At 40.6% G+C, this 288,358-nt stretch overlaps 8 protein-coding genes across 15 annotated transcripts; 3 read left to right on the top strand and 5 right to left on the bottom strand.

Moving 5' to 3' along the window:
• The first annotated feature begins 49,336 nt into the window (after window positions 1-49,336).
• On the top strand, window positions 49,337-54,492 carry LOC119916816 (G-protein coupled receptor 26-like). The gene is made up of 3 exons (XM_038736773.1): window positions 49,337-50,676; window positions 51,470-51,583; window positions 52,504-54,492. Exons 1-3 carry the CDS (start codon window positions 50,006-50,008, stop codon window positions 52,775-52,777), a joined length of 1,059 nt encoding a protein of 352 aa, XP_038592701.1. The 5' UTR covers window positions 49,337-50,005; the 3' UTR covers window positions 52,778-54,492.
• A 25,881-nt stretch (window positions 54,493-80,373) lies between these two features.
• Window positions 80,374-99,225, bottom strand: LOC119917226 (carbohydrate sulfotransferase 15-like). Of its 2 annotated transcripts, XM_038737437.1 has the most exons (8): window positions 98,792-99,219; window positions 86,533-87,163; window positions 85,205-85,544; window positions 84,381-84,524; window positions 83,371-83,527; window positions 82,995-83,151; window positions 81,089-81,236; window positions 80,374-80,986 (listed from the first exon to the last, which is right to left on the bottom strand). In XM_038737437.1, exons 2-8 carry the CDS (start codon window positions 86,995-86,997, stop codon window positions 80,796-80,798), a joined length of 1,602 nt encoding a protein of 533 aa, XP_038593365.1. In that variant the 5' UTR covers window positions 86,998-87,163; window positions 98,792-99,219; the 3' UTR covers window positions 80,374-80,795. The 2 variants fall into 2 exon arrangements, with proteins under 2 accessions (XP_038593365.1, XP_038593366.1); XM_038737438.1 differs by lacking the exon at window positions 81,089-81,236 and having other exon boundaries at window positions 80,815-80,986; window positions 98,792-99,225.
• Window positions 99,226-110,392: 11,167 nt separating this feature from the next.
• On the bottom strand, window positions 110,393-113,296 carry nkx1.2la (NK1 transcription factor related 2-like,a). The gene is made up of 2 exons (XM_038736945.1): window positions 112,772-113,296; window positions 110,393-111,490 (listed from the first exon to the last, which is right to left on the bottom strand). Exons 1-2 carry the CDS (start codon window positions 112,986-112,988, stop codon window positions 110,883-110,885), a joined length of 825 nt encoding a protein of 274 aa, XP_038592873.1. The 5' UTR covers window positions 112,989-113,296; the 3' UTR covers window positions 110,393-110,882.
• A 32,189-nt stretch (window positions 113,297-145,485) lies between these two features.
• On the bottom strand, window positions 145,486-173,491 carry LOC119917340 (protein FAM53B-like). The gene is made up of 5 exons (XM_038737634.1): window positions 173,336-173,491; window positions 163,459-163,695; window positions 161,225-161,279; window positions 157,070-157,944; window positions 145,486-146,700 (listed from the first exon to the last, which is right to left on the bottom strand). Exons 2-5 carry the CDS (start codon window positions 163,537-163,539, stop codon window positions 146,344-146,346), a joined length of 1,368 nt encoding a protein of 455 aa, XP_038593562.1. The 5' UTR covers window positions 163,540-163,695; window positions 173,336-173,491; the 3' UTR covers window positions 145,486-146,343.
• A 2,615-nt stretch (window positions 173,492-176,106) lies between these two features.
• Window positions 176,107-180,800, bottom strand: eef1akmt2 (EEF1A lysine methyltransferase 2). The gene is made up of 6 exons (XM_038738181.1): window positions 180,669-180,800; window positions 180,186-180,251; window positions 179,904-180,018; window positions 179,431-179,538; window positions 177,582-177,798; window positions 176,107-176,398 (listed from the first exon to the last, which is right to left on the bottom strand). Exons 1-6 carry the CDS (start codon window positions 180,776-180,778, stop codon window positions 176,301-176,303), a joined length of 714 nt encoding a protein of 237 aa, XP_038594109.1. The 5' UTR covers window positions 180,779-180,800; the 3' UTR covers window positions 176,107-176,300.
• Window positions 180,801-180,839: 39 nt separating this feature from the next.
• On the top strand, window positions 180,840-188,905 carry abraxas2 (abraxas 2, BRISC complex subunit). Of its 2 annotated transcripts, none has more exons than XM_038738180.1 (9): window positions 180,840-180,963; window positions 182,345-182,435; window positions 183,860-183,896; window positions 184,361-184,427; window positions 184,747-184,937; window positions 185,584-185,703; window positions 186,449-186,533; window positions 186,636-186,753; window positions 187,116-188,905. In XM_038738180.1, the coding sequence occupies exons 1-9, from the start codon at window positions 180,892-180,894 to the stop codon at window positions 187,679-187,681; spliced, it is 1,347 nt and encodes a 448-aa protein (XP_038594108.1). In that variant the 5' UTR covers window positions 180,840-180,891; the 3' UTR covers window positions 187,682-188,905. The 2 variants fall into 2 exon arrangements, with proteins under 2 accessions (XP_038594108.1, XP_038594107.1); XM_038738179.1 differs by having other exon boundaries at window positions 185,581-185,703.
• A 2,431-nt stretch (window positions 188,906-191,336) lies between these two features.
• zranb1b (zinc finger, RAN-binding domain containing 1b) lies at window positions 191,337-214,120 on the top strand. 3 transcript variants are annotated; one of them, XM_038738177.1, is made up of 10 exons: window positions 191,337-191,482; window positions 193,210-194,264; window positions 202,511-202,698; window positions 204,447-204,600; window positions 205,511-205,582; window positions 207,793-207,991; window positions 208,944-209,064; window positions 209,459-209,588; window positions 211,763-211,992; window positions 212,225-214,120. In XM_038738177.1, exons 2-10 carry the CDS (start codon window positions 193,304-193,306, stop codon window positions 212,441-212,443), a joined length of 2,274 nt encoding a protein of 757 aa, XP_038594105.1. In that variant the 5' UTR covers window positions 191,337-191,482; window positions 193,210-193,303; the 3' UTR covers window positions 212,444-214,120. The 3 variants fall into 3 exon arrangements, with proteins under 3 accessions (XP_038594105.1, XP_038594104.1, XP_038594106.1); XM_038738176.1 differs by lacking the exon at window positions 191,337-191,482 and adding an exon at window positions 191,525-191,701; XM_038738178.1 differs by lacking the exon at window positions 191,337-191,482 and adding an exon at window positions 192,293-192,314.
• A 1,851-nt stretch (window positions 214,121-215,971) lies between these two features.
• ctbp2a (C-terminal binding protein 2a) lies at window positions 215,972-281,772 on the bottom strand. 4 transcript variants are annotated; one of them, XM_038737443.1, is made up of 11 exons: window positions 281,474-281,768; window positions 259,504-259,676; window positions 228,094-228,248; window positions 223,904-224,048; window positions 222,909-223,115; window positions 221,721-221,935; window positions 219,970-220,100; window positions 219,643-219,770; window positions 219,439-219,562; window positions 219,059-219,136; window positions 217,714-217,848 (listed from the first exon to the last, which is right to left on the bottom strand). In XM_038737443.1, exons 2-10 carry the CDS (start codon window positions 259,559-259,561, stop codon window positions 219,070-219,072), a joined length of 1,230 nt encoding a protein of 409 aa, XP_038593371.1. In that variant the 5' UTR covers window positions 259,562-259,676; window positions 281,474-281,768; the 3' UTR covers window positions 217,714-217,848; window positions 219,059-219,069. The 4 variants fall into 4 exon arrangements, with proteins under 4 accessions (XP_038593368.1, XP_038593370.1, XP_038593369.1 ...); XM_038737441.1 differs by lacking the exon at window positions 219,059-219,136 and having other exon boundaries at window positions 217,665-217,848; window positions 281,474-281,772; XM_038737440.1 differs by lacking the exons at window positions 219,059-219,136; window positions 259,504-259,676; window positions 281,474-281,768 and adding an exon at window positions 248,228-250,496 and having other exon boundaries at window positions 215,972-217,848.
• Between the last annotated feature and the right edge of the window lie 6,586 nt (window positions 281,773-288,358).

The following is a 288,358-nucleotide window of genomic DNA, read 5'->3' as shown; positions in this document are numbered from 1 at the left end:
TACCAGCTATGACATTTTAAGCTTTCCTCGGCAACAGTAACAAAAACAGGGCATATCAGTTTATCAAATATAGCTCTATTAGTCCTTTTAGTGCATCATCGCTATGGGCTTTCCCCCTTCATTCTATGAAAGAAAAGAAAATCAATGGAGGTTTTCTGTTGAGTTTTCCCTTTCAATATTTAGTTTCTTGTGGTGTATTTGTTTCCTGAGTGGTCACGAATAAAGCCCATCTAATCGAAACATCAATTTATTATCTGAAAGTGCTTGTTCAAAAAAAAAAAAAAGAAAAAAGGTTAAATTTTTTACTGGAAATTTCACAGCCTCACATCCGCTGCAGCACAGCTCCAACAAGCTGCCTGAAATTAAATATGGCTTAATGTTTTCAATGCACTTTCAGTCATCAAGGTTCTCTGGAATTTCATTTCTGTGGCGGTAAGTGAAGGAGCTGTTAGCTTGTCTCTAGTTGAGTGATTTAAAGTCGCCGAGCGGACATGTTGGCTGAATGGATGAGACAGTAGCAGTCCAGGCCATGCGTCTGGGGCATACATCTCCTGACATTTATCCCTCCTGGTTTGCATTCCCAGCCCTCCTCCCAAAGATGGCAGGGTGGGAAACAGCAGCATGGACAGGCCAAACGGCCTCCATTTACAAATATTTTTTTGTAAATACCATATTGTGTTCTTAACACAGCAGGTCCCCTGGGCTTTGCAAAGAGCCCTGTGAGAGTATGGGTGGATGTCAGTCTTGGGGCCTGTATCGAACTGCAAGCATCTGGAGGCTGGAGGTGTCTGTCCCATGTTCATGAGGGCAGAGAGCCTCCATGTCTAACGTCCTGGGGGATCCTGCCTTCTGCTCCTTTAAGAGATTAAGAGATGCAAGCAAGGTCCCTTCTCCTCCCCAACACACACACACACACACACACACACACACACACACACAACACGTGGCGGCTCTCTTTCTTTCAATCCTTTCTTCCCCCTTCTCAGTACATACATGGACACACATGGTCTCACATACACCGACACACACACAGCCACACACTCTCCCCTCCTGATTACCTCATAATGGACGACTGATGTCCCCAAGACCCTTAGGACCTCCCTAGGGAGCCCTCCAACTCTGACCCCTATCTCCACCCTGCACCCCACCTTCTTAAAACACACTAAATAATCTTTCATTTGACAGGGCCTTGAATGAAATTCAGCTTAGAGCCGCATCATTTTCCCCGGACCATAGAATATTGATAAATTAATCATTGTCTTGCTAGATCCCCCCCCTCCTTTTATTACAGCTAGAAGGAAGGAGATGCAGGTTGTTCTGGGCAGATCATGTGATTATTTAACAGATTGTTATTCCATTTTGGTCCATGATTATGTTGCTGCTGCCTTGTGCGTCCACTGAGAATTCCAGTGCCTTTTTTCATCATTCCTGTTCTGTAACATGCACATTAGTCATCACCAGCTCTGGGTAAAAGACTTGAATATCAGTTAAAATTGTGTGTTAAGTTCAGTACAGATCCAGCTGTAAACGAGATATTTCCATGCGCAAATAAACATGTATTCATAATCTTTGTACTATTGGACCTATGCCACCATGGAGACAATATCCGGCAGATTCATCCGAGCAGGCAATTAATCACCTCACTCTAAAATAAACAAAACAGGGATCCTAAACATGCGCCTATTAAATCAGCAAGCGGGGCTAGATGGCTGCTTTTAGATGCAACGTTTACATGTAATTATCTTCTTATATAATTAAGTGCATTCAGTTAACAAGCATCTTGCTAACGGGCCACATTGCTTACCCAAACGAGCGGCGGGCAGCCCAGAACGCTGAGTGAGTGAGTAATTAGAGCTCAGCATGCCAGTGTTAATGGAAGTGATCTAAAAAATCATCACTAGAGAGTGAGGGAGGGAGGGAAAAAGGGAGGGAAGGAAAGGAAAGGGCGAACAGATCAGGAAAGGTGAGGCAGAAACGAAGCTTAAGAATTTTCGAAATTAATGTAGAGAAATTGCTGAGTGGCTGTAGTCACAGAAGTTTTGGTTTGATGACCCCAAATTTCATCAACATGAAAGCTACATTTTTGCAATTAAGTTGTAATACCAACTGCTTCAGAATGAGCAAACATCCTGAACGTTAACACTTAATCTCAAATTGCAACACAAACAAGACATTAAGTACTGATGTCTTCAGCTACATTTGCTGTTTCAGTAGAAAGTGCTGAAAATAAAAGAAATAAAATAATGACCAAAGGTGAAGACTTAGACATGATTTAACATCTTTAGACAACCTGCTTCAGTCTCCTCTTTAATGCAATAGTTAAGACATTTTGGGAACATTAATTTATTCACTTCTTGCTGAGCAACTTGTCTCCTAGAAATTAAGTGTATATTTTCCCAATGTTTTTCCAATTATGTTGTGGTGACAAACTTAATCAGAGCATGAATTATTGCCAGAGGCAAACTTTTCCCCTTTTTCTTTTTTGTTTGAGTGAAGTAGCTACTACCTCTATGTATGTACCATACAGGATAAGATAGCAAAACCATAAACAAAAAAGTTGATTATAAACCTAATCTTTGCCTTAACCCCAAGATTAAACCTACAGGAGACCTCAAGCCTAATTGTAACTTCAAACAGAGCTGATTTCTTTTATTTTTTGTGATTCATCTTAGCTAGATGTTTGCTCCTTGTACTGCTGGCATGGCTACAACAGCAACTAGACTTTCCTGCAGATTTTCAAATGACTTTTACCTGATAAATTGAGTAAGTAGGTTCACACTTACAAGGAATTTGCTTTGGTAATTGATGTTTCACCATGAAACAGGAAGCAGTGTGTAAATGGACTATACATGGCAAAACCTGTTCTAAACTTAACATGTTTGAGAGTGCCACCAGGAAGACATCTACATGCCAATATTCAGTCATAGCGCCTCCTACTGGCAACAGGAAATGACAATGTTTTGCCTCAGAAAAGCCGTAAGACTTTGAAGATGGTATATGGTAAAAAGCATGCATGTAATGTGTTAATTAGTGACCTTAAGAGGCGGTGTAACAGTAGGTGGATTTTTGACTTTTGGACAGAGACAGGCTAGCTGTTTCCCCCTGATTTCAGTCTTTGCACCAGTTTCCTAAAATGTTCAACTACTCCCCTAAAAGTGAATAAGAGATAAATGTCGTACTAGTAAGCTACGACAGAGTTGATGTTGACGGCCTGTGTGTTTTAAATTACCTGTTATACAGCATACAGCCATTCAAAAACAAATGTTGAGCGACTAGTGTGTGTGTTTCACTAAATGGATCATTTCAACCATGCACTTCTTTGATTCCATACTGCACAGCCATGAGCTCATTCTGCCTGGGGCAACGGGGGGACAAGAGGGTGAACTTTGTCACACTCTACTCTGTAATATCACTTACTTACCTGTCTGGGAGAGAAATGTATGGATATCTTTGAGTCCAGGTGTATCCCTAATGTCAAAACCCAATGATACAGGTACATATAGAGTTGAAGATTTGTAGTAGAATCCCCCCCCCCAAAAAAAAAGTTCTATTATATTCTATTGACCTGGTCTAGAATTAATTGGTAGTTGGAATGCTATAATTGCATTATAACACTCCAAATAGCTTTATTATTTCAGATATGAAATCTTTAAACCGAAAAACATTTTTGGTTTCTCGAAATCTGAAGAAATCCAAGCACTCTCTCTCCAGTTCTTAGCCTGCAGCTCCACATCACAACAATGGACAACAGCCTTCATATGTCATGTCAAACCACAATCCTTTCAGTACTCACCCCACTCTGTCAATCCTGTCACAACCCCGTCACATAACCTCCTAATTCCACATATGAAATCCCAAATACCCTCAAAGTCAACACCATTGTTGGGGTTAATATTGATCTTCAAGAGTACCCAGGTGGAACTCAAAATACAACCGGGCCAGCTAGGGTTCAAAGAGCCACATTGAATGGCTGCCAAAATTCCTCACACAGCACCAATTGCAACAGCTTATAGTGAAATTATGATACAAACTATGCAGCAAGTGAGTAAGGAATATCAGGTCCCTTTGTCCCGGCGCTTTCTATTGAGTTCAATAAACACTTATGCACTCTAAAGGACTCAAGCTCAAGAAGGGACAATGGCTCCCATCAGAACTCGACACCAGACCTTTAACAATACAAAAATACTCTATCCTCCAAAGACTAATTGATGTTATTCGCCTTTTGATAAGTCAGAGGTAGGCAGACGTAATAGTAAAGAATATATGCACTGCTTTTGATGGCCCGTAACCTGAGTAACTACAGTACAAAGAGGGAGAGACACCAAAATGCTCCGTTTTTGGTTGCTTATCACCAAAGCCATGATCATTCGTGTTTTCAGGGCAACAAGAGTGTAATTTGAATAGGGACAGACTTTAAAAGGGGAATCGTCGCTGTGTACTTAGGAGGACTTGGAACCGTCGGCCACTGGCCTGTAAGCATATTGGTTATTGATATTGTCTCTCTGTTTCACACACACTGCATCTGGCCTCTGAACACAACCGCTGAAACAGCCCTGAGAGCCAGGGTGAAACAAATACATTTGCACTTTTTTCTTTGGCAGCTGGAGTTGGCAGGTGAAACCGGTGGCTGTATAGTCTGACAACTTGGCTGCAGTGCCATCTACTGGTGACAAATGCCAGGGCTGAGACGACCATCCTTGAGAAGCAGGAGGTGGATGGAAACAACAGTAGAAACCGTAATGAGTTCATATTTAAGCTGAACAGGTTTCATAGGTCAGGTCTTTTTTTCTTTCATGGTCAACCTGCATAAAATGTACAACCCATTCAAAAGCAAAAAAGCATGTATTTTAAAAAGCAAAAATGTCTTTTTAGATGTGTGTGTGTGTGTGTGTGTGGGGGGGGGGGGGGGGGGGTAGGAGAATGACAAAGGGATATAAACTTTGACTAAACTGCTAGCTATCCCCGAGGGAACCAGAGAAGTTTAAACTTCACCAAACCACAACATATGGGGAACTTCAACACAAAAGCACCATTTAAAAAGACCATTCACTGCAAGTCTAATTGAGGCCGGTGATGCACCTGGCTGTAAAAAATAGCGCTTCAGTCATGTGACAGCCCCCCAGACACAGTTCATTCTCTGTGCATGCGTAATACAAGTTTCACTCAATATCAAATACACACACACGGCATATTGTAGCCTATTCCTTGTAGTAAAAAAATGTAAATCTTCATGGAAAAGGTTCTGGTTTTTATCTATTTCTATGTTATTGTTCTTTTTCTATTTCTTACCTCTGTGTTATACTGTAAGTATCTTTATCATCCTTCACTCAAAAAGGCTCACGAGTTTTCTACACAGTGTGCAAAGATCTGCAATACATCACTGACCACCACAATGAAATGGGACGTTAAGGCTGCAATGACATCATGCAGCAAGCCTCGAGGATAAATATAGATCATGTTTATCTTTTAACAGATGATTCATTTGTGACATGGTAAAGAGATCTCCACTGACTGCTAAGGAAATGTCCGTGCATGCAACTGATCGACTTAGCTTGCAGCTGGTGGATGGTCACCTCCATCGCTTCTATGCTAAGTTTAAATAAAGAATATAAGAGAATAAAAGAGAACATTTTTTTCTAAAGAATATTTTAAATAGATGTTTGCACATGTTCTGTCCTGGGTTGTGGGTGAGCCAAAATTGCACATTGATTTACAATTAAACAACTGAGCTGAGAAAAGAGATTATTATGAAACTTTAACTACAAAAATAGATGAAGTACAAAAACAAAAAGCTATATTGCAATCTTTCTTACAGTTCAGTTTTTTTCCACATGTTGCCTCCCTACTCATCCCCCAAACCCTTGGGAAGCAGCACTCCAAGGTCTTTCATTTGAGCTTGTATTATGCCCCCGTATCTCTGCTCATTTTTCATCCGCATTGCATTAAGTATTGATATTGATTTCTTGTAAATGGTGGCAAAATGGATGGCTCGCACTTTTTTGTGTTATTGTTCTGCAGCACTTGTAGGTAATTTATTATGGGTGAGGGCCGGTGAGGCCTCCCTGTTCTGTGTCCTTCCTCCTGATGGAGCGTGCCAACCTGACTAACAAAACACACCATGCACTGAAAGGCCACTCATGAAGAGAATGAAGCATGAAGAAAGTGTGCATGTACACTAGCTCCAGCGTGCACATGCATGCACACAGTATCCCCCTCACTCTCAACATCGCTCACATTCATGGTCCACCATAAACCAGCACACAGAAGAGGGTCCCTTGGAAAACACACAGCAATAAACTGAAAAGCGCTAACTTTACAGGCATTTCTCAATCTTAACATGAGAGTTGTGCAGCGGGCAACTATTTTATTTCTCCTTTCCTCCTATTTTTGAATATTATTCTTTTTAGTGCTGTAGCAGCACTTGTACTGAAATCCATTCCCAGTTTTGTGACAAAGCGTGGCCTTCTTGACAAACTGGAGTGGTTTACTTGCATTGTCATCCTGGCCAATTTCTTTTCCCTGCTGCCGCGGCCCCAGCAGTCTATTTGCATTTCAATAGCCTCTCTGTCTGCCTCTATATTGCCTGATATTATGTCTGCCTTGTATGAATTCGAATTCAATGTCTGCATCTGCTGTTCCCTTCCCAGTTCTCGTAAAAGGTGAAACATGAAATAAGGCTTGCAAGCAAAAGACATTGATGGTGTGTGATGGTATAAACCAAGACAAAGGTATTATGGTGGCTTGTATATGGATTTCCTTTAATAAATAAAAAAAACACTGTTTACATGCATGTTCTGCTTTTACATAAAACGGCCACAGAAAAACCTAATAGCAAGGTGAATGTGTGATTTCTATGAGCCTTGATAGAACTATTATTACCTGAAGGCCTACCAATAAGTTTTTCATGCTTCATAATTGCAGAGCAATGTACAGCATGCACTCCCAATAGAGAGAGAGTAAGATCTGTTCTGAGGTAAAGAAAGGTGCTGCGGTAAAACCAATACGTCCTCTTTACCGTCTGTGTCACCACAACACCAGCACTTGGCCACAAACCCTGGCTGGTGCCACAGTGTCGGACATCATGGGTCACATGACCCACACCAGAGTCCCACAGAGGTCCCTCAGGTATGCCCAGAATGCCTAACTCTCTGGCTGACTCTCTCTCTCTCTCGCTCTCTCAAACAGGATGGGATATATGGGATGTCAGAAGGCCAGAGGCAGCTACTGTTAAAGCCAGGAGGATTTACTGGAATTTCTGCTTTTAAAAGATATAAAGCACCAATGGCTGATTAATCTCAGTTCATTGGAAATTGGAGAGAAGATGTAAAGAGGAATATCAGTTGAGCTGCACATCCTGTGCTCCCTCTAGCAAATTGTGTTTAGGATTTCACCTTGGGACCACAGTGCTGCAACCAATCCTTTTTTCTAAGATGTTTTTTGTTGCACTCTGATAATATTCTCAGTTTTCCTGATGTTTTAATAAAAGTACACAAAAGTGAGAAACTGTGCGCATGCTTCATTTTCAGTTACAGACATAAAGGCATGTTTCCGCCCTTCCTCTAAATGTTAACCTCTGCCAAATGTAGCTTCTGTTCAGAAACAATTAATGCCAACCAGTGTTGGGGTGCGCAGGCAGGCTAACAGCTGTGTTTGGGCCACTTGTTGTGCCTCCAGCACAGATAATTACAGCAATCCAAAAGCAGAGCAGCCGCTCGGGGAGTTTAATAATGTACAAGTAGTCGCTATCTCTTTATAGATCATGTTACTGCAGCACTCACTGACGTGTAATTTAGATCAATCAAAAAATATGGCAGGGCTATGAAACCAGTGCCTTTGATAATAGTTGGCAGGTAGTAGTCACCCCCTGTTGTCGAAGCATCTGATATAAAAGGCTTCATTCTGCCCTCCATCAAGGGGCCTGGTGTGCTAGGATGTGTAACCCAGGCAACAGATACATAAAGCATTATGGGACTTGATTTAATTTGTCTAAATGGGAGCTGGAGTATCTTGGTTCTCAGTTCGAATGTCCCTGTTAACCACCACTACAATGTAATGGGCTCCTCAACTTGGAGCTGCTGATTGTGTTCTGCTGGTATAGGAGGTTTTCCACTATATATGCGGTTTCCTGACATTGTGTGTGTGTATACATGTGCAAGCATGCTGCGAGCATGTGTGTACGTCTGTATTTGTGGCTGGGTGCACACAGACCATTTTAGTGATAAACAGACCTTTCGGTCAAATGCGACACCTATGTAGCCATAAGAATAGAGTGGCATCATAAATATGCCATAAATGATCCTGGCAGGGCTTTTGTTTCCTTTAAGTTCCCACCATCTGCCTTTAAAATATTTTGGGGTCAGCAATTCAACTGGAGGCCAAAGCTTTATTCAGCATTATTTAGCTTTCTATGTATATAAAAGCCATGAAAGTCATCACAGGTAAGGCTTTGGTGTGAGGTATGAACTCCTTTGCTCAATTTGGTCCATTGTGAACTTTCATAGCTATGAGCTCCCTGTCTCAGCCCATTTGAGGAACTATTTGAACTAAGACAATTTAGCCAGTAATACCTGAGTATCATTTTCTGCCTTTGCATGGGACTCTCCTTGCCTCTGGCTCATTTTAAGCTATCAGTACAATTCAAGCTTCCTCTCCTTGTCCTACTTCTAACTTCCCTTCGTCTCCTTCCTCCCTTGCTTTCAACCCATGGGTCTTTGTTTCAAATGGCAATTCATCCCATCCGTCCGCTCAGCCACATTAAACATCAATTTCCTCACCGAGCACACATTACGACCCAATAGAAGAAATAAAATCTCAGTCATTTACTGAGCAACTCCCTCCTCCCTGTTTTGGCACCGCTATCCACCACTGGCATCCTCATCAAATCAGCCCACATCCAAAAACAAGGGAGCAGCTACACAACAATGCCGGTGCCATTCGACTTCGTCTTAAGTCGTTTTCTACTTACTGCAAAACAGTAACGATTTCAAGGGCCTTTGAATTCCTCCAAGAGCCACCGGTTTATAAAACATGCATGAGGTGTTCAGTAAACAATGCCCGATGGTCTTATTCCTTTTAAATAAAACTATTTCCATGAGATGTAAGAGAGACTTTAATATTGCCTTAAATATTAAAAGAGAGAACTGAGCCTCATCAATTTTTCATTTATTGGGCCTGCGTGTAAGGAGTCATCAATCTCAAAAGAAATTACTGACATTTTCATTTCAAATAAAAAAGGGTACACTTTATCCAGCGGTAATAGGGATTGCCACTCTTACACAGGGAGCATTAAATGGCTTCTGGAGTACTGAAAATGAGAACATTTTCTTTTTTTTGTCTCAGAACAGATTGTGGTTTTTAACCTTGTGAAGCAAACATGCATGAAATTGCTAAATAAAATGCAAGATATTACCCTGCTAGCACTCTAGCTTTTAAGGGGAATGCAGATCATTACAAATCAATAATAGTCTACTTAACAAGAGCATATTGCCATTTCTAACACACCCTGACTCACCGTGAAGTAATAACCACCTGGTTGTTTTGCAGCCCGTTGATATTGATATCCTGTGACATAAATTCATTGTTTGATTCCATTGCTGTTATGATATATTGTTATAAATGTCTCCATCATTACAGCGCCCCTCTGCCTGTTTGCCTTTAGGCTTGAAGGTTTGTAATTACTGCACAATAAACAAATGGTTTGGGTAATGGGGGGAAAAAGGTCCAAGGCCTAAAGGCCCTGGGAGAGGATTACAGGGAGAGGAGCCCACTTTTCACCCCCCAAAAACCCCTCAACCATCACTAAAAGGCATGTCCCACCACACCTTCCCCAGTGGAATCACCCTCACTGAATTATTAATCACTGAGCGGTGTTGATATATCATCAACTGTGTACATACATATTAGAGGGGAAATATGGGTTACAGTAGGCCAGGATTTATAACAAAAGCTTGACATATGCTGCTAATTCACCTTGACAACGTTGTCACTTCCTGCTCAGTGAATAATCGTTCAACAGAAGAAGAGTTTGCATGCAGCCTCACTGCAAGGCACTTCCCGACACACACTACTGCACCCATAATGGATGCATATTTGTTTATAATTTCTGTACACAAGTCTGCTTGTCAGTCCCCTGCTCACCCTGTGCGCTGCTGTCTCATTTGCATAGGTAGATTGAGACGCCGCAAGCGTAACGAGGTCGGCTTGCGTGTTGGTGATGGAGGACGCTGATGAATAGAGCTCTCTCCCCATCATGACACCTTTGTAAATGTTTGATTAGTTTTGAATGGATTACTGTTAGATTATCGGGTTTGGGGACCAAACCTAGACACGGCTCTGCTACTCTGAGGCAGTCCCTTACGGGTGTCCGGTGACAGAATGCGGTGGAAGCGTGTTGACAAAGAGCGAGAAGGGAGGAGGGCGGAGACCATGCTTGTTTATGCGGAGTTGTCAAAATGTTTGATAATGCTGTTTGCTCACCTTTGTTGGAACTTGAATATCTGGAATACCTTGGATTTGGAAATAAAGGGCTGAAGCACTGTGAGGTTAGAGATGATACAGTATAAAAAGATCGAATTAAATGTTCAAAATTGTTCAATCTGCAAACTTTTATTGAGTCTTAATCCATATTTCTGGAACCATGCTTGTTCCATTGCTCCCACATTGGCTCAGCATTCCAGGGATATTTAATGGGATGGTGGGAATCTCATAGTCAGACAGCCATAAATTTCCTGGGGCTGCTGTAAGACGCTCTCATATTGCTTGTGTGGCAATCAGACTGGTGATTATATGGGTAATGAAACATGCCTCCTCCCGGTGTCAGCCCCTTCCATTGCCTGTCTCTTTCACTCCCTTTCTCTAACTTTTCTTTCTCTCTCTGGTTAAAGCCGGTGATGGATGGGGCGTAACTATTAGAGGGAGCAGTAACCCATCAGTTCCGAGGCCTATTATGCACAGTTGGATGCTGGGTACGAGCCATGGAACAGTGACACCGTAGCCGGCTGCCTCACGGGTTAACGCTAACCCTGCCGCCCACCCCTGACGCCCCCCCAACTCCAATCCGTTTGCTCGGAAAACCTGCCTTGAATCTTGACAGCGCCGCCGCCATTGTGCTCCCTCTCTCTCAATCTGTTTAGCTTCCTGTTGTGACCTTTCATACAGTCAAATATATTAGCGAGTGGTGCACTCTCATTAAAACAGTGCATTAACCAAAAGACTCTTTGGAGTCTAAATGACAGCCGAAGGAACTGAAAGCTAATAGCCGTGGGCAGTTGGGGAAACTTAACTCATGAATCAGCGCGCTAATGCCAGAGCAGCAAGCCTGAAGCGCTGTAAGCGTATGGCACATTCTCCATTGCCACCCCCCCTTCACTCTCTCTCTCCCTCTTGCTTCCTGGATCTCCTTTATTTTCCTCAGTGACTCCCTTTTTTCTCTCACTCTCTCCTTTTCCCCCTCTAACTGCTACTTATCTCACATATTCACTACCACCGCTATGTTCACATTCCACTTCTCTCTGACACATTTATTCTTTTCTCTCACTCTTTTACTCGATCATCCTTCCCCTCTCCTGCCATCTTATTTGTTCATTTCATTCTTTGTTCATTTCATTCTATGTTCCCCTATTGTATTGTACTCGTTGGTGCCATCATTTCTATTTTCTGCCTCCCTGCTCCTACAGTTCTTTCCCTGAGCTCTCCCTATCTCTCTATCCTCTCTTATTGTTTTCAAAGAGGGGGAAGAGAGAAAAAAAGTATAAAGAAAAAAGGAAGAGATAAAGAGAGATGAAGATGGAGGGAAAAAAGAGCTAGTGTATGGGAGAGGAGAGAGAGACGAGTAAAAGAGGAGAGACTAAAAGCTCATTACTTTCCCCCTGATGGGAGAAAATGAGTGAGGGGGCAATAATAAAGCTTGAATTTTTCAATACTGTTAAAAATGGGGCTCTGACAGCTCACCGCCCGTGCAAGGGACAGGCGCCGACAACGCATAGTGAGCCACCGAATTAGCAATACCATACATCATAAAATCTAATTAAATCAAGGAGCAGAATCAAATTAGTTTTCTGTGACTCAAACCGCCCGCCAAAAGGGCTCTATTAAATGAACTGTAGAGAGGGAATTAAATAATTCACAGTGAGGGATTTTGCATTTATACAAAAATTGTGCACTTAATTGTCCGTGCTATATTACAGATTTGGCCTTATGTTAACAATGAGCCTAAAGCACACTTACTCGAGCGCAGTGGGCACACATTAGGGCCTACATGGTCGACAAGGCTTCTCACTAAGGGGATATTAAAGTAACCATTGGCTCAATGGCACTAGTATAGTGGAGCATAGGGGTCCAGAGCAGGCAAAGGGTATACTGATTATATTATAATATGTAAAATCATAGACAGCAGTGTTGAAAATAGGGTTAAAGATGTGAATATAAGGCAACATATTGCATTTGATGCTTCAAAAGTTGTGTTTGGATCTACTGTATGACACAGTCTTGGAATTATTGAGAAACCCACAGGTAGACCATCAAACATGTCAGATGAAGTTCTGTCATGAAAATGGAGCACTTTTGTTACAGCACTGTATGAGCGTTCAAGCATCCCAGCTATTCTCTTCGTCTCTCACCCCCATACACCCTTTCTTTCAATCTCTCCGTCTCCCGCGCTTCCCTCCCTGGCATCAAAACAGCACAACTTTATTATAGTCGCTGTCAATACCGTAATAATAAAAGCACGCGGAGGGGAGAGACTACCATATTACACTTTTAACGAGAATATAGCAGATGCACATTGAGTGAATATTGAGTTTTAAAACTTGTCGGCATGTGATTTGTGGCCTTGTCAGTACAAATATTTTTCAATGTCACGGCAGCAAGCCGGGGCTGTCACTTCGGCGGTCAGCTGGGACGGGGGGAGGCAAAACACAATGATCTGGCCCTTAATGGAGAACCGCTGGGACTGGCATGGAGGTGATGAAGCACTGTTTAGTTTGCGGCTGCCATATTTCTGCTTGGGGACGCTATTATAAAACACAGTGTTATTTTGTCAGATTTCAATCATGAGCCTGGTTATTTGTCACCTGCTGTCACATTGTTGGGGCAAGTCAGCCTGACGGTGAAGTATGGCCTGTCCCAGCCCAGCCCCCCCCCCCCCCCCCAAGAAGACCAGAGTTTTCTTTAGTCTAGAGCTAAAACTAAAAACAACTGTATAGATCTGTTGTTCCACTTCTTTGTCTTGTTATATGAGTACAGAGGAAAAAACATGCTATATAAAAATTAGGTTTAATCATCCGCACAACAGGGAATTTTTATCTTGTTTTTAGACGTTCCTCTTTTCGTCATCATTGCCCAGTAGCTCCTTCCTCTTGTTTCAATTCAGTTATACTGTCATGGGTAGCCATCTTCTAGAGTAATCACAGGTCTCAGTGTGTCTTTGTTTAGCAGGAGTGACAATGTCAAGTATCCTCATGGAGGAAGCCCCAGGGAGCCGTGGTTTAATTTCCTCCAATAAAAAGTGCTATTGAGGCTGGCTTTCCTCGAATATGACTTTATTGTGCTTCGGAATAGGCTAGGTAATGAGATAATAACAGTGTTCACCCTTTCTAACACCCCGTGTTTATCATAAGAAGTCACAAATGGCCAGTTGGACACAAGAACACCCAGGTGGGGGTCAAATTCAAAGGCTCCTCTGCTCTTGAGGATGCAGCTCTATTTCTATTTCTAGTCTTCGTCGCTAATCCCTTTTGTTACATTATATGATTGAACAACACCTTGCTAAATATTTCAGGGGATGCATTCAATTTTGTTTGAGTATGGATTATAAAGTGATTTAATAAAGTTCAAGCATGCAGTTCAGAAGCATCTGATGAACATTATACCCCTGCACACTTAGATACCATGTGGAATGCTATTTCATTTGCTATTTAATTTTCCTTCTCAGCGGCTACATCTGTTATGTCTGAAATGTAGAGCAAAACAAGAACGTGGCTCCTCGATTTGCTTATTGACATTGAAATCTGCTTTTCAGTTCACTGTACATGTCAGCTACTCAGACATCCCTCAGTAACTTCATTTCCAAATTATGTCAGTTTTATTTCCTTGCTGCCCTTGTGTTTGAACGTCATGGCCTCTACTCAAATATAGAGAAGGTATAATCCCCACTCTTTAAACATTTCCTTGAATTTCTGCCTAATGAACGGCCCCTATGCACCATTACCTTATACTGTTTGTAGATGCTGTTGAAATCAAACCACCTGCCAATATAAAAATATGCAAATAGAATTTGATTACCAACACTGCCTGCTGTTGGTCAAGAGACAGGGGTGACATTGTGTACCTTCATCACTCTTCCTAGTCCCTGAATAAAGCTGTGTTATTGCCTCTGAAAGCGGGCCCGCTCTCCGCATGTGTCGCCTACATTATCGGAACATTTAACAAACCGCTTTTGTGAATTAACCGAAATATGTAAAGCGAGACAAACCTTTTCCTTGTTACCTGTTTTTCACTTCTTTCTGCCTTTTAACTCCTCTCCGCATTCATGATGGTTCTGTAAATCTTGCTATCCCATGCACAGACTTTTATAATACAGTATAAAATATATACACATGCAGTACAGCGCACACATAAGCAAACACACACAACAACCATTAGCTTTGGCTGACATGATAGCCATTAGCACACTCTTTCTAGTTTTGTGAGTTCCATTCCAAAAGAAGAATCATTTACATAATGTGTGTTTTCCCCAAACTGTGTGAACAACCGGCACTCTGTGTAGGTTTCCTGCTGGCAAATGTTTCAAACTGACCTTGGGAAACGGTCCATCTGCAAACGCTACGCAGTTACATCCATAATGGGCCTTTTACTTGTTTTTGCGTATGTGTGTGTCCGCAAGCATGCATATGTGCGTGTTGTGTATCTGCACATGCACACTTATGCATTCATGTGTGTGTCTGCGAGTGTCTACAGCTGATGACTCTGTGCCAGCCGGACGGCTTTTATACGTATTAATATTAATATGTGCCTGAGCTGCAGCCCATCACATCCCTGCCCCTTGGTGCAGAGTGTCCAAGGGCGGCCATTATCATCCCGTTCTGACTGTCAGTGAAGCTGGAGAAAAGTAAGATAGGCATGTTGACTACCGTGTTGGGGTCAAACAGTCAGGCTAATACAGCTCAAACCACCAGTAGTGTGGAGGATGTGCTTGGATGACATGCATCTATTTGTACTGCAATTCCATATGAAAGGCATCCCCTTACTGTATGCATTTAATGCTTGAGGCCTACACGCTGCAATACACAGACTAAGAAATATGCACACTTGCCCTCATGTACACACACAACGCTAACATAAAAAGGTATACCATATGTGTTCTGTAATAAAAAAATCCCTTCATACTGATGTTTATCAGGCACCTTACCATGTATAATCTATGACAAGTACTATTCTTTTCCAACTAAGTTGGTGTCTTGGACCAGAGGGCAGTATTGATGATAATGTTAACCGTGTCCCATAAAATCAATCAATCAGTGGAATATTAAATGTATATGTCTGGGAGGTTGTCAGTGGAGCGCTCAGGGGTGAATCTCCAATAGCCTGTCAAGGTTTATTGCCCTTTATGGGGGATCCACCAATGCACTGTTTCCATGAAAATACACCTGTACAGTATATCATAGAGGCTGTGACAGAGGTCCAGACAAGAAAGTGAAGACAACCAAACACTCTCCATCTCTTTCTCTTTTCCCCACTCTTTTATGTTCACAGAGAGAAACGCACCACACCACTATACACCAAAATAGATGAATTTTGCTTCAACAAAAGGCAGTGTGGTAATTAAATGTAAGATAAGGCCATTCAGAATGCCCAAGACTGTGCCAGGCAAATATCCTGATCAGCTTAAAATCAACCAAGTGGGACAGAATAACAAAAATCCAAATTGGTTGGTCTAGATCAGCTTGATAGGGCTTTCAATATAATACACAACAATGGCCAAAATGAATAGGAATCAAATTACAAGAGCTGTGATATGGCATGAAACTGCATGGGGGAATTCAAGCACAATCACTTTTCAATGTGGCTTCCAATATTGCAGCCAATCCTCGCACGATTCATATCCGATCACAAATAATGTTTATCACCCTCATATCTCTCTCCCTAATGGAAAAGGCCTAGTGTTGGGGTTTAAGGAGTGCATTCATTTTTAATGAGGTCTGGGCATTGGCCAGAATGAAATGAACAGGCAGGAGAGTTTTGGGCCACAGTATAGCAACGACTGGCAGTAAAAGGTCGATCCATTCTTTTTAATTTGACCAGGTTATGTGCGACTAAAAGTTGCTAAGTTGTTTATTACAGCTGAGCAGCATTTTCGCTATAATATTACAGAGCTGTTTAGAAAAAGGTGTAAAGCTCAGTTGCTCTTGCAGAAGATTTTTTCCCCCTCCTGTTTGAAAAGATGGAATACGAACAGCAAGCACAATGGTGTTTTTTTAGTGGTTTAAAATCCATAATATTGAGGTCAACACTTTTGGATAACCTCAGTGTGTTTTCCATTTGTAAAACTCTCCAAGTGTCATATAATCTACACTTGTAGGAATTATATACTCTATATGTTCATCTGATTTTCAACCAACATAACTGTGCACTTACTGTGCTAGCTATATATAAAGCTGTATCACTCGAACCAAGTCATTCTCTATTGTGTTTATGAGTTCAGAAGCACCATCAAATTTCATGTAAAATAAGCTCTCATGCAGGAGAAGACACTCATATTTTATGTCTAATTCTGGAGGAGAAGATGTATTTCCTGCTTCCCCAGGAAGCATGATTGGTGTGTGACTGCGTGTCGTGACGAGATCACTTGGCGGGGCTGAGGATAAAATGTCGCTTAGGATAATGTGATTGCCCTTAAGGTAGAAGGAGGTGAATTATATTCCCTGATTTATAATCTGAAAATTAAAGACTCACTCATTTTCTAATTTAATTCCACCTTCAATGGAACAATGTTCACTCTGAGCCAAATTGGCGAATAATGTTACTAATTCAGATGCAGATGTAATTTCTATTCGGTGGGCTGCGGCGCCTGGTGATGAACGAGTCCCGGATGGATCGTTGCCACTCCTATCTCCCCGTCTCGACAATTCCCCAGCAGTTGTGATAATAACCTGAGCAATAAAGGAGGGAGAGGCAGTGCTACCCTGTTCCACTCCTCATACCCCAAGTCATCTGATACTTCATCTAATAGTATTTCTGTCCTTTCTGTGTCACTCTGTCTTAAGGCAGATGACACTGTGCTCTTCCATACAGGAAAACAGCTTATACTGAATATTATCTTCGTAAAACTGCATTAACATGAAGACTGTTAATAATCTGCATAATTACTGCTGCCTTCTGCAATACAAAAAAGTCAATGCAATAAATCTGCTGTTAAAAACTTGATTGAATGCAGGGTAAATGTCAAAGTAATTATGAGGCGGTGAGGGTTAAAAGCAACGTTAAATCCTCCCACAGAGTGGTGACATTCAAGCGAATGAGAAAGAGATAGCGAGGGAGGAAGGAGGAGAGCGAAAGAGAGGCGGCCGAGTTTGTAAATGTATCAGCCAATACGAATCTTACAGTCCCTCACTTGTCACTGCCCCTTTATTTATGACGGCAAACCATTTGAGATATGACCTCTGTATGACTGGTTTCTTCCTGCACGCTAATGGGTCCATTAAGGACAGCATTCATCATGTAAAATATCATAATGACAAAAACACGTTCAGTCTGCACATACGAGTGTTGCATTACAGATTCCTGATTTAGCCATTTCCACGTTAGCTCACTTGACCTGGCTAGGGAACACTGACCCTTAACACAAAACTCTCTCCAATCACAAGATGTGGAAGGTCACCACGTGGAGAGGAAAGGGGACAAAAGGAAATGTGCATCAGGCAGCCTTATAGATGCCATAATAAAAGTATTTAGCAGAGGGGCTGGCAGAGGTCAGGTCATTTACTCACCTTGGTAAGGAGTGGAGGGGTTTGGGGGGGGGGTGCAGCACAGCTGAGAGGTTGTGGGTGGTGTGTCGTGTGCCTCCTCTTCACCGCCTAATGATCTGCTGAGCATAATGACCACAAGACGACAGGGCCTCTACAAGCCTTGACTAGGCCTCCTCTAGCCCATGCTCACACTCACTTCACTTCAGAAATAATGTGAAAGAAAGGGTTTTTTTTTCTCTTCTTGCTGTTTTGTTCTCCCCCGATCTCTCCCCCTCTGTTATCCACCCCCAGCCAATGTACAAGCTAAGGCTCCATGACAAAAAGCCAATAGAGTTAGCTGCCAAGGCTTGGAGCTCTGAGAGGGATAACTGGCGCACAAGGTTAAAGCAACAATGTGCTCAGCCCCATTGAGCTGCTCCTTCTGTGTTGATGTTGAATGTGTATGTATGTGTGCGGGTGTGTGCGTATTTCAAAAACAGTGTGTATATAAGGTGTCAAGGGTTGTTAAAATGTATATGCTCCGATACATCTAAAAGAACACCTGTTCACCCAAATAACGAGGGCCTCATTTGATTTCAATCAAACCTTAGTTATGAGTTTAAGAGAAACTCAATGCGTGCATTGTGCAGAATGAAAGAACGTGAAGAGTAAAGCACACACAGGCTTTGTAATTGCCTCAGTAGAAATGCTAATTATTTGCTTCTTTCATTTTAAAATGCTCATCGAAATGCAGTCATTTGACAGACTCTATAGTGAAAAGCAAATGTCTGGATTTCCAGATTACAAACGGCTCTCTCTCGCAGGTAACAATTTTAAGGCTGCCGCATTTCCACAGAAGGGACATGGCTACAATGAAAGGTGTGATATCCCCTCTCTGCAAACCATAATGGTGCCTTGTTTGAAAATGACAGGTGTACGAATGAGGCTCTCTCTTTTCCTAAGTACGGCAAACCGTGGTCATTCACTCTGCTTTGTTTTTAGCGTAATAGCCCCATTTACAAAATGTCTGTGAAATTAATGTAGGACAAACGCAGCAGTAACCGAGCCAACTAATTTTTGCTCATTCAACTTGAATTATTAATAGGTGAGAAATATACCATATGCTTTCAGAGGAACGGCATACATTCATTTTATACAGAATTGCTGCTGTTTTGTGAAAAGTATAAGTAGCTTAACTGCTCTTTTCAAAAGGGGTGACTTATATGGAGGCCCTAATGATGTATAAATCAGCCCATGTAATTACGCTTCCAGCTGCTGCCTTGGGCCGAGCTGAAACTATAGGCCCACAGCAGCAAGACTGGAGCCTTCATCACCTGAATCCCTTTTAATCAACCAGCACTAGTTTTCTCTCCTCCGATCACATTATTATGAGTTATTGAGAGAGTGGGTGGGGTGGTGCAGAGAGTGTGTACAGAGCTCTATGTAGTTCTATCTGGTTGCTTTAATGTCTGTGTTTTTATATGTGTGAATCTGTGTACACGTGCGCGCATGCACTGGCACATATACCAAACACTTTTTTCTTATACTATCTATAACTTAAGTAACCCATTGTAACATTTTTTCTTTGTCCGAAAATATCGAAAAACAACTAGACTGACAAACATTATCTAGCAGTGTTGGTAACTTGATAGTCTGTCACTCATGACTAAAGCTTCATTACTCTGCTCACATGCACAGCACGGTCATTACAGTTTTAATGCAGGGTTTAGCAGAAAAGTACCAACATGTGGTTTTGTCTTGGTGAAGAGATGGGGCACCACCTAGTGCACAGTCACTGCCACAGCTTCAAGCCATCTCTCCTTCCACCGAAACCCTTCTCGTCGTTCAATTTTTACACACAATACGTTCAACATGCAACAACTTCAGCTGTCAGTTTTACATCTACAGTAAAATGTACTTTTTTAAAGCCCCTTGCCTTTTTGTAAGCCTTTGCCTAAGCAGCATGGCCTGGTCTGCTGTAACTGTGCTATAGATGATGGAGTGGGTGTTAAACATCTGCATTAAGGAGAAAACCCTCAAAAACATGGCAGGTATTTCAGCTGTCTGTCGAATCAGATTAGAAAACATTGTAGTAGCAGTGGTGATGTTGAGGAACATGTTTGATATCTTTGTTTCGACGGAATTCTATCTTTGAAAAGCCATATGCTTTGCATATACAAGCTCCGTTTGTTTGGCAGAGCTAAAGAAAGATGCAAAGCACTGTGGTCATCAACCCGGATTAAGGGCACTGGGAAACAACAAAGGCCAACCACTGACTTATCGTGAACGTACAACAATTTGTTTAGAAATTAGTCCCTTCATGAGCAAAGGTTAGGTAAATGGTTTGAAAGTTAAATGTGAAGACTAGGTGTCTAACTGTATCCTTTTGTTGTATCACACACTGCATCAGTTATCATTTACATGTGCTCCTCATTCTGGGTTCACAAATACATTTTCATGCAAATGAGTTCTGTGTAACTCTGACACATATCTACAACCATTGTTCAAATAGATCTAGTAATTGAAAACAATGTTTAGGAGTCTGAGTAAATAACTTATGTCCGCATTTGAATCATCTCCATCCAAGTCTCCATCTCAGCACTAAACAATTCAAAATAAATAATCATACACACAAAATCTACCAAAGGATGGAATATTGTGCTTGTTTATTTGTCTCTTCCCTAAACATACTCTATCCTGGATTTCTGTAACAAAGATGGACATCTTAATAGTGAGCAGAATGAAACCGTATTGGGATAAATGACCAAGCGCCTCCTTGTTAATTGTCAAATCAAACAAAACATGTCTTAATTGGCAAAGGTTCCAGCTTGATGCTAAGTGGACACAGAGTGGGCGCTGCCTCTAGATCGGTCTCTTTGTCTGCTTTCATTAGTTGGTCAAGCCCCTGCATTAAGAAACCCACACTGGAGTCGTGTTTTCTTTGGTGGGTAATGAAACACACACCTGCTACTCTCAGGCAATGAATAGAAACTTGAATCTAATATCACCATCATGTGGCTTCTATTAGTGTTTACAATGCCTGTGTTTTGTGTTATTTTCCGTTTGTCTGTGTTGCAGTGTGCATGCTTGTGCCTCTCTTTGTGTGGCAGTTTTAAGAGATAGGAGACTGAAAAGAGAGATATAAAGTGATAGAGAGGGGAAAATAGCAAAAGGAAAGGAGAGAGAAGAAGGGACCAAACTTACATTCAAGTTGAGAGGTCAGTCCTGAGTTCAACTTCTCTCACAGTGTGCAGTGCATCCTCTCTGGCCTGCAGCTGCCTGAGGGAGGATGCGTTTTACTAAGACTTGAAACAAACACTGCGCAAAAGAAATAGGGGAAGACTTAATCATCACAGTATAATATAATGTCAATTAAACTTCAGGGACATAAATCTGTCCACTTAGGAAGCACAAGTGATTGTGAATCAAATGAAAGTGATAACAGGTGCACAGCAAGACAACCCCCAAAAAGGGAATGGTTTTGCAGGTGGTGGTCACAGACAATTATTCTCTCCTTATCCTTCCTGAATGATTGTTCTCTAGTTTTGCGTTTTGCTAGTGTCCTTGTCACTACTGGCAGCATGAGGCGGTACCTGCATCCTATTCAGGTTGCACAGGTATTACAGCTCCTCCAAGAGGGCACATCCATACGTGCTGTCGCAAGATGCTTTGTGGCACAGTCTAAAGAGTGAGGTGCCTGCAACATCATCCAGCATGACCTGTTTGGGCAGTGGGTCAGTGATGGTCTAGGGACACATATCCCTGGAGGGTCACACAGACCTCCATGTGCCAGCCAACAGCACCCTGACTGCTGTTAGGTACCGGGAGCCAATCTTTAGAGCCATTGTCAGACCTTACGCTGGTGCAGTAGACCCTGGGTTCCTCCTGGTGCAGGACAATGCCTGGCCTCATGTGGGCAGAGTGCATGGGCAGTTCCTGGAGGACGAAGGCATTGATGCCATTGACGGGCCCTCACATTCCACACACCTGAATCCAACTGAGAAACTCTGCGAAGTTATGTATTAGACACCCATAAGTAGCACCATAAACTGTCCAGGAGCTCACAGATGCCCTGATCCAGGTCTGGGAGGAGATTCTCCAGTACACCATCAATTGTCTCATCTGGAACATGCACGGGATTTTGAATTAGCCCTCTATCGGTTGGTGATTTTGGTTTCCATTGACTGTTGTTACGTCATTTTGTTCTCAACTAATTATTCAATGTACAGTAAAGCCTCCAAACCTTTAAATATTTTTGAGATCTTATGTGTGATTTAAATGTTACCTTATTTTTGTTTGAGCACTGTGTGAGTTTTATTTACAATTTTATATCAGAGGCATTCTTACATTTTAATGTTTAATGTAATCTAAAGCCTCCACTGAACTCATTTGTCAACATAATGTTTGAATTGATTATATATTTTAATGGCAAGAACGTGACCCAATCAAAACATTAAAAAAATAAAATTGACTAATATGAATATTTTCCTCTCTGAAATTAAGTGAACTGGTGAGAAAAATTAAAATAAAATTGCTTAAATTTTCTTTGTCAAATCTATTTACATGCACACACTCATATGCACACACACAAACATGCTGCTCCATCTTGAAATGCAAATTAATGATTAGCATCATTATGCAGTAGTGTAATTTCACAAAAGCCTTCCCACAGTGGTGCACAAAAGACTCATTCACCGCCAGAGCTGCTCTATGTGGGGAAGAATTATGGCACGCAGATGAATTCATTCATGTGGGAAAGGATTTATTCGATAATTATAGACCTTCACAGTTTTAATGCCACTTAATGAGGAGCTTGCATAGTGTGATTCCTACTTGGGCTGACGAATGGATGTTAGTTTTTATTCTGATGTTTCTTGTTTTGCTCCGTACAACATCTGTTAGCCTTTCTATGCTAACAACAGAGAGCTGAGGCAGTGCTTGTGGAGCCAGATTTTTCTCTCTGTGTATTCTACAATAAGTCACATTAAGCAGGCAATTCATTAATAGGCTGGTGGTCAGATTATTATAATAACTGTGCTAATGCAAATACCACTACTCTCATTCTACTTCTACTACTGCAACATTTAAAATAAATGCTATAATAAATGTAATAATACTAATTTCAGATTTTTTTTCCCAGATTTTTTAACTTAATTAAATTGATTAAAAAAAAAAATGTTTAAATAACATTACTTAGTTAGTTTTCACTTGACATTATATGCTTTGTTTCCCTCTCCTAGCAGCTGGCGATAAACAAAGACTCATACATTATCCAGTTCAAGGCCGTCGCTCTCTGACAACAATGTTTACCATAATGCCAGTCTTAATGCCTCATAGCCATGTTGTTGTGGAGAGGTAATTAAGTTGCCAAAGTTTAATTGCTCAATCATCAGCAGTTAACAAAGAGGCATCAGTGGCCCCACTATACTTTCAACGTACTATAGTTATAAATGGCTAACAATTACAGCAAGGGCCCTTTAGCTGGGATAGCACTAGTAAAAGCTGCTGGCACTAATGAAAAGCTATAATCACTCCACCCACAGCAGTTATTAGTAGCAAATTATGGGTCATTTGAAGGGCTAGCAGTTATATGCATTAAGATAAATAACACTAATGCTTGTGACAAGTACAGTAAATGAATGAGTAGCATATGTACATCTACTTCTACCCATGATGCATGTAATGAGTTTTAAATCTGGTTTTGAAATAGTGTCACTTTCGTTTTTTGTTTTGTAATTTACTTAAATATGTTGTTTTATTTTACATGTTTATAAGTTTTTACAGACTGAACAGTCATTGCAGCTTTTGATTCAAACCGAAAACTACATTTATACATCTACAGTACATATACACAGTGAATGAGCATATACAGTATATCTGAATATGAAATGTTATCAATATGCATTTTGTATTCACCCTTGCCCAGTTTTAACCATTAAAACCAATTTATTCACCATCACACACCAACACATTTTGTCAGGCACTTTCCAAATCTTTGATGGCCAGACTTCCAAGTCAATGCATTTTCTTTTGCCAGCAGAGCTTTGTAAACTCTCTAATTGCAGCATTACTATGCAGAGTGGCGTATAACCCATTTCTCGTCATCATCCCCTCTCTCTTTCTATTCCTTTCTCTCCTTGTCTTTCTTTCAGTCCTTCTTTCTGCCCTGCTCTCTCGTCCTGTTCGGTTGCTCAGCCATGCCCAGTGGAATGTTACGTCTCTTTGATCAAGTCTTCATTATCTGTGACTCTGTGATGCTTGGAAGTCTCAGGTTAAGGGGGCTAGCAGAAGGAAAAGCGTGGCCTCCATGTGCAAGAGGCCTCTCCACACAAGACTGAACAGTCGCCAGGCATCCCGCCTCCATTAATGAGAAGCATCCCCATCCACCACAGTCCCCAGGCAGCCTCCACCAGGTGGAATGCTTGGCCCCTGTCACTCATAGCATTGCTAAGGGCTATTAGGAATTCATTAAGTGACTGACTGGCCGTCTAGCTGTATCAATTAGGGGATAGTTGATATGTCTGCTATTGTCAGACTATGTTTGAGATTGCACTGTTTTTGATTCAATGTCTGCTTTTGGTTTTGTGCTGAGGCAGAGCTGTTACATTTGTGTTTTTGAAAAAGAATGGACCAATGAAAAGATAAACATTGCTTAACAGATTAGAACAAATTAAAATTGTTGCAGCAGGTATAAAATATATTTTAATAAAACAATGGAACTATTTTTATCTTATTTGTTGTGAAAGGAAAATTGTTGCCATCTGGAGGTAAAATGAAGTATTGTCACAATCTCTGTTGATAAAAGTCTTAAGCATAATTCAACTATGGGCCTCTGTTGATGCAGATGAGCTATGGTTGCAGTTGTAGAAACTCACTGCCTCAACTGCCTCTGTCTTGTTAAAATACAATCCTTTCCCCATAACAGAACATCAACTGTCACTTGAGGTCAACAAGTAAACTGGGCTTCAATAGTATCAACTGACACCCATTTACCAGTAAGTCAGTTATATCACATATTCATGATTTAACAGGAACAAGAATTTAAAAAAAGTATGCTAAAATATAAAGCAATCGCTGTTAATATTTGGACAAGGTGTAACATACATGTAGCATAAAATTTGTTTAACAGTCAACATCTCTCTGGTCTCGCCTGGCTAATACAGACAATATTCCCGAAGAGTCGGCCGTTGTTTAGAGTCAGCTAGGCAAATCTCAGGCAAATTCCCCTTGTTCACAAACACAATTCCTCATTTTACTCCATGCATTTAGATAAGAGCATACTTCTTTGCATGCATATCTGATCATTCCAAATGAAGATTCAAACTCCATCACTGTTGTTACACACGGATCCGGAGGCAGTCGATGAAAAAAATAATATAAACCGTTAAGTAGCTGTGCACATGTCTATTTACTCACCAATGCATTTGCATTAAAAACTGCAGAGATGGAGTCTCATTGAGGCTTGAGGGCTTGACTTGATCACCCCCTTCTATAATTCTCCTTTATGTCACTCTCCTTTATGCCCTTTTATCTGACTGCTGCTTTCAGTGTCACACCCAACCTGCCAGTGCTTTTGCATGTTTTGTACTCAACAAGACCTTGTGAAACATTTGTTAAATGACTAAAACTCATTTAAAAGTATACAAAACAATTGTTTATAGATAGAGAGTACATAGTATAGTTTATGTGCTGTATGTAGCAGTGAATGCTTTGTATATTCTGTATCAAGGGCTTTCCCTGCATTGTGGCACATTTATTTAAAGTTGTTACTCATGTGATGATGACATTTGCCACTTTTGTTTGATTTGCAGTATGTCTAGAGAGATATGTATGTGGTTACAAGGAGGAACAATGTGAGGTAAATTCAAGTCCAATCATGTTTTGGTTTCTAATGAATTCAAGGCAGTCAATTTAAATCTACTAGTAAAAGATGACTCTTGTGACGAAACATTTGAAGATTATAGACAGTTATGCAATCCTTGGCATACCTACAAAGTATGCAGATAAAGCATGTCACACTCCTTTGGGCTCAGTCGACAGTGTAAAAACACTTGGATAGGTGACAGGAGAACACTGTCAGATGTCGGCTGTCTTCTGATCAGAATGATACATGAAAAGCAACAAAAGACACACAGATGATAATAATTCCAATTATCACATTTTGCTCAGGGGTCAGAGGCAACAGCATTAAACAAGTCACCATTACCTGATAAATGGCTGAACAAAACTCTTTTCTCTCCTGTGAAATTGTTTGGCAGCCATTAGCAATGCAGTGTAATGCTAATGATTGACGTTGCTATCCACTTAGCAGTGACAAGAGATGTGTGTGTGTATGGGGAGGGGTCAGTAGGCTGGTGGGGGGGCAGTGCAGGGGATTGATCGGGGTCTGCGTTGTTGCCAAACGGGGGGTGAGGGTGTATTGGCGCGTAGACAATGAGTCCCTGCCAGCGCTGAAAGGCCCATTCTGCGGATCCCTGTTAGCTGTCTATTATCCGCGGTCTCCAGGGGGCTGCTAAATAGAGGGCATGTGTTAGGCAGACATTTATCATGTAATTACAGCACTAGGATCCGTTTCTGATGGTGTGTGATGATTACTAATAATTATTGTGCATTTCACGCCTCCAAAGGGCCCAGATGGGGTCCCAGGGCGTCAATACAAAGGACAGGAGAGGGGCAGGAAAAAAGGGGGATGAGGGGTGAAAATGTGAAGATATGAAAAGACAGATGAAGAGAAACTGAGGAGGGATAGTGTCTCGCCTTAACCATTTAGAGGTGCTCATTAGCTAAATGAATTGAACCATATGTGTCCGATTCCCAATTAACTGCATGAAAGGAAACAGGGAAAAAAAGCAACTGAACACAATTTATATATCTACAATACACAGCAATCTACACATTACAAAATTTCTTAACCACAATTCTTAGTCATTTTTATCTCTTTCAGAGCAATTAGTTATATTTTTTTCATAAAGTATGATTTGTGCAAACTAAATATACAAGAATGTCAATAAATAATAACTGGCATGATATGTGATTTCCTGTAGGCATCCACCTATAACCATGTTGCTTTGCTTCAGAAGTAGTTTACACATTTACACTGCACAAAAATAATAGCAAGGTTTCCTGTGGCTTGATTTGTGGTATCATGACTAATATACAATCGTACTCAAAAGGTTTCATATCCGTAGCAGGGACTGAACGAATGGGCTGAGACTGGGTTTTAAATAAAAAAGACAAACAACCTCTTATGAAAGCAGCCATCTTGCCTCTGTCAAAGTGGTGGAATGGGTCTGTATGGTATTGGTACCAATGCGGATGAAATACAGCGGCTCACAGTTGTATTTCTGCCCTCTACAGGAATCCGGATAAATCAAAGAGGTCAAGCTGCCACTGATATGATGTAGTAAGGAAGCACAGGGATGGGTTATGCTGTGGAGTGTTATGTGTGTGTGCTTTGTGTATGTGCACAAGGGTTGAATTACCGTGCATCACCGAGACCTGCAGCCATGAACTGGAAAGGACAGATCAACAGCAGAACAACATTTCCCTGAATGGTGCAGTCAAATTTTCGTTCTCTCCCAACCTTTAGTGTTCATTGTACCTGAAGCCCCATGTGCCCCCCATAAATACTCACATTAACCTGAACAACAAGATGACGGGGTCCTCTTTTGCTCTTTCAGGAGGCCCCTAGTAAAGACTACAAGGTATCCACCTGGTCAAAGTGAGCTCAAATGAAAGCCACTGACTGGCAGGGTTTTACCTGCAGCACAAAAGCAATCTGAATCAATATGGGTGGGGAGGGGGGGTGGGGAGTCAGTTGGGGAAGATGAAGACCATCCTGTTTAATAGAAACAAATTGCTCTCCACTTCCCGGTGACACAGATAGCAGACCATTTGTGCCTGCTGGCCTTTGTTGGGAACAACAGAAAGGAAATGTACTCATCCTGGCCAGGGATAAAGTTCGGGGCTTTTTGTTACACGCCAGTTACCTTAGCCTCTGTGCCCACCCCCTTGAACAAGCACAGCGGTTAAGTAGTTCAGGTGCCTGCTACATTCTGTTGGATTAAAGGTCCCTGCTTCTGGCCCGAGTTGAATTGCCTCAGCTGGAGTTGAAGGGAGAGGTGGGGGGATGGCGGGTAGGGAGAGGCAAAGTTGTAGGACCATGGGGCATGAATGAACATCTTGTGCGTGTTCACTGAGGTAAAACGCTTTGGGACAGCCGGCCAGCCTCTCTCTACACCAAGAACCTGAAAGAAAGTCTTCGGGGTGGGTTGGTGAGTAGAGGTGTGTGGGGTGAGGGGGGTAGCCCAGCCCCTACTCACCCCCGCTACGTTGCTTACTCCATATCTTCAACCACATTTTCTCGAGGTAGGTAAAATAAACTGTACATTCGTTTGCAACAAGGACAAGGGCAGGTGGGTAGGAACTCAAAGGCCTTTTTGAAAGCTGGAACCACACATACTGTTGCCCCTATGGAACATGGACCTAAAGAAAATGGACACAATGCACACAGGACATGAGGGAGGGGTCTCTATAACTGCGCCAAAGTGCACCTGTGCTACTCATTCACTTGCACACAGCGGCAGTGGATGCAGGGTTCGGTGAAGAGTGGGTTGAACCCCTGAGGACATAGAACAAAGGGTGATTGACATCTGACACATAGTAGGTTTAACTTACAAACCAGTTAGTGATTGGCAGTTGTGTGTTTGCTTCATTTAAAATTCCACAGCTGTATTCAGAGACAGCTCGTTAGAGGTTAATGTTTCACTTTCAAGAGCAGAATTTACTGTTTGGGTGTTATCATGTAATATCGTGGCAAAGGTGTGTCACTAAAATCAATGTCTCTCTGTCACACACACACACAACACACACACTTACACACACACACCTATTACTTTCTCTCTCTAGCCGAGTCTCCCAGATCAGCCTCAGATTGGTCAAGCGGAGAGGCATAACAGAGTCTGAGCATGTCTGACTTCCACAAACTCATTCTCAAGGTACAGGGTCAAGTACAAGAGTCAAAGGTCAAGTCTGCCCCATAGGATTACATTCCAGTCTGTGGGGAAGTACAAAAAAAATATTTTGTGGAGTGCGAATGTGCAATATATACACTCACATTCATGGTTAAATATATTGTGTTTCCGCCAATTATTGTTTAGTCTGTTTATTCAGTCATAGAGAATCTGCACCATCCAAATTCTGCATTTGCAGCCAATTTCCAAAACCAGTGACCATCAAATGCACAGAAATTAGTACATCCCTTGGATAATTATGTCACGTGACTGGATTGCAAGAAGGTCAGGGTGCTGTATCACTTTATAGAACAAACCACATGCCTCTGTCTGTGTGACATGAAGTAAATGTTCAGTAATCCACATCTTAATCTTGTGCCGCGCTCAGCGCAGCTTAAAGAAACTGATACTCCTGTGACTACTTTAGCGGCTGATTGTGTTACCTTTACAATTCGGCTTCCCCTCCTTCCTGTTTTGTACCCTTGGAATGCCCGATAAAAGTATCCCCACTGTGGCTTTCCACCTGCACATGAGAGGATATGGCTGTGGTCTGGGGTCAGAATTAATATGCAGACCCATGGCGAATCTAGACAACATTACCCTCTAACATAAATTAAGAAATTTCAAAATTATTTGATAAAGTACCAACTTTAAAAAATATGCAAATATAGCAAGTATTACTGATGAAATATCATTATAATGGTCAAACCCTTAAAGTTTAAGAGACTGCTATAATCAATATATTTATGCCAATAGATCACATGACTACTCAGAGTCAAGTCATTGTTTTCCAACCTGCAAATTTATTGTTTTGGTTCTGTTCTCACTGCACTCATTGTGTGGTTTTCAGCTTGAGCAGGCAGCTCTAAAAACAACATAGTGGAGCATTTAGCAGATAAATACCACATATCTGAACAGGGAGCTCTGTAGTTTTGATAGTATGTTTAAACAAGGTGCTGTCTAATATAACCATACACTGTTTGTGTTTCTATGTAAATATGTAAACATGGGCCTGAGATGGCTATCGGGAAAAGCTGGTTATCATCTCTGTTAATCAACCCAGGGTTTCCCAATCCAGCCATGAGAGCATTCACATAAAAGGGGCAGTGTTTGCAACATATGATCCATTGCAAACATGAACAAGTCCACTGGCAGCAGAGCGTCATATTTTACAAACAAAGAGCAAACTATATTATTAGATGAATTCTACATAGTTAAACACACAATCCGGGTTAAAAGCAGACAGTGTGAATTAAAGCCTCAGGCACTATATAAGTGGTGGTTCAATTCAATTTATTATTTAATTTGGCCTGTGGACCGCCTATTGCCAACCACTGCTGTAGGTGAAACCAATGTGAGATACACATTTTGTGCACTGCACTAGTTGTTGAAATGGAGTTATCATCATCACGCAGGTTTGATGTTAGAAACAAATGTGTTGAAATGAAATTATAAGACTTTTATGAAGTTCTAAGGAAGCGCTGAATATCTAGCAGTATCTCCGCCATTGTCATGCTGTTTCAGTGTTATTAATTCTGTAGGTGAAACTAATGTGAGACGCACAGGGAGGCGTCACATTGGCCCCTGTGAACAGGCACTGCACTAGATGGAGTAATTTGTAGACATCATTCATTTAACTTCAATATAAAAGGTGAATGTCAGCTCATCTGTGTTTTTGTACCTATGTTGCTACTGTTAGCTCTAGCTGTATCTGGGGCGTCACTGTAGCTGGGAGACCACAACACATTGAACACGGTGCATTCCTTCAGATCCACACCTTGTTGAAGTAAATGCTTCGTCATATATGAAGTGCTTCCTCCCTTGCACAAAATATCCTTATTGCAGGTTTTGCATTTTGCTGTATCTTTAGTGAAGTTAAGCCAGACTTTTGAGCGTTTGCTGCGGACCACCACTGTCCAGGAATGTAAACAGAAGTACTCTCTTCTCACATGCTTTGTTGACATACTGCGTAACAAATGATGTGACGTTAGGTCCGCATAGCAGGTTTTAGCAGAAAAGGGCAACTTTTTTGACTGTAAAATGTTTACTGCAGTTCGATCACGTGCATGACTGAAATATGCAAAAAGTTAGGAATCAATAAGCAGAATCAAAATGCACAGTGCAATCAAATCCACGGTTCTTGGAAATTTGGTACCGATTCCAACTTGGAAACAATTCTCAGTACCCAACCCTAATTCCAAGTTGATTCAAGTTGATGTTTAACATTAATAAAGCACAAATAAATTACAGTGACACTTAATCATGATATGTAGTAAAGCAAGACATGTGTATGGTTGCAAATCCTATGATGTTCATCTCATATTAATGTCACATGGTCACAGCTTATGACAATCATAACATTAGGAAAATTACAATAAAAGATCTGCTGTCAAAATAAATGAACAAAATGAAGTGCTTTGTATTTTAGAATGTTTAGTACATGTTGTGTGTTACTTTCTATACAACAACATATATTCATATGCTAAGACTGGTTGTGGTTGTCAGCAGACAGTAACATATTTCTTTTCTTCCTCTAAATTCTGTTTCATTCTGTGCAGGGGGAGGCAATTTATCTGTCATGGCTTCCAAAAGAGGCAGCTCACTTTGCCCCCCTCTGCCCCATTATACTGACAGCAGCCTTATTAGCCACAAGGGAAACCGGCGGCCACATGAATTTGGCCACTGTTCACCTCTGGGGCCAGGGTAAGCCTCTTTTTACAATAGCGCCAATGACGGTGAGATTTTCTTTTCAGTTATTAATTTGATAAATATATTAATTATGACCTGGGGATGACAGTCCAATCAGATTGTCAGGCGCCCAGTCCTAGGCCCCCACCCCCCACTTTGTTGATAAGTTCTCTCAGGTTTCTAGAGCTGTCATCCAGTGGGCTTGGACTTCTTATCAGCACTAGGCCCATTCTAGGGATAATTTCCTGTGTGTTATAATTAAATGCTGGCTCTCTGATGGCGAGCAACTCCACTTTTAAAGCAGGAATCTCTAAACTCTTGTTCCTGTGGGGATGAGTTAGGGTGGGGCACACCCTTGATGGGTTCAACATGATCAAAGTTGTATCGTGTGTTAGTTTGGTTGGCATCAGTATGATACTAATACTGTTTTAGTACTGTTGTAGGCTTATTTTATTTAACCAAATCAGTCTCATGTGATTGCCTCATTTCTGGCAGTTCCTTTAATAAAGAAGGTGATATTAGGTGCCTGTAGGACACGACTGAGCTTTAACGTGCGGTAATGCAATAGTAAAATTTGCTGATATAAGGTGTAACTTTCATACGCCCTCACCAAACTTTTTAAAAAGGAACCACAGGGTAGAGACCAGCAACCAGTCTAGAGAGACACAAAAATCCAGTATTTGTTCGGTCGGACGAGTGTGCCTGGACAAGCAGGTGTGCAAGCAGGGGGGTGTCCTATACACTGAAGGATGGACTGCTTCTAGGGGCTGTCAAGGGACTGGAGAACCACGGGGAGCCACTTGAGAAGGTAACAAGGAGGCAAGCGAGAGTGGTGGAACAGGTCAGAAGAGCGGCCCAGGTGCTGGAGACAGGCAGAAACACTCAGGAGAGTGACACTGGGCAGTGAAAAGAAAACTGAATATACATACTGAGGGCTCAAAAAATTGTTCAGTCCTGGTCCAGTAACGTGACATGTTTGTTATCCAGGGTCAACTGGAAGATGATAAACCAAGGTGGCTTGGTGATAATCAGGACACTCACCTCAGCAAATGCAGACACAAGTTAGGTGATCACTAAAGGAGGAAAACGTACTGAAGGTGACCAGAGGGCAGATGAGGCAAGGTCTGAAAAACTCAAAAGCACACTCAGACTAGACTATGGGAAGAGGGAGGATGTTGAAGGCATCACCTTGACAATAAACATCAGTTACAAGTAGTGTTTAGAAATGTATTGGAAAACAATAAATAAAGGGTGGTTACATATGCAGCGTTACTACCTATCACTAGGTTTATTCAAAACATAATTCAACTATAAAACATTCCTGATAGACATGTAGTAAGTAGGTATGAGATGCAGTGCCAGTGGAAAAGGAGATCTGACACAGAGCTTTCCATGTAAAGTTGCCCTCTGCTGGGACCATCAAATCTTCCCCCGTGCCACTGGGCCTTGTCTGACAGCTGTCTGGACTTTTAAAAAGGGGTGATAACTTAATTTCTACTCATGTCAACACTACTGCAGGGGCCAAGAGGAAACTGTGGACCTATTGTGTGTCTGTCATATCATCCTGCATTTTGTGGCCCCAAGAATGAAAAATATTTAAGTGGCTTTGATGTCCTGGATCTTGTTGAACTGCTCTGATGGTCTGAAAGCATTTGAGTCCTGCTTTCTTGATGCTCATCTCCCTTGTGTCTTTATCCTTTTATCCTTAGCTTGCAAATTATCAAAAATTGTTTGTGTGTGTCCATGTACTCCTTGCTTATTGTGTGAGCAAGTTCAGCTGTGTGTAGGGCTAATTGCACACAGCCAGCAATAGTGCCACGTACCCTAGCTGAAGAAAACACAAGTGCAGGGCTTATACTGGAACAACCCTGAGCTTGAGGGCGTTGACAGCAGCTTCTATCTGCCAATCTCCCTGTGGATATTGTTGCAGTACTGGCAGACAGACAGCCAGGGCTTGTGGGCTGAAAGATCCCCTCTGTCGGCAGGTTATCATTTCCAATTAAACCCTTTCATCTAAACGTACAGTCAACTCCTTGGCAAGCCAAAAAATTACCTGAATAAGATGTTATTAGTCTATTTCAACAGGTCCCCATTTTTTCAACCTCCGCCCTGTAACCAGAGGGGTTGAGCAATATTTTAAAGCATTACGGTTCTAGATTCTTCAGCTATCTTGATCCAAATAGCTCAGAACTTCAGCCGTCTGCGGTGGTCACGTTCTGTTTGGAGATAAACTTTCAAAATTGCATCGGATTGACACACCGGCATGTCCTCTCTAACATGTGTACCAGCACAAGGGCCTTTTGTCTGGCTTTGTTCTGCCGGGACCCACTGTGGACAGCGCTGTTGCTATCCACTATGCAGGAGACATGAAGGAATGCATGCAGAGCTCAGTTACTGTCTGTTGAAAAAGTCCTCACAATGTCTCATTTCCTTCATTAAGATGGCCTCTAAGGCATCCGGATGGACCAGCTAAATACAGATTAACCCTCAGCATCATCAAGAGCCACTCAATCAACATGACTGACTCACTCATGCGTGCGTGCGTGTGTGTGTGTGTGTGTGTGTGTGTGTGTGTGTGCACTTAATACACACAAATTGCATTTCATTAGACTATATAGTATTCAGTAGTTATGAATGCACTTCATAAGACTACACTGTCTTCCGTAATGATACATGCTGATATTTCAAAGGGAATTTAAATTTGGTTTACTAAAAGATAAATGGTCCTATTTTTTCCAAGTGCACACAGGGCACCTTAAAAGTCAACTGGAAGTTATCTAAAACACAGTTTATAACATAGGCCTACATAATAATTTGAGGCCACATTATTCTTCATTTGAAGACTAAACTTTCAAGTTAAATGCATATTTCACTCAGATAAGACCTCCAACATCCCCAATAAAGCAACCCTATCACCAGACAAGAAGATCAGTGTTGGACAATTCTTGAAACCATGTAATACATTTATTGACATGTTTTTTCCTCCACATCCAATGCCAGCATTTTCAAAATTCACAAGATTCTGTATGGCAACTACAATTTGATTGAGGTTAGGGAAAGACCATGTTTATGGTTAAAAAAAACACGAATGTTAATTGCAGGTCTTTGATGGTACTCAATCTGTGTGATGTGCTTCACACATCCCAACCCAACCTCCATACCATTACTTTCCGCCTCGCTATATAAAAAGGACACATTACTTACTGCGTTGGTGCTGAACTTTGGCGTTAGACGTAATTTGTGAGGTGCAAAATTGTCCAATATGTTTATTACCCTAGGAATGTAATTCCTAATAAAATGGCTACATACTTACAATGCCCCACACACATAGTACCTTTCTCCTTTCTCCTTGATATCACGTTGTGTAAAAATGTAATTTCCATAGATACTATTTTAATCAAATCTCAGCAGAATCAAAATATGTGACCCCAGTTGGTTGTCTGCTGGTGGAAGTGAGTAAAATAATGCTCCCACAGCTTTAGGGGATAACAAGGTACACTGCAGCTTGGCTATAACCTATACACCTACCTGTAGATACTGGCCAACTGTTCTGGCATGTGAGTTTGCTTTGTGCTTCGTCTAGTTTTACAAAGAGGGGTTTTAAGTGCAATTCAATTCACAATTTCCTCTTTTAGCTCTACAGTAAGACACACTCTCCGAAATGTAGCCCCTCTAACCCACACCAACTTCCTGCTCAAAGACACAAAAGTGAACACTATGAAAGCAGTCAAGAATTCAGATAAGTGCAGAATTAAACCCAATTTCAGATTGACTCTCTTTCAATCTGCTTAATCTGCTTTAATCGGACAATAATACTTTATTTATTCAGAGCAGGGGGTAGAGTTGTCCATTGGTGAGAAGGCTGCACTTTTAAGAATCCTAAGAGAGAAAGGAAAGTTTAGAAAGGGAAAGAAAGTGAAAATAGGAAAAAGAAAGTGATAAAGGAGGAAAGACTAAAGAAAGGAAAGGAGGAACGAGCAAGAAAGGGAGCAAAAGAGGGAGAGTGTTATCAGGGCACCTGTTCCTGAGGTAAAGAAACACCGTCAGAAATACTAGGATAATCCTCTTGGTTTTAATGGTTTTGAAATGCTATGAAAGATTAGGTAAACAGCGCATTTGATTAATGGGAAAAGAAGTCAATTGGCCATGGAGCGTGAAGCAGCACACAATGCTCCTTTCATATCCTTGGTGCTGCTGAGAGCAGAGATGGTCACAGGGATGTCTTGGCATGGACTAGATTTTGTACATACCTCCCCTGGAGAGAGTATAGTCTCACCAGTCTCACACTTTTTCAAGATTTCAAAACTTGAGTGAGCATGAGGAAGTACTGATGTGTGACTTGCACACACACAGAGAAGTTAAAGTGGATAAGGAAATGAGACGGAGTGTGATTAGGGATGATGCCATTCCGGCTTTGATGATGAGGATTTCATGTGATGCTAAATGCTTCACTTACTCATTCCTGAAATTTTGAAACTGACTCTGTTTCCTCTCTCCAAGTAAAGGTCAGCTAGCACAGGTGCTTGCCCTCCACTTGACTCCTTTCCAGGAGACTGTGGCTCAAACAGATTCTGCAGTGACCCATTCTAACTCAATGTCATCTGTGCATGATCAAATCCCTCCAAAACAGCTTAGCTGGCCCGAGCCAAGACCTCGGGCCTATGGCATTAGTCATATGGCAGTTACAACAGTGGAGGAGGGGAGGAGCAGATTAGACTGAGAAGCTCATTCAAAAGTGTCTTTCATCTTCGAGGTCTTCAGGAGGAACGAGAAAAGGTCGCTTGTACTAATTTTATCTATATCCAAAATTTTGTTTGGAAAGCCTTTATCAGCTAAGAACAGCAATATTGTACAATTCTGCAAACATTTACCATTTGGGGAATGCCAACGTTTTTGGAGTTTGGACTTTCTTTCTACAGTATCTTTGCATGGAAACTAGGGTCTGGTTGTGGTTTTGGCAGATATGTGGTTAAGATACAGAAGCACTTAGTTAAAGGGATAGTAAGTGATTGTAGTACACTTTTTCTTAAAATCAATATTTTCTCACAGTTTGTTAGCTTTCCATTTTGTGTGCGATCTGAAAAAAAAAATCAGGTTTTCTTACACAGCCCAGGCTCTGTAAATGGAAAAGAAAAAGAAGGTGGTGTGGACCTTGCCACGCAACATTATTCCAGCCAATCAGCAACAGGTGGCGTTAGTGCTCAGGCACAGTGGTGATGGGGGGAGAGAGGGCAGAGAGAGTTCTACACTGTGAATATCCGCATTTTGTGAAAAAGGAGAGATGGCCGAGAAAGAGGAAAAAAATTAAAACAATTATATGACGCTGGAGAAACCTCTGTTTTTAAATTTGGGGGGCGGAGCTTCTGAGGGAACACTGAAGAAGTATGTTTGTTTGGCAGTTGAATTAAAATATCAACAAATCTTCTGCAGAATCACTTACCATCCATTTAATAATAATATAATAATAATAATCTTTATATGTAGAGCACTTTTCAAAAAAAAGTTACAAAGTGCTTTAACAAGTGTAAAGACAATAACAAGATAAAAGCAAGAAAACATTGAAAAGACTAAAATACACGTTTAAGATAAATATAAAATAAGTAAAATAGAATAGAATAAAAGGGATAAAATAAAGTCAAATAAAATCGGGAAAGGCTCTCCTATAAAAGTATGTTTTAAGAAGGGACTTAAAAGAGTTAACTGACTCAGCCGACCTGATTTCCTCGGGCAGGCTGTTCCAGAGCCTCGGGGCCCTGACTGCAAACGCTCTGTCCCCTTTAGTTTTCAGTCGAGACTCTGGAACAGACAACAGACCTCTGCCCGAGGATCTCAAGGTATGTGCTGGTGCGTATGGGACTAAAAGGTCAGAAATATAACAAGGAGAGAGGCCATGAAGAGCTTTAAAAGTGATCAATAAAATTTTAAAGTCAATTCTAAAACATACTGGGAGCCAGTGTAATGAAGCTAAAATAGGAGTAATGTGGTCATATTTCTTTGTTCTGGTTAAAAGCCTGGCAGCTGAGTTCTGGACAGTCTGGAGTCGATCAGTAGATTTTTGGGTTAAACAAGTGAAAAAGCTGTTGCAGTAATCCAGGCGTGATGAGATGAAGGCGTGTAAAATGGTCTCGGTGTCTTTAAAAGTTAACATAGATTGAATTTTTGCTATATTTCTAAGTTGATGAAAAAATGATTGAACAAGCTTTGTGGTGGGCTGCTCAAAATTTTAATTACTATCAAACCAGACACCAAGGTTCTTTGCAACAGGCTTAATGTGATTTACTAGGGAACCAGCAGATGGCAGTATTTGTTTTGCCATCTGCTGGGACCCGATGACCAGGATTTCTGTTTTGTCTGAGTTCAGCTGGAGGAAGTTATTTGACATCCATTTTTTAACTTCACAAAGGCAAGTCGGTAAGTGAACTCAGCATTCCAGGGTCTGTGGATCTGACGGGCAAGTACATTTGTGTGTCGTCAGCATACATATGGTGCAGGCATCCTCCTGCACCAGGCCAAGGTGGGTATCAGTAAGTAAAAGCTGGGTCAGAGGCCTGGTGCGGGTACTGGGGCTGATGCACACCCCTACACCTGTGTACAGTAGTAGACGCTCTCCCAGACCTCTCCCAGAGCGACTGTTTCTTGATCCATGTTACAATGAAGAACGTAAACCAGATCAGCAAGACTCTTCTGGAACTGGCAGCAAACCCTTAAACCAGAATCCAGCAGCAGATCAGGTACATAGGGATGCCACTTGAAAGACATCTTCATCAAGTCTCCATGGAGCAGAGGGTGCAGAGAGACTCTGTCGTCCCCAGGGCAGATGACACCAAGTATGGCACGGTACAGCTCTTTGGTAAGCTTCTGGCTGTGGGTATAGACACCCAGAATGCTCTCCTCTGTAGTGCCCGTCAAACGCAGACTATGGCCTGCTAAGCCTATCTGCACCATAGTTGTTTACAGACACGCAAAACTTCCTATTTGACAGGTAGGATGAAAACCATTCTAGGGCAGTACCAGAGATCCCCACCCAGTGCCTCAGTCTGTCTAACATGATGTTGTGATCAATGGTGTCAAAAGCAGCACTAAGGTCCGGGAGTACCAGGACTGAGCACATACCTTCATCAGCAGACATTAAAAGGTCATTGGTGAATTTAAGCAGGGCAGTCTCAGTGCTGTGGTACTTCCTGAAACCAGACTGAAACTTTTCAAATATTTTGTTATTTTCCAGTACAGTGAGCAGCTGTTTGGACACAATTCTTTCAAGAATCTTTGCAATAAAAGGCAGTTTTGAAATTGGTCTAAAATTTTGTGGGAGGGAGGGATCTAAACCAGGTTTCTTTAAAAGTGGGTTCACGCAAGCCGTTTTAAAATAATCTGGGTCACAACCAGTATATATTGAGCTGTTGAAAACAGAGATCAAATGGGGCCCAACAGAATCCATTACTTTCAGTAAAAACTTTGTAGGTATTACATCAAGTAGGCTGGAGGACACTCTCATTTGTGATACTGTTTGTAAAAGCTCAGACAAGTCGATGGGATAAAACTGGTTAAAACTCTCTTGTTGCTGGTGAGGAACCACTGAGTAAGAGGCCGTGGGGGTAATAGAGGCTCTGATTATCCATACAAATTTCATTTTTTAAAAGACATGTTTACAAATAACATGATACATCTTATATACATGCATGCATCCACTTACTTAAAAAGGTCACCCTTAAAGGTCACAATGCCTGTTTAAGAATGTATTTGAGTAGAAAGCGGGTTAACTGCTGAAAACAGTAAACAAGTTGATTTGTTTGGTTTGTTGGGACTCTTGACCTCGACCCACAGCACATTCTTGACTGACTGACTACATGGGATCAGAAGGAAAAGTTAACTACGAGAAGATCATTGACCTTGACAACTGAATTCCCTAATTGTTTGCATTTAAAAAGAGAGGACAGCTCACTATTATGGGACAAACAATGTATTCATTGCTTATCTGTAGAACTGCAGGTTTATTTTTCAACATATATTTTATATACAAACAATAAAACAGCTATGACTCAACATGCTTCAGGATACAAAGAATCCACAATGGCTGCTAATCCCCAATCCATCGCCAGAGGCAGCACAAGGCAGCATAAGCTCCCCTATCCTCCCTGCTATCACCTGCCTATTTACTGCTATGCCATCCCTACGGCACTTTCAGCCACTCTCCTTCTCTTTCTCCTTCCCTCTCTTTCCATCCGCTAATCCTCTTTAAGGACATTACCTGCTAATATATCCAGTCAGAAGGCATAAAAGCCCAGCTATCTCTTTACTGCCAACGGCGGTACGCTAAATAGGCCATTAATGGAGGAAGGCAAATGGGGGGTATCGTGGTTTTGACCCCAAATGCCATTCAGATCCTGGTCTATGTGAGTGGTTGTCTGAGATGTAGCATGTGTTGGGTCACAAGGAGCCAAGGGAAAGAAAGGGCATGGTGGTAAAAGAGCTAGTGTGTGGTTGGCCTTCAGTGTTAAGACATTTTCACAGATCAAATGTTTTCTCTTTCAACTGCAAGGGGGTTTGCTAAAAGTACATATATTGCCAGGTTTCAAACTCAGGAAATCAGGAATTTCTGTAGTACCATATCAACATCCTTTTAAAAACCATTTTACATAAAATTTGGACTTACACTATCATACTAGATGTCAAACGGTGCAACGTCACACACTGGTGCCCCCACATGGCAGAGAGTGGTAATAATTACACACATTTTCATTATCCCGAATTCATGACAACTAATGTGAATAAGCTGCATATAGCAACCATGGTTTATCTGTGATTTATTTATACAAAAGAATAGGGACAAACTAGATATAATTTTGGAGAAATCATCGCTTTAGTATGAAGTTCCTATGTTGCTGTGAAGAAGAAAATTTGTATTTTGCTCTGAATTGAACACCTTATATTCCATACCATATGTACACCTGTATATTTATATACATTTTAACAAATTATCGAACCTACAGCATCATACTTAGAGGGATGTGATGATTTTTTCTATTACAGTTAGACACCATTTAGGCTGATAATATGTGTTTACTTGACAGGGAAATGTTTCCTATATCTTGCTTGGAACTCACATATCCCTTGGTATGTTATGTTACCCTGCTTGACAAACTGAGACACAAAACGAGACGTAACTCAAGGACTAACAGTAGTATGTGCCAATGCAACTTCACACAAACACACACACACACACACACACACACACATACACACATACACACACACACACACACATATATATTTTCATGGTAAAATGATCTACCTATATTCATGGCCATCATTTTTGCAGACCATTTGCAAAAAATAAAACAAAAAAAGAGTTTGTTCCCTGTTCCTGCTTATGGCAGGTTAACCTGCAGACCTCCCTGATCAACAAAGTTCAGTCGTTGACTTGGCCTCCAGGCAGGGCAGCTGTTCATTTCACTGCTAATGGAGTGCCACTGACATCACTTTAATGAGAGGGCACTAATGAGTGCTGACAGCTCATTCAGCACACCACCACATCCGCTCACCTCCACCAGGTTCAGCAGGCAGCTTGTACAGAGCGCAGAGAGTGCCCTCCTTTGGTCAAAACAGGAAATAACCACCACAAGGCCAAGGGGTGCTCCAGCAAATAGATCCCCGCTGTCATTTCCTGTCTCTGTCACCTGTTAGAGTAATATTGCATGCTGATGATCACCCATGGAAATCAATCAGTTTAACATAATAACTAATTAAGCATGGCTATAACCTCAATAGGTGAATAGAATAGAATATTTACCTCCTCATTAACTATTTAAAAATCAACAATTTAAAATAATTGATCTGTAATAATAAATTATTTGAAAAGATTATAATTAATATTAAAAAATGATACGTCATACAAATCAATCATACGATAACTATTTAAAAAGCAGCCATTTCTTTCATATAATTTCCTATCCACTAGAGGGAAGCACTGTATCAAAAACAGAAGCTATATAATACTTTCATTTGTTACAGTAAATGTCTTTATATTCTAATAAAATAAATAGCTTTTGTTAACATGTATCTATTTTTTTCCCCACAGAATCAGGAACTCTGTGAACCATTGCTTTTAGAAATTTTGGAAAGATGTCAAAATAGCTCTTTTCCCACTACCAAACAGCTGTATGTGAGTGTAATGAATTGTAGCAGCAGCAGCCCCGACTGTCAGGGACAGACAGATCAGCATATCCATCCACCCACTCCCCAGACAGGGTGGGAGTAACGATTGGTGCCACTGCTGCGTGACAACAGTGGCTTCTTATCACAGCAAGTAGACAAAGAGACACGACAGATCCCACTTTCCTCACTCCCCGCGAAGGGCCGCAGTAGCTTCCTCCACACCACGCCGTGGCCTTTAACTCAGCTTTTCACTAAGCTGAGATGAGTCAGTGATCCATCAAGATTCAATCACGTTTAGTCTCACGCTTCTCTTACTTCTCTTTGATAAAGCTGTTATAGACAGAGGAAAGGAAGAAACTGAGTTATAATTACAACCTGTAGTGAAACATTACCAGGTTTCAAGTTTTCATTCCTGTTTACTTTTTTTCCAGCCAAAGTACCAGCTGTACCTCTCTGAATGGACATGCATAAGGATTCTGGAAAAAAAAAAATCCTCTTCCCCACTTAAACCCATTATTTCTAATGCTGTGTCCACTTGAAACCATCATCTCACATCCTAGAAGGAGACTGTAAACAATGTTCTCTCTAAAATTGTACAACCAAGCCAAACACAGAATATTTACCTCTGACAAGACTCTTTGTGCCTCACCTAACATGAGGGGAAATGGTTTCATTTCAGGGCTGGAGAAGTATGGTTGCATCTTTTGTGTGTGTGTGTGTGTGTGTGTGTTTTTAACAAATCAAAACAAAAAGCATTGGCAGGTAATTGCTCCAAGGCAAGACTACACTTTGTAGCCCAATGATTTTTCTGATAACTTAAAAGTGAGTGGAGCATATCAATTACGACACTTCATAATCAGAGATCTCACCTCCTGTGGGGAGGGCAGTCAGCTCAGCCACAGAAGGAAAGGTTGTTTTGTTCATTAAGTCAGCCCTACACTGCAGAGGTATTTTTTTTATGTAACAAGTGTAAAATATACAATGCTAACCTAACATTATAACTGCTACAGAGCATAAAAGAGAGAAAATGTGAAATACAGGCTTGGACAAGCTAAATTATAAGAATAAAACAATGTTTTTCAGAACTATTTCTGTGCAAATCAGCAAAGCTTCATGTCTTACTCATATTAGCAAGAATGGCATGATAAATAGATATGGTTATGCTATGTACTACAAAAAGCTCTGCAAAGATTGATTAGTCAAATAAAATAAATTTAACTGGTTATTACAAATACTAAGTGTGCTACCACTAGTATATGACCTTCATGAATTTAAATAATAATAATTTACAATGATTTAGCTGTTTCTCCTCTGAGTCACCAAATCAACGTATAAAGGTATAAATCATGACAAGGACAAGCAGACTGGCCGTGTATGTGGATGTGAATCTTACTCTACAGGAGTGAGACGGCTGTCCAAGCACAAACAAAGAAAGAATAATATGAAAAGACAGCCTCTGAAATTGTGCATGAGCCAGTTGGGTCTGCAGCCAGGCATGCATTTATTTAGCCACGGGCACTAGTCATGTATTGCTAGCACTACTCTGCATCATGCCTACTGTATAGTATCACGCTCATGAGGACGGTTTTTAATCACTATCTTGTTCCTTTTTCAAATCAAGAGCTGACGCATATCTTCTATGGAGGAAAGAAGAAGGTTTCTGTCCTTCTATAGACTTCTAACTCCCGCATAAACTGAAGGTTAGGGACACACACACGCACACACACGCACACACACACACACACACACACACACACACAGATTTGTAGCCACCAGCAGAAGCCATTTAATGACATAAAGCTAGTCATCTTCAAGATCATGCATCATATACACACACATAGACAAACCACATGTGCCCAGTGCATGAAGGTCCTGACATGTACCATCATGATCTCTCATTAAAACTCATACTCCTCGCTCCATTTAAAAGAACTACTGGGAGCTGCTTACTGTCATGCTCGTGTACAGCGATGTCACACTAATTACCAGAGAAAGGACATCAAAGCAGATGGGTGAGCACGATTAACTGAGCTTGGAATGGCTGCGAGAATTTATGTACAGCCAAGATACAACCAGCCATTTGACATTCAGCCAACAGAAAAACTACAGCCTTTTGATCTACAGTAAATTCAACATGAAAGTGGTACTACATCTAACAAGAGCAGCACACTGAATGTATACAGTAAGCTCTGTTTTACAGGTGCACAAGAGTGATACTGTCAGAGGGAGGAAAATGCAGATAAACATACAAACTGTAAGAAGAAGTGAAATTCAGTTGTCATCAGACCTAAAACCACACTAATCACAACAAGGTAGAAAAAGTCAAACATTCTGCTACTGCAGGTTAATGAATGAGCAACCGTGCAAATAAGACGCAGGAGATGTCTGAGCTGAGCAGACAAACCATACAGTCAGTTTTAATTAGCCAACTCATTCAACTACACAAAACAGACAATGGTGATTGATTTTATACTTTGTTTGTAGAACATGCGACTGACTACAAATTGATCTTGAGAACAGGCCCAAATCCCGGGGTCTCTAAAAGCCTCAAGAAAATTCTACTGGTGAGCATTGTGCATGTTATATCTGGCCCATGGGAAACTTTAACCTGCAAAATTTCACTGCTTCAGGAACTTGCATTTATTGGGTTGCCTGAGACATGTCACCAAATGTAAGGCCAATATGTCTGCTAGATAGGTATATAGGCTAGTTTTTCACTAACACATTCACCACGACAAATATATAACATAAATTATGTCAATAGTGTTTACAGCTTGCTCTGCTGCCCCCTAAGCAGCCAAAAAAATCGATTTCAGTCAGAGACACTTTGGTCAAGGAACTGACCATTAATAGCAAATAGTTATACAGTCAGATTTAGCTCTGCTGTTTGAGGGACGTCTCAATGAATCCGAGCAGTGACCTAAAGGATTCTGCTGAGAGCTTACCCCAAAACAAAATGACTGCTACCTGCTTATAACTATTAGCAAGTAGTGCTTTAGACCCCCAAACAACAGAGTTGTTTTGTCCTTCCCTCCTTTCATGGGAGATGTAGCCCAGACAAAATACCTCAGATGAACATACAGTAAAATACTAATAGTATGTTGATTCAAGGGAAAAATTCTCCAGCTACAATGTACCTAGACAATGTACAGAAACACATGTGTCCCTACGCAAGCCAGGCCTCCTCTCCTACTATAAAGAGAACCAAATTAGAAAAGAGCACAAGTTCAGCTATAGGTCCCATTACACTCAGTATATGAGCCACCATAAACCGAATAGGGTTGGGCGGTATGGCCCTCCAATAATATCACGATATTTCAGGGTATTTCTGCAATAATGATATTATACAATATGACAGAACACTAAAAAATAATTTTGGTTTCCAACTTGGCTGTTAAGCTCTCTTCGCTGGAGTTTTGGCTCTCCTTGTAGCCTACTCAACTGGGTGCTTCTACTTGAGTTAGTGAAATAAGTTTGTTGTTGCAGTCTTCTTGCACTTCTTACACATTAGCATGGTTTGTTTTTGAACTGCATGCATGAGCAAAAAGAAACCCCCAACATTAACTTCAAACCATAAGCCCAAAAGTGATCAGTCCATCCAGTTTTAAAATGTATCTCTCTGGATATTAGCAGCAAGGCCAGACAACACCACAAGAAATTAGCTGAACTGATACATGAGGTTGTTGATAAATACCAATGCATATGAATACATATTTAGTTTCAGCAGCAGATATCCCCTGTAAGTATGCAGAGGCCTAAAATGCCATTCATGCACATTGCAAATTGAATCTGAACAGCAACAGCACAGTGGAAACGCTGAACCAAGAAATAGCTAACAACCATTCAGCCATAGCAATCTTGCTAGCATTGCCAAACAACCAAAACTTGTACATGAACCAACCAAATCAACCAAAACAGTTGAATGAGTATGAACAGTATCACAGCAGCAGAAACTTAGCTTAGACTTGAGTCCAAATCTGGTGAATATAGGCCCCTGGCAGAATGGTCGTGGTCCAGCAGCACACAGGGAAACTCAGGCATCTTTCCTGGCATCTGACGTGAGCGCTGTTTGACAATCAGCTGTCCACTGCCGACAGCCGATAGCAGAAGACATGTGGTGCAACGCGATTATTTTCTCCTTAATTAAGTTGTCCAAAACACAACGCAGGGATAGTGTCAGGTCAGCTGGTAAGAAACGGCCTAAACATGCAAGTGATAGTGAGTGTTGGGTTATAATATGCGCGTTATTCACCTGTATGAATATGAATGGTCATTACCAGCCACACAGCTACCAATGAGCAGGGCTAACCCAGAATTATAGGTGTGAAAGAAACAGTGCTGTACTGTGTTTGGAAAAGTTATTATTCTCGCTGTTTTATAACCATTTTAGAAGCCTCTATATGTTGGGGCATCATAGTGGGTGGGGAGGGGTGCTGATTACCCAGGGGGAAAGCCATCGAAGAAAGACATTTTCACATTACAAACAAAAACAAAAGAAGAACGTTCATTTTATTCAACTTATGGTATCTTATTACCTTTATTTTGATCTGTGATATAGAACTAATGAGAAATAGTTTTTTAGGAGTATAAATGAATGGTTTTGGAATGCATTTCCAATGACTTCTGGGTTTATGGAGATAAAAATACAGCAGCTGTAAATGTCAGTTAAGAAACATCTTACAGGGGTCTGCAGAGGCATTTGAAGGATTATGTGTATGGTCATGTGTAGCTGTAACCTTTCACCTTATTAATTCAAAGTCTCATATCCTATTTAAGGGAGCACTGCAGAGACTTGAGCTGTGTAAAAAAAAAATCCAATGTAGTTTCACCATCTGTTCTCTCACTATGTGGAAATGGCAGAGGTGAAAAACTTCTCTCTCTGTGGAACTAATTAGAAAATCTTCGCAGCCACTATTGTCAATTTGTCATTACTGATAATTTATAGGATGGCTAGACAGCTGCACATGTGATCACTGTTATAACAAATAGACTGGTTTCTCTTATCTTTGTAGTTAGACAGTAGAGAAATCTCTTTCAATTAAACACTATAGATCACATCCATGCTTTTAATTTTGCTCCTGGAACTAATATGAGGAAAATCTCTCTTTTTTTTTTTTTTTTTGCAAATGAGTAATTTTAACTTTCATCCTTAGTTTAGCATGTTAATTTAAATTTTCAACGAGCTCAGATGTATGGTGGTCTGTGACAGTGGTAAATGAGTCTATTCTGTATTCAAAGAATAGGTGAAAGTAGAAACTGCTATCTGTCTAATATAATGTAATGGTTATATATCATAGTCTTCACATGAAAAGGCTGATTCTGTAAGTTTATTCTGTAAGTTCTGCTTTGTTTACACTGTAGATCCCACATCCCACTACCACAACACATTACAGTGACTACAGGATGACAGAGTATCATGTCTTCTCCCATCAGCAGGATGATCAGCAGACATGCATCTCTGCCTCAGACATGACACCAGTACCAGACACCTGTATCAAATAATAGTTTGTTGTAATCTATTGGAGCACTAGATCAGTGGAGTTTACTGCAGTGGGAAGATTTTGATTTGGGCAAATCACTGGAAAATAGATTTTTACACTATCCATTGCTTGCTTGACAAATATATAAACTTTAGGGCACAAATTCTCACAATGCTTTTGAAAAAAACACATTTTCTTAAGGTCTTCACTACTTAGTACAGGTATCAATAATATTGCTGCACAATACCTGATGTGAACCTCATATACTACTGTAGAGGCTATTGCAGCCTGAAATCTAGTCAGTTTTATCCAAGTCCAATCCGAGTCCAATTTCCCATATCACAAAGTAGCTCCAAAGATACGATAAAACCCTTTACAAGTAGGAAAAATGGAGACCTCAGGACAAGCAACAGAGGAGGTATCCCTCCCAGAACACACAGATATGCAATAGATGTCATGTGTACAGAATAGACTAACATAATAAAATTACAGTATGGACACTCATGATGCAAAAATTATACAAATTATCAATTGTACACATATATGAAGAATTTGGATCAAGGAAGCCCTTCAGAGGTTCAGTTCCTGAGACTCTTTCACTGGGTATCACCAAACAGATAGGATCACCTTTACCTGCCGGGTATATGTACACACACAAGGAATTTGACTCTGGATTATACATTGCTCTCGATGTGCTTACTCATAACAAGCTTAAACAAAGAACACTCTGCAAGAGTCCAACACAGACTACAGTATAGAGTCTGTGTCTGAGTCGGTTGTTAACTGAACTGAAAAGAGGACACAATTTGAATAAGTTATTCTTCTGATCATCACTCAAGCTCTACTTGGACACAGGGCATGTAAAAGTAGAAATTGTGTTATCTTCATAAAGCAGGGTTGTATGAAGAACGCTTGAAGCATCACGTTTTAGAACCAGTACAAGTTATTTCAGCAAGGTTATTGTGAAGGGTAGATGGGCAGGGAACTACAATTACAGCCACAGAGCCACATTGTTTGTTATTATCAGTGGTGAAATATAACAAAGTACTTGACTTCAGTTTTGAGGTACTTGAGTATTTCCATTTTATGCTACTTTACAGAGGGAAATATTGTACTTAAAGTTACAAATTACTTTGCAGATCCAGATTTAATATACAAAATATATGATCAGTTTATAAAATATGACACATTGCTATATATTTGACTACCCAATAGAATATAGTATCTCTAGCTACAATATTAAAATGCTGCTCAGATGCATCCATAATAATAGCCAAAGTGAATAATACAACACTCACAGGGGCCATATCATTAAAATTTTCTCATAATAGGCCACCAGCTAGCCTACTTTTACTTAAAATGTTAAATACAAAACTTACTGAATACTTCCACTTATTTATGACCTTATGGCCCCTACTGACCTTAAGGGTTGTGTACAATCCTGCAGAAATGACAGCAAAGCTGATCAACTATATGTACTTAGGCAGTAAAATCAAAATTTTTGCCAACTATTATAACTATATATATATATATATAGTTATAGTTATAGTTATATATAGTATATATATATTGTAACTATATATATTACTATATATATAAGCATTTTTTTTTTTTTTCAGCCTACAAAGACTGGATTTTCCCCATTTCATTTAGGGTTCTATCATTCATTTAAGTTAAGTAAACTCATACACACTGCTGTAGGCTACATTTAGTTCATTTAAAAAAAAAAAAAACAGAACAGCACATCATTTGTTGTTGACATATACTGTACGTGTACAAAAAAATCATCGTACTACCAATCTAAAAGCTAAAGGCTATAAAAGTGTTAAACACATGTCCTCATGGGCTGGAGGCTATACATACACATTATTGCCAGAGGCGGTGGTGCTGCTACACTGGAATAATAATCTGGATGAAAGTAGTCCAGATACACTGCCACCGTTTAAAGCGCCATATAAGGCTTTGAACGCTGCACTGATGAGGCTCTGGGGCTCCGTATCGCAGTGACGTCCGGGCCGTGGGTTTGCTGCTGAGAAATTTAAATTAAGTGTTGATGGGGATGTGATTCAATCTAGTCAGACGTTCAAAAAACCCCGATTAATTAACGAATTACACAGCACGAACTTGATCTACATAGGCTACGTGCACAAAACATCTGCTTACCAAAATTGTTATGTTCAACGTAATGCTCATGACATCAGCCTTACCACCAGCCACGCAATCGTGCGTCGTGCTTCTATTTTTACTCTAAAAAGCTATTTTTGAACAGGGGTGCACCAACCTGCTTTCTAGACTCTGACAGAGAAGGCAATACAAGTAGCCTGAAAGCTTTAACTAGCCTACTTTTATGTTATTTTAAAAGCTGCCATCATGTCAATGCGCAATTGCGCAGCCAGGAAACCCTGAGCCGTCAGACCAGTGGTATGACAAGGGTGCTCGAAAAGTACCGCAGAGCCTCACGAGAACAAGCCTCCTGCTCTGGCCACATTCCCATTAACGCACTTACAAATTTCCTCACAATAATCAGGTGAGAATTCTCTATGATTTCCCTGCGACCAAACCGTGGACACTGTTGGAGGGACCGCTTCGTTTATTGAAGACGTTTGGTGCTAGGGGAGGGTAAGCATGACAATGTACTGGATATGTTGTGACTGCAACTCACGATGATAGTTTGCATCAGGACTCTGGATGCACTTATCAAAAGTCTGGATATTTGAGAGGAAGCACCATGGACGCAGCGGACATAGTTGCTTCCGTGTTGGTTTTGGGGATTATTATCGTCTCGCTGTTGTCCAACGTTGTGGTGCTGATCTGCTTTCTGTACAACCCGGAGATCCGCAAACAGGTACCCGGCCTTTTTATTCTCAACTTGACGTTTTGCAACCTGTTACTTAGCGTGTCCAGCATGCCCCTAACTCTGATCGGGCTCATCACCAAGGGCCACCCCGGAGGCAGCGGCTTCTGTCAAACTGTGGGTTTCCTTGACACTTTTCTCACCACAAACTCCATGCTCAGCATGGCAGCTCTCAGCATCGATAGATGGGTGGCCGTGGTGTTCCCGCTGAGCTACCACTCAAGAATACGGCACCGGGATGCAGTGATAGCGCTAGGATACACGTGGATACACTCACTTTGCTTCTCCACAGTGGCCACCTGCCGCTCTTGGATCGGGTACCACCACCTTTACGCATCGTGCACTTTGTGCAATGTCAGGGCGAGGGGAACCGGGACGCAATTTATCATTTTCACCGTGGCTTTGCACTCTCTCACTTTCCTCCTGACGCTGATCGTGTTGTGTGTAACGTATCTGAAAGTGTTGAAAGTTGCAAGGTTTCACTGTAAACGCATCGACGTGATCACTATGCAGACGTTGGTGCTGCTTGTGGATATCCACCCCAGGTAAACAATCACTAGACATGAATTCAGTCAAACAAACCCATGTGTCCTCTCATGCGTTTGTCTATCGCTGAAATGTTTGTGTATGTAACCTTTCATTTTGTCCAGTAGGCTAAAGCATTTTAGGAGCATGTTGATCCTGTGACAAAATCAGAACATGCTCCAATTTATGTTAAGACTGAAGATACAGCTCCAGTTCTATGCTTTTCTGCTTTTCTTAAATGACATATATATACACACATTTGTGATGAATATTCTTCACTATTCATTTTATTAACCAGTTAATCAGTTATTTACAAAAATAACTGGAATATTAATCAATAATGAAATTGGATACAGTAGTTTCTATCCATTTGCATCTGTGCACTGTCAAAGGTAGACTGAACTAATTAAAAACATACAGTATATACACAAAACTTTCTGGGAAATCCCTCTATGTGACTGCACATGAATTTAAAGTGGTCCACTGATGATGATCTGTCAAGCCTGCTATTTGTCAGTGTTTACATTGTAATGTCTTAATAAGGTCAGCAAAGCCTTCCTCCTGTTTTGCATTTCTATTCATCCTGATTTAGTCAAACAATTAAACTTTGAATTGCACCCCCTCAATTTGCATGATTGATCATCTGTGAAGTGTGACATTTCTCCAATGTAATCCTCAGAGATAACAGCACACAGTTCACTGCTTTTTCACATCCATCCCACATGTTTTCTCTGTGTTTGGACTGCTTCATTATGTCTGCATGTCTCTGATCATGCCTCCTGTGTAGATAATGGTACCTGTATGCTTTGGCAGTGTGCGCCAGAAATGCTTGGAAGAGCAGAAGCGGAGGAGGCTGAGAGCCACCAAGAAGATCAGTACATTCATCGGCACATTTGTGGTATGCTTCACCCCTTATGTCATTACAAGGTGAGCAAAGTTTTATAATGATGTATATGGGTTTTTGTGCGTGAGGATTTTAACCCCATGTACAGTATCATCAAAGCATGTAAAGTTGTCATTTTCATGTCTTTTGAATCAAAAGATTGAAAATAAATGCTTGCTCATATTGTTCAGCAATAAAAAAGTTTTCAAATGATTTTCTCATCCAGCTTAATAAGTAGAACAACCATACCAACACTAGTATATTTGACAGAGTGACTCTGGGTTTTCACGTACCTTGTTGTGGCTGCTAATGTGGTTTTACTTGGCTTATCGCCTTAATGCAGATGGCGATTTAAATGCTTCCTTTTCATAATGTCATAGCTTATTGGTTCTACACACATTTCTAATCCTTGTCACTGAGCTTCCACAACTGGGGAGATGAGAGGGAGAGAGAGAGAGAGAAAGAGGCCGATAGCAAATGAGGTGGTGATCGTATCACTGGCTCTCATTAGTATTAGCCCGGGTATTGGTGGTGGCAACCTGTCAGAAGCTGGAAGTAAAAAGGAAGCACATAAGAAACTGTGTGGTAGTGAGACATGTTAGACTTTCACAAATTAAAAAGAAAGATCAATAACAAAACAACGCGCTGGTTGTTTTTACACTTTGTCGGGGCTTTCATTTGATTTATTAGGATAAACTAAGTATCAGGCACTGGATTTGTTGTAAAATGCCAGCAAGAAGTCCAGAAAAAATGACACCCATAATTTCACATTCCCCAACATAGTCATGGCATTTCAGTGAAGTGAAATGATGGCATTTTCACAATATAACAGCATTGGGGGAGGGTCATTTGCTCTAGATGTCTTCCACTCCAGTTACACTGATCCAAGAATTGACTCAACTGCTGCATTTTGTTCATGGATGGTGTGTGACTTTTGTTTCTCTTTTTGCTTTATTTGAGGTAGAATGGTAGAGGTCTTCTCCCCAGGGCCCATAAGCCCTCACTGGGGTGTGCTGTCCAAATGTTTGGCCTACAGCAAGGCAGCAAGCGACCCGTTTGTCTACTCGCTGCTGCGTCACCAGTACAGGAAGACCTGCAGCCATCTGGCTAACAAAGTCCTCAAGAGGAGTACACTCAACTCCTCCTCCCTCAGGATGGAGAGCAGCATAGGGAGGAGCGACAACTCCAACACAACCAACAACATCCAACCACCTACCAACAAGCCAGCTAGCCAGTGAAGATCATCACTTTCAGAGACAATTAGGGTACTGTACCATGCTAAAGGTGTTTTGGCTTTGACATCTTACTTTGAGGTTAACACTCATGGGAACGTGGGTATGACAGTATGTTGACCTCTGTGCGATGGTGTAACTTGAATAGGTTCCCAACCTTTCTGTGGCACTCAGCCCTAAGCTCACTGATCTTTCTACTGAGGACATAAGTCTTAAAAGTAGGTCCCACATTAATACTTTAAGTGAAAAGAGATTTTTTTCCTTAAACAGTGCATTTTTAGGGGACTACGTTCAGCAGCAGTTTTGGTACACTAGTGAATATTCACAGCAGCAGGACTTTGTACATGGGGTAAACTCAAAATAAGTGCACATAGTAATGTTAATAAGGGAGCATGTCACCCAGTGCAACAGTGTGGGTCACAAATGTCTTTTTAATAGCTTGTTTTGTTTGACAACAATGAAGGTCTATTCTATAGAGGATGCTATATCAGGCTTTGGCTACACAGGTAGTAATCAGTAGGATAAATTCATTGAAAAATATATAAATAGCCTTATCCTTTAAAAAAGAATAGACCGACCACTTTTGTAGGTTGTGTGTACAGATTATGGCATTAAGTATTTCAATACAAGTGTAATATAATCTTTTTCTGAGACCATTTTGTAGCTTCCTGATAAATTTGTGTCAAATGGACATCAATATTATGGTGACTCATTTTTTAAATGTTTTAAGTGTCATTAGAGGCACAAACTGCCATCAAAATGTGAATAATAGTGAGCCACATCTCCAACCTGCTATCGCTCCCAAATTAATTAGCAGGACTTATATGTGGACTAACACTAGACTAAATCTTAAGTATTAAAATTCTCTGATGCTGTTGAAGCTTTGGTCAAATCATTAATGTATTAACACAAGACTAAAACTAGAGTATTTGTATTACCTCAAGTCAGTATAGTTGTAAATTAAATTCGTCTGAAGGAATCAGTGTTTAAGCCTTTAAATGTGAGACGTTTTACATTCCACCTAAAATGAATGGCTGGATTTCTTTTCAGGCATAACTTCTGACCTCAATGATGATTCTCTGGCTGGATAAAGTAGTATATGTATTAAATGCATTATATAAAATAGATGGATTGATTTTGACAGTACAGTCATGTTGTATGCACAGCAGTACTGCACACTGATGGTTTAATTGACATTAATGTTAATGTTGTAGCTGTGAGGCCTGAGTTCTAAAGTGCCTTTTAGACAGTGAGCTCTCTGATTTAATCAAAACACAACAGAGGAAATATTTCACCTTTTTGTTATTCTCTTGGTAATCTGTGCTGTGATTAAGCGTGATAATGGAGCCTGTTATCCAGTTTGGTCAAATTGTAAGGAAGTTTTAAGTAATGTTTATTTTGTAATACCACAACAGTGTATTGCATCAGGCTAAAACAGGGTGAAATATTGTTTGAATGTGGTAGCAACTATTCAGTGATGTGTAATTAACATTCCAGCTCATGCCATATGAGCGGCTGTGTGATGTCTGGGTTGTAAAAATGATTCATTTTGACAACACTGGCAAATCAGGATGTTGTGTCTTTACTTTACTGTGACAGTATGAAGCCTTTAAAAGGCATAAAATCTATTTATTTTTGTCAAAACTGTGTCTGAATTTTGCTAAATATGTTTGTGATTACATTGCAATAAATGCTGTGCATTTTGACATTTTAAAACCTCATTAAGTTTCTTCTTATCTGTTTATCAATGTCTGAATGCATTGCAATATCACTTGAAATGACGCATAGACAGTTTTGCAATGTTTTACTTGAACAATGCTTTTCCAAAAGACAAGTTTGTCAAATCTTTACACCTTTATTCTCCCACACAACTTAAGGCAAGGAGAAGGCATAATTTATTTTAAAAATCATATAAGATCTGTTCCACCCACCACTGTTGCTGTTGATGTGGCAGCAGAACAAAGACTTTTTACAAAAGCATCAGGGCTGAGAGTTAAAGGCTTTCTTAATTGCAGAGCTGCTTGGAGTGGGAAAAGAAGAAAAGGAGCCAAGAAAAAGAGAGGATAGCAGGCATTACCTCACAAAGTTCAGGTAGCTGCGACAGTACTACAACATCCACATCATCCATCCTCCTCACCTTCATCCTAAACTAAATCCTAAACATCTTCGGTCTGTCACAAACTTTGTGGTTTACCTCTTTTTTGTTTACCTACTTTGATACAAAGTGCCTGAAACAATATCTATTCTGTATTTGTCAAAAACATTAAACAATTATGTCTTGTCACCATTGTTTTTTTTTTATTATCCACCAAGGGGGGCAAAAATTGCATTTATCATATCACTGTTTTCACAGAGCACTCCAACCGTTGGCAATTAGTGAAAAGTATAGTGAAAGTTTGAAATGGACCCCAGTCTGGAGGTGTGCGTATACCTAATCTCCCTGGGAGACTCAGTGAGTGGGTGAGAAGCAGACGCAAACCTGCCATACACGAAACGCTGTGTACAGACCTTGTGATTAAGCCACAGTGCGTAGGAAGTACAAGAAAGCAGAGGAGGAAGGCAGGGAAGACACTGGCTGACTTAACACAACCCCAATGTCAGGGCAAGAGTGTCTCATAAAGTAAAACTTTTTCCCCATGAAACATCCTCATAGCATGTAGAAAGTAAATTTTCTCATTGGAGATTTGAGATACTAAGCATTTGTTGTGTTTCGTGATCCTTTAATGTAGACATTTGTGAAAATGCAGCTGTCTCTACTTTATTGTGCAAGCTATTGCTATTTTAGGCAAAATAGAAAGATACATACAGTATGTCCTAATGTAGCATAAAGACAGCAGCTGAGTAAAGCTCAGATGCAAAACCTTAGACCATACCTGATGGGCAGACAAAAATATCTTGGCTACATAATGAAATACGTATACTGAAATTTCACACAGCTGAAAGCCTGGAAAGCTAGATGTATTTGATGTAGGTATTTTTAACTGATGGCGTTGTAGAAGAAAGTGGCTGTCAAATTGTGCAGAGCATCCAGAGTAACTGGAGTCTTCCATGCATGGCAACTTTTAATCAGCGACAGCAACACTGAACTGCATATGAAATGAATCATCCACCTCACACTGAGAAAACTGATAGATCATTTTAATGTCTTTATGCCAACAAATGAGCAAACAATGCATTTCACTGTACGCTCTCTCAGGTTTGCCCATTAATCATATTAATACACAGCAGGTGTTACCCAACAGTCGGTGTTCAAACATCACAAATCACTTGATCACAGCAACCAAAACATGAAGTGACAATGAATACTGTAGATAAGCTTTTCCATCATGTCTTATTATTTCATTTAATCCCAGTCTCTTCACCCTCAACCTCTGTGCTTTAACTTGAACAGCAGCTTGTCCATGTCTCTGCCAGTAGGACTGACTACTTATGTATAATGTGAATCATGGGAACGATGGACCTGGATGCATGGTATTCCCCATGCCCTCAAGCAAACATCCTGCACTGCTCACAGAACAAATAAAAATAAGACCATCTATTTCTGTCCAGGAATGCTGTGTTTGTTTTTGCTGTGGGCTGTCAAATGATTTATATCCTCTCAAATGTATTTGCAGCAGTATTTAAAGAGTATTATTGGCTTGAAGTGAACATCTCATACCTCTAATACACAGTTTGGAGGACCCTCAATCACTTCAGACAAAAATATTTGATTTTAGTCTTTTAAGTTTATCCAACAGGTTTTGGAAAGGTTTCATAAGCACTGCTGTGGCAATTCAAAGAGGAAATAATGTGTATAATGAGTGATGAAGATCAACAAAACCTGATTCAGAAGGTTTCCAACGGAGAATATTAATAAGCAGCCATAGTGGAAGTTGTTTGTTTTGATATTGTGTAATACACCATGGACAGGTCTGCTCCGCAACAAAAATGTCAAGATAATGTTATGGTAAGACCGTAACAAGAGTATAATGATTGAATGATGAATGAATGACTGATGATCAGCAAGGACCAGTGAAGTAGACCAACCAACAGAGCCATGTAAAAAACAATGCCATATTTTACTTCTGTTTAACTGTATTAACAGTAAGTCGCTTTGGATCAAAGCATTTGCCAAATTAATGTAATGTAATTTATACAGAGACAAAACCTAATTTTAACCATTTCTTGATTTTACACATTTGTCAGTCAGTGACAGAAATGTAGAAATAGGCAATCATAATAGACACCTGCATTTAATAGTACATAAATGATCTGAGTTTTCCCACGCTCCATACAAGCGCCAATCAAGATGTGCTGGGTTTCTCTTCTGCAAAAATAGACAGTCGCCTGGCAGCTCTCTGCATAACTTGAGCACCACATTGTTCTTGATTCAAAGCAATAAATGCACTTAAGAATTTAACCCAATCTGGCCTTTATGTGAACAGATTAGACCAGTGTTCAGCCATAAAATCCACCATTCCAGCAATTGCTTCAGCATAATCAGCAGACAGGTTCAAATATATGGATTGAAATGATATGTGTTTTCTATCCTAATGACACCATTTACACTCATTACATTGTGCATAAGTGCTAGAGATATAGTCACTGTTTTGTCTGTAAATTTCACACTTTTGATGCACGAGAAAGGAATTGAGAGATAAAAAAGAAAGAGAGACACACATAAGGAAAATATGCAGCTGCATTATATCTTTCATTTGAAGCAGAGACACTGGCTGCTCCTAGAAGTGCAGTTTCATGTCTGAGTCACATCCACAGCTGAGTAATACAGCCCTGAATCAAACAACAGCACAACTCCTGGCGAGGGAATTCTGCTACACTTTGTGCTTAAAAATAGATCAGGGGGTAAAAAAATGCTCCATATTTCTCTTTTTTTAATCCCTAATCAAAATTCAAGACAAGAAAGCATGACACATTAAGGTGTAATCACAAGACTTTTATTTGCATGTGAATACCAAGTGAATCGATTTGCAGTGAAATGCTTGTTACGTGTATCATGAGAGCATTTGAAAGAATAGTCAAGGGCACTCAATGATATCCTGCACGGCCACATTGACTAGACCTAGTGTGACTTTAAACTGCGCCTGCTGCTCTGCTCTGAGAGCTTCTGACAGTTAATGAGAGTATGATGTATGTGGCTTCAGATGGTTAAAAGTGAATCATTTCTAACCATCTGTTGAATGATCAGAAGATGCAGTGACTACGTGATTTGGATGTACAGATGGTTCTCAGTGGAACCTTTGATTGGTATCATATGATTAAAGAAGATTTTTTGTTTATTAACTGATTTCTTTTTTGGCAATTTATATGGAATGTAAATTAACTGGAAGGAATAGTTGCATATATAATTCAAAACTGACAATAAATAAGTAAATAATAGACTATGTTGCTTGCTTTTCTGGTATGGAATGACTATTACTATTCACATGGAGTTTCCGTGGTAAAATATTGGTCTTGTGCAGGGAAAACAAGCGTGAGTGTTTCATGTATCTAAGTCAGTGTCATATATAGAGGGATGCATGTCTATAGATTAGATTTTGTCATGGTAAGATGTAAAACAAAATCAGTTTATCCTGAGAAGAGTTCTTTTAAAAATATTTCATAAATAATCATCAAAGCAACAGTTTCCACACGTCCTATGAAGTGGCATATCAGCTGCATATTAACACCTCATTTCAGGTGTTTAAAGTCAGATTCAAACAAACTGAAACCAAGCAAAGAGCAACAAATGCTGTCAGGTCTTTTTTTGAGACTATTCTGACATTCATGTCTCCAGTTAGCATGCTGCCCATGTTCACCAGTGCTGCCCAGTATACAAGGCACATATTCAGACAGCCGCCTCCTACTTCATTGATGGAGAGCTGCACGCAGACCTCCAACTTGCTGAAATCCATTAACTTGACTTGACAGTGTCCCAATTTAAATGAAAGCCATTTCTTTTGCCCAACATGCATGAAATGATTCAAAATGTTTGAGCCTAAATGCACTTTATTGATAAATATAAATATGTGACCAAGTAGTATGCAATAATTTAAGTTCATATGTAAAACACGTTTACATGTTTCATTGATTTAGAAGGAATTGGAAGGAATATTTACAATACTCACAGGTATTTACAGTAATGCAATCAGTTATTTGTTTGATTTCTTGAACTTGAACGTGTGTGGACAATTTCAAATGCTTAAAATTTTCATTTATATTTCATTGGTAATATTTGGCAATAGACAACTATGATTGTTGCTTCCTATTAACTGCACGCACCTTTAATTGCTAAGTACTCTTGCGAGAAAGTTTTGGGCAGTAATCTTAGAGGACAGTCAGGCAAGCAGAGAGTAGAGCAACATAGTTTTTTCTACATCTCATATCCAATCACAACCACTTTACTCATTTCCCCAATTTCAAATAAACAGTTATACCTCCTTGTGTCAGTTTGCTATAAAACCCTCAGATAAACCTAAGGCCATGAGCAGATGCTATGAAATGCATCTGACAGCTGATTCCAGCTTTTTCATTACACTGCTGTCAGCTGCAGTGAAGGCTGAGTGCGATAAAATGTGCCAAAAAGACCCACTCTGACATGAGGTACCATTAGAAATCCCATCAGACAATAATTGAGACCAAAGAGGGTCACGTCTAAACTGACACAGGAAGGATATATCCTTTTTAAAACCTTTTTTTAAAGGTGCGTTAGAGCTCAGAGAGGGTTAAAGGTAAAGCAGAAGTGAAGACACCACTTGTTACATTTTAATAGATAGCATTTGCAGTTTCATGCCCTGAAAAAAACAGAATATTCACTGATGCTGAGTGGCATAATGTGATGAGGAGAGTGTGGTGTTCAAATACAACAGGGTGTCACTTTGGCTCAGTGAGCATATACTGTATTTCTTTTTCCAGCTTTGTCAGTCAATACCCTCAACCACAGAGGAAATCTAAAAGAAAAATGTAAGGAGATTGTCATTAAGGGACAGAAAAAACCCAATGGGAGGGATTGGGAATCTATCAAAACAACAGAGAACAAAAATGATCCACACAATAATTGTTTCAGCCAGCTAAGAATCCATGGCTTAGGAAAAATCCATCATGTCATTTCATTAGGAGAGACCTCGGCAGTGAAAAGATCTCGGAGACAATGGTGCCACTTTCTGAAGAACAGTGGTTACACATTAAGAAGCCGCTCTCGCAGAGGTCACATGAACAAGCAAGCTCATGGCCTATGAAAGGGAGAATTACTGTCAAGTGAAAACACTTGATAACAATAACCAGGGGAGACCTGAATTTGCAGATGCGTTTGTAATTCCCATATATAAATCATAGTACACACAGGATGGAAAATGTTTGAATTATCTAACGGATAAGGAAGGTGATCTGATGAGAAATGTGAAGGTATTACAGTTCCTTACTATTGCAGAAGTATACATGAAATTTGTATATTCTTTTTTTTGCACACAGGCAAAATTATGCATGGCATGTGCTGATTTGTAGCAGCTGAGCTGCAACCAGGGACGTTACAAGGATTGAAAGACGGGGGGGCTTAACCACCAGGGTGTGCGTAACTTGCGCTTGCAAAATCTTTGCACTCACATCTTTTGTTACTATATTAGAACTACACTACAACAACCAGTGAAGAAGCCAAGATGTTAACAGGTTAAAAAGCGACAGACACATTCTCTTCTTCTCTTTCTCCTATGTTTAACAAAAGTTACTGCAACCTTAGCTTTTAGACACATCAAAGTTGCATTTGGGGAATTTAATTAGACCAGACTGTGCTCCTGAGTTCTTCTGTAGGCTGTGACTTAAATGCAATCCGTCTGCTCAAGTAAATGTTTGATAAAGTGAAGTCATATCTAATTCCTCTCTCTATTTGATTAGTTGCAGGTCCAAAGAATGCTATTTAATTGCACTTATTACTGTTACTGCACTGTATATTGGTTCAGACAGAGTGGGATTTTGCTCTGTATAAAATAAAGCTAGACTATAGCTAGACTAGTGTTTTCCATAGCCAACTAAAACATCCCCTTTACTTTACCTCAAGTAAATGTAGCTAAAGTTAAGCAAGTAAGTAATTAACAACAACTTACAGTTTCACTCTGTATCATTCACTATGCTGAATCAATCTTCCTTTACCATTCATCTGTGTTTGTTGGAGTGTGTGTGTGTGTGTGTGTGTGTGTGTGTGTGTGTGTGTGTGTGTGTGTGTGTGTGTCTGCGTGTGTTGGGGTGTGTGTGAGGAAACAACCAAACAATTATTTTAAGCCAATAAATACAAATTATATTTGTCAATATTCTTGCGTCTCTTTGTTTAGTACATGTCTGCACAATTTTAGAGTAGCTTCAGCGCCCCTAAAATAGGCCTGAAGACGTCCATGGCTGAAACTTTGCAACAAGTTTTCAATACTTGTGGGACCAAGTGCTGAAGTGGTTAGCGGTGTCGCTTCACAACAAGGAGATCCTGGGTTTATCCACCAGCCTGGAGTTCTCATGTTCGCCCAGTGTCTGAATAAGTTTCCTCTGAGTGCTCCAGTTACCTCTCACAGTCTAAACACAAGTCAGATGAACTGGAAACTGTAGGTGTGATTGCATTGTCTATGTGTCAGGCTTGTTAGACTGCCAACATGTCTAAAAGTATGCACCGCCTCTTTCCCAGGGTGAGCTGGGATGTGACCATGCACAGGACACATGGACACAGATAATGGACAAATTTCAAGTTGGAAAACATCACCCATAGATCCATCTTGTCACATATTTTTAGTCATGACTCTATGGATGGCAGTGTTGGTCAGTCGGTCGATCCAACACTTTGCTCCAGACTGAAACATCTCAACATTTACTGGATTGATTGCCATAAAACATCTTAAAGATATTCATGGTCCCAAGAAAATTATTCCTGACTTTGGTGATTTTCTGAAGTTTACTCCAGATCCACGGCAAATCCACGGCAGATGGCATTTTTCACTTTTCCTACATAATCTTCAACATCCACGAGATGGATTTGCACAAAGATTTGTACAGACATAGGTGGTTTCCAGATGGTGTATCCTACAGACTTTCCAAGACACCAGAATTTTTATTTGTCCACTGGCATTCCAATCGACTTCTGCCTTTGCTACTTAGCAAATGAAAGCATGCTAACATGCTAAACAATGCTATAAGATGGTGAGCGTGGTAGCTTAAACATTATCTCTGCTATGCAAATCAGTGCTTGAAGTGGAAAACAGTAGGTGCGACACCCCCCACCCCCCCCGCACTATCCTCAACCTCAAGGCGAAACTAGTATATATTTTAACATTAAATACAAAGTAAAATGTTACTATATTAATATATTTACGGGTCACGCTTTATTTGGATAGTTTGCCTGCCTGTCATTCATTATAAATTTTTTGTGCAAGAAAAATGCTCTGCATGGTAGTTAGTCTCTGATTTTGCTAAGTAATAACTTGTCATAATCATAATCATTCATGCAGAACAACGAGTTCAACATTTCAAAAGTTTGCTGATTGCGTCACTTTGTGTTGTAAAGTGGTGAAGACATAGGGCTCAGATTAGGGGTGTGATTGCACATTTGGGTCAGGAGAACAAGACGAGAAGATATTTTAACAGTAGGCTATCTTGAATAAATATTTGACGTTGAAATATATCAGTGGAGGGGTCTGGGGGTCCTCCCCCAGATGACTTTGAGCATTAAACACTTGATTTCCTGTATTCCGGAGACATTTTCTGCACCAATTTATGGTGGAAATGTCTTTATTTATATGAAGGTAAACAAAATTAAGGTGTCAGGTGACAATTCAAAATGTAAAAATATAACGGAAAATAATGCATAAAGCAGTTAATTTGGACAACGCACATTTGTTTTTTCTATATTTCAATTGCATTGCATGTTTTCTTGTTGTGCATTCTTTCAGTTGTTATTTAACATTTCTTGTTGCAAGCTGTTTTTCAGAACATTCAAGAGTTTCAAAGAGTGATGGAGACATTCTTATTCTGACCTGTCCCCAGCGTCCCCAGTGTAAAGGACACCTACCTGTCAATATTTTTAAATGTCCCGCCCCATCCAGGCTGTGATTGGTCGGTTCACGAAAAGTGACATTGAGGAGCTACATTCAGCAGGCTGCTAAGGCACCTGAGCTTCTCTTCTCCCTGTCACTCTCCGTCGACAGAGATTAGCAGGCAGGAGAGAATGGGAACAGAGTAGCCTACCTGAAATGGGCTGAAAGCTTGTGAGAAGTCCCGGTACAAGAAAATGTCCCAGTACGCCAAAGAGCAAAATGTCGAGGTGCCGGCCCACCTCAAGCACTGATGCAAATGGTACTGAGTGCAAGTCTATGGCTTGAGAGTACCGACTAAAGTGGTGGGCAATATTAGGTCATGGAGTATTAATGGTGTGTGTGTGTCATGTCTGTGTTGTGCTAACTACTTCAGCATTCCTTGCAAACTCTCTGGATCTTGCACAGCAGCACACATGTACATAATGTAACACACACACACGCACGCACGCATGCACACACACACACACACACACACACACTTAATACAAGCAACATCATCACTGACAGAAGCGGACATCCATTAGCAGGTATATGTGAATGTGTGTGCATGTTTTTGTAGAGAGAACTAAACAGGAAGAGGAATAACAGGACTGCCGTGACATTAAACCTGACAGAAGGGAAACATCATCTCATGCTGTGAACTACGAAGATTCCTAATCCATTTCCACGGGTCCACTGCCCACATCTCTCACTAATAAGGAGAGAGAGGAATGATATGTATGCTAGTATGGGAAAGATCCAACTGATCTGATGTACTTGTTAACCACAAGAAAAGAAACAGACAACGTACTCCCTGTATGTGTGTGTGTAAGATTTTTTTTTAATAAGGCCAGGATCTTCGAAGTAATTTACATATTAGAGGACTTTTATATAAATCTCCTCCAGGAAGATTTTAATAATCTTCAGTTCTTCAGTCATTAACAAATGAAAAAGTGAGATAAAAAAAATACTAAATTGATTAATATTTCACACAATTTGTCACCACATTATCACAAGCAACTATCATTGCATTTTAAGTCTGACATAATTACCACTTGGAAAGAATGAGATGAATGAGTCAGAAGTAAACTGTCACACACACACGAATGTGTGTTTAAAAATATAAAATGTGCAGTCCTGCACCACATCATAACCTCAGTTGCCATGGTTTCAGGGCCATGTAACCTTCAGAAACATGTGTGTGTGTACGGACAGAGAGTTTTATATTTTACATTCTTGTTGGAAGTGAAGAAAACATGCTACCTTATGATTTTTAGGTTTGATTCGGATGGTCATGTTATAGCATTTCTATCACGTTTAGCAAGGATTGCAAGTATTCAGGGCTTAAACATCTTGCATGTGCATTATGTAGAAAGTTTTGTGAGGCTTAGATATTGTTCTTGTCCGATGGCCTGGCGGTGGCTTTACATTTTTCAGAGAGAGACATGAGACAAGAGGTAAAATGCAAGCACAAACGTGGCATTTATTGTCTTCCATACCGACAAGAGGAGACACCGACACCAACAAGCAACAAAAAACTTACACTGAAAGTAACTTGCTGCCTTTTATACACTCCCTCCTGCAGGTAATTAAGTGGGTAAAACTACTCGGGTGGGACCACCATCATTTAGATTAATAAATATTTACCCAAAAACCCAACACAGAAAAATAGAGCCCAAAGAATGAATATTTACATAATACAAATTTCTATCAGTAAATCAACAAAGCATACTCAAAATAATCACATAAATCAGCACTGTTGATGGCTTTACTCCCCCCCCTCTCAGCTTCATGGTTTGCTCCTGCAGCTTTAAGCAGGTGCTTGGGCCTACAACACTAGGTTGAGGTTTCTTTCCACACAGGCAGGATGGCCAGACCCCCCTGTGGAACTACTCACAACAAAGACAGCTGTCAAATGTTTCACAAATTAAATAAACAATCAAAACAACAATGTGTATGGCTCCTGCTATCAATACTCCCCACCTTAATACTCAGTTGACTATGTCAGGTAATGGAACCCCTGGTCTCCATTACAGTTCTCCTCACTTGATTACCTGCTTACCTTTTTTTAATATCCAGCACATTGATGAAGAACAGTGGATAAACTAATGAGTGGAACGATTTTGAACTGTCCATGACCGATTATAGTCCAATAAGGGACAATTTCCAGTGGCCTTGGTATAACTCACTATTCAGCCCTTTGAAGACAGCAACTGTCTTCTATTCATCTTTGAATGACATAGCGTGAAAGCACACCACCACCACATCCATCTTAATTAAATCTTCCATGATTACACACTTATGTACTCTTGTGAACATACATATTATGTGTGTAGTGCAGCATGTGTAGGAAATATGATAATTCACAAAAATGCAGATTTTCTCAGTTCAGTTATCACCTACTGCTTCTACTGACAGTGTTTCAACACTAAATCTATTAGAGAAGGCCATGTGCTCAGGCAGAAAACAGGTTTCAGGACCCTAAAGCAAACTCCAGCAGGCTGTGTTTTATAATTTCACAATAATTTCCCAACAAAGTGGCAAAGTCGGAACAACACAAGGTAATATAAAGAAACTGGCAGGAGTGACAACGTAAATCCAAAGTCAGGGAAATGAACAAATTGACAGGGTTGCAGGCAGACAAATGGAACAGATGTGACGTACGACATGAACAAAGACTATACGACATGGACTGAACAGAAATGAGGGCTGGGTTGTGGCAAGAAATATGTTGAAACTGATGCAAACTGATTTTCCTTGCATTAACAATTAGAAAAATCAAAACATTTGCAATATTGTAGATGTAAAAAATATAAACAAAAAAAACATCCATATTCAGTTTCAAATAAAAAAAAATAATTTATGCATTTATTGATATATTTATTTTTATCTATTTGTTTTTCTGTGGTATTGTTCTGCTTGTGTTTAATGTAATATTAAAAGTAAAGTCAGAAGACCTGCATGTGTAGATACACGTGTGGCTTTTTGAACATTTTCATTCATATCATGCAGCATGTGTGTATTTCTTTGTAACACTGACATGGAAAAGAGTCATTCACAAAAATGTTGCATTTCTCCATTTTACCAGAATGAAATACATTGATTCCAAGCAGTGGGCTCCTCTATTGTGCAATCAAATGAGATAGCAGGATGAGTTTTCTCTTGCTGAAATTGAAGTCATAGCACAGTTCAACCAAGACTGATTGCCTCTGCTCAGGCCCAGTAATACACAGAGATTTATTGCTATCATTCTTTTTCTCTGTGTGTCTCTGCAAGCGTAAAACGAGACACACCGCCTTTTGATGCCGCTGACTGTTGATGGGTGGTCCGCAACACAACACCACATTACAAGGTTAGATTTTTGTGTTCTGTTCAGTGTAAATCAAAGATTGAAAATCCCCCTGAGAATATATTTCACATAATATTTCTAACTGAGTTTTTATTTGTAAATCTAAGCCAACAACAGAGAGACATACTGTAGTGATAATGTCATCCAGTGAGAAATCCTGGTGCTGTGTCCTATGTGAAACAACTCCTGGGACACTATAACAGCACCCATAATCATTTTCACATTTTTTTATAGCTGATTTCCTGCATTCAAATTAAATTCCTTAGGATATAATATTATATTATATGTCAACCTCTTAACATACAGGTTAAACTCATCTTATTCCACAATGTCTTAAATCTCAGATATGTTGTGCTATATATCAGCTTTTCCAGCTCTTCATTGAGTGAACGTTTTCAAATCCAAGACTCTGTATTTTTTACATCAAAGTAAAATATTCTCTTTATGTTGTGCATCATTTTAAACACATCTCTCCAAAAAAAATTGGTATCTTTGGAAACTTTGGGAGCTCCAGTGAAGTTCTGTTCATGTCTGATGTATTAGTGTCCATACCATCATGCTTGGGTTCTGTCTGTCTGCTAGGTGTCAGTTTATGTTCTCTGACAGTTATATAATCTGATAATGCTTTAGTCTGCTCTGTCCTCATTAAGCTTGTTATTCAGTTTGCCTGTTTGTCCTGTTCTACTTGGCCTCTGTGTTTTTGTTGTTTGATTCTTGGCCTTTTTGCAACCTGTTAGTCTCAGTCTGTTGTACCTGTGTGTGTTTGTAGCCTGTCTGTGTTGTTGGTCTTTCAGTCTGTGTTTCCTGTCATGTATCTTAGGTTTAGCCCTGCATTTTAGTTCTGTGTCTTAGTTAATGTCTGTGTTTAGAGTTCAGTAACCTGTATTCTGTCTGTTACTCCCATAGACAGTATATTACTGGACGAAGCCACCCCGCTGATTTGAATGGAGAACAGTGAAGCCAGTTTTGGACCAATAAAATACTACTACAGGGATTCTTCCGGTTGGCACCAGCGTCTACTGCGCATGATCGCGCAGCATAACCGTGGTTTAATGACGTAGAACGGCAGAAACAAGTTCTGGTAGCTGCATAGCTGCGCCAAAAAAAGTCTTCTGGCTCAGAGTGTTTGTCTGACTCGGATCGTCACTGATTAATCAGCCCACCTACGAGGCTCACCTGTCAAACACCAACGCAGCGTCACCGATGGCTGAATATTCTTTTTAGATTGCTGAAATACGGTTACATCTCTCATGTGTGACGGGGTGTCACGGAGCTTTGACGTTATTTTTGGGCCTACACGGATCCCTCCATGCAGGCTATGGTCAGCTTCACTGTCCGACCTCTGGTTTACCCCCTTGGTTTTCCCCTGCTGTCTCTCTGCCTGCCTGTGTCTCGTTAGTCTCACCTGTGTATGCCCTCCCAGCTCGTTAACCCCGTGTATATATGCTTGCTTGTTTCCCCTCAGTCTTTGTCTGGTCATTGTAGCTTGTTGTTGCTCTGTCACATGTCATGTGTAGTTTTGCTCTGTTCCCTTCCCGGTCCAAAACCTTCAACCACTGCACTAATCTGTGACATAGTCATAGACACAAATTGTAGTGATTGAATTGACCTTCTGGAGAACATCATCAAATGCTCTTATTTTCCAACTTCCATCAATAGGATAGCGATATACATTCTGTTTTAAGGTAAATTTCCTTTAGGGCTTTGTTCTGCCTTGAGAGGGTTTCTGGTGTCTTGTGTTGGCTCATACTGCCATTTCATGTTGTCTTTTAGAGAAGTAAAAGAAAGTTTTGTTTTCTTGCAAGCACCCTGTTGTCACACATACAGTCCCAGGACCAGAGGAAAGTAATTGGATGGGCATTTGGTTTTACTGTGAGAGCCTTTTTTTTTTTTTATCCCCCCCCCCCCAACTTTTTAATGTGACAACGGATTCATATTGAATGATTAAATATTGTGTAGTTATATGTTAAAAGACTACCATGGAATGATGTGCTTACTTATTTTATATTTTAATGATGAAACTTAAAATTCAGTTCTGTACCAGTAGTGCAGCATATTATTTAAAAGAATGTCAAAGAAGTATATTAAAGCCGCCCCATACATACTCATACACATGTAGTCCGAGACGTAAGTCGTTAATAGTGCAAAACAAAGTCGCTTAAAGTCAGCGACAGTTGCATCAGCACCATTTGCAGCACTAGGCCTACAAATCCAACAAGCAACAACACTATGACAGCGTGCAGCTTAGTGGAAATGTTGTTCTATACCATCATGCTTGGGTTCTGTCTGTCTGCTAGGTGTAGATTTATGTTCTCTGACAGTTATGTAATCTGATTTTGATCATTCTGCTTTAGTCTGCTTCTATACTCTTTCACATATGTATTACTTGAACATACACTAAAAAATACCCAATATTCTGAATCCCTTACAAGCTGGTGGTGGTGGATGCACTGGTCTGTTATGCGGTTGCTAGCTTGTTAGTATTGTCAGTGCTAGTTCCTGTTTCATTACTGGAATCTACTGATAGTGGTGGCTGACTCCTGTAATGTGGCTGCACCTGCTGAGTTGGTCAACCACTTTACGATATCCATGTGCGTGAAATAATATGACTGCTAATACTTAAACCAACCTAGCCACTCTGGCTTAAGTGAAGCATCGTACTGACTTCTTGCAGGACAGTTGAATACAAAAGAAACATTTGGATAAAGCACATATATATCCAATGATAATAATAAATCACAACCCCCCCCCCCCAAAAGGATATCATAATAACAATAATAATGCTGATTTCTCCAAGAACAGTGAACATTGCCCCTCATGTTGTCTAAGAGGTCCCCCAGTAATGTCAGTCTTGGGTTGGTTGGGACACCAACAAGATAGACACCCCAAGATAGATCTCCAGTATTGAGGTATCATGTAAACCCTACTCATGAGCCTTACAAAAAGTTTTTCATGCAAAAGCTCAACGGAAAATGGACATTGACTGTACTTTTGAGGACTGTAACCTTATACAGTACATAGGGTTTACTATAGCTCCTACAAACATTAGGTACAACAGTACTTTCAAATGTAGTCTGTTTATTTAAATATAAATGTAAAACAAATACAGTGATAAAGTATTCAATAGTAAACTATATACACTTGTAGAGAAAAATTTAGACTGTGTAGAGTCCAGTGGCCCAACAGAAGCAGAAGTTGTTGTCTCCTACAGATGACCTTGGGTACTGCAATGGATTTTCTTACAACTCATGAGAGGCAATGTTGCTACCGTCACCTGCTGGTGTAGCTAATAAACTGCTCTCAAATTTACAGATCTCTGTTTACAGATCTCTGTGGTAAAGAGTGGACAAAATTCCGCAAATGCGCAAAAAGGAATTCACAAATCAAATGTGACCTGCAAATTGACAGGAAAAGATCCACAAATGCGTAAATAAAATAATATGTGTGTACAGAGTAAGTTGTACATATTTGCAAATTGCACTGTATTTTTGTGGATATGATTTTACACATCACAAATGTAAAAATACATATTTGTAGATGGTGAAATATTTACGCATCATAGTACACATTTGTGGATTGTTTTCTGTGGGTTACAAATATTAAAGTCCAATAAAATCTTCCATATAAAACAGTCCTCAGGTGAACGTAACTTCAGTGATTTATTTTAATATCAGCAGAAATACACTAGGATATTCTGTTCACATCCCACATGCCACATCTATCTATGACTAATATGAACATTTAACATTATGAACAATTGAACATAAAGTTTTCCTTCAACAGAAGCCTTCTGCCAGTATTGTTAACTGTACATTTCAATTAGATTAAAAACGTCTCAAAACCGTCTTTTCAGAATAAATGTAATGACAGAGGACGTATTGTAATAATAAGTCATAATCATGGACCTAACAAATTACCAGATGAATCTCAAAATGTTTGTGGTGTTACAGTTATGAGAATGAATCAGAATCAGGTCTGACTCTCTGTCTGATCAGAGTAGAGATGAATCGTCATGTAATTGTATTAATTGGGCTGAGCTCTATTTGAATCACCAGATGTCAGCAATTTGCTGTTCTCAGTACAGCTGTTACAACAAAATCATACATGCTTCATGCTGGACATTAATGTGTTTGCCTCAAACTACATTTTCTGCATGAATATGTTAAATGGACAACGGCATGGTTTGTTCCTACTACATACATGGCACAAGTTATTTTCCAGTCAAGTATGGACAAGTGTTGTTTTGATAAATGGGTTGTTTTTGCTCAGCACTGATGTAGCTCCAGGGTTATCATTATTGTCTACACATTATCTACAACAACAACCCAATTATAAAGCTTTTCACAAGGATTTTTTTCTTGTTATTTCTATTACAGTTGAAACAGTTAAAACCCTTTTTTTATATATAAAACTTTCCTTTTACTTTAACAATGTTTCCTCAGTAAACTAGTGAGGAGAATCTTTTGAAATAACAAAAAAAGCAAATGCATAAAAACTCTAATCAGCACTGAATCATACAGTGAACAAAACTACTTTAGTTCTCTGTGAGTTCAACATTTTGATCACGTCACATTTCTGGCTAAACCCCCATTAGTGCAACCCTGTCTCCTAGAAATGACATCTATATACAACTAATTTACAAAAGTGTTTTGAAGGAAACGTAATGCCGACTGGATTACATTCACTATTAACATTATGTGGAAATGTTGTTAATTAACATATCTGGCAAGTCACAAACATGTCAGTAAAATGTTCCCTGATAACATATTTCATTTGTTTTTCACCAAAATATCTGAACTTGCAATACAACATCTACTCGACTACAGCATTATTAAACATGTTATGTTTATAACAAAGCCCTTTGGTTAAATTTAGGGAATGGTTTAATATTAAAGTTGCATTCTTATCAACATCTGCCAGAAACCACAATCACAATTTTCTCAGACCTTAGCCTAAGTGCTTTTGGTCCCTAAACCTAAAAACAGACAGTACTCAGGATGCAAACTACAGTCTCTGCCTGTGCTTTGAATGCCTGCCATCCATCCCGAATACCTACGACTTCGATGCAGTACATACATCAAGCACTTAATTTACTCAAAAAGATTCTGACTCACAGAATAAATCTTAGGGGTTGTGAGATGATTAATGTGGTAGGAAATAAAGAAAAGGATTTTTCAAGTCAAGTATGAAACTTAGTTTTTTGTTTTTCTCTAATCTTTGTGTTTTGAAATGGTTAATAATTTTACTTCGTTGGGCCTCTAGATTAGAGAGGAATTGTCTCTTTGGTGGAAATGCTAACAACACATAAACATCTAAACAAGGAGCCAGAACCAGACACAGATTTTTTGGTAAGGGGGTCACAAGCCAAAAAGGTTTGGAGCCATTCATTAAACCTTTAACAAAGTATTGAATTTTTTAAAATGGTTCTAATGTGTTTTTATGTAAAATCTTAATCTGAAAAGTAACTTGTAACTGTACCTGTCAACAATGCTTCCATTTTAAATGTAGTGGAGTATTAGTATAAAGTAGCAAACAACGAAAATACTCAAGTACAAGTACATCAGAAATGGCTATAGTACTTGAGTAAATGTAGTCTACTTAGTTACTTTCCAACAATGCTAATTAACTTGTTTTATTTTGTTTGTTTATTCCATATAAAAACAGAAGTGTGAAAACAACAAGTTGTGGTTTCAAAAGGGTTTTGTGCTCAGGAACACTGACTTCCTTGAGTCTCTGTTGGTTGCCTTGCAACAAGGGTCCTAGCCAGCTTTTTCCCCCTGCTCCCAGGTAGGCTTCATATTTAACGGACAAACTTGAGAGTGATGTGAGTCTTCTCATTTAACTCTCGCCAAAGAAAGTGAATAAGTACGTCTCTTAAAATGTCTAATACTTTGAACTTCTGGTTTTCATCAAAATATAATAATAAATAGAGTGGTTACAATGAAAATAATCAACATTTGTGGACATGTGTACAGGTTGCTCATCCTCCAGAAAATATATATATAGATTAAGTGATTTAAGCCTATAGCCCTATATAAAAACCAATATTCAAAACTGAACAGCATTACTTCAGTGGTGAACAGGTAACATGACCCATTACTTTTTTAATAATATCCTTCAGGATGTTACTTCTCTTTCCCCCACTTCTTTCATTCTCAGTAACTGAGCGTCAGGAGCACTAGAATGATTTTTGTTCATTGTGTCCTCCATTGATTCACTAATCAATGGGTTGAGGATGATCCAAAGCTTCAATTGCCTTTTTCCTCTCCATGGTGCATAATTTACCGCAGGTCATTACAGATGAGCCGCACAGAAGTGGCAAACAAAGCCAAGTAGGGAGATATTTTAAGCAAAAGATTAGATGCAGGTGTTTAGGACTGGGGAGGGGGCAGCAGCTGACTCTACCCGGACTTAACGCTTGAAGTACCAGGGGAGTGTTGGTCTTTGATTATACTACTAACAGAGGAGCACCAGAACAGAGCCAGGCAAGCGGGCAACAGAGCCTGTCTCAACAGTCTCCCAGTGAACATGGCTGGACCAGGACTGAATACAGCCTCCGAGACCGATGGAGCTAGTTTGACGACAGGGAATGCAGTACCAAGGTCATTTACAGCGGCTCTGACCAGGACTCCAGGTTCATGTGGGGACAGGAGAGGAGTGAAGCCTCTGATGACCTGAAATTTATATTTAAACAATTAAATTAATATCATAAACATGTGATGGCTAGTCAACTAATGGCTTAAACTAACGACTACTGGTCGCCTAGTTAAATCCTTAGTCGGGGGCAGCCCTAATATCAATGAATACAACTGTATTAGCGACTGTGAAAAATGTCATATATCATCATATAAGTATCCTATTTACTAGATTAACTAGCAGAAGTCAGTTCTGTCTTCGATGGATAAAAAATAAACTCACCAAAACAGTCTCATCCATAAGTCATGAATTAGTAAAACTGAATAAAAAATATAATTCACCTCCACTTCTTATCACATCCAGCACCCAGGGGTTCTACCACTGAGCTCATCAGAAGTCTTGCTACACATCTCACCCATACTGATCTTCAGGATTGCTCCTGACCCTTAACATTTACATTTACTCATTTGGCAGACGCTTTTATCCAAAGCCACTTACATTTGAGGAACAACATTCAAGCATGAACAAAGCATCAATACAGCACGAGATCTACAACTGACAATACATACTAGTAAGAGCCGCAATAAATACTAGTAAGAGCTAATAGCATGTATGGCATCAATTGGGTAAATAATAAAGAAGTAAGACTTAACAAAAAAGATAGAAGAAGAAGAAGAAGAAGAGCAGCACAGGAAATGGATGTTAGAGGTGTTATAAGAGAAAGTGTTCTCCGAAGAGCTATAAACATTAACAATATCTATTCAAGTGTCCCAGTGACATGAAGTGAAGACCTGACAGTGTGACAGTCAGCAAACATGCACAATACAAGGGCCCTGAATCTGACGCAGCTAAATGGACTTACATTTACATTCATTTTGTAGGAATACTATGTCAAAATGTCATAAGTGAAAAATGCCTATTTATACTGTATCTTGTAGCACATTTTCAGGTTGTATTATTTCTACTAGATTGTGTAGATGAAAACATTGTTTGTTTGGGACACTAAATAATCTCTGAAGCTGTCAGTGTGCAGAAAACTGTTTTCCATTTTGAATTGATGAGAAATACACACCTCGCTATGAGTGACCTACTTCAATGTGCCTTTCAGCAAGGCACTGAACATCAGATTGCTGTAGTGAAGCTGCTCAGTGGGCAGTAGATGATGTTGATGATCTCGTCAGTTCTCAGGTGTGAGTTGAAACTGTGAAGCTGGGTGTGAAGAGGAATGATGCAAGAAAAAGGGATGGATGCTCAGTTGACTCTCACATCACTCTAGCTGCTAAAACACATCCACATACACACACCCATGTACGCAATACAATGTCTTACGTCCTTGACAAAATGAAGGACTGTCGAAAGACACCTTATCGGTTTCTTCCACCTTTGAAAATCCTGGAAAGGATTACCATCAGTATCACATGAGACTGTCTCTCTTCAGCCCTGTGGCTCCTGCAGCTCTGTCGTCGTCCATGAGACCAATCCCATTGTAAATGCAGTAAGAGCAGGCCCATCCTCCATCTCTGATCTTTGATTTTCGTTCCTCAATATGTGCATGACAATGACAGTGGGAAAATGTTACATGTAATCTGAATGGCATTAAATGTAATAGGTAGCCAAGGCAGCCCATCAAGTGAGACACAGTTATGCGTTCTCCAATCTTCTCAAATGACAGTGAATGATTATGAAAAGTAGAAAGGTGTTTACATGAGTAACTTATCCATGTAAAGTATCAGCTAAAGCAAGCAAAGCTCTGATGGTATTTAATTCACAACACAACATGTGAGACAGTAGTTCTGTTTGAAGTGAAAGCTAATTAGTCAAACATGAAATGTGTAGCAGTTCATTATATAAGACACTGTTGTTTTTCTATGACAGAAACCACACTACTGGGGATCACAGGCAAGAGAATGTAGCTGAATGTTTTCTCTGCCTTTATCGCAGTACTGCTTTGCGACTCTCTTGACTATTCTGCTAAAATCAAATAAAAGTCATTGTGATCCCTTGCCCAGTGTGATGATATGCAAATATGCCTATGTTGTGTTTAAGGTGCCTAAAGAGCCTGATTGCAGTGGACTCCCTCTCTTCACCTGCACCTGCAAACCTCCATTTGCTTTAGTTTTGCATTGTGAAATTATCTGTGTAAATATTTGGGACTGATTATAAATACATATAATTATTATGATCACCTGGAGGAATTTGATTGTGGGGTTCAGTCTGTTGCCCAGAGGGTGGAACTAGGTCATCAGGGAAATGTGTCTCATCTAGTCTGGTTGTCTGCTATACTATTAAACCTAAAACTCCCTCTCTCCCCTGGATTGACTCCTTTTGGTTTGGTTATACTGAATTTAGTTTGTTTAATGTTCCATGCAGGATCTTTATGTTTTATTATTGCAATGATTGAGAAATCCTGAAGATATACCTGATGATGTCTTCCCATCAGTTTATGACACATTAATGACTGAGAAAGGAAAATATGATTTATTAGTCTGTTTGGGCAGGCTGTGACCTTTACTGTATCTTACATATAACACTGTGAAATATTACAGCAATAGGTCTGTGGAACAGTGTTTGGATGTTGAGTTATGGTCTGTGTTTTAGTGCCCTCTTGTGAATCACTGCAACCAATTCTTTTTGTTATAGTGTATTGTATTTGTAGTTATTATTGTAGGGGATTTTAATATTCATGTGGATGTTGAGAATGACAGCTTCAGTACTGCGTTTATCTCTCTGTTAGATTCCTTTGGCTTCTCTCAGAGTGTTCATGAACCGACTCACTGTTTTAACCACACCCTCGACCTTGTTTTGGTGTATGGTATTGAAATTGAACATTTAGTGGTGTTCCCACAGAATCCCTCTTTATCCGACCACTGTTTGATAACTTTTGAGTTTGTATTGCTGAACTACTCGCCATTGGGCAAAAATGAACAAGATGTCTGTCTGATAGTGCCATAGCTAAATTTAAGGATGCGATTCCATCAGCTCTAAATACATTATCTAGTCACAAAGTAACGGAGGACTCCTATGCTAATTTCAGTCCCTCCCAAATCGATCATCTTGTTGATAGTGCTGCAGGCTCGCTGCGAATGACACTCGACTCTGTAGCCCCTCTGAAAAAGAAAATACTAAAACAAAGACGGTTAGCTCCATGGTATAATACTGAAACTCGCAAATTAAAGCAAATATCACGGAAACTTGAGAGGAATTGGCGTTCTACCAAAGTGGAAAATTCTCGTTTAATTTGGCAAGATAGTCTTAAAACTTATAGGAAGGCCCTCCGTAATGCCAGAGCAGCCTACTACTCGTCATTAATAGAGGAAAATAGGAACAACCCAAAGTTTCTTTTCAGCACTGTAGCCAGGCTGACAGAGAGTCACAGCTCTATTGAGCCAAGTATTCCCATAGCTCTCAGTAGTTACGATTTCATGAGCTTCTTTAATGATAAAATTCTAGCTATTAGAGACAAAATTCACCAAGACCTGCCCTCAATTGGCACCGACTTATCTCTTAACTCAGGAACCTTAGAAACAGCTGTAGAACCAGATACATGTTTAGACTGTTTTGCTTCCCTCAATCTTTACCAACTAACTTCAATAATTTCTTCATCTAAACCATCAACCTGCCTCTTAGACCCCATCCCGACTAGGCTGCTTAAAGATGTTCTACCCTTAGTCAGCACCTCTATACTAGATATGATCAATCTATCTTTATCAACAGGCTATGTACCACAGTACTTTAAAGTAGCTGTAATTAAACCTCTTCTGAAAAAGCCCAAACTTGATCCGGATGTTTTAGCCAACTATAGACCTATATCTAACCTTCCATTTCTCTCTAAGGTTCTGGAGAAAGCAGTTGCTAAACAGCTGTGTGACTTTCTACAGAGCAATAGTTTATTTGAGGATTTTCAGTCAGGATTTAGAGCTCATCATAGCACAGAGACAGCACTGGTGAAAATTACTAATGACCTCCTTATTGCATCAGACAAAGGATTTGTCTCTGTACTGGTTTTATTAGATCTTAGTGCTGCATTTGATACCATTGACCATCAGATCCTATTGCAGAGACTGGAATATTTCATTGGCATTAAAGGAACCGCTCTAAGCTGGTTTAAGTCCTATTTATCAGATCGATTTCAGTTTGTACATGTTAACGATGAGTCCTCCATGCACGCCAAAGTTACTCATGGAGTTCCTCAAGGATCTGTCCTTGGACCAATCCTCTTCACTTTATATATGCTTCCTTTAGGCAATATTATCAGGAAACATTCCATAAGCTTTCATTGTTATGCAGATGATACTCAGTTGTATCTATCGATCAAGCCAGATGAAACTCATCAGTTAGCTAAACTTCAAATGTGCCTTCAGGATGTTAAAACCTGGATGACCTGTAATTTTCTCATGTTAAACTCAGATAAAACTGAAGTTATTGCTCTGGGGCCTAAGCACCTCCGTGACGCATTATCTAAAGATATAGTTTCCCTGGATGGCATCGCCTTGGCCTCCAGCACCACTGTGAGGAATCTTGGAGTTATCTTTGATCAGGACATGTCGTTTAAGTCTCACATTAAGCAAATTTCAAGGACCGCCTTTTTTCACCTACGTAATATTACGAAAATCAGGAACATCCTGTCTAAAAATGATGCAGAAAAACTAGTCCATGCATTTGTTACTTCTAGGCTGGATTACTGCAATTCCTTATTATCAGGCTGCTCGAAAAAGTCCATTAAGACTCTTCAGCTGATCCAGAATGCTGCAGCACGTGTTCTGACAGGAACCAGGAAAAGAGATCACATTTCTCCTGTTTTAGCTTCTTTGCATTGGCTTCCAGTAAAATCCAGAATAGAATTTAAAATCATTCTTCTTACCTACAAAGCTCTTAATGGTCAGGCACCATCTTATCTTAAAGAGCTCATAGTACCTTACTACCCCACCAGAGCACTGCGCTCCCAGAATGCAGGGTTACTTGTGGTTCCTAGAGTCTCCAAAAGTAGACTAGGAGCCAGAACGTTCAGCTATCAAGCTCCTCTCCTGTGGAACCAGGTTCCAGTTTGGGTTCAGGAGGCAGACACCATCTCCACATTTAAGAGTAGGCTTAAGACTTTCCTCTTTGATAAAGCTTATAGTTAGGGCTGGCTCAGGTAGTCCTGAACCATCCCTTAGTTATGCTGCTATAGGCCTAGACTGCCGAGGGATTTCCCATGATGCACTGAGCTCCTCTCTCCTCTACTTTCTCTCCCTCTGTATGCAACCTTATCCCATTATTGCATGTTACTAACACAACTTCTCCCCTTTCTGGTAGTCTTGTGCTTTCTCGTCTCTCTCCTCTCTCCTATCACTTCCTGCAGGTTTTCTGGCTCTGGAGCTGTGGAGTCTGGATCTGTGGCTGCGGGTCACCTGCTGCCCCCGTGTTCCTGCTCGACACCCTCTGCTGCAACGACTATTGTTGCTAGTCTTATTGTTATTATTGTTATTATAATCATTAACATTACGATGGTTACCATTAACACTATTATAAATATCTGTACCATTTTTCATTTAGTCTATAGCAACATTACCTTCACTGTGTGTACCTCTGTGTGTATATTGTGTAGGCTGCCTCCCTCCCCTCTCTCTCTCCTTACATCTCTCTCTCCTTACATCTCTCTCTCTCTCTCCTTACATCTCTCTCTCTCTCTCTCTCTCTCTCTCACCCCAACCGGTCGAGGCAGATGGCCGCCCACCCTGAGCCATGGTTCTGCTCGAGGTTTCTGCCTCTTAAAAGGAAGTTTTTCCTTGCCTCTGTCGCCTAGTGCTTGCTCTTGGTGGGAATTGTTGGGCTTCCCTTAATAGCATCATAGAGTACGGTCTAGACCTGCTCTTTTATGAAAAGCGCTGTGAGATAACTGTTGTTGTGATTTGGCGCTATATAAATAAAATTGAATTGAATTGATCTCAGCATGATCTCTCAACATGAACATATTTTCACTCAAACACATCTACTCTACAATGCCTTTTTTTTGTTGTTGTTTTGCTGTTTTTAATTTCTTCCCATCCAGTTTACCCCTTTTACTTCCCCTAAAGTAGCATTTAGGTTGTTGAAATGCTTATTGCACACTGGCAGTATTCTGTACCCTTTTGGTACAGTTATTCATTAAAGCTATTTATGATGTACATACAGTGTGTACACTGAGTGAAATATTTAAAGCCAAGACTCCATGTTTTTTATCCATCCAATCGCGTGGAAGTATTTTAAATATATGTGCTTCAATAATGTTTTTCTAGTAACAAATGTCAGAAAATCACTATCTGCTAGAACCCAAGGTGACACCTTCAAACTGCGTGTTTAGTGTGAACAATAGTCCAAAACTCAAAGACCTGTACAAACCTGTATAAAAAAAATAAAACAGCAAATACTCAATTTGAGAAAATGGAACAAGAGAACATCTGCTTGATAATGAACTTACAGCTTCAAAATAATTTTTATGGTACACTGACTTGTAATAGAGCTTCTTGCGGAAGTAACACTGGAATCCCGAATTGAAATCTAACTCTAAAGGCACCATGTCTCACACCAACAGCAAGCAAGCTATAAGAAGAAGCGAAGAGTATATAATATACAATTTAAGTTCTTTGGAAGAAGCTAGCTCGGTATTGTAAGTGTGGATATCATGGCAGAGACTGCAAAGAGACCTAAGAAGACATTGTCAGATGAAGAAAGGAAGAGAAAAAGAGACTGACCAAGCAAGAGACCTATAAAGCTAGCCAACAAAGCTAGAACGACGCAAGAGCACTTACAGTAACATTACAGATGTCCAAGTGTGTTATCTAGTATGTTTGCTGACATCAGTTCAAGATTTATAGCTAGCAGTGAGCAACCAAGCAACATTATGTAACTTTTCTACCATGAAATAACAGCTGGTAGAGAGTGCTGGTGTCCTGCCTGAGCCTATGGAAGAGAAAAAGGGAGTGACCATGCAAGAGGCTCCCGGATATGGAGCTGCCTGAAATAAAAGGCTGCATGAGAGACTCTGAGCTGGCATTCTTTCTGTTGGACTAGTAAGTACTAACTTATTAGCTGGTTTGCTATGTCTTGTGTTGTTGGCTTGCTTGATGTTTGGCTGTGTTAGTAAAGTTGTCAACTTGCTAGTTTTCGATGGTAATATTTATCATAACAAAGACAACAGCTGTCCTTATTTATGAAAGCGGTGAATTGCACTCTGAAATGGTAGGGGTCACACCAACTCTTACAAAATGTTGCTTCAAGTGATCAGTTGATTTTTGGACTAATCATTTCAGTGCTACTTTGAGATCTCCATTAAATTTGTATAGGTTCAAACAGTTTGCACTATGAGTTTGTGTAGGCCTACTGACTGACCCACTGCCGGGTCAGTGAGGTTTAAGAGGTTAACACTTAACGACACAAGAACTGCTGGTATTAAGATATCTCAGCTTTCAGAATGTTCCCTGATGACTTTCCCCAGACACACATTGTGCACAAATCAGTGCTGTAATTAAATTATGTATGCCTATGTGAGGACTGTTCTCTTTTAGAATCTCTGAAATGATTTTTTTTATCTTTCTTGTTAATAAAAAAATTAACAATAAAAACAGGACAGGAAATGTTTCTCTATGTGAATGAGAATTTGTAATGTGAATTTCAACCCAGCGTTTTAAACCATAAGTTAAGTAAAAACTTTATCAAGAGGTGTACATTATTGTATTAGTGGAGACTCTAACAGTGCATTGTGTGGAGCAGCAGTAAAATGGCCTTTTAACAATGTAAAACATCAAATTTTAACACAAATTCAGTTTCTTTTAAATATCATCTTGATTGGATGAGTCACTCACATTCTTTCAAATAAATACCACAAACAAAACTCACACTCTTATTCAGAGCTTCATATAATTCCATTTACAACTATACACCGGCGTATGAGTTCTCCCTTTGTTAATTCATTTCTATCAATAGGCATTCCTGATGTAGCTTTCAGCTCTGGTTGGTCATTCACATCTGTCCACATTTTGCCCATGCTCATGACCCTTCAGGTGTTACTCCAGAGGAAGGCTTTGTTGTCCAACACACTGGCCAGTTTATGGTTGAAGGGCTGGTGAAATTCCCTGAGGAGGTCTCTGGTGGCGGGAAGCATAGGACCCAGGTTCCTGTCTGCCGCCCGCCGAGTGTTAGACATGGGCCGTTTGGTCAGTGCTGTCTCTACCTGCTTCGACAGGGGACCTGCGTGGAGGATGGGAGGTTGGTGTCAGAGTCCTTAACAATACGAAAGTGAAGGCTTGTGAAAGAATCAGCCACTGTTACTGTAGCTTTTTGTATACATACCTACACTCAGAAAATCAAAAACTTTCTTGATTGTCACTTTAAGATTGGCTGCATAGTCCTCTAGTCGGAGAACTAGAATCTGCTCCCTGTGGAAAACTGTCAGCCAGTCCAGTAAGAAGATGATGTACATCCCCAAATTTAGTCTCACCTGTGAGGAAAAATCAAACCAACGGTTGACGTCATGGTGGCTATGTCCACTTTTTTATGTAGTCATGTTCTGGCCTGACTGCTTTCCTCTGTTGCCGGTGCCAGCCTAGCAGATACCCTAGACACTCACTATGCATAAGGGACCTGCAAATTACCCTACGCATGGTAAGACTGTCAAAGTGGGTGTCAATGTTTACAACTTTGATGAGAGGATGAAGCGGAACTATCCTTCTGGTAATGAGGTAAGAGAAAAAAACACCATGAAAGTGAACTGTGGGAACAACAATCCCGTAAACTTGTGTTGTCTCCTCCTCTCCATGCTTGACTTCTGCAGATAACAGTAATGTTATGTTGATGTGCTAGCTTGCAGTGCATCTCTCACACGCCAATATGTGCATAAGGAGAGAACTAGCAGTTCACTTTCACTGGCACTATTTACTGCTGTTTGACAAACATATTCTAAAAACTACAGGAGCTAATTTATTTAAGAAATGATTTATCCTTTAAAAAAAGTGTATGTATTTCTGATCATCTTTAAGAATTTACATTTAAAACTAACTACCAATTCACATTTTTGGTTTTGTTCTTTTTCACAGTATTTGTCGACAGTAAGAAAAATAAAGAGTATAGCAAGCCTTATAACTATCAATTTCAATTTTTACACTTTAAAGTAACTTTCTCACTATTAAAAATACTGTTACACTGACGGGTCAGCTACAGAAAGAGCTCTGCTATCAATACTAATATGAGTTTTCAAAGCAACAACTATCTCCAAAGAGATTTGTGAACATGTTGAGCTCTTTCTTTATTTCAGTGTAGCGCACAAGTGCTAGGACTAGAAAGTGAAACTGTCAGCTCGTGTTTCAGCGTGCTTAAGGTCAGACCAGTCAAAAAAAAATGTTGTTGTCAAATTGTTGACAATGTACCGGAAGGTGTTTCAAAAATCAACACTCAGAACACAGTTTTGTTTTTACAGGAACAGCAGTCACAAGTTGAAACAAACCAACAGGGGACATGATGAATGCATTCAGTATAAATGGGAAGAGCAAATTATACTTCTAATGTGAAGCTAACTAATGTGACCCACACTTAGCAATAATTGTAATGATCATTTCCTTCCTTAAGTCATTGTTTTATTCCTGTTTGTTGAATTAAGAGTGACATATTTTTATTTAATCAACATGCACTGACACTATGAATCCTTAAGAGGGCACCACAGCATAACACCAACAGCTGAAACTAAGATACTGTGCCTAGTAGAGTGGCACAAACTACAATAGGTTTGAAAGCCCTCATCTTCATCATGTAAACAAAGAGAAACTAATGGTGTTTCTCCTGAATCTTTCTGTGTGATTTGAGATGGATTCTATGTCTGTTCCAATGCTTTCAGGTCGAGCTGATTGCTGCTTTTACTGTAGTAAAACTCCCAAGATAACAGTGCTGTCACCTTCATGTTGTGATTAGGGGTGACAACCGACAGAGCTCATAACTCAGCTTACTCCTGAGGGAGCGCTGCCTGACAGGATATATGCTGAAGGGTCTGGAGTCACTCTGGGCAGTGAGCTGGTTGTATTTTTCCCTGCACAGAATGAGATGCACTTCAGTGCAGTAATATCCATTTCCAACCGCTTGGAGGCAGAAATACTCAAAGAAGAAATTGGATGGATGTTGTTTGGTTCAATTAAATATGGATTTATAAGCTGTAATTATTCTTGTGCAAACTGACATTCAGAAAAGTAAGAACATCATTTCAGCTAACCGGCATGGTGTTGGAGAGACTGGTGTTGTAGATGCAGGACCTAAGTGACCTCTCAGACAGGCAGGACTGAAACAACTGTACAGACTCTATGACCTTCTGATGGAAGTCCTCTGCTGACTTGTTGGCCATCTTAAAGTACAGGTAGTCAGAATAAAGCCTGGGAACAGGAAGAAACAGAGTTGCAAGCCAGTTGGAACTACAAAAGGACATTTTGCTGGATGTACAATAGGAGTTATGATTTAAAACAAATTTATTCTGCAACAATGACAAATTATAGGAAAATACATTGGTAGCAATCCAAACCAAATTGTTTCACCAGAGAAAATTACATCTGTATCTATACAGGCAGATGTGTGGATAGATTTCTCTACAGTACCTCTCTACTGGATCTCTAAGCATGATGATTATTTTGGCACCAGGCTGGACTGTGTGGATGAAGTCCTGGGCCAGGAACGGGGGCTCTGTCTCCTCCCTGTCTCCGTGAAGATAGCTCCAGGCTTGGTTGTCCCACATAGTGGACGCACTGGCTTCACCTGGCAAGACATTGACAGTCTTAGCATCACTTTGGGTAACAACAGTTCATTTAAAATGCAGATGAAGAAACAAGAAAATGAGAAGTACAGACACTCAGGCATAAGAATGTAACAAGGTTGAGCTGAATTTCAGGCCAAAATATGCAAGAGATGTTGCAAACACTTTCCTTATCTGGGTCTGTCTGCTGTCTATACATGGTGTCTTTCTAATCTACACTTGAACAGATTTGTGACACTACAGTTGCGCGTTTTAGATTAAAGAAATGAATAGTGTCATTTCATATCAGTAACCATGCAAAATCCAAATAAGGAGTTTGTTATACTTCAGCAACTAAAGCCAAGTAAGCAAAACACATCATCAGCACAGTTTTCATAGAAGAAAAACCTGCATAACCAAGTTAATATTAAGGATTTCCCTCTCAGGGCTAGGTCCAGGGGGGCAAAGTCAACCTCATGTATAATCACAGATGCATAGAAAGTGAATAAAGGTGGTTATGACAACACTCAGAGACATTTGAGATTCTGTGTACACTTCAAAAGACACTATGCTGTTCTCTTTGACCACAGAATATCTAGAATAATGGGAGCACCACTATAGTGCTCCTGAGGTCAGGGCCACTTGTGGGAAATCCACTGAAAATGAGGGAGGCCTGACAATAAAGGAAAGGGAGATGAGAGAGCTGTAATTTGAATCATCGTCAGGATCCAATTGTTTTCACCATTCAAAGGTCTTCAGAAAATACCAAATGAAAACTATAAAGGCAAGAGATTCTTCTGTCTGATGCACAATGGTCACTAACAATACTTAATCATATCCACCTACACACACATAAACACTTGCACATGTGTTCACCTGTTATGAGCTGGAGTGTGTGGTGGTCTCCAGATGAATTTCCACTGATTTCTTCTTGGATGTTGTAGGCTGCCAAGTCAAACAGATCCAGATAATCTTCCACAGGAAATTTTTCCTGGAAGCCGTCTTTGAAACGGATATAACCTGCAAGCAGAGTTATACCAAAATAACACTCATTATATACTCTTTAATAGATTTCTTCACCATATAATTAATTTAATTAAAAGTGTTTTGGTCAGGTCTGCCAGCACATAAAAATAATTTGACTCACAAAGTACTTTCATGCACAAACATAGAACTATGTAAATACAGGGAAATAAAACAGGCAGATGACAGACACAGTACAATGGTTTTTTTACATAATACAGTTAATACACAGCACTTCCAGCAAGTGGCTCAAAGTAAAGTGAAAGTGAAAAGAAGTAATGGAGCATTTTATTAGAAAGCAGCTGCAGTTGTTCTTCAGCTGTAGTCATTGGTGGTGGGTTAGTTTTCTATCTTATTTATCACTACATTTGAACATTTTATACTAAAAATGATTTGCTCTTGATTTGATTGTGAATTCTGAATCAAAATTTTATGTTTTAAATTTATGTTGTGCATTTTAAATGTTCATTTAGGCACATTGGCAGAAGACAAAGAGGAAAAAGAAATAAGGACACAACAGCAGTGCTGACATGAACAGTTATTTTAATTATCCATTAATCTGCCTTATTTACTCAGTAATTGTTTAATTAAATATCTCTCCATCCATCGGCTAGCTTTAACAAACTTTTGACTAAATCATTGAAACATTCATAAATAACCATCTCCTGATAACTTGCCAAAGCGTTTCCTCGTCCACCAATGTGGCTCCTTCATCGTGTTGAACTTGACTTCCGGATGCAGCAGCAGCCTGTGGTACAAGTCCGTTGTGCCACACTTTGGTTGGCCGATGATGTAGAAGAACGGCAAGCAGCGAAGACGAAACACTTTGCCGTTTCTGTGGTATAAGTGCTGTTGGAAGTTGGTCCTCAGGCGGTCACACACTCCCCTGAAGCTCTTTGAGCGCAGAGTAAAGAGGTTCCTCCTGTACAGATCATTGCCAAGTTTACTGGAGAACTCCTCATACCAGCAAGGGCTCTTGATGCTGGGCAGGAAATGGCGAGGAATTACAGAAAACAACTGCAGAGAGGAACAAAATGACATTAGGCAATTCAGAGGGAGGACAAAATAACAGGGACACTGTATAGAACAGTGTAGCCTTTTGGTAAATCATGATTTTGAGAAGGATATTGAAACTGTCAGAGGTAACATTTGTTACTCTTGCAGCAGTCCTTCTACAGTGTACTCTTTCAGTATCTATGGGACTTTTAAGGTGTCTGGTAAAAGATGGCAGTTTCTACTTTCACGGAGAAAAGCAACTATTTATCACCTTAAATTCATGTTATTTACACTGTTAAAAGGTTACAAGTTCTCATGACATCAAAAGTATCAAAAAATCCATGATTTAGTGCCACAAGACATGATTTTACATTTTTGCAACTGATGCATTTAGCCCGTCAGTATTTGGCCATTTTGTACAGTTGTTAGTTTCATTATTCTTTAAAAAATCTATCACTGACACTTTGTACTGATTGGTATTACTGACTCACTTGTGTTGCTACCTCTGTAACTGGGATTTACATTTTAACTGTCAGGATTGCTGATGCTTTAGCTTTTAAACACTGCAAGATGATGTAGGACAATGTGGAAAAGTAAGATGAGAACATATACCAAACTTACCAATTACAGTACATTAGCACGTAGTAACAGCAGTCAGAAGGCCCTTAACAACACATAACCTGATATTTACTTAAAAGCCCTAAAAACATGTTGCATCAACAACCTCTGTCAGTCTCAACAAACACTGGGTATTATAAGCTTCACTAAACAGCCATTTACTGCAGGGTTGATTGTAAGGTGTTTGTTATTTGTCAGTCGCCTACAATTCACTTTTGACAACAAACAAATGATCGGTTGCTTATTAAAATTTTCCAGTATAGACTGAATTATCATTTGCCAGCATATTTTTGTCATTGTTGGATGAAAACACTGCAAAAACAAAAACAGCCTTTTTATTTTAGTTGGTCTACTGATGAAAATGGGACAGACCGTTTTCCCACAGACTTACATGGGAGTCCGTTTCAATGACATCCTTTTCATCAGGCACGTTCCTAGGTTTGTATTCCAGTTTGGAGCTGATGATTTTCACCAGCAGTTTCATGTCTATTAAAATCTTTTCAGAAGAATCGTCAGCTGTTGCTGTGCTGTTCGGGACACCCACAGATCTGAGCTGAAAGGGTGAGGGCGTGAGCAAAAGTCGTTTCTTGTCCCATGTCAGGATGTAGGAAGCCATGATCAGGAACGTCAGTGTCAAGCCAATCAGGAAGCTAACCACTTTGACTTTTGAGATGCTCCTCAGGTTAGACAATGACAAGAGGGGCACCCACTTGACATCCAGAGTTTCGGGCACATTTGTGTGATTGAAGTCAAAAAATGTCTTTTTCCCATAGTTTTCAGCCATGGGCAAGCTGTGGAGGCTGTAATGGTGGTCCGTTTGGGTGTTGCTTCCATTTATGCAGTCTGATAATGACATACTGACATACAAGCAGAGTAGGCACGTAGAAAATGGAGCTGGGAAATTCTTCTTTCAGAGCTTCACCTACAGGAGGTTGTGTGTCCTTATGTGTCCAGTCATCATGCAGTTCATCATTTTTCTTCATTCCTTATATGCTCCCCAGTCTTCATCAGGTCCTCCTATCCTGTAAATCAGAAACAGTTGTAAAAACACAGCACATGACTTTCTTTCTTTTTAAATTACTTCTGTTTTCTTTTCACTGAATTTGGAGCATTGTAGTTTCTTTTGAGGGTACAATGACCATTTTTAATATTAGGGTATTTGAGGGAGCTTTATTCCTCATCTGGGGCACCAGTATGTGAATTTCAAGCTATACTTTCTTCTATAGCGCAAGTCACCTCTAAAATGTTTGAGGTCAGCTGCAGTGTGTGTGTGTGGTCTGCTGGATGGAGATCCCTTGCTTTATGATGAGGGATATATAGCAAATGCAAAAATAACTCTATTAAGAGACTTTCAAGGTCACAAAAATAGTTACTCTGCAATTCAAAACTAAAAACACACGATTATTCTCTGTGAGCTAAAAGCCCGCTGAGAGCTCTGTTTTGTTAACCAGGAAATACTATTTTAAAGATCACAGTTTTTCACAGAGAAAACCAAGTTAGGTATTGATACAGGTGGGCACGCAGTGTGACAAGTGCATGCATTTTGTTCTCTTTTCCCTCCACGTGATTAATAAGAAAGTAGGTATTATTATTTCTAGGGTCCAGTGCTAATGCATTTCAGACACTGAAGTGTAAAATGTTTTTCTTCTCTGACACTTCCTCAGGCAGTAACATATTTATTTTTCTTTTGTTGCAGAGTTTGCAAAATTTAACAATCCCACTGCACCAGTTCTAGCTAACTACAAGGAGCATTCTACAGGGCTTCTTTCTTGCTACACAACAGGGGCTTGTCAAATTGCCGCCAATAAAAACTTGTGTGACTCAACATGTTCACACTTAAATCATTAAAGGTGCAAATTCAGAGTTTAATGAAAGCCCCCTACACCTCAGGCAACATGGGCAACATCACTTGATTTTGTTCCATTAAGGTAATGAAAGCAATTCCAGCAAAAATAGTTGATCACTGTAAGTAAATGAGGAGCTCCACCCACAGAAGTATTTGGCAGATTGCCATCATAACTGTAAGGCAAGCCTGTCCTGTAGCCTACTCTAGCTGTTACTGCTAGCAAATTCTTAAATGACTTGACAATGCTTGAAGTGGGTAAAAGCCTGAGGAGGTTTTCAGCAGTTATCTGCTGCTTTGGAGGGAACTTTCCAAAGCCTGAAGAAATAACCCTGATGATATCATAGTGATGTCATCGGGGTCAGGGTGCGAACTACGTTACGGGTTATCTCAACCGGGGTTTAGAAACTAAACAAAATTAACAGAAAGCCTGTGCCCTAACTGAGGGCATGGAATGGAGTTTGACAGACATCAGCATTTAGGCAGGGAGAGTCTCATGAAAGACACTACCACGTTGCATAATGAGAAGTGCCATACTAAATCACTGGAGTACCCCTTTAAGACATTTTCAATCATGATCATATCATTGTAGGATAGTCAACTAACACACAGTGCTCGCTTGTTACCTGTGTACATGTACATTTGGTCTTGCCAGCTCCTTCCATGTGTTGATTTTCTTATGCTCACAGCATTCCATTGGGTATTATTGTCTTTACACTTGTTAAAGCAATTTGTAACTTGTTTTTGAAAAGTGCTCTACAAATAAATATTATTATATTATTATTATTCCCCTCATCTCAGTTTTAATGTTGCAACAATGCTATAAATTGTGGGTTACTCAAGCAAAGTCTACATCAGCGCAGACTTGCACAATATGTGCACAAAGGGGTTGAAAAGTCTAGAAGAAAGCCCTTACACACTTCTAGATTTCATAATAGCACAGCTCTGGGCCCTTGCAGACTTGTCAGGAATGCATGGCAATGTGTGTGAGCCTGCATGGGAAGACACTGGAGTTGGGTAAAGAACTCATTTTTGATTCTAAGGTGTTATGGGCCTAAGTTAATGAAATAACAGAGGTGGGCTAAGTGTAACTCTGACATCGACAGTAGTTAATAGTTGAGTTATTAGTGAATAGTGCTACTGCTGATACTAGTTACTGTCATACTTGTTTTCATGCTTTTTTAATGTGAGTGTGGAGCCCTTTCTAGCAGTGTTTTGTAAGGCATCATATCAAGGAATGCTAATGTTCTCTTGTGTAATTTTCTTCATGTCTCTGCACATCTTTATTTGTACAAATACAGGTAATTGTTATACTTTCTGTTCTCTGTAACTATCAAACTATGATGCCCATTAAAAAGTGTGGGAGAAGAGAGAGACTTGGAAATATGACAGAGGACAGTGAGAGTCATTGGTACAGCACAGAGTGGAGAAGCAAAGCAGCAGAGATGAGAGCAGTGTGAGAAAGAGCAGGAAAGACAGCCTTTAGACCTCTTTGGTCTAGAAATCAATCTGTGGTGGGAAGCAAAGAGCAGGTAGGATTGACTGAGGTGAAACCCCACCATCAAAAATCTTGCTGACTCAAAATAAAAACCTGCATTCATCATTAAATTAGATGCATTTGTTGTCCTAAGAGCACAAAATATCAAGACTGATCTGGTATCAAAGCCAGAATGGGATATTAACTGTTGGTGGTGCAATGGGTTGTTTACACAGTGAATTTGTCAGATTATCTGGAATCTTGCAGACTCAAGGCTGCTTTTCCTAAATAGGCAAGCCTTGATGTTATTTCATCCATCAGGATGCACAGTAAGTATAAGCTACATACATCTAAAATAGGCTAAACCTATCTACTGCATTGTATGATCTATGTTCTCTTTGGATGTTGTTTTCCTTTCTCCTAAGTAGCTACTGTACTGGTAATATCTTTCTCTAGTCTATATTTAGTCTACATTCTCTGAAATTACAATACCAACAGTTCAAACTGAGGCTAATGGGAATTCCATTAGCTTTCAGGTATTTAGTCACAAACCAGAAACTCTTGCAATAACTCTTCTCAGAGTTATTGCAATCAACCTGAAGGGGGCATGAATCTGTGTACCAAATTGCATTGTCGTCCATGTAACAGTTTTTGAGATATTTCACTAAACACCAAAAACTTCAGCCTCATTGTGGCACAAGAGAAAAAGCTCAGGGAATCGCCAAAGTTTTTAGGATTCATCCACAAAATTACATGCCAATTCATCATATAGTTGTTCAGATATTTAAGTCTGGACCAAAGTAATAAACCAACCAACAGCAGTTATCTTTGATGGCTTGGATATTGATGGTCCCCAGAGAATTAATTCAAATCTGTTTCCCCTGACCAAAATTTCCCATTTCTATGAGAAAGGGCTAAATGAAATGGTCAGATTGACGTGGAATTTATAAAGCACAGCCATGCTCCCTTAGGATGAATTTTTTTTCCATTTTGGACACAGTATTCCTCTTTCCCCATCCTCAGGTCAAAATATCAACTTTGCTCAAGATATCACAAAAAATAATGGGCAGACATCCAATCCAATGTGTTGAATCTATTCAGGCCAAGTGGGTAAAACTATTTGTGTTTATTAACCCCTGTGTTTGTATTTCTACCCATGAGGTCAAGAAAGCAAGAGCTGTTATCTCTGGTGATGGTCTCCTCTCTTTTTTCTAACACAACTATCAAAATCCAATTGGAAATTACACCTTATGTTGTATTCTGTGTGTAGAAACCCCAGTCTCTACTACTTTATCTTTTTTTCTGTATCTTTATCCGAATGTTTCGACATTATTTATCACACAGTTGTCACGAAGCTACTGGATAAAGTACATACATGGGTCACTTTTGTTGTGTTTAACAAGTGGAGCAAATTTATTTTGATTATATCAAATATCATATTTATATTTATGGATAGGTAGAAGAAATAACAGTGATTCATCCTCTGGGGACCATGAATGTGTGTTCCAAATTTCACGGTAAGCCACCCAAAGGTTGAGACAAAACTGGAAAAAATGTCTCATGGTGGTATAGAGGAAAAGTCAAGGGATCACAAAAGTCATTAGAATTGACCCTTTAGGGACCTTCAATATATGTAGCACATTTCATAGCAATCCTCCTGTTAAGATATTTAACCCTGAAGCACAGATGTCAACTGCATTGTTGAGACAATCATTGTGGAAAATGATTGGGCTCGCTTTAAATTCTATACTACGAAGAAGGCTCATATTTTGCTCTCTGCCACAGTGACCTTTCTGATACTGCTACCAGGGGCACCAAAGATGGATGTTTTCAAATTCTACATATAGTTGCTTTAATTAGCATGTCTTCACACACATGAATTGTAGAATAGGTCACTTTTAACTGTAAATACAAAAATTAGATTCTTAACTTTTAAGATGAAGTCTTTAACCTCTTGTCAGGAGTGTACTGAACCTCACAAACTGATTTGTAATAACAATATGTTCAGCTGTGATAAAGGGCCATCATATCAGTAGCTTGTGGCTGTTACATGGGCAAACCATGAAGCTCATTATTTTTAATTAGCCCCAGCTGTACAGATTCCACAGCTGTGTGTCAAATTTGCAATTCAACCTTCTGTGCTACTGCAAAATATTAACAATTACTACTGTCAAACTACAGGCCTATGTCGTGTTCCTTCTGTGTGCTTTCATTGTGTCCTACCTCCTTCACATAGAAGACAAGGTGACAGAATATTAAAACCTGATTGCACAGCTGCACATGCTCCACACGTGAGAGAGGACAACAAACACCGGCAGCTACTGTGCCATTTATCATAAACTTTGGGTTTAAAACTTCATACAACCAGGCCCAAACAAAAGAAGCGCTGAACGCAAAACAGTTTAGTAACCTGAGGTTAGTGAACATGTCTAGCTCAGCATTGGTCATCTAACATTAGCTTGCTTCTTGCTTTAGCTACGACCTACGAGGTTAACTCCCACTGTCGTTTGTTATGGAAAGATGAATGAGCATTTGATCACTTGCCAAACTTGTGGTGGTCGATTAACGTAATCATTTACGTCCCGCTGTCTTCCATCACGTTAATTATTAACGTCGGCTGCAAAAAGGTTACAGTTTTATTTAGTAGCCTAACGTCACACTGGGTTTGAGAGTCTGGAGGATGTGTTGACTTACAGTAGGTAATGAGCTGTCATTAATTGTAGACACACCAGGCTACATGTTTGTGCTCTGTAAGTGAAAAACAGGTCACAGTTACAGAATTCCTTATAGCTATGCAGTTTTATAAGCAGCCTGGTTTGAACGCAGCAGGTGACACAACATTCATTATAACCACGAGAGACTTGAGACTTGACTTGGACTCTAGCTCAAAGACTTGTCAGCATCTCTGACATACACATTTATTCACACTTGATGCACTCAGACACACCCAGCCATGCTCCTTAAACACTGTCTTGCACCCTCTCATTTATTCCTCTCTATATACCCTCTTTGACAAAAATCAGCTGCAACCCATTCTGTGCTGCAAGGATACCAATTAAACAGCAACAGAAAATTCCCACAATGCTCATCCAGAGACAAAATGCAGGATGCTGTATGCAGATGTTCAGCTCTGTTCAGTATCAACATTACAAAATCTTAGCATGTAATAAAGCTTTTACAAATGTGAAGAACACCTTGAGAGGATCCACTGTGACCAGTTAAAGTCAGTTAAAGAGAGGAGACAATCAGTTCCAAGAGTCAGCACTCAGCGCAAACATGCATATTCTTGCCTCTCCTGACACATATTTTAATCATGTCTTCATGTTTATAAGTGTGTAAAGAGCCTGACCTTGTACAGTACACTGAGACTGGAACCTGGCTGAATCCCAACGCTGGGAAATGGGAGGCACAAGAGAAACTAATGCCACAAAAGGAAATAAGACAGCCTCCCTGTTGATAGGGAAGTCAAGCAAAGATGGATGGGATACCAAACTGAGGTAATAATGAAACTTTCTGTATGTGGGTGACAAAGAAATCAAAAGTCAAAGTAATTTGAAGGACAAAAAACAACAATTACTCCCTGCTGAGAGGTACTCAGAGATCTGTTGTTGTTTTTTTCTTTCTTTGGTCCTTTTCACAATCAGATTATGGATGAAATCTTGGCAGGAACTCTAACAGCTCCCTGAGAGCACAGATATCTCAGGAAGTGGGCTTCATCCATCTCATAATGCTGGACTAGTCCTCTCTTTCCTTTTCCCTTCCAACTAAGAGAAAAGATGAGCAAGATGGTTTTCTGTCACTGAAGAATGATGTTTGTCCACAGGAATCTTACTCCTTAATCTGTTAAACAAGCAGACTGTTGAAGCAATAGTACAGAATAAACAAAGCAGACACGTACTAAGAAAAGCACCAGAAATATTAAACTTCTTGTTTAATAGTGGTATCTGTCTTGATTAGCCAGATCACCAGAGTCCACCTTGACATCTGGCGTGCAGATGTTGTCCTCAGCTAAACTGTATATTTATACATGGATGAAAGTGTATACATTTGTGCGTGTATGTTTTTTTAATAGCTACAGGTTGTTTGCTCTAGCAGCACTTAAAAACCAATGTGACATTAATAGCAAGCAGAGAACAGGCTTTTGATCTAATAGAGCATGCATATTAGAGTCCTTCTCTGACTCAGCCTGGCGACTTGATTCTGAAACACATGTATACCATTAAAATAATTTACTTACATGGCTACTCAAGATTTTGTCATTTCTATTGGACCTGGATATATGTTTTACAGTACATTTTTGCAATGACTTTGCATGGCAAAAAGTATTTTTTAGTCAGCGGGTGTCACCTGCAATTCCTATGGTGGTCTGGGTGTCACCTGCAATTCCTATGGTGGTCACAAAGCCAAAATTATCTCACAATACAGCACTGCTCTGGGGGCGCTTGATAAACTGTGATGGATGTTCGCAACAGACAGATCATGAGGTACCTATTGAAACTGAAGGGTTTTTTTTTTTCTTTCTTTCTTTCTTTCTTTCTTTCTTCTGCAAAGTAACGTCAATTTTAGGGGCCTAAACATACTCGAAAACTCACCAAACTTTTCACAAAATTCAGGAGTGGTGATTTTATGGGTTTCGCACATGGGCGTGGCAAAATGGCTCGCTAGCGCCCCCCACAGAGCAGTTTCACCTACGTGTACGAAATTTCTGTGGTAAGTGCATCATGTCCAGACGTACAAAAAAGCCTCTTGGAGTCATTGCCTAAACCCAACAGGAAGTCGGCCATTATGGATTTAATGGTCATTTTTGGCAATTTACACACTTTGTACTTTAACAAACTCCTCCTAGGGGATTAATCCAATTGACTTCAAATTTTCGCTGTGCAGTGCAAACCCACTGACAATTAAGTTGTGTAAATGGTTATTACCAGTGGACCAGTTTGCCCATGGCGTGCTGCCAAAAATCGATGAATCGCCATGAAACAGGAAGTTGTTATAACTTCAGTATTCTGTCCTCACGACTGCTGTCCTGAGCAATACTAGACAGATAGCGAACAAAAACTCCAGAAAACCGTATGTAAGACAGACTGAGGCTTTACTGATGGTCGTTTCTGTAAAACTAAACAAAATACAATACGAAGCATGAATCAGTATACAGCAAACAGTACATATAGCACATATCCATAGAGTATGAACTAAAGATGACCATGTAAATGGTTACATGTGGCTCACTCACATATCTTTTCCAAGGCTCGATCGAAAAGAAATAACTGTCTTGCGTGCACATGGTATATAGCCCTTTGCTCAACTGAAAACAAAATGGTGGAAGGAAAATTAAACTTAAGAAAATTAAAACCACCGTCAACGTCCACCGGGGGTCAGTAGTGTCAGTAAAACAGGGATCAGCACATTCAGTATACATGCTCATATCTGCACCAAACTTTACATGTATAATAAGAGTCGCACCCTGAAAACATCTATATGCCAATATTCACTCAAAGTCATAGCGCCACCTGCTGGCAACAGGAAAGGACACGTTTTGCGCCGTAATGCACTACTCCTAGCAGGTTGGACATATCAACTTTAGAACTGTCCCAGAAAGCCCATAACGCATTGATGAAGCCATGCTGTTAAATTTATGACTTTGCAGTTAACAGTGTGGCGGTGGCGTGGCGGCAAAGTTCAACTCTTCGCCATGACGCAGGAAGTTGTTGTAACTTGACTGTACATGCTCACATCTGTACCAGAGTTTACATGTTTGATAAGAGTCTTGCCCTGTACACATGTAAGACAACATTCACCCATAGTAATAGCGCCACCTACTGGCAATAGGAAGTGACCTTCAATGAAGCAGCCCCAGCAGCATGTTTTACCTACATGTACGAAATTTCAGTGGCACATGTATCATGTCCAGAAGTACAAAAAAGCCTCTTGGAGCAATGCCCTAAACACAAGAGAAATTCGGCCATTTTGAATTTTATGGTTATTTTTGGATTTTTTACAGTTCATACTTTAACGAACTCCTCCTAGAGAATTAGTCCGACCGACGTTTTTGTGAAACGGCGTGTCCGTGGCGTGGCATCCAAAATCAATGATTCACCATGAAGAGGAATTTAACTTCAGTGTACAAGCTCACATCTGCACTATATAGCGCCACAAAGGGGACACAGGAAGTGATGATTAACACGTTTGTGCAGCGTCCGAAGCCCAAATTCACAGCCACACTGCCAGAGCTCCAGAATCTACAACGTGGCCGCCTCACACCTAGATGCATTACACGTGCGAGGGCCCGCCAAACGCTGAAACCTTGAAAGCTTTAATTTCACCTTTGTTTTCTCTTCCAAAAACGTTCAGGCCAACCTTGGGTTAGCCATGTTTCTTGCTTCATCTGTGTTCCTAAATCTCTGCATTTAACTTTGCAATTAGCATATGTGAGTATAATGTTCACAATAGACCCCAAATCAGAGTTGTAATAAACTGGAATGATCCTTTAATGTGCCCTTCAGATTACATAATTCTAAATATTACAATAAAAACTTTTTTTTTTCCGTTTTTGTTATGATTACAAAATGATAAAAAGGCTAATACCGTCTTGTCAAGAACATTTGACAACAGTGGACTTTCATCTGTCAGAACAAAATGCTCTTAACACAATATCGAAGGAAATTGTTGTGAATAAAGATCATTAAAAGTCTGATTCAGCGTGTTGATTTTTGTTGATAACCCCAAGATTCTAGTCGAAAATGGCAACAAAACAGCATGTACTTCTTCTTTATTGTTGCTCAAAGATTATAAACTACGGTAAAACAAGCCAATTACTTCTGAACAGGGAAACTCCTCTGCCTGATTACATTCTTGCTATTGATTAACCTAATCAATGGACAGAAAGTGGCAAAAGCTCGGCTGTGACTTTGGTTAGCAACCAAAGCATGATGCTCTCCTCAAACTTGACACATGTATTTTCTTGAGTTGCAACCAGGAGTGCATTTGGATGCTGCTTATGTAACGAAAAACACTTGAAGACAGAACCTGCCAGCATTGTTCAACTGCTGCTGCTTTTGATTGTGTGTGATAACCTACTACTAGAAATCTTGTTCGCACACACAAAACATCACCACACGACGAAGTAGCAGCTTGATCGTATTTGATTGCTTTATTGTGAGTCAAAAGCTGTTCACACAGTCAATATGTATCTAAAAGGTGTAAGCAGTAAAACTTCATACTTATAATAATAATAAAACCAATAATTAATAAATAATTAAACCTTTATAATTGGGCTGTAATTACTATGTGTCATGAACATAATAATTATATCTTATTGATGAGTCATGACTTAAGTGTCTGTGCTTCACTTTGCCTGATCACACATTATAATGCTTTTAAACAAATATTTGTCTTGGCTGGTGACTCAGAGTGGATCTCATTCAAAGCTACAGCATGTATGTAGCTAATTAAAGACATTTTTAATTTGTTGCATTTCATGAATTTTTACTATTTTATTCCATTTGGGGGTCAAATGTGTATCTTAGCTAAAGATTGCAGCCAGTCTTTAAATAGTAAAGTTAAAATGTTGGGTGAAGTGTTGTAAAAGTGTTTTCATTTCAGGATAACCTTGGTTTCTAAAGCAATATGAGTCATAATGGCCTAAGTACTCAATCTGCAGTGTAAATCAACATATGTACTGACCATGGTCATTAAGTGTGTCAGAATGGATTCATTTAATTAAGTAATTTTACTACAGGTTATAAGCTTTCTTTTTATGTGGTACATGCAAATTCAACCAAACAACTCAATCTTGGAGGAGACAAATTACAGATTACATTTTAAAAAGTCTGCAGTGGATGAGAACACTTTCCGTTGCAACTGTAAAGTATGTGCTGTTCAAACAACACATCATCGGAGTGAGAAGTAAAACAAAAATCACCGTGAACAACATCATTCACCAGGAAAATTACTCAACAAGGAAGTGACAGATTTTAAAAAGTTTGAGTACACTGAATCATCCTCTCTGAAATAAAGTTGATGTTAGAAATAACTCAGTGCCAGTATTGCATTACTGTAGATTGTTGTCATCTGAAGTTAAAAACTATACCAACTCTTTAAATAGAAGCTTGGAGCTGTTGCCACTTAAGTATCATGCAATCCTCCCACATTCCTAATGTTCTCTGTTACAGAATCCTTTTCTTCCATTTGTGGTAGACCCCCAGAGTCCAGTCTAAACAATCTGACATGGTACAACTCTCTCGCTCTCTCTCTCCCCTTTCATACTTTCAGAATTACCTAAGCCTTCCAACGTCAGCCCTTGCCAAAAGAAGCATGGCATTGACTTCTCAGGAGCTCCACACATTTGTTCCGCAAACTCCGGGGGCAACCTGAAACCTTCCTGCCCAGTAGATCAGACAGACTGCAGGACTGGGTGCAGCAGCCTGAGTGAGGTTTGGCATGGGTGTGTGCAATTTATGGGGTATGGAGAGGTGCTACCAACTGATATTACATCTAGTCCTCCTTCTGTTGCACTCAGCTCCCACTCTTTCTCCCTCCAATTATCAATATAATACAACTTTAGTGATTTAGAAGCAGCACTGAGAGTCCACAGAGTTGGGTTTGTCCAAAGGTCATCTGCCTATCTGTCAGGACCTCCACCCAGCACCCTGAGCAGAGCTGCAGCGCCTTTAATAGACTAGAATGGGGGAAGCAGGGGAGGAAAATTAACTAAATGTCAAACAGGAACAGTGAGTACACAAACATCTCATACATCAACAGATCTCACCCCAGACTTCAAACCAAACCTTCGCAATGAGCTGGAAAAAGAATACAAAAGTCACTCAAAGGGTTTGTTTGCTTAGATGCACGAGAGAAACCATTTAGGCATAATGGAAGGAATTAGCCAGTGGAAATCTGTATGATCAGATGTTGGCAGAGAACGTTTCAGTTTGTTGTATTACAATCAAAAGAAAAACAATTACAAGAAAAGTGCAAGATGTTGGGAGTATGTGTACAAATGTTTACAGCAGTGTATCCTTGCATCATAACACAGTCCTGTTTGTGATTCAGTCTCTGGTAGACCAAGACTATTTTACCCCCCAGAGAGGGAGATATGCAGCTGTTCCAGTGTGGGAGAAAATGTAACCAGGATCTTTTTAAGCCTTACAAAGTCTTAAACACATGCTTTTCAGGGACTTTATAGTTTATTATTATTTATTATTATGGACTAATTTAATAAAAACGTAATTCGGCTAAAGAATAATCTCTATAAATAAATAAATCTCACAATTTTCAATTTTCCTCACTGTGTTTGTAATTGGTTAAATTTTGCTGAACAAAGATACTCACACCGGAGTTGAGTGGGTTTAATCCAGGCGCCTCTTTAGCCGCTCACGATCCATGATGACCACCAATCAAGGCGATTAAAACGTCCCGACAGGTGTCTGCATGAAACGTTGAGTGAAATAAATGGGAACGTATCCTCAGCATGAACGGTGTTCACATGTTGACAAACGCCGGCTGCAATTTGTCGCGGAAATGCGAGACTTCCCGGAGTCTCCAGCTGACTGAGCTCCCCCTGCGCGATAGAGAGTGAAGACTAGAGAGGGGAGGTGCGCCTGTGGAGCAGCGCAGGGAACACCGGCAGCAGAACCAATCTTGTATGCATTTCAGCCTCCAAATGCTTTTATTGACTAGGTTTGAGGCGCATTTATGATGAATGGTACGGCACTTTAAAGGCAAATCAATACATGCAGGCTAATTCTGCCAGTTTCTCTAACGGGTTTTGGGTCACCTATTGGTCGCAGTGTGGAAATGGATAATCGTTCACCTACCTTACTTCATTAAACAATTATTCTAATTAGGGATTCTTTTTATTAGCATTGTGTTTATTTCTAAATGCCCCATGTGTCCTAATGAAGTTCCACTGAAATCACTACCATAACATCCACACCATTTCCTGTAAATGCTCCATTTTGTTTTAATTTGGCTGCATTACACCAGTTTAATTTTAATGAACAAAGCAGAGTCTTTGAATACACAGCAGCTCTCCAGCCTTGAACACTCCCCATAGTATTTTTAATCTCTGTTTGGATGTTCACTCCTTGTCCATTTTGAAACACAGATGAAAAGGAATTCAAGCAAAACATTGTAAGGCCTTGAGTGATTTGGACAACATGTAAGATCTTTGAAGCTCATACTTTATCATTCAGTGTATGATTTTCTTAATAATAGATTTTTAATTTCTAAATTGGGCTTTTAACTGTTGTTATAGTGAACTGATGAATGCTCATGTTCTTGTAAGCAATATTGCCTATTCAGGTCCTTTATTGGTTACCTAAAATCTACAGTATAACTTATTATCACTGGAGCAGCTGTCACATTCACATGACAGGTGGTTATCACTGGTTTTTAAATGAGGCCACAATGTTCTTCTAAACTAATGGAAAATGTTTTTCTTCATTAGTTGACTCATTCTGTGTGAGTGGGAGTCAGTGTGGATGTTTCACAATGGCACATTGGGCCTAATGATAAAACCACACGTTCTGTTGAAACAAAACTGAACTGCAGGTCCACACAAATGTGGCACAATTGCATTCATCAATTTCTTTATAAAATACTCTTATTTATCCAATTTATCCACGTGAAACATACAGTATGTGGGCTTGTTTTGCTGTTTACACTTTCAAATCTTGAGATTCTGAAGGAAAAAATGTATCTAAAATGTTCAGAACAAACTGGGAGTCACAGTATTTGGAATCAATTATTTTATTATTTTGATCCAGTAATTATCCCACAACCTGCCTTATCTATTTTTACCTGGTGCAAATTTTCTTGAGAAGAGGTATACATTTTTGAAGTTGAATACATGAAAGAGTACTGTAAGCTAACCAACCATATTTTTAGTACTGGTAGATGTATGATCACTACCAATTAATATCATTGATGTCAGTGTCTTTTCTACAATTGACATCTCCTTGTTTCAGCAGTGGTACACAATGATTGCTAATGAGAATTTTTCTTTCATTCTATAAGGCCGAAATGTATCTGATGTTTTATATATACATGAAAATATATTCATATTAAACTCAATTGCAGCAGCATTGTGAACATTAAGTGTGACATCACATTGTCAACATTGTCATTAAATCCAAAAAAGACACCACAAACAACAAAGTACGTCCAAGAAAGCAAAGTGCATTTCCTGTTACAGTTTTTATCAGCATGGATGGGTTTAACACTGTGAAAAGACCTATCACGATTAAATGAAATACTTTCAGTTCAATCTAGATCACATAAACCCTGTCACTGACACGTTTCTTCCCCTTTACAGGAAGGAAATTAATTCTGTTGTCGAAAGCCGGCTCCCTAGCCATTCGTCATGACATCTGTTTCTTGTGGGGAATAAACAGAAAAAAAGAGAAATGAAATGAAATGTTGAGGGCTGCCATGATGTTCATCTTTGGAGCTCCCACTGCTTGCAACTTTAAAGAGGTGAGATGGTTCATTTCTGACAAGTGAAAGAGCCTGCCCTGGGAAAGTGACGCTGCTCTGTAAAGATAAAGTCTCATTTGAATAAACTGCCACCCCTTTAGAGCTTATCCATATGGATGAGGCTCCGAGTCTAATTGCTGTTAATTCCTGTTAAATTGATTGTGATTTATTCTCATCTCAAAGAGATGCACAAGCTATGTGACTGAATGCAGGCTAACTGAAAGATATCCCCACAGAGTTTTGATCAGGTTGTATGTATCGGATGTGGTTTATGTTCATGTAGATTCAAACACACCATTCAATGATTATTTCACTCTAGGGATATCAATGTTGATCTGCTGGTCTATCACTTTGGTCCAGACTGAGATTTCCCATCAAAAAGTGTATGGATTGCCATTCAATTTGGTACTGTCATGTTCCCCACAGCACAAATTGTTATAACATTTTAGCATCATTATCTGGTCAAAATTGCAATTTGTCCAATACTTTGGATTATGAACCAAATTCCGGCATCCTCAGCTGTAGCCTATGTGTATTTAGTGCTGACAAGCTAAAGTTAGCATGCTAACATGCCAAATTAAGATGGTGAATCATTATATTAGAATGGTGAGCATGTTGTTACCATGCTGATATTTGTATTTGCTCGTACAGTACAGTCTCTGTTAGCATGGCAGTAGTCTTGTTAAACACATCTTCCTTAAATATTTTATTTAAAGCGACTAAAATCAATATTTATATAATAATAGTGTATCAAATGACAATGTGAATTGGGTCGCTCATACTGATGAACCTTCAGAGAATTATCACCTGATTCTGCAGCTTTCCTCAGCTTTCCTGAGCTTTATAGTAAACTTCAGCTCATTGTTTAGCTGTCAGACTGCAACTTTACTGTTACGGTTCACTTTCACCACAAGACATTAATATCTTCAGTTTTTCTGCTTGGTATAGTGCTGGTAAGAGGTAAGATTATGACGTTTCCTTATAGCCTGTGCCTAACTGGTAATCTGGTGTACCGGTGGTGCCGACACACCTTGGGGGCCAGACCCAAAAAGCAGAGGCCACTGCCCATTGGTTAATTTTCTATAACGACACTAGGCTGGCCCAATTACATTTCCTACTGAGCTGCCCCTCCCCCACTGTCCTCTCTGCATCTGGTGTCAGATGCCTTGGCTCTGGCTCAGAGTGAAACATCTATGGCGACAGCAGTAGCTGCAACAGGTGGAAGGAGGAGATGGCCATGAAGAGGAGCAGGTGTGTGACAGGGAAGCTGAGGAACAGAGTGAGCAGGAGGAGATTGTAATGGCAGTAAGCAGGGAGTAACATGCAGGGAAACAGAGACTCTCACGGAGGCACAGGGAGGTAGTGTGTGTACCATGCCATGATGATGACAATGAAAAATTATTAATTAAATTAATGATGAAGATAGTAAGATAATATAAAATCATCGTAACGCCATCATAAAATGAAACTGTCTGCTGCTGGTGCTCACTGTCAATGACAAAATAGCATAAGATATTTGGCTTTTTTTTTGCAGCCAAGCATATCCCCCTACCCTGGGCTGGCCTTTTGTGCTATGTATCAAACTTAATTATAATGACTAGCTATCAAGCACCACACTAAGATTATCATAATGTTATACAGGACCTGATATTTATCATCTCTGCTTGGCTTTTACTGTGAAGCTGCCATGTAACTGACCTCTTAGCGTCATTTGAACTGTATTGATTTTAGTGACTGTATATATTTTTCTGTATTTTTGAAAGCTGGTTTCATTTGACTATGGTGTAAACATGAGCAGATCACTCTGCGCAGTCGCCAGTAGCATTGTGTTTTAAAGGGTATTGTAAATGTGTACATATTGGGAAGAGTGTAGGATAAATGGTGATGGTCATTAAAAAAGTGTATTTAATAGGGTTTATTGTTGTTGCATGTTTGATTTTATCTTAAGTGAAAATGTGCATTAAGGTACTTATATATTTTGTACAACTTTTGTAGTTTTCACAGAGTTTACTACGGTGATCTATAATGATTTTTGATACCTAGGAAGATGGAAGAAAATAAAACCGAAGAAAGCTTCAATCTAGACTCTCTGCACCCTGCTTAACCTTCCAAGGGCAGTTAGAGGAAATGGAATCTCTTTGTCAGCGTGATTAATGCCAAGTCAAAAATAAGTGACCCTTGTGTAGGTTTGGCAAGTTTGGGGGGGGGGGGGGGGGCACTGGCTCCATCGTTGCATATTACCTCAAAAGGTGATATGTCAATGTTGTGTTCACAAGTTGTTTCTGCTGCCACCAAGGGGTCAGAAACAACTGTTACTGCAGGTTTAAAACTCACCTTTTGAACTAGGAACCTTGAAATTGCCCTCCGTTGAAACTGTTGTGTTTGCACCATTTTATGCAATTGTTTTGTGAAGAACTATGACTTCTTTTTACAAAGGCTGTATAATGAATTTCACCTGTACTTCAACTGTATATGAAGTACATTTGAGACATCCAGTCTCATATATTATGGAATGTACCAATACAAACACAACACATGCCTGCAAGCTTCCTCTGTCATCTCTGGAAAGTAGACACCTTCTTCAAAGGCCTGCAGATATATTCCACGAGGTAAAAAGTATGTTTTTATGTGGTGATTGGAGATCCTTGAAAAAAGCACTGCTCATTAAAAAGTTGAAGTGCATGCTGCCTCTATCTCTACCTCTCCAGCATTACGTTTCTGAGTCAAATATATGGATGTCAGCTCACCTTGGAGTGTTTACCATTCAGCTCAGAGACATCAGGATTTCAACAGTAAACAGAAGCTTAGGTCTTTCAATGTAATGATTGAGAAATTGTGCTTTGTAGAAACTGTGCATGAGAGATGAGAGGCAGCAGACTGACATCTATTTTCCAAATCTAACAACAGCAACAGAGTTCATTAGACTGTCATTAGTTCACTCAGCAGCCGTTGCGAGATAATGTCCTATAATGAGTGCGTTGGAGCTGTAAGTGTGTATGTATAAATTTGTGTGTGTGAGGGAGGGCGAGCTCTCTTTCAGCACAGCGGCCTTTGACCGTGAGACAGACTGTAATTAACAGCGCTCTGTCCTCTTCTGTGTTATTAGCACAGCTGACCTTTGAATGCATCAGATCTGTGAAACAACACATCTGGTAAAGCTGCAATGTTTGGGGAGAGGAGAGCTGAAGAGAATATTAAACAGAGATTTCACAAACTACTGCATTGCTTTGACCACACGGTACATCAATGACCAGATTCTGCTTGTGCATCCATTTTTTTTAGCATTTTCAATATTTGTTCTCTCTGAAAACTATTATGTAAGAATTCATCTTATCAACTTTATTTAGAGTGGATTCACCAGAGGATTTAACTAAAGATGTCTCTGTCACTAGCCCAAGCTGTTTCGATGGTAGAATAATTTTTTATACCAAAGGGCCAAATGTAACGAGAGTCAAGAACAGCCTCTTATAAGAGTGACGATAGGGAACACACACTCTTGTCAGGTCTGCTTGAGTTCAGCCCAGTTCAAGTTGATTCAAGGATCTGGAATCCCCCCTCATCTTACTCACGATTAAATCATCACATTACACCCATTTCCTGAGCCATAAAGCCTTTTCCTTGGAAAATCTGTTTTCATCCATCTTGACTCCTGTGCCAGTGGTCTTGCAATCACATCAGTGCGTCCACGTTGGCCTTTGTGCAAAGATTAGAGCATGTAGTCAAAAGAATTGTGAGGGGAGGGAGAAGAGATGGACTAGACGAGTTTAATCGGCATTGCCTGCCAGAGAGTTATCCTAGACATCGCTCATGCATTGGCATGCCATTTCCGGACTTCTTGAGTAAAACCTTAACTGGGACATTATCCAAATAATTCCCCAGAAGTCAGATTAGTCCTGAAGTCTCTCTCTGAACTCATAATTGCTCTTGCTGCAACTCAGTTGAGCTGCTTTATTTGTTTTGCCACTTGGAATTTTCTGCTTCTCACAGGGAAGTTCTTCACTCCATCAAGGCACTTCTGTACAGAAATTGCTTTATCAAAACTACATTGTTCATCATAGAAGGAACAAATTAATGAGGGTAGGCAAAGCAAGACTGACTGAGACAAAATATTGGCTTTCTCTGAAAATCTGAAAACACACCTCCGGCATATCCAAAGACAAAACCCATTTAAAATATAATGGGTTACACCAAGGAAATTTGATGAAAAACTGATTTAATTATGAAATACGAAATATTTACTTTTAACACTTTTTCTCTTTGAGATGTCATTTCATTCTTTTACACTATTTCCTAATGGTGGGCAACAGCTGGAGAAGACAACTAAAGCATTTGGCATTCTCTTACTTTTCAAGCACACTAACTGTCTGACATCTGGGTAATTTGTGTTTAGCTTCGAGGATTTAGACAGGATTTAACCAAAGGAAACAGCTGGTGTTAGAATCTTAATGTAGACATTCTGCATGTTGAATAAAACAATTGTGCAAAGATGTCCAACAAGCCTTGCTCTTGGTAATGGTGCTGTTTAAGTTTTTATGGCTTCCAAGGTTTGTCATTGAACTGTCCCAGTGATGAGGTGGTACAGTACAGCCCACGTCTGAATTCCCAAACAGGCAAGACCTAAACCTCAGAGGACTCATCCCACCCCCATTGAACCTCAACCTGACTTTCACTTTCTACAGCTGATTAAAAGACCATTACAAGTCGTCTCCTTCTTTCTGCTGACTTCCTCTTGGTACTGAAGAAATCATTTTTTTTCTCCTTCTGCCTTGGCCGGGGTCCCTGCTGCGCTGGAGGATGCAGTTGAAATACAAAGCATCTGAAAAGAGATGTCAAACAAACCTCTAATGACTGAAGCAAAAGCAGGATGTCTCCATGAGGACCAGCATTTGCTTCAAAAAGTATTCAATTCTACTGTATTAAACCCCTTGAATCATAAAAGAGAATTTGCTGCAGTTATACATTAATAGTAAAAACCTGGGCCTTTCTTCAGGAGTGCGCTTTCACAGTGATGTGGCAAAGTTTATTCTCCAATTAAACACTCTGTTCAGACATTACAGATAATGAGCTCAGAGTGATATTTAAATCTTTAAACTATACCTGATCTTGTGTCTGTTGAATTGACTTGCCCACTGTATTCTGCAGCATATAGAAGAATGAAATCAGTCCACATACTTACTATACATACCATATTCAGAACACCCCATTGTAATGATGTATGTAAAAATGTATGATGTTCAGAGAAAGAGTTTTTAATAGGCAGCAATAGCAAATATCTGAACTGCTGCCATTGCGGCTTATAAATAAACCACCTTGGTGAATCCTCACTACCACGTTAAAAGCTGCTTTGCATATACACAGATACATAGTTAAAATGTCGTGTTGCTTCATTAATTCAGGGCAATAACAGTTATAATACTTATCATGTGCTGTTTGCTTAGATTGTACAATAGAAACTTTGGATGTAAAAAATGAATTGAGAGGAATAAAAATGTGTTTTGACAAAGAGATAATAAAAATAATTCTTATCTCAAGGTCCACCTACTAGCTATTTACAGGGCTTTTAATTGCACCTTGCTGGCATCCTTAGTGGATGGAGTTTACTCAGTTGTCCTTGTCAAGGTCGTGACGACAAATGAGCTGTTTCTATGGTAACTGAGTGAAATCCATTTGCTTAGATGTCAAGAATAAACTTTAACACTCAACGAGGTAGTCGTTCCTGCTGTTCCCTGATTGTTCACTGTTGTTTAACGTTTCTCAGCTCACTGTTTTGGTTTTACATCCACAACTTTAATATTTTGGTTCAGTCTTAACACTCATCAACGTTATTTCCAGCAGGCAACTGTTGTCAGTGAAATGAATCCACTCTATGTTACTTGTCCAGCACCAAAAACAGGCAAAGGTATTGACTAGGTGAACATAGTGAAGCCTTTAGCTGCTAAAGAGTCACAAATTTCTCTCAGGAGGTACTGGAGACCAAAATTAGAACCGAAAGGAGAGTGAATATTGGACTTATTGTTCATCAGATGGACACGAATAAGACTCAAAATATGATGCCACTGTTCTCTTTGCTCGCTAGTTTATCAACTTTATAAGGTGCTAATGCAATGCAGGTTTTAGATGTTTCAGATATAACATTTAAATAGGCAATCAATCACACACTTGACCTTTCTAGGATTAAATCAGCATGAAAGCTAATTTTCATTTAGTGTCAAGGACTAAGTGCTAATTTATGTCTTGTGGGTAATCATAAATGAAATATCAAGTAAATAATCAGAGGGAATAACGTATGGTTGTATCCTTACAAAACACCATGTTCTACCTGGAAACCTCTTTGGTCTCTCTTCCCATGTGTTTTTTCATCTCCCACCCCACCACCCGCTCTTCCCATCTGACCTGTTAACCTCAATGGAAATGATGCCTGTCCCTGTGGACCTCCATGGCTGAAGATAGCGCACACAAACACACACACACACACACACACACACACACACATACACACATACCAGGAAATCCTCAGCTCCATTTTATTTATTCAAGCCTCCCACTCATTTCTCTGCAAAAGCGAGCAGGGCCTGTAGATGGAATTTTCTCCCCATATCTCTGCGCACACACATGCACACACACATGTACACGCAGACATGAAAAGCACTGTTACTATTAACATCTGACCTTGTCCCAGAGCACTCTCCAACATGAATTTTAAACACGTGCCTTCTTCGCCCAGACCTAAATAACCCCCTTAGATACCTTACCAAAATTATTCATCACATTGTGATATAACAGTTGCCTCAAGCCAAAATATGGAATGGGTTCCTTATGCCAGATTTTCCAGAGTATTGATCAAAACTGTCAAATTTTTCAGCAACATGCCTTGTTGGAATGAAAAATATCACCCAACCAAAGGGGGGCATTCGTATGCACCAGTCAGACCAAGCAAATCTAAATGGAAGCATACCAGCTTTTAATTAATGTGTGTTGTGCAAGGTATGCATATGTAAAAGGCAAGGAGGGGTGGGGTTTCAAAACTATGAGACCGAAAAAGCTAGAATTGCAGCTACATTAACACCAGCAACTCAGTGACAAGTTGACACTGGCCAGGTTTTGACAGCAGTGAGAAAATTCCATCTAATTGAAGGATGCTTGTCAGCCCTCCAACCGTCAAGCTGATGTCAGGAGAAAATTGCCTACCAGCCATTCTCAGTATGCTCCACTCCTGTCTCTTCCCCCGGCAGCACACTCACTGTCTGCAGATATAGACAGAAGCCGCTTATTCAACTGGTGTATTGCAGATCAAAGTAGTAAAAGAACAACACACCCCTGAAAGATGTCAATTAATGACACTGGCTTGACAGTAGGTTTCAAGCCTCCTCTACTGTAGGACTGTCTGATCATCCTGGCTACCTTTAGCTGTTGTACCAGTTCTGTTCTGCTGGCTGACGTTTCTTAGCTCAGAGGTTGAGAGGTAACATCAGTCATGCACACCTGCTACACATGGAGGCAGAAATTGATGTAAATGAAGTGAAGGGTAATAGAAGTGTGTATTCCCCAGAATCATTCACCAATTACACCAATAGTGCGATGAATTAACTTGAGGTCTGCAATTAACTACAGCTGCACAGCTCCATCTTTCAAATTTCTCTCTGTGTGAAAGAAATATATTGTAGTATCCAATACTTATGCATTTGACTCATAACAGTTCAAAATAGCACTGTAGCAGCAAGACAGAGGGTCATTGACCTTCTACGGGGAGAGCAGTGATTGGTGGTTATGTAGGGACTGAACCATGCCCTCACGAAAATGCTCTTCTACAAATTTGAAACTTTCTCATTCATATAAAGGAATGAGTGAATGCCTCATATATATATTTCATCTGGAAAGTGTCTCACTGACTTACAATGAGAAAACGAAGAGAATGGGTTTAGTGTTCACAAAACACATAACATTTCTATGATAAAAGTAAGATTAATAGCACAACAGCAACCACTATGTCATAGCACATCATATTAAACAGATCCAATTAAAAGTTAAATATTTACATATAAAGGATACATAAATCCTAAAACAGATGACACTGATGATCATAAAATATTCTTGATTCCAGTAAATAGAGTCAGCTAGTGTTTAATTATGACCTGGTCTTTTCTTCCACTATAGTGTCTGCATGTAGACTGACAGACTACAGGAAGAAAGAAAGAAAGGGAATGGTGACACTTTGTGGTTGTACTATGTAAGTGAAGGTTGTTCAGTATGACCAGTGGTAGAAGAGTTTAAGCATTCAAGTAAAAGTCTTGCATTCAAAAGTATAGGCAGCACGATGTACTAAAAAGTAGCTTCTCACCCATAATGGCCCCTTTATATTATTAAATATACATACAGTATATTAGTACCACTTTCAATTAAGGCACTATTTTTAAGGATTTGTAAAATGTAACTAAAGGCTTTATTAATGATTAATACATTATAACTAATGCTTGAGATTAGCTATTAATAAGAACGACACTTGGCTTGGCTTGCCAGGTTGTGGGAAATCATCATCCAGCAGAACATTTTACTTCACTTTAATGAATCAATCTTTGGTTTCTCACTTGCTAATGAGTAACATATCTGCAGTTATAAATGTTATTAATAAAGGGTCACAGGTTTCTCAATTTCTAATAAGCCATCACTGCTGTCCCCAAGTGGCCAAATCTATTATTGTGGGTTTAAGAGAAAGAGAAACAAATGTCCTGCCAGATGAGGAATTTTTAACAACCTGAGAACCCAAAAGTTGTTCTTATTAATGGCTTATTATTATCCAATAATAAAGACATTATTTACAGCTTATAAACCTTTTAAAAGTGCACCTTATTAGTTAGTGGTATCCCCACATGTGATATTATTAGATTGATTAACATGGATTTATATACTGTTGGGTAATTTAAGTGATAACAATGCAGCATATTATGCAAACTCATCACATGTTTTGTATGTAAAATCTTTATCTGCAAAGTAACTAGTAATTTCAGCCATCATACAATTGAAGGGAGGGGAAAAGTACAATATTTACCTCTATAATGCAGTATAGCAGAAGTATAAAGTTACTTGAAATGAAAATATTCAAGTAGCTCACATTTTTCCTTGAGGAATTGCACTTTCCATCAGTGTAATGAACAAACTTGGAGCTTGAAAAAAAACAAGTTAAATAATGTGTGTCCCTGTTAAAGGAAGTCAGATCCCTCTTCTTACACTTATTTTTGTAATCAGCCTTGTTGCCCAGGAGAAGGCTGCATATGAGTCATTTCTACTGAGCCTTTTAACAAGGACAGTAATCTACCACTATTATAAACCTATTACTGATCTCACTCACTTTTTGCCAAATTAATGTAAAGAGGGATGCAACGGAAATTCATCCTCTTTTGAAATGTTTTACTATAGGCTAATACACAATTAAGCCACACACAGATGTCATATGTTTTTTTAATTAAGTTACACTGATAATGTTATATAAATTGCAACAGACATAAGCTGTGCAAGCCTTTGAGAGGTGGGAACACAGCTGGGTATTGGATGGTAATATGCCAACTTTTAAGATGTAAGACAATACACAGAAAATTATACTGTATGATCCTTCAATGAGCAGGTGTTTCAGGAAACACAAGGACACTCTAGGGGAGCACTGTAGGCATATGTTTTAATAATTGTTGGGCTCAGTCACAGATCACTCATTTTGGCCTTTTGTTCTGATGTTGAAGTACTGGAAAAGGTCCTAAGACTACTTGGACTCTAATAATGTTTAAACTCCCTTCAAGGTAAATCAGTTGGACAATATGGTGATGGAAAGACACAATATTGTACAAATAGATGCCTTTCTTGTCCTCCCTTTGTAGAGAATAAAATGGTATTAAAGCAACTGTTAACGATTTGCCCCAAAGCATCACCAGCTGCAACACTTCAGTCTTGACTCCTTTCATAGATGTGGATTAAAATAAGTCGGCTGGACGAAACCACTGGACACGAAGGGATGCAAGAGCCCTCCAGTGGATGAAAGCGGAACACCACCGGCCGTGTGGAAGATCACATTTCCAGAGCTGAAGTTGGGGAAAGATTGGTGGAAGCTGGCGGGGTTTGACCCACAGGTGGGAGGGTTTGGACTGACATTGACCAGGGAGTTGGAGCCGGGCTGCAAGGTGCTGTCCGCACCGGGGTTCTGCTTTTTCCATTTGGTCCTTCTGTTCTGAAACCAAATTTTGACCTGGGTTTCAGTCAGACTTAAGGACAGGGCCAGGTTTAGTCTCTCGCACACAGACAGGTACCGAGTTGTGCGGAACTTGTTTTCCAGAGCCACCAGTTGCTCGTAAGTGAACGCTGTTCTGGCGCGCCGTGGTTTGGCGCAGGCCTGGTCGGGGCGCCGCCGCTTGTGTGGTGAGGGGTCATGCAGGATGACCGCTGTATCTCCATCGTCCCGCTCGGCGGTGAGACAGGGCTCTGTTTCAGCCGGTTGGGAAAGCAGAAGAGGGTCAGCGACAACTGCATTATGCACGGAGGCCGCAGAGTACTCATCTCCTGTCTCTTGCCCTGTAAATAAAAGAAGAAAACTTAGCTCACATCCTGCAAACCGCAAACCTCTGCAGCAGGTTTAGCATCGAACGGATAATGTGAGGAACTGCTAGATTTGAGACATTAATATTTCATTTTCCAGTCAAATCCATCCATCTTCGATTCGTGTTTTTGTGGCAAAATATTTTTGAGGGTGGAAACATCAGTGCTTTAATTTAACAAAATTGGACATCAGGGCTTGGCTTCCCTGATGGTTCTTAAATGTAATTGGTTGACTGTGATAAAGTTGAAATACGGTGATATAAGATTAAATATGTTTGAAGAGGTAGCTAGTGATATTTGATTTGACCTTCTGATATGTCTGTGTTTTAAGTAAAGTGCCAAAAAGCCTAGCTTTTGGCTTAAGGGGCTAAATTGGCCCTGGTACTGAAAGAACAGCTCCTGACAGAAGGTCCACACCTGCCAATGAAATGTATCCTTATTGCGCACTAATGTTTCTCTTTGTCCTTTCTGAACTGCAGTTTAACACAGAAGGCCTAAAATTGACATCTGCAGAGTGTGTGATTAGGAACCTGAGGTCGCTCGAGCAGAACCGAGCATAGATTCAGAAAAAGGGGGAGACTTGGTCACTAATCCTTAAATAATTTATAAACCACACAGCGCTTCAAATGTCATGTTGCGGAAAGAAATCCCGTCTAAATCCAGCTCCGCCACCTCAGCCGTGACGTGCTAATGGAGTTTCATATTTGCGGGTGGGTCGATAAATGTCATCTATTTAAAGGGAAGTTTTAATCGAACGATATTTAGGATCAGACATGGATGGGGTGTGAAGTTTGTACCTGCAAGGTGCTAGAGGGAGATATGCAGGATGCAGTAATGGGATATCGATCAAAGCGCGCGGAGGCATCCTCAATGGGACGATTTAAACAATTATCTAGCCTGCCTGTCCCAGTGCCAATCACACGCAGGGGCTCTGGGAGCAAGCCTTTGTGGCTTCCTTGAAAGGAAACGCAACCCTGGAAATTAAGGGAAGGTCATACAGAGATGACATAAATGTGATAGAAAATTGCGTCTCCCTTACTGATTTTTAGTCTAGAGCAAAAAGTTTTTATTCTAAGATTTCATAATAAAGATGTATTTTATTCATGCGCTCCTATTTTGCAGTGTTTAGACACGACAGTGTATGGATACGCATTTGTTGATAAGTCTGGATGTTTTGAAGTAAGTGCGATTTAAAAATGCAAAATAACACACGTTTAAGCTTAAGGCTGAATAATATTCTAAAATTTTTTTCTCTACCTGCTTTCCCGCTCTCAACTCTGAAGTCTCCGCCCGCAGTGTTGTCCGACACCAGACTTGTCCCCTCTTCATTTGGCACAAGAAACTTCTCATTGACGGTGGAAAGTTCGTTTACCCGTTTGCTGTTGAATTTGTTCGGATCCAATATATCAATTATAGAAAAGGAAATCTTATGACTGGACGTCATTGTCACTCCACAGTCCTTGGGGTCCAGCATCCTTTATAGAGAAGTACCTTTAAAGATAGAAAAAGGACTGACGTGCGTAATTACGCGTGTGGAGAGGAACTTCTCATAGTTTAGCCTACTTCTTTTCTTCAAGCTTCATCAAACCGGATTAGTGGTGGTGATCCCACGGAATGTGGACTTCGCTCCCCTGCTTCTGTCTGTCAGTCTTGCAGCTTGAATGAGATGACCGGAGCGCGGTCTTTAAAGCGTCTGTCCCCCCAGTCTCTCAACCAGACACGTGACACAAACACTATTAGTGTTTCACACGACCACCTAATGGGCTCAAAGCATTCGTCGATAATCACCCATATCATTAAATTCAATAATCCACGACCTGAAAGTAAATTGGGCACAGATGGCACTTGATCCATATCAGAGATCGCCCTGTCTCCCCAAATTGGACTCTTTTAGAGATTTACTGCCAGGAGGGGGGTGTCCCTTGAGCAACAGAACAAAAACTTTCTATTAATCAAAACCAAACGGTTTCTGTTTATAAAGCGCTGGCTATTCATGGACATATTGCAGCATCAGGATTCCTGTCAGTACAAATCATTGTCATCGTTTTATAATAAGATGTAAAAATGTACTGAAACGTCAGCCTCTTCAGTTTAAAGGTGTCACTAAGCACACATTAGTAGATGTATAAAGGAATAAAAATTAACTGAAAGAGAAAATCACACACCTTGATAGCTACTTATAAGGTATCCAGGTGTTGGAATACTATTTAGGGGTCCACAGATGATAAATATATCCAGGCATTAAGTCATTGTGCTTCATTAACATTTTAGACACTGTGGCACCTTAAATTGGCTTGAATTTAAAACTGCATCAATACAGTTCTGAAGGTAACTAATGGTTTAGCCTTCTATCCTTTAGAATGTTTGCTCATTGCAGGTGTCTTTTATTATTCGTTTTATATCTTTGTTGTTGTTGTTGTTGTTTTCATGAAACAGTGATAAGAATATTCCCAGCACAGCCTTTCCCATATTATTTGCACTGCATTGCACTATGCTGCAGCAACATACAGTTTAATCAATGGGAAACAATGCTTGCAAAATCAAGGTTTGTTGTTTTTTGGCTTTTATTTTGCACTGGTAACACTCTTCTACTTGCTCCAGAGAGAAAACTAAATAAGGACGTGTGTTTTGGACAAACTGAAAGGATCCATGATGAATCACTATTCAAGATGCTTCTTTAAATCCTCCCACACTAAATTGCAGGTGTACAATGAATCTGGCTGATTGTTTTCTCACCTGAAGTGATAGATTTATATTCACAATCAGTCTGCGCCCTGGCCTTTGCTATTAGTATTCAATATAAAGTGACATAGGGTTGTTTAAAGGTTGATGCCTGGTGATGGCTAAAATGGTGAAACCAGCACAGGATCAATATTCTCAGCAGGTGTCCAATACAGATAAAACCTGATGGCTACAGACAGACATTTTGGATACTGGAGGGCCAAACCAGTAACTGCAGCAGCACAGGAAAGGGAAGAATGCGTCGCTTAACTCCCTTGTCCTTGAATGACCTAAACTATTAGCTTTTTTAGTTAATGCTTCTCCTATAATTTCTTTCAAATCTGTATTTTTGTAAAATTAGAATATATTCAAAATGTACTTTCCTTTTAAGGATAGCAGTGGTTTGAGTTATTGCTTTGCTCCACATGTTTATGCATTAACATATTTTACCATCTAAGCCTGTGAGGTCTACATTGTGAGTAGATGAGACAGACCGAAGGCATAAGGCGATTCCTCTGTCTGTAGTCTTGTCTGGTGTTAGTGACATGGGGGATCTGATTGTGTTTGCACACTATTAAAGGTCTCACAAGTTCCTCCCTGCATAATTTCCTGTGTTACCTATACAGTTCAGAGTGATTACTCTGCTACATGGAGGTTCCAGTGCTACAGAGTCAAAGTCTGGTGGAGCGGCATGGTCTGCAGTAGTTACATAGTCAAACATTTGTTAAAGCCGCCCCTACAGGGTGTCTGCATGTCAACATTTGCATGTGTATGGCACTTGCACGGCCATTACTGTAGGCGCTCCATATGAATAGAGCCCACTGCACACTGGAGGTTTACAACTTCCTACGAGGAATCCCAGTGGCTGGACATCTGTTTATGTGGGTCACCGGGACAATATGGATGAGCCCCGAGGACAAAGAGGCCCTCAGGTAGACTTCAGAGAGCGGGAACAGCAGCTGGCTCGGCTCTGAATCTGTACGGGCCAGAGCAAGACTTTGGAGAGGAGGAGTGTTCCCTGTCAGACACCGCAGGGATCCGAAGAGACACACTTCCATCCCGGACCCCCAAGACCCCCATCCAGGGTCAATAAAGTCATCACTTCACAGGGAGGCTGCCCCCAGTCTGCTAAACGTCAGATAATTTGCCTAATGGCAGGGGCAGCATTATGAGCTGCGGTTCTACTCACAGACTGTAATGTCCATTGTTTTCTCTAAAGTCCTCCACTGTCTCCCCAGCTCTCCTATAAAGTGGGACTCAAACAAAGGATCAGCAAGTGTCTGGTGAACCATTATGTGAAACTGTTAGATCCCCTGTGCCAGATTCCTAAACATTGCCATTGCGGTGGTTTCTAAGATACAGAAACATCACCGAAGAACATACTAATGGTTTTGCATGTTTTGGCAACTGCCTCACAACACTTTCCATCACTGTTCCAAAAACATACCAAACTAAATTGAGATTCCTGTCTGTCTAAATTCATTTCAGAATGATTATTATCAACATCCAACTTGCTTGACTTCACATTGCGCGTGACCTTAACTATTTTGTGTTTTTTTTATTGCTTTTTTATTCTTTTATCAAGGAGTCACATCCACCAAATTCATCAAATCCACAAAATCTTTTTCACAGCATCCGTGTTTGCTTACTATTTATAATCTGACAAGCTTGTTTTTGGCAGATGATTGCAAATCTTGGATGTGGCACTTGCAACAGAAAACATGAACATGAAAACTGAAACTGATTTCACACTGCGCTGACATGAAATCAGCCTCATTACTTATGGAAATATTTGGAAAATTGTCAGCAGTAATACATACTCAAGTTGTGGTTAATATGCTATAACAAGCAAAACCTCCACTTTGGTCATTTGAATGCTGTGTACCTATGTTTCTACTTTATCTGCACTCAGAGGCACTTGGCGTTGATGTGTGCCAGTGTAGATCAATACAGTACAGTCCTCCTTAACAGGCATAAAGCTACCCTCATTTTGTCCGCTCTCTGCACTGCATGCCTACGGATTTTGCTGCCAGGCCTCCTTTCAGTTAGACCTCTGTGTTTGTTTGACTCTCTCTCTGACAACAAGGTCAGTGGCATTGCCCAGTAATTGTCCTAACGGCCTGTATACCTGTTGGGTGGAGGCGAGTAATGAGAGTTTTTCATTATGGGCGGGACGGGTGAGTGCGCCTGGCAGATGCTGACAGGCAGCAGATGTGTAAAGTTGGGGGTGATTTGTAAAGGGGTCAACTGCATCACACAGGAGATGGAGGGTGATGTGGGGTGCGGGTAAATTATGCTGAGGGACACTGTCAGTCATACTGTGCCCATGTCACAGCAAGGTAAAGGTCAGTTCAAACGCTGAGGTTGTCAACTTAGAACCAACACAGAGTGGTCATATTGGCATAAGTGTGCACACTTTTTTATTGAATACTGACCAGAGATGTTTAGTTCAGAGTTTCATTTCTTTAAGCCTTGTTCCAATTTGTTTTCATGTGAAAACCCTCCATACAGTTTGATGCATATGATTGTTCTGATGTGTTTTAATACTTGAAACTACACAGGATCAGATTCTTCCCCCCACTGCTCCTTAATAACTTACTAAACTAACTAAATCAATATTGTGTTAATGCAACCAAAGTTATGAGCGGAGAAGAGGTGCACAAAGCTGTAGTCATTTTCTGTTTCCGTGTCATTGTTGTGTAGAGTCTCTTCAAAAAGGAAAATCCTGTCTCATTAACAACATGCATTAGTTTCCTGAGGCATTCACATACCTTTGCAGGTATACATGGATCCAGAAATCAATGGAAACTATGATCCTCAGTTGTGAGATTGCTGTGGGCGATGGACCAATGATCAGAGTATTTGATCTCATTTCCATTCCTTAAGCTCAGGCTTACATTTAATTGTCAACAGCAGATAGCATTGATGTGATACAAGTGAAAATCATCAAGACCATTAAATGCTAATAGTATGGATTACTCTTTGTGAAAGACCACAAAACAGTCAGATGACAAAGCAGCATTTTGTCTTACCAGGGCACAACGTGTACAAAGCTAAGTTGTCTTGGCCTAATGCCCTGAATAGACCTTGAGATTGTTTAGTCTGAAAATTAGGCTACACAGATATTTTGGCCGGCCTGTTGTCTCCGCACAAAAAATGCAACAGCAGCCACAGAGAGGTTAGTGCTATGGTGAGTAAAGGAGAGTAAACTCCTGCAACTGCCTGTTTTCCACAGGGCTGTGGCCTGCCAGTAATGGCTATGTGGTCCCTGGCATCTGCACAGAGCGCACTGTCACTCAACGTGTGCATTGATTAGCCATTGTTCTGAGAAGGTCACATCATAATTCATTAACAATAATTAGTTTCGCAGTGCCACCTGCACTCCTTCTCTCGATTGCCCTGTTAAATTACGACCAACCATCACGGTTCACGCGTGGAACAATGAAGATGTATCCGCAACGTAAAGGCAAGAGCTATTAGTTACATTATTTAAATGGACCCGTTTAAACCTGGGGAGCTGTCTTTATGAAGGGCAATTAGGCACTAACCGTAATTGATAATTCGTGCTAATTACAATTAGGATATATAAATAGTGGTTGTAGGATTAATCATCATTGCGGTTAAGCGGGGAGCAGCCATGGTGCAGGCGGGGTAGGTGTGATAGAAGCCAATGGATTATGCCCCATTCATCTCCATCTACGGCAGAAACAGATTGTGTTTGTCCCTTTATATTTCTCCATTGACCATTATCTCTTTTTTGTTTCTGTGCCCTTGCCAAATAGTCCATGAGGCTGTGAAAGTGTGAGGCTGTAGTTGGTGAGCTGCAGAATGAAAGCACAGTGGCTCTGTGATGGTAGATGTTACTGGGAGGACTGGTAAGGCCTGAAATTATGACATTAAAGCATAACCGAGGTGTTCCCTTTACTACTGAGCAAGATCTCTTGCAATTTTGGATCTAAGATTTTTAATGTCTTATTTCAATGTTGTGCTTTTCCTTTTCAGTTCAGGTCAATTATCAGCATGAGTTTGCCAGTTTTAGCTTGTTCAATTTCTAATTCAGTATATTTTCTGAAAATATATTTATTTAAGTTAAGTGTTTTTATATAGATAAATCCTTAAGCTGAGGCTGTTATTTTATATACTACACACATTCTCCCAGAAGACTGCTTAGCTCACAATAATCCCAAATAGGAATTGTTTGTTCAAATACTTAACATTGGCACTTGTATGGCGTTCCCTTTTAATGGGAATAAGAGGTTCTCATATAGAGGCCTAACAAACCATTCTTCAGTGGACTGGAGAGTTGGCTTTCACTAAAAAGAGCCAGAAATTCTCTGCCCAATTTGGTTTTGTTTTTTTACAGAAATCAGAATTATTTTCAATTTTGATCAGTTTTACAGGTAGCTTATGCTGTTTTAGTTCACTTCTAGTTTAATCATAATTTGCTTTTTATCTGTATTTCAGTTTATGACCATAATTAATTATAATCATCTACAGTTTCGTTCACTACCTTGTTTTGGTGTAAGTTTAATGTTAACGGCCAGCAGAAGTTGTTTTGTGAACACCCTCATGATGTTTGCAGAGCACCGAGTCACATTTTAGATTAAATCTTGGCCCTTCACTTCTAATTAGATGGAGCTTCTCCCAAGGTCACCTCATCTGACCTTTGAACTTGGTATCTCAGCCACAGGGATGAAGATGCATGCTACAATCCAGCACATTCACTTGCTTTTCAGAGCACGACGACAATATCCTGTGGCACAATGACATGCAACCTATTCCCTCTCATAAAGAGATTCAGACTAGGTGTTGTCTTGTTGGTATGCAACGGTTAAATTTAAACTACATAAAATGTATCACCATGCTAAGAGAAGACGCCATGGGACACACATGCGAGTGTTGCGAGTGTCTGCAATCCAAACAACGGCATTGTCAAGTCTACTTACACATCAATTGCCTAACAGTGTCTTTGGTCTAAGAAGAGACAACAGTCTGATTTAAATACAAATACCGAGCTGTAGCTGAGCAAACAAATGAATGGAATTGATCAGACTGGCCTCTGTGGTAGGTATGTGGGCATGTTGACTCAGATGCGCCTCCATTAAACTTTATTACTTTATTCACGAGGGATTTGAATAAATCATTGGTGTGGGTGTGTGTGTTTGTGTGTAAGAGGGAGACAAAAAGAAGATGCTGCTTTACTTTGCAATGTCCCAGCCTGCTCGGCTGCATGTGTGTGTACTATACACGGCCAAGGGTTTTGGTAAATGTGGTGAAACAAAGTAACAGGGGAAAATCAATTATTTATGATAATGATGAGCAGATCCTACACAGTAAACACACACTTCCCTCCATCCACCAGACCAGAAATCAACCTACAAATCCCAGAGGTGCATTCATTACCATTTGTCTCACTCTGATATACAGCATCTACAGTAGCTTCCACTCGTTCAAATAAAAAAAGCAAATAGTTTTAAAAAGAAGAATTTTCTATCTAAAAATCCTCTAATTGTGCTTTAATGCTATAAAAAAAACAATTGATTTTGTGGAAAAGTAAGTGGCATTCTTCTGTTTTTGTTCAGTAAATAATTCAGTACAGGCTAATGTTGTGAAATATAGTCGCACAATGCTTCCTCAGATTCTCTCTTTCATGTAGTGTTCTTCAAATGGGGCCCTGCACCATGAGGCCCCCACTGGCTGGTGGTAATTGCTACAGTGAGAGCGGGATCAGTGGAGCTGCTCTAATCAATAAAGTCTTCATCAGCCATTTCCCCTGATGATTCTCCCTCATTTCTCCCTTAATTGTTCTTTTTCATCAAACAAGGTCTGTGCCGTGAGCATGTGTGTGTGTCTTTGTATGTTTGTGTGCTCCCAGGAGCTCATGCTCCAGTCCTCCCTCTCAATGGACTGCTGCTAACAGATTGCTAATGGAAGTTGGGCTGAAAACAGCGGAGGGAACCTTTGCCTCCTATAACTAGACTGTGACCTCCATGGGAGGAGGATTACATTTGATCCAGGCTCAAGCCCAGAACATCTCCACTTCTGACAATGAGCACGACCACAGACTCAAATAAAGACCTAAATACATTCAGGCAACAGCTCAGTTGAGTTGTACTTCAACCCCGTGCAATAAACCAGAATCCAACATGTTCTTTATGAAGTTTAAGTTATTATAATTAGCTATTACATATTTTTGTAAATGCGCTGGCAAACATGGATAGTGGTTAACAGGTTCCTGTTAATTTTCTAAAATGCATTATTTTGAGAAAACACATTTTCTTGATTACTGCAAATACTTATGGTTATATTTTGGTGGCAATTTGGGTAAATTCAAAAAACAAACCTGCCAACAAAAACCTAACAAGGGAACAAACACACAAATGGCATGCATTCAACTTTCTAAAGCAAAATCATATCAGCCATTTATTTATCATTTAGATCCATTTGTGTCCCCTACAGAGCGACTCATGTTTTTGATTTTTATAGATTTTAGATTTTTTTTTCTTGCCAGCAAACATGGTTCCCCAAAACACAGAAATGTAATATTGTCAGCACCACTTTCATCATTATTGCCTGATATTTCTGTTTGTAAGTTCAGTTTTTTAAGCCAAACACCTTTCCAACACATTGGTCTGTGCTCATAGTTGCTCTCTGCTGCCCTGTAACCTTCATCCTCAGACTGTTTTGGCCCATGACTGCCAAAGAATCGGAAATGATTGGGGTATAATTGTTTTCCTTTAGCACTTATTGCCCTTCTGTGCTAGTAAAACGGTGTGGGTCTTCTCCATCCCCCAGTGGGAGGAGTCGCTGGCTTTCATAAGGCGTCCGTCCTGGCTGTCTGGCTCTGCAGGCATCACTGCCCATGTGGAGCATCCAGCCGTTAAAAAGGCCGACTCTGGTGCAGAAAAGCAAAGAGTTTACAGATTTTCAGAAGTCAATGTATGTTAAGAATTCTTCACCAATTTCTCAGAATCACCTCTCGTGAATCACCAATACTACTGGCAAGTTGAACTGCGGATCATGTGCCCGGGAGGCTGTGGGTCATTAACTGCACTTAATGAGATATGACTAGATATTCCCTGAAATTAAAAGCAACTGTCATCACTTTAACCTTATTGATTTCACACTTGCAGAAAAGAAAAGTGAATTAAGCACCAAGAAAAAGTCACTTATACTGTCAATACTGTATGTAATATGTGTCTTTCTGTGTATGACATATTAGCCCTAATTCAGTGTCATCAGCAGCACATTTTTTTCCCACATGCTCACATTATACTTACTAAGAGCCAACCACTTATGTTGACTCTTAATTTTCCATTAAAATGTATGCCCAACGCTAAAATCAATTTCCTAATTACAGAATCTCAATTAAAGATACATCCACAATACAAGTGGCCATCAGTAATTCAATGAAAAATTATGTTCTTGTTAAGAAATTGTCTTGTATTATCTTATCTTATTATCCCTAAAAATAATTACAATGAAAACGAAACATGCCTTCATAGAGACTTGAGTTTTTCCTTTAATCATAATTTCAATGAGATTTAACTTCACCATCACTTAGGAATTAAAACTTGTATTAAACCTGAAGTCTTGATGAATTGTAGAGAAAGGATTATTCAATATGTGTACGATGATAGAAATTAGGGAAACAGCAAATTTTGCCATTAGAGCACACATAGTGATAGGATTAATGCTGCGGTGGCACTCCGCCATCACAATAAATACGATGAATCTGTCCTATATCATGATTTATGGAACCTTTAGGGTTGCTGACTTACAGGGCTTTATTGAGAAAATTAGATTTGAGTTGTCTAACAGCCGGGCCACTCATCTCCTCAGTAAACTGCTGTAGATTGTGCTGGCGTGGGTTTTATCGACAATTCCCATTACTGAAGTCTTCACGTTTTATGACCATTTCCATAAATTCTGTCTGGGACAATCTCCACTCTCTGTGGGGCTGATGGAAAGATCATCTCCAGGCCTTTCACATACACATTTTTACACACACATACACACTCTCTAGATATCCTATGAATACTCTCTTCCCTCGCTCTATCTCATGATCTGAGATGCCCCGCTGCTCAGTGATGGAAATGATTCAGACTCTCCCAGACATCAAGGGAGAGGACGCAGAGTGTTGAATGAGTTTACAGATGATGAGAGTCTTAGTTCAGGTCAATCTGTATTTACAGCTCAATCACTTAACAGAGCAGGTCTCTCTATTAGACCTCTATCTATCTGACTGGGTGACAGTCAGCAGCAAATAGGGCAGCACAAGGGGACAAGGAGGGCAACTGATAAGACCTCTGGGACAGAGAGAGCACTCTCAGGGGGATTAGCTCTGTTTTCCTCTCATCCCCACTACACTATTCATCTATTTATGGAAAACATTCAGTTATTGATCAATTATATGCCATGTCTCTAATTTAAAAGGATGGGTCTGCATGGATAAATTGACTCTTATAACCAGTTTCCAGTAGTAGGTTGTTATTCAATGTCTCAGGGTACAATTTTATTTTGGTTTGTGTAGAAAAAAAACCCTGCCAAATTGAATCCCTGCTTGTTCCAGTCTGTCTCAGTTAACACAACATAACACAATGCTGAATCATACTTTTGAACACATATGGTATGATGCTTTGTTGATTTCATCCAGATCCCATTATAATCAGTGTAGCATAACAAAGGGAATTTAAAACATTTATAAACATGCACATGAGGACCACAAGGGACAATTCAGTCCAGATACTTTAAAGGGTTGATTTATCCCAATTACAACTTCTCCTTTGCCTCTAAAGGTGTCAGTGCAGATAGTTTGGGTTTCATTGGGTCAGGTTTTAAAATATCACTGAGATTTCTGCCTCCGGCTGTTCCTGACTGCAGCTGGCCTCATCAACAAGGCCCAGGACCACCACTGACACACACTGACTATTGCAGTGCTTTGCAGAATTTTCCCTTCTCTTACAATGTTTATTGTTATGCAGAAAAATACCATGGCAAATTCCTTGTATGCGGAAACCTACTTGGCAATAAACCTGATTCTGATCCTGAATGCTGAATTTAGTTGGTAGTGCTCACAGCACCTTGGAAATCTTTCTTTTTAATTCAATGATTTAGGCTGAAGGCAATCTCCTAGATAGATATCTCAAAACCATGGCAAATTAAACTAACAGTATCTGTGTAGGTAGATACCACTGGAGTGAGAAATGTATCAGTGGATGAATGACAGGACTCTAAAGGTAATATAAGCCACTAGGCCATTTTCTTAGAGGATCAATGATTTGCAACATGTAGTACTGTAGATTGCATGTTCTGTAAACTGAAAAATATTTGTTTAAGTCAGCAGAAACCTTGACTATTTCATCAACAAATCCACTGCAGAAAATTACAGAATGTAAAGGCATTAGATATGCTAATGGTTAAACTGGCTGCTTGCTTGTTGTGCTGCACAGCCTAATGGTTGAACTCTGAAGTGAACCTCTATTTGGGTTCTTGGTTTGAGTTGTGACACAGTAGAGAGAAACAATACACATCATTGTTTTTACATGATCTACTTTTCACACAGTTTTTTCACAAGAGGGAGCAGTGACCTCAGAGATCTCACCCTGAACATTCGCCAAAGGAGTTTCTCTGGAGGGCTGCATGTCCGTTGTGATTCATAAACAACACAATAAATTAACAAATTATTTAACTTGATTAAGGTTGATTCAATTATATTGTCTTGCTTGTAACATCCAGCGCACCAAAATACAGCATAATAATCTTTTATTTTATTTTAAGAACACAAAAACTCCCCCTTACTCAAAAGCTCAAAAAAATAATAATAATACTGAGGAGAAGTCAGAAATACATACCACAACTAAAATCTGGCTGTGCAGTTAGTGGGATAAATGAGTATTTAAATGAGACCTCTGGACTGGACATTGAACTCATCACCTCTGCACATTTCAAAGTAAAATGGTGCCATCTACTGGCGCTGCACTGTATTGAGGTGACACAGAGTGTGTTGGCTGGAGTGTTTCCCCACAAATTACATGCTTTTATGGTAGCCTTTATTATTTTGGTCACTGGATATAGCTTTTACATGTTCAATATTACTCACAGAAAACTCTTCAAGCCTAAATATTGCTAAAACATGTGGCGGCTTGTATAATTGTGTGTGTGAGAGTGGCACAGGGAGACTACTGGATGCCTTTATTAAATATGAGCATCATTGTTCCTTACAGCTGAAAGGTGCTGTGCAACAGCCTGTGAAATGATTAGTGGCCCCGACAAGGACTTTTAGGGGATGAGGCCCTGACGGAGAGGTCAGGACAGGGTTATCAAACGATATAATCATACACACAAATTAGCACCCTGTCACCTGTGTTTGTTAAACATTATTCCGGGTTGTTTCAGCTGGTGGATGAAGGACAGTTAACTGCCATATAGTTGTGTAAGATATGTGTACACACACACACACACACAGCTGCCGTGGTAAAGTCACAGCCATGTTGCTCTGCACCCAGCTTCATCTATCTACTCCGGCGAGGGTCTGCTCAGGTTCAAAGCCACCGGGAGCGTTAGACTACACACCCCTGACATCTGCCTCTCGGCCAGGGTGTTGTATAATCATTGCTGGGCTTATTGGTTTGGTTATGGCTTCTCAAATTTCCTGTCCTTCTGCCAGATAGGCATATACGTGGCTGTTAACTGGAGCACAGTGTAATAGAATGGCATTTCAGGAAGGGGTATTACATTAGCTGTAAATATATTGTGTTTCTGTGTACATTAACATTGCTGTTGAAAGCAATTTGTAATGGTTGTTTTATTTGTTCAAGGCCAGATGCAAAAGCTTTGGTTCACTGAATAGTTATGTGCTGCCTTACCCAAACCTGTTTTTGCCTTGCTGTAGTTTCCAACTCTGCTCTGCTCTTTCAGTGTGTATACAAACCCTGCAGGGGCAGACCAGCTGATTAGCTAAGATTATTTTACCAAGCCAGGAATTTAGAAAAGTTCTCAGTTTTATTCTCCCTACATGCAGAACCTATTAGCTTGTATTAGTGCCATTATACAAAGTTTCAAGTAAATGGTGTAACCACTTAACTCAGTTAAAGTAAATCTTGAGGGATTGTTAGGGAGTTCTTAAGGTAGAGAAATCTGCAGTTCTATCTCTGTTTCAGATTACCTGATGCTCAGGGGACTTTAGGATGGACTGACCTCACTCCCTGTCATTCTGACTGAAAGCCATTTTCCAAACGTGAATCTGAGGCGTCTTATTGCTCCAGTATTGTTTGTGTACGTGATGTAAATAGGCAGAGAAATCCTGAAGGGACACGTGGACCCTGCTGAGTCTCTCTCTCTCTCTCTCTCTCTCTCTCTCTCTCTCTCCCTATTTATTCCTTCTTGTCCTCTATTGCCACTCTGGCTTTTCTGAGCTGGACCATCGGCTGATATTCGGCTATATAAATAACATCGACTTGGTTAAGGACTGATTAAATGGTTGGATGGATAGCCAGAAATATAACAGAATGTAGCGCTCACAGAATTTCATGAGGATCACGCACATGGCTTCTTTTGAAAACTGTTTTTCCTCATTAACATGTCTATATTTCATTCTTCGGAGTGACATCAAATTAACCCATCTGTGTGTTGATGTTTCCCAGACTCATTTACAAAAAACGTTGCGCAAGGCAAAGCAATTCAACAGGTTTTCTTGTCTCAGAAGAGCTCGCATGGAGCTCAGAATTGTCAAGCTTTTCTGAGGAGGGAGTGTTGAACAAGATGGCCAGAGTCATTAATAATATGGTAAAACCATAGGTTGCATTCATCTGCCAGCAGGCCTCATTCGAAACAATATTATAAAGTATGTCACTGACATTCAAAGAACAATTACATGCTGCTTAAGTTACACGCAGAACAGGTTCCCACACTTTGATTTGTAGCCTAATAAATCATTTCTAATGATTTAAATAGGAAGAGGAGTTACATTAGTATTAACAAACCAGCAGAGTTCATTTCATACTTTAATAGAGTGTTGAACTGTCGCCCCAGAGTCTTTCTGAGTGAGCAAACAGTTAATATTTCTGAACACCAAAATAAAATGTCACTGAAACTGAAAAATACTATGTCGATCCTGGGCAAATGCTCAACATGTAAGTGTTAATTTAACACTATGCTGATACCAGTTCACACCAACAGAGTTAATTTAAAACTGAAGATTTTTCTGTGATGAATATGAATAACTTTTGAGTCTTGTTTTTTTTTTCCAGGAAAAGGGGAAATGGAGCAAAAACATGCTATTGACAATACAATCAACTTGCATTGTTTGGCATTTCAAGTTCACATTGTCACATTATACACATTATATTCAGCTGTACTCTGGATGATACACATCAGCAAAGCTCCACAGCATGTCATCACCAGGAAAACACACAAATCAGTAAACCGACATTCACTGTAAACTCCCAAACATCCTCTGGACCTTACACCCTCACCCTGCTGCCTCACTACTAGTTTCCCATGTGCTGTCCTCTCCTGCACAAAGATTGTTTTCATTTCTTTTGATATATAATTGAACAAAGATGACCATAATTCAAATTCATTCTATGAGAAATCCTTCATAGTTCTTGACTTGTCTGCTGTGTCCTCTACATCCTTTCAAGATAAGTGCTAGCTTCCTGTATTGTTGTGCCAGCCTTCCAGGCAAGCAGCCACAGGGTCCAAGACCACTCTGCCAATTAGACTGCACACACGCAACCACATGAACAGAGAAATGGGGGTGTGATGAATGTTCAAAAGAGCCAGAATGTGAAAACACGAATGTTTTGTTTTTGTTTTCTGCATCAGATTCTGCTACATGTGCATGCCATGACATCTATGAATATGCATTATCACGAACAATATGTACAAAAAGAGATGTACACAAGAAGACTCAAAAAGTCTGTCTTACTTCCCTGAGTGAATAGGCTAATTTGTGCCCATTTAGAGGGATGCTTTCTGTGCCATCTCCTTATGCAGCTATTATCTAGTATCTAGTATCTATCTCAATAAACAGAAAAAGCTGCCTGCATACACGCACTGTCATCAGCCGCTTATTATGTTATGTTATGTATCTGTGATAATGACAGTGCCTGTGGCTGTAGTGAACACAGACAGTGGCAGAACTAGATTCTATGGCCGCATTTTTCGATGGCAGTTATGGGAGCCTGCCGATAGTGGAACATGTGCACACAAACTGCTAGAAAAACACTCACAGTGTCATGCAATCAATCATATATCATATGGTAACAGATATAAGATGTGTGTAATATCAGAGCACATGATATTCATACAGTAAACATTCAACATAAGCAAGGATATAAACTCTCTGATGCAAGTATGCACACATACTTCTCTACTGTACAGAAAAAGTAGTGAACATAACCACAGGGACTTACTAACATGTCATGGGTTCCTTCAGTCACTGTTTGTTTTGTTATACTAGCAGAGACCAAGATGTCCCTTCAGAGAATTCGTCAGGACTTGAGTTCAGTTTGACTTCTGCTGTCAACGTATGAAAAAGAGACTTTAGCAACTCTTGCCTATAAACACCCACTTTCCCCTCCCTTCACACCTCCTCCCACAGCAGACCTTGACTCATGCACCCCAGGGAACACTCAATGTGAAAAGGCAGACACCCTACCCCCACATCTACTCGCCCATGACCCCCTAAGACCACAACAGGAACCACATTCTTTCCTTTGTGGCTGGTCTTTCATCCTTCTCCACTGCCAGGGCACCAGAAATAACCTGCGAGAAGTATTGTGTGGCAAAAACTGGGCCTTTTGTTTGGGCCATGCTACGACGTGCTGATAAAGTAAACACACCACGCTCTATCTTTCTCACTTTCATTCTGGCTCTGCATGTTTGTGTTAATGCCTTTTATTGCACATATGTGGTAGTGACAGGTGAGGCTGACATAGCTTCACCAAGGAAATACCCTTTAAGAAATAATGTAATATGTGTTTATAGGTATGTGTATGCCTAGGGAGTGTCAAGTGTGTGCATCTTTCGCCTGTAAGCACAAGCTGTTCCCTTGAAACTGAGATAATTGTGTGGATTGAACACACCTAGTTTCATGTTGTTTTTTTGTTTGTTGTTTGCACATAGATATAGCAAGAGGAGTGCTGCAGCAGATTTGATGCTTTCAGGACAATAAAATCTTAGCTTGCTAGCAATTTAAAAAGGCAAGTATATGTAGTAGCCACTCATGTTGACCCCAGAGGCAGCAGCAGCAGTCAGGCAGAGTGAGAGGATCTGACAGCACAAGACAGTACAAGGTGTGGTGTGTTTATCTTTTAGTTGGGCTTCCTTCATTACACACGCACTTCCTGCATTACAGATAACCCCTTGGAATTGTGGTAAACATTACCCTATTGCACACTGTATTCATGTGCATGTATAAGGACGCACCCTCCAAAGTATGTGCTTGGTTGCATACATTTAAAGGAATAGACTGACATTTTGGGAAATATGCTTATTTGCTTTCTGGCTGAGATATGGATGAGAAGATCGATACTTCATGTATGTCTGCTTAATGTGAAGCTACTGCCAGCAGCTGGTTAGCTTAGCTTAGCATATCTCAGAAATTGGAAACCGCTAGCCTGGCTCTGTCTGAAGATAACAAAAGTCATCTACTAGCACCTCTAAAGCACACACAAATTAATGGTTTACATTTTTTTTTGTTTAATCCCTGCAAAAATAAGTATTAAAATGACCATACACCCATTTACAGGAGGTTATGTGCCAGAGAACTTCTTGGCACAGTGCAGTAACTTCCTGGAGTCACTGGTTGGCTAGTAAGTGGTCCTGGTCAGGAAATAGCCCCAGATAAAACGACAAATTGTAATTCTGATACTTTGTATGGATTAAACAAACAAGATACACCATATTAACCAGTTTTATCCCATCGACTTGTCTGAGCTTTTAAAAACAATATCACAAATGAGAGTGTCCTCCAGCCCACTTGATATAATACCTACAAAATTTTTACTAAAAGTAATAGATTCTGTTGGGCCCCATTTGATCTCTGTTTTCAACAGCTCCCTATCTACTGGTTGTGTCCCTGATTATTTTAAAACGGCTTGCGTGAACCCACTTTTAAAGAAACCTGGTTTAGATCCCTCCCTCCCACAAAATTTTAGACCAATTTCAAAACTGCCTTTTATTGCAAAGATTCTAGAAAGAATTGTGTCCAAACAGCTGCTCACTGTGCTGGAAAATAACAAAATATTTGAAAAGTTTCAGTCTGGTTTTAGGAAGTACCACAGCACTGAGACTGCCCTGCTTAAAGTCACCAATGACCTTTTAATGTCTGCTGATGAAGGTATGTGCTCAGTCCTTGTACTCCTGGACCTTAGCGCTGCTTTTGACACCATTGATCACAACATCATGTTAGACAGACTGAGGCACTGGGTGGGGATCTCTGGTCCTGCCCTAGAATGGTTTTCATCCTACCTGTCAAATAGGAAGTTTTGCGTGTCTGTAAACAACTATGTCTCTTCATTCTGTCCAGTTAAATATGGTGTGCCTCAGGGGTCGGTCTTAGGACCCATTTTGTTTTCCTTGTATCTGCTTCCCCTTGGACATATTATCCATAAACATGGCATTTCTTTTCATATTTATGCTGATGACACACAAATATACTTGCCCGTCAGATCCACAGACCCTGGCATGCTGAGTTCACTTAACAACTGCCTTTGTGAAGTTAAAAAATGGATGTCAAATAATTTCCTCCAGCTGAACTCAGACAAAACAGAAATCCTGGTCATCGGGTCCCAGCAGATGGCTGCTGGTTCCCTAGTAAATCACATTAAGCCTGTGGCAAAGAACCTTGGTTTTTGGTTTGATAGTAATTTAAATTTCGAGCAGCACACCACAAAGCTTGTTCAATCATGTTTTTATCAACTTAGAAATATAGCTAAAATTCGATCTATGTTAACTTTTAAGGACACCGAGACCATTTTACACGCCTTCATCTCATCACGCCTGGATTATTGCAACACATTTTTTGCCTTTTCACCTGTTTAACCCAAAAATCTATTGATCGACTCCAGACTGTCCAGAACTCAGCTGCCAGGCTTTTAACCAGAACAAAGAAATATGACCACATTACTCCTATTTTAGCTTCATTACACTGGCTCCCAGTATGTTTTAGAATTGACTTTAAAATTCTATTGATCACTTTTAAAGCTCTTCATGGCCTCTCGCCTTGTTATATTTCTGACCTTTTAGTCCCATACACACCAGCACGTACCTTGAGATCCTCGGGCAGAGGTCTGTTGTCTGTTCCAGAGTCTCGACTGAAAACTAAAGGGGACAGAGCGTTTGCTGTCAGGGCCCCGAGGCTCTGGAACAGCCTGCCCGAGGAAATCAGGTCGGCTGAGTCAGTGAACTCTTTTAAGTCCCTTCTTAAAACATACTTTTATAGGAGAGCTTTTCCCGATCTTATTTGACTTTATTTTATCCCTTTTATTTTATTGTATTTTACTAATTTTATATTAAATTTTCATGCTCTTATCTTTTTTTTGTATTATTCTTTACACTTGTTAAAGCACTTTGTAACTTGTTTTTGAAAAGTGCTCTACAAATAAGGATTATTATTATTATTATTAATCAGTGAGCTTTAGAGGTGCTTTTAGGCTTGTTACTGTTTCTGGTTCCAGTACTTTTGCTAAGCTAAGCTGATCTGCTGCTAGCTGTAGCTTTATATTTAAAGAGGTGGTATTATGCTCATTTTCAGGTTCAAAATCTTATTTAGGGGTTGTAATTTTCAAAAGACACCATATTTTTCTCATACTGCACATTGCTGCAGCTCCTCTTTTCACCCTATGTGTTGTGCATTTGTACAAGTAAGATGCATCTTACTTGTACAAAATCTTTGTTGGGAGTTGCACATGCGCAGTTCCCAGGTAAGGACTACTAGCCAATCAGAAGCAGAGAAGGGCGGGTCGTAAGAAACAAGGTAGTGTGATCCAAATCAAAGCCGCTTCAGACTGCGATCGTAACCTAGCAGATGGTATAAGTTACTCTCAAGTCCACAACATCATTGTTCCACATCTTACCATAAACCACTACAAAAGTCATCATATTTCAACTCAGTTTTACATAAAAAGTTGCCAAACAATTTGAACGTTTGCTCAGTAGCTTTCACATCGGGTGTAAAGTTAGCATTATAGCTATAACTTTAGCTGTGTTAGCCAACGTTTACAACAACTCCGCACTTAATCTGTAAAGTTACATTGCCGTGTTTATTTTAAATATGATTCACAACCAATAAAGCATACTTACAGGTTGTGATTGTGAATTTCCAGGCCCAAACAGAGTCGGAGTTGCATCGTCTTTTAGGACTAAACGTTGCCGGTGTTCTGACAATCTATGCTGCCTTGCCGAAAAATGCTACGATAGCACAAGTCGACAGACTTGACTCTACTCGTCCCTGCTCCGTTTTTTCATTGCAGATAGTACCCAGAGATAGTAGGTAGCTTGTCGTCATAGCGACGCCATACACAACTGCCGCGACGTAATGTTCAATGCGACACACACACCAGCGATCCACACAGCTTTCTATTTTTAAAGTTAAAATGTTTCAACATTACTCAGAATGTAGAGACAGATAAGTGGTATGAAAACCTCCCTGCAGAAGCGGAGGGCTCTGTGAGCGGGCGGCTGGCCGGCCTCACACGTGCCTCCCGCTGGTTGGCACAGGCTTCCCCCGCAGCCACTTGCGGAGCTCCTCAACTCCGAAATTATTCAAGCACATTTTTGTTCCGCCATCACTTCTCATAAAACTGTCAATATTCAACTCAACTAAAAACTTTTCAGAAGTGGATTTAGTGATGAAATTCCATACGAAAACTGTAAAATATAAAACTTTCTGTTGCTGGCCTCTGTCTGGTGCAGCAATGATGATGCAGTGAATAGTGAATATTCTCTCTGACCAATCAGCAGTCTTTTCTTTTTTCACGTTACATTTTAGTATCCCTCAGCTCGCTTAGAACCTCGATGGAGGTGAGGTGATATGAAAAAAAGTACCTGGAAGCAACATTTCTACATTGGAAAACCAAACAAAGGTGAGTCGAGTCCGCTCAGACTAGCTTGGTTTGAGGGCGTGCCTGACCCCCGCTAGCCGCTTGGCAAGCTTTATGACACGTTTTCATTGTGATGTCACATGTAAAGGAAGTGAAGGGCTGGACTACAAACGAGCTGTTTTCAAGCGGTTCAGAGCAGAGCTTTCTGTGGGAGATGGGAACTCCCTTTGGGCTGGACTTTGGGCTTTTTCACTTTGCAAACCTGTTACATGCACAAAAAGATATATAACTCAATAAAGGAGAGGGAAAAAGCCAAAAAGCATTATACCACCTCTTTAAGGAACGGATATAAGAGTAGTATTAATCCTCTAATCTATCATTTACTCTCTGCCAGAAAGCAAATAAGTGTACTCACCAAAATGCCAAACTATTCCTTAAAGCAGCAAGTAGTAAATGAAGAGGGATGGTGACCTTCCCTAATTGACAGAGCTGCTATAGCTTCACTGTCATCTTTGTAACCAACCAATGAAAGAGGCCAGAAGTGAGGTTATAAGGCTGACAAACAGGGATCTCACTCAGTCACTTGACTGATTGATTTACATTGACTGTCCAGAATAGAACAGACCACCAGCAAAAAAGTCTGAAAAAAGACTTCCGACACAGGAGTAAGAGAGTGATGATGCCAAATATTTGTAATAGTCATTACACTCTCTCAGTAACTTTTCAACCATCATAGAAAGTCAGGCATCTTTATTATGCTTCTCATGATCAAGTATTAGCTTAACTTGATTATTGTAACAGAATTATGATGTTTGCATGTGCCAGAGCAGGTTACCTGAGTTCATGAGTTAGAAAGACTTCTCTGCGCATGCAGATCTTTATTGAACACAGCCATTAGTGGCAAAAAAAAGACAGGGGGCGGGGGGAGGCATGTAGCTGGACAGATGGAGGGCAGAAACCTTACACCAATCTGTGGATAAGGAGGGCAGGACCTGTCTAAAATTTTTAAAGTAGAAGAACTGGTCTGATCAATGGTGATTCAACCTGTTTACTTTCAAAACAAATTTAGGATTGCCTTGATAAGATCTTTGATCAGCCAATGACAGTTTAAAGTTAGCATGGAAACTTCCCTTCAGGACTTCACAAAAGAAGGAAGAGTGATGTTTGTTTTGCATCTCAGATCACTCCCTCTTTCGTAAACCCACAATTTCCATGTCAGTGGTGAGTGCTTTTCCTTGTCTGACACTCTCTGTTGGACAAACACCATCAGTAATCCAAAGGGCTTTATGTCAGTAACTAGACGGTGTTCAGGTAATTCCAATCAAAACATACAGTGCGGTGTTAGCAGCAGTCGGACAAGGAAAATAAGAGTCATCAACAAAAACAAGCTGTGTCATAAGCCTGGTGTCCATCCAATCAAGGAATCATAGGTAGAAACTGACAAAGGAAACACAGAAGCTGATTCTATTGAAGCATTATTACTGAAAATGTATGAATCTAGCATCACTGTCATTCAGCTGTGGATTTACAATGGTAACTGTAAAGCTGCACCAGTGAATACTTTTACATTAAAATTGCTCAGATGTGTACTGTGAAAGGTGTTGGACATACTGATGGAACACAGAAAATGATCATGCAGCTCTGTGGAGCGTTTTAACATCTTTAAGCTGATTCTGTTATTGCCATGCCCGTGCCTCAGTTTTCCCACTTCGCTGTGTTTGTTTTGGTTTAACTTTACTTCATTTCAGTCTCTTATCAACCTAATTTTCAGCAGTGGTAGGCATATGTTTTCAACAAGAAAGCTCTGATGAACACACTGTTTACTACCTCGCGTGCACCAAATAGACACAAAGTGTGCAACTAGCTGGTGAACATAGTAGAGCATTTAGCAGCCAGAGCCAGATAATTGCCTCAAGAGTTGGTGTAGACCAAAACAGAGCTAAAAGGAGAGTGAATATTGGACATTTATTAGGTGGCCGGAGACACGACTCCAAATGAACAGTGTTGCTCCATGTCTCCTGGATGTGTAAATAGGTAACTGTTTGCTAACATGTTCTCCATTACAACTTTAAAAGGTGTAATATGTCAATGTTGTCCCAATCGACCAAAAGGCAATTAATGCAAGTTTAAAATGGTTTTCATTTCTTCATTACACCTCATCACCACCCAGTACTGTAGTTATTTTTGCTGCCTGTATCTGTACATATATGCAGTTCTGACAACTCACATCCTTAACAGTGTCACCTGCCACAACAAATTTTTCAATGATTGGCTGCCCTCCAAACTATGATGAATGGGAGGGGTGCCTTACGTCCTGAACATGAAATCTCTTGAAAAGGAGGAAGCTCTTAGTAAATATTTAGATACAGCTAAATTACAGAGATGTACAGATCAGAAAGCAGATCAACTGTGTTTATATGTTAATCTGTCTAAACAAAACATGTATACGCCGTTGTTGAATATCCAGAGCGTTCTTCCTTCATGTCACTGTGGCGGCAGTTATTTAAGTGGTGAGGCTGTGGGGAGAGCAAAGCAGAGACAGGCCATATGACACAGATTTGAAAGCACTTTGTGGCTGGTTTTGGCAGCTGGAAATGCCACTATAGCTTCTATGGTATGCACCAGGGGGAGATAAAATGGAGTGAAGAAAATGAAAGAAAAGAAGGAAATTGCTTTAAATGAAAGCCTCCCTTTTTTCTGCAGGGAGGCTTTCCGAGTCTTTGCGTCTACCCAGAGCTGTAGATGGCTCCATATGGGCTTAAATTGGTGAATATATGTTTGCCATTTTGGCCCAGTAGAGGATATTAGAGCACAGGAAAACAAAATCTGATAATCTCACTCCACAGAGGTCATGTGCTTTGAATTGTGGAGAAAAATGCGAAACCCAACAACAGCACGTTTAATGTGAAAAGTTAATCAATTTTTGAAACAAACACAAGTTCCCTTTGATGTTTGTCTGGGTTTCACTGCCACACAGATATTTTTTATCACAAGACTTAGGATTAGAGAACAGAGAAATTAGTGGGAGAGAAACAGAAAGAGAGAACAAGGTATTAGTGACTAATGCTGAAAAAAGAAACTGGAGCTTTAAAGCTCATAAAGCCCCTTCCTCCTACTCTCCTGACACCCAATCAATCTGTCCCTGACGTCCTGTTCTCTGCACAGGTCCACCCAAGAACACAGGCCTTTTCACATGGTGCCGTTTATGTTATGTAACAGTTTGTTATAACACAGGGCCTAGATGTCAAAAGGTGTCATTAGCTGACAAGAACTTTCATTGTTAACAGTGTACACATATACTGACATCAGTATGACTTTACGTCAGCATGATTAACTGGTATAGAAGGATTCATCAGATACCAATGTATGACTACTATAATTTCCAGTTAGAGCCATCCTAGAAAGGCTTTACACCTCGTGATCATTCCGTGAGATTTTTTTATGATTCAATGCATTGTTAACAGGCATATATGCTGTAGTTACATATAGTGTTCATAAGAGTAACCCACCAAGACAGTGCTTTAAAACGTTCATGTTTTAGTCCTATTTTAGTACTATTTACTACAGCATACCAAAGTATATTGATTCCTTCCAGGCAAATGTTATTATTGGACATACCTATCAATTTCTCATGCCAGCACATTAACATAAAACACACAGACATTTAAGCCACAGTAATTGTTCTATGCAAAAGCGTATTCTAATGTTCGATACAATGAGGCTTCAGTAGTCTGAGTCACACAAATGAAGTAGGTATTTTCCAAAGTTACAGTGTTTCTATCTAATTCTGCTTTGTGTTACTAGGTTTCCACTGTGACTCATTTCATAAACTACTACAGCAACCTATTACTGTTTCAATATACTGTACATAGGCCATGTCAGTATCGTTCTAAGATAGACTTGGAAAAAAAGTAACTTCCCGACAACATATATTGAATTAAATATTAGGTCCCAGACTATAAAGGGATACTTTTCAAAATATTCTTTGCTCAAAAGTAGTGCACTTTGTGTTGCATGTTAACTCTGATGAATAGACCTATTACAAATAAGATTTGTGATAGGTCTATTAATAAATATGATTTGTGATAGGTCTGAGATTTTGAAGATAAGAAAGTTGCTGGGTTTTTTATACTTTTTTTTATTACAAAAATTAAAATATTAGTTACCTAGAATGTACAAAATAATATACAGATTTGTAAAATTGTTAGTAGAAATGTACATATCATTTGCATTTTTTATTTCTATTTTTAAACCAATTTATTTAAAAAAATACTCAGGTAAAAGTGATGATGAGGATTGTATAATAACATATGAGTGACATAATGGGCAGAAAAATGCAGAACCTTTTGGTTTCAGTCCCTTAAATCAGTACATAATAACAACATAATAGGCTTCCTACCCCTTAAAACTAAGCTTGGTGTGTGACCCCCTTGTCACAGGTTGCCAATTCAACAAAAGTGATTTGTCCTTCTCAAACTTGAATACTAATATTGTTGTTACAATAACCAGAAATCTACAAGCAAAAAGCAAACAAATATGTTTTTTTTTTCCTATTCTCTTGAAAGTCTCTCAACACATCAGATTTATCTTTTGACCCTTTGGAACCACTTAAATACTCACATATACTGAACAACTCTGTTTTTTTAATAAACATTTTTTTTTGCCCCCATTCATCATGATCTGAAGTCAAAGATCTAAGAATTTCTCTAGGTACACAAATATTGTTCACAAATCTGTCAAAATCTGTGTTAATATCAAGATGCTGATCAGACAGCATGGGTATTGCACAGGTGTGCCTTAGGCTGGCCACAATTAAAGGCCACTCGAAAATGTCTGCCATCTGCCCTGTACAGTGAAAACTGGGATTCATCTGTGAAGAGAACACCTCTCCAAAGTGCCAGACGCCATCGAATATGAGCGTTTGCCCACTATGCAAACCAATTGTTGCAGCAGCTGTCCCGGTGCCTGGTCTCAGACGATCTTGGAGGTGAAGGATGTGGAGGTTCAGGGCTGGTGTGGTTACACATGGTCTGCGGTTGTGAGGCTGTTTGGATGTACTGCCAAATTCTCTGAAACGCCTTTGGAGACGGCTTATGGTAGAGAAATGAACATTCAATTCACGGGCAACAGCACTGGTGGACATTCCTGCAGTCAGCATGCCAATTGCACACTCCCTCAAAACTTCGGACATCTGTGGCATTGTGCTGTGTGATGGAACTGCACATTTTTGAGTGGCCTTTTATTGTAGCCAGCCTAAGGCACACCTGTGCAATACCCATGCTGTCTGATCAGCATCTTGATATGCCACACCTGTGAGGTGGATGGATTATCTTGGCAAAGGAGAAGTGCTCACTAACACAGATTTTGACAGAGAAATGGGCCTTTTGTGTACATAGAGAAAGTCTTAGATCCTTGAGTTTAGCTCATGATGAATGGGGTTAAAAACAAAAGTGCTGTGTTTATAATTTTGTTCACTGTATGTCATCTTTACCCTGCATCTGTTGTACATAGTTTAAATTGATATGTGTCAAGAGTTTGTCATATATTTCATAGAAGGTCCTCTCTTTGCCGGTGTGTCTGGAATCAGCTTTTGTTGCCTCCATGTGTTTTTTGTTTCGCTGTCTGGCAGTGGTACCAGTAAATGAGCTGGTGACTTGTGTCTCACGCTTCGTGCCAAGATATGTTTTGCCTGCTGACTGTTTCTTCCCTCCTCCTTTGCCTCCTCTCATTTTTTTTCTCCATTCTGCCCATGTTTTCGTCTTTCATGTCTTTGTTTGTTTACATTCACAGTGGATGGAAATCACAGGCTCAGGAAGATGCAGCCAGGAACAAGGCTGTTCTCTCCCTTTATTTGTCCTTTTCCTTCCCTTTTTGCCTTGCTGAAATGCAGGCGGCTGACCATGCTTGGGGTTTCCAAACTAGTGTCTGTGTTGGGGGTCCCTGGAGAGCAACCCCACCATAATAGCCGGGTGGAGTGGGCTGGCGAGTGTAAGAGAGGGAAAATGAATAGAGTGCTATGGGGCTTTCCAAACCCTAACTCCTTACAAGGTCTTTGTAGACTACATTGTGCTGAATTTACCCCAGCTGACAAACCATCCAGCATGTGGTGAAGGACAAAGGTTGAAAAATGTTTTGTGGCCTGAGTGGCTTTCTCACACTCATGCTTGGTGAAAAATATTGCGGTCAGGCTTGTAACACTGTAAATTTGCTCTGTTTTGTTTAAATCTTCTGCTTCTTCTGTTCATCTTCTGTTTGTGTTATTGCTGCATTCTTGGTTCAAACCTTGATTCAACTCTCCCCTATATTTCACAACTCCTCCTCTCCTCTCTCCCTATTTCCTCTTTTCTCACAGACAGAAGTGTGCCGAGAGTGTGCACATGTACAGATGTATATGCTGTGGTATGCGTGCATGTCATTGCAAATCCATGTGTGTATGTATTTCCGCGCGCGTGCGGGTTTGTGCATCCATCTCCATAGCAGCCTGTGGATTCCCGTGCAGAGGAGTCGACCACGATGCGGCTGTAAATCTTAAAGGGAAGCTGATAAATTGGAGCACCAGTGACAGTTTGACTTCCTCCCCTCAGAATGGACTTTGCTCCCTAATTTTGGGAAAGAACTGCCACATGCCCTAGAGAGGAGGGATCAGACAACTCAGTTATGGAGCGCAGAGAAGCAGCAAAAAAGAAGACGAGGACACCCCACCCCCCATCTCCGCTCATTCCTCCGACACTCCTCCCATCCCTTCATCTCACTGATTATGAGTGTATGTCAAAGGAAGGGAGGAGTGATAAAAAGAGCCAGAACTGGGGGAAACATCCAAATCTCAGACAGGCGTGAAGCGTATCCACTGAGTCACTCTGTACGATACACAAACACTGACTCCTACACAGGCGACCGCATTGTTTGATAGCTGAAAGGCATACACAGGCTGTACACAGACAGTACAGAAGCACTTGGAAAGCACACACTGTGCAAACATAGGAAGAGGCCTTTCACTTTTGTCACAGACATGCAAACCTACAGGGAGGCAGAAATAACAGACACCAAACCCTGTCTTTGCTTACTCATGGAGCTCTTTTATCCTCTCTGTCCCTCTCATTTACTTGTATGTCTATGGTGGCACAATGTACATTATAAAAGACATCAACTGTTTTCACCCTGTAGAGCTTTTGCACAATGGCCAACTTAGCTTGTTTTTCCGTGTGTGACATTGAGACCTAGGTTGTAAGTGGAAGTGAAAACATGAGAAGACGGACAAACAGCCGAGTCTTTACAAAGAAAGCTAAAGACTTCCACATAAAAAAGCTGCAGACAGATTAAGGTATACATACAGTAAGCCTCTCTATCTCGCTCTCTTTGTAAGTTACAGGTGTAACCTTTCCCTCTCTCTGAAGAAAAGATTTTTAAAAAACCCAAAAACTATTCATTTTTACCTTGAAGTCTTTACTTGGCTGACCAAAGTAAAATGAGTGCGACACACGATGTACTACTTCTACAGAGATAATGGAAAGCGGCTGATGCTTTACCAAGGATTTTCTGAGCACTTTAATTTTTTCTCCTCCCAGCTAGATCAAACAGGACAATCTGTGCCTATCCTTGACAGAGACCCACACCAAAGCAACAACACTGGCTCACACAGATTAGTAACCTGTCAGTTCTTTGGTGGGAACGTGAAACACAGAAACCAGCCACATCAAAAATACCTTCTCTCACACAGGATCTGATGCCATTCCAAGATCCTGTTTGTTCCTCCTCCCTTCAGACATTTATCAAATTGAATCCACCGCGCCTTGACACTACATGTCACAGTCACCCCATTTATACGCCGATGGCAGTGCCTGCCATGCAAGGTGCCAACAGCCCATGATATTCTCTTCCGTTGCGTTACTTCTGCACGGCACATACCCAGAATAATGCACATGTATATAACGTTGTTCTTCTGTTCTTTTGATATATTTCTACATTTATTTATGTCGACTGTATGTTTGTCTGTGTGTAGCACCTTATCACCACAACAAATTCCTTGGCAATAAAGCTGATTCTGATTTGGGGTTCAGTATCTTGCCCAATGACACTTCTACATGCAGAATGGAGGAGCCAGTGATTGAACCATCAACAGTCCGATTAGTGGCTATATAATTGTCTTAGAGGAAAAGGAAAGAGGTGGTTCAAATCAAAGAGTAATGCCAAATATTTAATGAGCTGTAGGATGAAGTGCAAATCAGTTTTGCAACATACATTTTGTGAGACTTAAAATTGACTGAAAATTGGCTTCATCCTACTTCCTACCTTCAAATTATCTCATCTGAGCCAGTGCTAAGTGCTAACTCTCAATGTAAATGTTTGCTTCTTCAGATGTTATACTGTGGGGTGACGAGATAAATCTTCCAGTATTCCTTTTTTTTAACATTACTATAAAATGTCTTTGAGCTGTGTTTGTTGGTCAGCCAGAAACATTTTAACTAGTTTATCCAGGGACTTAATTGTAACTTAATTAGCATTTTCATTTTCCTTTGTTGTTTGCCCTGTGGCTAATGTCTGTGGTGATAACATCGGCAACTGCTGCCTACTCGTCTGCCCATGTTTACAGATGAGTGACCGTGGCAGGCGCCTTTCCTGTACGCACTAGTGGTAGAGTAGATGTGATCAAACATCAGACTTTTTTTGTTCTCACTCTATGCGCTGTATATCTGTAGTTAAATGAACCCACCTCTGTAAAGAGCTGGTGTGTTAGTAGGTTTTCTTTTTCATCTATTAGTATACATGCAAACTGTATCAATATACATAAGGTAAAAATGACCTTTTAGTAATTTTTTGTACTGGTATGAGGAACAGAAAAATAGCAGATGCTTGTAAGCTTCTCTGAGCAGTAGAAACACAGTGTAAGAATTGACAGCCATGCAAATCATTTATGGTGATGTGTCGCATTGGGCTACAGATTTACATATTTTATATTAAACTTACATGGAACTCCATCATTACATTAAAGGAAATCTAAATCTCAACCAGGGTTATATTCTCACATTTTTTTATGACTATTAGTCATGTTAACATTTTTACTCACCAGAGATTTGTAATATGCACACTGCGGCAAGAATGTCACTTGGGGCAAGAAGCAAATGCCTCCTAGCCTGATTCTGGGCCTCTGAATTGTCACCCGCTTCTCAGATTTGTTCAGTGATTAGATAGGTCTGGTGTTGCTCCCACTGACAGCTGTGTTCCCCAGTAAGAGAAATAATTGACCAATCAGAGTTTTGAAGGTGGGAGAGGCAAAAATGTAAAGCATCACTCAGGCCATCTATTCAGAAAGTATGTGAAACACATGTGCAAGTATAAAATGTACAAATTTATACTTTGAACCTTCAGATCTTTATGATCACCAGCACATTTGCTATTCATTTTGTTTTTGTCATTCACCTCAACTTAGAGTTCACAGTTCCTCGAGGAGCAGGTGCAGGTTTTGGAGGTCAAAGGTGAAATGTTCTGGTTGCTGTGTATTATAGTCTTGGAGTCAAGTCTTAAAATGTGATAACAGCCGAGGGTCTGTCCTGCCTGGTGTCTTTTAATGATAAACACTGACTTTAAAAATTGTAAAATTTTTTCTTTTACCCATTAAAAAACGTTCATCCCCCCACAGAACAACTCTGTTCATTTGTTATATGTTTTTTCCCTCAGGAACTGTTCATTATTTTTGGAAGATATTCACTGACGACACGGCTGATGTTTCATCTTGATTCATGAGAAGCAGCAGCTCTGGATTCAGAACAGGAGGAAGGCACTCCAGGCAGCACTAGTCGACCCAGATGTGACTGGTGTGATGGATGAATGTGGACCAGCCGTTGCAACAACATGTCTATTTCAGTCGCCCATTGTTTGGCACTCAGTCATCACTGTGTATGTAGCAAGTCAACAGCCAGTCTCCTGTGTGTACTACCCTTTGCTCACAAAAGAAAAGGGATTCATAGGGGAAGGGGCATGTGTTTCCTCTCTCTCAGCATGTGTCCTTCCACAGAGTAAAACTGCCATTTTCCCACTTTCCTCTCTCATATTCTGTAATACACACACTTATTTGCAGCAAACACAGAATGGGAAATGTTTCGGTGGCATGGCAACACAATTCCAAAATGGAATAAATGCTTGGCAGCATGTGTGTCAAATAGTCTGTGGTGCTGTGGCACTCCTTTTTCTTGTAACAGGAGTACTTAGTAGGGCTGGCAGGACTTGTCCTTTGAGAAACACTTGATTTGAATGAGTTGCTCTGAATACCGCAAAGCACATCAACACAAACAATGTTGCCATCTGCTCCCCATAAACTGAGCACGATTTACGAGCAGCGTTACAACCTGAATTCTGGGTTTTCCAGGTTTTATCTCGGTCAAGTCAACAACACGCACAGTTGCCTATCAGCTGCCCATCAGTATCTCACTCTCTCTTCCTCTAACTGACAGCTGCAAGGAAAAGGCCGCTTTCTCTGTAGAGACATTTTGCATCATAAGTACAGTAATTAATGTGATGGAAAATATAGTCCAAATAACACCCCCATACAGCAAATGTTTTGTGCTTATGGCTGGTGATTTAAAAAGCATGAGTGTCTGCTGTTTTAAGTTAGGCCAGGTGGTTGCCTGCTGGAGGAAACAAAACAGATGACTAATACTTATTCTTATTCACGCCATAATATAAACGTATTAAGTTTAACTGTTTATTGTTTTTGGATTGTTTTCCAGCCCATGGATCAAACTGAAAACTCCTGTGAGATTTCAACTACAAGAGATGTGAGCTTTTCTTCCAGAAGAGCAAACAGGGAGCATAGTGGCTTGAACATATGTGACTTGCTTCTGTTATGCCAGAATTTTCTAAAACAAAACAATGATAAATAAAGCCAGGCGTGTACTAGAGGGATTTCCAAATTTCAGGTACTCCTGGGTGGCTGGCATGAACAAAACCAGTCATTACAGCTTATTATGAAGATGTAAATCACACTGAAATGCAGAGGTGGAGGGGAGGGCACGGCATTCATGGGAACCATGGTTACAAAGTGTTGGATTGCACTCTGTCACCTTTGAGTGGGGAATTAGTCAATCAGTGACATGTGACACTGCCGGCCACCTGTCTAACGATAGGTGTCTGCTAACACATGTACGCACTAACAAGTGTAAGTATACATGTAGACCCAGATAAACGCAGCTGTTCTGGACAGGAAGATTCATTTGACCAACCTAAGGCACAAAATGTACCAGTAAACTGGAGGAGCGCTTCTCAGCTTTTTTTCTCCCATGACCTGAACAAAGAAGCAATGCATACTTGAGAGCAACTTTCATATAATTTGTGTTTCTACAGACATCCATTTTTTGGTAAATGAACAGTATTGATACAAAACAAAACTTATGTAGTAAGTTACAATATGAAACTATTGTATTGATCTTGCTTTTATGTGTAACAAGTTGTTTTTCTTTATTTTGTCTTGTCTCCCTGTTGTTGGTCTATTTTCAACTACCCATCTGTACTGTACATTATCCCTGAATAACACAAAGAGCAACCTTCACCCACCCACACACACACACACACACGTTCAACCAGAACAGCAGAAGATGAGGCTCAGGATGTCATAAGAAGATAATGAAACATTCTTCCAAAGCTAAGATGCAAGCATGATTCCCACACAGCTGGACATCAGCACTAGATTACACCTTAAAAGGCCAAAGAAAAAGTGATGTCATTATTCTGACCTCCTCTGATGTTCTCAAAGGACAGTTCAAGTGATTTTGCTGACGGTGTAAAACACAGCTTTCTTTGAAAACGCAGCCAATGTTTTCTCACATGTAATCGAGGCGGTGCAGTTAAGGGTGCTGTAAATTTGTGTAACACGGCCTTTCCTGTCTCCCTCTCTCCAATGTCTACGCTTGCCAGCCACAACTACAATGCTCCCTATTTATAGTGCTTTTACCTCAGATATTAACTCTCTCCCCCGCTTAGCCTGCCACTTCCTGCCAGAGAGGAAACGTGTGTTTGTGTGTGGTTTACTCACCTTTGGGAGCAGTGAGCAACCAGAATACTGTGGATGGCAATGGGATTTTGTGCTTCCAGCTTTTTGTGTCACATTAAAGGGATGTGTGAACAGATGTCTGAGCGTTTCACCAACAAATGTCTGTTTTTCCATCCTCTACATTTGAGCCCTCAGTCCTTGTTTTCACCAATGCATCCCCCTCTCACCCACTGGGAATTAAAAAGAAGAAAAGGCAACAGCTAATACAGTTTTCCAGGCCAGGTGACAGGTTTTTTTTACGCATATAATCCTAGCACACTCCTATCCTATCTATTTCAGGGTCTTTGAATGAGTGTGCATGTTGCACGTGTTTGGATGTGTTTGTGTAAGCCAACACCTCAGGGTTGAGATGTCGGAGTTCACCTTCCTTCAAGTACATGATCAAAAGGAAAAGCTGCAACTGGCTGGAACATCCTGTTTTGGACGTAAACACTGCTCTGCATCCAAGGCTTTCCTCCCCGTGTTGGAAAAACATCTATCCAGCCTGTCCTATCACTTCATTTCAGCAATCAGCCTCCCTGGTGATCAATAATAATAATGACAACACAAGCCTTTAATGCAGTTTAAAGGGAGAGACCATTGTGTGGCTTATAAAAAGGTGGCTTTGACTTTGTTACAGAGACTTGGACAGACATTAAGAGAGACATGATAGGAAATCCCAGGGAGGAACACACTTGCACAGCAGACGCATCTGTCTGCCTCGCAAGTCCCAGGACATTTTCTCCTGACATCACCTCCTCCGGTCACTGCTGGGTTACCGGCCAGGGATATTCCATGTCTAGACTTCCTGCCCTGCCATTTTGTCTGGGGCTGGTGGGCAAAATAAGGGCACTGCACAGATGTTTACTTAGCTTTCTGTTTTCATCAAGAGTTTAGGTAGCCTGCTAAGTCATTTGCTCCGTAAACAAATGACATCAACAATGCATCTGTGGACATTCAAAACAATGAAGTTTGAATGAGTCAATGCGTCAATAAAATGGTTCTGAAATGTGATACAGGAAGTGAGTGTGGGAGAGCGAGTATGACTTCTAAAGAGTATCTGGAAACTTTTGCAGCTTATTCAAACCTTTGATGTGTCAAAGTGAAATCTGTCTTTCACAGCAGTCTAGCTTAAAGTACAAAGCATTCAATAATACGTTGAAATTAAACCAGGCATATGAGTGCAGATTGTACATTTATTTCATGTCTATTCCGTTAGAACAAAGGCCTTGTTTTCTTTCTCCTTCACAAAAAAGCTCAAAAAAATGTTACTTAGAAAAATATACATTGATATTACAACTGAAAACTTGAATTTCAGCGTTGAATTCAAATATACAATTTGCATATTAAGAAACTATGAAAAAAGTCAGAAAAGGTGGCTTCGATTGAGGCCAGTTTCTTGACGAGAACAGGGAGCGCAAGCATTCAAAAGAAGGCACTATCATTTTCCAAACTCCTCATAAAGCTTATTGAGCATACATTCAGCAAAAAATTTAAATCAGATTTTCAAGTGTGCACAAAAGATGAAGAGGAAGGTCAAAGGTAAGTCTGTGAAAAGACACTTCTTCCTGTGGTTTACCCCTCCCTGTTTCACTCCATCCTTGACGCCCCCACTTTCTCTGAACAAAAAAAGTGTCAAGCTACATACAGGAGAGCCCAGCTACTGCTACAGTACTACAAATCTAAGGTTAGCTGACTTTGGAAAGGTCATCAGGTTGAAAAAACAGTGGGGGCTGGGTTTTTTTTAAGAATAACCCTCACTTTCCTACTCCTGAGTTAAGCTCAATACCCAATAAACAACTAAGTTCACTGCTTTTTGATTCAAACAGTAAGAATGTTCAAGGCAAATGCGTCGATAAGAAACAATCCGACAACATACTTAATCCTTTATCATCTATATCACTTTCCTTGTCTTTCCCTTTCAAAGTTAACAAAAAAACTCCTCTACCTTTTCTTCCCCCCACAGCCCTTCTTCTTGGTCATCTCTTGGTACATCAATGTCCAATACCTTTCTACAAAATTCTCCTGTAAAATGTTCAGTTCCTTTCAATCTGGTCAAGATCCAGCTCTCCCCCGAGCTGGAAAATGTCCCTCTGTGTCCCACGGTCACCCTTCCAGAGGGTGCGTTTACCGCCCACAATGCCCTCAAGAGTAGAACCGGGCCGTGAGTCCACGCTACAAGCAGAGTCGCTATCCAGCTCCTCGTAAGATGAATCCTCTTCCTCATCATCTTCTGCCACTTCCTGCCGTGACTCCAGACCCAGCTCGGGAACAGCAGTGAAGTCTGACTCTATTTGGCTGGAGGGTTCAAAGGTAGGAGGGGACAAGCTTGATTGGCAGCCATCGGTGGCCGAGAATCCGGGGCAGCTCAAGCTCTGAAAAGTCTGAAGTTTCTGAGGAGACAAAGAGAAAAAAGTGATGTTGGATTGTGCATCTGAGCTCATGTTCGCATTCTGGCTTCACTCTAATGGGCTATAAAAGTAGGAGGGTTTGTCGGGGGGGAATTCGAGCGCAGGGTTTTCCAGAATGTCGGTTTGAGATTGGGTTTCAGTTTGGGCAGCCAAAGGCTTACCCTTCAACGACATGTGAACATGTAAACAAGAGTACACGCATGAGCCAATGAGGAACATACACAAATGCTAAACCTTCAGCATTGTTTTGGAAGAACACACAAAACATGGAGACACCACAAAATCTATCTTGTTTTTCTTTGTGCTCTGAGCCAATTCATCCCTGTGGAAGCCACTGTGAAACACATAAGGCATGACCTGTAATAGTGGAGGACTTTTTTTGTTTAAGCCATTGTTATTCACAGTTATAATGTTTTATAGTTCCGCATTCTAGGGAGAATCTTTATGTGAACAACTGCCTGTGTTTTTGCACTCAACAATTGACCTTGAACGATTTCATCCACAAAGGAGATGTTTCTTCTGTCCACTCTGAATTCCTCCCTGCAACAAAGAGCCATGCAGCGCAGTGAAAGGGTTAATGATCTCTGGAGTGCCCCAGCAGCAGATGTTGGAGGCATGGAGGTGAATAGAGATGAGGTTTTCTCTATAGAGCCTCGGCTTACATGACGGACACCTCTAATATTCCCCGGTGTGTTAGGACATTGCCTTTTCCTGTTACAATGAGTTGGGAGTTTCCCGCCCTTAAGTCTCACTTTAGTTGTCTCACTTTTTTCCCTGCCCTGATTTAGCACAGTCCAAAAAAAAAAACTACAGTGCAGGGTTTTGGCTGTCTGAGTTCAACACAGGCTCACTTTTGCTGGATTACTGTTAAATGTAAGCCACTCGAACACAGGAGACTTTATCTGCAAACACTTGGTGATCATGTGGGGAGTGACCTTTGCTGTAGTTACCCCATTGAAGTGGAAAAGGGGATTTCTGAGCCCTCACTCTCGCTGTTCAACCCCCAGTATTAGCCCACTACTAATTATCACAGCAGACGAGGAGACGAAAGGAAGAGAGAAAGGAGGGGGACGGGCAGCTTCTCCACAATATGCTTTCTATAAAATCTACAGAGGCTGACTGGGATTTGGGTGGGTGTGGTGGTAGGTTGGGGGAGCAGGGCTGGATTTCTGCTGTGTACCCAGCTTTCCCTGTGTGGATTTTTTTCTTTTACTTGAGTATACCCCCAACCAGATGGAATATATCCAAACCCTATTCTCACACACATACACACACACACACACACACACACAGGCTCTCTAACCTCATGCTGTCATGTCTCACTTAACCCACTGGCATAACCAGGAGTTTGGTTGGTTACTTTCTTAATCTAATAATTTACTGACTACTACTGTACTCCAGTAAGTTAGTAACACTTATATCCTGATATCCTGTCTCTTAGTCATTAGTATCAAGTACCAAAACACTGGATACTACATTACCCAGAATGAAAAAAAGTAGAATGTGCCATTCCTGGCCAGATGCTCCGAACAAATAGGAGGCAGCATTTTACCTTCTCCTCCCTCTCAGCCAGACTACTCTCTAAGCGATTTTGCTCCTCTGCGCTTATCTTTATAACAACATCATAAATTACATATTTATGTCTTTCTGGATTAGCAGGCGTGGCTTTTTCTGCAATAAAGTTAAAAGGATTGCCGCCTTGTGTGATGATCTGCTGCCTGTGTGTGTCTGCTGCTCTCTGTCACTCGAAATATACACAAAAGTATGTTATTCAGAAATGGGGCAGATTTTGATATTTCATCATGTGGGGGGGGGGGATTGAAACTCCAACAGAACAGCGGGGAGAGGGCCCGAGAAATCAAAAGGGCTGGCAAGTGTGGGATGCATTTTTGATAATTTATCAGAATCAGATCATTTATAATTTATATTGTTTATTAGGTTGGCACAACATGAGTGTGCAATGTGTGATAACATTGTTCCATATTGATGACTGTATGACTTGTGGTAAATAAAAAATATTGAAGTGTGCCATTTAGCAGCCAGGTTGTTTTAAAATTCACTACAGGATTAGAATTGAATATTTAAAAATATAACTAAATGTTGTTTTTTAGATCAGCAACATTAACGTTTACAACAGCAAAGTCACAATATAAACACAATAATATCTCACTGGAAACAAAAAAGAAAGAATGAAAAACTCCTACATCATTCAGTATCGGCCCTTCCTCCTGCCCTCCTCCTCCTCCTCCTTCCTGCTGCTGCTGTAATTCACTGCCTACAGGTAAAGTTAACAGTGGTGGAGAGGAATGGCTGGTTTGTCTCAGCCAGCATTTACGTTTACAACAATGTGCCAAATTTTAGGGTAGTGAAGAGTGGGGTGAGTTGAGCTAGTTTTTACTTGAGGAGTCTTTAAAGTGAGGACATGACAGTAATGTCTCCAAGTAAAATATCTATATATATTTTAAGATGTGGCTCATCCCTGGGAATGATCAATTTGGATCTAAAATAAATTGTTTTCTTGGCTCAACTTGCCCCATATGAGGGGTAAGTTGAGCCAAGGGAGAGGATGAGCCACATGGGCATCGGGGACATCAATGTCATTTCATGTGCAAACTCAAACACAAGATTCAATTGCACTTAGATAGTGAAACATTGCAGCTATGTCTCCTAGTTATTTCATATCAATGTATCGCTTTAAAGTCATCCTGTTTATCGTCATATCCCGTGCCACCTGATGACAATGATGAATAGACTTCACATTTTTGTACCTCTCATACTATTCTGTCCAAACCCACAATAGGAGATGAAGCCTGTCTGTGTTCCATTTATAGAAGCATGAGATGATGGTGTCTGGTCCAAAATGCATAATGTCACACATCATTTCTGTGATGCATTAGAATGCAATGTCAAATTACAGCAAAATATCTGGTTCAACTTCCCCCAGGTCTTTTTGCTCAAATTACCCCATCCCTGCCATTGTAACAAATTTGTGTAGTTTAAGGGTAATGTCATGTTAACGGTATAGCCTCATATTGTAACTTCCTAAAGCACTAAGCACTAACACATACGTAAGATTTTCTCAAACCTGTCTATAAGTGTTCAGACAAGAATCAGGACACCTTAAATATATAAAAATCACTTTGAATGGCAAAAAACAGTTTTTTTAATCTTAAATGTGCTTATCACTTATTCCATGGGCCTCTCTTCGTCACAGGGTAAGTAAAATGGATGACTCTTCAAAAATGTGTAGTCACATGACCAATTTTGTCTATCACTAAACTTCCCCACAGGCTCAAATCACCCCGCTCTCCCTTGCTCTCCCGCTTTCAACATTATATGCCCGAATGGCAGCTCTACTTTGTCTTTTCATGTTGGACTGAGGGCTGACAGTCGCTATCATACCCCGAGGCACAAACAGTATTACAACACAGGATGGCCCTTTTTGTCCAAGTCCAAGCCAAGACTTTGACAAGATAATTCAAAGCCTCAGAGGAAATTATATTATAGTTGTCACAGAGTACTACTCCTCATGATGAACCTCATGTGTAAACTCAGTGGAGTACTCCTTTAAGTTTTCAGTTCTAGTTGATTTGGCATGTGAGCTTTAATAGTACATATAACGTACATATGACACATGTATTTACCACTGGAGGCAGCAAACACATCATGTGTACATAGTGTGAATCTTGAGAAATAAAGGTGGTCTCTCCTTATCTTTGTTTCACTATTAGCAAAGACAGAACGCAAATATACCGAAAAACTATTTCTGAAAAATGCTGGACAAACTGGGCTATACAGAAGATCTTAAGGATAATAACTGTATTCCATTCATGAAGGTCAGTGGTCAGTGGATGATGCTGTCAACTTCGGACTGCATCACATCCTGCAACACCTCACACCAACATATGCTAGGATCCTGTTTGTGGACATCAGCTCGGCGTTCAACACCATCATCCCGGACATCCTCAGCACCAAACTCACCCAGCTCACTGTGCCAGCCTCCACCTGTCAGTGGATCACAGACTTCCTGACTGACAGGAGTCAGCAGGTGAGGCTGGGGAACATCACATCCAGCACCCGGACTATCAGCACTGGCGCCCCCCAGGGGTGTGTGCTCTCCCCACTGCTCTTCTCCCTCTACACCAACAACTGCACCTCAGGGGACACATCTGTCAAACTCCTGAAGTTCGCTGACGACACAACGGTCATCAGCCTCATCCGGGAGGTTGATCAGCTGGCTCTCTGGTGCGGTCAGAACAACCTGGAGCTTAACACGCTCAAAACTGCGGAGATGACCGTGGACTTCAGGAGGAGCCCCCCCAACTCTGCCCCCCATCACCATACTCAACAGCCCTATGTCTGCTGTGGAATCCTTCAGGTTTCTGGGTTCCACTATTTCTCAGGACCTGCAGTGGGAGCCCAACACTGACACCATCATTAAGAAGGCCCAGCAGAGGATGTACTTCCTGCGTCAGCTCAGGAAGCTCAACCTGCCTAAGGAGCTGCTGATCCAGTTCTACACAGCCATCATCCAGTCTGTTCTCTGCACCTCCATCACTGTCTGGTTTGGATCTGCCAGCAAAAAGGACAGGAGCAGACTACAACAGACAGTCAGGAATGCAGAAAAAGAGTCAGGAAACGGGCAGGAAACATCACTGCAGATCCATCTCACCCCGGACACAACCTGTTCCAGCTCCTCCCCTCTGGTAGGCGCTACAGAGCACTGTACGCCAAAACCAACAGACACAGAAGCAGTTTCTTCCCACAAGCCATCACTCTGATGAACAGCTGATTTCTGACTCACAGTGTCAGGAACAATTCCTGTGCAATAACCCAGTAACTCTGCCTGTAATCAGCCACCTGTTTACTGGTTTCCCCTTATTATTTATTTACTCACCATTCTCTATTTCAGAGCTGTTCATACTATGCCATATTGTATATACTGTATACCAATACACCTACCTCAGGTCATAAGGTCATAGGTCTTTTTTTTTTTTTCCAGCATCCTTTGCACTATGCTCCATCACACTGTGTACATGTACCTGTATATCATATCCACCTTCAACATGTACATAATGAGAATAGTTTACTCTTGCATCCTTTGCACTCTGATCACTGCACTATTTGTCAATATGTCTGTATTGTTTTGTTCATAGTGTGTATATTAGTGTTGTCTATTCTGTAGTTTGTGTCTGATTTTAATTTAATTATTATTTTATTATTGTGTTATTGTATTATTGTATAAGTAAGCATATCATGAGCAATGTACAATCCTGAGTCAAATTCCTCGTATGTGTACACATCCCATACAATAAAACTGATTCTGATGAGAGCCTACTTTTTCCACATACATTATCCAAAACTATGCTCAACACAACCAAAAATTCCAGTTTAAATACATTATACACAGCATTTGGGAGCAGCCCAAGCACGAGCCAAGAGGTTAGGCAAATATCTTTCTGATAATTAGGGCAAACAACACCCTGCAAAGTACTATGGCAAACGTCCTGATGTGAACTTGACTAGAAACTTACATGCAGATAAGCACACATAGAGAAGTGTGTGTACACACACACACACACACACACACACACACACACACGTGTAAGGGTGCTTCTACTCAATACTGAGCAAAAGGTCTGAATACTTATGACCATGTGATATTTCAGTTTCTTTTTTAATAAATTTGCAAAATTTTCTACATTTCTGTTTTTTTCTGTCAAGATGGGGTGCTGAGTGTACATTAATGAGAAATAAAATGAACTTTTTTGCTGCAATGAAACAATGAGTGAAACATTTACACAACACACAGACACATACACAAGCATGCAGGTACTTTCCTATGTACAGATTCAAAATATGAGTAAATTTTTTTCGGTTAGCTTGGTGCTGAAAATAGGTCAGACAACATCAATAAAACATCCAGTTACACACTACTCTGAGGAAGACAGGCAAACAGACCTCCAACTTCAACAACTGTAAAATAAAAGAGAAGGCAGGGGTGCAAACAAAGAGAGGACAACTTAGCTCATTCCTGACAGGCAGACAACATATTTGCACACCTTCGTATCAATTGTCTGTATTGCTGTTTGTGTGTGAACACCTTTGATTTGGTCTGATAATGTGTCTCGTATTCACTGTACCACCACAGAAGGAATGCATAGCAGATATGCGCAAATGCCTATACGGTAGCAATGGTAGAACAAGCAGCGGTGGGAATCTCTGAGATTCCCAGAGTTGTACATTCTGAGTCAGAGGGCTACAATGCGATGATAAAACAATTATCGATGCATGTTGATGCATCAAAATTTTGATTTCTGTACATGATTTATACTTTCCCCTTATTGTGAGACTACTTGCTACTTTTAAAACATAGTGTATATGTAACAATGTGTAATTTAAACAAAGTGATAAATTTCATTTCATTCTCTTTTACTATAATTAAGACAACTTGCATCAGTGGTGTAAATGCAAAAAAAAAAAACAAAAAAACAAGTACTTTCTTCAGTGACACATCAGCCAAAATTCTTTCTGTGAGCGTTAAGGTACTCATATACTGGCATACTGTCAATGAGAAAACGAAATAAAATTTAAATAATCCGTAAAGATCCCTCGTAAGACTCCTTAATTATATTCCTGGTCCGTAGCTAATGTTTGTTTATACAGGGAAAACACAACAGACTGACTTTGATAAACACCTGCTATCAGCTTTAATTTGGAATTCTCTATGATGTACAGTATATGCCAGTGTGGTCACAATTAAATTTCCGATGACTGACACAATATTTCAAGAAAGAATTGCGAGACATCTACGGATGGATTTCCCCCTCATCCCAAACAAGCAGAAGCAATACGAGCCGGCTCTCGTGAACAATGGGAGCCCCTCCATTAACTGTAGGATAGTTATTTTTGACACATTACACTTTTAACCATCAATATGACAGAATATTTCAAAGTCTTGCAGATGAAGAATCTTCCATATTTATTTATTGCAACAAATAAGAATGCAACTTAGACAGTGACATGCAGAAGTGGTACTAAATGAAGAGCAGTTTCGGAGTCGAAAGAGCCGGCTCTAGGGAAACAATGGAGCCATAACATCCGGCTCCCCGAAAAGAGTGATCCCATCACTACGTGTGACTGCACACTGGTGTTTGGGGATGCTTTACAGAGTACCTTCGGGACAAGTCCCAACATGTCATTATACATGGCAAGCACCGCACCTTAAGGCGCCCACCTAGGTGTTCCCATAAGCCTGCGGGGCTTGACGCTCAGCTATGATCACCATGTCTGCCAACCTAGGAATGGAGAAGGATGAACAGAGGAGGGGACGAGCAGAGCAGCTCGATTTTGGGCCAGCCAGAAAATATTAATAAAGAGGAGAGAGGAGTTTTCTGCCAGCTTCCCTGCAGAAATAATACCCCTTTTCTTCACCCTACTATTTCTCTCCTGTGTGCACAGGCACCCGCACACACATTCAAACATTCGCTCAACACGCCCCCTTTTACCACCTCTTCTGCTAACACAGCTAAGTCAAAGATAGCTTGTTATTTTTCTTCAAAATGTACAATGACCCAAAGTTGCCATCTGGGGCTATAAAGACAGGCACAAAACAATGAAACTTGCCAGGCTGGCCTCAAACAGGCCATTTCCTCTATAGCAGTGTGAGCAGCATCAACAATCATTCAGCATGTGACCTAGAATCAAGAGATAACATTCCCCGTCTGACAGCTCACTACACCCACTATACTGAGAAAAAAAACAATGCAGGGCCAAGGTGGAAGGGCAGCCAGGGATAGAAATGAGGCAGTGGACAGAGGAGTGAGCGGATATATACAGCTGACAGGGAGGATATTCGAGGAATTATGGGGGTGGTTGCATGTAAATCCCTACGGTAGTCGAGCTATAGTCGATTAGCATGACATGCATCCCCAAAATTCACACTCGACTTCATTGACGTGGTTGAGGAATCCAGAGGCCAAATTACACCATGTTCCACTGACAACACATACTGGAGACTTGTTACATGTTGACTCTCACAATCCTTAACCCCCCGGACCTCCAGCAGACTTTATAACAACATTCTGCATTTGGATAGTCCAAAAATATATACAAAAATAAACAAGACAAGACGCTGTTTTGGGTGCAGATGATTTGTGTTTTTCCTTTTCCTGGATTTTAGACTGTATTACTCATCCACACACCTATACAATAGAGGAGGTATGGTGGTATGTATGTGTGTAGGTGTAAGAAGAAGTAATAGTAGTAGTAGTAGTAGTAGTAGTTTATACCCTAAGGCGGGGCTGCCTGGGATGCCATTTCAGCCTGAGAGTGTTGTGATGAAGACCCATCAGGCATCTTGGAAGCGAGTGGGGAGGAAGTGTGCGTAATGTGTAGCCAGGCAAAAAGGAGAAAGAGCGTCACTTATATCACGCATCAGCGGTAAGTTCACTGATTAAGTTTGGCCAAAAACCGCTGAAGTAAAATGGGATGTGACATTTCTGGCATTGGGAACAAATCCCTTCCACACATCATGCAAAGAACCAAATTTCCATAAGAGGCGTGAAAACATCATCTGTTCCCAACCCTGACAGTAATCTTATGTTCTGTCCTCACCAGAACAGATGCAGGTTGTGACCAGCCCCACATTTCCACATTATCACTTGCTTTTCCAGACAGTTTGCCAGCTAGTAACTTTCCCTTGGCTCTCACTAGGGCAAACCACCTTGTTAACTTATGACAACTATGCAAATATTCAATCTTCTGGAGGTTTCAGGTTATTTCATTTAAAACCCTGCCTATTTAGGTTTCTGGACAAACTAGATGCAGCCTTTGACCTGCACCGGTTATTGGCAAAAAGGAGAAAGAGAGACGAAGAGAAGTAAAAGCGAGAGAATAAACCTGTTCTAAATGATACGTGTGTGCTGTGTTAATGCTTACTTTCCATGCTCTAGGCATGCAAGTAAGTGAGAAAGCAAAGACTGAAAATTGAGGTGAAAAACAATGACAATGAGATACTACGTCTGCAGAGGTCTGCACCTGCATTCAAGTGTTGCTGCAACCAGAGGTAAAACTGACTCCATGTGTGTGTGTTTGTATCTCTACGTGTATGTACAATCATCGTTCTTGATTTTCCCCTTTTAGTAGCTGGCATAACTAGAGGAAACATGCTCGCTAGTCTCCATTACTGAAGCCCTGTTTATCCAACTCTGGCTAGGTCCTGAGGGGGACTGGCTGGGAACACAAATCTTTGGGAGGAGGAAGGGAGGGTAGAGGGATAAATTGATGGTACTTTCTAATAAGAAAACAGGAAAAGTACAATATGTCTGTGACAGGAGGTGTGATAAAGGCAGATTTTAGCGCACCATATCAATGACATAAGTGCAGAAAAGCAGGGACTACAATCCGAGAACTGAGTCGTTACATCATGTTAGGTTGGCTGTGGTATCAGTGGCTGCTATTGGTACTTGTTTCTGTCCAGAATTTCAAGAGCTTCCACATAAATAATGAAGAAGGATGTGATGTGAACAAAATCAAGATCTTTCTGTGCTCCGTATAAAAAAATCAGAGCACTGCCAAGCATCAAAACAGTACATGTCATTAAAATACTTCTACGGTTCTATTTTAGGTTTGGTTTTGTCCAGGGGTCATTTAGACTCCGTTCCACTGCTTCCTCTGACCTTACAAAAAGAACAAACAAACTCTTGTCATGGGCAAAGTAATACGCAGTTCTGCGCATCCAAATATCTAATCACCTTCAGTTATTCTAGCTGCAGGAATGAATGCAATGAAATGAATGAAATACAGGGTAGACGTTGCAGAGAGGAAGCATATGTACGGCAAGGCGACCAACCTTTGGATGGGCCGTTTACCCAACAGAGTAAATTAAATGATAAACCGGAGCAGGGCTTGCTAGAGCGTGGTATAGGCAGCGTGACCGAACATGAGGAATGCTTCTTTAGTAAGCACCACTCCCTGAGCTGGAAGGAGGGAAGCCTGAGATCACTTAGCCCTAAAGCCTTGGACTGACGACCCAGAAATCTTAATTCAGTCAGGCCCAGAGAGAGAGACAGGCCCAGTTATGTTTGAAGATCTCTTGAACTTCCCCTTGGTCTAAGTACAAAAATGTACCTTGTGGTAAGGGCATTTGGTCCAGGACTTAATTAAATGCAATAGAAGACAATTTGTAGCATTAAAGCAAGTTTAAACATAAATCAGCATCCGCTTATTTCTAATCAGTGGATTACAGTGATATTAAACTCAATGAGTCAAATTACAAGTGCATTCAAATGAATGTGAGTGTGCATGCTTGTCTGTGCCTGTCAACATGTGTTTAACATTTCCAGCTAACCTGAGTCATCTTTGCCAGGTCCAGGGAGGGCCGCTGCTCCTGGGCATCTTCTGGTCTCCTGCGCTTCATACCAATCTTTTTGTCGTTTAGCACGCAGGGCTGGGACCTGCTCCGAGACAGACACCCCGTACCCCCGGCTCTCGGGACGGCTCGCCTCCCCAGTTCTGGGGTGGAGTCTGGAGAGCTGGCCTCCGACGCCTCTGCCCACTGAAGCTCTGGCAGGCTGATCTGCTCATGGGAGAGGGAGAGAGGCCTGAGGAAGTGGTGATGGCGGGAGTGGTGATTATGCGAGGAAGGCGAGGTAGGGGAGACTGGAGAGGCAGTGAATTGAGGGTGGAGAGGCAGTTGCTGGTTGAAGAATGGCAGGTCCAGGGCTCCATCTGAAGGAATGTGGGAGCGTGAGGGCAAACTGAAGCTGGAGCTACGCTGCATGGAAGGAAAATGGCCGCTGGAGAAACCCCCACCTCCTCGGACACTTCCTCCACTGTGGCACCTGCGTTTCTCCACCGTTGTCCACACCCGGGAGACTTGGGGCCTCCAAGATGAGCGTGACCCACTGAATTCATCAGAGAAAGACAGGGAGCGACACTGACGTTTGCTTGGAGGTGCCGTAGGAGCTTGGTTGGTAGGTGTAATGGTGTAGTGTGCAGTGGTGGACGGGGTGTGGGAGTGGGGGCTGGTCACGCTGCCGTCACCGAGGCTGAGGTCTCTTATCAGACTGGTGATTGCTGTGGCACTGCCTGGCTCCTTGGCCCAGTGCCAGCTCCCCGGCTCAGGCATCACATCCCACAGGCTCTCCAGACTGGCACCAGACTGGCAGGGAGCTCTCTGCTGGATGGCACAGCTTTGACCGAGGTCCAGCCACCTATCTGCCTCTGTAATATTCAAAACATACAAACTCACAAGTCTTTATCTGTGCAACAATTAAATAATGAGCAAAACTTGCATGTTATTTATAGTATGATCAACTCTAGCTTAAAGGAAGGTAATAATAGCTGAAATGAACATTTAATCCTTAACACACAGGCACAAAAAGGCCCAACTGTACAGAAATAAGCTTAAGGCAAGAGGGAATGATTGCCATAAGGACAAACTGTTGAAAAAAAAAGATTATTGTCTGGTAACTACAGTATGGAAGAAACACACATTTAAAGTAATTTAAGGCAGCACTAAGCACATGAATCACAATTGAGCTTTGTTGTATGGACCTTTTTTCTTATCTTTATTCAAGAGCGTGGGCTTTCAATACATGACTCATTGATTTCATGTTCAAATTTGATCATTCTTTCCCTCAAAACCCTGCCCTCACACACAAATAGCCACTGCTCAAGCTGTATGCTTGCAGATTTGTTGTTGCTTGGGGAAAACAACGCCACCTTCTTACGACTCAGGAGAGGTAGTCTAGTCTACGGTGGTCCATGTTGGCCAGCAAGCAGCATATTGCTACATTTAACAAAATAATTATTTGTCCGCAGTCATTTGTCTTAAAATGAACAACAGCATTAAGCATAGAGGGAATAACACGGCAGCTGCACAGTCCAAAGCAGAGCTGATCATGTGTAACTGTAGCTGAAAAACAAAACTAACAGCAAGATGTAATTTTCTGCAAGCATAGAGGCATTTTAAAACTGATATTCAATTTTCATTTTTTTTTTTTCTTATGAAGAATTTGGTTGTGCTGATTATAATGCACTGTATGGTTTAGAGGCCAAAAGTATCACTCATTGAGATCACTATGTGTTATGTCTAGTGGTGGGCATAGATTAATTTTTTTAATCTAGATTAATCTCACTGTAATCTTGGAATTAATCTAGATTAAAATGGCTCATTTGAATTCTGCCGAAGGCATTCAGAATATGTGTGCTACCCAAATAATGACTAAAAGTAAGTCCTTGAGAACGGGTTTATCAAGCCACGTGGCGCATTAGACCAGGGGCTCATCTCCTGTTTCCAAAATGCATCACAAACTGCTTGAGAAAACCACTGGGAAGCTTCTTAAAAATACATTTTCCTTGAAGCAAACCTGGCGGCTTCATAGCAGCATCCATGTCACATCACGTCACGTTTGATGTGGTAATTTCACAGTAGGCATACACACAGGTTCGAAGACTCGTTCTCGCCCCCTACAGTGCAATTCGGCTAGGTATACATCTGCGCTAAAATATCAAGGTGAAAGTCATCATAGCTTGCGTAGTAGGCCTACATCTGCAGCCTGTTTTCCTAGTCAACTGTGAAGATCCCGTTATTTGGCTGTGAGCATCCTGGTGGTCCAGCCTGCAGCCTAGTGGACTCTGCCCCCCTCCCGCCGTATCTAAATAAGGTAGAATGGCTGCGTTTCGGGACGAATGAAACACCTGTGTCAATCGTCCCGACAGTGACTCTTGACGTTTAAACTTCACTAGCTTATAAACTGTAAAACTTTGACATTTAAAACTTCAGGATTTGTTAAAGTACTAACTAATCTTTTATGTGATCACGACCATGGCGCAAAAGATTGCTTGAGTGAATTTACTTTCTGTGATTGAAAACAGCTTCTTTCATATAACTCTGAAAGTGTGACGTATCCACCTGATTTTTCCCTGTACTGTGGACTGTATGTGCTGAGGTAGTTTGGCATATCAGACTTGTATGGGCTCCGAGAAAATCGCTGTGTTTCATTCGTCCCGCGTATCAATCGTCCCGGCTCTCCCCTACAGACCCAGCTCCCATCCCAACTTCGAGAATAGATTAACGGCGATATTTTTTTTTATCGCCCGATAAGAGTCTCACGTTAACGCAGCACGTTAACGCCGATAACGGCCCACCACTAGTTATGTCTGATTATTATTCACAGCTTAAGACACGCAGAGAAACCTCAGCTGTAAGTCATGACTCATAGTATTAGAAAGTATATGTCTGATTACTTTCATACGTGCGGACAAAAAAAACAACCTACAGTTATCTATGGTAGAAATCCTAGATGACCAATGAGATCTGACTGTTCCTCAGCCCAAGACATGTCAGCCCACCAAATGTAACTGATGCTGTTTAGGAGTTATCCTGCGGACAAACAAGCAACTTCCACATTCCTGACTATTTTAAACCTGGACCTGCAGATTCCAAAAACATGAACTACATATTACGATAAGAATCAGCCAGTGAAACAGTTGGCAAGTCACCCCCCATTAGTCAAGCTTGACTAAATATGCTTTGGAAAGCAGTACAACTTGCCAGCTGTCTCACCATCCACACAAAAGAGTCAATAACACAGTTGTGGGAGATAATACACCTACAGTAAAGTGCCATAGTGGCTTGAGCTACAAAGCCAAGTGGTTAAGTCGTGAATCTATTGAAGCTTTTGGCAAAAAGGGCCCCTTGCTGATCCAAATTCCATCCTTTTGGATGCTTGTCTCTAATTTTGGCACGCTCTCTCACAGACTGGTGGAAGGAAATCATTGTTTTGGGTGGACAAACAATGTACGGGGGCTAAAGTGACGACCTGACAGGAATGTTAGAAAAAGAACTTGACAAAGGGAGAAAGGGATGAACTTCAAAAAGGCCACCCTTTGAAAGCAAGAGACAAAGTGCTGGTTGAACTAACAAGACATGCTAAACAAAGTTAATGTCAACATTAACAGTGGAAACAGTACGCCACGCTCCTCCCTATGACGCCACTACGTCATGAGTGATCGTGTGTGTGTGTGTAACAGTAGCATGTCTTTTAACAGAGGGGGTAATTACTGCAACATTGACAGAGCCAAAAGGGAAATTGTTGACATAGGCAACAGCATATTCAATTACAGTTCACTCCCATGAGAGTGGTGTGCAACGTTGTGTGGAGGCAGGTGCACCCTGATCATGAGAGGGGGATGAGTGACAGACAGAGAAAGGGAGAAGTGAGAGACTGAGTGCGACAGAGGGGATAAACAATGAGATAGTTTTAGTGGGGGGTCGCTGACATTGACGGTTCAACTTGTCATGGGATTAAAAGGGGCAATCCATTATGCTATTACATTTGTGAAATTACCAGCCATTGTTACGGTCCATATCTTGAGTGCAGAGGAAAGAAATGAATGAATGAATGAATGAATGAATGATTTTTTATTGCTTGAAAGAGGAAGCACAGAAGGAAAGACAAACCGAAAGACATAAATGGAGATCATGGAGATAACTCACCCACAGTTCCACAGGAGAAGAGGGTGGTCCCTCTGCTCATGGTGTGGAGGTCACGCTGTGGAGGACAGACAAACAGACAGTCAGAAAGATACAAAACAAACCCAAAAGTGCAAATAACATGTTTGCCCTCAACCCACAATCAAATGAGAAGATCAATGTCAATTTCATATCTGCACGTTTAGTACCCCTGTCCATAACATAATGGTAATAACCCAGTGATGGAAAAGTAAATTTACACAAGTGCAATTCTGAGGTACCTGCATTTTAGTTGAGTATTTTCATTCTATGCAACTCCGCTCCACTATATTTGAAAGGGAAATGCACTTTTTACTCCACTACATTTATTTGACAGCTATAATTCCAAGTTACTTTGTTGTTAGACAGATTAACCTTCCCAATGGCACAGATTAACCTACCCAACCCAACAGTATATAACAGTTGAAAAAACTCCACCTCAACCAGACACAACTTTGAAATGTATACTTTCTTAAAGCTGCACTGCTCTTTATATTAACAATAGATCAAATGACTGTGTGTAATGTGAAAAGGTGTTGCTCGTAGTGATGAATCCACAGAGAATTAACACGCGACTCTACGGACCTTTACAACATCTTTCAGCTTATTGTTTTAGTTTTACGGCCTGCAACTTTATTGTTTTGGTTCACTCTCATCAGTATCATTTCCCAAAGCAGGCAGATGTTTTCAGCGATAAATTCTGATAATCCCACAGTAAACTACCTGTTTAGCAGTCAAACTTAGCTATCTGGTGAACAGAGTGGAGCATTTAGCAGCTAAAACTATGACACTAGCCTATAACAGTGACTACTGGATTTCGTATGGTGGAGAAACTCCAAATGTATGCAAATTTTGATCCATGTCTGCTGCTATTGTGGTATTGCCACTTTTACCGAACACTTCTTCCACCGCTGTGCAAAGCCTAGCTTAGCAAAAGGCTAAAAACAAAAGAAACTGCTACCGTAGGCTAGCTCTCTCAAAAGTGAAAACAAACCTGTCTTTTCTATATTGTGTATGTAATACCATAAGCACATTCATTTAATAATGCCATATTATTCTTTTAAGCTTGTAAGGCCAGACACAAATTACACAGTTTGCTCAAAATTTTCTTTTAAGAAATTGTTGGACAATTTTACCTTGTCGAGAGCCATATTAATAAACTTCACATGTTGTTTGTTTTATACTATGTCTTTTTAAAAGAACAAATGCTATTTGGGGTTTTGTCTGAGCATGCCTATCTTATATCAGACACCTATCCTCTCACAGTTAATTTCTTACAAAAGGGTGGTGGCTGTTTGCACAAAGGACAAAAGGAAAATGCAATGAAACTTTGCTCTGACTCACCTTGAGGTTATTACCACAACAACAAATGATTTCTAAGATACAAGGCATAGATTCCAAAATAAAGCTTATAAATGTAGCAGAAGACGTTTAAATGAAACAATGAATACACTAAAACCTCAGCAGGCCTTTAACAAAGTTAAGTGATGAGTGAAAATGCAATATTAAGCTTGGTATCCAAAACAACTAAAATGTCCAGAAGCCATCATATATTAAATGATTTCGTTCACGGAAAAGGCTCTCAAGACTCCAAAAACCATCAAAGTTACATGTCAACATACTTTATTTACAACATACTTTATTTACAACACTGTGAAAAGACTAGTGGGACTAGCGATAAGCAAAATACTAACAAGCTAACTCCTTCTTCAACCACAATATCTTGTTTTATTTTCTGTTTTACAAATGTAAAATACACAACATAGGCCTATAAAAAACAACTGGCTTGGAGAATGTATTTTTTACCCAACTTTGGACTAAGCTAAATTAGGCTAGCTTTCCCCCCTGCTTTAAATCTTTGCGTTAAGCTAGGCTAAACACATGCTGCACTGAACACACAAAAGATGAAAGTGATATGGATCTGGCAGGGGGTAAGACAGCCCCCAAAAAGGAAAAGCTTAGTTTTCATTTCACTGTCACAATGATGATAGCTAAAGATAGATACAGATAAAATTACTCATTTGGTGCAAACAGGCTACTAGATTGCAATCTGCCTTATGTGAATAAAACTTGACTAGAGGTGGCGTCTGTGGCATGTGGTTATGTAGAATATAACCACTGCTGGCCTATTCATTTTGCTGACCACTGCCAAACATGTGAAACACTTCAGAGCCTTAACTGCAACAAGAGTTAACAACCGGTTAGCTTGTTTCTCTCACCAGCCGTCTCTCGATGTTTTTGCACCTTACATCACTGACTCCCTTCTTCTTTTCCAGTGTTTTCAAGAAGATGATCACCATGGTAATGCACAGCTCTGCTCCAGTCTGTTTTGATGCAGAAGAAGGCCACGGGCAGCCATGTTAGATGAGGGTGGAAGGTATTTGACCTCCCATCTGCAGTGCAGCCCTCGAGTGCTGATGATGGTGGAGGTGGAGGTAGGACACTTCAGCTGATCCCTGTGTTGTCAGAAAGAGATGACAGAAAGAAACATTTAAATTCTCATTTACGCTCAAAGTTCTTTCTAAGGTTTATATTGCAGGATTTTATGTTATCACAACACAAATCCAGCTTTTGGGTGTATCTGTCTGGCAGACAATGAACAAAGACACGGGCCTAAACACAATTCACGTTTGAGCATAGCCTAAAACTATTATAGGCAAATAGCGATCAGTCGGCGTAATCTGACGCACCAACTAAAATGTCTGTCCCCCTGACTTAAGTTAATTATTAGTTAATTCATATTTTTAATTGGTAATTTTGTAAAGAAAGTATGCAAGGTGCCGGAATGAAGTCTAATAAGATCAGAATAACCCAATGTTTGATTTTTGAAGGCAAATGAAAAAAATTGAGAAACAGGATTGCTGACATGTGTTTGACATGTGTTTTTCTATTCAACATCCTGACACTTATAGTAAGTTCTCCATATAGCTACACGCCTATAAAGCTACTGTCTTTGTAAACAAAACATGCTGCCATATCCCTGTGACTAAATGAACATTTAAGTCCACATTATCCAGAGAACATATGGGAATCTAAACATGCTGTAACGGAAAGCACAAAGTCTAGCTAATCCAGGAAAAGACATGTTGTGGCAAAGAAACATGAACAGAAAATGAACATATATAGACAGCTGTGGTTGCTGCATTGACTGTCTGCACCCGCAGATTGTAAAACACAGACAGTATCTGTATTAAAACGCAAACTCTCAAATGCTTGGAGGGAGTTATATGCAAAGCAGATTTTTTTTACTAAACATGCCTCATCATGTCTGCTCTACTCACCCTTTCTGATACTACTTAATGCACAAAAGATATAAGTAAATGATGGGCCAGTTCAGTTACGCCTTCATCATCCTTAGTACGGTTGGATAGGAATAGCTTCAGTGACCTTCGGCTTGAGCTTCTCTCCATCATTAACCAACCACCAAACACACTAAGTGCATCCAATTAGAGAGTACCAGCATGGTTCAGATCCCCCAATCAACTGTTGGCTAATGACAGCTTTCTGCCGTGGAGCAACACATGAGGCTAATGGATCTTCCAGGCCTACTATGTTATCCTGCCCGTGTAACATGTGGTTTCATGTTAAGTAAGGGTTGTTGCACTTATAGAACATTCTTTAGAGAAAAGCATGCCAGTGTTCACTGGGTATAAAATGGAGTTTGTGGGACAGTAACTTGTGCAAAGAAAAATGGGACAACATAAAAAGAAGAAGTGAGCAGGTTGTTCACACAAGGAGCAATTTCATCCCAGTCTAGTCATATCTTGTTGCTTCACTATGTCATCACTATCACTTCACTCTTCTCTAGCCTCATGACTACATGAAGACTATAAATGTTTCATGTAAGCCTGCCCCAAACCAACTGCTAGCATATGACTCCCATTATCTCCATTTATCCCGGAGAGTCAGTGGAGCACAACTGGGCCTCCGCAGGCAAGAGGGGCTGGTGGTGGTGGTAGAGTCTGTATCTACATTGGTATCATTCAAATTGTAACAAAAATGACCAGTTTCATATCAAATTAAAGGTTTGGTATCACCCATCCCTTGTGTCAGACAGAGTGGGAGTAGAGGAGCATGGTAATCGTGTAATTGTTGTTACAGTGAACTGTTTGATTGATGCAGTTAAGAAGTGTGACATGTTCCTTCAGGGTGAGAATGAGACTATATCTATACATGCACATCTGTTTATACTAACCTGCACTCGTGCATGTGTAGCGTGTTGTGGCTGGCAAGTGGGGTCATGGGAGAAGGCAGACCGGGTGTGAATTCAAACCTGGAGCCATGCTTACTTAATGAACCAACTCCGCATGATGGGGAAACCAGAGCTTAATGGTAAGAGGACTGTAGAGCACTTCTGTAGAGCCTCTACTGATCAGACCGTCAATGCTTAAAGTCTCGGCTGCATCTCACCGTTTTTTGTTTGACTTGCTGCCATACTAAAGAAAATTCATCAAGAGATCAGATTGCAAGACACCTCATGTACAAGTATGAAGACTATTATATTAACCGTCTTCATTATGTGGTTTGTTAAATGCTCCTTTTTACATCCTCCACTGAGAATCGATGCAGGTATCTTAAAGCCGGATCAATCAGCAAACAAAGGGGAATGGCTTAAATGATGATGAGTATCTTGATACTCCCAACCAAATATTGTACACAATAATTTAAACAATGCATTGTAGATATGAAATGAAGCATGCCCTTATGACTGGATGTGCTAGACCTCCCTTCAGATTAGTTTAATTACAAACAATTTAGACATTTTCAGGACAGCTGCCCTGTTATTCCAGTTTGAAAAACAGTCCTCAAGCAAGTTGTGATCAAGAATGAGACGGGCCCCTGTAGTCATAATCATCTACTTACCGTACTTGCAATAAACGCCTATCCCAGGCAAACGTCTACTGAGCCTTGCCATACGAGAAGGAGCGCCATCTGCCTTTGCTATTTTTTGTCAAATGAACTAAACTGAAGGAAAGCTTCATCACTAAATAGAAACTATGATATTGTTTGGGCCTGTGAAACATTCTATGTTCATTTAACTAAAGTTTGCCTCCATTGTGGACTAAAATCGAATGGCAATTCTAGTCAGATTTGTGTACGCTGAGGTGCAGACAGCAGCTCTTGGCTCACAATAGCCAGTGACTCAGGACGGCACTAGAAAGGGCAGCTAAGATAATATGGCTCCTTGCCCAGGCTGTGATTTGTACAGGCAGATAAATAGAAGCCTATTTGGGGCCCCCTAAAGTTCTGTGACGGGGTGTTTGGTGTCCATCACCAATTGGCTTTGGTCACTGCATACTTGTGCGGAGCGCGTCTGGTGTCAAGACTTTGATCGGTGGCTGCAGCTGAAAGAAACAAACTAATTTCATACTAATGAAATGACGAGGACCAAACAAACAAAATACCGCATGGGTGATACAAGTAAAAACACATCTGAGAGTGTATATGAGAGTCTTGTTTTTAAAAAGCTTAAATGTCAGTTTTAGTGCGTTTTCTCTGATCTGACTGGCATTGCTTGAACATATTTTCTGGTGCAAGAAGTTGGATGTTGAAACCTGTTTAACGTAGTCGACATGGCCATGGGAAGCAAAATTAAAGCATTAAAAAGAAACGTTTTGCACGCTCAGGTTTTCTGTGGTCTGGGGTGAAGCCATTCTTTTGTTAAAGTCTGCGGTGTAGATTGTTAATTCAGGGTGAACACACAGCCACCCCGCTCTCATATAATGAGGCCGAGGTCGTAAACATGGTCCTAGGGAGGTCAAGACATACCACTGAATGCTCTGGCCATCACCCTAGTACCCAGTGGCACGGGAATGCTGGCCAAAAACAACACGCCATCACACCACTAGATCTTCAGAAGTGCGTAAACAATGAAGAGCTCATTCAGTCAAACTTTATGCGTTGCCAGTAGTCAGGTTCTGGCCTCCGTTTGCAGATTCCCCTGAACGTTTCTCTAACGACCATGACCATAAACCTCAACATAAATACAGCCAGCACTTAAAGTCCCTACTTAATGAGCAATTCAAAAAGATCATTTGCTTTATTTTTTACTTTGTATAGGAGTGGTTACCTATAACAACAGCTCTGCAGTTAAAACAGAAGCGGGAATCATAACTCAAAGAACTTTTTGAGAATTTCTCAAGCGTCAACCTGAAAGTCCAGTTAATAATCGTGTCCTTCTCACTGCTTAGTTGGCGTGAAGACACTCTAGCATAACACGCATGTGCAACCGCACTTCCCTTTGCAGTGTATGGGGTTGTGCTTCCCTTGTGGTCACATGCCACTGCTGAATTGGGTGTGGAACGCACTGACTTATTACCAAATACACGAAGAGAGACAACCCCAAGTGATATCCAGAAAGCATTATGACACAGAGTTAACTTCAAATAAAATGCCTTAATGACCACTCCTGCTTTCAAAAAAGAACACAAGAAGAACACAAAAAGCTAGAGCCACAAACATCACATCCCACCATAATTTACTGCCCCCACTATATTAACTTACAGTATATGCGATGGCTTTAAGATAAGATAAGTAATGTGTAACATGAAATGTTGAATTATCTAGTCACACCACCAAGCATTAAAGTAACATCAATTCAGTAAGATTATTCACAGATATGTCTAGGGGCCAGTTTCTCTTTGACTTACTTCATAAAACAGTTGCTAAGTAGTACACTGTTTCTATGAAGTGAATAGGTAACCATAGCAACCAAACACAAAAACAGTGACAACTGCTGATGTGAAAAAGGCAGACATCAACCAGCGAGTAAAGAATAATATCTGAATAGCTCATCAGTTTCTTTATCAGTGTGTTTGCTGTAGGACCTGGACTATTGAACAAGGCCAGTGTACTAAGCTGCAGCATGATGATATACAACCTGCAAACAACACTTCTTCTTCTCTACTTGAGCCTGAAATTTATTTGGGGTTGACTCCTGTGTCTCAGACCAGGCCTTAGTTAACTGAAATCTTTAAGAAGCTTGGCAGGCATAGGATCAGGTGTTTCAGTTTGAGTAAAGGAAGGTATGGGGCCTCTTGCCCCCTGAAGTGACCCTTGCATGCCATGACTTTCCATACATCAGGTACCCCACTAATTACACTACCCCCCTTTCAATCCTTGCCTTTCCGTCTGTGGTTTCTTCCATTATCTATGAGTGCCTGTTCTGTTCTGTGCACACTAACCAGAGCTCTAATCCATCAGGGATACATTACATGGGATCCTCCAGCACTGCTAGCAATCCCCTGTAATTGCTCAGCTCTATAAGGGCGACCGCTCCTATCTTGTGTAAGCAAGTGACGTATGTATACAGATTGTCACTACCAATCAAGTAATAAAGTGACATTACTGCTGTTACATAATACCATGCTCATGTTGTGGGGGTGTATTATGGGTGAGTTGAGTGGGTGTATGGGTGAGAAAATGTCCAAAAGAAAACTACGAGCAGCATTCCATCAGCCCATTGATTCATCCATGAGGGGGGTCAGCTAACCATATGGACCTCTGACTGCACACCATAGTGAGTAGTAGGAGTGTAAAACAGATGCATCGCAATGCACTGAAGAGGAAGACTTAAAAAACAAACTGAATGTGTTTCGTTTTGGGTGTTGTCACACCACCGACAGACTACTATTTACACAGCTAATACGTATAAAATCCATTCTGCCGTGCTTAACATCAACTTTAACTTGTCCATTAGCGCACAGTTTGCACACATTTTAATAATAATAATAATAATGACCGATCATTGTTGTTTCTACATCTATAGAGCTGTTATACTTGTGGCAATGATTTCATTATAATAAAAATCACATCAAATCAAATTGTGGACACAATGTGTGATTTGATCTAATGCTTGCTGAAAAAAGTCTAATTGTTATTGGAATGAATTATTACACCCACACTGTGTAGTGATAAAAGGTCCAACAAGAAAGTAGCGAGCCATCTTTCACTTTTACGAGGCTATAAATTGAAATGAGAGTGAAAATTTGCTCACTAACACACAAACTAGAGATTGGCTTAAACTTCTCTCTATACAATATTTCTGTTAGACCTCTGACTGCACCATCCTAAATCTACTTCCTGACATTCTGAAGTAAATCAGCTGATCTGCTGCCAGTAGGCTAAGGTTGCAAATCTTGCTTGCTGGTGTTCAGTCTTGTGCTATTGTTTGGAATAACCTGCAGGTGTATGTAAAACATGCTGACAGACTCAAACCCAACTCAAACAACTACTGAGAACCAATTAGAATACAGCGTAGAAGCCTACAGCCAGAAGTTATGACACGTTTCACCCCTTCCGACACATGATAACTGGTCCTCTTTGTGTAAGGCAGGATTATCAGGAAACATTGGCTCTGATGTCAAACCTAGGCTTACACAAAGATCCACCTTTAGAGAATGCAACACATTAAATGTCAGTCTTGCATAAGGAAAAGCTACTGCAGTTATATGTATACCTTGGAAGGTTAAGTTTTGTCAAAACTGCGGAAAACAGGTTCTAAAAATACATCAAATTAGACTGTCTGTGCCAAACACTAACAGAGGCTTTCATTTCTCTTTTTTCCAGGGGATGCAATTGAGGGATAGTTTCACCAGACTGGATCTACAGATGATTCAGAGGGGAGCTATATGCGACGGCTGACATTTTGAGGAGAAACCTATCCAGAGCAGCTGAGGAAAATAAACCGAACAATGCCAACCACTGTCATTCATAACATTGTTATGACACACTTCAAGAAGAGACAAAACATTAGCTCATCTGGAGTACAGGTCTGGAAGAATACAGATCATGCAGACGGGTACAAACACACCTTCTGCATACAACACCTTAATACCTTCAGGCACTGGGTACAGAAACACACTGACTAACAAATCAATGCGACTAAAGTCTTCTCTTTTTTCAGATGGAGATAAAACCAAGACTCAAGGGTATAAAGTCACTAATTTAAGGATCAAAAAGAAACACCAGAGCCAACATCTTTTTAAACTTATGATTCTTCACTATCAACACATAGAAACACCACAGTAGGATGTGTTGATGGGAGCATTCCTATTGCATCCCAGAATGCTTTTCAAGTCTGGTGCTTGTCTTGGGGGGTTGGGGGAGTGCTTCTCTGGTGTATGTGAGAATGCCTCTTTTCTTTTCTTTTCAGCTGCAGGTCTTTGGCTCTGTGGGCGTCGAGACGCCAGACTTACAAATCTATCATGTTAATGAGGAGGGAATATACAAAAGAGGAATAACAGCATTGAAACAAATATACTGACAAAAACAAATAAATAAGGTACTTGTTTTTAACTCCCTGAAGCCAAGTGGTATGAGCTTCAGTGTGTCTGAAGCCAGCAGCAGTTATGACTGCAGGTCACAGAGAAGAAAGGGAAGCTTCTGAAATGAATAGAGAGTAGCACGGAGGCAAGCATGGCTAACAATCCTTTTCTGGTAGCTTTGCATAATGCCTCGGGCCAGAGAACAAGCGAAAGAAAGAGAGCCACAGTATTAGTGCAACAGGAAGACAAATAACAGCAGAAAACAGGCAAAAAGTGAGACTGAAAGATACAGAAAGTCCAAAAAAAATTATAATAAAAGAGATCAACAGACAGATGGTGGAAAGTGACCGAATGTGTGTCAGTGTGTGGACTGAGGGAGAGTTGTATACACAGACGGAGAATGAGCCAGTGGCTTGCTCAGTACACAGGCACACAGCTGCCCACTGACAGAATGGGGCTCTAATAGGGCCTTCTGCCAGCAACACAAAGGCATTGCAAATGTGTGCATCTTAAGCACACACTGGACTGGAGTGCAGAGTGATCCCCTTTAAAAACCCACGGGCCTTTATTGCTTCCATAAATTATGTCTATAGTATGTCCAAAACAAGTTTACAGAATGCTAGAGCTGAGTACAATTGAACGTGCATCAAGTTAAGTGCAATAATATTAAAAAGAAAAACTAATTACCAGCAACATGAGAATGTGTTAACTTACTTCTTCCTCTTTAGTCAGATATTGGGCTGGGTAGCAAACCTCTCTTGAGTCAAGATCAAACGTTTCCTCAACAGAGTATTAAAAACGGTCACTGAAAGGTTTATTAGAATAGCTTTTACTAATTTTTATACCTATTTAGTCAAAGTTCTTATATGGCTGGTTTGTGTTGACAAGTTTGGTTCATTTTATTAAATAAAGAAGGTCTTTTACATTTGTCAAAGTAGGGTGTCAAAAAACTTTGTACAGGCACTGAAACCAGTGTAGAACATTTTTGAGATACATTTACAGTACACTAAACAACACATTTGCCGGTTTGTGTGATAGAATTTGTAGGATTAAAACCTGCGTGTTCACACCAAGCTGTAACATTCCAACAGTAGCGATTTTGGAAATCAAAGCAAGGTGTAATCATCACAGTATTCCCCAAACTAGAAAGGCAGATCAGAAATACTCAGAACAGGTTTCCCCTGAGCCTAACCATTATTTGTGAGGCCCCCCTTATCAACATCCTCTTTGTAATTAGACACTAGAGCTGACATGTGATTAAATCTTAGCCCAGCTCTTTGCTTCCCTACCCACCTGAACTTCTGCTACACCTTGCGTTTGTGAGAGCATTTTCTGAGCCGGATTCTTGAGACAACCACAGACATTTCTTGTTTAGTTAACCAAACGGGCTAGTCGTCCCTGCGAGTCAAGGACAAATACCGCTATGGTGGCAGCAAAAAATATTTCCAGGTATTTTCAATAAGGGTACCCTGGTATCAAACCAGTTCTTCATGGTGTTGTGTTTAAGGTGTCCACACAGATCTACCAACTGCCGTAAAATATTAGACAGGGCAAAACACTTCCTAACCCACACAAGTAAACAATGCTGACAAATAAGCAGTTTAGTGCTTCACTGCCAAGGTGCTACATATTCAGAGCAGCTTTCATTTTGAACTAAGAACCTAATAAAGTAGTTTCAAAAAGAGTGTGAACCCTGTCCTGTGATTAAGACATCAACACATCTACACATAACTAACTATAAAAAAAAGATATTAACTTAAATAAACAATAAAATATTTTAGGCTTAGGGTGGGCAGACTGTTCTGTATGTTCTTATCAGTATCTTATCAGTTCTTATCACTGTGGGTAAGCGCCGTTTCATAAATGTGTAATACATTGGTTTTGTATAATATGACTATCATGTAGTGTAAATGTAACAACAGACTAGAACTGTGTCATTCTAATTGGACCCCAAAGACGCAGCCTTTTATATTTGCTCTGAAAACTGGAACAATATTGAGGAAGAAGAAAGTTGCTCATAGTTTCAAAAGAGAGAGAAAAAAAAAAAAAAACAATCACCTTCTGCTATGATGCATCTTCAGAAACACAGGGCAATTAGTGATTACAAATCTCTATCTCAAGAGGAAACAAAAGCCTAAAATGTGTGGTGGAGATTGGTGACAGATGCAACCAGGCCTTATGACTCAATCTCCTCTCAGGGGTTGTGGTGAAGAGATCTGTGGCAATACAAGTGGCAGAGCACCCACGCTGCCTCTCCACCTACAGGTACTGTATTTGACAAAGCCTCAGCTTTATTGCCACGGCTGATCGATGGAGGGGACTTTGCTGACTCAATGAGCTTGGTTAAAGTGTGCACCCCTCTAAAGCAGGTTATTAAGCAGACACATGCAATGCCAGCAACAGGTTAGTCAGGCTGGGCGAGCTAAAGCAGATTTACTCATTCAGATGCCAGACTCACTTGCAAAGTCCACAACAGCTGATTTTGTCAAGAAACGTTGTAATAACTTACTTAAACTGGAGTCACAATGTGACATCCATAAAGAGTGCCACATGCCACAAGCTGCACTTTTTTGTCCCTAATCTGAGTTAAAGTTAGCACAGACTGGTTGACAAAATGCCATAATAAGTAATTCAATAAAACAAGACGTATCTGTTTGCGGAGTTGTGTCTGAAAGCCTAACAGGGGTGTCCCAACGTTTAACTCACATACGAAACCCAGCATGAGCAGACAAAGTAGCTTTAAACTCCACAGCAGTGAAAGAAGAAACGTGTCGATGCGTGGCTGAACACAGTTAAAAATGATCATGTATCTGAACAAATGCCCTACTACCTGGCCAGCAGAGGCTCTTTCGAAGTTAGGTCATCTTCGACAAAGGGAAGGCAGAAAAATAAGTTTCTCGCAGTTGCAGCCGCCAGTTCAGCGTTGCCAGCGCAGGACTGAGCAGGACTGCGAGCAGCTGAGGGCTCACCGCTGCGTTCAGCCTTCAGCACTGGTTGTAACAATATCCGCGTACGAACAAACCACGTCGACGAGGGGGAGACGAGAAGGAGAGCGACCGACTACCAAACGTGTGTAACAACGGGAGTACTAGATAACTGCAGTTTAATCGTTAAGACGTAATTATCAATTGAAAACAACGAAACTATTTAATGCATGATCACAAACGGCTCAAGGTTTTATTTTCAACAAACGTACCTCACCCCTTCCGAGTTGGTATGTCCCGCTGCGGTCCTCCCTCAGGCATTTACAATACTCATGTGCTACTTTGTATTACTATGCTTTCATTGATGTAAATGGCAAATGCAAATAGGGGTAGACATCCCACTACTACAAGGAAAGGTACATTTACGCTAAATAGCTAACCAAAGAAAGTTGTTAGCATGCCTTTTGACCGTTCCCTTCTCTGTTGTACTCGTAATAAGCCCAAAACAATGACCCAGACGTATCAAAAACGATAACAAAATAACTTTAAGGTCTTAATGAACTTGATATATGTTGAAACGAAGCTTTAATAGTCATTACTCAAAAGACGGTTTACGTGTGAAAAGGTCTGCAATGCTTTGAAGGAGGAATCTTTCCCACTTCCACATTGGCTCTCCTGCGATGGAAAACTTCATTGCAACATGGTGGAGTAATTCAATCAACCCACGAAAATCCTATTAGGGGACCTTCAAACGTGTTTCCAGGGAGATGAAGTGAAAAAACATAAATATTTGCAGTATCGCACTTGAGAGGTTAAAATGAAAGCATGGCATTCATGCTGGTAGGGCAGCCAGTGGGCTATGGCATCAAGACTAAAAGCGTATAGGTTAATATTATGAGTGGAATAAAAGTGTAGCTTCAAACATGTGCCAACCCGAAAGCAACCCGAAAGTGCTGACGGTTGTAAATGTACTGCACAGCTCTGTTTAAACCAGCTAGATCAACGGTTTTATGTTTTATTTTAGGTCATGGTGAATGGTAATAAAATATTTTTTAGAGATAAATGGATCCAACTTCCGTTTTGATTCAAACACACTTTAAACAAGACAGTTTGACTTCCCGAATGAGTCTACAGTACACAGTCTCAGACAGTCAGACTGTCAGCAGTGTTACAGATTTGCAGGACTCCATTAATGCCTTTCTAAGCTCTTCATAAATAATGTTTTAAACAGCTTCTCTAAAAGTAAAGATTTTTCTGAATAATTTAATCACTGCAATAGTGCAGAATCCACAAAAGTGACCAAAAAAACCTCACTACTTTACTTACAGGATTGTGGTGTAGTCTCTTTCTTAGGAACAGCACCTGTGCAAGGGAAATGGGTGGGCTACAGTATGTTCAAGGAGGTAACTTCCATACGTATTAAAATCTAATGATTTCAGTGTTGATCAATTAACAACACTGAAAGAGCTGCCTGACGAGATGTTTCAAAGACAGTGACTGTTGACAAAGGTAAAGGAGAGGATGTTCATTCGAGGTGGCGCTCAATGGAGGTTTCATGGGAAAATCTCTGAGACTTGTAAACGTGGGCATAATATCCACATCCAGACAGGATATCCAGAGCCTTGTAAAATTCCAGGCAGTAATTCTTGTAAAGCTTCCATGTGTTTACTCAACAGCGTGCCTCAACATCGACTGCTCCCATTGGACCACTGGCCCAGCTTGCAATTAGGATCCAGAGCTGGGCAGTTATTAATGACACCATTGAGAAAGGAAATGGCAGACAGGCTTCTCTTCTATATATGCCATGGCCTCTTGTTTATTCATTATCTCAGAAATTCTTAATCATGGTCCTCAGGACCCCAAGCTCTGCTGGTTTCCAGTTTAGCAAATTAGGTATGGGCTATTTTTCATGACATGAAAGATGGATGCAATTAACTACCTAGTAAGACAGAACACTGGCATCAAACTGTGGGTCAGGACTCTCGACAGGGTCCATGCAAAGTAATTTGAGGGTTATAACATGATGTATGGATTGGGGAAAATGTTCAGTACAAATCGTATATTCCTTTTCTCTTTGAGTGCCCCCCTTACATTAAAAGGGAACACAAAATAGGCCTATGATAACTACTCAAACTGTTAGTGCAAGAAGCCCCAGGAATGTAATATTACAGTGTTAGTGGGTGCACGGGGTGAAGAGTTCATGTGTGAAAGACTCTTCATGCCACAACACATCGGAAACGTCATTAAATCAAGGGCCCAAGAGAGAATGCGTTAATCAGACCTAAAAGGTTTCATGGAAAATATGAATGTAAATCTGACTGTATCTTACATGTGTATAAGCTTTTTAAACTAGTTCACATTATGCAATGTGAGATTAAAAACCTTCAGCAACAGATTATGACTTTGCTTTGTAATCCACAGAAAACACAGGAGTTAACAGATATTCTTGTCTATGCATACAAACATTTACAGAACCTTACTTCAGCACTATTTCTGAAATACTACATGAGCTCCTGCTTCCAATGTGCAACACCTTTTTTAATGCAAGTAGGCTTGAAATTGAATGAAAAAAAAAAATCTTAATTGTCTGCGTAAATGTATTATAAATATCACATAACAATTTCACATAACTATGTACCTATAGCACTGTGGATCAAAGTAAAGTTAATACAACAGCAACAAAACAAAAACTTATTTATTGAATTCAAGAGAACTGTGACACTCATTTACACTGTATATCTGCTTCATTACAGATAAATAATATATAAAACTGTCTTAAAGTATACAGGTGGTATGAATTTCTTGGGATAAATAGGGAAATAACTGCAGAATTTATGGGACAAAAACAAATATATTCCATGGACATATGAATCACTGTACTCGCTTGAAGATGAGTGCTGTCACACTGTTGCCGGTCTTGCCTCCAAATTGGAAAGTGGGGGTAGGCAACTCCTCTACAAACTCAAATCCTGTGAGGCAATACAGAGAAAATGTGTGAATTAGCATTTTACAAACTTTCAGAACATCTACATGCTGTGTTAAACACAGATGCCAAAAATCTTTTCCTGCTGACTATGGTTACAGAGGGGTTAGGAGAAGCACTGTGAGTCAAGAACTATCCATCCACCATCTGTGGTGCTTCCTGGGGCCTTGTAAAGACAGGCTGTCAGCATGAAAGATGAGAGCTCAAGGCACTTTGGCCCCCTGCAGGCTCTCCAGAGAGACTACACTGAGAGGAGTGACAGCTACTGGAAGCTTGCCGAAATTCTGACTTAACAAGGATGTTGTTGCCCGCAGCTTAACAACCTGCCAGGTAACTGTCACAGTTGTGGAACTGTTTGTGGTTTGACTGAGGGTCAGACAACAAAGCACCCACAAAGGCAGGCACAAACTAGGTAGACTGAAAAATATATGTTTATTTTACCAATCTAAATGATGAAAATTCTTCTGTTTATCTACATGATTTTGGCTAAGTAAACATCTGTTTCCCATGCCAACTAAGCCCCACTGAATTGAACTGAAATTCAATAAACCCATCCATCATTTTTGATCCGACTGTCACTCCTTACAAATACATTCCCATCAGTTCTAAGGCGCTAAGTATTTTTACGTGTAAAGCTTTTATTGACGAAAGGAAAATCTACTCACATATGGTGCTTTGCAGGTGTTACTTCAGACCCTGTATGTGTAGTGTGGGCACCATTTCAATCACAATGTTACGATGAGATTCTTAATTCAATCAAATGAAAAAAACCTGTAGCCATTGTCAAACCAGGAACCCCATCACTCATCATATGGACTGATTCTAAGTGCTTGCCAAGGTGTGTGGCTCTTTCATACAATACTAACAGAATCACCCAAGTAATGTGGATTTCTTCATATATTTTGCTGCACACAATAAGTGCATATGTAATTTATATATTAGCCAAGACCAAAGTACTAACGTTCTGCAATCATTTGAAAAGATGAATAAACTTCTCCAGGCACAAAGAAAACAATAAACTAAGACCTGCTTGACGAACTGCACGGTAGAATTAAAACAGCATTAGGAATAACACAGTCTGTCTTGTATGACTGTTGGAGAGCTCAAGCTGAGAGAACATATCAAAATAAATGATCAGACATCAAATTTAATTCAGTCTTGCTCCTCACCTTCACTGAATCGGTTTAGCAGCTGCTCTTTGGTCCAGTTACAGGAAGTGACAACGAATAATCCTTTGTCCTTGAGAGCATCTTTAAGAGTTTGGACGTATAGTTTTTTGCCATCCTTGGTGTCGTCTGGGTTTAAGCTTATTGCATCGAATGTTCCTTTGTCGATGCATACATCAAAACCATTTAGCTGCCCTTGACAGTTTAAGAAATCCATCTCCTAAAATAAAGAGCAGCAAATATACAATTATATATACATAATATACGGTGCCTAATGTTTAGTCTGACTCTTTAGATGTGGGGTAAACTATATAGTTCCCTGCAGGAGAAATATTTCCACATCAACCAAGATGAAATGTGTTATATCTTATTAGTTAACTTTAAAAACTAAATTCCAATATGACAGCAGTTAATTCTGACCTACCACACCACTAGTGAAAAGAGCCCTTTATCTGGACACAGGGCAGAACACCAGATCTCTGGGCAGAGCTCAAGAGCTACATACTCACAAAGCACGGGTCGCAAAATGTGTGATTTATGAAGGAGGATCAACAGTAATTCACTGGTGACGGAAATATCTGTCTATTGTTGCAACTGACCGGAGTTAAATTTGAGTGTGAGCCTGTAAAAGGAAAAACTGGGAAGATGTTGAAGGAATGCGTGAAGGTGACGTGTCAAAGCAGCAGTAGTTGGTGACTAACTTAAAAAGAGACGGGGCTTGACATACATTTGAGCCCAAGAACGACCTTTGGAAGGAGCTTTTTTAATCATGTGGCTGAAACTCCTCATACTCCCCTCAGACTCCATTGAAAGCTACAAATGCATACACCACAAGCACATTCACACAATAATTTTGGCATTCAGCAGTACTGAAGAAATGAACCAGATGCCAACATACCATTTCTCATACTCTCTCTCTCTCTCACTCACACACACTCTGTGCTCCTTCTGTCCTGCTAAGGTCAATATTGACTTCAGTGGAAGGCTTTCTGCCCAAGCAAAGCACACACCGTCATACGTGTGTGATGCATATAATATATATGCAGCTCTATAATGCACACAAGAAAAGTCACTCATCACATCCCTTACAGAGCAGCCAACATTTCCAACTTATTTTTCTTGAATATTTAATGTTAGCAGATGTGTTAAATCTTGCCAATTCATTGGAGTTTGAGGTTTTTTTATCTGAATGGTCGGCAGATTTCCAATACTTTCAGAGCCTTCTTCCTATCCAACTCTCCCACATGGTAAACACAGGAGACTTTCCTCTAACCTTCCCAGGTGGGCTCATAGTATGCTGAAAGCTATATTTTACCATTGGCATTTAGGGGGCTAAATGGGATTTATTTAATCAATCTGTGCTTATTTGTGCATGACCTAAGATACACAAGATACAGTAAAATATTTTTGTTGCAGCGCTTAAATGGAGAGAATTAAATTGTTAAATAAAATGTTGATTCCCGCTGTTCACCTAGCCATACAAATATTCATATAGTATACCAATGATCAATTAAAAGTGTAAATGTCATCACCATCCGTGCGCTGTCAGGTACTCTAACACATGTGTACATTAAGTGCAGCAATATACATTTCAGTCTGCCATAATGTGAATGCTCCAGTTGGTACCACAGCCTAATTTTCTGCAAAACCCATAATGTGTTCATATCCCTATTAGAAAGTATCTCTGGTACCAATTTCCATTTTTCAACTGTTGGTCACTTCTTATCACAGTAAACTTGAACACAATGTAGCACCCTACAGCATCTAAATGTGTCAAAATGTGTTGTGATACTAGTGCACATTAACAGTACAGTAACACTAAAGTTTAAATGACAAACAAAACTGAACCCACCTTCACAATGACATCTGTCAAGCCCTCTGCCTGCAGAACATTTCTGGCCAAGTCTACAGATGCTGGAGAATAATCTATTCCAGTCAGATTCCTGTATCTGTGTTTTGCCTTCAAACAGCAAATGAAGAACAAAGCTTATCAGTTGTCATAGAAAAGTACTTTGTTAACAAGGTCTTAGACCTAGCTGTCATTCACAAATTATACATTAAAAGGCTCAGATCACCTAAATGTTTTCCACTTAACCCCTAGTGGTGTTTAGTCATGCAGATAGTGTTTGCCGTGGTTTTGAGATTGCTAAAACGTCTGCCATCATCCCAATAAATTGGAGGTGAAAGGCACTTGGATTGTGGTTTGAAATACCGAACAGTGAGTGTTTATAATATCCCTGTTAACCTGGATAATGTAGAGATGTTTCTATATTTTATTTAAAAAAATCATTACAGTGTCAAAATTTAGTTTTACTGTATTCACACCAGTTCAACTAAAAAGGCTCCATTTCCAGTCCCAATGTCAAGAATGGCAGCATTTTCTGGGATCTTAGCTTTGGCCATCCATCGCAGCACACGGCTCATACTCTCCTCACCAAACCTTGAAAGAAGACGCCGAAACACAAAGACTTTAGCAATGAGATTACCAGAAACCAAATATACTGCATTAAACAAATCTCTTGTTAGGAATCCAGAGGACCAGTGGAACTGTTGGATTAGTTCTAGTAATGACAATACAAGCAGCATGTCAATACTCAATATGATTACCATATCTCACCAACGTCCCCAATGTCTTTGAATGTCTCAAGCTCTTTTTTGTATGCATCTTCCCAACTGCAGAAAAGCACAGTTACTCATAATTAGTTATATAAACACCACTAAGCACAGACGACATATTGCTTTACGTTATTATAAACGTGATACAATATAGTGCAAAAACTTCAAATAAAAATGAATAAGCAGCCTGACTTTAAGTTTATATATCGAATTTCTAATAAATTGTCTTTTGCTCTCTCTTATCCAGGACGACGGCAAAAACACGGGCAATTTAAGTATAGCACTTGTTGTGGCAACGTTACGGCATGGTAAATAAAATGTCTAAAGAAGTAGTAGCTCCTAGCAATATAGAAAGACATTTTACGACATATTTAGAAAGGCTTTCCGTAAAGTCAGTTAGCTGTGTTGTTGTCTGTTGTAAGTTAGCTGTGGAGCCTGACGGAGCTAACAGAGCTAACGTAGCGCACGACTTACTATGCTTTCGTTCCGAGTTTTGAAGGTTTAAAATCGGTATCCGAGCCTCTGTCTTCCTCTGGTTCCGACGTGTTTCTACAGCCATGTGGGCTTTCAGTGGCGACGTCCATGCTGGAAAAGAGACTGTCAAGTTGTCGCCTACAGTTCCCACAAGACGTCGCGTTTGAGGAGCGTGCTTGTTGCAACCGCAGGGGGCATCGGGATTGATAGGGATGTTTCCATCATGGCGGCATCCATTTCAGGTTACACTTTTAGTTCTGTGTGTTATCACAGCTCCAACAGCAACTCAGATCATGTAAGTATTCAAAATTATGTTGACACACTATTATATTGTGCGATGAGTGCTAAAGTGTGCGTAGCTCGGCGATGCGTATGACCGTTCATCAGCGCCATTAGTTTGTGTTTTTCCCAGTGTCATCATCCTGTTGCTGGCTAGCGTGTGTTGGTTCCGTCTATTTACCGGCAGGTATGGTTAAATCAGACTGTGTAGTTACACAATCATGAAGACATGAGTAATTTTAAGACGACCTTATGTGTTACAGCTCCACATGTGTTAGATAAATAGCTACGACAGTAGCTACAAAGAGCTCTTCACACGAATACCTGCAATATCGTTACGGGACATGCTGTTAAGAAAGTTTGAGTTCCAGGAATTACTCAGTAGATAGCTACTTAGCATGTTAGCTAAGCTACCAAGTCAAGTGACTTCCGTGTGTCGGTCCTCCTAATACCTACAATCACTTTGACTTGTTATCTGATAACAGTTTAGTGTGTCATAAAAAATAGGATGACAACACCGTAATGTTACATTTCTTAACTAGGTAGCATTAACCCTCTTTGTTTTTCTCGTATCCGCATTGCTATATTAGCTTGTTAGCCACCTAGCTATTGCTGGTTGTATTTAAGTCAATACCGTCTGACAAAGTGACTGAGATGCGTAAAGGTATTTATATTTTGGGTTTTTTTTTGGCTTGGGCGTTGTAGAAACACAGTCGTGGGGGGACGCGTTGTGATCTGCGACAGATATCACACAAGCGTTAGGGCAAACTTTGCTAACGTCAGCGCTGTTTACATGCCTTTTCCTCTTGACTTTAAAGTCGGCCCTGGGCAGGTGGAGAGCTGCTGATTACAAGTTTGCCTACATTCTTGACATAAAAAGAAAGATTAAAGCAGCGCTATTGTTTACCAGCTACTGTCACTTCTCAGTGATGTTAGTTGAATTAAGTAAATTAACTTACTCTTAAAAGTTGATTTGTTATTTTACCTGACATCAAGGAATGTCTTGATTTATGATTCAGTGATTCTGAAAAGTAAATTGTTCTATATGTTCAAAACATCTAAAGAGTACCCATCCGTAGGGCAGCAGTACATTGGTTTTTTTTACATTAGTTAACCACTCTTTAATTAATAAATTGTCTGCAAAATCCAAAAATAGTGAAACTACTTCTTGAAAATACCTATTGTTTGACCTATCAGCCCAAAGATTTTCAACATATATCAATATAAAACAGGAAAGCAGATCTTCATATTTGAGAAGTTGTAACCAGAATGTTTGGCAGTTTTGTCGGATAAATATCTTAACACTATTTAATTATAAAAATAGTTGTTCATTAATTTGTGGTTCCAGGTCTACATTACTGCCCTAACCACAGTTTTGTGAACATGCATTTGCACAGGAGGGCTTCCTACTAGGAGAAGTAAGGCAAGAAGAGACTGTCAGCATCAGTGACACACAGATCAGCAGTGCAGAATTGCTCCAGGTATTAGGTAAGCCATGAAACAGAACCAACTAAAACATATGGGGTATTTTAAGCAATATGTAGCAACCTGATTAATACATTGATGACTGCCAGTCCGTGACAGAAGTCTTAAGAGACTTTTAAGAAAGTCACTGGAACACAATTTCATAGGCACTTTTCACAGAAGACATTTTGACATCACAGTAGGAAAAGCCCAGGTGTAAAATCCCTGATGGCTGAATTGCATTTAGCTGCCTGTGAGGGTCCTGTGGGTATTGCGCATGCTGGGTCTGTCACACTGTTGTGGCTTACTGTTTATTAGTAACACCTGTGCTTTTCCTACCATGACGGGTCAAAATGTCTGCTGTGAAAAATCTTTTTGCACCATTTTCAGAAATGCCCTGCTTTTTAGAACAACATGTTACACAAGTTCTGTCAAAGTCCCTGTACACCCATTATCCGCCCACACAGGTGTTTTGACTTGTTTTGCTTGTTAAGTGCTCTTCCCAAAACATTAGGCGTGTACAAACTGAGTTTGTTGACTGCTGAGCTCCCTCACTCCTCTATTAAAGAATAATAAAAGTTGTCCCTAATAGATGCAACAAAATTAAGCACATACAATTTGATGACATCACGCAGTTCCCTGTATAGCATTGCCCAACCTTAACCCGAGGAGGAGTTTAATCAGCCATAATTTACACCTGTGTAGGTGTGCAGGGCCTTTAATATCTGTTTTATAGGCCGTAAACCGACTATTCATGTTGAATAGATTAACTTTTCTTGTTAAATAAACAGCATAATATACTAGATATGGATACTACAAAGCACACCTCAGACAAAACGGGACAATTACTCAATTTGAAATTTCTATTAATAACAGGTGATCATCAGTCGGTATAACTACAGGAGAGCCACAGGAATCTGTATTGAACTTTAATCTTATCAACTATTAACAATGAATAATATGTTTTTTTTCAGTTGTGTGGATAACTTGGTTTTACTGCTTACTGAATTTCTCCTCTGCCCCTTCAGTCGTATTTGGAGAGGTGTGCTTTGATGTATCTGAATGTGAAAGAAAACATGATGATAAGAAGCTTTTAGCTGTGCATGTATCCCTCAGCTTCAGTTAACGCTCTCACAGAAGTGTGCAGATTTATGCTAATGTCCTTTTCTTTGGTGGTTTTGTGGTTTGGATAAGATTCTTGGTACGTGATTTTGTATTGTAAACTGAGACGGCTGAAAGTCAATGTAACTCTATTAGTAACAGAAGCATTAATGCTTTGCAAGTTCAGGTTTACTGTTTGTATGGCCTTAGGGGCCAGAATGGTAACTTTATGGGCATATGAATAACAGGTACCTTCATGGATATAATAAAGATTTGAATTTGCCTTTTAAATATTTGCATATATAATAGTATAAAACTAAACATCTGGCACTATTTGTTCCCAACAGAAATCCATAACCATGATCCTTGTGCACAGTTGTTTAGGTAAGATATAATCTTTGTAATTTACTCCATTAAATTTCACCATATGCACAACTGACACTGTTTTAGGGATACAAAAACAGCCAGCCAGCAATTTTGGCCATGATCATTTAATTTAGGAAAATCTGAAGTAAAGTAGATTGAAGTGTCATTTTAGAGAGCTTTTGTTGCATAATTCATGTAGGGAGCTCTGAGTATTTATTACTGTTGGGTTTTTTTCCCTCCACAAAAAGTGGAGTGTGTGGTGTGGTGTGTTACTTTTAGGTCTTTGTAAAACTATACTAAAAATTTTAATGGGTAAATCAGTTGCCTTACATCCATTTTAGCACAAGCTGAATTAATATGACATTGACAGTAGATGGCCCCACAAGATTGGATAATAGAAGTAGGCCATGACAGGGGAAGAGTAGGAACATGATGTATCAGGTTGAAATTACTTGTTTTTTTCCCCCCCTCCCTCTCCTCAGCTTTTATGACTACGCAGGAAAAATCAACGAAGAAAATCTCAACAGCATTCTTAAAGATAGGCGGAAAGTGAGTGAAATTTTTGGGTTTTTTTTGTCATGTAAGCATACACTATAGCTGATGTTAGTGATGTCCTCTTTTTACCTTTAAACCAAGACTACACTAAAATGAATACTACTTTATATTTTTATTTAAGTGTTATTGTAGAGTGATTGTAAACTAAAAGTTACAGTTGACATGTGTATCTACAGGTTACATAATGATTTGGACAGTTCACCGTATAGTGTGTTTTGGTCACTTGTTGTTTCGTCGTCCTAAATGGGGTTCGGTTAGCGAGACTTTATTGGGTCAGATCTATTTTAAATGATTTGTTTCTTCTGTCATGTAGAACGTCATTGGGTGGTACCGGTTCCGAAGGAACACGCAGCAGCAGATGTCGTTCAGGGAACAGATCATTCACAAACAGCTCACTCAGCTGCTTGGTGTGCCCGACCTCGTCTTCCTTCTTTTCAGCTTCATCTCCACCGCAAACAGCTCCACGCACGCACTGGAGTATGTGCTCTTCAGACCTAACCGCAGGTAATAACTACACTCATTATACACTCACTGTGTCAAACTACCGATCAGTAAATATTTACCTTTGTCCAGAATTGATTATGTGATTACTATGATTTACATAGAGGTTCCATCCTGGTCTATTTTTTTTCTCTAAGTTCCTTTTGCACAGGGATTTGATCGGTATCTGAGCCAGTAAATAATATTGGGTGAAAGTCATGATGTGACCATTCTACAATTTAAAAACTTCTTTGTCAGTGTCATTGTGTGTTCTACCATCAGTTACATTAATTCAGTCCCTGGGCTAATGTTGCCTTAAATGAAAATCATCCCAATGAGTGTATTGCAGAGAGGTATACAGATTTAAAAATTGGAGATTAGAGAGCACTGGTGCCGGATTGGGTGTTTGTATCGGAAGATAACCTGAGTTGAGATATCGGGAGAGAGAAGGTCAGATTTGTGCATCCCTACTTTGGCATATTGTTCCATTTTAAACGTGTGTGAAATGATGTTTAGAAAGTTAAACACGACAAAATTAGTGCAATATACATGCTACTGGATTTAAATTTTTTTTTTATAAATTATACATTATCAACACTTTCCAAAGTCTGGAACTTCATGCAAGTTTGCCATGTTTTAACATTGCTAACTGGTAATCTCCATTCAGTAGGTACAACCAGAGGATCACCCTCACAATCCCAAACCTCGGCAACACAAGCCAGCAGGAATACAAAGTCTCCTCAGTGCCCAACACCTCACTCAGCTACACCCAGGTCATCAAAGAGCACGGGTAAGGTTTTGACTCCTAACTTCCTTTGGGTCAGGGAGGGTTTAGACAGTCACGGGTGTCCTCTGATATGCGTAGAGTTGCAGCAGCCACCTGTTTTCACCTGGCAGCATGCTACAGCTTCATCTTGAGGGCATAACATATAACACAACGACCCCCTCTCTCCCTCATGGTGGTGCCTCAACCAATCAGTTGGGGTTGCTTCCCTTCCACAAACACTTTTCTGTTTGATGGAATTCACTGCTGGCAGAGATTTCACCTGAGGCTCCTTGGTGTTGTGTGACCCCAGCACCCAGGATGTCCACACATTTGTTTGTGTGTGTGCGCGCCTATGTGCTAGTTTATACTTAAGACTGTGTAAGCGCTGTCTGCATACATTTGCGTGTGACTGACTGTAATGGAAAGCTGGTATGTGACAAGCTGCACATGCTTCAGCTTGTATGTGTCTTTGTGTCTAAAGTTAGACCCAGTGTTTCTGTCCTAGACGGGATGAATACTGTCAGTGTCATTCAGCCTGCAGTGGGTTTAGCCAGGCCTGTCTGTCCAGCTTCTGATCAGACCACTCTGTTCAGTTCATACTCATGCACCTGATATTTTTGAGTGACAGCCAGTGGAATATGCTTGATTTAGTTTTGATATAGAAGACATCCACTACACACCTTTACTGCTTTAATGCCTTTTGTATTGTTAGATCTGTGTGATCTGGAATGTTTTGAATGACATGATCTAATGGTTAATATCTTTCCAGGGCTGAATTCTTTGACAAAGATGGTGTGATGAAAGATATCCGAACAATATTCCAAGTCTACAGTGCACTACAAGATAAAGTGCAGGTGAGTTGGATTTTGACATTGGTTTTTGCACACTGGATGACTGAAAGAAAATTTTCAACGTGTGTGTGTGTGTGAGTTTTACACCTGTTTTCTTGTTTTCAGGCTGTGTGTGCGGAGGTAGAACAAAGTGAACGTGTGAAGGAGAAAATTCAAGAGGATGTGAACAAACTCAAACAACAAATTGCTCTCAGGAAACGCAAGACAGCAGAAGAGGAGAAAAGTATGTTGTACCTCTTTTTGATGATATAAACTGGAATTATGTCTTTCAGTTTCAAATGTGTGCTGGTTTAACATTTTGAGATAAATCAGCACCCCAAAATAGCCCCCTGTAGAAAAGATTTATTAAGCCAGTGACATTTCAAACACAAGGCCCCTTAGACATCAAATACATACAACGGGGTATATTTCTAGTTCTAGCAGGTATCAAGCTATGGTTGCATAGCATTTAAATTCTTCTGAGTTCATCCTTTTTAAAATATTTGATCGGTCAACTGGTAAACATGACTTCCTCTAATTTTATGTGCTAATATTTTCACGTTCTCTTTACCCTTTTTACCAGTAACATCTGTCTCTGTCCCACAGGGCTCCGTGATGCCCAAAATGCAGACTCCCATTCCACTCCAGAGGAGAACACAGAATGTTCTGAGGCTTCCTCTCTGTCCAGGATAACTTTCCCCACACCCTCTGCCCCGGAGCGGCCCAGTACCTCACCTAACCCACCGTCCTATGCTGACCTCATGTCCCAGGACGATTCTCTGCTCTCCTCTTCTTCCCCACCTACCAGTGCTGCTCTACTTCCCCGGCCCCAAGCCGTTGGCTCTCCAGGACACCCTACCCCTGGCCCACTGGGGATGGGCCTTGGGCTGGGACTGGGACTGGGCCTCAGCGCCAACGCTAATCCTGTTACCACTCCCAGCACCCCGTACCTTGGCAATGGTGACGGATCAAGCTCTGACTCGTTAGACAGACAAGCCGCAGGGCAGGAGGATGATGAAGATGATGACGATGAAGATGAGGACAGTAGTGAATATGAGAACTTAGTGAGTGAAGCGGCTCATCCGGCAATGGTCTCTGCCAGCATTTTAGCACAAGGCCGACCAGCTGCCCTTAGTCCTGATGGGGACGCTCGTGGCTCTCAGACCACATAGAAACATGCCACAGGGTGTGTATGGGACACTAATAAATGACACACCTTGAGAGGGGGGCATCTCAAGCAATCAAAGATAGATAAGTATAGACAAATGAAGTGCCAGTCCTGAAAGTGAAAGGCATGTGCAGGCGGGGTCCCGCTGTGAGTATTTCTTCTTGTCTTAGTCTGATCTCCATTGTAAGGGGAAACTTTGCTAGGCTTTGCAGACTTAACAGGTGTGTCTCACTGGGGGAAAAGATTTTTGATTTTTTTTTTTTTTTTGGAATGGGGTCAGTCTGGGTACTTAAGTGTGGATGTGTCTGGATTCAGTGTCATAAGTGGATATCACAATTTATGCCAACTGGTTGGCAAGCCGGCTCCCTAAAAGGCAGGCCCTACTCCATGCTTTCTGTATTTGTTTGTTTGTTTGTTTCATGTTTGCATCACCAACTCTGAGCCCCTTGTGTTTTTTTTTTTTTGCCTTTTTAAAAAAACAAAACAAACCATCTTGAGAAAAGTAATAGGAAAATATTCTGCTGCCTTAAAACAGTTTTTACAAAGAAGTAGGCAAATGTTTAACTTTTTATTTTTTATTTGAAGAAAGAGATATATAATGTAACTAGAATTTCTTTAAAATGCACATTTGATTTTGGTCTTGGTTACATTTTCTTTTCCATGCTCCACAGTCTTTAATTAATCATGCAGTTGCCTATTTAAATTATAAAGCATAGATTTCAAACTAAATTTTATCTGCTACTTCTCTAATGGGTGATATATATTCATTCAGATTAACAGTTAATCTAATTGATTGACAAGAATGTCAATGTCACGTTCCTCTTGGATAACACTGAAATTGTATGCGCTTTGCTGCACTTAACAAAAGTTTTCTTTATTGTTGTGCTATACCAATGCTGTCATGTTGTGCCACTTGAGTAGTCCTCATTGATCACCTGAGCTAAACTCAGTTCAACTTTTGTGTTATATGGGGTTCACAGGGCAAACACAATGTACTGTAGCTTTACTAACCAGATGCTTAAGGTTCCCTTTCTGCTGCTGCAACTCAGAGAGCTACCACTAAAAAAAACTGCATCTGTCTGTTCTTCTCCACCACATAAAAGCCTGGCTGCTACTTCCGCTTCACAGTGCTGGTTGTCTCCAATACTACTGACCGTGATCATATAACCACTTCAAGCTCACTTCTCACTAACTTATTTTCTATTAAAGTCATACTGGAAGGCTGATACCCCCCTGTAGTGTGTGAATTGTAACCTTGGCATAGTTGACAGCAGACCTCATGTACTGTGACCTGGTTGGGTCAGTGTTACGTGTATGGACCTGGATGATGTGATGAAAACATCATGACCTTGCTTCAGTATACAGTGCCTTCCACTCAGGGCAGTTTCTGGGGGTGGGTGTGTGGGTGTGTGAGTATGTGGGTGTGTGTGGGTGTGTGTGTGGTGTGTGTGTGTGTGTGTGTGTGTATATGTATATATATATATATATATATGTATATGTATATATATATATATATATATATATATATATATATATACACACACACACAGAACACATTCACAGATTTCTTTTGAGGAGTAAAATGAAAACAAATTGTGTTGTTTGCAATAATCAACTTTTTATTTTTTAAATTAGTCCCACATTTATATGCCTTCCTTTCCATGATGTGGTGTTTTGTCTGCCTGAATCTTCGCTGTTTTCCCTTTATAGTTTAACTGATGACTTCTAAATGGACCTGCATGTCATGGTTGCAGCTGTGACTTTGCTTGCTTTATTATTTGAAACTGGAATTGTTAACTGTAAAGTCAGATGGAATCTGCTTAGTAACTCATACTTCCTGCAAAGCAGAGTTGGTATGGAGATTACTTTTTTTTTTTTTTTTTAAACATCTGGCCCATTTAAAGACGTGAGCAAGAAGGTGAGGATTGATTGGGTGCTGGATGTAGGACACCCTCCTTGCACGAACCCTTCAATTCTAGACCCTGTTATATTCAGCATGGACAGACATTTGAACTTCACATGGAGGACGTCTAACATGGTGATCAGCAGGTTGCACTCAGTTTGTAAATGAAGACGCTTTGTGGTGGGAGAAGCTTTGCCTTGTGAAGAAGCTCTGCTTTATTTACACAGCCTGCTTGTATGTCATGTTTTTTGCCTTAGGGTCATTAAATTTGCCCTGATGTGTAATGCCAATGCGTCACTTATCGGGAACTGGCACTCAAAATGTTACTTAATAATCACCCAGAGTAACACAATCACAAAAGAAATGACAAAATCAATTTGTTAGGAATATGGTTTCCTTTGAGTACTGGAATATAATAAGGAAATATATAATGAATGTATAGTAGACAAGGGGGGGGGGGGTAGCATTTAAACAGCACTTACTGTATAAGCTTGTCTCAGTTGAGTGTTGTGGTGGTATAGAGCAGCAGATCTCAATGTTGGTCCTCAGTGACTAGATGATTGCTTTTTAAATCTATCTTCTTAGCACCCCCAGGTGAAATGCTGACTTGATGACCAGAATGAAAACCAGCAGGGCTCTGGTGTTGAGGACCGCTGGCATAAAGTGTCAAGAGGACTAACATTGTAGGATCCTATACCTTTTCAAGTTTCAACATAATACAAATATACTGTACACTCATGTACTCTTACTGTATGGGGTGACCCTTCCCTTCCCTTCCTTCCCCCAAGCGGGCCATTGCAACATCAACACCTCCCTGAAAGCACAAAGTCCAGTACACAGCTTAGATCTTCTCTGCTTTTATCTGGATTACGTGTACTTGACGAAAGTAGACCAAGGACTTGCTTGGACTAGCACAGACTATGGTTCCTAAACTGGGGGATAATAAATGAGACATGCATAATATGTGATCATGATGTGCCTTTGTTTTCTTTTTGCGGTAAATGCAGTGTCACTTTAAATGTGCAAGTGATTTTTTTGCATGCCTTAAAATGTAATTTACAGATTAATTAGGGAGCATAAAACCTTTACAAATGATTGTACAATTACTACAAATGTTAAGTTTTTTTTCAAAGACTCCTGCAAAACTATAACTCATTTATTTTGGATGTGTATTTTTATGCGCCAAACCTACTGGTGCGTGTTTCAATGACATCACATTGGAGTGGGCCGGGCTTTCCTGTAAACAAGACTTGCATCCATGCATACATTTTCCTCTGGTGAACAAATGACTTTGCAGAGTATTAATTATGGTGCAAATTAAACTTCGACTTCGGAGTGCGTAGATGCCCGTCAACAATAACAAGTCAGCGCTGAGAACTTCATCAAGCTGTCATGCATTACTGCAGACTGCTTGCTGCAGTATTTTTACGATGACATCATCCCCTTATTCCTTTTTGAGGGAATACCACGTGGTTGCCTGCCAGGGATGCAACAAATCACGCTGCACGGATTAAAAACAAACATGTTGTTACTGTAAATTGCGGGACCCATCGACTAAAAGAAAATGATCTGTAAACGAAATCGCGATTATTTACTGTGACATTAGAGCCCGATTTGCTTCCACGGAGCCTTTTAACAGTTGGAATGAGAGACGTAGAATCTGATTGGTTATGGTCAGGGGATACAAAAAAATCAACCAATCAGCTTTGTCGGCAGATTCAGGTGGTAAATCCTGATCCTGCCTCCGACTGTAACACGGCCCAGAGCTCTCTGCTCTCCCTCGTAGTGTATTTTTCGTAGCCCTGGTTGCTTCCCTTCCCCTGTGCCGCCATTAAAGCCCGCAAGCTTTGGTGTTTGGGAAAGGGACCAAAATGATTTAAAGCATCAAAGCAGACGGCCGAGGTACGGGACGGGGGGGTGGGCTCTCGCTCCGCGGTATGTATGGACCTTGAACTGCCAACTAAACGGCACCCCAAAGAAGTAAATATGCGGTTAGTGTCGGTGAAGTGAGAGAAGCGGAGTTCGGATTGGAGTGGGTTTCTCTGGTCGTGGGGGGTGGGTGGGGGGTGCACCATTTGTTTTGGCCGCAGTGGGAAACTGAGGAGTGTAAACACAGCAAAGGTAAGTTAAGGGTTTTAACGTTAGCCAACCTTCTTGTTGAGTTAATACGGGCCTCTCCAACGGTTTCAGGCAGAGAGGGGGCAAAACATAATCCCGTAATGTGTAAGCGACCAGCCAGCTAGCTAACGTTAATTCCTGGCTGACAACCAAACAAACGTAGCCTAGTTGTCATGTAAGATAACCCCCAGCTAGCTCGCTCCGTCTGTTAACAAACGATACAGCGTTAGTTTGCTAGTTAAGTAATGTTAAACTGTAAATGCACACGACGCTACTCGGCTGCTTATTTGAATTAAACTCTAAACTTGTTGGTTATATCAGCCGAATTTATTACTTGGATGCATGAAATACTAGTAAACGCGTTAATTTCAGTGTTTGATAGCTTTGCCTACAAAACACGCAGCCATTAGGAATCGTGTCTCGAAGATGTGTTGAATATCTCACGGTGTGTTGGTAAACTTAGAGGCGTGGTGTGAACACAGTGCAGCCAAACTCTTCTGCCTGAGCTGCCCCAGCGAGGTAACGTTAACTTTATCTTATTAGCTAACGTTACGTAAATCAGGTTAAGAATGTATCGCGGGCACATGTGCTTTGGATCATCAACTTTCATACGCAGGTAAAAGGCTTTGGGGCACATTCAATTTCAGTGTATCAGTAAGTGTCTTAACAAGTCACGCGCCTCCTTGCTGGGTGTCTGGTTTCATATGTCCTTGTCTCTTGTTACCAAGCTCAGTTGTAGGGCACATTTGTCTGGTGTATGTAACTTACTGTATGTGTTAAAAACCAGTGTCAGGTTTTTATAGAAGCACGGAGGATCAACGCAGCACTCCAGGCTGCACCTTGGACCTGGCTTCGCTTAGTGGGTCTCTTAACATTTCTCCCTTGCTCCAAATTTAGTGCCAAATCAAGAGCAGACAGCACTGTGTGAGTGGCACAGGTGGCTGTATAATAAAGGTGCTCTGTCTAGGTTTTGTGTACTGATGCATTATTGGAGAGATTTACCACTCCTTTTACCTTTCAAATAGGGCTGGACAATAAAACAATAACAATAACAATATAACAAATGTTCAATAAATGTTTGTGTATGATTCAAGTGAATAAAATCAAATTGGGACTTTTTTTTATTTTGTAGAGGAAAAATTACCAAAAAAAGCTTTTGATTTTACTTGTGTGTATTTGTTGACAAAGATCTTATTGTCATAGTTTTGAATGTTCTACCTCAGATTTGTGAAGTGATCCATTGTTTGACATAAAGTGTTAACCATTAAGAAAAGTTAAAACCACAATTAACCATCAGGTTTCTTCAACTTTCACTCAGGAGCAGAAATGATGTGATGTGATCAATGTGATAACATTTTTGGCCAAATTGTCCAGCCCTACTTTCAAAGGTGGTTTCCTTTGAGTTATAAGCTATTGCTATTGCTTTGTCTTCTTCCTTTTGTGTAGTGTAGTCAAGTTCATTATATCTATTTACCATAACATCAACGCCTTTTTTCCCCTTTGTACCCTAGTGTACTGCTTGCTGTGTGATCTCCTTAAGAGTGGATCTGCCGAGCTGAGAACCCCTCTGAACGGCAGGAAGCCTCCCTCAGCGGCGGTGCGACGATGACCGAGCTGGTTGCCAAGTGGGCCTGTGAATACTGCACATACGAGAACTGGCCGTCAGCCATCAAGTGCACCATGTGCCGCGCTCAGAGGCCCAGCAGGGGTGCCATCATTACTGAGGAGCCCTTCAAGAGCAGCCCTGCTCTGGATGCCAGTCTACACCAGTGGGACCCTGCAGGCCTCAGCAACAGCCCAACTCAGGGCGGCTCCAGCTTACTTATTTGTCCGGACTCCAGTGCCCGACCACGTGTCCGCATAGCTGATGTACCTGAGACTAGTAGCAAGTGGTCGTGTCACATGTGCACCTACCTGAACTGGCCTCGGGCCATCCGTTGCACTCAGTGTCTGTGCCAGAGGCAACAGGCTCAACAACAACAGCATGGAAAACATGCAACACATCAAGGACATCATACCCAGCATCCACGCAGCCCCACAGAATCACCCCAGACCTCAGGCTCTGGATGCCGCCCTGCTCCCCTGGCCACCACTACAGACCCCTGTGAGGAATATAATGATCGTAACAGGCTCAACACCCATGCACAGCACTGGACCTGCACTGCCTGCACTTACGAGAACTGGGTCAAGGCACTCAAGTGTGTGGTTTGTGACCACCCCAGGCCGAATAGTCTGCTAGCTGAATCCATCGAACTGGCATCAGAGCCTGAGAGCCAACAGCCTTCCTCAAAACTGAATGAACAGGAAAGGGACAACAGGAGGGGTGTTGTTGGGCAAGGAGTAGGGAGCATAGTAGGTGGGATGGGGGGTTGTAGCAGTAGCCAAAGGAGGTCGCCCCCTACCTCGAAACGGGCGTCAGAGGTCAACATGGACTTTCAGAGGATTGAACTGGCGTCAGGGGCTGGGATTGGGAGCAAAGAGGAGCTGGAGGTGGATTTCAAAAAACTGAAGCAGATTAAGAACCGGATGAGAAGGACTGATTGGCTGTTCCTCAATGCCTGTGTTGGTGAGTTTTAAGCATATATGCTTTTATTGAAGTATTCCACTTGTTCTCCTTGTGTTTTGTTATGTCACAAGGTGGGCAATGAGTCAACCAAATGATATAAGGCAGGCGAACAGAGAAATGGGTGACTGAAGTAGGATTTCTCAGAATTTTGTGTGAATGATTAATATAGTTTTACCACCTGCAGAGTCATTAGTTGCAATACAGTTTACATAGGTCTACATCATCTGGACCTGGCTGATTTGAGTCCAACTGATACTGATGTACTTTATATGCTTGCCTGCATTCAGGTAGTGTAAAACTTTCCTACACAAACCGCAAGTGTCCGTCCGTCCACACTGTAGACCAGTGAATGTGGAGTAGGAGTGAGGGAAGGAGGATGAACATTTTAAGAACCACTAGTGATTCCCTCTCTCACACCACTATCTGCCTCTTTCTCCTGCCTTCACCATGACTGCGTAGAATTTCTTCTGCACTCCCACTCAACCTCCAGTCATTTTTTCTTGACAGACAATTCTTCTGTGTTCCACTGACAGCACATGTTTGACAGTCGTGCATGTATTTTATATCCCAATAAAGCCCTTCTAGTGATTAATAGTTACACGGTTTTCATGCTACAGTGCAAATGAATCACTGAGTTTGAATGTCAGAGCAACATCACTGTAGTTAGTTTGCTTCTGGCCGTACGATGGGTCTCTTACTGCATCTGACATGGTGAATTCCCTCATGTCTGTGTGGCTTGTCCCCTTGGGACTAAGTCTCGTCTGGTCAGAATGTCAGATGTGAGCGGGTGTGATTTTCTTTTGCATATTCAAGTGTGAGCTCTCCTTATCTGACAGAAAATGTCCCTTTACATTCTCCATTGTCCCTTGAAGGAAATTAAATCCATGGCTTGTCAAAAATCACTCCCTTTGTGCCACCAAATTTATCACTTGTACTTTGGGAGATTTTAGGTCTGCTACTAATGATTATTTTCATGAGCGATTAATCATTTGGTCTTGGCCCATTACAGTTTTCCAGAGCCTGAGTAGACAAATGCATATTTTTTTGTGTTGTCTGAACAACAGTCCAAAACCCCAAACTATTCAGATAACGGTCAAACAAAGACAAGTAGCTTCAGCTAAAAGTCATGCTTGAGGAGCTGCAACCAGAACATGTTTGGCATTTTTGCTTGATAAAGTACTTGAGCAATTAACTGATTGTTAAAACTGTTGCCTATATAGACTAATGGATTCATTCACTAATTGTTTAAGCTCAAGAAATATAATTTTGTTGTCTGTCTTTGCCCTCAAATAATACCACGATGAAACAAAAAATGTAGTGTCCATATTTTGCACGCTGCTTTCTGCCAATAATCCCACAATGCAACGTTTCGCCTCTGCCCCTGAGATGACATGTCTCACCACATCTGTCAGCTCTGGCACAATATGGTGATGATGATGATTCACAAGTGTTTAGTATCTTAATTTAATGCTGGCTATATAGCAAACTACCTAGTATTAATCAAGTAGTGAGTAAGTGAGTTAATGACTTGTGATCCAGCTACAGTCTCAAAGAACACAGAGTTCATAGCCCTCTTGTGTTGATGAGAGGCATGGAGTCTGTCTTGTGTTGCTGGGGAGATTTCCCTGTCATTCACGTATAGACTTCAGTGTTTACTAGCAGTGGCCTCAAAGTTCTTTACAGGTGCGCTAGTTTTCAAAGGGACGTGTTGTTTCAAAAATGGCATGCCCCGTGCAAGAGAATAAAAAAATAAATAGTGTGGATCACCCTAGACCAACTCCATAAACTCAAATGAAGTGTGTTATATGTATGGTGCTCACGTGTGGTTGCACACAAGCAGGAAAAACATCTATTCCAATTTACTGCTCAGGTCAGATTTTTTGTTTTTATTGACTGTTACATTACTTTTTAATTGTAGCCCATATCAGACTCCAGAGTGAACTGGCCATTACCTGAAAGTAGGGATGCACCTATATGATAATAATATCGGACATTGGTCCAATTCTGACCCAAGAAAACAGGCTTGGGTATCGGTGACAATGGGACTATCTGTGTGCCAATCTTTTTACTTCAATTGTGCTCATACTACAGATGCGTCAGCAGTGCGCTGGTAGAGTGGAAAATTTAGCTTGGAGAAGCGACCGGACAAGAGTAGCCTAAATATCAGCGGTTAGGGCTGGGTATTGTTCAAAGATTTTTGATATCGATACCTCAACTTCAATACCGGTTCCTGAACGATACTTTTTCCGATACCAATTTTATTCTCAACAAACGGAGAACCATTGTTGTTTGTAAAGTAACTTATCACGTTATTATCATTAATAGTTTATTTTAATAATTGTTCCTTTGAAAAATTCTACTGCTTGTCAAAACCAAGACATATTTTCAATGTAACATAGGCCTATATTGTGTGTTTGTTGTTTTTATTCCTTTCTTTAGTTTTTATGGCATCTCATTGTTTATTAATTATATCTTTTATGGTATATATGTGAATTTGAGCTCCGGCAGTATTGCAGCCTGAACATTCATGACAATAGGCCTGAGGGAAAGAGAGAGAAATCTCTCATCTCATCTCATGGAAACAAGTTTCTGCCACTACATCGTTTCCTCCTCACTAGAGGAAGAGGTGTCCAGGCAACAACAAAGTAAACTCAGTCGCTGGTGTCTTTATTCCCCTGCATCAAAGTTGCAGACATCAGCCCAAGGATTGGTACGTGATGTCACCGTCCATACGGAAGCGCTTCCGCCGGCTACACATACAGGTCCGTGTGTGGCGGCGGCGTCACTTACTGATCCTTCAGAAATACTTGGGAAAATGTAGCGTGTGTGGAAGCTACCGCGCTACTCGGTCAATAAAAGAGCTTTGATTTGATTCAGAAAACAGCGACGCTGCCACCAAGCTACTGAGAAATAGTAGTTAAACTAGTAACGGTGCTACTTGTAGCGACACTACTGCCCAACACTGATCCTACGGTGGGCATGTGGAAGCAGGCTCGGTGGCAGTAAGGCGCTGAGACGATGACTGCACCGGCTCTGTCTTGTTGCAGCAAAGACGGAGCAACTTTCTGCTCTTAAGTTTATTCCATGCACAGTCAAGGGCTTCACCAGGTTTGTTGTGTCGCCGCTCTTGGCAGCAATTATCTTACGTCGCAAATATTGTGATACTGTTGAATCAAGTACCACACTTTTGATTTTCTCCATGTCTTTTACATCCACGAGCCACGTCTCTGTGCGTAACCGGCGTGAACTACTGTTTACATCACCACAGCCAATTACGATCACTTTTAGATGTGGGCACATCAAGAATGCTGCATGCTTATTCGCTCATTGGTGTTAACAAGAACCTTTAGGTATCGAAATTTGGTACCGAAAGACAAGGCATTTTTTGATACTCAATGGTATTAAGGCAGTTCGGTCGGTGCCTAAAAAGTATTGCACTCGATACCCAGCCCTACTGGCTGTCTTTAAGAATGTTTAACTGCAAGCTAGACATCTTGAGTTGATGTTAGCAAACTTACTAGATAACACACGGTTGCTGTCTAGCTTTGTTAGAAATATCGCCCAACCCAAGTGGGGCTGGGCGATATGGCCAAAAATGTTGTCACGATTAAAGTCCCCATGAAATCAAAATCGATGTTTACTTGTTTTTATTGCATATGCCTTGCACTATATGTCACCAATACACCAGAATGTGGCCCAACAATGGAAAAAAACCCATTGTTTATAGGTGGATCATATTTGATGGAGAACAATATTTTCTGGTTCTCCCTCTAATGTCCCTCGGCTGCCCTGCCTCAACTATCTGTGATTTACGGAGTTTGCTGATGAACAGGTAGCTTTACTTGTTGCTAAAGTAACAGCTAACTGCTACTAGCTGCTGTTAGTTAGCTCAGGTAGCTGTCATATGAGCTGACTCTGCCTGGACTAGGAGCTCGGAGCACTGGGGGAGTGTTAGTGTTTAACATTACATTTTACTCAAGCCATGGAGGTTTTCAGGCCAGGGGGCTTGTAAAGTCTATGGCCAGGGGCAGGGGGACCCAGCAGGGAGTGATGGTGGGTAACAGTTAGCGGCACCGGAATGTGCGGTGAGAGGCCAATGAAACCGCGTTCAGCAGCCTTCTGGTAAACACAGCCTGAACAGGACCAACCAAACGGGAGAAAACGTACCACGAAGCCCGTTGCGGAACTTTGCACAACGTTGTAAGGAAACGTGTCGTTCAATCTGAAAATGTTGTAAACCGGTGCAAATAGTTTTGAGATTGAATTCGCCCCAGGATACATATACAAATACGGAAGGAAATAGCACTCCAGTTTCTGTTTCATCAGAACTTTAAAAATGTCATATCCATAATTATCTCAATAATGTCAATTCGTTATTTCTTCAAGTTTAAAGGCTGGGTTTTGCTCCTGGGTGAAAGTTGAAGAAACCAGATAATTATTCTTTATGGTCGGTAAATGACAAACACTTGCCAATCAGTGGATCACTTAGATGGATCAAATAGAACATTGAGGTAAAACATTCAAAACAATTCTGATAATCATAATTATCAAAATAAATATCTTAATAGAAAAGTTATTGCTAATTTGCTAATTTGTTCGTGAGAAATCAGAGATTTGTTTAACATTTGTTATTTTGTTATTGAGGAAAATTATATCACGACAATTATCATTAATGTTTTATTGCCCAGCCCTACACCCAAGTATAAGCAACATTATGCTGCGGCGGGGGGAAAGTGGCATGTCTTTGCAGTCTCTATTGACATAACATTAGGTAATGGCAGACGCAAAGAGACCGAAAAGAGGATGTTGACGGAGGAAGAGAAAAAGATGGCAAGAGCTTCATGAAATAAAAGGCTGCACATAGCCTTACACATGATGAATGATTCCTAGTCTTTTCCTCACAATGAGAAATACAGCTTATTAATTTTACACTGGTATCGCATTGGTATTCAGCATGAGCTGATACCCAAAGCCCAGACATCAACGTTGGTATCAGGACTTAAAAAGTCGGATTGATATATCCCTACCTGAAAGTGACCTGCACGTGCAATAGAATAATACAGTGTCATACAGGAGTAAACATGGTGGCCATAGAGGTTAGCTTATATGATTTTAGTTATTTTAGGTGGAGGAAAGGGAATTTGTGAGCAAATGATAATAAGGAAGAGGAGAAAGAGAGTCCACTCACACCTCTGTTGCTGCCGTCCTCCATGTTTATGTTCACAGTCACTCTAGAGTGACATCATGAATTCCGATCTGACTGTCCTGACTAAGATTGCATTTTAAAAAAATCCAGCCTGTATCTGATTTGGACCTTATGAAAGTAGCCCAAATCCACTCTGGATCAGATTCCATGTGACTTGGGCACACTGTTATATAAAAAAATCAGATCTGAGTCACATGTGAGCAAGTCTGAATGCGGCCAAAGAAAGAAATGTTAGTGAGCCAACACACACAATACCAAAGAACATGTAAAAGTGTCTGATATTAAAAAGGACTATTCTTAATGTATTTTCCTGTAAATCCCTGAAGATTGTTCACCCCGTGGGAGCTTCTACAAAAGCTGTCTGTCAAATAGTGATTGGTACTGGGTTCACTGCATATAACACCCATCTTCCCAACTAATAAGGTGTCACATAAAACCTTCAGTACTTATATATAGTTCTGCCAGTGGGGTGAGATAATTTCACCTGTCAGTGCAGCTGCCCAGTGCAGGTTTCCTTGCTTCAGCAAAGTTTCTGAAAAGGAGTGTCCGTATCTTGAAACATGACAAAACGAGGCAGATTGTAAAAATATTACGAAAGCATTCGCATTTATTTATTTGGCACCTGGTACAATCCATTAGAAACAAAACAATTTCTGTTGGAAACTGGTGAAATAATCTCACCTATTTGCACACTTTTTTTGCTTGTTTTAAGAAAGTAAAGGTCAGATGACTTGGTAAACAGCTGATTTTTGCTTCTGAGGAAAAATAAGAAGGCAGAGGAAGGATACTTTGTTGTGAGCAAGATAGTATAGTAATCAGTGTGGTTTATCTTGTTTCTGTTGGCCAGTTTGAAATCCTAACTGTGGTAGACCAGCTTAGTTCGACAAAAACAAAAACCTCTTTTATACATCCCTAAAAGTCTGTCAGCCTTGTTCACCTATATATCCGATAGACAGATACAGTATGGTGTATTACCCGCTTAAGTGGCTAGTTGAGCAGGTAAACGTGCCGATCACAAGCAGACTTTTAAAGTACTAAGATTTGTCGGACGGCTGTCCACATTACTGAAAGAAAACAACAGACTATTTGGAGGGAAAACACCAGCACCACTTAGCCTGATCTGTTCTGTCTCATCTTTCTGTCTCGAAGTGTACGCCTCTTTGCGTATTTGCACCTTCTGTGTTCTCTAAAGGATCTGTGGGTACAGTACTGACTGCAGGGCTACAGGCACACCCACACTAATGGAGCGCTTTGTGGAAAGTGGTTGTGATCCCTCTCTATCACACTGCGCTGCTATTGTGTAGTTTCTCTCCTCATCTCTCATAGTGCTAGCCAGCTCCACATGGCACAGCAAGTTCTTCCACCCACTCCATGTCTCTCTCGCTCTCGGTCTCGCTCACACACAGATTATGCAGCTGAGCATTGTGTGTGGTCCTTTTGACGTGAGAACAAAAGCTCAACAGTGTTTTAATGCTGCCAAATGTACGAGAGAATACGACAGTGGCATTTACTGTATGCTAGAAATGGAAAGATGAATATTGTGCAGCTGCGTAGCAATGAAATTAATTTACACTTTGAGGTTTGATGTATTTTGTCATAATAACACAATTGTCCAAATAGTTTTATCCTCCTTTAACAGCTTATAACTTTGGCTTTATCTCACCGCTGGTTTGATCACAGTAACCGACACTGGCATTGGTGCTGAAACCTTAAACTGTTCTTCAACTGTTCAAACATCCCCATCCTCTAGCCTCTCAGGACAGTTCACTCTTGTACCCACATGCACACTCTTTCCTACATTAAAACACAGAATAGACCAAAAATGGTTCATGCCTGAGCTTCTAGATCGAAGACACTATTCTCTTGTCTTACCAAATACTTTATATTGTCCTTTTATTTTACCAGCAGGAAAACATATGTATTGCATGTTCAGTTCAGCTACAGCGCTGCAAGATGTGCTTGATGCTCAGTTTGCAGCGTAATAGTGTTAAAGGTTGTAAGTGGTGTTTTCTGCACAGAGGAAAAAAAGTTCCTGTTTACACTGTGAACACCACCACAACTGTCAAGAATGGTCAAACAGTTCCCAGTGACTATCGAATAATATTTTTGCTTTTCCTTAGTGTGAGCATCAAATGTGAATGAGTTCATGGGGGATGTTGAACATCCAGGTAGTCTCTTTGTGTTTTAAGGGAAATGTTTTAGTGATGGATCACTATAATGATAACTTACTTGGCATAAACACTTCAAAGCAAAAGACTGGACTGTATAGACTGTAGTCTGTTTTATTCTGTATAAGTATTTATTTCTATAGTTTTAGATTGTCTTGGTGAATAGGTCAGTAGTTGGGTTTGTGCACTCGGTGGTTGACATTAATTGCTCCTGTCAGTTACTAATATTTGCACTTTGTGGCAAAAAAGTAAAGAAAACACCTGCGTGTGTCTGATCAAACGCATCCTTCAACGCTCATGCTATGATCTAAGCCTGAAGATTAAGAAGGGGAAAAATAACTGACAGATTACAACGTGGCCCCCTATTGTCTTTTTCCCTTGACTTCAAAGTCGTCAAAGTCTCGAGGCTTTTACAGCTGCGACAGAGATAAAGCACATTCTGATCCCTATTATTTTAGAATTTTTGGTTGAGCACAGAATGTCCTCTGCACAAGGTTACTCTGAAGATAAGTAATTTTTGCATTTGTTGTGCACAGTCATGACGGGATTTTATCGACCACTTTCTGATGTCATTTAAACTGCCAAAGTTTTTGTTTTACTTCAGAGACCCTGTGTTTTATATGAATCTTCATGCTGTAAATTCTGGATTTTTTTCAAGGTCTCCATAAAAAGTAACATGCTTTAAAAATGTTAACTCATGTTGACTTAATTAAATGCAAACTGTTCTTTTTGTGCAGTCTGTGTAATTGGCTCTACTATGGGGAATGTCTTCTATTTAAAAGTATCAAAAGAAAAACTCTTCACTTTAAAATGGTGTCTAACATGGCCATTTATTAATGTGACCTTTTTCCTTTTCTCTCTTTGTCTGAAAGGTGTTGTGGAAGGTGACCTGGCAGCTGTGGAGGCCTACAAGTCATCGGGAGGTGACATCGCACGACAGCTAACATCAGACGAAGTGCGCCTTTTAAATCGGCCCTCAGCATTTGATGACGGCTTCACGCTGGTCCACCTCGCGATCCGCTTCCAGAGACAGGACATGCTGGCTGTTTTACTCACGGAGGTCAGTAACCAATAGATTGTTACTCTTCCAGAAATCACCCGTCCCAGGAATTGGCTGATGGAGAGGTATCTTTTTGAATTCTGTTTACACTGCGACCACACACTAGACTCTACCACTTTAAACAGATCATAGATCAGTGTGGATCATTCTGTGCAGCAGATACAAATTTTAGGCCTTCTCTCAGTCATGTTACATCACTCACATTTGTTTCTCGTGCTCCCTCTCGTGCTCAATAGCATTGAGCATAATAATTTTGTGCAATTTACAAACTTAACTGGAGGACATAAATTAGATGAGACTGAACATGCAGAGAACTTCAAACAAAGCATAACCCATTCTTGTTTTAGAACACACAAATGTCTATAGAAAACCTGATCTTAATAAAAATTGGAAATGAAACCCTTGAATTATGGTATGATTGCAGCTTGTTTTTGGTCAGAAATCATGCAGCCTTTTCTTATGTCTCTTAATCTCACCATCCAGTGCGATCAACCGGGAGGAATTACAAGGGCAAAGGGTTTGTAGAGAGGAAAAGAGATTCAGCCACAAACTCCCCTCTCTGTTTGCAGGAGGACAGATTTAAAGAAGCCTGGTGCACAGAGCATACTGTAATGTCACGCCCTGCTCTCCAGTGTGATAGCCATTAGTATATTAGTAATTATAGTATGTTGTAAGTGCTTTTTATATCCAGTGTTTTGTTAAAAATATGGTTTCCCTGGTGTCTCTGTAACAAGAAGGCTCACTAAGCTATCGTGTGTATGTGGTGTGCATGTGCTGAGGCTGATTGCAGCGTGGTTGTTGTCAGCACTGTGATCCCAGATTATCTTTACACACACCTCTCCTCCCACACTCAGTCGCTGTCCCAGTTTCATTGCAGATGGGGTCAGGGAGTAACCTCTGGATCATGCTCCCGAAAATGCTTCAAAGCTGAAAACTGCTTGAACATCGTTTTTTTCCCTCTTGTCCTAGAGGCAAGATAGATTTGATGAGCGAAAGTAAAAATGGCAAAGATCAGAGTCACCCACCCAAACGCCCAGAAAGCAGTGGCTTTGAAAGTATTCAGGCTCCAACTGTGCTGCAAAAATAATTTCACTCAGAGCCACGTTGCTCTTACTGTATATGTGCAAAACCTAAATTCATTCAGCAGCCATCGCTAGCCCAAGCAAATGCTGTAATTGCAACTGAATTTCTCAACTTCAGAAATGTATATAATATAACTGCAAGACATCTGAGATCGCCCTGTCAGAATTTTGCATCTTTACCCTCCTAATTTCTCCTTCTTTTCTTAGCAATTTTACACTTTCACTTGTTGAAAACATCTCTTAGGCTCAATTTACATGCCCTGTATACATTATCCCTGCAGAATTTCCACTAATAGTGAACAGTTACCCTACCTACCCTCTGGCATTGACTTCTTTTCTTATGTTTTAAAGATGCAGGGGTCCAACCTGACTTCTGCCACTACTGCCTTTTTATGGAGTATGTTTTAAACAAAGTGATTTCTTTACAGATGGTCTCTTAATCTTTCTCTTGTACCAATAACACTTTTTTGATCAGATCTTAGATATCCACTTTATCAACGTGACAAGTGACTTATTCGAGGCAGCTGATACAGCCATTTTAAATTTTGTGGTCACTTTTGAAATACGACCTTTCACAGTTGGTAAAAGGCCTCGTGCTCAAGTCTCAGGCACATATCCTCTTGATTTAGATTAAGCTTCCTTCCCTGTATCCTCTCATCTCTGCAGGTGTCCCAGCAGGCAGCCAAGTGTATTCCAGCCATGGTGTGTCCTGAGCTAACGGAGCAGATCCGTCGAGAGGTAGCAGCCTCCCTTCACCAGCGCAAGGGTGACTTCACCTGCTATTTCCTCACTGACTTGGTGACCTTCACCCTTCCAGCAGGTCAGCACATCATCAGCAAACAAATATGCACAAAAATATGGGTTCTTTGGTGGAAGAAAATCGACTAAAAACAACTGTGCACTATCATAATGTGAATTCCAGAAGCCGTCAAAGTATACTTTCTGTGTTTTGTATAAGGGGGAACTTAAAACTCTGTAGCTGAAGAAACACAGTCTAGCCATCCCCTCTGGCGTGCCAAGTGTGTGATAGAATGCTTGTTTTGTTTACTTGTGGCATATGAGATTGCTTGTTGTTTGAATGCTGAGGGAACATAATGCTACGGTTGTCTGTTTCCAACTGCCCGAAGACGGAGGCTACCTCTGGCTCGCTGTTTGAGTATTGTTCTTGCATACTGAGTATAACAGCCCGCCAATGGTGCATGTCCCTCGTTCATAACAAAGCCATATTTAGCTTTTTTTTTTTTTTTCAATTTCTCTCTGTAAAATTGCATGCATACAATGCTATTTCTTCATTGTGTGGAGGAGCTATTATGGTTCAGTCTGTTGTTAGCAGCTAAGCTAAGGATTTTTGTTATGCAGAGTGTTCAGGACAATGCAGACTTTGGCTTCTGGCCACTATAAAAAGCCATTCTGTTCAGTTCCACAAAGTCAATGCATTCATTTATTTTAGCCAAAGAATAAGCTACTGTGTTAACAAGAGCTCTGGGCATGCAGTGAAAGCCAGATGCAACTGTAGAAAGAACAAAACATGATGGCTTGAGTTGAAATCAGCCACGACAGAAACATTTTCTAGTTGGCTTTATAAGTCATTGTAGCTAGTTTAAGTAGATAAATAATGCATTTATCAAATAGAATGTGAATAACTCTTAAGACTTTGCTTCCCCTACGCCTGTGTCTCCTCTGATAACCTCCTCTTTTGATTTTTTGAAGTTCTTGTCTTCTTATTGCAGACATCGAGGACTTGCCCCCAGCCGTTCAGGAAAAGCTGTTTGATGAGGTGCTGGACCGAGACGTACAAAAAGGTGAAATATTTACTCTAATCAACTCTTAAGACCTGGTGTCGCAGTAGCATCTATCACATGCTTTTGAGAGAGAGAGAGAGAGAGAGAGAGACCAGATCCGCGGTGACACCGATGGTCTGGCGGTTTGGCAAACAGAGGGAGCCCCTTCACAGACTGTACAGTAACAGGAAGGCAGTTACTTGTATTTTCCAACACAGTGTTTTGCCTGACTGTTGTCGCTCTGCCAGGCGGTATGTCTTTATCGCGTGACCAATTGCATCTACCCTAATCAGCCTAATTGAGTTTTAGGGATTTCTCTGATCCCCAGTGAATGATTGTCGAATTCTGTGAAATTATTTACAGAAGCCCAACAATTCCCACCAAGAGCAAGCACTAGGCGACCGAGGCAAGGAAAAACTTCCTTTTAAGAGGCAGAAACCTCAAGCAGAACCATGGCTCAGGGTGGGCGGCCATCTGCAGCGAGCCTGCAACACTATCAACAAGACGGATTTGGGAGGGACTGAAATTAGCATAGGAGTCCTCCGTTACTTTGTGACTTGATAATGAATGAAAAGGTGATGGAATGGAACATGCACAAATTTAGCTACAGCACTATCAGATAGACATCTCGTATAGAAGTTTTTGCCTAATGCCATGGATTTCAGCAAGAGAAACTCAAAAGTTATCAAATAGAGGTCAGATAAAAAGGGATTCTGTGGGAAAACTATTAAATGTTCAATTTCAGTACCATATACCAGAACGAGGGTGTGGTTAAAACAGTGACTTTGAGAGAAGCCAATTGAATCTAATAGAGATAAATACTGTACTAAGGGTATCATTCTCAACATCCACATGAATATTAAAATCTGTGTTAAGGACTAAAGTTGACAAAAACTCTGCAAATGGTTTTGGGTGGGTAACTGTTGAAATAGAAGGGCAGAGAAGTACACTCTGCCTCCTGGTCTCAACTCTGGATAGTCCTGCATTTGGTTCACTAATAAACTTGGCCAGACTTCTAGATTTGAGAGCTGCTCAATCCCAATTGGGATGAATGCCATCTCCCTGAATCAGACCAGGTTTTCCCCAGAAAGTCTGCCAATGATCTGCAAAGCCCACATCATAATCAGCCAAACGTGTCAAATATTGGGCACAGCAGTTTAGGTACAAAGAGACAGAAATTCTTATTTTCAAGATCCTTTCTTTCAGCAGAAACACAAAAAAGTGAACTGAAAACCAAGTCCCGGTTTTGAGGTGAAGGGATTAAGATTAACTGGGTGGTGATGGCGCATAGATAAGATGCTTGCCTTTGGTGTGGGAGACCTGGGTTCAACATCCACCATTGTGTCCCTGAGCAAGACACTTAACCCCTAGTCAGCTAAATGAATAAATGTAAGATGAGGTGAGTCAACACAGCTTAAAACCTGATTACCTGGCCATGTAAACTCTTCACCAAATTTCTTAAGGGAGCATGGTGTGCATGCATTTCCAGGGGTAAAAAAACAGAAAAAAGTGTGGAGGATTATTGCTAGACGGTTTGTGTTTAAAAAAAAAACAACCCCAATGAAACTCAGTTAAAGTGGTTGCATCATAGCATTTAGAGATTTCAGAACATATTAATGTAATTGCATTTAAATATACTAGCACTGGTACAAAAATATGATAGAAGGTTGAGTAGAAATCTGAGAACTGATCATGAGGACTTCAAAGCATTCAACCATCAGACTTCCACTTTGAAAACAACGTGCTGTTTCATGTGTTGCCAGTTGCATCGCTGTAACACTATACAGAAGAACAAATCAGACGGCGTTCACCTGCAAGCAGCAATGCAAGAGACTGAGCTGCACAAGTAATAGCAGCACGCTAAGTGTGACACTTTTATTATTAACCAAAAAAAAAACAACCGTTGACGCTTTCACTTGCACTTTGCCTCTAATTTTTGTCATAAATATTAGCATGTACAGTAAAACGTATCTGTATACTGTAAATCTTATCTGGTTTCCTGCCGTACCCTGACTTCTTGCAGTCGCCCAATTTTGCGGTTTACATGCAGACTTATGAAGACATCAGTATGTGAAAGATGTTAGTTGTCATTATGCCATCACCTGTCTTGCAACTTGAGAAATAACCCCACTATGGCATATAAACAACCCTTGAACTCTTTGAGGTGATTTGCACCACTGAGAGATTTTGCAGAGAGATGCAGTGCTCAACTTTGCTCCCCTCTTGTTCAGAACTCGAAGAGGAGTCTCCCATCATCAACTGGTCCCTGGAGCTCGGGACTAGGCTGGACAGTCGGCTGTACGCCCTGTGGAACCGCACGGCCGGGGACTGTCTCCTCGACTCTGTGCTGCAGGCTACATGGGGCATCTACGACAAGGACTCTGTGCTCCGCAAGACCCTCCACGACAGCCTGCACGACTGTTCTCACTGGTGAGGCCTGCAGACCAAGGAATAGTAGTGCAGATTACAGTATGTTGTAGTACTTTTAAAACATCACCTGAACAGTATGGTGTGCTGATTTGCATCTTGTCTTAGTCATATTCAAACTTAGCAGATTACATAATATAATGCACCACAGATTAAGAGGAGACAAGAGGAGAGGAATTTCAGCTAGTGCTGGTGAGTTGATGAATGGCAAGGTTTTTTATGTGTGTATGTGTGTATATATATAATACACTACAGACTGAATCAACAGGTGTTTTTTTTTTTTACAGTAAATTCTCGACCATTGCAGCAGTTATGTTACACCAATAGCAAATCCATGCCCACATCCATATCTGATCCATGTTTATCCTTATACTTTAAACAGTTAGCCACCTGTTTTACATAAATGTTTACAAAACATGAGCAGGTAGAGGTTTTAGTGTCTCGAGCGAGGACACAGAAACGGCTGAAACGTCTCTATCTATAGTCGAGGAGACATTCTATCTATATCTATCCTTTATCATTTGATGACTATGTTGGAAATTGGGGCATGAGGTTTAGACGATGGGATACATACCCAGAATCTGAAGTTTGGATTGCTGGCTCATCTGATCTGAGACTTTAATCTGGAAACGAGAGGATTTTGACTAGGACTTTAGACCAGTTTCAGAAGACACACATTTTTAGAGGAGATAAAGAAACTCTAGTGTCAGGTTGGGATCACTGAAACGATTTAAGGCCTGAGGCTGGTTTTACATGAACATAACATCCCAGTGTGACTCATGTCTATTTCTGAAAAACTGTGGGTTTTTCAGTGATAAAAAATATTATTTAGATATAATGAGAATTTGCCATCCAACCCCAAGCCACAACAGAGATGGAGGAATGCAGTGGATAGCAGCCTTTCTGCGCAGAGAGGTCAAAACCGCGCGTGTGTGTGTGTGTGCATGGTCTGCAGGTTTTACACGCGCTGGAAGGAGTGGGAGTCATGGTATTCCCAGAGCTTCGGCCTGCACTTTTCACTCCGAGAGGAACAGTGGCAGGAGGACTGGGCTTTCATCCTCTCCCTGGCTAGTCAGGTACACACACATGAAAGCAAATACACACATTAACATGGAGGCCAGGAGCTTGATGTGCTTAAAATGTGACACACTTAATGATGTATGAATTATGCAAGGAGCTTTACTGCGCTCACTACAGTGTACTTTAATCTGTAATGCCCTCTGAAAGTGCATCCTGTCTATCATCAGCACTTAACTGTTTCTCCCTGCTCTGCGTGACCTCATAGACTTAAGTATTTGGGCGGGGTGTGAAAGCACAGTAATTGTGTGTGTGTCTTTCATGTTTAATTACTTGGAGTATGCTGGGGTAACTTGGCAGAGGGACTGTACAGTATTCAAGAGTCCTTGCTTTGTAGTTTCACTGACCTCGCCTTTCTAATAATCCCCCCCCTTGTTGTGCTTTCTTTTACAGCCAGGATCCAGCTTGGAGCAGACCCACATTTTCGTTCTTGCACACATACTTCGCAGGCCTATTATCGTCTACGGAGTGAAGTATTACAAAAGTTTCCGTGGCGAAACACTCGGATACACTCGTTTTCAAGGTGAGCCGTTAGTTTGGTCTAATGTTATTTTGGTCAGATATCATTAAATGTTGAGTGCAGCTCCAGCCCAGTGGGTGGAGAAGTACTAGACTGCCGTTATGAAATAGCTCCAGCCCGCGTGTGTCTGCATAGCTTACATAGCTGACATAACTGCCCCTCTGATCTGTCCGTAATTGCTATTTACAACATGTATCAGTCTAGTGTGTTTCATTTAAGGGGTATTTTAGGACTGTCTGACTCAAAATAACATTACAAAAACACCCCCGCCCATCATAGGAGCGAAATTAGGAGTTTATTGTGATGCAGGGAAAGTGTTACACACACACACGTCCAGATACATGTGAACATATGTAAACCATCAGAACCCCGAGTCAAACAATCCTGCGAAAGTGGAGAGCGGGGTCTGTGTTTATGGCTAGCAATAAAAACAGCCTGGATTCAGTTTGCCTGCTGAGTGATGCTGTACAGGGGATGATGAAAGTGCTCTGTAATGGCCAACTGTTTGTGGTAAAGTATGCCTGATAGACCAGTGATTTACTGTTGCCTGGAGCCAATGTAAAATGCAGAAAAGAGGGCGTGCATTTGGGCGCCTGTGGGGAGGGGAGGGGAGCTAAGTTTCAAGTGATGACCAAGTGAAACCAGTAAAAACACAGTGGTTAATGGGAGAGAAGTTAAACAGAGGCTTTTTAATTGTGGTGTCAGCTACAGAGCTATTCATGAGGCGCGAGAGCTGCTTTGTATTATGGAACAGAAGAAATATGAGACATGAATACTGTCTGCATTGTTTTTACTGCATTGTTTGGCGTATAACCAGTATCTCATTCTGTAGTTAAGAGTGACCGTGTGTTAGGACCTCTCCAGTGGTGGAATGTAACTAAATGCATTTAGAGTTTTGGGATATTTGTACTTTACTTGAGCATTTCCGTATTCTGCTACTTTATACATATACTCCACTACATTTCAGAGGGAATAAATACTACTTTTAAGTTACTTAAGTGACTGCAGATAAAGATTTTACATTCAAAACATATGAACACTTTTTAAAACTGTTAAAATCAGACCCACCTTGACCATCTACATTAAAATGCTTAGATCCATGTTTATGCATCAGTGAAAATAATCCTATAATGTAACTCAGTCAGAGGCCAATCTGCTGCATAATTGGTACTTTTGATACTATAATACATTTGGGACACAATACATTTAGTCTTTTATGTAATTAAAATTCTGTGTACTATGCTTAATTTACTATTTATCTGTACATAATTCTACACACCCATATTTAGATTTTTACTTATATTTTTTATATGTATTTATTTTTTATTTATTTCTTTAATGCCGTGTTACGGGAGCAACTGTAATGAAACAAATTTCCACTCTGTGATCAATAAAGTATTCTGATTTTGAATGCAGGACTTTTCCGTGTAATGGGGTTGTGGTATCATTACATTTACTATTGTAACAGTTATGACTACTTGTTCCATCACTGGGTATTTCTTATGACAACGCAAGACAAGTTGGGAGAATAAAAGGGTATAATACGCTTTTTTAATGTCAGTTTTGCAGCAAAAAATAGTATCACTTAATGACATCCCTTAAGTCATGTCATTATCTAAAGAACATGTGTATAAGAGAGTTTTATATTGAAGGGGAAAGACAAAAATACTAGTGTATTGTGTAAGTGTATTCTTTAGTCAAAAAGGCAGTTTTCCCTTGAACAAAGCTGTAAAAACTTTACTGTATTAAAAGCAGTTTACACTTAACACCAAAACCTCTAAAGACCAAGGAGAGAACTCTGAATCAGGTCAAAAATGCAAAAACAATGTTTCTGAGGTGGTAATTAACACTAATTATGCAAATATTAGTCATGCCACTTTGAGAGGAATTAATTATTCAAGATGCAAATAATTCATTATTCAGAAAATTGAGATAATAAGATAAAGTGATGTCACACTTGATATAACTATACAGTTTATTATTTTTCCAACGCATATAATTAATGATGTATTTCATCACTAGACTGTGTAATAACTGTAAAATTGGTTTTAAACAGTAATGACACTGAAACAAAATCTTGAAAAACAAAGATAATCACATGTCGTAGAATCAGTCTGTTAACCTTTACCCCACGCTGCTGAAAATGAACAAAACAAATTCTGTTTTTCTCCCTCTAGGTGTGTACTTGCCCCTTTTGTGGGAGCAGAGTTTCTGTTGGAAGAGCCCCATTGCTCTGGGCTACACTCGGGGCCACTTCTCAGCACTGGTTGCCATGGAGAACGATGGCTTCGACAATCGTGGCGCTGGCGCCAACCTCAACACAGACGATGACGTGACGGTCACGTTCCTGCCGCTGGTTGACAGTGAGAGGAAACTGCTTCACATTCACTTCCTCTCTGCTCAGGAAGTAAGGACCTCCCCCTCTTATTGTTTGTCCTTTTAAATTTAGCTAATGATTTTTGTTGGGGTTTTTTGTTATCGGCATGAAACCTGTTTTTTCGCATACTTTGTGCAAAAGGTTTTCCTCCTTTGTATCAACACTTATTTGAGAGACAGTGCTGCAGCAGGAGTATATGATATCCTGAATTTAGCAATACAGCTCTCTCTAACGGCCATATTTGTTTCCTCCTGTGCTTCAGATGGGTAATGAAGAGCAACAGGAGAAGCTGCTGCGGGAGTGGTTGGACTGTTGTGTGACGGAGGGCGGGGTTCTGGTGGCTCTTCAGAAAAGCTCCCGCCGCCGCAACCACCCGCTTGTCACCCAGATGGTGGAGAAGTGGCTAGACGGCTACAGGCAGATCCGCCCCTGCGCCTCTTTATCCGACGGCGAAGAGGAGGAAGACGATGATGACGAGTGACAAAACTGAAGCGGGGGGGGCAGGACTCCTCCACCTCCTCTCTTACAGTTTATCCTTTTATTTTTTGTTTTCCTTTCCTGACACGGACAAACTGTGTCAGCCTTCAGGAGAGGACAGGGAAACGTAATCCCCCCCCAAACTCACCTTCCACCTCGGATGGAAGACACCGCTACTCTTCTAGCACACGCAGGCACTCGAACATACACTTAAAACACATTCAACACTTTATCCCGGACAAACCTGAGACTGACAAACTCCAATGCTGCCAAACACAGATTTGGGGGAGAGAATAAAGGTTTACGAATGCGAATGACGTTTTTGATTTGTTTTTGATTTTCAAATGTAAAGGGGGAAAAAAAGGAATCTTTATCCATAGATGTAAATGCATGTGGTTGTTTAAACAAAAAAAAAAAGAGTATAAGGAAATATACCAGCATTGATTTAAATCAACACTTTATATCCGTTCAGTATGAACACTGACAAAAAGCACACTTCCAAATTGATCTTTTTGATCTTTTTTCCAGTTGTAAAACAGTTCGCTTCTTTAGCATTTTGTTTTTGAATGGGCAGGGACAAAGCCAATAAATAACATTACGTTTAGACAACCAGAGATTGTGTAATAATAAATAAGTTTATTCCTTATTACTAAGCACTGCACATTTATTAAAAATTTCTATATAAATACAATATCATAGCTTGAATTAAGGTTATATATGAAGCTCTTGAAAAGGGAGATGTTCCCTTTACAAGTCAAATCTACACTCATGGAGGTTTAGCACACATACATCATGTTGGATCTTTGGTTTACCCTTTTTTTGTTTGTTTTTTTTCCCAGACTGATTGAGCCGAGAAGTTGTGTGTTTGTGTGTGTGTGCGCACACGAGTGTGTGGTTTTTCTTCTCTGAACTTACTCTACATATTTATTGTTTGGAAACATATTTGAGCTAATAAGAGCTTTCTGTATATTTTTTCTTCTCCTTTTTGTGGGTTTGTTAATTATTCTCTCAATCTTGATGAAGACACGTTGCACAGAAGCACTGTTGCTGTGAGGAAAGAACCAATCATGACCATCAGTGACAGGTTTACTTGCGTCGTTGCGTGCGATTTAGTACCTCCTCTGGATGCCCAAAATGTGGTGCTTTTGTTTTTTCTTGGGCAGGCGAGTGTGGGCGTGAGGCTCATTCAATGTCGACATAAATCCAGAGTCACACTTGTCTTGTAGTCGTTTCCTACTTCCTCTATTTCCCTTTTTTTCCTTACAGCGTTTGTTGTCACCCTCATGGTACACGTCAGTTCACCTCCTCTGTCCTTATGTGGAACCATCTTTTAAGTTTTTGATGAAGGTCTTTGTGAGAGACTGTAACATATAAAACCAAAGCTGACAGAGGAAAAAAAGACAAAAAATAGAAGTTGTCGTTACTTTTTTGTTTTGCTGTGACTGATTGCATTTTGTTTCTTCCTCGCCATTGTGTACTGTAACCTCTTTCGTGTTTCATTCAAGTCATACATGTTTTGAGCATCACCTGTATGTTGCTTTGTATTTATGCAATAGTTGCAGTTGTGACCATGATGGTTTGTGGATTTAGGCCTGACTTCACTATACAGAGTGTAATGCAAAGAACAGGCAAATAAGGAAAAAAATAATAAAAGGAAAACCTTTTTGAATGTCCAACTAAACTGTTGCCCGTCTGATATTCTTAGTTACCAATTCTGTTGCTTCACGTATCAGTTAATGCTGTGATTTTACACACTTAATACAACCTGTCATCATCACATCACTAGATTTGACTTTAAATATGACTCACTTTCACAGTAATTAAATTATTCAGTTGGTGAAGCTTCTGTACCACCCTCTAGTGGATTTTAAATTGACACTTTTTAGTAGCACTATAAATAATTAATACATGCTTTATAACGCACTTTAATGTAATTCTAAGCCGTTATAAGGACATTTTAAAAAAACTATTTAGTAATGAATTTGTCAATAACTTCTCCCATGATCAGTGTTTGATGGGGGTTTTTTTTTTTGACTGCACTTCAAAGTTCTTGAAATTGTCTTATTGACTGACCTTCATGTCTTAAAAGTAATATTGGACTGTCTGTCACTTCACTTTGAGCGGTTCTTGCCACAATGGATTACTGCAGGAGTCAAACAGGGCTATTTACTGTATGTATTCCAACACTGCCTCGCCACAACAAAACTGATCTGTCTCAAACGCATTAAGAAATTCTCTAATTCAGTTTCGGTAATTGACTATAAAGCTGGTTGACGTAATGAGGGTTCAAAGGCTGTTATCAAAGCAAGAGGTGGATACTTAGAAGAATCTAAACTCCAAACCGTATTTAGCTTTGTCTAGTTTTTTTTGCTTACATAGTTGCACATGTGTTATTTCATAGTTCTGCTGTCTTCATTATTAATATACAATGTAGAAAAAAGAAGGAAAAATATTGAATGAGGTGTGTCCAAACCTTTGACTGGCACTGTGTGACTAAGTAGATCTACTTCAAAAGTTTACTTGAATATTTCCATTTTCTGCTACTTTTACTCCACTACAGTTCAAAGGCAAATATTGTTTTACTCCACTACATTTTGATAACTTTACTTAGTTTCTTTGCAAATTCAGATTGATCATACAAAATATAACTAACCGATTCATAGATCAATGAATTTAATAAAATTTGGTCAATTAAATGAAATGTTTATTATATAACTTATTACATTTAACTGAATTAAATTACATGAATGTAATTAAAATAGTGATGGGGATCATTACAGTCTAAGGTGATGACGAACTGTGGTCACAAGTTGTCATGTGATCAAATTGTATAAAAATATATTGATTATAGCCGCTATTTACTGCTTATAAATGCTATGCTATGTGCACACCACACACAGCATGTGTATAAATATAATAATGCGGGTAGTGTAGAGCAGGGAATTTCAAACTATGAGGCATTCAAAAAAACACAGGAAGTTGGAATTAGGAGTAGTTTGTCCAAATCTCATGGAGGAAAATTAGCTATGGTAACTTACTTAAAAACCCTTGGCGTTTGATGGCTGCAAATTCCTTGAAGAATGTACTGCTTCTTCTCTTGAAAACAAACTAAAATCTAAACACACGATACACATATTTTCAGATCCAGGGTGACTTGCACTTTCCAGGGAACTCATTATCTCTGATGTCCATCACATATAAACGTCCGTAAATCTGCTTAGCAATCACAGAAAAAAGACACCTCTTATAACTCCAGAACTTGCCTAAGAATCAGAACGTTTATTGGTTTTCTTTAGTATCAAAGTAATCCAGTGATAGTTGTCTGTACATTGCAAAGAGGAACTGCTAATAGCTAATTCGGCATACTTTAAATGATGCCAATTTGCCAAAATGTAAACAAATATAGGCTAAAACAACGGGACTCAAACAACTCACAGCATAACTCACAGAATACACTTCCTGATAAGCATTATGGGATCTGTTTTCTAAATGATTACCTACCAAATAGAAATAAGAAAGAATATTAACTTCGTTTGTTTCACAATAATCCTTTAATTTTTGTACATTACTGACAGTGTCAGACTTTGCAAACCCCTGGTTCAGAGAGTTTTAAGGGTCTTTTAAATAAGTGTCAAGGTATTCCACAAATGTTCCACAGAGCCAATCATCAATCAACAAAGTTTTATTTATTGTTACCAGCTGCACTGTATGCTATATGTTCACCTTGTACAAGAAACAAATACAAATACTCACACTAACAACCAAACAATCTGCTAGCAGCCGTCTCTTGCTAAGGTCATGGGACTAAAAGGGATGTATGTGGCTGCTGTTGTTCACAGAGGGCACGATGCCTCCGAGAGCCACAGCTGGCTTTCATTAGAGCGGAAAAACAGAGAAACTATAAGGAGGAGAGGGTGCGGTCATTCACATAAGACTATGATTATAAGAACATTTAACAAGGTAATACAAATCTAACAAGACTGAAAACCATGAACATCAAAAAACGTACATTTGATATATTAAACAAAAATACCACAATGGAGAAAGAGGTGGAGACATGAAAAGCAATAATCCAGACTTGGTTTCTTTTCTGTTCAGATTTGGACATGTTTGAAGGTTCATCTTTTGTTTTTCCTGAGTCAGTAAGACATTTACTGTTTTTATTTTTTCCTACCTCACTAGCTGGTGCTGCAATGTAGGCTACTGTAGGTCCTTTGGTCCTTCGGATGCGAACAGATCATTTTTGGGACATTAACCAAACATCGTAGGTACCTCAGTTCAGCAGAGATGGAAAAGTTACAACAGCAATATTTAATTGAGGTGACACACTCAATGTACAATATCTAACCACTAATGGCAGTCTTTTTGTATTCTTTTTGTTTGTTTTTTGGTTGAAAAGGGTCATTTTTACCTCATAAGCCAAAATATTCTTTCAGGAAGTGGAAACCACGTCTGCTGCCCCACATCTTGTCTCTACATTCAGGGGCCCCCAGCCACGACGTTTAGAAAAGAGCAAAGATGGAGTCCTGATTTCTGATGGTGACGGCAGATGCTGCATTACAGCTGACTTTTCTTGTCTGCTAAACAAATGTCTAAGTATAAATCCATTCATTTTCACACACTGACGAACAGAAAAACAGATATTTGCAACAGAAACACAGAATATAAGAGAAACAGAAGAAGAAGAAGAAAAAAACACAAAATAACTCAAGACACGTTTGCGCTGAAATGGGTGAAATTGAGGGGGGCGGAGGGGAAACGGAGGCTGGACGGAGCGTTTTTGAAGTCACTGTCCCTTCAAGCTCTTCCTTTTAACCAGGGAGGGTGGGTCAGATTTCCATCCTGCACTTGGTAATGTCAACGTGTCCCAGAAGTGAGGAGGAATAACCCTAAAATATTCTGAAAAATAAAGATAAAAACAACAAAAATACCCACTTAAATCAATGAAGAAAAACAGATATGGGGGAGGAAAGGTTTCAGATCTTTCGGCGCATGAATGTGACGGTCAGTCCCATCTCAGTGTGGCAGCTCATGTGTGTATCAACGTCCACTGTCCTCACGAGGGCTTAGTGGTTTCATACAAAAAGAAAACATGTGAAACGTTGCCCGGCAGGCAGTCTGCTGGTAGGTTCAGATGGCTGAAGTCAAGCGTACAGCTGGATGGTAGAGTTGGTAGGTTGCTGGGTTTTAGTTTACATCGGCCCCTTCGCTCGGCAGCAGCAGTCCTACGGCTCAGTCATGTGCTCTCTCATGTGGTTGCCATGTTTGGCGGGTTGGTTGGGGGAAGTGGCCTGTGACGGATGGGTACCAGGGGGCAGGGTGTGGGTGATGGGCACTCCCCCAGGCACCAACCCCTCCACAGGTCCGGGAATCCCGCCGGGGGCAACGCCCACGACACCAGGAGGGAATCTGGAGACGAAGAGGAGGTGATCAACAGGTGTGATAAATGGCTAAGGAAAGTCTTGGAGAAAGTCTGCTGCTTCTCAGTGGCTAATCAGTGATCAACCCCCCCACAAAGGTGAAACTAGTATTTGTCGTTCCTATCATTAGTGAAGTAACTGCTAATTAAAAGTAGAGTTTAAGAACTACAGAATCAAATGAAATCTGAAAAATTGTGTCATTTTAAATATATAACAATGTACTTTGGGTGATACAAATACACATTAATGACAATAAAAAAAGACTCATTAAGCGTCATCACCTCTATGAACTAAATATTCCGAAATGGTGCAACATTAAACATGGCAAGGAGCGCTGCAGCATGGAGGCAACAAATGGGAATGTTGGGGGTTCTAATCTGGTGTAGGGAAGGAACTTTAAAGGGTCATTCACCCAAATTACAAAAACAAAATACATTTCTCACTTTATTATATCCCCATCTCTGAGATTTCTGCAGCCAACTCAATACAATGACATTTTTTTTGTTTGAGAAAATACATTAAAACAAATAATAAGCAACATCTTTTCCCCAAAATAGTGTCCCCAGTAAGTGAGAATTTCTTTCTTTTTTCTCTTTTTTGTAATTTGGGTGAGCCGATCCTTCATTACAAACAGCTGAAAGGGGAAAGGTGTGGGGAGCGGGGGGCTCTTACTGCAAATAAAATATCTCAAAATATCACAGGGGGATTTACTATGTTGCGATACTCCACCAAATGAGTATCTGTATCTTTCTTTCTTGACGTCTAACACCGTGTACTCTTCCTCTACTTTCACTGACAAATCCCCACAACTAAAACCTTCCTGCTTTCTGTCTCGACCAGTCACCTCGCTATCACAAGGAAAATATATAGGGATGCTCTATCTTGATCTTGACACGTGTTACAATCTGTTGCTTAAATGCTCATAAAACATAATGTCAACCTACTCTCAATTTCCAATGTGTCATATGTAACTGTAAATGTATGAACACAGCATTCGAGTGATCCTGTGTTGCAGTTTCATGGTGGTGGTGGGGTTTGGGGAATTGATGAGATGCTGGGTGGAGTGGGTACAGCTGCAGGACGTGTGTTAAGAGTGTGAAGCAGAAAAAGGGCTACAGATTTCAATGAGATTAGGTCTTTATTAATGATGTTATTCATTTGCTCTGGCCTGTGGGCCAGCAGTGGTAGTATTCATTTACCTGGTTGAGAATTAGGTATATAATTTGTCGTGCATTCCCCCCGTTGCTATGGCCTGTACCATGGTTTGGTTCACTCGGCTGTGTGAGAGAAGCAGTTCATTCTGGTTGAGACATTATAGAGACTGAAAAACGAAGAGCCTAAGCTTGACAAGGGACAAATTCATTTGGGCCAAGTTCTATGTATAAATATGCCAGAAAAACGAGGACCCAGCCTACTATACAGGAAAAGAAAGTCAGAATTGTGACAGAAATACATATGAACATCTAGACTACCCCTCCCCCCACGTGTTAAGCCTCATCTACTGCAGGTGTTGAGATGGCAGAGGTGATCTCCGTGCGATGAGAGTAGCCTGCTGAGTTCACATAAATCCACCTCGTACCTGTAGGCGGCACCATTGATCTCAGGGTGAACTTGAGGCTGCTGCTGCTCCATCATTCCCCAGGGTGCAGTGGTAACAAAAAATTCTTTGTTGACGCAGTTTCGGAGGCTGTCAGGAATACGGCCTGTGTTGGGGCAAAATTGAACACTGGTGAGCTGAGAAACCAAAATGCGGATATGCGTGCACTCAAAGATGTCTGCGTACCAGTGATGGCTCTGCGTATTTCCGTGGCAGCGGCCTCTCTCATCTCAAGTGATGCCTGCTCACTGTACCAGGCGGTGTGGGGTGTGCAGATCAAGTTCGGGGCGTCTTTTAGAGGACCTTGGGAAAAACTGTTTAACAGCAAATGAAAGAAACGAGAGAAACAAGGTGATTTAGAGAGGAAGAAAAAAGATACATATTCTAGTTTTCTGATTTTCTTGATATCCCTGGGTTTCGGCCATCTATTTCCTTCACTTATTTGTGTGTATTGGCACAGGCGTATGGTTAAAAGCTGTTTCAATAAGAAGCTGAAGGTGCGATCACACACACCTGAAAGGCTCCGACTCGTGGACGTCCAAGGCAGCTCCCCGTATCCTGCCTTCTTTCAGGGCCTGAGCCAGAGCTTTCTCATCCACTAGACCTCCCCGTGCCGAGTTGACCAGGAAAGCACCTTGACGCATCTACGCACAAACACACACAGCAAAAAATTATTCTAATACTAATAATTTCAGCATTCAAAATATAAAAATGTGTAGCTTTGAGATGCACACCCAGAGGTGATGTCATTGGCTCAACACTGTGTGGGAAGAGAATAAAAACATGACATAAGGAATGACAAGATAAAAAAAGGCTTTTCAAAGAAAGGGGACATTTAAATGACACTAATCCCTTCATCTTCACAGAAGCTCTTCAGGGTATGTAAGAAAGCAGCATGGAAGAAACGATGCAGATGAGCATTCATTGTGTTTAACTTGATTTTCCTTGGAAGGCTTAAAACACAATTAGTGACAACATATTCAGTTTTGAAGAAGCTGTACCTGGTTCAAACCGTTATTAAACCATTGACTTTAACTCAACCTGCGGTTCAAACATAAGCCCTCCAGGTGGCAGCAGTGATCAGGACAAGCCTAAGAGGATTACACTAAAGTGTTTCTTGTATTTACCATGTTATGGGGACAAAAAATCTGTTCAGACAGACATGTTATGGGGACTCACCTCCCGTTTGGAGACAAGCTGTTCCCCAAAGCCTAAACCAATACATTTTGGGGTTAAAGCGCATGCCGTGATTAGCCTAGCTGCTGATTCACCAGGGCTAGTTAACTTGCATTCCTGGCCTGGCAGCCCACTCAGCTGGCAACTGTGACTTGGCTGGACAGTAGCATTCCTGGGCTTATCACTGATTTGTTGGCAACTCACTATAGGTGTGGTGTGCTGCTAAGAATTTGCAAGTGCACAAACATATCGTAGACTTTGAAAAATACAGTATGTTTGATTACACTTCAGGTAAAATGTTTACCATCTAACTGCTGAGAAAAACACATTTTTACTGGTTTATAATATGAGAATGTTAGATTACTGTGTTCTGATTTGATGATTTATAATTTTTTTCTTAAAGTCAGTATGCTTGGCTCTTTTTTTTTACTGAACATGCACAAGAACATACTTTGACTACACATGCTCCTACATCCACTAGGCAATGTTTGGGTCACACCGACCTGAGAGTTACCAGAAAAACAGAAAAGACAAGACACTGTGAGTAAGAACATACTTATTACAGTGAACCTTCCTACCACATCAAAAAACACTAATTTAAAAAGGATCTCCCACCACCATCCACCTCCATGTGTACAGTACATCCCTCTTATTATGGATCCACAGAGATCCTCCAAATACCAGTGTTTCTTTGCATGTGCTTGTTCTGACTATCTTTCCACTCATTAAAAGGTTGTTTAAACAGCCTATGATTGGAAGTTGCCAACAAAGGAGTGCTGGCAGCCAAGGAATGCCCGAATCCAGCCAAGTCAACTGCCAGTCCGCTGGGCTAAAGCTGTGCTACTGACAAACCATCCGGGAATCATTAGCCTAATGAAGAGAAGCAGCCTGCTTTGGAGGTTAGTGGGGAAAGAGCTTCTGCCAATCGAGGTTTATCAGTTTTTAATAAGTTGCAGGCTCTGTCAGCCTCTCTGAACATCCCATGTGTTTCAGTTCAGTTTCCTTTATCTTCCATCACCGGAGGGTCATGTTAGAAAGATATACAATTAGTTCCTGGAGCTTCCTCAGCTCTAAGTCCTCCCCCCTACCTGTTTGATGGTGAAGTCATTGATGAGGTGGTGGTTGTGTTCGTTCAGGTTGCAGTGCAGGGAGACGCAGTCACTCTGGTAGAGCAGGTCCTGGAGAGTGTAGACTCTCTGAACGCCCAGTGAACGCTCCAAGCCATCCTGGAGGTAGGGGTCGTAGAAGATCACGTTGAAACCGAACGCCTTGGCCCGCATCGCCACCGCCTGGCCTGAGCGACCTGAAGAGGCATGAAATGGGTTAGAAAGCGTGGACTAAGAGATGACGGAGATTCTGTTGATCCACTGACTATTCTGCTAGCACTAGTTTTGTACAGAACTTCATGGTTTCCAGACAATGTATCCTAATGACTTTGGTGATACCCAGACTTTTCTTCTAGCGCCACCATGAGGGTGACATTTGTGGTAATGAGTAAAATGTCTCCACAACAACTGGATGTATTGCCATAAAATTTGGTTGAGACATTTATTTCCCCCCCAGCATAAAGTAAAATCCCTTTGGTGAACCCTTAACCTTTCATTTGGCACCATCATCAGATTAAAATGCGAATGTATGACCATAGTAAACATTAGCCTATACCTGCTAAACATCACGTTTGCATTGTCATTATGAGCTTGTTAGCATGCCGATGTTAGCATTTAGCGTAAAGCATCGCTGGGCCTAATCCAGCCTCACAGAGGCTCTAGCACAGCTGTGGACTCTTAATCTTGCTCACTATTTTTGCAGTTTAACAGACTGAACTATGACTATGATTACAGACAGATTAGTCAATAATGAAAATAATATTTTTTGCAGCCCTAATGAATAGCAACAAATAAGTAAACTTGGTTACGTAAACATTTAATCACATTACATTTTAATATATCTAAAAGAAGCTGTCCCTTTTCTATTATCTGAGGCACATCATGCTGGCCATAATAGTAGTCTTATTGTTACTGACTACATACAGCTGCTGTCAACCACAAGAAATAACCCACTGCTTAAGGATGACTGCCCACTCTCCTTTGAGTATAAACAAAGCAATCAGCGGGTCAAGTTTGGACATTTCATTCTGAAGTTCTGCCTCAAGCACAAAAACTCCCACATATGTTGCCCTGTGCTCACTCTATACACTCTGAATACCACGGTTTTGACTCGCCGAAGTTTCAAAACTTAAAGTGGCATCAAAGGAGGAGCCCAAAGGAGTAGCTCACCAAATCCGATGAGGCCCAGCGTCTCTCCTCGGATCCTGGCCGCCCCCGACGCCACCTCCCGGATCTGCTCCACGCTTTGGACCCGCGTGCCCTCACGGAGAGCCTGGTACAGCCATGTGTTTCGCCGGTACAGGTTGAGGATGTGACAAAGTGTCGAGTCTGCTGTTTCTTCTACAGCCGCTGAGGGAATGTTACACACTGCGATGCCTGGTAAGGGTAAGAAAAAACAATCAAGCTCAAAAGATAACAATGACACAGATACTTCAAATGACAAGTAACATAATTGCTTCACAGATTTAATAGTTATAATAATTAGTTATAATTACCATCACTGTTTTGAATAAAGATTCATCTGCTATTTTTTTTTATCCCACAAAATAACTGGCAGGAAATTTCTTTTCTTTATGACCTTCCACAAAATAAAAATGAACTGTGTACAAAACTGAACTGTCAAGGATAAGAGGATAATTATAACTGCTAATTACGTCCATGAAAAGAACATTTCTCAAAATAATCCATGTCAGCGTGCTAAAGTGTATTACCACAAACGACAATAATTAGGATATCACACTAAATCCTGCTCACATACCAAACATATGCCAAAGGGGCCAAGTGGGAATCTGAGGGAGAGTTTGATATCAGTTGGAGCATCTGCTCTGCATATGCAATCAGTTCTATTACATATTCTGTTTACAGTATGTAATAATGCCTGTTACATATGTTGTTTATATTAAGTCAACATAGCAAGCGGAGTTTGGTTTGGCCCCCATCCAAAAGGTGCACTATCCTTATCTACAATGTATCACTTCTGTTTGTGTTGATTTATTCTTCATTTTTTCCTCATGGGGAAGTGAATGAATGAGCCATATGGGCAGATACAACCTCTCCTTGTTCATTATTCTCAGCATATGATTACTGTCTGCTTCTGAACAACGTCTCTGTTTATAGCCATCTTCCCTCCTCTTTTTTTCCTGCATCTGTCCCCCCTGTCTCACCGAGCTCTCCAGCAGCCTTGATGTCGATGTTGTCGTAGCCGCTGCCGATGCGGATGATGATGCGCAGCGCCTTGAACTTCTCTAAGTCCTCTCTGGTCAGGGTGATGGTGTGGTACATCATGGCCCCTACTGCCTCATTCAGCACCTGAGGGATACAAGGGAACTGGAGGCATCATCATCACTGTCTTATCAGTATTTCCTCAATAATTATTAGCTGTGTTAGAGATGGAAGAAAACTGTAATCTGTACTTTAATCTGTATTTATATTGTGTCCACAATGTTATCCCTACATAGATATTCAGATGGTTCTTCCACAACATTATGTATGAGCAACTTCTTGCGGCCAACATGGATAAGCGTGCTTTCACCACCTCCCATTTTCCAGGACCTAAGTTTATGCCCGTTATTCTTCATCTAAATGCAAATTGATTATTTATGTGTGCGCTAAAATATGAGTAGTTGTCTGTGTGTTCATAATGAGTGTCAAAGATGGTTTTTGTCACAATCCATTCAGTTAGACTGTATGCAAACAAGGCTGGAGTGGATGCAGGCAGGTCCATAAAGTAGACTGACAGCCCCTGAGAAACCCAGAAAGCATAAACAAGTAGCTGCTGCAAGCCACGGCTGCTAAATAACAGGTTTAAATTCACAACCCGCTAACTGAATTAACTTAATCCAACCAGATTAGCATAGCCATGAATTTCCATACAACAATTTTTTATTGGAGCTAGCTATAGTGGGAGCTGGATGCTAAATTCAAGGTTGAAGCTCTCCTCGTGCATTAATCTCATTACTTCAGCGAAGCAGGCCAGCAGCAGGCTTGGCTGGAGACGCTGCTGGAAAATGACAGTCACAGCCGACTGTTAAGCAACAGGAATATAAACTGAAAGCAAGTTTACATGAAGTGGAAAAAGTGAGCAAATGGGTTTTTGTATTGTGTTAATTAGTTAAAGAACCTTTCTGCTGTTTGCAATGCATGTGCACCTTCACCTATTGAGCTATTACCTACAGCAAAGAATCATGAATATTGCAAAGCACACGAAGGCTTTATGCTAAACTAATCACTAATCTTCTCATTTACCTGTTTGTAGCAAGCAAATTTCCCAAACTATTGTTAAAAAGAATATTTCTATACATTATTTGATCAATTTTATTAAAACATAATAAACACATATCGTTTAAGGCACTCCTGTTAGTACTTGGGGTACTTGGTTCCCCTTCCTCTTCCATTTTTCCCCTCCCTCACATTAGAGCACCACAAGCTAGTGGGCACTGGGAGAAATTTCTGAAATTGGGAGCTCTAGTGTGCCATGAGACACTCATGTTTAAATACTAAAAGTTGTCTGTCTAAACCTGTATCCACTCCCCCCTACCCTCACCCTACCCTACTCCCCCCTCTTACCAGGTCGTCCTTGTAAATAAGACGTTGTTCTTAAGTTTCCTGCCTGGTTAAATAAAGGTTTAATAATAATGAGTTTCTGTGTCTCAAAGTTTAATGAAAATTGTATATCCTTCTCCCAATGTTTCCTGTCTATCACTTCACTGTGAACTATCAATAAAAAAGGTCCAAATGCCAAAAAAAAAAAAAGATGTAATTCTTGATATGCTTCATTTCTCTTGAAACGTTCTTTTGTCCAGATTAATGTGGGGTTTCTGCAGTGAAATACATGTAATTTTCTCAATTACATTCTCAACAATGGTTGAGATTTTTAGTGCAATTTTACTTTGCACTAAAACAGCAGTGCTTCATAAAAACAGTTCCTGATACAGCATACATGTCAAAGACACTTTCTTCTATTCAAAGCATCTTGTGTGTCTTCCCAAGGGCAGTACTGTGTTAGTTAATAGTAATAATAGTAATAAACAGTTTGAATGCTTTCTAATAAATTTATTTTAACGTGTAATCTAACAGGCCACCAAATGTTTGCAGATCACCACTGGCCTGCAGTTACACTGCACAAGTACTATGATTTACGCTGATTCCTAAAGTGAGAGATCCCTTGATCGCTGCATCTGCTCACTTCCAGGCAGCACATGCAAAAAGACAGCAGTGTGCTGTAGTTTGCCTGCTTGGTGCGTGAGTTTGTTTATATACTTGTGTGTGACCAGTACTTGAATACTGAAACTTGCAGAGAGGTTGTTGGCAAGTGTGTGTGTGTGTGTGTGTGTGTGTGTGTGTGTGTGTGTGTGTAGAGCCCCATCTGTACCCTCTGCTGTGCAGTTATAGTTGTGGGAACGCTGCCAATATCTATTCCCCCAGATGGGTCCTCAGTATATGTAATGGGTAACTATGAGAGCATCTTACTGGACAGAGATTCTTGTGTAACCTCTAAAATCATATTATTTAATTATTATATCATTTGCTAAAAGGTAGCATTTTCACTGAAATTGATATGAAATGAAGTGGAGCCCTTCCTACTCTCTTTTTGAGTGTAAATTCACAAACCCTCCAGCTTGGATTGCAAAATTGCTACCGACTGTAAAATAAGACAAATGTTTCACCCACTCTGGCTCGGAACAATTATGCTGCATTTCTATTACCAGCCTCCTCCTCCTCCTTATTTAACAAAGCAGCACTTCAGCACCCAATGGGATTAGAGTCAGTGATGAAACCATTATAGTTGAACTGGGAGAGTTGAACAAGCCAGTGGGCTGAAATATTATTAAAACATTACAGAGGAGAAGACACAGAGGGAGGAGACAGACGATTCTTCTGCACTCAACTGAAGGCACATTATTCAAGAATCACATTCAAACTATGAGTATGTGTGTGCGCCTTCTGCTTATGACTTGCTTCCACTAATAGCTGCATTAGTGTTACAGCAAGCAGCGCAGTCTGAAGATGTTGCTATAACAGTGTGTGGTCTGACCCATTCTGACACTTTTTTCAAACATGTACTGTATATTAAATTTACAAACTACGCCTCTCTTCCTGTTCCCACATCTTCGCTGTCTGTTCAGACACATCCATCCATCGTCAACCGCAGGATTGCGGGGGGCCTATCCCAGCTGACATCGGGCGAAAGGCGGGGTACACCCTGGACAGGTCGCCAGTCCATCGCAGGGTCACACATAGACAAACAATCGCTCACACTCACACTCACACCTAAGGACAATTTAGGGTCACCAATCAACCTAGCCGGAGAGAACCCACGCAGACACAGGGAGAACATGCAAACTCCACACAGAAAGGCCGAGGCAACCGGGGTTTGAACCCACGACCTTCTTGCTGTGAGGCAACAATGCTAACCACTGCACTGCCCATTCCCCCTTTCCTTTATAGTGTTGTTTTTTTTTTAGTGCATGTAAGTTTGCAAAGTGAAAAAGTTACCCACAGAAAACACTGCTCCTAAACAGCCTGAAAACAGCTGGACTGAAGTCTAGCCTTTACTTTTGTAACCTATCTGCCTCACTTTGTACCACATGTCATATTGTAAGATTAAACCATGTAAAATTGTTCTGGTACAACCTCTAAATAAAATGAAAAAGAGAATAATATGACCTGTTTAAATCAGTTCTAATAGAGTGAACTCTGAGGAAGAAACACTAAAAATGTAGTGTTTCATATAATTTAAATTTACAAACAAAATTACTTAATTCCACGTCTCACTGCACTTTAATCACATTTATACTTTATACAAAGTTACCCTTAGTAGGCTAATAACAACCAACAAGAAAGTAAATAAACCTTGAAATTAAGGTCAATCTACGTTCAATAATTATAATTATTAAAACTATCAAGACTATATATATGTATATGACTCTAGGAATCGTAGTAAACATGATATGATATGCCATATGCCTTGTAACTAGCCCCCCGCCCTTTACTTATTTTTCTTGGTGGAGTAGTGAGGCAGATTTGAAACATATCCACTCTAGACTTAATGTTTATGAGCTCCAGACTGCTTGAAGCAACAAAAGAGGAAGAGATAATTGACAGCAAATCAGCAAGAACTAATTAAAGTTAATGATACACATAAACAAAGGCTGCCAAAAAAATCCTTCATGGCAAACAATGAGATTCTGGACTAGGCTTAGAGAGCCATCCCAGGACGGCATTTTATAAGGGATTGAAATACAATAAAATGGCGGTAATGAAATCCTGTTATTTTCTAGTAGTAAGAATTGTAGCTGCTGCATTTTCTAAAAACTACACATGAAAGGGGAAGTCTGAAAAGTTATTTTTCTACCTTTTCATGTATCTCCTGTGTGGACTGGGCATCGCAGAAAGCCACGGTGGCTAGATCTTTGAGGATGGGCATCTCCACGGTGCAGTCGCGCCCATCCAGCAGCGCCACCAGGGGGCGCGGGTGCATAGGCCCATTCATAATCTGGGGCCGAATACCTGCAGAGAGAAAGAAGAGAGGGAGTTAATTATTTATGTCTGGCACAGGCTTTCAAGTGAGCTGCAGAAGAAGCAGTAAAATGTAGCAAATGCACCGAGCAGCAGGAAGTGTTTACACAGGCTGAGACTGTGTGTTTTGCCAGTGTGATAGGCTAAATCAGTGGCACACACATCCGAGCCTGTGTAGTTCTCTACTTTAAACCACTACCATTATCTCCCTTACCTGGCAACACGGGTCAATATTGCACACACACACACACACAAACACACACACACACACACACACACACACACACACTCACAGAAAACACAAAGCTGGTGATATGAATGCCCCCCTCTCTTGCTGTTACCCACACTGTTACCAGGCAACAGGTCCTTTCACCCCATGAGGTCATCACCTCCATTATCCTATCACCGTACAGAAACCGGCGGGCCTTCAGTGTGTGCTCCTGTGTGTGTGTGTGCACAATTTACACCCTTAACAGCACCAGCCTGAAGACATTGAAGACAATCAGCGGCCCAATTTAATAATCAAATTCAAACTTGTGTACGTCTCCCGGAGTTTTTTGGCATTCTATCTTTGTCCTCGCCATGTTACTGAGTTGCGATATGGGTGCCCTTCTGGGAGAAAAGTGGCAAAAACTGTTGGAAACTAGCAATGTGCCAGTAGTGATGAATTCTGAATGTGCCAATCTACTTAATTTCCCCTAAAATTAATGTGGCGTTGGCTTTAGGCGGTAAGAAAACAGTGTGGCATTGAGGAGGGAAAAAATCTGATAGTGTGGACCCAAATTCCACTAAAAAGAGGGGAAAAGAAAAAGGAGAAAGGGGAGGTCCACACACCACCACTCTCTGGCTCCCTGCTGCCTGTTGTCATGGTGATTAGAGGATTTGGGCAGGATTATGAAATATTTTATTTAGTGACATCTGCGCTGCTGGAGAGGACATCCAAGCCTGCTCGCTCTGTGTCTGTCTCTATAACTCCTCCAGTTTTGGGAAGCAAGAACAGTGTTTGTGACCTACACAACTACAACATGCAAACATATGTACTTTAAACAGATCAGATGTGTATACTGGAAACAAAATGCATAAAAACACACCCCAAAAACAAGAGGTGCAAGTAAATGCAGCAGTGTTTCAGTTAACTGCGCTTCAATTCTGCACCAGCGGTCTTGTTTTTCTGTTATGCACAGTTAATCAAAAAGGTTGCACTGATTCTTGATCCAAGTTTTCAGAAGATGATATTTTTAAAAAGGTCCTAAAAACCTATTTTCTCAATCAGCTTGTTACTACGAGTGACAGGTTCCTACACAAAACAAAAATCTCTGCCAAAGTCGGAACAGTTTTGGCTGTATCACGAGAGATTTCTGTATCTGTATGTTTTTTTGTGTGCTTCTCACTGGTTTTAAAAAGGGCAGGTCTCAGATGTGGAAAAAAAAAGCAATGTCACATACAGTATTTCCATGCACCAATCAGAATTAAGCAACATTTGAATCTAAAATTGATGCCAGTTGTTGGGCCAAAGCACCGTCAATAAAACCTCATCACACCACACACATACAGTCATGATGAAGGAGATTAGCAGATATAGAGGGCTAAACTCTTCATAAATAACAACCAACAATGGTTTTTTTGCCCCCCCCCCCCAAACTTTAACTCCAATTGTTCCTTATTTAGTCACCAATACTTAATGTTACAGAGAAATATTTACATTTGACATCAGGTTTTCAGGGGCTTTAAGCTCCATGTTAGATAAAGTCTTTTAACATTAACATCAATTCAGTGTCCCGCATGTTATGAGTTATTTATTAAAATACATTTTCCCAGTCAACACCATGTAGGCATGAGCTAAACAAACTGGTCTTTGCATAAACTCAAAGTGAACTGGCAAACTTTTAGGAAAGTGACAGTGTAGATTCACTTTATACTTTATACCTTTTACAAGCTACATACACTTCTGTGGTACCAAATCTTCTGATGCTATGTAGTGCTAAAGTATAAATTATGCAGAGTTTGATGCTTTTACACACATGCACACACAAATCTGCAAATGCATAAACACAACATAAGGAATAACAGAATACCTGTGCCAGGAGATTAATTAAAAAGAGCTCAGCAGTGTGTCGTTAATATCACAGCTTTGACAAACTGACATCCATCTAGTAGCTGGTGACGTTCTTTCTGACCGTTTCTTTCTCTGTTTCTATCAAGCGACAGAGGAAGGTGAACCACATTCAGACAACTCAGAAGCAACAAACTGACGTGTGCAACAAAACATCTCGACAGCAGAGGTGACATGCAGGAGAAGAGTTGACCACTCAAGGCATTAAAGGCAAAGAACGAGGAAAGGAGGAGAGCGGATAGAGACATGACGAGGAAGGAAGGAAGGAAGACGGTGATGGCTGAAAAACAAAAAATGTTGTATCTCTTAAGCTTAACATCTCAAGTGAGCTGCCTACTTGAATATGAATTGTGAGACAGCCTGTGAAAACTGTTGTGTTATATCTCCTGTGGCTTTGGAGACATTATACAACAGTTTGGAAAAAAATAACCCTGATGATGCCATAGTGATGTCATCAGGAGTGTCCTGGCTTGGGCTTGAGAGTTGCGTTACAAAGTGGATGTGTGGAGTTTGAAAGATGTGGGCATTTAGGAGGCAAGGCTGGCCGAAAGAGAAAGAAGCTACTACATTGTGGAAAATGTAGTATACAGTGTTTTTGGTGCTAGATAAAAAAAAATGGATATGTCGGCTGGTGTTGCTTCAATTTTGATTCTTCTTTTTTTCAGTCCGTCTCTTGTGAGTTTCCCCAACTTTATGAAAGTGCAATGGTGGAATATCCTTTAACGCACGCACACCCTCAGATCACTGTTTGATTCACATGTCAGCTTAAAGACAACAAATTATCCAGCCTGGGCCATCATGAGCATTTTAAACCATAATAATAATAATAATCTTTATTTGTAGAGCACTTTTCAAAAACAAGTTACAAAATGCTTTAACAAGTGTAATGATTCTCATCTGTTAAATAGCAGCTTGAAACATTTTTTTGTTGATGAAATTATGTTCTGCTAGTTATTATTGACCATTTCCTCCAGTTTTATTATTGCTTTGCTTTTACATTTCAGTGTTTTGTGTTGATTTTATGAGTTGAGGCTTCTGTAATTGCTTTGTGAGCTACTTTATAACTGTGTTTTATAAAATGCTGTAGAGATAAAGAGATTCTTTCCCATCATAATTCATTATATTACAGCCATTAACAATATTATTGTGCAGCACTTCTAATAAAAGCAGTGCTTCATGGCTGCTTAAATGGCACATCAAAAGAGAAGAATGTCGAGATAAGAAGAAAGGTGCATAAAAAGAAAAGGTTAAAAGAAATAATGTGGAAAAAGTGACCTTGATCTTTCTGTTCCATTTTTCAGTATAAGCTGAAAGCATGCATTATTCTCACCGGAGGGTCTCATACACAATGAGACCCTCTGGTGCGCACACGGATAGTGTGTTTTCGCGAGAGGAGGCGGGGGCCGCTTGCCAAACCCACCTGTGGCTCCACAGCTCTCCCTGCGCCTCCTCATCACACTCCTGCAGAGTTCATTATCACAGCTCAGACCGGCTGAGGAAGAAAATACTTCTATCATCAAACAGTCACACACATGCAAGGCAACGTTACTGCGACTCAAACAGGCACACATGTGGAAACGCACGCAAACACACACGCACTCGGAGATGAAAGGAGAGGCAAACAGTGAACAGAGCATCACTTGCTTCCACTGTACACACGCATAGACAAGAAGCAGCTGGTGGAAAAAGCAGCGTCACTTGTAGGAAGTAGGTCAAAATGCTGTTGATTAATTATTTCCTGGTGGCTAATAGCCTTTCTAAAGCCTAATAAGGCAGAATGTGGCACCGCATTTAACACATGATGAATCCGCGGATAATTAACGCCTAACAAGGCTGTTAATGAGGGTCTCAATGAGTCGGATACCTGGACAGTGATTTTGAAGGAGCTTGTTGGTTTAGGACAGAAAGTGAAACTTCCCTCAGTCACTCAGCTAAAGAAAAAAAGAAAAAATGACAGTATGTTTTATCAGACATGAGCAAATGTGTGTTTTATATACTTAATATTTATGGAGTAAAAGTTCACCTGTTTATTTGCAAAGAAATAAACACTCTGTTGGAAAGGTGTTGTTGACTGAGACTCTGTAAGGGCCTCTTGTCACCATCCCTCCAGAGATTGTCTGCCACATCAAAGTTAATGAGTTCCTTTTTATTGTCTAGTCTCACCCTTTCAGAAGTACACTACACTGCATTTCCCCCTGCTCACGCAGGTCAAGCATAATTTATCATCATTTTGAAGTTCGTAAACCAATCAAAAGCGTCAGTGTCAGGGGGTAAATGTAATAGGGCTGAGTAGACGGCATATAGAATCACACTCTAAAGCAAGTCCAATGGTCTTTTATTAGGGGTGGGAATCACCAGAGGCCCCACGATACAATATTATCACGATATTTATGTTGCGATTCGATTTTATTGCGATTTTAAATATATTGAGATATATTGCAATTTATTACCTTTTTCCAACTTCCAATTAGGTCCCTAAAGTCAAACTTTGTCAACATCTGTTTATCTAAAAAGATACTTTTCTCTGTTTGTTCATATCACTTTTTCAGTCCTCTATATGGTCCTAGTGGTTCTAGTGGACTAAAAAAGCAATAGATTTTATTATTCTAGTACCAAAAAGTTAAAACTCCCATCTGCAATTTATATAATAAAATATCAATACTTTGCGTCCGTGTATCGATACAGTATTGCCATGGCAAATATCACGATACTATATCGATTTTTTCCCCCACCCCTATTTTCTATGTGTGCTTGTCAATTTCATTCAAGTCCAAAGTTCAAGTGTATCCAGAAATCAACCACAGTTAGGATACATGCAAGTGTGCTAATGCCTTATCAATCCGTGTGTACTCGATACACTGATGGTGGATCTGATATGAAATTTTATACTTCCAGAGCATCATGTGTTTGGAGTATGTGATGTTGACCTCTTAACTCACCTGCAAGACTCCAAACATTTTTTATTTACTTTTACTTTCTTTGTCTCGTGTGTTTTTGCCATTTAAAAAAAATCACCATTTATTCATTTACTTTGTTATGATGTGCAAACTACATTTGGTGTGTTTTAGAGCCAGTTGAGCTCTGTTGAAGAGGAGTGTCAGGGTGTACTTTTGATTTGTGTTGAAGAATATTACCTTCCATCATGAGAACATTGATTTTGTACACGGCATCTTGGTTGGAAAGCAACACAAAGATTTTTTGAAAATCAGCTGAGTGATATGGTTATAATCAATATCAGTAATCAAGAATATTTTACAGATTGAGATGTACATCACAATATAGCAAAGGTATACAAAATTTCATGTTAATTTTTTAGTTTTTGTTTGTTATTTTTAAATTACAAATCACTCGGAACAATTCATTTGGACAGCAGAATGATCTCATTTTAAATTATTGCCCAGTCCTTAAACATTTTGTAGATGGCAAATCCTGAGCTAACCAGTCAGTAAATACTTTTTACTATATCGTAAACATACCACAGACACATTTAATCAGTTCTGGTAGTAATATTATAGGCATTTCCTTACTATTTGCATCTTATTTGGTCACTACAGGCCTCTGTAAACTAAATATTCATTACCACAGAGATATTATTGGCCCTTGTGGAATATTACAGGGATATTACAGAGACTTAGAATTAGTTTGCAAGTGCAGACGCCTGTAATAGCAGTCATCTGTGTATGTTTAAATGTAAGCAGTAACACAATCGGGAATGGTTACCTTATGACTGTTCATTTCAGATGATTCGCTTAAGAGAATCAAGCACATTTAATCTAATAATTACTAGAAGACAAACTGGGTTATAACAGAGATCATGAAATAATGATTCCCTAATCACAAGAAAACCAACACTCACATTCAGGTGGCAAGTTATGGATTTTTAAACTGGCAAAGGAGCCTGAAACGGAGCTCATACGTGAATGTTGTCCCACTAAGTTATATGTGTTGCATAACTCTAGGGTCACACACGGCAGTACTTGTAGGCCAAAGGTCCAGCTACTATGGAATGAAAAAACTGATAGCATCTGGTTCTTTTTTCTTTCCGTCACTCAACCTTCTCTCTGTTTATATCCATCTCCCTCTCTCCGTCCCTCTTTTTCCCTCCCCTCCCTGGATCGGCACAAGCCCGGGGAGTTTTGGCAACAGCTTGCCAGCCGCCCCGCCCGGCAGCCAGACCCAGAACCCGGACTCTAGGAAACAAAAGCAAAGTCAGAACGCTCCTTGTCCAAACACAGGGTCCCACCCAACACCAGACAAAAACACCAGACTCACTTTTAAGTGGGACAAAAATGGACTCTGGAGCCATTTTTCAAGTGCCTATTTGCTGTTCTGTAAACGTCTGTGATCAGCAGAAACAACTTGACTAAAGATGGTTTACGTTAGGCGGTAGGATATTTTGGCTGGTAGTCTTTCGGATAAAAATGCTAATTGCTTGTGTCAATTTCCTGTTATTGTACCCCAAGTATTTATCATAGCATGGCAGCCAGCGTTGTCTGTAAGCCAGCCAGTCATAAAGAAACGAAACCAACAGCTTAACTAACTAAATCTAAACCCTGTTCAGTGTGAAAGCAGAGAGTCTTATCCAGTGGAGGTCATGTGTTGTAAAGTCCCTAAAGGGAAGTATGAATATACTAAGGTTGATATCATCCTTTAGCCAACGCTAATCACCAACTGGATGATTCTACAGGAAGTATGAAAACTTTTGGCAGAGCTGGCAAGAGTGTGCTTTCAACCACAAATGGATTACAGATGTTTCAAACTCAAAAGCCTTTTTGGATTCTGACAACAGAAATAGAAGTCATCTTTTTAAACGTTAGAGGGGGAAAAAAAGAAAAAAGAACTCATAGAAATATGTCTCTCCTTAGTGAATATGATCTGGTGTCTAATTCTCTTGTTTGGAAGGGGTGATCTTGGAAAAGCGACTCAGAAAGCTCTGCTGCCAGACACTGTGAGTCAGAGTTTTCAGAGGGAGAAGGATCATTTCCTAAATAGAGCGCAAACAATCAATAAAAGAAAATAAACCTAAACTCAAATCTGTGTTCCTCCCCTTGGGTTTGGAAACCAATCTTTAAATCTGTATTTTATAAAAAAATCCCACTACATTGGTTATCTTTATTTCCCAAGCTCTACTTTCTGACAGATTGTGTGCTGTGGTTTTGTGGTTTCATGGATCTCCAACATGCCTCGGAAGGTTTACAAAGACTATTTTGTTTGGAAGTGAATGCATTCCCCTCAGATTTACTTGTAGCTTGTTTGTGAGGTCATTACACACTTTGAAAGGTAAATGGTCCACTGTGGAACTAAAGAGTTGCATAAACTTACCTGCACTAATCTGATTTCCTGAACAATGACACCGTGTTCGCTGCCATAATCTCTTTTTAATATATATCAAATTAAATTTTCAAAAAGAGACTACTAAAGAAATTCTTCTTCTTATATCCTTGTGTCACTTTCAACTGACTCTAAATCACAGGTTGTTTTTTTTTCTTAAAACCCTCGTTACCCACCAGCTCATTCTTTTCACTTTCCTCTCCCCTCTTCTTCCCCCTAGTAGTAGAAAGGTGATGAAAAGCTCCTAAATTACTCAAACCGGTGTGATAAATGCCATGGACGCTCCCACACTGGTCACTGCATCCGTAGAACAATAAAACTGCAGAAACAAAAGGAAGTGAGGAAGATTTTCCATGGCACGATGATGTCAGGGCCACAGCGGCGGTCGCTGAGTTCACAGTGAGCTTTCGGAGAAAACTACTCTGCAGTGGAGAGTAGAGCCAAAATGGGCTCAACGGGCTTAGGACCAACAGCTGGTTCTGGTTACCTAGCAACTCCCAAGCTGGGGGCCTCAGTGATGGGATAGTCCTGGGGGGGGGGGGGGGGGGGGGGGGGGGGGGGGGCAGGGGCAATAACCCAGCGGGCTTTCATTGCGGCAAGTGCAGCAGTGAGAAGGGAAAAGCTTCATTTCATCAAATCTAGCCCCCACACTGCAACGTGCCACAGGCCACCCAACCTGGCAACCCAAACACGGAGCGTGAGCTTTGACTAGAGCAGCGTCTGAGCACAAGTGGCACGATCGGTGTTTCTCTGGGAGACATCAGGAACACAAACATGCTCACTGTGGCCCAACGCGGCTCAGTACTATGCAAGCACACACACATAGTTTGGCTACACTAAGCTTCACACACACCCACATATGATAACCATTAATGATCACTGATGTCACTGAAATTGTTAAATAAAATGTTTGGGGGCATTCACAGCTCTCTAAGCAAATGCTCCCTTCCACTCTACGTCTGTTTTCTCAGTGTTTGTTGCGTATGTCCAGCTGCAGGCTACTTAAAAAGCAATGTTAAATACATGTTAACGAGAACCCGCCGCATGTCTTCTTGGGAGTGTCTACTCTGGGAGTGTGTTTACGATCCCCTGGCATCAGTAGAAAAAGAGTGGAGGTGTAATTTTTTTTTTGCAAACTTGCCTCCTCCAGGCCCCCACCGGACGCTATCAGCACCCGGCTACACCGCCGCCACCCCAGCCTGTCTCTTGTTCCACTATGTGGACGCACAAAGACCTTGTTTGTCCTCCCCCTGCCTTCCCTCCTCCAAACTTATCACCACCCAAACGCCCAGCCAAGAGGGGCGAGGGAAGGAAGAGATAAAAGGGCGAGAGAGAAAGGCAGGGCAAAATTACATGTAAAAGAGTAAGGCAGGGGAGAGGAAGAAAGCGGAAAACGCACGCAAACATAAAGATATCACAGGTGGTAAATACAACACAGAGTGAGAGAGAAGAGCATCCATCCATCACCATCTCCTCTTTAAATGTTGTCTTTTGTGCTTTGCTAGCAAGGCCTAAAAGCAATTAGGAGACAAAAGAAGCTGTCAGCGCTGATGAACAGCACAGCTTTCCTGCACGCACACACGCACACACTCACACTCACACACACACACGGTCAAGGAACATGCATACACACAAACACACACAAACCTGTCAGGAGAGGGAGATAAGGAATCTAAGCTTAGTTACATCCACTCAAGGAAGCACTGAGTAACCGTGGACACAAAATCAAGAAGTATGCAACACATCTCACAGGAATATATATGGAATGTTTAAATAAAGAAGCTTAAACACATTTTTGCATTTTTTATATTTTTTTTTTCCCCATGCACCAACAGATGATGACACAACACTAACTACAGTAAACAAGGTATTTTTGCAATGTCTGAGAAAAATAGAGAGAAAGTGCAAACTAGCTGCTGATTATGTTCATAAGGCAGAGTCCCACTACGGTTAAATAAGTAAGCGTTTTGTGGTCCAAATTATATTTCTTTATGCACATTTTCTCAGGTTGTTACTGATATTTTCATTTGTTTTTTAAGTATCAAAATGAGCACTGAAAAAAACAAAACAAAAATCTAAAATAACAAGCCCCAAATTCATTCAGCACGAGCCTGAATGCCTGTGACAGACAGCACTCACACACAGGTACAACCACTCGTATGCCTATTCTTCTGTGACCTTTGACCCTTTTTTTAACAACCCATCTAATCTCACCCTCCCCTCTCGCTGCTGTGCTGTGAGTACTGTGGTTTCGAACCAAGGAAACACTGACACACTCACATGGGTGCCTGCCCTCATGTGCACACACGCACACGGTTTTCATGACACACTCCATTGCAAAAACATAAGAGGCTCATTAGCCTTAAAGCCAACCCCCTCCCCTCCACCTCTCGCCATTACACACACACACACACACTGCAGCTTTTTATTATTACGCTTGATGACTACATGCACACACACACACGTCAATGTGAAACATGCTTCTTGCCTGGGAAATGCTGTCGCCACATTCTTCAGATCAGGAGCAGCACATGGCAGAAGAAATGTAGTGGAGAGGGATCAAAAAAAAGAAAAGAAAGAAGAAGTGGGGTTGGTGGGATTCTCACACAGTATGCCCTGGGGCTATCCTCTCCTCTCTACCTCCTCCTCCAGCCTCCCTCCCGTCTTCTCTTGCTCTCCCACTGCTTGTTTCCAAATCTGTCCTCCTTCGTCACCTCACCCCCAGAACCTCCATTTCTCTTTTTCAGACGACTGGTACTCTTGAGTGGAGGAGGGAGGGAATGGAAGGTGGCACAGGAGGGCAGTGGTTGAGGGGGAGGAAGGAAGGAGAACGAGAACTACGATCGTCACCCCCCCCCCTCGTGTGGTTAAAGCGGTGCCTTGAACTCCTTTAATCTCCAAAGAGGGGGAGGGAAGAAAAAAAAAGAATTTGGATCTCCACTCGTCTTCAGCCAGTAATCAGCACTTCTGTGCGCTCTCCTCTTTCCGCCTCTTCAGCCAGATCACTTGTATCTTTCCTCCTCAGCCTCCTCTTCCCTCGCTCCGTCACCCTCTCTTCTCCCTTCACGGCAGGTTTGGGCTATTCAGTCAGACGTCAGGGCTCACTCCGTCAGCCTTTTGTTGCGAGTCACAGAAAGACACAGTGAAAGAGAGACAGAGAGAGAGGAAGGGGTGGGGGGAGAAAAATGGAAAAAGGCGAAAAAAGACAGAGAAAAAGGAGCCGGTGCCACTGCTATGCAGGAGAAAAGAAAAGAGGGAGGTAAATAAAAGAGACGAGAGTGAGGAGGGGGGAAAAAATCCTTGAAGAGCACCAGTCACAGCGAGAGGTGTAGCGCTCCTGGCACACGTACGACTCCCTCTTCCATTCTCTCCGACCTTCCCCTTTCGCTCAACATATTTTCCTTCTCTCTTTTCCCCCCTCCCTTCCTCTCCCCTGCTGCCTTTCTGTTTTATTATTTGTGATGTGCCCCCCCCCCCCATCACAATATCCCCTCTCTCCCTCCTCGTTATTTAACATGAGCACAAGTTGATTGGTTTTGCCGATCAACAAGCCTTTAAGTGTCTCATTTCTAGGCTTCGACACGGGAATGTTGCTCAACATTCACATCAACACTTCTCACAGTTACACAAAGGACCCAGACATACATGCAAAGAAACCCAGAAACACGGGTGATGATGTTTCATACAAGGGTGAAGGCAGAAGCTGAGGTGAGCACTCAGACTGGGCAAATGACGTGCAAAGACTGGTTAATCTTTTAGTAGAGCACAAGCAACTGTGAGCACTCTTTTTTTTATAGAAAGTCCTGCAGTTGCAAAATAAATTTCTTTCGTAAGACACACACCTGCTCTGGGGATCAGAACACTTGTACTTGCAGACACTAGCGGAGTCGCATGTGAAACTTCCGGTAACGCTTAGGAAAATCCTTTCAGGAGTCTAACTGATCGTGACATTTAGAGCCAAGCACAGGAGTAACGCATTAGCATGTTTACTGCTACGCTGGTTTGAGAGGGCAGACAGCCACCGAGCCACTTTGACTCTGACAGACAACTTAAAAAGGATTTTGATAATGAAGGTTAAGAGAGCTGCCCGGGCTGTCAGGTCTTCACACATAGACACAACAGTGCTTTTGTAGAGGGAACATGGATTCTGAAAATGAGCCATCCGGTTTTTACAAATGTGAAGATTTGCTTCTTTTCTGTGTTTTGTATCATAGTAAACTGAAAATCTTTGGGTTTGGACTGTTGGTTGGACAAATTATTTGTAGAGAACATGTTAGGGTTGAAGATGTCACATCACGAAATTATGATGGACATTTATTTTTTTTTATTTTTTTTTACAATTTTCTGATTTTACAGATTTGTCAATTAATTTAGAAAATAATCGGCAGAGAAATGGATAATGAAGGCAGAAGTATTAATAGCTGCATTCTGTTAGCTGGGTTAATATATTATCAGTATACAATATAAAAAAGTATATTGTTCTACAGTAAAATATAAATATAATTATGCCTTTGTCTCAAATTTGAATGATCTCTGAATACATAAAAAGAAATACTAGCTGATATATGGTTGATGTATTCTTTTTTTTGTTGTTTTTCACGTACTGATATTGCTTCTTGGTTAATATCAAACACGTACATACAGTTTCACAAAGCTCAGCAGTGCACAGAGGAGGTGAGTGAATGATCCTGGTTCAGTGTGCAGACATTAGTGGTAGACAGATATATCGGACGAAATTATCTTATTGACATTCCAATACAGAAATGCTAAACTTTGAGGTCATTTACAAACTGTCTCCATTAAATATTTTGTAGATCAGAGAGCACTGACAAGTAGATTTTTGAAGCGCAACTTAAGTTGTATCCTGTATCCTTAAGTATGTATCCTGGTCACAATTAAGAAAAATATTACAAACATACCAATATATTGTTTTTGTATTATTATTTTTTTTATATTGTTTTTTTTTACCTCCCAAATATCAATATCAGCATCATCCTCAAAAATCGGCTGGGCTATAGTAGACACGAATGGGCAAACATGTGACTGAATGGATTAGTGGTGAAATGTGTAGCAGATTAACTGAGTTGATTAGTAGAAATGATCATCAAAAATATGCTGGTTCAAGCTTGTCAAATGTAAAGATTTGCTGCGTTTCTCTGTTTTACATCACTGTAAATTGAATATCTTAGTGTTTTAGGACTGTTGGTCAAACAAAACAAGCAATCTGAACATGTTACTTTGGGTTCTCGAAAGTTGTGGTCGACATATTTACCATTTCTTGCCATTTTATAGTCATAGTATATTATTCATGGAAAGCTCATCGTGAGTGAAAATAATTGTTGCAGCCCTGAATGACTGACTGAATGAACAAAATGAACCAATGAATGAAAGGGTACCTGAGGAACTAAGTTACGTTCCACTCAGCATCTCTGCACAGCCAGGATTTGTAACTTTAAAAAAAAAAACAAAATTGCAGTATGCTGTTGTATTGCAAATACTGTACTGTATGTATTTACTGTAAGCTCAATAGGAGTGTAATTTTAGGAGTGTAGTTACAACATGTAACCAGAGCCCACAAACCTGGCCTGGAGTAAAAAAAAAAAGCCTCATTCATGAAAAGGGAGCACTGGAGGGAGAAGGGCCTACGGTATAATTTGACCTCCAAAATTCACCGTCCCATCTGCCTCTGTGATCTACATGATGTGCTACTGCCAAATGATTGAAGCACGAATGAGATTGTGGGTGAGAGGAGAAGAGGGGCAGCGAATAAAAAAAAACAAAACAAAAAAAACAAGAGAGCAAAAGAGATGGCACAGCTGCAGGTGGATAACAGATGTTGAGTTTTTTTTTTAAGGGAGGCGATCTCGGCACATAAATTCTGCTTCTCCCATTCATACCCCGTCTGTGCATCGCTCCACCTCTCCAACACCATCACTCTCCTCCTCCACCTTTCTCTTTCTCTGTGACTTGAGCCAACTGGCCTGATTAGAAAGAGAAAGAGATGTAAAGAGGATGTGAGCGAGCAAGAGGGTGTGTGTGTGTGTGTGTGTGTGTGTGTGTGTGTGTGTGTGTGTGTGTGTGTGTGTGTGTGTGTTTGTGTTTGTGTGATAGACAGGAAGAGGATAGGGGATGAATGGGGCAGGTGTTGCTTATTACACCCCTCATATATGCTTTAGGCTTAGACAAATAAAGTGTGAACTGGTATTGAAGAAAATTGAAGCAGCGAACAAGCACACACACACACACACACACACACACACACACACACACACACACACACATGACATCTTGACTCATCCAGCAACTGGCTACCTGCTTGTTTAGAAATGTGTGTTTTGGCCAAATATCTAAAAAAAAAAAAGAAAAAAAAAAAAAAGAAACATTAGGAAATTTAGGATCAAAATATGCAGTGATGGCTGTTCACACACATACAGACACACAAACACAAATTCTCCTCCCTGTGTGTGACTAAAAAACAGAATCCCATTTACAGCCCCATGTGATCCTGAACACGAGTGACATGCTTACTGAGAAATGTATAATATTTTCCTCCGGTGCAAATGAGATTCATCTGCACCTCTAAACATATCTCCCCCACGCTTTTGTTAAAACACAGCCAAGCAAAGTCTCAAGTTCTCCAGCGCCTAGTCACACACACACAAACACACACACACACATTGCATACACACAACATGGTCAGCCATGGCTCTTCTTCATTCTGGTTTAACACCCGTGAAGATTTCATTTTCTCAAAATGAATAATTCAGGGTGACTCTCTGGTTGGCTGTAAGAGAGGAGAGGAAAGGAGAGAAAATGAAAGGAAAGGAGAGAAAAAGAAAGAAGAAATCAGAAGAGGTGAGGAAAGGAACAAAGACTAGAGGAGGGGAAAGGAGAAGAAAGGACAGGAAAAGAAAGGAAAGAAAGGAAGAGGAAAGGTCAGGAGAGGAGAGAAAAGGAAAGGATAAAGGAGGAAAGGAGAAGGTGGCAGGACTTTTGATGAGGACAGCTGGTGTCAGGAACTTTCCGATTCTCATCAGACTTGATTTTTGTGAGCTGCAAATGTTTGAGCATGTGACCTCTTCTGTCTTTCCTTTCTTCACCTCTGCTCTCACAAACAGCAGGTAATGACTTCGAGTCTCTGTGAAAGGAAGCAGCAAAATGGCCAGAAAGAGCTTTTTTTGCCTTCAATGTTCACTTTCTTTTGATGGCACTTGTATCTGCATTCTGTACACACTGCATCTGCAAACAAAAAGACAAGCAGAAAAAAATAGAGACAGCGTGCCAGGACAGGTCACTAGCTCTGACAGGAGTCAGTTTTTAAGTTAATATTTTTTAGGATTTTTCTGAAAAATAAAGGACAGCTGGGAGATATATGTTCAAACATACACTAAGCTATCCAAGTTCTGAAACTATTTGTCTATTAATTGAACAGAAAAATAATCTGCAACAATTAGGTTTTCTGATTTTATATGTTTTACATCTATGTAAATTAAATATCTTTTTGTTTTGGACTATTGGGGGGACAAAACATCAATTTGGATAAAAATGTGAGGATTCTTTTTCTCCATTTTACGACATTTCATAGACCAAACAATAAATGGATTCAATCTGATAAATAAATTGAAAAGAATCATCCGTTGCGGCCCTAAACCAGATAGAAAATGACCATGACCCTGATGGTCCAGGTTTCTTTTTCTTATTATAAAAACAAAAGAAATAACAAAAAAACAGGAAATGAGACGTCCTCCTTCTATCATTGCCTCTTTCACTTGCTCCAAAATGGCATGACAGAGTTTCCATTTATGTAATCTCCCATTTTCACTCCTCCGCCCATTTCTAAGACTCTATCACTGCTTCTAAAGCAGTAATTCTTTCACTATCAAATCTAAAGCAGCCCTTTGTGCATTTAACTCCGTCCCTTGGTCTTTCTTGCTCAATATTCTGCTCTGCTCTGCTCTCTTTGGTTCAGTCGCCTCCCATCTTTCCTCATTTCCCTGCAGACGGGCTCTGTAACCCACAACCACAGTCATGAATGAATGTGCTGAGCAGGGTATGACGTTTGTTTAAAATCATATTTCTCCCATTACCTCTAACGCCCCCCCCCAAACTCTCTACTCTGTTTTCTGTCATAGCCACAAGGATTGGGGGTGGACAAAAAAGAAATTGGGATCAATTTATACAAAGAAAAAGAGAAAGATGAAGAGAAAATGCCAGATCTAATCCAGGCAGTGTGAGAGACACCAGACACTTTATTCACTCATGAGGGAAAAGGAATTCACAGCCTTATATTAAGAAGAACATCTGATGGTGAAAGGAACTCTGCACTGTGACACAACAGACGTCGCCACTTCCAACAGCAGTTTGCACATGTGTACCTATGATACTACATACAGGGTGCATAGAGTTGTGACGCGGGAGACATAGAAACACTGGAGTCTCCTGGATAACTGAACAATAGGTTTTTCAAGGCCAAAAGCTTCACTCTTACCAATTTGGTTTGGTGGATGGCGGTCGATTAATACTACGATACCCATGAGCCTTGCACCAATCAGAGCTGTAGCAAATACAACATGATTTTGTTTATTGCAATTGTGAACAAAACACCATAATCACGCCAAAAAATCAAAATAGTCCCACAATCTGAGTTGATTGTGGGGTGGTGATGGAGCAGTGGATAAGACGCATGCCTTTGGTGTGAGAGACCCAGGTTCAGTCCCCACTGTGACACGTCCACCAATGGACCAATGCGTACAGGGTCGCGAGGGGCTGGAGACAATCACAGTTTACAGTGGGCGAAAGGCGGGGTACACCCTGGGCAGGATGACTCAACCAAAATAGTTTTATATCTATTCAAGCTTTGGAAGTACTCCAACTGCTCAGTCACAGTCACTTAATATTGTCTATGCACAGAAATTATTTTTACTTCAAGGAAGGCTTTAAATATTTAAAGGCATACTTAAGATAATTTCTATTTGGGGGAGGAGCAGGAAGTGGATTTCTAGTGGAGTCTGTCTTGTTGCTCTGAAAACATCTCAACTTAATTGACTGGCACCCCCCCCTGACTGGCACTGACCCCCCCCACACACACACACACCCCACTGTGTGCAGCGAACACACCAGTGACCAGCAGCATTACAAAAACAACCTTTGACTGTCAGCCCAGATTAAGGCCAAAGTTTGACCCTCAAAGTCTGGCATGCAACCTATGCATGCAACACTGACAGCTAACCTCATCTCCGGTCCAAGGTTGACTGACAGCTGTCAACGCCCTGTTTCCCCTCACCCACCCTGCAAACAGCTATCATCATCCATCTGTAGCAGGACTATGTCTCCCCCCCTCTCTCTCCTTAATCGCTCACACTGTGTAACAACTGCCTGTAGTTTTGACCTGGGTCAGTTAATACATAATCTGCTATCTCCAGAACTAATATGCCATAACCCTCCTCCCCCTTCATCACGCTAGGCCTCAGCAAGTTAGAAAATTGCGGCTAGTATGTCACGCAGAGCAGAACTGACCTAAGCTGGCACCAGGTCGCCTGGCCAGAGCCCACAGACGGAAGCCAACACACTCTTCAGGATGGAGGTTAAAGAGTGGAAGTCCCACAGTGTCATATGCGGTGATTATGCGGGTGTGGGGGGATGGGGAGCGAGTCCTAGTTAGGCATATAAAGGCGGGGTCCTGCTCAAGGGTATTTTATGAAGCATAATATACTGATGTGGACGGAGGCAAAATAGTACGTTTAGAATGCGGATGCAGCTCACTACTGTAACTAATGAATTGTCCGAGGTTGTCAAAATATCAGGTGGTATCATTAGCTCATAACTAATTGGATTCTAAGGATTGCAAAATGTGTTAATGCTGCTATTACAATATCATTTTTCTACCTGACAAAATGGCAATATGAAGGCTGAATCATATTTTGTTGGGTCTAAAATGCATATAATACTTTCTATTTTATTTATCCCACATGAAAAGAAGTGAATATGATTAATTAGCACTTTCTTCAGGATCCATTAGATTAACCAGCCATTTTGTTAAAGTAAAAAAAGTAGCAACATGTAAATTTGCAGCGTTCTCTGACAATGCACCAACCCTTTAACCAGAAGCAAATCTGCCTACGATTACCACCAAAACCCACGTTGCCTAGCAACATACAATTTAGGAATATGCTTTCAGAGCAGCTTTGCGGCTGTGTCCATTAACAGATGAAATTACCAAAGTAACAAATGTCAGCCACATGCAAATGAGGTCTACTCTGCTGACTGTGTATGTACTAACAATGCAATGTATGCGTATGTGGCAGACTTCCTTTCCAAAGAATGTGTCCGACAAAACAAACTGGGGATATTTTAATATCTGCTCTCTTGGGCCTAAAAATCCCAGAGAAGACTACAAAACTGCCTCGGTTAAATTGTTTGTTCCCGGTCTGCCTTGGCCCCCATTAAAGTCCATTTCGACCTACTGGCTATGTGTAGTAGTTCACAGAATCTCACGGAATATCTGTGGATTAGCGCAGCAGTGGAAATGAAGGATCTGAAGGATTAACCCTCCCCCTTCTCATTACAACCTGCACAGAGAAAATGACACAATCACACATCGGCCATCAGCCCTGTAATTCGATTTTATCTGTCCAGTGATGCTGCTAGTCAGCCTCTGGTGAGTGGGTGTTGATGGAGAAATCAGCACTTATTGCCCAAAATGTTTGAAATATACTTTAATCAGGTCATGGGTGTGTGAATGGGTGAGAATATCATTTTATGTAGCAGCTTTAATAGGGTGTAAATGATTCAGGGGAATAAGGATGGATTGACTGAATGCATTTTATTTTAAACTGGAATATAAACGTGAATTTGGGAGACTAATCAAAATCCAATAAATTCAGCTTTTTTAAAAATCAACCAGAAAATGAAAAGTTTAGTAGTCAATGAAACTCTGCCTTTAACCTCCTTTATACACCAGTTTAAATGTAAAGTCTGATCTCGGTGAGAAAATTTGTTCAAGAAGAACTAGATGAAGCTAATTGCTATTTCATGAAGGTCAGTGGTACACTTTGACAGCAGCAGGACTAAAGGAAGGCTGTTTAGCCTTCCCAAGCTACTGTTGCACCCTCATTATCATAATGCAATGAGACATCCATGTTTACAACAACAGGGCTTGGGGGCTGTGGGGAGATGGTGCATGGCAGAGCAGTAAGGACTTCATCAAAAACAGCTGCAGTTACGATGATACCACAGCTAAAGAGCTACATGTGACCAATGCTGCAATCACCATTAAGCAACTTTATGAATGCTGTAGTTGAGGCAGACTAAATATGATTTTGAAACGTGGCCTGCGCTTTTGCACCAATTATTTAACAAGGGCATTACATATAGGCAATAAGAGCTAAATGAGAAAAATATATCTTCGCAAGGAGACTATGACTGTCACAATCACACACAGGTGCACACTACTGCACACTAACCACATGCACACCTGGACACCTCATGTTCCCAGACTGTTAACACTACTGCACACAATATCTGACTTTTCTGGTTAGAGAAGTCTTAATGTGAACTGTTCACACATAAACACAGCAAGTGACAGACTGTAACATAAAGACAGTGCACATTTGTTAAAATTTAAAGGGTATCAGAAAGGGTGCTGACAGCTGTTCCTCCCAAATCCTCTACATTGCGCCTCATCAATGCCATGTTGTGTTGTATTTAATGGGGCAATATGTCATTTTGACAAAAGAACTGCACTGGATTACTGAAATAACAAAGGACTCGTACAAAGTATATGGAATTCTCACAAATCTGGCTCTCACAGAGATAAGCAGACAAGAAAGTGGGATGCAAGTATAATTTTAGGAACATAGCTGAAAGTAGGACGGGGATAGAAAGTTTTCCTTTTATGGTTTTAATCATGATCCTGACAACAGTTTTGGAAAAGAGATAGGCAGCAACATTTAGATTTTACTCCACTGGCCTAGATAAGAAGAAAAGACACATCATTTATCTATTGTTGATGTAATGAGAGCAAACACAGGAAAGCAAACAAATGACAGCACTGACCAGAAAGATTAAACGATTTCATAAAATGCTCTATTAACATTCTCATTGTGTTTGGACTTCCTTTAGGTCAAGCATCATGCACCACACACCAGTAGCCACATTCAGCTAAATATATCTCATATACCCCTCAGCTGAATGATGGTTGCACAAACCAGAATACAAAAAAAAAACCTCAACTGCAACCTAATACTTGAGTTGCTTTCAATATACTGAATGGCAAATGTCAACCAAATTGTGAAAACATAATATGATTCTTAATAATGAAGCAATACCACTCACTATCCAAAGCAATGAGAGGAATGGGATATGGTGTCTTACATAAACCATGCCAAGAAATGAAGAGCTCTGGCACAAATCAATTTTCTTATCCATTAAAAAACATGTGAAAAAGCCAAGAGAAAGCAAGGCCAAGTGTATCAAGATATCAGACAAACAGCAGATGTTAAGGACAGAAGGAGAAAAAAGGATTTACTTGTATCTGGAGATGCCATAGAGGACACGATGACTGGTGGACCTGTGCGTCGACTTAGCTTCTGGTTAGCAACCAGGGCACCTTGGCCTTGGCCTGGTGCACCCATAGGGACAAGGGCATTGTCTGCAGGTCCCCCACCCTTACGCATCAGCTGAGGACTGGGGTGAGGACTGTGCATTGGTGACAATGGCATTAAGTTCCTGTCCCTCTTCATCAGCTCCATGGGCACTGTGTAATTGGTAGAGTATGCTTTCGGTACCTGTTGCGGTGGCTGTGGTAAGGCTGGCAGGGACATGGGCATTTGCTGTGGCATACCTGGCATGGAGTGAATTGACCCTGGTATGGCAGGCATTGACCCAGTCATCTGATGTGGCATAATCTGCATACCTTGCATGGGCATCCCTGGCATTGTCATCCCAGTAGAGTACGCAGACATGGGTCTTGACTGAACAGGCATAATGGCTCCAGTGTATGGCCCCGGGGAGCGAGGTGATTGACCTGGGTAGCCCCCAGAGGCTTCCAGGAGATGCTGAGAGGGGGCACTGTTGGGCCTCCTACCCATTACTTCTCCCATTCTTGGGGAGATGGTCTGCATGGCCCCAGGGGTCTGTGGGGGCATCAGGTGTGGGTCCACAGTCAAAGGCTGTGGAGGATGAGATGGGTGGTGGTGCTGCTGCTGGTGGTAGATGTCTGAGCGATGGCTAAAGCTATTAGAGCGGCCACGCATGGGTGTCTGAGGTTGGGAAGGCGCTGGCAGAGCCTCAACGGGCCGCTTGCAATTGTGGACCAAGCGAGACAGTACACGAGCCTGGCCGAGGTTGGGGGCAACAGTGCGCACATCGTTGTCCTCCATAACAGCCAGCATGCTAGTGGAGTCAAATCCCTGCTGGATAACTGAGGAAATGGTGCTCTCTGAGAGGCCTTCATTTCGTAGCAAGGCAAGGAACTCAGGATCAACTATCCTCTTGGGTTCCAAAGGCAAAGGTGTCCCTGGGACAGTCGGGGGAGGAGCAGGAAGTGGAGAGGCTGGGGGAGGAGGGGCTGAAGATGGGGCAGCCTGCACAGGGGTTGGTGCAGCAGGGGCAACTGCTGCGTTCTGCATTAGTGCAGGTGGAGCAGGGAGTGGAGCCGCCATAGTAAGGTTAGGGTCAGAGATGGCCATAGTTGGTGGAGGTGGCAGGGACTGTTGCAGATGCTGCTGCAACTGTTCCTGCTGAAATTGCTGTTGCTGTAACTGCTGCTGTTGAAGCTGTTGCTGTTGTAATTGTTGCTGTTGAAGTTGTTGCTGCTGTATTTGTTGTTGCTGAAGTTGCTGTTGCTGTAACTGCTGCTGTTGTATTTGTTGCTGTTGTATTTGTTGCTGTTGTATTTGTTGCTGTTGTATTTGTTGTTGCTGTTGTAACTGCTGCTGTTGTTGGATGGCATAGGGTGAGGCTGTCTCTTGCCTCATAATCATACTTTGACTAGCAGGATCTACTACTAGACAAGTAGCACCCTGCTGCTGCGGATCCAATGGGCGGCCATTAACATCAGTATAGACTGACTGAGAGGTCAGAGGTGGAGGCTCACTGGCATACCGAGGAGATCCATGCTCCATACCATAATGAGCAGGAGACGGGTCTCGGGAGGGCATGCGCTGTTGGCCATCTGTCATTTTGGCAGTAACAGCACCAGATTCCCTATAAGCCCGATTCAACTCATGAGCGGTTGGAGGAGGAGGAGGAGGAGGTAGAGGCGATGAAGGGGCTTGAGGTCCAGCTCTCCCTCCCTGACCTTGATCCCACACAGCACGAGCCCCAGGTGTCATCCCAAAGTGAGAACCTGACCTACTGAGTGGATGAGGAGGCTGGTGTTCTGGCCGGTAAAAGCCCTCAGGTGGCCGGGGAGTCATGGCCGGGTCATGGGAATAGTATTCCTGATGTGGAATGGATCCTCGATGAGCCATGGGTGCACGTTCGTAGTGGTTTAGATCAGGCACAGAGCCCTTCCTCAGCCCCCGTGGGTTGTGTCGCTCTGCGTAAACCTGTGAGTAGAGAGAGTCTTGGTAGGAATACGGGTCGCGTTTCAATTCTAGGTCAGGTGGCTGCACTCCTGGTGGAGGCTCGTACCACCCTCCTCCCTCTCCGTATGACAGAGAGCTCCGCCGGGCTGCTACTCTTGCCTGCTGCTCGTAGACACTGTCAGCCCTGTCCCACTGACCCTCATTCCCCCCTAATGTGTCCCAACTGTGGGAGCGACCAAGACTCAACTGTTTGTTAGGGACAAGCATTGGCAAAAAGGAAAAAGCAGAGAAAACGTTAACAGAGGGAAAACAAAAAACAAAAATCCACTTGTAGCTGTTTTTGAAAGTTCTCTTTCAAATCTTCATGTACTGTAGCTGTGGGATGAAGAGATGGAGAAGGAGAACAAGAAGAACAAGCAGAAAAGAAGATGAAGCAGGGTCTACTGTTTCACCTGATATCAGGTAGTAATATTGTAGGTCCGTACTATCAGGTGACTCCCCCTTTGGCTGTTGGTCCTTGAATAATTAATCTCTGGTCATGCTGGCTTGTTGTGCGCGAGGAAAGAGGACACCACACACAAACACATCACACCAAACCACATCACGCAGTACATTCTAGAGTTAGCACACCTACTCCATGGAAGCCACGGTAAAAGGTTGGATGCTTGAGATGGCCACGAAACGTTGATAAAAAAAATGAAGGGAGGGGATAGGTTGGGATGGGCAGGGACTTCTACTAATCCAATAGGGTTTATCTCTCTCTCCCTCTTCTCTGGGACATTTTACTTGCTCTGCCGATTGCTATGAGGGATTACATCTAAATAAAGCCTGTTTAATTCCACTTCCCACTATGACGTCATGTGAGCCAGATACAAGCATATCTGGTGATGATGATGGTGATGATGATGGTGATGACGATGCCAATGAGTCCACAAGTCCACCCCCACACCCCTCGCCCTATTTCTGAAGAGTCACCTACCTGAAGCTGCTGATGATGTACTGTCGTCAACAGGTTTCAGGTTTTAGTTTGCCAGATTCACAGTGCAGGGAGGGGAGGCCAGGCAAGGTAAGGCACACAGCTTCAATGAATACAAATGAAATACAGTTCTCTCTGCTAAGTCCCATGTGCTGTCAGCAAACATCAAATCCACTGTGATTGGACACTAATCCTCCAGGCCCCATGCTTGCAGCAGAGCCACCACGCAACTGCTGCCCAACTCAATCTGAAATGTCCTTGATGCCTTTACGGCGTTCACTGTCCCTGCCCCAGTCTTCTTGATTTGAGATCACTCTAACTGCTGTATCTATTTAACTTGAGGACATTGAAAATAATGCATGGATTGCATGAAAATTTCAGAATGCATAATGAAATCCACCTGCAATTGTTGTCCTATTTGTCCTCTCAGTCAAGCAATGATCCACTGAAGTATCAAAATTGTCTGTGTTAAATGCAACACTTGTAAAGAAAGTCAGAATCTCAAAAATTATTTTATGTTACTACATGAATTCTCACTATATGCATCTTACTGTCAGCACAATACAGAAGCTTCCCCCACTTTCCCAAAGCTCCTGTGATCTCCTTCACTTAGAGGAGCTATGTAATCTGGATTTGCCTCTTTGCAAAAGTAAAACACTGAGGGAGTGTGGTGGGTGTGCATCTGTGTATGTGTGTGGAAGGGGGAAGGGTTCTTTTTGTAACAGCAGTTAATCCAAAGCACCTACAACCTTTGCCTTACAAAAACACTGTGCTTGTTGAGCTGACACTCAATAGCAGCTCATAGCCTTAGTGAAAAAAAGTGATTCGCTATAATGCTGCAGAATGTTACATTACACTTCAACCATGAGTCATTCATGAAGATGTAATCATTGGCATACATTTATCATTTAATTTAACCAAGGCGATGTTCAACATATGACTCAGAGGGTGTACCTGGCTGCATGTCTCAGCTCATGTCACTGTGGCTGAAACCTGATCCCCTCTGCAGAGGATCCCTGTTTATTAATGCATGAAAACAGATGTAAGGTGAGGAAGTGTCCATTTCCATCCAAATCTAATCTCAGAGCCAACCATAGCGAAGGGTAGGAATACATATTTTAGTCTATGAAAAGAGTCTTGTTAATATCAGCATATTGAGAAAAGTTCTTGAATATCTTACAGAGGGCCCGTGGAAACTGTGCAGGCATGTGTCTCGTCGGCACTAAAATCTTGTTTAATCACAGTTGTGTAATTAGAGTAGGAAGAGATCAGAGAGGGAGCGGAGTATTCTGCTGTTTGCACAAGATGACAGGAAAAAGCTGATGACAGTGGCTCAGAAAACCAATTGCGCAGATGATGGAGAACTTTTTTTCTCTTTTGGTAAGGTCATAGGAACATTAGTCAGCTTGATGTAAAAAAGGAAATTAAAATGGGAAGGAGCGGAGGCAAGAGCGAGCCCTCACAGGGATCTAAGACTGACTGTAAAGATGAATTATTAAATCTAAGCTGAGAGTTGGAAAAAATAATAATTTTTTTAAGCCCATTTTGATTTTATCAGTCGGGGTTGTGCTGGTATAAAGTCACATTTTACAGTTATTTCAAATATGGGCGTCATTCATGATGACGTCACATGGTCTTTCCTGGTTTTTATTTTGAGGTGATATAATACAGAAATTATTTTCCTGGATGTCAAAATCAGAAAACATAAGTCATTTATAAAAGTCAGACTTCATATCATTCTTAATTGCTATAGATATCACTGTTGGGGTAATAACCTCTTTTTGAAACTTAAAAGTAGCTGCACAAACTTAGGAGAATGTGTTCAGAGCCACTATACACACACACACACACACACACACACACACACACACACACACACACACACACACTCCATGTCGAGGGCAACAGCCTACTATATGTATACGCGAGTAGATGTGATCCCCTGGCTTCTCTCCCCAACCTCATCCACTCCTCTCATTTCATCTTCTAGCCCGGCTCTCAAGAGACTCTGACTCTCAGCAGATCACTCATCCCCATAAAGTCAACCTCAAACAGAGAGTCAGGGGCAAAGGTGTGTACTCAGAGTTTGCCGATCTAATCCTGACAGGAAAGTAAATCGCAGAGTTCTGTTTGTCTCAAACAAAACAATGTTTGACTTTCAAATTCTAATGTTCCTCCATTTGCCATACTTGTCAGACTGTGCACACAACGCCAGAGTCACTGTAACAGAGGGATTTAGGAATTAAGCTGGGGATTTTGGAACAAATATAATACCACCCCAGCAGAAGCTTATAAAGACCTTACATTGAAAAGACTTGACTGGTGAAAATTCAAACCGGGTAACACATGTAGAAACCTCGATGCAAATGTTCTTTTAACTGCTAATAGATTTTGGAAAACTTTACTACTACTACTCTACTTTACCCTGGTACAGTGTATTGCTTTTTGTTTTACAGGATTACGCTCCTCTTAGTATTAGACAACATTGCATAAAGACAGACATGATGTACAACAGTCAGATCTGTGCCAATCTGTCACACAAGACGCTTGCCATTGTTTAATAAACACTCTACATCTTCCTGTCACTCAGGCCTCGCCGTCCCTGCCTCTACATTAATATTACAGCTAAGGCAGCAGGAGAGCCAGAGGTGTGTGAGTGTGCTTGTGTGTGCTCGCTGGTGCATGTTTTAACCATGTAAAATGGTTTGCATGCAAATGTTGGAATCAGAGGGTTCACATGCAACAAGCGGTCATTTAGACATTTGCTTGTCACTCACCCTCACCACTCCATCTATCCACCCACTCAGAGACACACATACACAGAGTGCACAAAGATATTTGGCTTGCAAGATCCTGGATCCCCACTCTGCCTTTTGACCCTGTTCTGCTCATCTTCTGACATACAGCAGAGACGGCAGCGGCAACGGCGCTTCGTTATTGTCCCTCTTCATTCACACGCGCAAACTGCAGCTGAAGCCTTGGCCTCGGTCTGACGTGCATAAATGAATAAAAATCACACGGTAACTCAAAGTGAATACTGCACTGCAACAGAAATAAAAACAACTGTCTCCTACAGTGCGACACGTCACGTCCTCAAGGCATGATTTGAATGTTAAACACACATTGACTTATGCATGAGCGTGGGGCAGGAGGCACTAACTGGGGATGGGATTACAATGCCACTCCTGCTGCAAAGAATCACGCTGTCAGATGAATTGTAATGCACACTTAACAGACATTATGTACATGGCTGCCTTGTACACAATTCCAGTGGGATTATTTGTCTCTGAAAGCATCTCCATAGGATCTAAATGGACTGAAAAATGGAGGTCCATGACAATCATATACTCGATTTGTGTAACTTTCTGAATTGACAAACAGGCAAAAGCCCACAATTTTTTCAGGATTTCCTGTATGTCAGCTACATTAAGGAGAAATCCCATGATCCCACCACTCTGGGCCATCTTTCATTGAACCTCAAGCCCAATACAGAGTAGCCACATGACATTATAATACTTAATGTCGACTCGTTGATGAGGAGTTCATTTTGAAATTAGATTTTTCCAGCAACTTATTTCCAACTTCCAACAACCACTACATGCCAGCCCAATCAAAAGCAAAATGCAGACACTGAAAGAGAAAGGAAAACCATACCAGAACATTTCATTCAAGGTGTGAGCAAGAGACAGTCACACTTTAATGGTAATAATATCACCATCACACATGCAGCTTTGCTAAAAAATAATTATAATTCACTTTCAAAAACAACAATTTCGACCATTTTTCTATCTGCTATTTTTCCTCCCTATAAAAGGGGTCGTGTGTTTTCGTGAGGAGCCTGGAACAAGCCCGAGGGGGGGTCAGACCCAGAAACGCTCCGATGACTTCATCCAAGAGCTGGATGCCAGAGCGTGGGGAGGCGAGTGGGAGGGAGGGATGAAAGCAGAGAGGTGGATGCAGCAGAGTCTGTGTTGAAAAACTCAGCATAAGAAGCCCCCCCCACCGCATCTGGACACCCCTCCCTTCCCCTCGACAGCGTCCCTGGTTGTCCTCTCTATTTAATATGAAAAGTTCTCTTATTAAAAAAAAGCTTGCAGGTCTGTTAAACATGACAATATAAATAATACACAGGCTAAGTTTTATGGTATTGTAGCTTGCATGCTACAGCATTATTCACTGTTCACTGTTTAAACATGTCCTCCTGTTGTACACGTGACAAAACAAGATGCATTATCAAGCATTAACATATTTATTTAACTGCCAACTCAAACACTTGGAATTGCCATGACAAATTACACTACCCCACCTTGTGGTGTTTGCATCCAAGCACAGATTTACAACTTGTAAATCAACATTCAGGAACATGCTGTTACCGCGACCTAGTTCACGTCGCAGCGCCGCTCACATCCCATCTCTGCCCAGATCAGTCAGTTAGCTCTGGCTAAACGGCAATGGCAACGACTTGCGCTGCTGCCCAAGCCAATGCATGCTGGGTACACAGATGGAGTGGACAGAAGGCGAGACAGAGAGAGAGAGAGTAGAGAAAAGAAAAGGGGGGAATAGGAGAGTATGGGAACTGATGCTCACAACAGATGTTTGCCACAGTTCCCTTGTTGCAGTTACACTCTTCTTGGCACTTTATCAAAGCCACAACAGAAGGAACAGTTGTACCATATATATTTTGAAGCCGGTATCTAAACTAAACAGTGCTGTTAGGCTGAATAGAGAAATGTGTGTTTGAGGTTGATAATTTGTATAATCAATTAAAGCTGACTTTACTGATGGATTTAATTCAAACAAAATCCTTCTGTGTTGAAACAATGATCTGAGTAATCAATTAGCTGACTGACAAATAAACCAAAAATACAGTAATTATCAAACATTTTTTAATAGTTTCCCAGAGTGCTTTTAGCAGTTCTTTAGCAAGAGTGAGCCACCTCTGTCAACGTCATAAAACGTGTTTACACTTTCAATTCATCATCAAATTAGATTGATCATTCAGCAGGATTAAGTAGTATGTTCCCTTCATGCTACTCACAAAACTAACGTTATATACAGTAGATGGGTGAATATAATAAGGGCATCCAACGATAATTATATCCTAGATGAATCATTCATTGTTTTGCCTATAATGTGTTTGTATATATAAATAATTTCCCAGAGCCCAAGGTGATATATTCCAAATACTTATCAGTGTAATATGAATATAAGTGTGTTTTTGACTGTTGGTTGGACAAAACAAAGGACATCCAGATGTCACCTTAGGCTTCGGGAATTGGGATGAGCGAGTGTTACCATTTTCTGACATGTTACAGACATTAATAATTGATAGACATGAGTTTGCAGCCCAAGTTTTGACCTTGCATGTCCAATTTGAAAACCACAAAAATAGAACATGAAAGCAAAGGGCAGTGAGTCACATCTGATATCCGCAATGGTAAAACATCCACCATTGCCGGGAAATCTACATTCCAGCACCGTGACTACTTTTGATGGGAGTAAGCAGCCACACTTGATCAGCCATTTCGAATTTAATTTAGGACAGAGGCATGGCTCAGTTAGCCACTCATCACAATGACTAAAGATGTAATCAATGCACTTCGCTGTGAAACAAGTATTGGATTGACACAGTTATCCTCAGAAGATAAATGGAGATTAGGGAAGCTTCTCTCGCCGTCTCGCCAAGTGCAACACACAACGGCAACGCAATCACAATCACTCGTCCTTGTTTTTGTCGATACACATGATGCGAACTTTGATATCTATTTCACGCCTCAGTCCAAACACTCTTATATATATATAATAGTGGGTGGCTTTGACATTATGGTGCAGAACATCCCATGCCTCTGGTTTTGAAATACCCGTTTTATATGGTTGAGCAGATTTAACGGTACCGTGAAAACAACGTGATTCACCACCCTCTGATCTTTTAACTTCCTCGATGTGAATCACCCTCTTCTGCACATTTTTAAGAGCAGCTGTGGTGACTAATTGCACCAGGAAAAAAATTCCCCTTCATTTTTGAAAGAATGACCTCACTGGTGATAAGCAGAGGAGACATGGACACTGCTGAAGGTCTTTAGGGCAGATCAGAAAATATTTTGATGTGATGTTTAACATACAGCCTCCTTAGGCAATATACAGTCGTTGTTCTTGTGAAAAAAAAATAGAGGGAAAAAGTCTTTCCAAGCGAGCAGGGTTGGTGGTTTGGAGAGTTTTGAGATGCCACATGTGGCTCTCATTCTGAGGGTGGAAACAGACAGCATCACTGCTTCATTTAGGAATCTATTATATTGTGTTTCTCAATCTCAACGGGATTGTCCTTAGACATGAACAAAGAGGAATGGTGATACTTGATACTCTGAAGAGTGTTAATGTGATATAACTCAGTCTCACTGAGGAAATCCTATGGTTTCGCTAAGAGAGAGCTTAAATGAAACTGGAACGTCTATGTGCTAGACCTAGGCCTAATTCAAAATCTGACATTTGAAATATATAATACTTTGCTGCTTTTCTTTGTTTTATATCACTCTAATTTGAATATCCTTGTGTTTTTGTTTATTGCTTTGATAAATTAAGGATTGTCAGGATGTTACCTTGGACTTTGGGGAATTGGGGTGAGCAAGTTTCACTATACTCATGTAGCAAAATCAAGTCAAAGCACTCACCAAATACATTTTTCCGAAAAATAGTTTCTCTCATTTTAGGTAGTTCTTTTCACGCGGGTGTATGTTCAAGGGTTAATTTTTCTGATAAGATTGCTTTTAATTAGTTATTTGATTCTATAAGAGAAATCATAGGATGCTCTACGTAATGTTAGCTACTTGACAATAAAACTCTACAGTGTAACATTCAAAATCGCAATGACATTTTAAATAATGCAAATGATTAAAAATACAACCCCATGTATTTACAAATACAATCATATAATTCCTTCCATTTTGGATGTTGAGGTGATTATTTTGAATATCACATAGGCCTAATTGTTTATTTAATATTTATGTTTTGAGCCGTCTTTAACAAACACCATTCCCATGAGCCCAAGACTGTCGTAGGTTAAACGTCACTAGTTTGACAGACAGAGGCCTGTCAGGTGACAGGCTTTGAGAATGGACAGAGAGTGTAAACATTTTTGAGACAGCAGAGACAGCAGTCAGAAAGTTGACATTAGAAGAGAGCGTGGGTACTGCAGGTACCGTGAACACATGGGTTATGATCAGGGTCTGCTTGAACTGAGCTAGTTTAAACAACGTGTCATCAGGCGATGTCTAAAGGCAGTCTCAAGGCACTCAAAGGACAATCTCTCCTGGAAAGCATTCATTGTGTCGCACTTCTTGGTACGCACAAAAACTGACAAAAGTAGCCTCCAATTATGACATTGAAAAGGTGTGGGGGGATGTTTGAAGCATACTTACTCCTTTACAGTGATATACTGTATAGTGCAGGAGAAAATACAGAAAGTAAACCCCAGGAAGTTGTTTCACTTTTTCTGCAATGAGTTCTAGAAGCTAGTGAAAAAGGAGATCACAAAAGAGTAATCTTGCACTATACAGTACAGTATATGCATCACTGATGAATGAGTGAAGGGTGAGTATGAGTTTGGGCACACAAACACACGCTAAATAAGCATTCAGACATTCAGTGGCTCCTGTTAGTGGTTAAGTAAAAATATGTGTGAGGAAAAAATGAAAGGAAAATCTCTTGCTTTGTCTTTCTATTACACACACACATAAATGCACATAGCCACCACACAAATCAATCCCACTATGCGATATAATCAATCCCAGGGCTCTGAGGAGTGCTTCACAAACCTCCTACTTCTCCAGCAATCTGGAACCATCAAACTCAAGTCACATTCAGCCACCAACCCAAACTCCCCTAGAACACACACACACACAAACACACACAGCCTTTCTCCCTCCTTAACAGCCTTCAAAGCCAAAGTTTGGAGCCTCGGCTGGTCCCAAGGCTCCCTTTTGACAGACACAAACACACAATATGCAAAACGATCCCACTGGCTTTTCACTGAATTTGCAGCAGCAGGCTGAAAGGCTTAAATACTAGTGGAAATTGAATTTCCATAGAACAGTGGAGGGAATCTTTTATGGCTTCAACATCAACCCGTGCCACTAACACACACACACACTCAAAGTTACATGTGCACACACAAAGACAAAAGCATCCCACAACCTAAATGATCAATTTCCAGTGACCTACAGATGTGTGGCCATCACTTCAAATCCACATAAAAAGCAGAAAGCAGAGATTGAAAGACAGGAGTAAAGGAGTCTGTCTCACCCTCACAGATCCTGTCCAGCCGCTGCCGTTTCACTTTATGTTTGTCGACCAGAGCCATCCTGTTACAGCCTGTAATGTTCTCTCCCCTCTTGATTTCTCTTGATAGCCACCTCTCCTCCTTAAGGTCTCAAATGCTCCAATCCCCCAGAAGTTAGCTGGCTGATGTTTTATACCTGAAATTTAAGAAAGCAGGAACAAAGATTATTCTTGAAAGCCAGTCTCACAGTTCACTGTAAACATTTGCAGATTATTTATTTACTTATTTTTTCTTTCGTAAGCGACCATGTACTGTACAATATTTAACATAAATCTTTGCATTTGATGTATTGTGCCAGAGTTATTCGAACAACGCAAAAACCAATACAATTCAGAGTCAGTGGTTACAGTGGGTTAACATTATTAAAAGATGAGAAAGCTTGATCATTTTCAGTCACTACTGCATGACTTAACGCATGCTAATCATGATTTTCTGTCTTCCTGAAAGTGTATCGCAAGAAATACAAGAATTGTCATCTGACAGCAATCATGCACAGCTGTCTCAAACCCTGGGCAGAATCACTGAATTGTCATGCTAAATTAGACATTTACCTTGCAGAAACTCAACCCTCCACTAGAGGGAGACTCATCTCAGTGAGCACCATTTATTTAATTTAATGAAGAAATGTCACTTCTGCAAACGGAGTTCCCACACTGAGTGGAACACAGCAAAAAACAGACAAACACAGAGTGAGTGAGTAAATGAGGCATTTTACCAATCATTTATGTTCAGTCACTGGCGCTCCTCTAAAAAGAGCAATCATCTAATTGGTTCCTGCTGAAGCCTAAGGGAAACGGCACACTTTTTTGGGGGGGGGATTGACAGAGGAGGGGCAGAGATAGACAGAGGAGGGGCAGAGATAGACAGAGGAAAAGGCACACGAATGCACACACACACAAAAAAGACACAGAAGCAGAAATGTAGGCTCGAGTGCGCACACACACACACTCTAAGGGCAGCGAGTCACACAGAGGAATGTGGGTCAGTTAGTCAGCAGACAGGAGGAGGTTGTATCAGCAGAATAAAGACATGAAAGAGGGCTGGTGGGAGGGAGAGGAAAGTACTAGAAAAACAACGTCTGACAGGATGAGTACAGGGTGACACCATCTTCCTCCCACATTTTAACTGTATCTCTTTCAGCACTTTCACAGTCATAACCCTACCCGTTTCTTTCCATATTTGCATCTGGGTCCGGATCCTAGAGTGCTGCACTTTGAAAATGGCTCTCACTTGACTGTTTATATGATGATCCATTGATATTTGCGCAGTAATTGCAATTGTAACTGTTGTGTTTTGGTGGGTTGGAGGACAGGCTGAGCAATTTGGCTGAATGATGAATTGATGTTGCATTTTTATTTGGCCAGCTGTTGGGGCATTTTACCCAGATAGGGGCAGGAAAGGGAGGTGGTGCACTGCAACTAAGGGAATTTGAAAGAAAAACTACTACAGGTGGTAAGTTTCTCTTGCGTTCAACACACCATCAGCGCCTGTCTTTTCTCGACAAAAACACGTTGCGTGCCTTTCTTTAACCACACACATTTCTGCTTGCTTCACCAGTCAGCTGTGCTTCGGCTTCCCACCTCCACAAGGTACGCCTTCCTGCCAAAGAGCTGAAGACCCACATGTGGGAGTTAGAGGAGAAGTAATTGAGCAAGAAGAAAAGCAGGAAACAGTCAGTCAGAGGCGGGGGAGTCACACCGCCTTGGCTATGAATAGACTGGGGGAGACGAGCATGGGCATCTCCTTCTCTGTGCTGCATGAGCGGCAACACTATAGGTCACCAGTGCATCTGGCCCTTTATTCATTATAAACTCTCCAGATATAGATTTCACTTCCTTGACAGATGCCTCAGAGGACAAACAGTAATATAGGCTACTCTAGTGCACAGGGTTCATGCAAAACAATGTCTCAAAATTGAAATTTACAATAACATGTGGCGGTTATACAATATCGGGATGGGAATAAAAAGATGCTATCCCAATGCAATATTGTGCAGTCCACTCCAACTAGCTTTCTAAAGTCATCAAATTTTGTAGAAACTGCTAGGATCAGCTCTCTGATCATTTTTAAAAGTGGTTTTAATATAAACAATTATTTGAATTAGATTATGAAAGTAAAGGCCAGGTAATAATTCCAAATGAACATTTATCTGTTCACCAACGTGTTCTGTGTTGGGATGACAGGATCATAAAAATGTTATCTGGTGTCCGAATTAACATGACTTATAGCAAAGTTTTTGTTACTATATCATATATAATGCATAAAAGCTGAACACAGAGAATTCCACTGCACGTCAATTTGATCATCATTTATATTTGATTTGACGTATGATATATTGTGTTGATCATATTACGATGATGATTTGACATTATCACGAGCCATATAATGAGGTGTGCATACTTTTTTGTCCACAACATATAATTTAGCTTGTAGTATTCACAAGTAGTATCAACTGATTTCAATATATTACACTTTGTAATAATACAACCTCAACTAAGAATCTGTCAACTGTAGTATTTGTCACTTATACCGTGATGTAACTGAAGTCATGTATCCCCCAAACCTCTACATTCACTCAGAATCACAACTATGCTCGTCTACACCTGGAATCATTTCAAACATCACATTTCATCATTTCTGTTCTAACTGGTGGTCTCAAATGAAGGGATGGCAAAACCCGCCGGCTTAGAAAGAATGGCCCGCTCAGCAGTTTGAGAGCTACATTTGACCAAAATCCCCCAATCTGCGGTATACATGACTTCATTTCCATAAATTAATTCCAGAGATGTGACTCATGTAAGAAGGAGATCCACTCCATTTCCAGAGAGAAAAGTCGACTCCACTAAGCAGGTTGAAAAGTCAACAACAACTTTCAGAAGAGCTCTCAGCCAGAGGAGTGCCAGAAGTACATAGGAAGTACAGTTATCCTGCAGCCCTTAGCACCATCACTGCCGGATTGTTACTTGACTAAGTGCTGTTATGTAACTTAACAATAAGGGGATTGACATAAGAGAAAATATACATGCTCAGTGCTGGAGGACAGGAAGAGAAACCGAGGAGAAAGTCAGACACACAAACACACTTGAACACAAACAACAGAAATACGCAACTCCAGGGATTGTCTGGCTCAGTGTAGAAAGGGCAGGCACCCTGCTCAACACACACACAATGTTTGTGGATGGGTAGTTGTGTTTGCAGGTTCCCTGACAAGTGTCTGAATGTTATCAAGTCAGATCGTGACAAAAGTAGATGTGGTCTGATCTGTTAAGTGATGCAAACCTCACAATATTCTTGGTAATAAAAGTTTTTTTTTTTTGATGAACCAGGATTGTGACTTTGTGGGCTGAGAAAAACATGTATTAAATGTTTTAGGGGTTATAGTTTCATTTATGACAAAGACATCTCACATTCAGTACACACCATTTCTTCAATATAGCCAATCTGCAAATGTTATTTTGTAATTACATCTTGCCTTTCTACTTGGATGCATTTCATGCACTGTTGGACTCTCCACAGTGATTGCAACCTGCGGCTTGCCATAATCCCTGAATGAGACAATTTTCAAGTTAGATACTATATACAGTGTATCTAGATTAATATACTACACTTTCATTGGTTTGTCCTGAAGTATCCCGTACAATGAATGCAACACCCAGTTTAGTGATTTAAGCTATTAATTAAAGTTTTATGGTAAAATCATTTTTCAAGCACAAATGTGAAATACTGGTTACTGATTCCATCTTCTCAAGTGTAAAGACTTTCTTTAAACTAAATATCTTTGGGCTTTGTGCTGTTACTCAAAACAAATTGTTTTTGACATTTAATCGACTAAAATATGAATCAAGAATTAAAATAAGGTGGAAGTGACCATCACCAATCAAAAGCAAAATACAAAACTGTCTCTTACCAGCAGTAAGAGAGTGCTCACCAAAACATTTTTCCCCACCACATACATACACAACATGCACTACTAGCCAATTAAAGGAAATCATTAAGTCTGGTCAGTGTGACTGTTCTTCATGTTACATTGCATGATTTTTGAGTAATAAAGCCCTTTAAACTCTAGAATTTCACACTGTGCTCACGCAGTTGCATGTTTGGGCTTACAGAAGTGTTAAGCTGCCTTGTAAAGCTTTGACTTAGGTGTTAATTTCAACAAATAGCTTAAATGCCACATGATGGACCTCAAAGATAATTTCTACACCATAAGAGCGGTAGATACATTACTGGCACAGAGCTGAGCCACGGCCAAAGTTAAGTGCTTTGTAACTGAAATGTGGCAGATGTACACCACAGATGCGCTACCACAGTTCCTCTACTGTGTCTCAAAATGACACAAACACCAGTAACATTTTCATCAAAAAGCCATAAAAAATAAAAATAAAAAGGTGCAGCGCCAGGCGTTACATTGCATTGTTGCAGCTGTTGCATCACTCCAAGAGGGTATGAATTCATACAGTGCTTCTGACACCCTGTATGTCAAGACATTTCACAAGCAGATCGAGCCAGTTTTACACTTCTCTCTTTCAACTCTTTATGTTACATCTCTTTCACTTTTGTACTCCTTTTGTGATGAAAAGTACATAACAAGGCAGGCAGCCCAGGAGATCTTGTTTAGGTCGGTAATAGCACAGAAGACAGAGAGGGCGGGAAGAGAACGCGAAAGAGAGAGAGGTCTTTTTCTGACTGAGGCCATCTCTCAGAGGAGCTGTCTCACCAGATTAAGAAACATGTGGGTTTGGCTAAGGGTGAAAAGGCACAGAATGAAGTAAAGCTAGCTTTGACTTTGTCATAATACGTGCCTAACTGAAATATCTGTGGAGGCGTTTACTACAAGGAGTTTTCATCTTAAAAAAAAAAAAAAAAACATGTTTTGCCCTTGACCTCAGTGAACGAGTTTAACTATGTGCACTTGATGACCACCAGCCCATTCACACACAAAAGGGACCGAGCTATACAAGTATGGGTTTGTAGTGAAAGAATTAAGCTGAAGGGGATCCCGGTGAGATTAACTGGAAAAAACTTTTTTACTTGTGAAGTTTATATAAAAAAAATCCAATTTCTTCCCTCTGGCAAAAATCTCACTGTTTTATTTCTTTTCCATCTTTTACTGTTTGAATATCTTTGTTTTAAAGGCAGCTTTGTCCCTGCATGTGACTGCACTTAACACATCATCCCTTTGGGGGAATCCTTCGACATTTTGGTATTTGCTCATTCAATTTCTTGCTTAGGGTTTAGATTAGAAGATTGATTCCACCAGCCTGTTAGCTTAGCTTAGCATAAACTCTGGAAACAGGGAGGAAGCACCCTGGCCTGGCTCTGTCTAAAAGTAACACCTGTCTACCAGCACCTCTAAAGCTGAATAATCAAAACATTATTTGTTTAATCCATACCAACCCCCCCCCCAAAAAAAAATTAAAAAATGAAACCTAGCTGCCTCTCTTGCACATAACCACTCATAAAACCACAACTTGACGTTTTTACACTGTCTACACTACACTGTCCTTTAAACAAATGAGATATAATGTGTTAAGAAGTGAGCTTTATGTGCGCTAAAGAGCAGATGTGTTTACTTTTGGACAGAGCCAGGCTAATGGTCTTCTGTTTCCAGTTTTTATGCTAAGCTACCTGGCTTCTGGCTCCAGCTTTGTATTTACCAAACATACGTCAGAGTGGTTTCAAGATTCTCAACTAACTCTTGGCTAAAAAGAGAATAAGCGTATTTCTCATAATGTTAACTTGGTCCTCTAACAACTGAATGAATGTGGTTCAATGGACACTAGCTGCAGTAAAATCTCATTAATGTAATGTGTCATAGGACAGGGATACCTTACAGTCAACAATTTGAGGAAGAATTGTGTAGCAGCTACCTAAAGTGACTGCTTAAGAGTCTATGATTTATGTCCCTGAAAGTGCAAGATAGCAGAAAAAGACGAGGCAGAGAGGGAAGGTGGTTAAGGTTTCTCTTCTCTCATTAATCGAATAGTTGGGGCTCCAAGGGGCACATAAAGCTGTCACTCAGACCGCTGATTTACACCATCCTCCTCCCTGCCAGCCTCTTTCTTCCTCCAACTCTCCCTGTCTAAATACAACAGTTACTGACAATTACAGCTCTCCTCTTTCTACCTCTCAATCATCCTCACCAACGCCCCTCCCATGTCTGTCAGTCCATCTGTGCCTCTCCATGTATCCTTTTACCTCCTTTTGCATGTCCTGTCAGCCTCTGGCAAATAGCGTCCTTTTCATTCCCCCTTTCTCCTTTACATCGCCTTTTTTTCTGAACCATTTTCCCATCCTCCCCCTCCCTCCTCCTTTCACTTTTCACCATCTTTCTCTCTCAACTCTAAACGAAATGAGACTGCAGCAGCACTAACTGCTGACTTGGGCTAATGCACAATTTCGTAATAATGTCTATTTGTTTAAGTCACCCAGGAAACGCATAATGGTGACATTATTGTGCACGGCAGCCTGTTAGCCTAACCCATTGAGGCTTTCGGCGTGGCCTGCATTCCTCCTCTCTCCTCCTTACATCTAATGAACTAAACAAAGTCTGTCATAAAATCTCCACAGGGATAATTGGCAATTTTTTTTGCACAACACCGCTACAAAACACAGTCCACTGAAGACCAATACAGAGTCCATGTTTGAATTAGATAAAAATCATTGCAAACATGTATCTAAATATTACGCTTAATGCTGGGTATCGTTCAAAAATGTATCTAATAACTTAAATACCTTGATTTCGCTACAGTTTCCTGAATTTTTTTTTTCCAATACCAATTTTATAAAATCCATTTTTAATAAAAGAAATTTACATTACACTAGGGCTGCATGATATTGGAAAAGACTTACATAGCAATATTTTTCTTTTCTGCGATTTATATTGCGATATGAAAAAATACAGGAATTTTCACCGGATGACTTCAAATGCTCTATTTGAAATGAAATAAGCATCCTAGAATTTTTGGGTGACTTGGTAGGTCTGAAGGCTTTTTTTGAGCATTAATGCAGTTATACATCAACCCCCTGAGTCCTTTACAAAAGTTTATTTTCTTTTTGCAACCAAATCCACAGTTTAGGTGGTTTTCAAGTTATTGACGACAGCTAAACAACATTGTTATTGCTGGTCGCTGTGCATGCAGAGCCTGCTTGTCGCTCATTAGCAACAAACTTTGTTTATCCAAGAACCATTAAACCGGATTAAATTATGTTACATCAGACAGATTTCTCTTGTAGAAAACTCATTAAAATGAGAACCGTGCAAGTTTTCCTTTTGTATACATCAGCAAAAAAGTTGAGGTGGAACTCATGAGCTTATTTGACTTGCTTGACATTGCATTCTTCTGCGATGTGACTATTGCGCAAGGGCACATTGCGATGCCGATGCTAAAACAATATATTGTGCAGCCCTACATTATACAATAATAATCTTTATTTGTAGAGCACTTTTCAAAAACAAGTTACAAAGTGCTTTAACAAGTGTAAAGACAATAATACCCAAAAGACAATAATACAAAAACAATACAAGATAAAAGCATGAAAACATTGAAAAGATTAAAATACACGTTTAAGATAAATATAAAACTAGTAAAATTGAATAAAATAAAAGGGATAAAATAAAGTCATATAAGATCGGGAAAGGCTCTCCTATAAAAGTATGTTTTAAGAAGGGACTTAAGAGTTCACTGACTCAGCTGACCTGATTTCCTCGGGCAGGTTTTTGGGTTAAACAGGTGAAAAGGCTGTTGCAATAATCCAGGCGTGATGAGATGAAGGCGTGTAAAATGGTCTCAGTTATCCTTAAAAGTTAACATTGATCGAATTTTTGCTATATTTCTAAGTTGATAAAAACATGATTGAACAAGCTTTGTGGTGTGCTGCTCGAAATTTTAATTACTATCAAACCAAACACCAAGGTTCTTTGCCACAGGTTTAATGTGATTTACTAGGGAACCAGCAGAACAAATACTGACATCTGCTGGGACCCAATGACCAGGATTTCTGTTTTGTCTGAGTTCAGCTGGAGGAAATTATTTGACATCCATTTTTTAACTTCAAAAAGGCAGTTGTTAAGTGAACTCAGCATTCCAGGGTCTGTGGATCTGACGGGCAAGCATATTTGTGTGTCATCAGCGTAAATATGAAAAGAAATGCCATGTTTATGGATAATATGTCCAAGGGGAAGCAGATACAAGGAAAACAAAATGGGTCCTAAGACCGACCCCTGAGGCACACCATATTTAACTGGACAGAACAAAGAGACATAGTTGTTTACAGACACGCAAAAGTTCCTATTTGACAGGTAGGATGAAAACCATTCTAGGGCAGTACCAGAGATCCCCACCCAGTGCCTCAGTCTGTCTAACATGATGTTGTGATCAATGGTGTCAAAAGCAGCACTAAGGTCCGGGAGTACCAGGACTGAGCACATACCTTCATCAGCAGACATTAAAAGGTCATTGGTGACTTTAAGCAGGGCAGTCTCAGTGCTGTGGTACTTCCTGAAACCAGACTGAAACTTTTCAAATAATTTGTTATTTTCCAGTACAGTGAGCAGCTGTTTGGACACAATTCTTTCTAGAATCTTTGCAATAAAAGGCAGTTTTGAAATTGGTCTAAAATTATGTGGGAGGGAGGGATCTAAACCAGGTTTCTTTAAAAGTGGGTTCACGCAAGCCGTTTTAAAATAATCAGGAACACAACCAGTAGATAGGGAGCTGTTGAAAACAGAGATCAAATGGGGGCCAACAGAATCTATTACTTTCAGTAAAAACTTAAGCTATAAGCTCAGACAAGTCGATGGGATAAAACTGGTTAAAACTCTTGCTGGTGAGGGACCTCTGAGTAAGAGGCCGCGGGGGTAATAGAGGCTCTGATTGACACCACCTTATTGGTAAAATAAGATAAAAACAATTCACAGTCATCATTACTTCCAGCTGAGGCACAAGGAGGGGTTGGGTTTACCAGCTGATCCACAGTCTTAAACAGAAACCTGGGATTGTGTTTATGTGTAGTAATGAGTTGAGAAAAATAGTGCGTTCTCGCATCCTTAACCATGTTATTGTAGTTAATTAATAAATCTTTCAGACTGAGGTAATGGACTTGGAGACTGGATTTTTTCCATCTGCGCTCTGCTTTCCTGCATTCCCTTTTTAGTCTGCAAATGCTGTCATTTATCCAGGGTTGCTTACTAGCTTTAGACGTAGGCCTAACCTTTAGAGGAGCAGTAATATTTAGTGACGACAAGCAGATATGATTGAAGTAATCGACCAGATTGTTGGTGTTGGAATCAGACAGGTGTTGGCTTTGGCTCTGAAAGAATGCGCAAAACTTTGAAACACTTTGTTCATTAAAGATGCGAGAACACACGGAGCTTGGTGACTGACTTCAAAGGAGGAAGCTGTTCAAAGACCTGGGAGCAGCTGGAGAAACTGTTTTTACTCTGCGCACTTAACTCAACCTGGATAACTGAAAAAAAATAAAATGAAGAAACTGACTCAATGTCGGTACAGTTTTGGACAATATAAGAATGATGGGGCGATGATCAAATACAGGTTAGCTTCACTGTCTAGCTAACAAGCAGCACACAGTTCACTTATCTATGCAGATAAGCAGCTGGCAGTAAAACAAAAAAACAAACAGTGAGATCCATCTCTGGGAGCAACAGTGTTTTTTCTGCATCCCTGTACGACGTGAAACGTTAGACAGTCAATCACCCACATTATTAAATCTTGGTACAAACATGCTAAAACCACATGTACACACACCAATCACACCGAAAACCTTAAGCTGACAGGTAAAGGCTGTGTCCAAGAAGTAATTTCCTGTTTCCTTTTGACATTAAACAGGATAAGAATAAGCATTTTTTCCTCTGAGGGCAAAAGACCAGTACCAGCTAACCAACAAATTAATATTAACCTTACATAGAACATCAATGCACAGAATTGGACCAACTTCTTTTCAAGGTCACTCTGGGACTGGTGGATGAGACCAAACTCCTTGGTGATGTGTGCTAGACATGATAATGAAAGCACCTTATGATGCTCACTGCTAAGTTGGATGTACACTATGTTTGTTAACTGATATGTTACCATGGATGCTGTTTGGCAGCAAAACACAAGGTGACACAATCGGACCGGAACGAAAATGTATTAAAATAGCAGTATGTTGTGCTTTGGTCCAACCCTGCTTATTTTGGCAGTTTAAAAGTACCATCCACACAGTAATATTACGATTCTGATACCTCGGGTAAGACAGTTTCTCATAAAATGAGTTTGAGTTGGAGTCTTGACGAATAATCCTCATTTCTTCATAAACTCTTATAAATGAACACGTAAGGCATAGTAAAATGCTGCATTACTTATTATCAGACGCCAAAACTGTTCACTCCATCGGTTCATATGACTTCATGCTTTCAGCTCTTGGTTCGTTTGTAAAAAGAGTGTGAACACAAAACAGACCACAACTAAAAAGGCAACAATGCATCATTTTCGTCCTCGATCCAGGCCAAAGGAACTGAACTACATATGTAAAAGCAACCTCACATAACCTCACACATAACACAAACCTTCCCAACAACTTTCTGAGCCTAAAATGCAGATACAGCTGAGTGGAAATTATATGAGTGCACAGGTAGCAGAGCCTCGGAGGTCGGTGCCACGACTTCCTCCAAAAGGGTAAACAATGTCTCAGCCAGCACAAGACAATTTTTGCTAGAGATCATGTGTGTACCAACTTTTGCTCATAAATTAAAGTCTTGACAGTGATACACTGTAGTCTACAGCCTGTGGGAAACTGTAATCGGCTGGTGTCCTCGCCGTCTCACCTTGTCTTTCTCAGCTCTTTAGCACCTCTCCATTCCTCAGCTAACAGCTCATTAACACGAGGCCAGAGCAAAAAAACAGACACCTTATCATTTAGCACAAGTCTAAACAATTTAGTTCCATTTACTCAAAATATCTAACCTTATGTTCACTGATTTCTTAACCTCTCCAGAGTGAAATGTTTAAAACCATTTAGCTGTAACATGATAGAAACCCCAAGGAAAGAGCACAGACGAGCGACAAAAAATGCAATTATATTTTAGGGCTTTGGAATAATTATGCATCGGGGAGATGGAACTTCAAATTCTTCCTTCAAAAAAAAAAAATTAAATGAAAATAGATGAATGTGTTGGAACAGGGCCAATCTCTTAAAAACTCCCTCAACCGCTGGCTGATTGAAGAATGAAGATGACACAGTCCCATTTCAAGAGTAAATTTAGGATTTTCAAAGAAGCACCGAGCATGACTAATGAAAAGAGACTATAAAAACGACTGCTTCTGGGTCCAAAGAGCAAAGTGAGGTTTTGTAAAGGCAAACACATAAGGAGAAGAAAGACAGAGACCACAAATACCTTCTTTTCATGTCATCGTGATTACTGTCAGTATACGGCAAAATCTATTTGAATGTTGCTCATCGGGTACAACATTACTGAGAAACTTTAGTCTCCATATAATACATAATTGTAAATCATATTCCCTCTGAATAGTTTTAGTCTAATTAGATACACTTGTACATTTTTATGTGTTGAGGTTGGCAAGTGCCAGTTTTAATTGCTGAACTTGATGATCTGTCTTTTTCTACCAATTAACTACTGAGCACCTGATGCATATGCAACAACTGTAAAAGCAATTAAACTGCAAATTAATTGTAGAGATGAGTTCACGATGTGAGTACAAACGCTCATTTTTTGAATGAGCTTTGGTTCGCAATTTCACATTTCTAGATGATACAAAAACACAATACTTACTATGAGAGAGCTTCTTGACCCCACTGTTAATATAAAGGAGCCAGTCAAGCTACTGTAACATCTAATCTTCGTCATGTAAACTCATTTAAAAAACAAAACAAAAACTTTTGATGTGTTTTTCACAGCATATCAATCTACTAATCATGTAAACAAAGTTCATAGATGTAGCTTATTTGTGTCCTGGAATAATGGATTCTTCTTAGTTTTTCACTTTTTAATTACAAATTTTTCAAAGTTTAGATTTAAAACATAGGCTATAGTATTCAATGCTTAATGGGGGATTTCACGTAAAACATGCAGATACTGTAACTCAAAGATGCATTATTTATGGATGGAAGCTGTGCACTTTATTTAGACAAAGGCATTTCTCTCTTGGATGTTTTGCACGTTTGCAGATGTCCTCTTCTATGATCAGGAAATATTTGCAGCTTTCAATACTTTTGAAAAGTATTTTTGAGGTTTGATACCCAGCACTACTGGTAGTATGTCTGTGATTAAATAAACCATTAGCTAAACTGTTCTAGTCAGGTTAGCCTAGCTCCGCTAACATAAATTCAAATGAATCTGTCTAATGGCAGACATTTCTTAGACATATGGCTGTCGCAAGAACAAAATGAAACCTTTTAGATTACTAAACTGTGAGCTGAATATCTTGGGGTGTGCTATTAAGGTCCAGGGCCATTTGGGCTGCTAGGAAAAGCAACTGTGGTCTGATTGCAAAAGGCCAGCTGAACCAGGTACAGTAGTAATCTGCCTAACACTACAAAGTGTAAACACTGTGTCAGGTTATTTTACAGTAAACTACGTATGAGGTAAGTAGACTGTAAGTTAGTTTAGTAAATGGGGTTAAGGAAAGGCCAAGCTTGCCCCAGAGGCCGACTCCCCCGTGAGCTGAATGCCACTGACCTAGATTAATACCAACTGCAGCAGCGCCAGGACTATTAAACACACCCCGGTTTCCTGTATCCAGCCTTTCTGTCTGTGTGTGAAATGATTCCATCTGTCAGTCTCAGCTGGGTTGTGAGAACACCGCTGAATGCTGCTGCCCACACACATAGACACGTATATACAGACGGACACCAAAAAACACAGACATGTCGGCTGGGAACTGGGGCCAAGGTGGGTGTGTGGCTGCATCCAGCCTCCAGGGAGGGGATGGGGAGCAAGACATGAGATAGCAACTGTGGTCATGATGGTGACCAGCAAACCATCATACGGGGCAGTGTTCCTTTAAGAGGCTTTATCATTTCAGCAATGAAAACTAACTGCACAGAACGTCTTGTGTCAGTGCAACCTGAAAAGACCTCTTTTCAATGACAGCGGGGTTTGTGTCTCTGCTCCACCTCTGATGAGTACCATCCTTGTGGTCGTCTCTTTTCAGCCTCCTTGTTGAATGAATAGCTTGCCAATGCATGTGTGTGTGTTTCTGTCTATGTCTGTTTGTAAGTAAGTGTGTGTTTGCCTGCTTTTATGTATATGTACACGGCAGGTTTATTACATTGGCATGCTTTCCTGACCAAGGACAGCAGCTGGTATTCAATAGATACCAAAAATAAGAAACACAGTCAGCCAGCAAAGAAGAGCCAGCACACCCCTCAGCCACCTGTGAGCAAGAGCACACAGAGATGAAAGTGAGGTGGGGGGAGGGGAGGGGGCACAGACGGATTAGGCAATATCAGAGGCACATCTCATATTCAGAGCAAAATAAGGGAAAGAGAGCCGGAGAAAAGAGAAAGGTCAAGGATAAGATTTAACCAAGGGAGAAAAGACACAGACAAGTGGGTGAAATTGGGACAAAAAGCTATGTTCCTACAAATATTTGAAATATTTCAGTGGTTCAAACATCCACTGATGCTGAAAAGACCGGAAAACATATAACCTCTCTTCAAGTTTATCATCATTTCAGCTGCTGTGTACAGTGAAATGAAAACACATTTCATGGCACATTCTTGACAAGATTAAACAACAACAACAAAAAACAACTCCCACAAGAGAGAGAAAAAAATGGTTAAAAAAATAACCAATAAAAATGTGGAATAACAACAATACCACCATAAATTTAATTATTGAACAGTATTTCCCTTGGTACATCAATTTTACCAAAAAAAAAAATCTTTCCAGCAGTGCTGCATTGACTGCATGTCTGAATGAGATAATGGGACTTCTCAGTTTCTTCATATTCAAATTTGGCTATGCTACTTTTTTAAACTGCGAATTCAGTGTTGCTGTAGGTAAAACATAGACCTCATGCATCAGCAAAATCCCTGACAAAGTAACACCAATGAACTGCAGCTCTGTTATCGTACTAATGCACTCCCCTATCTCCTGATGGCACAAAACTTCATTATTGGAAAAATGTTCACCTTAGGTCAAAAGACCTCAGAAGCTATAAAAAATAAAAAAAAAAAAAAAAAAACAGCACGCTCTTTAAGTCTAGGAACAAAATCCTTTTCAGTAAATTTTATATACAATACGTATACTTAAAAGTTTCTGCTGTAGTTTTAAGATTAAAAAGAAAACATTGCAGCATACACATGTATAATTCCTTAAAATAGCATTTGCTAAAGCTGTCTGAAAACCCCAGGGAAACCTATTTCTAACCTCACCCTGAGTCCCGAGGGGAGAATTCACAGAGGGCTGAGTAGGAGGGACTAAGAGTATGTGGCTTCTCTCTGGCTCAGTGAAACATTAACCCACAGTAAATCCTTTTTGTTCAGGATCAGGCACCAAACATCTCCATATGGGTGAAAATCAAACATGTCTTTGTGCGAACAAGCTGACGAGTTAAAAAGCCAACCATCCCACTGAGCTTCTCAGCAGCCGGGAATCAAAGAACTAGCCTCGGGCTCGCCAAACATTGGTATATCCATATTCATAATGGAGATAGCTGAGGTGATAAGACTCCATCGCTCAGCTCCGCCACTCACTTTGTCAACACTTCCACAACTGGTAGCAATGACTAGATAATATGCCACTTTTCAACACAGATGAGTAATGAAAAGCAGGATGACAGCTCACCGTAATAGGCTCTCTATACAGCAACAAGTAGATAACTGCTTTTGTGTGACATTGTGCAAGCAAGTGTGAGTGTGTATGAGCGCTGATGCTCTGTAGCGGTGACCATGCGGATGTCCACTGCCCATTCAAATCAATGGGAAGAGCAGCCTCTCAATTAACAGTGCGCTTTAGGAGTCAAATGGTTTCATGGACTTCTGCCAGATTTCCCTGTTTGGACTCCTGCCAGTATTTATGCAAGCAAAGAGGCTGTTATTGTAGATGCATGAAAGCGTAGACAATTTTAACCTGGACTGTAAGGATAGACTTACAGCATGTCTATTGGCCTAAGGGCCCGGGTACACTGGTATTAAAAAGCCAAATTTCATTCACTACAATATAAATGCCACGTTCAGTGGATTCGCTTGCAGGAGCAAAGTAAATCCACAAACATGTTTCATGTCAAGTTCAACTTTGGTAAACTTTAAACAAATTCACAATAGCCCGCCGTCTTGAGAGCGCCGTCTTTTAAGGGAAGTGAAAGCTAGAGAGTCCAAAAGGGAGATAGCTATTGTAGCTTCTTAACTGTTTTCTTCAATCTCCTCTTGTCTGAATATAAACTGCTCCTAACTGACAATTAGCAAGCCTGCTAGCTCAGAGAACTTATATTCCCCTTAAAACACTCCTTATTGAACAACATTATTACAATACTAAGAAAAAAATGTCAAGGAGAAGAAAATACACAGAAGTATAAAGAGTTATTGTGACTGACAGGCGCCTGCATGTTAGTGGTTAGCTTGCTAGTAGTTTCCTAACTAGCCCAGCGAGTTGTCAGTACGTCACCAAGCTTCTAGACCTGAATATTTTTATAATTTTGCTATGCCACTTTCTCATATGACAATGCCTTAATGGTCTAAGATTTATTTTATGCAATGTTGGTTTAGAAATTAGCCGGACCTTTGACACATGTCATCCCACCTCCCTCAATACACATTTCCTGTGGCTCTCCACTATCAAATAAAACACTCACTCTCTCAAAGGGAGGCTGAAATGGCATAAAATTATAATAATGATTGTGATACGTTTCATACGGAGCTTACCACATCTATGTTTTAAGTAAAATGTGGGATAACAGGCTCAAATTCAATACTAATTCTTATCTCATGACATGATCAATTGTCCCATGTCCACACAATGGAAAATCTAGAGAGCAAGCAGGACTATGAGACCAAATACTCCACAAGCAGGTCAAAGTCCAGGGAGATCCATGGCACATGTAGCTGGCTACTGCTAACAGAACAGCTCATTATAAACCAAGGACCCGACGCCTCACTACAGGGCTGCCCAGCCAGAACCCCAGGGGCCCTGTCTAAGACTAGCAGCAAGCTTGTAAAACAAGCTGTTAAACTTTATCTGCATCATAACCATTGCAATAATACACCACAGATGCCAGAATTTCAAAAACAGATTCCCTGAGGGTTTTTTTCTGGATATAAGCCTATTCTTTGTGTTGAGATAATCTCTGTGCTGCTATAAAAAAAGAAAGCGCTTATTTATTATAAAAAAAACAAACAAACAAAAAAAACTCCAGCCTCCACATAATCAGTTAATAAAATGAGCTGATACACCTTCCACACCTATTAGAAGTAGCACTCAGACAGTGTGCCTGCATACTGAAAGTGTACATACTGCACTACTCCAGATTGAAACATCCTATTAGCCCCCACATTCACAGAGCCATTAGCATTTAAATATGCAAGAGCAGGGCTACTTTCAAAATGCCATTTTTACTCTGCTGCAAGGAGAGTTCTCCAGTTGTCATAAACAACTTTTTTTTCTTTATTCAAGGACCTTTTCAAATGTCAGGGCCAATCAAACACAACACGACAGGTCTCTGGGTGGGAAAAAAACACAGCTAAGAGGGCAAAGAAGAGCGGACTTATCGTGCATATTCATGTGATTGGAAGGCTCAATGACTGCCGTCTCTGAGAACTGTGAGCAGTGGCAAAAAAAGTTTGTGTGGTAAGAGACAGCTGAGGGGAAAAAAGTATGCTTTTAACTCCTTTCTCCCCCACACCATGTCCAAATGTCAATGTCACAGGCCCACAATGGGCAAAACTCTGTGTGCCCATAAGTGACTCCCAAAACCCCAACTTCAACTCTTTATTTCACCCTCCCCTTTCTCTCCGTCAGCAAATTTGGACAGAAAAGTTTTCTCTGCGAAGTGGTGCTCAGCAGAATGGCAAACAAACAGAGCCATCTCTCCACTGGCCAGAGCCCACTTCAGCATTTTAGACATCTCTTTCAGTTTACAGCTTGCCTAACATCAGCAGGATGGATCCTCCTGACACAAGTCTATGTCAGCTGGACTGGAATAGGGGCTCTGCCGAGACACAATGGAACCCTTACACTTCCTCCTCGTGCCACCTCCCTCTTGAGACGCTGAGACAGGAGAGAGCGGGCAGGAAGGAAGGAACAAAAAAAAAAAAAGAGGAAATAAAACACAATACATATGCCTGTACTTTCAGTCTGTGTGTGTAATCCTCTTCAGGAAACTTCCCCAGCTTGGACAGAGGGAGCTGGTATCTTCCTCTCTATCTGTTTCTGTCTCTCTCTCCTTCACTTCCTGCCTCTCTTCATTAGTCTCTGGCTCTTCTCTCTGGCTCCAGCAAGGCACAGTCATCCAGGAGGACATTATTAGCTGTCAGCATTAACAACCAGCGTAACAGCAACAGCAGCAGCAGCAGCAGCAGCGTCGGTTTCATAACAATGCTCACAGAAAGCCTCTTCTTTGCCCTAGCAAGAGGAGCAGGCAGTCAGGACAGCCTGCTGCGTGCAGATGGTGCTTTGTCTCTGCTAGTTCCTGCATAAGTAACACACAGACACAAACGCGAGCACACATGTACACAAGCACACAGAGTTGGAAGACGGTACCACCATTCATTCCTAATCATCTGTGGTTTGCATGAAAGTTAATGGCAGATCTGGCTTTGCCAAGCAAAGGAGGTGAGGTGTGTGGGAGAAGCTCAACTCTTTTATTTATTTTTTTTACTGCTGGCACACACACAGAGACACACACACTTTTCTATGTTAGAAAGACAGTGTATTACATCCCTATTAGATCTGCAAACTACACTCCCCCCTTCATCCATCCTAATCCTCCCACCTCCTCACTCCATCTATCTCTGGCATAATGTCCATGCATACAGTTGAGAGCAATTAGGACTTCTTTGGAGGAAAATGGCCAGTCATTAAGGAGGAGCAGGAACTCAAAGTGTGTGCGCCAGGTGGGAGGCCATTAGACAGCCAAGTCGTGTGAGCAAACTCCCATTGTCATAAATACAGGGAACAGTAATCATCATGCACTGTGATGTGACTGCTGCTAAGCACTTTGCTCCAATAACATAATGAGTTAATAATTTAGAGAAATGCTCATGTATGCATCCACAACACAATGTACCCACACGGACTATACTATAGGCTACAAACGTTCAAATGATGTGGACTTCTTAGCACAGGTGTTACTAACGACATTAATGATGGCTCTGTTCTATTCAAGTGTTCCAGTAAGTCATGACAGTGAGCCAGCATGCATAATACCAGTATCCTGAAACTGGAAGCTTAATGGAAAATTAAGCCAAAATTCATTTTATTATTTACACCTGTGCATTTCCTACCGTGACAGGTCAAAGTGTCTTCTGTGTTCTTCAATTTGAACATAATATATCATGTAGAACAACAGAAACTTACTCCGTTTCATTTTGTGGTAAACTGAATATCTTTGAATTGCTGGGCAGACAAAACCAAGCTATTTGAAGATGTCACCATGGGCTCTTGGAACGTTTTGATCTGCCAAAAAGATGAACTGAATGATCAAAAAATATCAGACCAAGAACATGTCACACGTTATTAAAAAAAAATTATTAAAAAAGTAAGTTTAACTAAAAGAGAAAAATTTTGAAGAATTTAAGATCAAAGCTTCATCTTAATTGTCTATACGAGCTGCAAGACTTAATCGGTGACACTCCCAGCCATTAAACACTTACACTTAGGACCACGATCAGCAGGGAAATGATGCAAGCAATAGTGCAACTTATTCAGTTTATGACACTGGGTATAATACTGAACATAATCCATAGACATGATTCCTCAGGTATATGTTTGATTTGACTCAATTAAAAACCCCGTACTATAATTTGCTTGTTTTCTGGCCACTATGCCAGCTGAACTGGGAATGACTATTAAACATATTATTTTGGAATGCCGAAGTTTAGTATGAAAAAATTACTTTGGTTGCACTTAAGCACAAACAACGGAGGATGTATCTACTTCTCCATATTGTATATATCATATCAGTGGCAGACGAGAGTCCACGCACGCGCGCACACACACACACATACATAGAGGGACTGAGAGAGTCCTGTATCTTCTAAGCACACTGTGCAAACAGGCCTTATCAGTGAAGAGCATCAGACACCTGCTGCTGTCTGGTGCAGTCCACGTCTCCCAAAACTATCTCTCACAACCACAAATAAAAACGCCTGACTGAAAAGCAACGGAGACACAAGAGAGCGTGTTAGAGCATGCAAGAAACAGGTGCACCAATTACACTACACGCATTTTAAAATGTCTGTTCTTTGAGACAAAACTATTACCAGCCAGCATGAGAGAAAGAATAACTGAAGTTGTACTGTATCATGAACTGTACGCTCATCATTGTAATGCCTCTGAAGCAAGTTCTCAAAGTGCACTACTTCACAACACAATCTTTGTTTTCAACATCAACGCCTTAATATAATCTGAGAAACACATTTTAAGATATCTGAAGATCTGTGTGACAGAAATTCAGCAGGACTTTTAAGAAACAAAGAACACTGTTTCACATTTTATCATGAAACTACGAAAGCAGAAGCTAATTAGCTTTAGTTCTTTAAAAAAATAAAACACACACGACTCTCAAATAAAAAAAGCAAAGCTAAGAATTACTCAATAAAAAGATGATTTGCAGCCATGTCAAAAAAACCTGCAGTATAAATCCTAAATCCTCCTTTGAGTGACATCAGGCTGTGCATTTTCAGCCTCTTGCAGATGGCACAGTGTAATTTCACACCCATTACCTCCTCTCCACAATGCATAGCAAAATCACATGACAGTAAAATCCTCTCAAACCAACTCCTATGGGAACTTTTAGAAGCCGTTAGTGGCCTGGCCATTATGGGAATTCTCAGAAGAGTTCACAAGAGCTATTTCAGCAGCGTCCAAATTACTGTGTTAAATGGAGTATTAGGCTCTGAGAATATGATTAACCAATTGTAATTCCTCTGCTTCTGTGACTTCAAAACAGGCAGTCAATTCATGATTCAGACATTTATTTCGTTGCTGTGTTTCTAGCCCTTCCTCTTTATGAAGATATCATGTCAACAGAAAAAGGACAAGGCAGCATGGCAAGAAAGCGGTCTCACAAAATAACCATAACATGGATTCTCTGTCCAAAGAAAGCCACATACCAAATGAGCGAGTGGTGAGCAAAGTGAGAGCCAGCACCTGTGCTTTCAAAAACCATCATCTTTTCCTGCATCTGTGTACTTGCTCCCCCTCTTATCCCTCCGCTAGCGCGTTATAATACAGCAGAAACACACAAATGAGTCCCTACACAAACATGTCGTACAGCAGATCAGCCATGTACAAGAGTGCTCCCTACAAGCACAAATCATGTTCGTAATCACAGTACCAGTCACCAGGGAATATCTGTTGAGGCAAATGAGACTCCTGATTTCCAATACGAACGCATGCGCGCGCACACACACACACACACACACACACACACACACACACACACACAGGCAATAACACTGATAGCTACCATGTGCATGATATCATACATATTAAAGCCTTGGTTTTGCATTTTCTTGCCATTTTCCTCCTCAGCGATAAATCAAAAGGGCTGATAGGAGCTGCCATGTACATCGTGATGCAGCTGCTACTGCCTGTGATGTGTTTGCCTTGGGAGGCCAGCTTTCATATCTGAACCCTTGCAGGACACAAAGACGTGAGAGAAAGTTCAACCCCCAGCGGAGTTGAAGGTGGAGGATGAGTGGAGAGAGCGCGAACAGGGAGGGTGATGATGCAGGTGGGACGTCTGGGAAAAAGGGAAACCCCCCTAAGCAACAACAAACTAAGAAGTCCTACTCTATCTTTTGCATCACCAGCAATTGATGTATATTTTGAAGGGTAAAGACACATAATCAAAGCAGACTTCTTGGGATGATCACATGTTCTAATAAACGTGGCGTTTCAAATGCAAAGGGCAGGCGCCATGGCCTGCACATTTTTCACAAAGGCCTTTTCTCTGCGGGCAAGCTCCACTCAAAGTTCCCCTGCCTGTAGTGACAATGCCCATGGGGGGGGCGGGGGGGGGGGGGAGAGCAGATGTCCGTTGCCAGCAGCACATCTGCATACAGCCTCAATCCCCACCCCTTCACTGGCCAGACAATGGAGCCGCCCTCCTCCTCCTCCTCCTCCACTTGAAGCTTTCCTCCACTGGAGCCTCCAAATGCAGTAAAAGAAAAAAAGAAGAGAAAAAAAGGAGAGTAGAGAGAGTTGAGAACCAATGTCCACTGTGCCAAAACTGTGAAATGGAAGTATTATACTCCTGTTTCCAAATGTGCAGGTGCTCATATGAATGCCTGATTGGGTCACTAATTAAACACTCATAAATTAATAGGCTCCAGATGATAAGTGAAGTTCAAACTGGATTTGTGTGGTTATACACATGAAAGAAATGTTGCAACGAACAAAAAAACACAGTTGTACCAAACTTTTGATCAAACTCTAAGTGCATGTTAATATTCTTTATGATTTGAAATGTATTTCTAAAAAGGAGCTCATTATTGATCTTAATTGGATCCTTAATATGCCCCACCATTACCTTATTACTGCCCAGCTCATTAGGAACTTAATAAAGCCAATCGCTACATCACTATCAAGTGGAGTATCGGCTAATGTCTAGTCCCACCCTCCCTTGTCCCTCCTTGCCGATGGCGCAGGGACACATGGACAGCGACGCGAGTATAGCTTTCAAAACTACACCCCGGTGGAGCACACACTGAAATATTTCACACCACCTTTGCAATAATCTTGAATCCTACCTCGACTGGATGTTTACTGAGAGTTCAAACGTCGGCTTTGGGGGCTCCAGAAATAGCATCGCAGGCTACGCATTTCAAATTCGCTTGTTATCTCGGATTTGGATAATGATCCACCTTTAGATGACATAAAAACTTAATCCTGAACGCAACGGGACAATCTCCGGCGCTGGGAAACGGTGCCTGGTGTCGGTTTTTACGGGGGGAAGTAGCCTCGGCTTTCGGCGTGCCTGGTTATCCTGCTGTTTACTTATACGGTTCATAAACACTCCTATTCTTTTCCTCCTGCCAGAATTGAGAGGTGTGTATCAGTTTGCTTTTCCTTTTTTTCTCTCGCTTTTTTGAGTGAGGCGGAGCCTTTGCCCACTTCTCCCTCACACAACCACACGCAGACACACACACATTCAAAGGGGCTCTCGCGCGCACAGCACAGATGAGAGCCACTTCTTGCAGTTGATGGAGAGATGGGACAGTGGGAAATTTCGAGAAAGGCGATTTGTGATTGTGATGTGTCCTATTAGGCTCGATTGTTGTTGTTTTTTCCCCCACTGTAATTTAATGTTTTGGCCAATCAGATACATATGCCTATAATTTTATCAAAAAATGTAAATTATAGATGAAGTCTATCCTAATGCAATACTCACATATCCACATGTAAATTAGTTACACTTGAATGTTTTTGGTTCCTGTAATCAGAGCATATCTACTGAGTTATGTTTTTTGAATTTTTGTTTTTGGAATCAGCCAATCCATTTTTGTGTAGACTTCTTACAGTTCTTATTAACTAACTTCAGATTAATTACTAAACTGAGGTGCGCCATTAAAAACAATGTAGCCTATTTAGCTAGTTTAGATTTTAGTAGGCTAATGTGTAAATTGGTTGCCACAAACAAGCACCCTCCACTCAAAAGCAATATGCTAACTTACCTAATCTACGCATAACAAGAAGGTTACTCAAGTATCATGCTGTAACATACCTTACTAATTTCCTTTTGGGGGGCAAACAATATATTAAACTTAACTCAAAGCTGGTTAGCCGGTTATATATTAGCATGCTAACGTTATTTTGTCAATTGGTTCAGGACAAATATGAAAATATTGTGAAAATATTTAGCAACAGCTAATCCCTACGTACAAACTAGCTAGCGTTAGTTTGTCTGGTGAAACCCATTAAATGTGTGTAAATCAATTTTTCACTTAAAAAGTGTTTTAACTAGCTAGGAGGCTATAGTGAGCCCAAGTCATGACATCAAGGGTTTTCTTCACATATTCTACAACAAATTAGCATCCACTACAGCTCATGGCATTAGAAATTGTAACTTTCAGGATTTTAACAAAGTCAAGCAATTACTTTGTCAGCACAGAAATATGCAAACAATACAGCCCCCATGAAAATGTACAAGCACAGCAGTGCAGGTACTTCTCATGTAATAAACTTACTTCTATATATATAATATATAGGCCTAGTCCATGTAATTTATGTTACCTCTTTATGTGTTTGTCTTAAGGTTTTTCTTACTTCTGGAACAGAACCCCCGAAGTTCTGGTGTTTCCTAACTAACAGCTTGTGAAGGGTTTGAAAAATGGTGAAAGCCTTATTTGAAAAATTTAGAGGGAGCTCTAAAATATTGTAATATTTGGTGCCACTGTTTCTTTCTGTGTAGTGTGAAATTTTTCTTGTATATTTAGGTTCCTGAAAAGTTATCTTGCTATATTTTCCTTAAGACCAACATTTGAGGCTGTGGGCATGTTCAAAATCGTCATGGGATGCAACCTATGTCTGGTCTATATAAAAAAGTAACACAACCCATTGCCTGTCCACTGTTCATTGGCAATTGTTTCTTCATGGAGAGTGATTAAAAATCACTGCAACAGTTTCTTTGTTATTCCAGGATAAATATTCTCAGTATGAATTTAAATGTATTTATAGTGTATTTTTGCACATAAGCGGCTGCAAACATTTACAGTATCTCACAAAAGTGACTACACCCCTAAGTGAAAATGTCCAAATTGGGCCCAATTAGCCATTTTCCCTCCGGTGTCATGTGACTCATTACTGTTACAAGGTCTCAGTTGTGAATGGGGAGCAGATGTGTTAAATTTGGTGCTATCGCTCTCACACTCCCTCATACTGGTCACTGTAAGTTCAACATGGCACCTCATGGCAAAGAACTCTCTGAGGATCTGAAAAAAAGAACGGTTGCTCTACATAAAGATGGCCTAGGTTATAAGAAGTTTGCCAAGACCCTGAAACTGAGCTGCAGCATGGTCGCCAAGACCATACAGTTGTCCAACAGGACAGGTTCAACTCGGAACAGGCCTCACCACGGTTGACCAAAGAAGTTGAGTGCACGTGCTTAGCGTCATATCCAGAGGTTGTCTTTGGGAAATAGACGTATGAGTGCTGCAGCATTGCTACAGAGGTTGAAAGGGTGGGGGGTCACCCTGTCAGTGCTCAGACCATACACTGCATCAAATTGGTCTGGGTGGCTGTCGCCTCTTCTAAAGATGATGCACAAGAAAGCCCACAAAGAGTTTGCTAAAGACAAGCAGAGTAAGGACTGGATTACTGGAACCATGTCCTGTAGTCTGATGAGACCAAGATAAAGTGTGGGTACCAATGTTCTGAGGGAGCTATGGTTATGTTCTGGCCTTGGCTGTAATTATTCCTGTTAGACAGACAGACTGAATCACTGAGTTCATTTCTCCTCTTCATGCCACAGGTGCAGATAGCAGCTACTGCAGCTGTGCCTTGATGTCATGCTTTAAACATGCAATCTCTAGTCTCCCTTGTTTTAGTTCCAGTCTCAGCAGTAGAATGATTGTGGAACCTTCATTCATTCACACAGTAGTCCCGGCCATGTAACACGACACAGATGCAGAGAGCAACTTTGGATTTCCTGGTTGCTTCACTCTGCATACTTTTCCAACACTTCCATCACATCATAGGCTTTGAATAGAGCTTCCCACAAAGATGAAGAAAATCACCAATAGCAATAGATGAATCATTTACATACCTTCTATTCTGGATCTTGCTATTGCTTCTACACCATGTACCCTGTGTGTGTGTGTTTGTGTGTGGTCCCAGGCCTGGGGGCTCTTGGCCCTGTCCTAGTGCATCTTTCCCTGTGGTCATTTTGTCCCCAGCACAATGTAACTACTGGGCATGAACCCAAACACTCCAAAGACCAACACAAGCCAACAGGGGACACCAACTGAAGCATATGTTTTGCAATTGCAGCAGAGGGGATGGATGACAGGGGGAGGAAGAGACAGAGGAAAGTGTTTGAATCACTCCCATGAGGTTGTATCTATAAGTCAAAATGTGATTTAGATACAGGCATCTTTTTTTCCCAAATAAAACAACAAAATAAAACAATACCAGACACAGATGCACTTAAACTATTACCAAACCAAAATGTGAAAATCTAATGATGAAGACCAAGTAGATGATGCAATGTATTTTTTAATGTTGTGAAATGACATGTGTGATGAAGTATGTAACATATATGTTGGGTTCCTAAATCTATTAGCCATGGCAGAATTCCCCTCTTTTTGTCATTTTGAATATAGGCCTATAAGTTGTTTCCAAATCTGCTTTACTGTTGCAGATTTAATCCTACAAAAACCTGTGTTTGCTAATTATAAGCTTATCATCTGTTGTGTTTACTATAGGTTGCTTAGTAAATCACCTTACTGTGCTTTATTTGTCTCTGTACAATTTCAAATCTCTTCAACTCCTGCCATTAGCATAGGAGTGTGGTTATACTGAATCAATACAGTCCTGAAAATGACTAAAATGTTCATCACATTAGGGTTTGATATCATGATTTGCTTTTGTTTAGACACTAGTTGTTAGAAGATGACAGTCAACACACACACACACACACACACACACACACACACACACACACACACACACACACACACTCTAATCTGTTCACTGTACAGTGCGTATTTGAGAGGATCAGTAGTGTGCTCCTGCATATTTCTGCAGAGAGACATTATTTCTTCCCTCAATTCCTTCTGGCAGAGATCTGAGTGTTTGACCTTTTTAAAATGCAAAGCGATTCTTCTACTCCAGAGAGTGAACGGGAGGCTCATGATTGTGCCACTAAATTTGAGGGACTTAATGCAGTAACTCACAGAGAGGGAGAGCTGTTCTGCACCTGCTGAAGTCGAGACTTGGTTACGGGGATACAATAACATCTCCAAGGGTTATGTTAATCCTTAAAGACGGGTTATTCTTATGCTGCTCCACTCGTTACCTCATTTCAATGAATATTTCACTGCAACCTTGAATCAGTCTCTCATGCTTAAATCACTTTATTGAGTAGCATTTCCTTTTACTTGGTGCTGTATGCATACTATAACACTTTCTTTTGCTTTACAGTCTCTAATATCAATATAAACTGCCTTTATTCATTCAGTCCAACCATTCATCTGTCTTTTATTCGATCAAATAATCTATTTCTATTCAAAATAACCTTGTATATGTTACTATGGACAACCCCGCCACCTCTGTAGTGACCTCACTCATGATTTTAGATAAACATTTCACATCATTTCACATGTTTTCTCCTTCTTGAGAAAAACTGCAATCACTACCAGGGCACTTATAATTATCAACAGCTAAAAAGTGGAGATCATGTTAAAATGAGATTAACAACTTGTGACACATGCTACATATGGGATATTGTAATGAGCAGCTCATGGGAGTGTAATTTACATTTGATAATGATGTCAGCTTGTTAAGAGTGTGCCATTGTACTATATGTGCCTCCTTCACTAAGTGTGCATACGGTGCAGCAGCAAAATGTCTCTTAACATTGCTTTTGAGATGACATAATATGATTCAAACAAAGCCACACAATACCACTCTGACCGCACTCACATCTAATTATATTCCACCACATTAAGGCCTCTGACACATTCATCGCAGCCTTTAAAAGACATTCATTGGCTTATATTTATGCCTCCAATAGAATGCAAATGAGGCAGATTTACCCCTTTGACTGGAGAATAAGTGTGAAAACACTTAATTAGACTTGTTGTGAGGTCTTTGTGTGTTTTTGCTTCCTTCAACAGCAGGAAATAGAACACTGTGAATGTTTATGTGAGATGCGCAGTTTTCAAGGCTGACTGCATGAACCGTAGATAGGGCATGTAATGGACCTGAAAGCAGGAAGTTATAGAGTAACATCTGAAAAATAACAGCAGTCTCCATACTTTACACAGAAAGCAGCAGCCGAAGGATGCAGAATTTAAGCTAAATTGTCTGAGGTGTCACTTTGTTTAAGTTACACTTGTCTCATCCAATTAGAGGAACATGTCAAATGTGACTAACTTCACTTGTTGACATATTTTTTCATCAGATTCCTGAAATAACAACCTCCTTTTGGACAACTATGAGAGACAGTGTAAAGAAGCAGATTCTGCGGTGTGTGTGGTCGGGCTCCTGATCCATAAATCTCAATATATGTATCCATTTTACCTAATGAGATTAACAGGCTGTGATGCTGAGGTTATGAAGGAGCAGACAAGAGGAAACTAAAAGGGTGGAGCTTCTTAAGTAGTGATGAAATACTTGGTAATATTGTACAAAAGTGGCAAGCCAAACTGAGCCACTGTGTGTTTCTGAGCGGAGGATAAAAATGTCCATTCGTGTCGTCTCAAGGTTGCCTCTGCATTTTGCCCCTTACTCTGAATTTATAACAAATAACAGAAGCAGAGAATCCAAAATACTTTATGCTTGAAAAATTTGGCATTTAGCTAGTATCTCATTTCAAATGCTAAAGACATCGGGCGTAAATGAAACCAATCAATCTTTTTTACTCTTATTTAGCACAGTTTTGCTATTTAATCACAAGTTACAAACTGCCACCGTCTGGCATGTGATTTTCTTCTCTAAACTATGCATGATAAATTCATCCATCCTTGTATAAACTATTTTCTTGTTCTCTCTCGGGTGGGATACTTGTTCAGGCTGCTGCTTATAAGTCTTTGCTTAAAACCCGCCTAATGTAATTATACACACCACCTACACACAAATTAGCATGTAAACTGTGTCGGAGGTTTGAAAAATACAGGAATGAATGTGATTAAGTGCAAGGAGAGGTCTGATCTTTTGAGGCAGTGTTTGTGCAGCACTCCTCGATTCCATGATGCTGGGCCTGCAACATGGGAAGCAGACCAAAGCAGGACTGCAGCAACAAGCTCTCCATTTAAACACATGTTCAGTACCACAAATACACACCCGCAGAGCTTCGTAGCTGAGCTTTAGCAGGGGAGCTCTTATCTCAACTGAACAAACTCCTAGAGTGATGGGAATGTTCTCAGGATGTTATCTTGTCCTCTGTGGAAATGAGATAGCCAGCCACCTTTATCACTACCCTCAGACTCTGGAGGGCCCCTGACCATTACGGAACAAGGACCATAGGCTGGCAGGGGACACTAACCACTAACTGGCTGCCTGTGAAAAGAGACTGTCAGGAAATAGGTAGCGCAAGTGGAATGACTGTCAGGAGATTGGAAGGAGTAACCCAGTGTAACCCAGGCCAAGGGAGGCTTCTCCTGAAGGCCTGAAGGCCCTTACGGACTTTACAGTTATTATTTGGACATGATTCTGAGGGGGAAGGGGTTTCAGTCTGAAAGGTCAGTCCCCAAAAAGGATATAAGAGGAGAGGGGGGAATCTAAACAAACAGGGGGAAGCTAGACATTAGTTACAGTATAATTGGCAAAAGAATAAACAGGAAAAAAAGTGTTTGAGCTATGTGATTTAACCGCAGCATCTCCATGGCAACTCCCTTTTCAAGTCACATCCTTAATGAATAGGTAATGGTCAAAATGCAAAATGCACAACGTCAGAACAGATGCCAAAACTGACA

The sequence above is a fragment of the Micropterus salmoides genome, unplaced genomic scaffold (assembly GCF_014851395.1).
Source record: "Micropterus salmoides isolate LMB-PRFRI ecotype aquatic unplaced genomic scaffold, ASM1485139v1 Ms_hic_scaffold_22, whole genome shotgun sequence".
Classification (NCBI taxonomy): Eukaryota; Metazoa; Chordata; class Actinopteri; order Centrarchiformes; family Centrarchidae; genus Micropterus; species Micropterus salmoides.
The sequence above is the reverse complement of the archived record's forward strand: the minus strand, read 5'-3'. Positions and strand labels throughout refer to the sequence as shown.

What these genes read in the sequence shown, in the direction of transcription:
- LOC119916816 (XM_038736773.1), top strand. Translation starts at nt 50,006, where the DNA reads ATGGACGCAGCGGACATAGTTGCTTCCGTGTTGGTTTTGGGGATTATT. An exon ending in CTTGTGGATATCCACCCCAG is followed by an intron (nt 50,677 to 51,469) that starts GTAAACAATCAC and finishes ATGCTTTGGCAG; the next exon opens with TGTGCGCCAGAAATGCTTGG. An exon ending in ACCCCTTATGTCATTACAAG is followed by an intron (nt 51,584 to 52,503) that starts GTGAGCAAAGTT and finishes TATTTGAGGTAG; the next exon opens with AATGGTAGAGGTCTTCTCCC.
- LOC119917340 (XM_038737634.1), bottom strand. Translation starts at nt 163,539, where the DNA reads ATGGTGATCATCTTCTTGAAAACACTGGAAAAGAAGAAGGGAGTCAGT. An exon ending in AAAACATCGAGAGACGGCTG is followed by an intron (nt 161,280 to 163,458) that starts GTGAGAGAAACA and finishes TGTCCTCCACAG; the next exon opens with CGTGACCTCCACACCATGAG. An exon ending in ACCTGGCAAAGATGACTCAG is followed by an intron (nt 146,701 to 157,069) that starts GTTAGCTGGAAA and finishes TTGTCTCCTCAG; the next exon opens with AAACTTCAGACTTTTCAGAG.
- ctbp2a (XM_038737440.1), bottom strand. Translation starts at nt 250,496, where the DNA reads ATGCTTGTCCCTAACAAACAGTTGAGTCTTGGTCGCTCCCACAGTTGG. An exon ending in ATGACTTCACCATCAAACAG is followed by an intron (nt 220,101 to 221,720) that starts GTAGGGGGGAGG and finishes GTTTGTGCGTAG; the next exon opens with ATGCGTCAAGGTGCTTTCCT. An exon ending in CACGAGTCGGAGCCTTTCAG is followed by an intron (nt 219,771 to 219,969) that starts GTGTGTGTGATC and finishes GCTGTTAAACAG; the next exon opens with TTTTTCCCAAGGTCCTCTAA.
- eef1akmt2 (XM_038738181.1), bottom strand. Translation starts at nt 180,778, where the DNA reads ATGGACGTCGCCACTGAAAGCCCACATGGCTGTAGAAACACGTCGGAA. An exon ending in AAACTCGGAACGAAAGCATA is followed by an intron (nt 180,252 to 180,668) that starts GTAAGTCGTGCG and finishes GCTTTTCTGCAG; the next exon opens with TTGGGAAGATGCATACAAAA. An exon ending in GAGCCTTTTTAGTTGAACTG is followed by an intron (nt 179,539 to 179,903) that starts GTGTGAATACAG and finishes TGCTGTTTGAAG; the next exon opens with GCAAAACACAGATACAGGAA.
- LOC119917226 (XM_038737437.1), bottom strand. Translation starts at nt 86,997, where the DNA reads ATGTCATTATCAGACTGCATAAATGGAAGCAACACCCAAACGGACCAC. An exon ending in CACACTCCAGCTCATAACAG is followed by an intron (nt 83,528 to 84,380) that starts GTGAACACATGT and finishes ATGTCTTGCCAG; the next exon opens with GTGAAGCCAGTGCGTCCACT. An exon ending in CTTAGAGATCCAGTAGAGAG is followed by an intron (nt 83,152 to 83,370) that starts GTACTGTAGAGA and finishes TCCTGTTCCCAG; the next exon opens with GCTTTATTCTGACTACCTGT.
- zranb1b (XM_038738177.1), top strand. Translation starts at nt 193,304, where the DNA reads ATGACCGAGCTGGTTGCCAAGTGGGCCTGTGAATACTGCACATACGAG. An exon ending in GGACCGAGACGTACAAAAAG is followed by an intron (nt 205,583 to 207,792) that starts GTGAAATATTTA and finishes CCTCTTGTTCAG; the next exon opens with AACTCGAAGAGGAGTCTCCC. An exon ending in CGGATACACTCGTTTTCAAG is followed by an intron (nt 209,589 to 211,762) that starts GTGAGCCGTTAG and finishes TTCTCCCTCTAG; the next exon opens with GTGTGTACTTGCCCCTTTTG.
- nkx1.2la (XM_038736945.1), bottom strand. Translation starts at nt 112,988, where the DNA reads ATGCTGGACCCCAAGGACTGTGGAGTGACAATGACGTCCAGTCATAAG. An exon ending in AGTTGAGAGCGGGAAAGCAG is followed by an intron (nt 111,491 to 112,771) that starts GTAGAGAAAAAA and finishes TTTTATTTACAG; the next exon opens with GGCAAGAGACAGGAGATGAG.
- abraxas2 (XM_038738179.1), top strand. Translation starts at nt 180,892, where the DNA reads ATGGCGGCATCCATTTCAGGTTACACTTTTAGTTCTGTGTGTTATCAC. An exon ending in TTCTTAAAGATAGGCGGAAA is followed by an intron (nt 184,428 to 184,746) that starts GTGAGTGAAATT and finishes TCTGTCATGTAG; the next exon opens with AACGTCATTGGGTGGTACCG. An exon ending in GACAGCAGAAGAGGAGAAAA is followed by an intron (nt 186,754 to 187,115) that starts GTATGTTGTACC and finishes TCTGTCCCACAG; the next exon opens with GGCTCCGTGATGCCCAAAAT.